Source organism: Leptopilina heterotoma, unplaced genomic scaffold (assembly GCF_015476425.1).
Source record: "Leptopilina heterotoma isolate Lh14 unplaced genomic scaffold, ASM1547642v1 Lhet_65, whole genome shotgun sequence".
Lineage (NCBI taxonomy): Eukaryota > Metazoa > Arthropoda > Insecta > Hymenoptera > Figitidae > Leptopilina > Leptopilina heterotoma.
In genome coordinates this window covers 1,197,593-1,436,266 of record NW_025111152.1, presented here as the reverse complement: position 1 = coordinate 1,436,266, position 238,674 = coordinate 1,197,593, and the positions used below count along the sequence as shown (strand labels likewise).

The window sequence follows — 238,674 nt, the reverse complement described above, 5'->3', positions numbered from 1 at the left end:
TTAATAATCATTACAGTAAGAAAATTTTCTATTAATGATTAATAATAATTTAAATATAACTGTATTTCAATTATAATGCAAATACTTCTCATAATAAGTACTGACTGGTATAGTAAATTACTAATATTATGAAACAAAATTTATTATTAATTAACTATATTAAATAATTACAAGTAAATATATATATATTAAATTAATATATTATAAATATACATTAAATAAATATATTAAATAATGTTAAAAGAATGGTCCGAATGTTTTGATTTATTTACCTACTTTTGCTGTATAATTAATTCAATAATTATACCAATTTGAAAAATGAGAACTTTTGTTAAGTTAGAAGAACAATTTTTATAATAGAATAATGTATTCTGAAATGTAAAAAATAAATTTGAAAGATTTTATATGTATATATAAATTTTCATGAGACTTTACCAAAATTAGAAAGATGTACCAAAATTTTTATAGGTTATGTGTTCACACATTTCAGAAATGGTCAGGAATTTAAGAAATGGTCACAGCTTCGAAAATGGTGGGAGTAAAGTGGGAGGAGCTTGGAAAGTATTTGGTTAGGAATGGTGAGAAACGTTCGAAAACGTCAGAAGTGGTGAGACTGTTCAGGAATGTTCAGAAATTCTGACCATTCATGACGATTCCTGATTTTATTTTTAGTAGGGTTGCGTTTTGTAACTAGGCCATGAGTGCAAATAGAACAAACATATATCTGTATCTCTCTCACACTCATGGCCTAGTTACAAAACGCAACGCAAAACGCTATCATGGGACTCCAGCCTAAGGCCGCAGTCCCATGGCAGCGTTTTGCGTTGCGTTGTAATGAGAGAGAATGCAGCAAACGTATATTTGCGTCTTTTTCTCTCCCATTACGACGCAACGCAAAACGCTGTCATGGGACTCCACCCTTAATCATCGAATTTTCCATTCGTCGAATGTTCAAAACGTTGAATGATCAAAACGTCGAATGCTAAAAACATCGAATCGTCAAAAGTTCGAAAAAGTTCTTTGTTTTCAGTAGACATTAACGAACTTTTGACGATTCGATGTTTTTAGCATTCGACGTTTTTATCATTCGATGTTTTGAGCATTTAACGAATTGACAGTTCGATGTTCTGAGCATTCGACGTTTTGATCATTCGACGTTTTGAACATTCGACGAATGGAAAATTCGATGATTTAAGCATTCGATGAATTAACAATTTGATGTTTTTATCATTCGACTAAATGACGATTCGACGTTTTGAGCATTCGACGTTTTGAACATTCGACGTATTGACGCAATTCGATTTTTTGAGCATTTGACAAATTGATAATTCGACGTTTCCCACACAGGACATGATATTTCCTAAATATTTTCTGAATATTTCACTGAAAGATTGAAATATTTCAGTGCAAAGTTCTAGAAATATTTCTGCAAACAGGAAAATGTCCGCTTATGTGGGAATATTGACGCGAAAGTTGAGAAAATATTTCATTGAAATATTTTGGAAATATTCAACTGAAATGATGCGCACTGGTCGAACTCAGTTTCTATGGCCTGTAGAGCTGCGCAGTAGTTTTTGGCTTACTATATCCTATGGGTTTTAAAATATTTCAGAAAATTCCTATTGGTTTGAGGTGTTTAACAAATTTTTCCATTTTGTGAAATATTTTCACAATATTGCAGAATCTTTATGTGTAATATTGCAGGAATATTTCAATGAAATATTTTCTCAACTTTCGCGTCAATATTCCCACATAAGCGGACATTTTCCTGTTTGCAGAAATATTTCTAGAACTTTGCACTGAAATATTTCAATCTTTCAGTGAAATATTCAGGAAATATTTAGGAAATATCATGTGCTGTGTGGGTTTGAACATTCGACGAATTGAGAATTCGATGTTTTTAGCATTCGATTAAATGAAGATTCGATGTTTTTAGCATTCGACTAAATGACAATTCGATGTGTTGAACATTCGACAACTTTACCATTCTACTACTTGATAATTCGAACAGATGGCGTTTCGACTTTTTGTCCATTCGACTACTTTACCATTCTACTACTTGGCAATTCGAACAGATGATGATTAGACGTTTTGAACATTCGACGTTTTTAGCATTCGACGTTTTGAACATTCGTCGTATTGACGATTCGATGTTTTTAACATTCGAACGAGACGCATGAGATAGAAAAAGACACAAATATATCTCTGTCCTTTTTTAACTCATGCTTTGCGTTCGCGAACGACTTTCGCGAAACTATTGTGCTTAGGCCTTAAGGCCTTTCTCCAATAGGTTTTGAAAAGTGTGCGAATGACTGCGTTGCGTTGATTTTAGCATGTGTTGCTATAGCAACCGACGCAGACGCAGTCCTTCGCACACTTTTTAAAACCTATTGGAGAAAGGCCTTTGAAGTCCAACGCACAATAGGTTCGCGAAAGTCGTTCGCGAACGAGACGCATGAGATAGACAAGGACACAAATATATCTCTGTTCTTTTCTAACTCATGCTTTGCGTTCGCGAACGACTTTCGCGAATCTATTGTGCTTAGGCCTTGACCGTACTCTTAAACTTTAAGGCGCTCGCACAGCTCTACTGCCTGCCTGCCTGCAGGTTGTCATGCCGGTCATGCCTGCGCAGGCAGACAGTCAGTAGAGGTGAGAGAGTACCTTTATCGATTTTAATTATGCTACGTGATCTCGTCCTCTAGATCAATTGTAGTAACGCTAGTTGCTAGATCCAATTCACAGCTTTTTAAATACTCGCGCTAAAATCCGAGTGTCTCCACCTGAAGGTACACTCTCACCTCTACTGCCTGCCTGCCTGCGCAGGCAGGCGCCATAAGAGTGAGAGAGAAAAAACATTTAATTTGAATTTTCTGACTCTCTTACTCTTATGTGTTACCATGTCAACCTGCAGGCAGGCAGGCAGGCAGTAGGAGCTGTGCTAGCGCCTTGATGGCCTCTCTCAGCTATCCCGCGTCTCTCGGCTATTCAGCCATTACGCTTTTCTGTGCGATCCTTTACACACGCTCGCGAGTGAAATAAAAAATAATATAAATACAGTCGGGCCGCAGAACTGTACGGTACCCCAGAAATAACCCCTCCACTTGATTTCAAACTGTACGCTGACGAACTCATCCCCACTATTTAATTTTCAGGACTGTACACTTATATATTTAAGGAGCAAGTTTTCAAAAGTTGATAAATATATTTTTTTTTAAATCGAGATAAACATAAATTTAATAATTTAAATATCTCACAAATCGTCATGTCCCTGCTAAATTAAAAAAAAAAAATATTAACAGCGAATTTTCAATTTAAAAACTTTTTGACATAACCAAATTGACTTTTAATTTTTATGTTTGTTATTAGAACAAATTACCAAAACCTTAAAGTTACTTTATTATGTGAAAGTTTTATTAAAAACAGAACGTATTAAATATAAAAACTTTGTTACAAATATTAAATATTACAAATTTTTTAGTTTGAAATTAACTGAGTGGTTATGTCAGGAAAGTCATTTATTTCGATTTCTCGAAATAATAAGAAAATAGGAATTTATCAAATTTTGAAAATTTGCTCCTCATTTATCGTCTGGGACTATAATATACATAATTTTAGATTTAAAATTAATTGAAATCATAAAAATATATACTATTCTTAAAATTATAAATGTTAGAAAAATTAACAATTTTTAACCAAAACGTATTGCCTCATAAAATTAAAAGAAGTCCACTGATTTATCCAAATTATGAAAAAGAAAATAATTTGATTAAATCAGTAAAATTTTTAATTTTAAGGAAGAATTTGATAAACAATCGGAACAAAAGTTAGTCCAATGTCATAATTTAGTATTTTAAAAAAAAGTCAAATTAAATTTTCAATTCCTTTTGGTAAAAGCGTAAGGAATTTAATTTTCTAAATTTTGAAAATTTTAAATATATATTTGAATAAAAATGATAATTTTGTCGTCAATAATGAATGATTTAAGTAACATAACCTAAAATTTAACAAATGTTCATTCTTATTGACAGAAAATTGTAATTTTTATTCAAATGAAACTTTTAATCGTTTTAAATATACAAAATTAAATTCTTCGTCTTTCCAACAAGACGAATTTAAAATTTAATTAGTTTTTTTAAATTACGAAATTATGACATTGGAATAACTTTTTATTTGACTGTCCCTCAGATTCTTCCTTAAAAGGCAACATTTTCAAATATACGGCACTGAATTTAGTAGCGCCACCGTACACTGTGGAGCACTTAAAAACTAAAGCCAGCGTACAGTTTGGCGACAGCGTACAGTTTGAAAGCGTTCAGTTCGGAGGCCCGACTGTATAAAAGTAAATAATAAAATAAGTATAAAAGTAATAATATAATAATATAAAAGTCTCGACAATGGGTCGTGATAGGAAAAAGTCAAAGAAGTCCAAAAAGTCTTGTAAGAGAAAAAATGACAAGAATTTCGACAGAATTTTCGATGAACTGCAATACTTGCATAAAAAAGTAAGGACAGGAAGATCACCTTCAAAATCCAGTTACACGAGAGGTTCGAACGACAATGTTGACGGCGAGCAGTACCTGAGAGGACTGTCACGTCATAGTCGAGACCGATCACGGTCAATTTCGAACAGCGGAGAACTCGAAAAGAATTGAATAGAAAACCGAAAGACGACAAATATGGCGGCGAGCGTGACCCGAGAGGCGCGTCACGCCAAAGTCGTCGTAGAGGCGTCGTTCTCCGTCCGTTTCACACACATCATCATCTTCCTCATCTAGCTCCTCAAGTTCATCTTCATCGGATTCATCATCGCGCGGCTCGAGGTCCAACGCTTCGACCGATTCAGAAAAACCCCCACGAAAGCGACGCAGGTCGCGATCACGTCAAATAACGAACTCTCCCGAACAAACACGGAAACAGCCGGAAACCGAAAACTCGACTGTGGACGCCGAAACACTTAACCTGTTGGGTAGTGTGAATGAAAATAAAAAATTCGGTTCAGAATTGAACACTGCTTTAGTTGAAATATGGCAAAATATATTAAAAGTAGGACTTGCAAAGGATATAAGGAAAGACCTTATTGAAAAACATCCAATTGCTATCAATTGCAAAACATTGCAAGCTCCAACACTTAATCCCGAAATAAAATGTGTCACAGGATCACTGTCTCTAAAAAAGGACAGTTATCAAGTCTTTAATCAAAACCAGTTAGGCGCTGGAATAACAGCCTTGGGAACCGGCCTGTCAGAACTCCTGTCAAAACCGCAAGCTGAAATAAATATGTCTCAGGTAATAGCTGTGTTAGCAGACGCGGGTAGAACTCTTACCGATCTACACCACAGGATGTCATTAACCCGTCGTTCTTTTATCACACCAGGATTGAATCTACTCGTTAAAAATGTCGCCGAAGATTCCCAGATAACAAAATGCGCGTTGTGTGCTACTAATATCATCTGCACGCGTGCCGATTTATCCGCACTATGCGCGTTCACTGGACCACTCAGATGCGTCATCATATGCGATCCATAACTGTCGCATATTGTGATGGGCACATGCGTGACGGTATAATGCGAATAAATTATATTTATACTTCAGCCTTATTTGAATTAAATAAAAAGAAAAGATTATTGACATTAGTAATTTTTTTTAAATTAAAATGTTATTTATAAAAACGATTTTAATTTAATATTTCAGTACAATTTTGGAATTGAAATTGTTAAAAACTTCCAAATTCTTTTTTTGAGGTTATATCTAATACAACAAAAATATATATGTACTTTAAACAAATTAAATTTAACTTTCTTATTTTGCTGCAGTACTAAAAATTAAATCCACAATAATTCCTCACAATAATATCGCAATAAAAAACAATAAAAAATGAAATCACAATAAAAACTTATTTTGATAACACACCACAAACAATGCTGTCGCCATTATAAAATGTGTGATTGCCGATACGGGTGGTTGTGCATCATTAATTGCGTGCGTATTAAGTGCAGTTCACTGCACACGCATTCACAGCATTCGCACTGTGGATGGTAAAATGCGTATGGATTGACTCTTCTAGCGAGTCGCACTTGTGAACGGAACATGCTTATCATTTTGTATCACAGGCGCTTACGAAATGCAGTTCACAACACTCGCATTATTACCAGCGTCACAGACGATAGTAAGATGCGTATATGAACCGACTCATCTGGTAAGTCGCAGTTAGTGCAAGAAACATGCGTTTAAATGCGACGCACGATTGTTATCTGGGTTGTGACTTAGACACTTTGCTCTACGGAGAGAACTTTACCGAAAAACTAAAAGCAGCGAAAAGTGCAGAGAAATCCGGCAAAGAAATCGCAAAGCCACCACCCAAAGCACCAACCGAGAGGAAAAGGATATATCCAAAGGAAGCTTATCCTCGTCCTTTAAACTACAAAGGTCCCCCCAAAAGGAGCTACAAGGATACTCGCCAGGGAGGACAGCAGAAGGACCAGCGGAATCGCCCTTTCGAGAAACCTCGACGTTAGATCAAGTAAGTACAGATATCGTAGCAGGGAGATTAAGACTGTTTGCCCATAATTGGGAAAAATTGACAACAGACCCCTTTATTCGCCAATACGTTACTGGATACGAAATTCCCTTTAAATCTAAACCTTGGCAAGCCGAAGCTACCAAGGAGCCTAATATACCTGCACACGAGGAATTCGAGTATAACGTAGCGATCAAAAAATTAATTAAAAAAGGGGCGTTGTCAAAGTGTTCGCCAGTCGAAGGTCAATTTTTATCTAGCTATTTCCTTGCAGAAAAGTCCAATGGACAAAAAAGATTTATTTTAAATCTAAAAAAGTTAAATGTATTTCTTGATCCCCTCCACTTTAAGCTCGAGGACAGAAAAACAGTTGCCAGAATCCTATTTAAAGGAGCATTTCTAGCAACTCTTGACCTCACAGACGCCTTCCTTTTAATTCCGGTAGCTGTCCCGTTTAGAAAATATTTGAGATTCGTGTTTAAAGGAATTCATTACGAATTTAATTGTGTACCATTTGGATTGTGTACAGCCCCATATATATTCACGAAACTCATGAAACCGGTCGTCGAAAATCTGAGATCGCGGTTATTTCTCTCTGTAATTTATCTAGATGATTTTTTGATAATTGGCAAAACAAAAACAGAGTGCCTTAAAAATATTCAGGAAACACAAATTCTCCTAGAAAATTTAGGTTTTATCATAAACTTAGAAAAATCTAACACCGTGCCATCGGAAAGTGTCAAATACCTGGGTTTCGTTTGGAATACTGAAAAAATGTCCATAGAATTAACCGAAAATAAAAAGAAAACAATTTACACAAAATCAAAAGAATTTCTTGCAAAGAAAACTTGCAAAATTCGAGAGTTAGCACAATATTTAGGTTTATTAATAGCTTCGTGCCCCGCCGTAAAATATGGTACCCTATATACAAAAAATTTAGAGAGGGAAAAATATTTATCATTGGTTAAGGAAAACGGTAATTACGAGAGCAAAATGAACCTTCCGGAAAAATTGTCCTGCGATATAAAATGGTGGATTGACAATATTCTTGTTGCCAATAACCCCATTCGAGCATCAGAGTTTACCCTCGAGATTTTCACAGACGCCTCGCTAACCGGTTGGGGAGCCGTTACCGGAAACAATCGTACACACGGTTGGTGGAGCAAAGACCAACGCGAACATCATATCAATTACCTCGAACTCCTGGCAGCATTTTACGGATTAAAATGCTTTGCCAAAAACCTACGCTCACAAAATCTCTTACTTCGCATCGATAACACAACTGCGATCTCTTACATAAACAAAATGGGCCCCGTGTAGAAATTACCCTACTAGGGCCATAGTAAGGAATGAAACGCCGCGCCCGATCAGGCCCAGATCGGGGCGACAAGAAAATGTGGATTTCCAGATCAGGGCCATATCGGGCGCGGCGTTTCATTCCCTAATAGGTCGGCCCTATCCGGCCCTGATCAGGGCCCCAGCAAAATTTCTACACGGGGTAGCGTACAGTACCCCAAACTCAGTAGTTTATGTAAACAGATATGGCAGTGGTGCGAAAAACGCAAATTATGGATTTTCGCGTCATACATCTCATCACGCGAAAATTCTATAGCCGATAGAGAATCTCGAATATTACCAAAAGAAACCGAATGGGAATTAGCTTCTTACGCGTTTAGAAAACTCGAAAATACCTTCGGAAAATTCGATATAGACTTATTTGCATCTACCTCGAACAATAAATGCGAGAAATTTATTTCTTGGAAGCAGGATCCGAACTCCTGTGCAGTAGATGCATTTACCGTGAGATGGACTCAATATAAATTTTATGCTTTTCCTCCATTCTCACTTATTCTTAGAACCTTGCAAAAAATAATTTCCGACAAATCCGAAGGCGTACTTGTCGTACCATACTGGCCAACCAGTCTTGGTTTCCCTTATATAAGTCAATGCTAATTAGTGATCTTGAATATTTGGAACCGGACAATAATTTACTTGTTTCTTCGTTTAGGGAGACGCATCCACTGGCGACCAAGCTTACCCTGCACGGAGAGAAAAATCAAGCGTTTGTAGTAAGACATGCCCTACTAAAAATAAAATCACAAAACGACAGAAATTTAGTCAGAATCTCTGATGATTTTAGGCTGCATTTGTTACGATTGCAGCCAGAGAACTTCAGGCTTGAGTCATATTTAATCAGAAAGCTTCAAAAGTAGTCAGGTTTTTTATACAAAGTCGACACCCTTTTTTACCTGGAAAAAGGTCAACTGACCGTCATAAAATTGAAGGGAAATCTTTTTATTTGTTTATATTCATATTTATTTAAACATTATACTTGTTTTTCATCGACTTAGAATTCATCCAACAATATGCTCTTATTATGTATGCAATATATCCTTTAGAACTTAAATTCAAAAATGATATCTTTTTTTATTTATCAATTACGGTTTTCGAGATACGTTACAGTTTTCTTAAAAAAATGTTTTTTATAATAAATTTTAGATATTTGTAATTGTGGAGATTTCTAGATTTTGAATTTATATTCATTTTACTTGAAATTTTAAAAATGCAAAACTTTTGAGCAATAAAAATTAGGTTAGAAACCCGAAACTCGTAACAATAGACCCGCGATTCTATTGAGAAAAAAGGGCTACGCACAAATTTCAAGTTTTAACGATACTTTACATTTACCGACTATATTTCGGTGAGAGGCTGTAAATAAAAAAAAAGATTTCAATGCTCAATAATCGCAATCCATAAACATCAGGATTCAACAGGAGCATAAAAAATCCTTTAGTCAGAATTAACCAAAAGCTTCAGGAAACGTCAAAGTAGTCACAAAACATCAAAATTTCTGACGTTTTCTCTTTATTCCTGATTTTATTTTTAGCAGGGTGGTCTATACTTAAAAAGCACGGCGCTGTTTATACTCGATTTGTAGAAATCTATGCTAAAAGAGTAGGGACCTATACTCTTTTAGTAGAGACCTATACTCTTTTAGCATAGATTTCTACAAATCGAGTATAAACAGCGCCGTGCTTTTTAAGTATAGACCATGTCTTACTACAAACGCTTGATTTTTCTCTCCGTGTGGTAGCAGGTCTTTTATCAGGGAAGCTTTTCTAGCTCAAGGAATGCCAGAGGCTTCAATCCCGGTTACACTACAGTCATTATCAGACAGCACCATTAAGCAGTATAACAAACCATTAAGGCTGTGGTGGAACCACTGCAAATCCAAGGGAATATCGATGTTTGAAGCCCCTGTTCCAGAAGTTTTAAGTTTTTTATCGTCAACAGCAGAATCAATAAAAACTTACGGAACACTAAATAGTTACCGCTCGGCCGTATCACTAGTGTTGAAGTATGACCTTGGTAATAATACCATGGTCAAAAGATTTTGCAAAGGATTTTCTGTCGCCAAGCCTTCACGTGCCAAATACAATGACATATGGGATCCCGACAACGTCTTGCGATACCTAGACGAACTCGGTCCTAACGACCAATTAGACTTAAAAATTATAACTAAAAAACTTTTAACATTACTTTCATTATCAACCGCTCAACGACTACAGACCTTAGTAAAAATAAATATTCAAAATATAAAGAATTGTGACAACGAACTAAAAATTTACATTCCAGATAAAATCAAAACGTCCAAAGTAGGTAAGGAACAACCAATGTTACGTTTTCCATACCTACATGAGCAGCCGAATCTCTGCGTGGCCACCCTGATAAAAATTTATTTAGAGAAAACGAAAACAATTAGAGAAACAGGCGTGGATTCATTATTATTTACTTTTAAAAAGCCGCATCATCCGGCAACCGCTCAAACAGCCAGTCGTTGGCTGAAAGAAGTTATGAGCAAAAGCGGAATCGATGTTACCGCGTTTGCAGGCTATAGCTCAAAACATGCCGCCGTTTCGGCAGCTAAACGCAAGGGTCTAGATATAGAGAGCATTAGGCTTGCAGCGGGTTGGTCCAAAACCTCAAATGTATTTGGAAAATTTTATAATCGCCCTCTCCGCGAAAAATGTACGTTTGCAAAAACTATTCTAAATTATAAAAAATAAACACGTGTTCTTCAAATCGATATTTCTTCCTTCTTTAAACAACTACAATTGATCTAGAGGACGAGATCACGTAGCATAATTGAACGATTAAACGAACTTACCTAAAGTGAAGTTCAATCGTGATTATGCAAGTAGATCTCGTCCGAATATATCACTCCCTCCCAACCCTAATAAACCCACATCGATTTGAATTAATTCGAACATCAAAGCGTAATGGCTGAATAGCCGAGAGACGCGGGATAGCTGAGAGAGGCCATCAGGTGGAGACACTCGGATTTTAGCGCGAGTATTTAAAAAGCTGTGAATTGGATCTAGCAACTAGCGTTACTACAATTGATCTATTCGGACGAGATCTACTTGCATAATCACGATTGAACTTCACTTTAGGTAAGTTCGTTTAATCGTTCAATTTTTCTTTCATATATGAGCGATTCCATGTCAAGTAATTGAAAAAAAAATTTTCTCCAATCGTGCCTAAACTTGGGGCTTTTGTAGTACTAGTGGATAGTGATTTTTGGTTAAAATATTTTTTAATTTAGTCAAATATTTTTCGAGGGGGAGGGGGTGAAAGTTTTGGGTTTTTCGGTACAATGCTTAATTTGATAATTTTTTACTCTTAGGGGCCGTTCAAAAAATACGTAACGCTTTAGGGGGGAGGGGGGGTCAAGCTATTTGTTACGGTCAGCAGAAAAAATGGCGCTAATGTATACAACATTGCGTTACATGGGGGTGGGGGGGTCCAAATTTCCGAAAAATAGCGTTACGTATTTTTTGAACGGCCCCTTAAACAATGAAACATAAAAATTTGGCCGAGTACAGTTTCAAAAGGTTTTTTCATGCTCTTTCGATTGGAAACAAGCATTTTAAAAAAAAAATTTTTTTGGACCAAAAAAAATCAAAATTAAATTTTAATTTTTGGGGGGAAAGGATACGATTTTTTTTTTTTAACGAAAGCTGAGGTTCTTTCCTAAAAGAACATATATATGCAAAAGTGGGACTAGAATGTTTAAACACTGAAAAAAAGAGATTTCTACCAAATGGAGCCAAAAACCGGGTTTTGAGCACTCCGAACAGCAGAAATCTCTTTTTTCAATGTTTAAATATTCTAGTCCCACTTTTGCATATATATCGCTTGCTGGGTGTAAAATCATGATACCTCGGATTAGCGTTGAAAAACATGATACCACGGATTTGATTTGAAAAACATGACATATCGTCGTTTGGTTTGAAGAACATGACACGTCGAAACAAAAATTTTTTTATTGAAATTTTGTTTGGTACCACTGACCGCGAAATTTAAAATGATTTGTTATATTACATTTTTAAAAAATATATGATAAGAGATTAAAATCAAAGTAAAATCTTGCACTTTACTCATACACGGAAAAAAAAGTTCACGAATCTCTCGTGAACTAGTATATCACTTTTGGATGGGACACAAAATTTCAAAATTTTCATTCACTTTTGATTAGAAATGGCGAACGTCAACGAAAAACTGAAACAAAGTTAATGAATTTTTGATGAACTGTTAATGAAGAGTAGTTCGTCAAAAGTAGAGGTACAAGTTGACGAAAAAATCGTGAACTCGCGAGTTTCAGTAGTATGCGCAGTTCGTAATGCGCATCAAATATGGCTGATCAAGCATTCATCATTCAGTCGGTGTCATCGGTGTTTACATTCGGGCAAATTCTTTGATGAAAGTTATTATTTAGAATCAGTGTTTTTTATTACTTAGTGAATATTTTTGTTTGCTAATTTCCTTTGTGAAACAAATAATTCATAAAATGAATTAAAAGTTACGATAAGGGACTTTTTCTACTTTGCACGGTCCTGAGTTTTACAGCAGACAAAGCTAATCGTTTCGTTTGTCGAAGGACAGTGTATCTAGATTTAGCCGTGGCGGTTAGTTGTTAGAAATATTATGTTATAGGGTATAGGTACTAGGTTCGAATCCCATGAAGCGAATTAAGAATTTTAATGGCGATAAAATTGTGTATTCTGTGTAGTTGGGTGCGTAATAGGCGTCAAGTTATCAAATTAAGGGGCCATCCATAAACCACGTAGCCTCTTGAGGGGGAGGGGGGGTCAATCAATTGACTACGACAAGAGGAAAAAATGGCGCTAATACATGTAATAGCGTACTACATGGGGGAGGGGGGGGGGTCAAAATTCCCAAAAAATGGGGCTACGTGGTTTATGGACGGCCCTAAGTGAAATACTATAAAAAAGTAGTGTCTAAAAATTATTTTTTCTTGTTTTTAGCATTTTTTAAAAGTTCACGAATTTTTCGTTAACTTTGACGAAAAGTTCGGAAACCGTACTATGTTTCTAGTGAAGGAGTTGATGAAATTTTGACGAACTGTGTTTGTTGATTTTCAAGAATTTTGTGTCCCATCCAAAAGTGATATACTAGTTCACGAGAGATTCGTGAACTTTTTTTTTCCGTGTATAATTTTAAATATTTCACGACATGAAATTTATTTTAATTCCCTATATTAAAGAACCAGTTGAGACTAGTAGAAATTGAACATGGATCTACTGGTGTCTACTGGTTTTAACTTCGAAATCCGATTTATGTAACTGAAATGAATATCCAATATAAAATTGAAATGGATTTATTCTGGATTGTCCTCTTCAATTTTTGTTTCGACTTGTTTTAACATGGATTTCTAATCTTATAATTTCTACTTGCATTTCCAAGTTCGCACATACTAAAAGTATCAGCTTGCAATTCCAAATACAAAAATTAAGTTTAAGTATCTACTTGGTTCAATTTGGATTCTCGAATAATACATTCTACTTGACATGTCAAATTAAAAATCATCAAGCTAAGTTTAATTTGAATCGGGGATACATTCAGTTCTATGTGGAATTTCAAGTCTAAATTTAAAGAGTTTGATTTATAGCGAATTGGAAGTCACAGAATTGTTATTTTCGCCAATTGTTATTTTGTAAATTGTCATTTTTGCAAATTTCCATTCTTACAAAATATTAATTTTTTCACTGTTATTTTTGCAAACTTGCTTTCTTCGCATTAACAGTCTAAAGAATTGATAGATGCTTCTGCTAATTGTTAATTTTTGCGAAATTGTTTTGTTATGAGTTGTTATTTTTGGTAATTGTTGTTTCGCTAACTTGCATTTCTCGAATTGATATTTTTATGAATTGTAACTGTTGTTATAAAAAATTATTTTACCTTATTCTCCTTCGACCTGACATATTATGAAGCGAAATTATTTATTTCATATAAGTTTCAAATATTTGACACATTTTAAATTTCGCGGTCAGTGGTACCAACCAAAATTTGAATAAAAATTTTTTGTTTTCGACGTGTCATGTTCTTCAAACCAAACGACGATATGTCATGTTTTTCAAATCAAAACCGAGGTATCATGTTTTTCAACGCTAATCCGAGGTATCATGATTTTACACCCAGCAAGCGATATGTTCTTTTAGGAAAAAACCTCAGCTTTCGTTTAAAAAAAAAAAAAAATCGTATCCTTCCCCCCCAAAAATTAAAATTTATTTTTAATTTTGATTTTTTTAGGTAAAAAAAAATTTTTTTTTGAAAATGCTTATTTCCAATCGAAAGAGCATGAAAAAACCTTTCGAAACTGTACTCGGAAAAATTTTCATGTTTAATTGTTTAAGAGTAAAAAATTATCAAAATAAACATTGCACCGTAAGACCCCTTGATCACTTGACGTGGAATCGCTCATATTTAAAGCAATTTAAAGCATTTTTCATTACTTTCTAAAAATTTTACAAAAAAAATTTAAAGAAAACTCTTAACCCCCTTTTTTAAAAAATAAGGTTTATCTTTTAATTTTGACCCAAATGGGTATTTAAAAAAAAAATTTATTTTTATTGGAAAGCTGCCATTTTTTCCAAAAAAGCATATAAATCTTTAGATGGCCCTAAGTTTAGAAGAAAATTAAAAACAAACTAAGCGGTGCGTCCGCGGTGCGCCGTTGAACACAAATATCACTGTTTTATCTTAATCTGCCTCAGTAGAAGCCCTCTGCATTTTATAGGGTTGAGACTGTCATAAAAATAATGCCTACATTACTGTTATTGAACAAAATTTTAAATATTTAATTTTGAAAAACAATGGTTAATGTTTATAAAATTTTTGAATAATATTCTTCGAAAAAGAAAGCTTTAAGGTCATCTGGAAAAAAATAGTGGTTTCATAGAAGAGCAAATCTATGGGATATGATGTGAAGAATTTTTGATGATTTTAGCAATCGCAATCAGCACATAAGCTTGCCACAAACTTGCATTAAGCTTGCTGTGCAAGGTGTGCAAGCTTACAGAGCAAGCTCGTGATAAGTTTGTGGCAAGTAACAAAATGTCCTATTGCTGCAAGCTTGCACTGCAATCTTGCTACAAGATTATGATATAAGCTTGCTGCAAGCTTATAACAAAGAAAAAAGTTATGTGCCTTTTTTGAAAAACTGACCAAAATTTTGAATAAGCGGTAACTCAAAAAATTTTGAAAAAACTTTTATATATTTTTATTCTATGTATATGAAGGAACAAATTCAGTAAGTATCAGAATACACTTAATTAATTAATTCATTCATTTCGGGTTGGAATTTTTTGGATATAATATAGGAAGGGAACCTGCGCAGGGGAAACATCTCGGTATTTTGCATAATTATTATAAATAATTGTTAAAAAAATTGTTTAAACATTCGGTTTTGAGCGAAAAAGGTCTTTCGTAGAATACATTATTCGTTTTGTTTGAATACGATATATTTGGAATGATAGAGGAGAATATTCTGCAGGAGGGTCATCTCCATATTGCAGGCTTCACAGTGTTTCCCCTATTCCGCTTTTTTTCCTCTATTTCAAAAAATTCCCCTTTTTCCCCCTTTTTATCAATATTTCCCCTTTTTCCCCTATTTTTTACTTCTTTCCCCTATTTTGTGTTGTATAGCAAGAGAAAAATTTTTTTTATATAAAATATATTTTATTTCAGTTAAATAAACGTAGATTTGTCTCAGAGCCATCTAGGTTATTTAGTTGTTTTAAAGAAAAATTTTATGCAACATAAATAAAACTTTTATTTAAACAAAATAAAGTTTTTTTGAAACAAATAAAGTCTAGTTGAAATTTTACTATTTTGAATATATTGATATTTTCAATGTCGATAATTTATTAATTTATAAATTTTGATTAAAATATTTATTAAGTAAAGCTATAAAAAATATTACATTTCTTAAAATGATATCCGACCATTCACCAGAATTTACCTAAACATATTTTCCACCGAATGCATTTTGATAAAAAGTATATCAAAACAGCACAAAATTAATGTTCAAAGATAACAAATTGAGGGTCCCTATCAAAGAACCGGTTATAAGTTTTTGTGACTCAAAATTCTCGACCTCTAAATAAAAAAAGGATTTGAAATTTTAATTTCTTGAAAACATTTTATATTTGTATAAAGATTACTCAAATGTTTCTCAAAAAATTGGGATTAAAAACGGATTAATTTTTTATTTACAGAGCAATGATTTCGAGCTTAAAAAACTTATAACCGGTTCTTTGATGGAACCCTCAATTGTGTATAAAAAGTGCTAAAGCACAACAAAAATTCAATTTATTTCGAAAAACAATTTTTTTTTCAAAAATTTTAAAACAACTTTTTTCGGAAAAAATGGATAAAATGTTTTTTTTCGGGGATATGAATTCGGGAGAAGTGCATTCGGTAAAACAGTAGGGAAAGGATTTTGAAAAGTAGGACTCATGATTATCATTATCAAAGGGTATTTTAATTTCATTCAAACACTATATTTTAAAAGTAAATAATGATAAAAACAATAGCTGAAAATAGTTTCAAAAAAAATTGTTTTCTAAAAAGTTATTAACAATTGAATTTTTTAATACATTTTTCGAAAAAAATGAATTACATAAAAACTAATCGACAGAATTTGATAAAATTTTAACCACTTACTTAAAAAATCTTTCTTTTTAAAACTCCAATTCTAGTTTTAAATTATCATGTAATTTGTTTAAATAATAATAAATTTTTATAAACAAAAGAAAATTTAAGCATGTTCTTAATGAGATAATTAAATTTTCTTTACAGCATTTTATTCTACGTAAAATGTGGAACTATTACCAAAAAAAATTTTAAGGTCCGCATTTTATTTTAATTAACATTTTCAAAATTGACCCCTAATAACTAACAAATTGAAACCAATTCAACGCATTTAACGCGACAGTGCAACCGCCCACGAAACTGCACGCGCCATGTCTTTGTTACAGCGCGTAACAAAAATAGTTGTAATTTGTAAATTAAATGTGGGACCTAAAATTTTTTTTTGGTAATACTTTCAAATTCTACCTAGAATAAAATGCTGTAAAGAAAATTAAATTATTTCATTAAGAACAGGCTTCAAAAACCATTGGTACACTTCAGAAAGCCCCCAGGTGCGATTTTTTGGTCGGCCCATAGTTGGGCCAACTTTTACAAAGTCGGTCCAACTTCTCGTGCCAGAGGTTGGGCCAACCATACAGATGATAACGGCGACCGTCTAATGGCGACGATGGTTGGCCCGACAACTCATAAGGAAGTTGGCCCAACTTACAATGCATATGTTGTGCCAACTATACATTTCAATGGTTGGTCCAAAGACTGACGCCAAAGTTGGCACAACTTTAGATGCGTAAGTTGGGCCAACCACAATTTTCAAAGTTTGGCCAACTTCAACAGCCAAAGGTAAAAAATTATTAAAAAACTACATTATTTAAACAATTAACACGTTATTATTAGCGGGAACATCAGATATAACCTTTACCTATTATTATTAAACACAATCTCATACATACATTTTCGAAAATATCTAACGCTCGCTGGGATCGAACCCCTAACCTAACGCACCGAAGACTTATACACTGACCACTACGCTACGCTCACATGGGAGTGCATAACGCAAAATGTATATTTAAGCTGCAACAGTCGGGCCAACCGTGGCCCAGAGTTCGGCCAACCAAGAAAAATCAAGTCAATTAAACTGCGTTTCTAGAGTTTTGCTAACCGTTGGGCCAACCGTGGCCCAGAGTTCGGACAACCAAGAAAGTTTAAGTCAATTAAACTGTGTTTTACAAAGTTTTGCCCACCGTCGGGCCAACCGTGGCCCAAAGTTCGGCCAACCAAGAAAGTTTAAGTCAATTAAACTGTGTTTCACATAGTTTTGCCAACCGTTGGGCCAACCGTGGCCCAGAGTTCGGCCAACCAAGAAAGTTTAAGTCATTTAAACTGCGTTTCTAGAGTTTTGCCAACCGTTGGGCCAACCGTTGCCCAGAGTTCGACCAACCAAGAAAAATCAAGTCAATTAAACTGCGTTTCACAGAGTTTTGCCAACCGTTGGGCCAACCTTGGCCAAGAGTTCAGCCAACCAAGAAAGTTTAAGTCAATTAAACTGCGTTTCACATAGTTTTGCCAACCGTGGCCCAGAGTTCGGCCAACCAAGAAAAATCAAGTCAATTAAACTGCGTTTCACAAAGTTTTGCCCACCGTCGGGCCAACCGTGGCCCAAAGTTCGGCCAACCAAGAAAGTTTAAGTCAATTAAACTGTGTTTCACATAGTTTTGCCAACCGTTGGGCCAACCGTGGTCCAGAGTTCGGCCAACCAAGAAAGTTCAAGTCATTTAAACTGCGTTTCTAGAGTTTTGCCAACCGTTGGGCCAACCGTGGCCCAGAGTTCGGCCAACCAAGAAAGTTTAAGTCAATTAAACTGCGTTTCACATAGTTTTGCCAACCGTTGGGCCAACCGTGGCCTAGAGTTCGGCCAACCAAGAAAGTTTAAGTCAATTAAACTGCGTTTCACATAGTTTTGCCAACCGTTGGGCCAACCGTAGCCCAGAGTTCGGACAACCAAGAAAGTTTAAGTCAATTAAACTGTGTTTCACAAAGTTTTGCCCACCGTCGGGCCAACCGTGGCCCAAAGTTCGGCCAACCAAGAAAGTTTAAGTCAATTAAACTGTGTTTCACATAGTTTTGCCAACCGTTGGGCCAACCGTGGCCCAGAGTTCGGCCAACCAAGAAAGTTTAAGTCATTTAAACTGCGTTTCTAGAGTTTTGACAACCGTTGGGCCAACCGTGGCCCAGAGTTCGGCCAACCAAGAAAGTTTAAGTCAATTAAACTGCGTTTCACATAGTTTTGCCAACCGTTGGTCCAACCGTGGCCCAGAGTTCGGCCAACCAAGAAAGTTTAAGTCAATTAAACTGCGTTTCACATAGTTTTGCCAACCGTTGAGCCAACCGTGGCCCAGAGTTCGGACAACCAAGAAAGTTTAAGTCAATTAAACTGCGTTTCACAGAGTTTTGCCAACCGTTGGGCCAACCGTTGCCCAGAGTTCGGCCAACCAAGAAAAATCAAGTCAATTAAACTGCGTTTCACAAAGTTTTGCCCACCGTCGGGCCAACCGTGGCCTAAAGTTCGGCCAACCAAGAAAGTTTAAGTGAATTAAACTGTGTTTCACATAGTTTTGCCAACCGTTGGGCCAACCGTGGCCCAGAGTTCGGCCAACCAAGAAAGTTTAAGTCATTTAAACTGCGTTTCTAGAGTTTTGCCAACCGTTGGGCCAACCGTGGCCCAGAGTTCGGCCAACCAAGAAAGTTTAAGTCAATTAAACTGCGTTTCACATAGTTTTGCCAACCGTTGGGCCAACCGTGGCCCAGAGTTCGGCCAACCAAGAAAGTTTAAGTCAATTAAACTGCGTTTCACAGAGTTTTGCCAACCGTTGGGCCAACCGTTGCCCAGAGTTCGGCCAACTAAGAAAAATCAAGTCAATTAAACTGCGTTTCACAAAGTTTGGCCCACCGTCGGGCCAACCGTGGCCGAAAGTTCGGCCGACCAAGAAAGTTTAAGTCAATGAAACTGCGTTTCTAGAGTTTTGCCAACCGTTGGGCCAACCGTGGCTCAGAGTTTGGCCAACCAAGAAAGTTTAAGTCAATTAAACTGCGTTTCACAGAGTTTTGCCAACCGTTGAGCCAACCGTGGCTTAGAGTTCGGCCAACCAAGAAAGTTTAAGTCAATTAAAGTGCGTTTCACATAGTTTTGCCAACCGTGGCCCAGAGTTCGGCCAACCAAGAAAGTTTAAGTCAATGAAACTGCGTTTCTAGAGTTTTGCCAACCGTTGGGCCAACCGTTGTTCAGAGTTCGGCCAACCAAGAAAAATCAAGTCAATTAAACTGCGTTTCACAGAGTTTTGCCAACCGTTGGGCCAACCGTGGCCCAGAGTTCGGCCAACCAAAATAATGTAAGTCAATTAAACTGTGTTTCACATAGTTTTGCCAACCGTTGGGCCAACTGTGGCCCAGAGTTCGGCCAACCGTAACTGAAAGTCTTTTAAACTATGTTTGGATAAGTTGTGCCAACCTTTGTCGCCAAAGTTGGCCCGACGGTTGGTTAAACTCTGCATTTAATGGTTGGCTTGCAAAGTCGGGCCAACTGTGGGCACAAGTACTTGCCAAAGTTGGGCAAACTCTGGCAACCAAAACTTTGCTTGCCAAAGTTAGGCCAACCTTGGGCCAACCTTCAAACTCTGGCGGCCAACCTAAATTCGCACCTGGGAATGGTCAGACAATTGGTCAGGCCGCCTGACCACTTTAATCCAGTTTTCTTACGATTCTGGATGGATCTCGTCAGAAATCTATCACAACTGATCAGGAGGAAGTTTAAAGTGGTCACAAGTTTGCTACTATCCCCTCCTCTTTGTTGACCCCGCCCATAATTGGTGACTATTTGAGACCATTTGTATCTCATTTTTGACCATATTTTTAAGCCACTTCTGTTTTATTTATTTAAACAATATGCAAAAAGTTGCAACAAATTAATTTAAAAAAATATATTTTATTAATTACCCAGTAAAAAAAGAAGTATTGAGTGGAGCGTTTAGGAATTGAGTGAAGCTCTGAGCCAATACGGATTCGAGTAAAAACCGTATTGGGACGTTTGACTCAATCTTTTTTTCATCCGCCGAATACGGTCTTATTTTAGCATTAAAATTAAAATCACATGAGCAGAGTACACATTATAAATTGAAAGCACAATTGTCATGGAATGTAAAAATGCCGATTTAGATAAGAAACAGTGAATATTTTTTATTTTTTTGTTAAAAATTGGTAAAAGCAAAGTTTGATAAGCGCAACTGAATTTACCATGTGAATAAATGAAGTGGTAAGTTTAAATGGACTAAAAGAAATCTACTGTTACCGACAGAAAGTTCCTAGAGAATTGTAAAACAATGAAATTTCATTGTTTTGTTCAAGATTTGTTGAATTTACCACAATTCTCTAGGAACTTTCTGTCGGTAGAAGTAGATTTCTTTTAGTTCATTTCGTCCATTTAAACTTCCCACTTCATTTATTCACATGGTGAATTCAGTCGCGCTTGTCAAACTTTGCTTTTACCAATTTTTAACAAAAAAATAAAAAATATTCACTGTTTCTTATCTAAATCGGCATTTTTACATTCCATGACAATTGTGCTTTCAATTTATAATGTGTACTCTGCTCATGTAATTTTAATTTTAATGCTAAAATAAGACCGTATTCGGCGGATGAAAAAAAGATTGAGTCAAACGTCCCAATACGGTTTTTACTCGAATCCGTATTGGCTCAGAGCTTCACTCAATTCCTAAACGCTCCACTCAATACTTCTTTTTACTGGGTAATATCAGTTTGTTTACATACGGAACAACTTGAAACTAATTCCCGGAATTAAATTAAAATTTGGACCCTACGGGGATCGAACCCTGACGCATGACCTAACCTAGTGCCTAAACTAACTGCTTTAACGACTGCGACTATCGAACCGACTTACATATTTCTGGATTCAACTGTCTATATAAAGAGCAACTGTAAAATAGTAAAATTCAATTACCAATATTATCAATAAATCAGAATAAACTGTTAAATAATTTTTATTAATTAATTATATTTCAATTTAGTCATAATAGGTTATGTGAATTAATAAAAATTAACATTATTAATTGAATCAATAATAAATTAAGTCTTAACTTTACAATTTGGAATGTTTCATAAACTATAATACGAATACAGATTAATAATAATTATTATTATATCTGCATTTAAAATAAATTTAGTATTTAATATTAATTTAATTTAACATTATAATTTATAATAATAATGAATTATTAATGCAATATTGAAATTTTTATAAATTTTAAATTTAAATTATTAATAATCATTATAGTAAGAAATTATTCTATTAATGATTAATAATAATTTAAATATAACTGTTTTTCAATTATAATGCAAATACTTCTCATAATAAGTACTGACTGGTATAGTAAATTACTAATATTATGAAACAAAATTTATTATTAATTAACTATATTAAATAATTACAAGTAAATATACATATATTAAATAAATATATTATAAATATACATTAATAGAATAATGTATTCTGAAATGTAAAAAATAAATTTGAAAGATTTTATATGTATATATAAATTTTCATGAGACTTTACCAAAATTAGAAAGATGTACCAAAATTTTTATAGGTTATGTGTTCACACATTTCAGAAATAGTCAAGAATTTCAGAAATGGTCAGGAATTTCAGAAATGGTCACAGCTTCGAAAATGGTGGGAGTAAAGTGGGAGGAGCTTGGAAAGTATTTGGTTAGGAATGGTGAGAAACGTTCGAAAACGTCAGAAGTGGTGAGACTGTTCAGGAATGTTCAGAAATTCTGATCATTCATGACGATTCCTGATTTTATTTTTAGTAGTACGCGTACGATTGCAGTGCTAAATGAAAGAACGCCGATGTTCTAAGAGTGAGATATCTGCGTTCTCATTGTGGGAGCTGTGGAGTCCCACAGAGATAAAGTGGAACTACCAAAGGCAGAGCCCAGAGTCCTCTGTATGTGGTGTAGAACAGCTTTTCTGTACACGGAAAGAAAAAGTCCGTCAACCATTAATGGATTAGTATATTACTTTGAGACGGGACACTTTTTCCGTTGATGGTTACTTAACTTTACTTAACGATTGAAAACGAGTCATGGATTGATTAGAATGCCAGTATGTGACCAATTGTTTTAGATTTAATGCTGAATTGTTATCAATGGCTGTTTAAATGTTTACGAATCATTAGTGAAAGTTTGTGAAACGTTAGTTGACTCGTATTCTAAATCGGCGCTCTTCACTAGCGCATTGTTGCGCAGTGTACCGATGCGCATTTCTTCCGGTTTCTCTATAGTCCATGTGTTTTTGCTGTCTGCTATACATATCCCTATATACTATTATGTGTAATGTGAATATTTAACTTAACTAACAATTTGCAGTTGAATTGCGTCTAGAAATTGACCTCGATGAAAATATATTTTCTTTTATATTTCTCGCTAATTAAAAAGTAGTTATTAGTGCAAAATCATTTCTCACAAGTTGTGAAAAATTTTGTTATTTGGTATATAAGAACAGTTTGCTTCTAAACTTAAAGTGTTATAAGTGTGCGTTTCTACGTGTAGTTATTATAAGTGCGAAAATGTGTTTGTCTAAAGCGTCTAAGAGTGTAAATAAAATATCGGAACTGTGCAACGAAAAAAATGTGTTCATTCTGTACCAAATAGTGTCTAAAATTAGGGATAATTCTGAAAGAAGTTGAATTTTTTGAATGCTTTTGATAGTCATAGAAAATTTAATAGACAGTTTTCTAAATTTTAGTGAACGAGTTTTATATATTGATGACAGTTTTCTAAATTTTAGCAAGCAACTCGTCACTGATTGTGACTCAAAGTATGTTATCCATTGAATGATTTTGTGTCCCGTCTCAAAGTAATATACTAGTCTATTAATGATTGACGGACTTTTTCTTTCCGTGTATACGTAATATATATACTTGTCTAAAGTATATTCTTTCTCAGCTGTGCACAGTGGGCCAGCAGGTAGGCAAAAACGGCCAAAACTCGACTTTTTTATTTCAATTTTTTATATAGGTTATACCAATCTACATAAGTCAAAGTACCTTTTTTGGCCAATTTTTACTGTGATTGGTAAAATATTGTTGGGTCTATTATACTTTGAAGTTTAATTTGATAGGTTCGTTTTAGGATCAGAATAATCGAAATAGGTCAAAACTAAAGATTTTATAATATTTTGCACTTGATTCTTGAACAGAATAAACAATAAAGTAAGTTCATAAGAAAAAACATTAATAAAAATGTTTAATACGCATTTTAATTCGATTTTATTATTTAAAAGTTGTATTTATATTTCATTATGCGCGCTGCCGATTGAAGATTCCCCTAGATTCCGCAATATATTAAAAAAACTAAAGTATAAAAGATTAAAGTATTTAATATACTTCAATTTTATTCTGCTCACTTTTGCTCGTTTTCATTTATTGTATATAAATATTGCAAATAAAAAATTCGTTTTCACTTACAGTTTCTTGACAAATTTGTTTGTAGATCATTTCCCCGCTTTGCCAATTCAGACTATATCGCTCCTGCACTCAATTGTTTTGTTGTTATTGTTATTTTATGAACTTCAACTATTTTATTTCTGTTTCTTTTCACTAACTGACATTACTAACCACTAAATTTCTCTTGAATGCAGAATTCTAAAATATTTATTAATAAATTTTGTATTTTGAGAATGAAATAATTATTTTTTAATACTTTTCAATAGATTTTATTGGAAGTTGGAAAAGTTAAAATGTTAGAATTTACAAAAAAGGAGATTCTTGAAAAACTTGACGAATTTAAATTTGTTGTCCGTTATATTGGATCCGCCATTTTGAATTTTTTAAAACCAACGTCGGATTTGTAATCAGCGACCTCAAAAACCCCCGAGTAACGAGTTTCAAGCGAATCTGATTGAATTTTGAGTTTTGGCCGCTTTTGCCTTCCTCCTGGCCCACTGTGCTGTGGGACTCTGAGGTTCCCACTCGTGAGAGCGATTAGTTCCCACTCTTGTTCTCCTTATGCACCAGGGATAAGGTAGAACAGCATTACCATAGGTAATACGGCTGCGCGCCCGAAATTTTTTCCGGGCACAGAATTGTTATATAGTTAAAAGTATGAAAAATCTAAATTTTCAAAGATTTTAATCTGAAACCTTTTCAAAATTAAATTTATGTAGTATTTTATTAAATTTTGTTTTAAATTTAAATAATTGATATATTTTGGAAAATTTTATTAGAATAGTAGATACCTATTAAAACTCATTAAATGAATGAAAATTTTTGAAATTTTGACAAGAATTTTATTAAAATTTTTGAAAATAATTGATATTTCGGAGAAGAATTTAATTATTTCTAAAGATAATTGAAATTTTGACAAAAATTTTTGAACATAATTGAATTTTTGCGAAGAATTTTATTACTTTTGAAAATAGTTGAATTCCTACAATCATTTGTAATTTCTCTATAATTATCCAAATTATATCGTACAATTTGCGGACTTTACGGACCTTTTTTTAAAAAAACGGACTTTTACGGACTTCAAGCAAAGTTACGGACTTTTACGGGATTTACGGACCTACTATAGTTCAAGCCATGTACCCAGATAGCAAGCTTGAAATGTCTGGACTGCTGCAAACTTGCACTGCAAGCTTGCAGCAAGTTTGCACAGCAAGTTTGTGGAAAGTTTGCACAGCAAACTTGCTGCAATCTTGCTGCAAAGTTGCAAATTTTTTTTATATATTCATAAAAAATTCTACTTTTTGTACCTTTTTTAAATTCAATAAAATTAAAAATATTTGCAAAAAAGGGTAAAAAACATAATTTTTTATGCATACAAAAAAATTTTGCAACTTTGCATCAAGCTTGCAGCAAGTTTGCTGAAAGCTTTCTACAAACTTGCTGTGCAAACTTGCTGCAAGCTTGCAGTACAAGTTTGCAGCAGTCCAGACATTTCAAGCTTGCTGCAAACTTGCAGAAAGCTTGCACTGCAATCTTGCAAAACTTGCAGTGCAAGTTTGCAGCAAGCTTGCGTGCTATCTGGGTATATGGTGGATATCACGTCAAAAGTCCACCCAAAAAAAAATGTCCAATTATTTCCAAATTTTTTTTATGATATGCCCTATAGGTTAGTAATTTGTCGTATAAATTTTTTTGAATTTTATAAAAAATTGTCCGAGGGGGAGGGGGTAGAAGTTCTGAACTTTTGCGTGACACGCTCCACTTTGATTATTTCTTATAATTAGAGAAAAATTTTTAAAAAAATTAGGATATGGGTTTTTTAGATTTTTTCATGGGCTTTCGAATGGCACAGTCTATTTTCAAAAATTTTTTTATTTTGACACAAATTTTGAAAAAATAAAACTAAATTTTCACTTTTCGCATCTTTGGGTCCATTTTTTCTTTTTCCTTTTATTTTTAAATGAAAGCTAAGCTTTCTTCTGATGAAATACTTGTTTTTCAAAAAACCGTTTTTTTTTGTTTTCGAGAAATAAATTTTTGAATATAGCGCATCACGTCGTCGCGCCGCAATTTAATTTATAAAACGTTCCATTGAACTATTTTCTGCATTTTACAGGGTTGAGACTGACATTAGAACAATATAATGGCTGCATTATAGTTTTTTTTTATTTTTTTAAATTAAAAAAAAAATTTAATTTTTTTTAATTTTTAACAAATTTTTTTTACAATTTTTTTTTTAATTCAATGCCTGTATTTTATTTTTTTGTTGGCTTTTTTTACTTTAGCTGTTCTCAACTTTGTCTCTGCATTTTTTGTTTTAGTGCCCTTACTTTTTGAATCTTTTGATGCTAGAAACTCCACATAAAAAAGTCAACAAAAAGAAAAAATAAAATACCTGTTTTGAAAATGTAACGAAATCAGTATTTTGAAATATTTAAAAGTCGGAGGAAATTTTTCAACATCAAAAAATAAAAAAAATGGGAAAAAATGAAAATAAATAAAATGTAGGCATTAAATTAGAAATAAAAGTCTAAAAAAATTTTTAAAAAAATTTTGTTAAAAATTTAAAAAAATTAAATTTTTTTTTAATTTAAAAAATATAGAAAAACTATAATGCAGACATTATATTATTCTAATGTCAGTCTCAACCCTGTAAAATGCAGAAAAAAGTTCAATGTAACGTTTTATAAATTAAATTGCGGCGCGACGACGTGATGCGCTATATTCAAAAATTCATTTCTTGAAAAAAAAAATTGTTTTTTGGAAAACAAGTATTTCATCAGAAAAAAGCTCAGCTTTCTTTAAAAAATAAAAGGAAAAAGAAAAAATGGACCCAAAGATGCGAAAAGTGAAAATTTATTTTTATTTTTTCAAAATTTGTGTCAAAATAAAAAGTTTTGAAAATAGACTGTGCCCATGAAAAAATCTAAAAAACCCATATCCTAATTTTTTTAAAAAAATTTTCCTCTAATTATAAGAAATAATCAAAGTGCAGCGTATCACGCAAAAGTTCAGAACTTCTACCCCCTCCCCCTCGAACAATTTTTTATAAAATTCAAAAAAATTTATCCGACAAATTAGGGACTATTCAAGTATTACGTAAGCATTTAAGGGGGAGGGGGGGTCTAGCTATTGCTTATTTCCATTAGAAAAAATGGCGCTAATGCATATAAAAAATCTTACATGGGGGAGAGGGGGTCTAAAAACCTGAAAAATATGCTTACGTAATATACTTGAATGGCCCCTTACTAACCTATAGGGCATATCATAAAAAAAAATTTGGGAATAATTGGACAACATTTTTTTTTGGGTGAACTTTTGACGCGATATCCACCATAATATGTCGTAGGCAAATAGAAGAATCCGTCATTTAGCTAAACGCCTAGACTTCGCAGTTAGCTAATCGGCGTCGAATACACGAACGAGCTTTAATATTACTATTTTTCGTCTATTCGCCTGAAGGGATCAGGCAATTAGCTAACTGGCTAGGCATTTAGCTATTCGACAAACGCAGTTTAGGCCAATAGAAGAAAATTATATATTTAATAAAATTTTCATTTATTGAAATATTGGAACGCTTTATTTACAAGTTTTTCCATTGCTATAAAATTAAAATACTTATTGATTATAATTTAACACAATTATTATTATTAAAATTATTTATATTATTATTATTTTTCTGTTACTATTCTTTCTAATTATTATTATTCCTAATTAAATTAATTATAACTGTAAGCAGCAGCAAAACAGTCTATCAGTGGAGGGCAGGGATTTAGGAAATGTAATAAATAAAAACGACCACAAACGGAATTTTTAAATTAACAATCATTCAAATATTTTCTTTTAAAAGAGTGAACAATTTTGTATAATCAGTGTAAGTTTCATTAATTTATTGTAAACGGCTTTTGAGTTAATTTTTTTTTTTTAAATGTTGTAATATTTTGTTAATAAAAAAAATAAAAAAAATTTTAAATTTCAAAAAACGGTTGAAAGTGTTTTTTTTTGTTGTGAACTACAGATTTTTATAAAAGTTTTAACATTTTAGAAAATCAATGAAATTTTTTTAACACAGTTGAGCTGGTCTGACCCTATAGCAATGGAAAAACTTATAAATAAAGCGTTCCAATATTTCAATAAATAAAAATTTTATTAAATATATAATTTTCTTCTATTGGTCTAAACTGCGTTTGTCGAATAGCTAAATGCCTAGCCAGTTAGCTAATTGCCTGATCCCTTCAGGCGAATAGATGAATAATAGTAATATTGAAGCTCGTTCGTCTATTCGGCGCCGATTAGCAACTGCCTAGGCGTTTAGCTAAATGACGGATTCTTCTATTTGCCTACGACATATAGAAGAATGTTTGTTTAAAGATTTTTTAAAAATTTCATAAATTAAACGACTACAAAAGCTTCATATAGGTATAACAATTTCCCAAAGTATCAAGCCAATCCCAAGACTTAATTTTTGGCTGGGACATTTGAGAAATAATGCCGCCCATAGACGACTTTCTGCTTTAATGCGAAATGAAAATTTTCTCGACTTTATAAATTCACTTGTTTTTGAAATTTTATTTCCGAATTTCGCCCGTAGATTTGAAGTTCGTATAAAAAAACAAAATTTAAGAATCGATTAATAGAATTAAGTTACGATTGTTTTCAAACTATAATAAAATTTCAATTACCCATTCTTGTTGTCGACAAAATTATATCATTCATGGACACTGGAGATTTACATTGACTTATAATCGCTTCACCAATTAAATTAGAAATGAAAAAAACGGTGCAATTTCATTGCTCCGAATAGACTAAGAATTTAATACACATTTATAATTTTCGAACCATGAACAATGTATTTATTTCGAACAGTTTACATTTAATGTCAAGTTGAAATCCACAACGTTGATCAACGAAAAAAAATTATTCACTAAGCAAATTAATTAAAAATGACGCAGCAATATTGACACAAAAATATTTAGAAAAAAAAGATTGATGTTTAGGTTTAGATAATAATTATTTTACAATTAAATATTAAATTAAAAATAATACTTGAATGCATTAAATACATTTTTTTCGTTGATCAACGTTGTGGACTTAAAATACGTATTTATAATCAGTTTATGTACTGAAATTTTAATTAATGACAATTTATATATAAAATAATTATTGCAAATTGTAACAAATATTAAAATATATAAATATCTTAAGTTAGAGTAATAAAAATGTAACCAATGTACAACCTACTGGGTTATTTGTATCTGACAAGTTATAGCATATAAACAGCAACGTAAAATTTAACAATTTTATAAACTTTATAATATTAAAAATATTCAATCATTAAAGTCGTTGAGTGAACTAATTAAATTTTCAAACAAGTGTTATTAGTGTCCGATAAATTATAACATAAAAAAACATAAAACAATGTACAATTAAACAATTTATCAATAATGTTTGATAAATTAGAATACAAAAAAATCCAATTACTAAAATCGTACAAAATGTACTAATTGAAATATAAGCAATGTACAATTATATATGTCATCAGTGTCTTATAAATTATAATATAAAAAACATAAAACGATGTACAATTAAACAATTTATCAATAATGTTTGATAAATTATAACATTCAACTATTCAATTATCGAAATTGTAAAAAAGGAATTAATTAAAATTTAAGTAATGTACAATTTAAAAATATATCAGTACCTGCTAAATAAAATTTAAAAAAATAATATTAAATTATTTTTGTACCTAGTATTTCTCTTCATTCAATTATTGGCCATTTTCGAATAAGAATAGGACCATAACATGTATCTTGGGACAAAAGAATCTTCTTCTCCTTCTGAAATTCTGAAATTTTACATTTATCGAACTTATTTGATTATAAAAATTGTATAATATTATTTTTAATATCAATTAAATTTATGTACACATGTACTATTTTCAAAAAATTCAATTTAAAATCTGCTGAAATTCAATTATTTTAAAGAAAATTCAATTTTAAACTTCAATTCAATTTTAAATTTTATTTTTAAAGTTAATTATTTAAAAAAATACTATTTAAAACCTTGTAAATTTCAATTAATTATAGAACTTGTAACTGTAATACTTACCAAGAAGACAATATAAACATCTTACTAAGGATAGTTTATTATGACTCTCTGGGGGAATAATTACATCCAATTCCACTATTTCTCCTTCAGAGAAAGATAAATTCTCGAAAAATGCTGCATAACTATCTGCCTCATAAACCCTGGTAATTTCGGAAATGGAAAAGTTATTATATTACTAAATTTTTATAAACAAAGCATGCAATTTAAGTACTTTAACAATCATTAATGAATAACAATCACCTTGAAATTTGTAATCTAAACTGTGAAGGAGACTGCAAAGTAGGATTGCAAGTAGCTTCCTGAGCTTGATCTAATGTGGGCTCTACAACAGAATGAAAAGGTGGGTCTGCAGCAGGCTCAACATTAGACTCTGAAATTGGCTCTAAGACATCTTCTATTGGCTGATCATTCACTAAAATATTGGGTATTTGAATGGTATGTCCTAAAGTGCTTCTCTCACTCAACTCTTGTGGATTAGCTATTCTGCTATCAGTATTATTCACATCAGAAATATCCGCTTCTATCGGAGCCCTACTTATTCGTCTATCATGTTCTTGATTTTCTAATTCAAGAACTGCGTCATCTCGTGGTTCTTGCACACGTTCATCTACCTTACTTCTAACTTCCAAACGGAAATATGTGTTATAAAATATTTCATCAAACAGATCCAATGTATTCTCATTTCGTGTTAATTCTTCTTCAGTTCTTTCTAAAATACTCAAAGGTTGATGAATTGATGGCAGTATATCCTGATCGTGCTTCTGAAAATTTAAAGTAACTTTTTTGAAATTATTTTCATCATTTTAATTCAATTATTATTTTCTACAATTTTTAACTAAAATTCTTCTATAAATCCATTATTTTTAATAATTAATTAAATATATTACAAAATTTTACTAATTTCAAAAGAATTTGAATTATAAATTTTTTTTAAAAATTTAAGTTCTAATTAAATTTATTATAAATTGAAATATTATAAAATTTCAAATGAAAACCTTTTGAAATTTATCTATTTATGAAAATTGTAGACGCAACTCTTTTAAAATTCAATTACCTTGAAATATTTAAGTAAAATTATTCATTAAATTTATAAGTAATAATTTTATGAAAGGGTAAGTGTGTCAGTTGCTGCGAATGCTTCAATTGTTGCGCGTTTGTGAAATGTCTATTTATGTATCACTTATAAAAATATTAAAGTTTACAATTTATAGACTTTATAGACAATTTATAGACAATTGTCTATAAAGATATACCTACATTTAAAATATAATCCTAGTTCAAAAGTAAATGCTGACTTATTTTTAACTTAAACATATAATCAAGAGTATTCGACAATGATTGTAGGTCAAAAGTTCCAAACCAAATGTTTCAATTGGAAAGTTCCAATATGAAAAAGTTTCAAAATACAGAAGGTCCAAAATAAAAATGTACCAAAAGACAAAAATTCCAATATAATTTCCAATATATATGCCCACACAGCACCGAACCTTTCCTAAAAATTTATTAAAGATTTACTTGCAAACTTCGAAGAATTTACTTGCAATGTTTAGTAAAAACTGTGTAAAAATTTAAATGTCCCACTTCGGGGCGCATGATTATTCCCCAAATGTCATTTTTCCGAAATGTCATTTTACCGAACTGCACTTTTGCGAATACTCATTTTTGCGAAAAGCCAATTTTGCGAAATGTCACTTTTGCGAATTGTCATTTTTTCGAAAAGCTATTTTTGCGAATTGTCATTTTTGCAAATCGCCATTTTTACGAAAAGTCATTTTTGCGAATCGACATTTTTACGAATTGTCAATTTTCCGAAAAGTCATTTTTGCGAATTGTCATTTTTACGAAAAGACATTTTTGTGAAATGTCATTTTTGCGAAAGACATTTTTGCGAAAAGTCATTTTTACGAATTGCCATTTTTGCGAATTGTCATTTTTAAGAAATGTCATTTTTGCGAATTGTTACTTTTGCGAATCGCTATTTTTACGAATCGCCATTTTTACGAATTGTCATTTTTGCGAATAGTCATTTTTACGAAAAGTTATTTTTACGAATTGTCATTTTTGCGAAAAGCTATTTTTGCAAACTGTCATTTTTGCGAATCGACATTTTTACGAATTGTCAATTTTCCGAAAAGTCATTTTTGCGAATCGCCATTTTTACGAATTGTCAATTTTTCGAAAAGTCATTTTAGCGAATTGTCATTTTTGCGAAAAATACAATAGTGAATTTATAGACCTACAAGTATTCTATTGTATTTTTCGCAAAAATGACAATTCGCAAAAATGACTTTTCGGAAAATTGACAATTCGTAAAAATAGCTATTCGCAAAAATGACAATTCACAAAAATGACAATTCGTAAAAATAACTTTTCGCAAAAATGATAATTCGTAAAAATAACTTTTCGCAAAAATGACTATTCGCAAAAATGACAATTCGTAAAAATGGCGATTCGTAAAAATAGCGATTCGCAAAAGTGACAATTCGCAAAAATGACATTTCACAAAAATGTCTTTTCGTAAAAATGACAATTCGCAAAAATGAGTTTTCGAAAAATTGACAAATCGTAAAAATAACGATTCGCAAAAATGACTTTTCGGAAAATTGACAATTCGAAAAAATGGCCATTCGCAAAAATGACAATTCGCATAAATAGATTTTCTCAAAAATGACAATTCGCAAAAGTGACATTTCGCAAAATTGGCTTTTCGCAAAAATGACTATTCGCAAAAGTGCAGTTCGGTAAAATGACATTTCGGAAAAATGACATTTGGGGAATAATCATGCGTCTCCCCACTTCAATGAATGTTTATCGTCAAACTTTCCTGAACATATAAATTACATTTTCGGCTACTCTATTATAAGCGAAACTTTCCTGAAAATTTCATGATAAACATTTATTGAAGTGGGACATTTAAATCTTTACACAATTTTCAATAAACTTTGCAAGTAAATACTTCGAAGTTTGCAAGTAAATCTTTAATAAATTTTTAGGAAAGTTTCGGTGCTGTGTGGGTCTAAAAAGTACAAAATTTTAAAAAACAATAAAAATTCAAAAAATTTGTACAGGAGCCATCTTGAAGAAAGTTATGTTGTTTAAAAGATTTTTGTAATAATAGAATCGGATTTTTTACCTTCAGATAAATTATTGGTTCGATGACGCTTCTGAAGAACGAAACTTTTGGTCTTTGGAACTAAGAAGTTTTGGAACTTTTGGTCTTTCGAAAAAAGAAGTTTTGGAACTTTCGGTCTTTGGAAATTAAAATCTTTGGAACTTCTGTTTTGGAACTTTTGTCCTCCAACCTTTGACAATATATATTACTCTAACAGGCTTCGCACTCGATCATTACATTAAAAAAAGTAGTAAACAGTGGCTATCGAAACATTAAATTTGACGACTAAAAAACTCGTTTTTGGAAAATAATAAAATAATACATTTTTTATGTTAAATATTTAAATATTTTTACAGTTTTACAAAAATCAAAAATTTCAAAGACAAACCATTTAAAAATCCTTTAAAATTAACCGACAGATTAGCTCAGTCGGATATATGCCTGGCGTCCCTATTGAAAGCACCCACATGGGTTCCTACATAGGATCTTACGTGGGTTCTTATACAAAAACCTGTATAAAATCCCAGGTCCCACGTAAGAATCCACATGGGATTCCATGTTAAAGCACATGCATAGTTGGGACACGATTTGGAGTAGGAATTCATGTGGGAATTTAAGTTTGTGTGTCTACATAAAAATCCACATGGATTCCTATGTGAGAACACATATAGGATTCCATAAAGGATAATATTATATATAATATATATTATTATATATTATTATTATTATTATTACGTTCCTATTTCACATAGGTTTTCAAAAAAGATTTGATATGTGATTACATTAGGGATCTATTGTGAGAATTTTCAAAGCTTTTAAAATTATTTAATTAAAAATTAAATAATAAATTGTATTAGCATTTCAAATCATCAGTAAGAAAAAAAATTCGATAATTTGAAACACTTCTTCTGAGCTGTAAACTCTCAGTTATATAGTGTTCAAAAATCATGTTAACAGGGGGAGAAGTCGCTCTCGCCACCTGGCGGTGAAAGTATATAAACTGTGGTATTTTGTATCATTATTAAAAAAAACCACGTGAGATCCTATGTAAGATCCCATGTGGAAAATTATATTGGAAATAATATACGATCTCACCTGGGAATTCATATAATTTATTATTTATTATATATTTATTTAATATATTATATTTTATTTATTATTTTATTATTTATAAAAATAATTGGAGTTTTGCCAAAAAAAAGTTCTTAAAATTTTGGAAAATAATTGAATCGTTTCAAAGAATTTTATTGAAATTTTCGAGAATAATTTAGTTATTTCAATTATTAGCGGACTTAAAGTAGTGTAAATTCTAAAATTTTAACTGAAATTCAATGTTAAATAAATTCTTGTTAGAAAGGTCTAATGGAATTCTATTAAAATTTTTGAGAATAATTTCTTTATTTCAATTATTAGCGGATTTAAACTAATGTAATTTGTGAAAAAAAAAAAAAAAAGTAGCTTTTAGTGTTAGAAATCTGAAAAAGTATCAAAATAAAATGGAACGCTGGTTTAGCGGACACCGCTTTAGCGGAATTTTTGGATTCTGATTTATAATTTTCTTTGTCTTGCCTCGTTAAAGGTATTGTTCGCTTTAACGGACGACTCCCCCGAAATGACAGTTCGCTAAACTGGCGTTCGAGTGTAGTAGCAAATTGTAAAAAAGTAGTAAATAGTAGGTTTTAGTAGATGAGCGCGAAGCCTGCTCTAATTATTAATATATTACTCTAAAATAGATGAAAATGGTAATAGCGTAAAACAGAAAAAGTTTATAAGAACTCACCCTTATTTGAAATTCAAGTTTCTGTTGATACGTCAATTGTGCAGATAGTTGAACCATTTTGTTAGCAGTCACTTTTGTTAACTTGAATCTTGGTTTAGGCGCTGGAATTTCTGGTCCTTCAGGCTCACTTATCTGCGATAACCTTTGAGCCTCTGGAACTTGAATATTTTCAACTCTGGGAATTTTTTCTTCTATTTGTCTGTCTGCTTCCCTCTCATGAGCAACTGGACTCTAAGAATGTAATTACCAAAAATAAATTTGTAAAATTATTACTTCACATTCATAATCTTTGGGGTCGTCCATAAATCACGTAGCCCCATTTTTTGGGAATTTTGACCCCTCCCTCCCCCATGTAGTACGCTATTACATGTATTAGCGCTATTTTTTCCTCTTGTCGTATAGTCAATTGCTTGACCCCCCCCTCCCCCTCAAGAGGCTACGTGGTTTATGGATGGCCACGTTTCAAAAAATCCACTTTAATAGGACAATCAAGTTCCTAAAGTTTTAAAATTTGAATTTAGTAAATAATTATTAAAGTCGATTTTCTTATTAATTTTCGAATTTTAAGTTTCCATTAAGTCTGATGAAAACTATTAAATTCAAAAACTGGTAGGAAAATCGACCCAAAATTAATGTATTTTCTGTGGGGTCCTTTAATTTTTATCCATTTGGCTAATGCGATAAACATACTTCTAAAAATAATAATAAAAAATTACCGGAGGAAATGCTTCATTTACATCTATTTCTCCAGCAACGTTTTCATCCAGTCTTTGATCGGTCACCGTTTCATTGTCGTCCATCCTCTAAAATTACAAATATACTTAGAATATTATTTTGTCAATAAAATTTTAAACAGAAATTCGAAAAACACATTCTCGGAAAATTTGAATAAAAATCATTCCCATAAAGCATCCAAGCATCCAAGCATCCATTTTTTCCTAAAATTAGAAATTAACATGACTGTAAATCTTATGCAAGCACATTAATTACTTCAACTTTCATGAGCTTTTCAATTAAAGATTCAGAAAGTTGTAGGAAAGTTAATTACAAATTTCAGGAAACTTTCAATGATATGTTAGGGATTAGATCTGAAAATAAATTTAGACTAGTTTCGTAGAGTAACAAAAATAACGTTGCAAATGAATTTTATAAGTACCTGTAGTATTGGTTCATTTATCTCCATATTATCTTCAGTCGGTCCTTCCGTTTCTGCTTCAATCTGGTCTGTAACCTAAGATTCCACTTCATTCAATAAAACATCCTCTAAGTGCAGAATATCTTGTGGTAATTTTAAACTTAAACTTCATCAAAATTCATGAAATTTGTGAAAAAACGGTGAGAAAATTTATAAAATCATAAACAAAAATGAACAATAATAATAGAAATAGGGGAGAGCAGGATTGAAAGTGCCGTTAATTATATCTCAAAAACAAAAAAAGATTTTAAAAAAATTCAAATTTTTATCATACTTTAGTTTTTGATCAGAAAGAGGTAAAAAGGGGGAAAAGGTGAAAAAGGTAACAAGAATTGAAAAAAGAGGACTATCTGTGATGCCTGTTGTAATTGCTTCATTTTTCGAGAAATTATCCACTCTTGGTCGTGAGGCTGTAGTCTCCAAGTTAAGCAGAAAATGAAAAGCAAAGCAGAATGACTCTCCTTCTTGTATTTATAAAATTCTGCCTTGCATTGCGTTTTCTGCTCAACATGGAACCAACCATTGATCAGGGAAAATTAGAATATTTCTACGATGTCCATGGATATAATATCCTACCGACATCTTAGGGATATTTGAATTTCCGGATTAATATAGGTTGCTCTTAGATTACGTTACCATTGATGACATTTTTCTTCTTTTACTAGGCGTATCATCATGGCGAACAAAGGAGGCTGGTCTTTTTGTCGGAGTGTCTGGCACTAGGTCAGAAACTGGAACTTCAAAAAATATAACATTAATTATTGTTTTAATGAAAAATGTCTACTCATAGGAAAGAGGATCTGTAATTAGAATTTTTGATTTTCCAAAAACGTTTTTAGAACGTTTTTCATGTCCGCCAAATAATGTTCCAAAACATTTTAAGAACATGGATTTTAAATAATAATGTTCTAGAACATTATTTGTCGGACATGAAACGTTCTAAAAACGATTTAAGAAATTTTTTGGAACGAACATGATTTTTTGCCCAGAGGGAAGAAAATAGTGACGAATAAAAATTTCTTGAGGTAATTTTTTTTCTTTTTCTTTATGTCGTTATAATGAATGACTTACTATTTTCAGGGATTGCAATTTCTTCTGTTTCAGTAATATTTCGTGCTGTAGTCACATATTCCCTTGTTCGATCTCCTTCGCAATACTTTTCAAAAGCCAGCATCATTTCCTTTAAATTTAATTCTTTCTCCACAGGTGACGAGCGACCATTTGGTATATTACGAAGCAGATCGTCTTGCTATAAAATCAAAGAAGGGACAAAATTATTCAAAAATAAATTATATGTAAATATTTTTAATAGTCAATAATTTTATTATTTTTATAAAACAGATAAAAGAAATATTTAGAAATATATGAAAGAAAAGTATGAATTTAATATTTAAATAGGGTAAATGGTACAGTTTAAGAACTTCACACGTAAAAGCATCGATACCTGTTCGTTAAGAAGGTGTTCATCAGGTGGAGTAAGAGGAAAATGTAATTTTGGCATTTCAGGAGTTTTTGGTATATCTTCAATGGATATTGCGCTTTCTGGTCTAAAAAATGTCGAAATTGGAAAGTTATACCACAACCAAATAATTAAGGAGTTAGAAAGTTAAAAAAATTAGTTCCAGTCCGTTTTTCAAAAAAGTACATTTTTGCCACAGTATTTTTGTTTCAAAAAAGAAATAAAAAAAGACTGATCAGCTGGTCACTTTTTAATCGACCATAACTTGTATTTCTTTTTTAATTTTTTAGACTTGGAAAAATTATCTTTCTGAAACTTTTAATACTTGGAAAATTAATTAATTGGAATATATTTTCTAGAACTTCTGTATCCCAATTGATAAACTAAATAATGTTCTAGTGTTAATATTTTTAAATAAAAATTATGTATACCTTGTCCTTTTCTTCAACTGTTCAGAGTGTAGTAATGAATTAGCTCTTTCTGATAGAAAAAGAGATTAAATTATATTGACAAAGTTTAATTTAATTTAATTAATTATAATTATTTATATAAGGCAATTAATATTAATTTCATTTTGGCATCTACAGTTTTTTAATTCTATAAGTTAAATTATCTTAAGAATGAAACGGATATTATATATAATAATTTTGACGCAAGTTTAAAAAAATAAGAAATGAAAAATTATGCTAAGTTTATAGTTGTTTACGGTGACAAATAAGTTATACCCATAAGAATAAAAACCACCCAGAGTAACACTGAGAATTATATTTTTTAAATTAATTAACTCTGTTTTATTATATACATTAGGGTGTCCGTTATTTCCCAAGTTAGCTATTTTCATTTGGGTATCGTCAAAATCGTTTCTTTTTGACCTAAAAACAATTCTAGAAACTAGAAAAAATTTTTACGATGCCGTTTAACCCTGCCTAAATAACAATACTTTTCCCATTTAAATAACATGGGATTTTTGCACTTTTTAGAAAATAATTTTTATTTCGTTTATAATACTCTTTGACTAACCAACAATGCTTGATTTTGCTTCTATTATGATTCCTTTAGATAGTGAAATTTTCATATTATCGCGAAAAATTTATTACACAAGTTTTAAAAAGGTCAATTTCATTTTTATTGATTTTTCTGATTATTTTGCTAAATCTACTTATTAATTAATTTTTATTTGGTATTTCATTGAAAGTTTCTTGTTTTATGCATCCAATTGGACCATAACAATAATTTCTGTTCATAAACTATCCAAGAATCACACAGTAGACTGAATCCATTTCAAATCAGGCATGTCGACTAACTTCATGTTATAGAAAAGAAATTGTTTTGCTTGTCATTTTTTTTCTTTTGAGTATAATTTAAATTTCTTTCTTGGGTCTTGTAGATGGTCTTATCCTCTTCATAATCCAGTTTGAAATTTGAAAAAATATTAAAAATGATAAAAATAGGGGATGATTTTCTGAAAATAAATAAGATTAATTTTCTCAAAAACATCACATTTTTACTACAAATTCTTAAAATAATTATGAACATTTCCTATGAATTTTAAGTGGGCTTAACCATTCTGTCAATCAAGAGAATTTTTTTTTAAATATTTATTTTTGCAAATTTTTAAATTGTTAACTTGCATTTTTAAAAACAAATAAATCGTTATAACATTGTTGACGTGAACGATAACAATTTGAAAATTTGTAAAAATAAATTTAAAAAAAAAATTCTCCTGATTGCCAGAATGGTTTAGACCGCTTGAAATTCATAGGAAGTGTTCATAATTATTTTAAGAATTTGTAGTAAAAATTTGATAACAAAAAAAGGTGGTGTTTTTGAGAAAATTGATCTTATTTATTTCCAGAAAATCATCCCCTATTTTTATCATTTTTAATATTTTTTCAAATTTCAAACTGGATTGTGAAGAGGACAAGACCATCTACAAGATCAAAGAAAGAAAATTAAATTATACTCGAAAGAAAAGAAATTATAAGCAAAAGAATTTCTTTTCTATAACATGAAGTTAGTCGACATGCCTGATTTGAAATGGATTCAGTCTACTGTGTGATTCTTGGATAGTTTATGAACAGAAATTATTGTTATGGTCCAATTGGATGCATAAAACAAGAAACTTTCAATGAAATACCAAATAAAAGTTAATTAATAAGTAGATTTAGCAAAATAATCAGAAAAATCAATAAAAATGAAATTGACCTTTTTAAAACTTGTGTAATAAATTTTTTGTCCTACATGCGCGATAAACTCGACTTTCCGTGCATGCATAGCGGGCGGAAAGTAAGCTTTTGCCGCCCGACTACAAACAGCGGGCGGAAAAACTACTTTTCCGCCCGCTGTTGTCGTGCCCTGTATGTCCATGGGCTCTATAGGGCCATCGAAAAAAAAAGACATTTAAAAGTTAACGAATATGGCTAAAAATCCTTACTCGGGGGTTTTCGGGGTCGTTGAATCCAAATCCGTTGACGAAAATTCAAAATTCAAAATGGCGGCTTCAAAATGGCGCCCAAAAAAAATTTTTAAGTTAACGAATCTGTCTAAAAATACCTTAAAATGCCTACTCGGGGGTTTTCTAGGTCGCTGATTCCAAATCCGTGGTCAAAAATTCAAAATTTAAAATGGCTGCTTTAAAAAAGCTAAAAAAAAAATTTTAAGTTAACGAATTCGTTAACTTTTTAATTTTTTTTGGTGGATATTTTGAAGCCGCCATTTTGAATTTTGGCTTTTCGACCACGGATTTTGAATCAGTGACCTCAAAAACATATAATATGACAATATCATGATTTTTTAAATAAATTTTTTTTTGAACACTTATGGCACAAAAACTTTATTTTCACTCGACTGTGAAGGGGTTAAAATCGGCCAAAAATATTTTTTTTCTATTCTGTATCGAAAAAAAACAGATACGTATTTTTTTTATTTTTGTTTAATTGTCCAAATTTTCGAGTTATGAATTTTCTAAATTTTGGACTTTTAATTGTAGACCTATATTCAATAGCTTATAAGTCCGAAAATATTGAGTTTAGGGAAAAGTTGTCAAAGAATAAAAGTTTTAGTTTTCTTTCGAAATTTAAGAAATGTAAACAAGAAAATTGTTTTTTAATTTTTTATTAAAAAAAATTTTAATTTTTTATAAACAAATTAATTTTTTTTAACTTTGAGCCGGATTTTTTTATATTTTTTTTTAATTTATTTATACCTTATAATATAGAGAAGATTTTCCAAAAAGTCCCGAAATGGGCCTGATGTGTTAAATGAGTGTTAAAATATTTTCAAAAATCACTTGCAAGCATCACAGTGGGATTTTTTTTACAATTAACTATTTAAAACTGTCTACAGCGTAGACCCTTTAATTTAAAACAAAGAACACTCAAATAGATTAAAAATTATACGCTGTAGACAGTTTTATAAAGTTAATTGTAAAAAAAATCCCACTGTGATGCTTGCAAGTGATTTTTGAAAATATTTTAAAACTCATTTAACACATCAGGCCCATTTCGGGACTTTTTGGAAAATCTTCTCTATATTATAAGGTATAAATAAATTTTAAAAAAATAAAAAAAAATCCGGCCCAAAGTTAAAAAAAATTAATTTGTTTATAAAGAAAAATTTTTTTTTAATAAAAAATTAAAAAACAATTTTTTTGTTTACATTTTTTAAATTTCGAAAAAAAACTAAAACTTTTATTCTTTGACAACTTTTTCCTAAACTCAATATTTTCGGACTTGTAAGCTACTGAATATAGGTCTACAATTAAAAGTCCAAAATTTCGAAAATTCATAACTCGAAAATTTGGACAATTAAATATTTTTGGCCGATTTTAAGAGGTCGACTAAAATCTCATGTGGAATTGCCCATATATAATTTATATATAATAAATTTATTTACTTTTCTTAGTTTAATACTTACTTAAAGGTTTTCTAAAGTAGTAAAGACATAAAAATATTTAATAAAATAATTTTAAAATATAAAGATTTATCATTAACACAGGCTTCACACTCAATAATTAATTTTAAAAAAGTATCGAAAAGTAGCTTTAATACTGAAAAAGTAGTAAAAAAGTAACTATCGAAAATTAATTTTAACCAATAAAAAGAACATTGTTTTAGCCGATTCACAAAAATTTGATTTAGTATTTCCCTAACTGTTTCCTGATTTGAATCAAAAATAATTATTTTTATTCTAATCCTGCTGAGAATTTTAATTCTAAATTTTTGAAAAATTTAATTACTTTCCAAAGTTTAACCTAAAAAATACAATTGTATTTAAAAGTAATTTTTAAAAAAATAAATAAAATTATTTATTAAAATTTAATTTAAATTCTGTTAACAGGAATTAAGAAAATAAATTAATAATTTTTCAAAGTAAAAATTTTAATGTTATTACAGTTTGACAACAATTAAAATTTAGTTATTTCTAAAAAATTGCTCTATAACGCTTTTAATATTCAATTATTTATTATATAAAAATTTAAACGGAAAATCGTTTTTAAATCAATTATTATTAGAAAGTTCAACTAAAATTCAACTATTTAAATACAAAAATAAATAATATATTGAATAATTGAATGTGTTTCTCAAAAAATTCTTATAAAGAGTTAATAAATTTTTTAAAAAATTAATTCAATTTCTGAGAAGAATTTTATTTAATTCTTTTTAAATAATTGAATTCTCGTGAAAAATTGTATTATTTGGGAAAATAATTGAATAATTGTCAAGAATTAAAGAAAGAATTCAAGAAAATTTATAAATTTTAAAAAAAATAATTGAATTTCTGAGAAGAATTTTATTTAATGCTTTTTAAATAATTGAATTCTTGTGAAAAATTTTATTATTTGGAAAAATTATTGAATTCTTGTGAAACATTTTATTCAAATTTTTAAAAATAAGTAGGTAATTGAATTCTTGAGAAGCATTTTATTATTTTTGCCCAAAAATACAGAAAAAGTATCTTTTAGTGTCATAAATCTAAAAATGTATCCAAATAGTAGCAAATTGTAAAAAAAAGTAAATAGTAGGTTTTAGTAGATTAGTGCAAAGCCTGGAACATGAAATCGACTGATTCTGTGGATTTATCCTTATAAAATTTCCAGTATTATTTAATTATATAATTATTTTTAAGAATTTCTCACCATAAAGGATATTCAATTTTTCATGACGAAGCCGTTGTGCTCCTTCCAGAATAATCATTGTCCAATAAAGTCTGACTTTTTTTGTTATTTCTGTGTCATATAAAATTTCTCTTAAAGTATTCCTAAAATGTATTATAATTAATTTAAATATATTTAAAAAAAATTTATTTGTTTATTATAAGAGACGAAAATTTACTCAATTGCCTTCAGTTCTAGAGAACTGATTTCTTCTATAGAAATTGCTTTTCTTATGTTTTTTGCTTTAGTCGCAAGTAAACATTTAGAAACTAGTGGATTGTTCAAATAGATATCCATCTGAAATAAAAAAAAATATTTTAGTTTATTACTATTATTATTAGTCACTGATCGGGAAATTATTTATGAATATTAATGTTAAAAAAAATTATTTTCTTTAACTCGACGGTATATTTTCTAACCAACAAAAAATGGTACATTTCGTGTTTCTTTAAACAAAAAGGGAAAAAAATAATTTACACAATTTTAAGGGTTTTTCAAAAAATTCTGTTGATTTAAGGGCAAAAAAGAGAATTAACTGTGATTCTTGCAATTATAATTTTATGGAGATTATTCATAAGGTTATTTTTTTTAGTCATGAATCATAAACAAAAATTTACTTTCGAAAATCAAAATTATTCACCGTATAAAAGAACAAAATAGGAAAGAATTATCAAAAAATTTCTGAGAAAATAATTTTCTTTTTTTTATACTTATAAATTATTTTACTAAATAAATGTAAATAAATCCGTTAGGAATTCGGGAATAAAAAACTTGTGATAAAATTCTGAGAATTCGTGGTGAAACGTTAATGAATATTATATTTATCTAAAGAAAAACAAATCAAAGAGAAAATAAGTGAATTTCACTAACTATAAATACAAATAATATCTCAATACTATACGTACCTTGTTAATCATATTTTCACTTACAATTTAATACCAATTTTTTAATAAAATTCTTTCCACTTATTGGAAGTACGTTAAAAAATTTCAGAAATCCGTTGAAGAATTTTTGCCTCTAAAAAGCAAGGTTGTGTAGTTTAGCATTTTATTCTTGGCGTAAAGGCCAATACACAATACTTATAGAATATTAAGACGCTCTGCATGCATGCCAATGCATGCATAGTTGTCATGGTAACACATGAGAGTAAGTAAGTCAGAAAATTCAAATTTCATGTTTTTTCTCTCTTATACTCTCATGCTGGCAGTCCTGGCAGTAGAGCTGTGCGAGCGCCTTTAAAGACAACGCACAATAGCTTCGCGTGAAAGTTGTTCGCCAACGAGACGCATGAGTTAGAAAAGGACACAAATATATCTCTGTCCTTTCTTTTTATCTTTTGACCCTCCATCACACACCTAGGGAGGGATTCCCTCTCCGGTTTCAGTATTTTTTCAATAACTTTGTTTTCCACATTGCAAAATAAAATCAGGGTGGAGTCCCATGGCAGCGTTTTGCGTTGCGTTGTAATAAGAGAGAATGCAGCAAACGTATATTTGCGTCTTTTTCTCTCCCATTACGACGCAACGCAAAACTCATTCTTACGGTTACGATTGCGGTTCCGGTTACAGATCTATTCTGCGTTGGCCTTTACGAGGACAACTCTAATATTAAAATCCTCGGATAAGCTTAAAATTTTTATTAAATAGTATATACTGGCTATTTGTACATACAAGAGGCCATAAAAACAAAAGGAGAAGAAGAATACCTTTTGACGGTTTCCTCCTCAACACATTTCTAAAAAAACATTTAGTTTAAACATAATTAATCTTTAATTATGAGGCTTCAAAGCCAGTAGAAACTCGAAAAAGTGAGGTTATGTTAAGTAAAAAAATCAGGGGGGTAACACTGCTTTACAACTCGTGTCAACATGCTGACTGCTGCCACCGCAGCGCTGATTAACTTTAAGGCCAATATTTTGGCGGGAATTTAAAAAAAATATTATTTTAAATATTTATTAATTATTTTATATTAATAATTATTAATTTTGCAAAATATTGTTAAATAATTAATAAATATTTATAAATAATAAAAATAATGTTATTTTTTTTGAATTCCCGCCAAAATATTGGCCTTAAAGTTAATCAGCGCTGCGGTGGCACCAGTCAGCATGTTGCCACAGAATTATATGGAAATGTATAGGAGTGTCACCGGGCTGAAAAAAATCAAGTTTTCAAAACATTTTTTGTTCCACTGTTGGTTAATGACAAAAATATATTATAAATATAATTAAAATAAATTATTTAATGATTTTTTCATAACGCGGTGCAAAAAAAGGCACTTTTTTGCACCTTGTTATGAAAAATATCGTTCGTAACTAGTGCTAGCAGTTGCCAATTTTTGAACGAGCACTTTTTTTGGAACAAACTGTAGGCGAAGCTTCGCTTCGCTTACAATTTGTTCCAAAAAAAGTGCTCCTTCAAAAATTGACAACTGCTCGCACTCGTTACGAAATATACTATTTTGCTTATTTGTTAATGTTGCATTATTTTTACATGTAAACCATGTAGACGTCAAAGCGTCGGCGTAAAGGCGGAAAGCGCAATTTACTAGATTCTCCTATGAAAAATTACTCGTAAATTACTCATATTTAATTACATTAATTAATTTACTCTCTAATAGAGAGTCAAACGATTCTCCTATGAAAAATTACTAGAATCTAGTAAATTGCGCTTTGACGTCTACTCTTTTTTCTTTTTTCTCTATCTCATTATTCAACGCAAAGCGCAGCGTTAGAACGCAAGCATGTAAACACCGCTTCACGGTGAAGTCCCATGGTAGCGTTTTGCGTTGCGTTTTGTAACTAGGCCATGAGTGCAAATATAGCAAACATATATCTCCATGTCTCTCACACCCATTGTCTAGTTACAAAACGCAACGCAAAACGCTGCCATGGGACTCCACCCCAAGAAGACTAGAGACAGGAGGTAAAACTTCGGTAGTGGGGGTATGGCAATGCTGAGTCGCTCAGCTGATGTATGGTCAGGCGTTTACTTTCAAAAAAAGTTTTCGCCGCAGTAGACCAGACGGACTTCTGCGCAATCTAACACACGTAAACACGGGAAAATATATTCTATACAAATACAATATGAAATATAAGTGTTTATATTTTCAAACATCTTACAGTTATTAAAAAAACGTTTTAAAAACAAAAAAATGTGTAAACTGTAGCATGAAGTGTATTAAAAGTTAACAAAAAGTAATAGTCATAGTGTTGTGTAGGTTTATTTTTCTTCTTGTTACAACTTTTCACACAGCACGTTTTCGGAATTTTTAACTATTTGAATAACACTTAATTTAATAATCACTCACATTATTTCTATATATCCGTTATGACACACATTGTCAATTGTGTCTCGATTGCACTGATTGCACTTTAAAGTTAACCTTAAATTAAAATCATATCATACACATATGTAAAACATATGGTATACAAGAATTTGAATGTGTGAGTGATGTGCAGAAGCACCGCGCCGGCAACTTTTCGAGACGAAAAACGCCTAGTTAATGAAAGGCTTTTGACTCATCCCCACTACCAAAGTTTCACCTCCTGTCTCTAGCCTTCTTGCTCCACCCTAAGAAGCAAAAATCGATTTTTGGATTACGATTGTTTCAGATAGATTAAAAATTATTTTATAAATATCTGAAGTCAAAATTAATTATTATCAAATACTTTCCTGATAACGATTTAAAAAAGAGCAATTTGTGCTAAAAGTTGATTCTGTCTTTCTTTTTTCCCTCCTTCTGTAAAATTTACGTTATACTTCTTAAGGCCTTTCTCCAATAGGTTTTAAAAAGTGTGCGAATGACTGCGTCTGCGTCGGTTGCTATAGCAACACATGCTAAAATCAACGCAACGCAGTCATTCGCACACTTTTTAAAACCTATTGGAGAAAGGCCTTTAGGTGCTTTTCCTCCCGACGCGTCACATATATGTTTGCTCTATTTGCACTCATGGCCTAGTAACAAAATGCAACGCAAAACGGTGCCATGGGACTCCACCCTTGGGCAGGGATGGGTTTTGACGCGTCACTCGAGGTTTTATACGTATAATACATTTTCGACGTATTATACGTATAAAACTAGGTAAAATACATAATCATAATAATATGTGACAGGTACACACTATAGTATTAGAAGTTTCATAGCTGAACAGTTTGGGACTCAACACAAGTTATCCCATTCATCAGCTTAAACAAGACTGTTTATATAGTCTAAGAGGGAATAAGAGTATAAAAAATTGGAATGAGAAATTACTTTCTCATGTAATTGTTAAAAGAACGCAGCAGTGTACAAAACACAAGTCAATAATAGAAGCGTATATTGAACAAATAGTACTCAGTCCAGTTCTTTCGAAAAATGAACGCCGTGCACATAAAGTAGATACCTATACTCGAATACCACAAGTTATTCTCTCTCTCTCTCACACTAATGGTCGTTTACTAATCTTACCGTTTCACTTACTCTTACTACTCTCAACTATTATGCAGTGCAGTTAAGTTCATTAAATTATTAAATATTGCTGTGAGAATAATTAATTATGTACATTTCATTCAAGGTCAATTCACTATTTTGTACACGGAAAAAAAAGAATAATCAAATTTACCATGAGGAGTGTCAAACTTAAAAAAGGTTTCAAGGTTATTAAGAAAAAATTAATGTTTTTTATTTATTTATTATTAAATTCTAATAACCGCGTATCAAATTCAAACTAGTTGAAAATATTATTTATTCAATATTATGAATATTGTTGACATCCATACTTACATTAATTACAAAGTAAAATCCACGCATAATCTAATTTATTTCATTGGTAAGGGATTTTTCTTAAATAGGAAATTTCCCCCATCGATTGCGTAGCCGAGAGGCTTCCCTACTAAAAATAAAATCAGGAATCGTCATGAATGGTCAGAATTTCTGAACATTCCTGAACAGTCTCACCACTTCTGACGTTTTCGAACGTTTCTCACCATTCCTAACCAAATACTTTCCAAGCTCCTCCCACTTTACTCCCACCATTTTTGAAGCTGTGACCATTTCTTAAATTCCTGACCATTTCTGAAATTCTTGATTATTTATAAAATGTGTGAACACATGACCTATAAAAATTTTGGTACATCTTTCTAATTTTGGTAAAGTCTCATGAAAATTTATATATACATATAAAATCTTTCAAATTTATTTTTTACATTTCAGAATACATTATTCTATTATAAAAATTGTTCATTTAACTTAACAAAAGTTCTCATTTTTCAAATTGGTACACGGAAAAAAAAATCCGCCTAATAATGCATGGAGTCTATTGGTTCGATTTTTACATGAGCCCATTTTGCATATATCACACAGGAGTTTACTAAAAATGCATGGCTTTTGTGACTTTTGCCACAGCACCATGCGAAAATAGGATGGATTCCAAGCTAATCACGCATGGTAGTGTGCGTGCAATATACACAACAGACGCTCATGTGTTTTTAGCCTAGTATTTTTTTCCGTGTATAATTATTGAATTAATTATACAGCAAAAGTAGGTAAATAAATCAAAACATTCGGACCATTCTTTTAACATTATTTAATATATTTATTTAATGTATATTTATAATATATTAATTTAATATATGTATATTTACTTGTAATTATTTAATATAGTTAATTAATAATAAATTTTGTTTCATAATATTAGTAATTTACTATACCAATCAGTACTTATTATGAGAAGTATTTGCATTATAATTGAAATACAGTTATATTTAAATTATTATTAATCATTAATAGAATAATTTCTTACTATAATGATTATTAATATTTTAAATTTATAAAAATTTCAATATTGCATTAATAATTCATTATTATTATAAATTATAATGTTAAATTAAATTAATATTAAATACTAAATTCATTTTAAATGCAGATATAATAATAATTATTATTAATCTGTATTCGTATTATAGTTTATGAAACATTCCAAATTGTAAAGTTAAGACTTAATTTATTATTGATTCAATTAATAATGTTAATTTTTATTAATTCACATAACCTATTATGACTAAATTGAAATATAATTAATTAATAAAAATTATTTAACAGTTTATTCTGATTTATTGATAATATTGGTAACTGAATTTTACTATTTTACAGTTGCTCTTTATATAGACAGTTGAATCCAGAAATATGTAAGTCGGTTCGGTAGTCGCAGTCGTTAGGGCAGTTAGTTTAGGCACTAGGTTAGGTCATGCGTCGGGGTTCGATCCCCGTAGGGTCCAAATTTTAATTTAATTCCGGGAATTAGTTTCAAGTTGTTCCGTATGTAAACAAACTGATATTAATTAATAAAATATATTTTTTAAAATTAATTTGTTGCAACTTTTTGCATATTGTTTAAATAAATAAAACAAAAGTGGCTTAAAAATATTGTCAAAAATGAGATACAAATGGTCTCAAATAGTCACCAATTATGGGCGGGGTCAACAATGAGGAGGGGATAGTAGCAAACTTGTGACCACTTTAAACTTCCTCCTGATCAGTTGTGATAGATTTCTGACGAGATCCATCCAGAATCGTAAGAAAACTGGATTAAAGTGGTCAGGCGGCCTGACCATTTGTCTGACCATTCCTGATTTTATTTTTAGTAGGGTTAATGTAAAAGCGTGCGATTTATAATTATATGCGTACATATTTAGTTGTATGGTTAGGTAGGTGTTCAATTCTGTATGATTGTAAGATTTTCCGATGTATTTAGTTGTTAATTGTAAGTATGAAGATGTGGGAAGAATAAAACTTGTGAATTAATGAATATGAATATATAAAGAGTGCATTTAACATATTTTTCTTTTTTTTTTAATGATTGGTTATTGTTTTTTTTATATAAAATTGACGAAGTGAATAAAAGGAAACACTCGTTTCACGTCGCGTCGGCCATTTATTTTTATTTATTTAAGTTCTAAAGGATATATTGCATACATAATAAGAGCATATTGTTAGATGAATTCTAAGTCGGTGAAAAACAAGTATAATGTTTAAATAAATATGAATATAAACAAATAAAAAGATTTCCCTTTAATTTTATGACGGTCAGTTGACCTTTTTCCAGGTAAAAAAGGGTGTCGACTTTGTATAAAAAACCTGACTACTTTTGAAGCTTTCTGATTAAACGTGACTCAAGCCTGACGTTCTCTGGCTGCAATCGTAACAAATGCAGCCTAAAATCATCAGAGATTCTGACTAAATTTCTGTCGTTTTGTGATTTTATTTTTAGTAGGGGTTGCTTACAACTTTTCAAAACAAAAGTTAATTAATATTTATTTACACGGTTATTTATCAAGAAAATTCATCTTCCTATTGTAAATCATTAAAAAACAATATTCATCTAATAAAAACTTGATTTTTCTTACTTAAAACAGTGTCAATTCATTTTAATAAAATATAAATTTTTAAATTCCCGCTAGAAACAGTTTTTCCATTATATCGGAAAAGCGAAGTGTGAACGCGATTTTGACTTTTTCGGTAAATGTTTTTTCTACCGACCGTCGTATAAATGTACCCTTAGAAAAAATGACGCTAATGCACATAAAATATCTTATAATAAAGAGGAGGGGGGTCAAAAAAACTTAAAAATATGCATAATATTTTAATATTTTTAGAAAAAAAGTAAAAAAAAGAAAAAAGTAAAAGGACACAAGAAATGACTACCAGAATGATGAAAAATTGAAATATTCCTATTCCTCACGAAATATTATATTTAGATTCTAAATTGTTCTGTATTAAAAAATAGAAAAAAATATTTTAACTATATTATTTTCTGAAAAAATTATTAAGTCAGAGTCAGTGAAATTTTACAAAAAATGAGTATTTTTATAATCGAAATGAAAAAAAGCATTTTTATTTGGCCATTGTCTCTAACAAACAAACGACAGAAAAAATTTTGTTTAAAAAAAGTTATTGTAAAATGAATTTTTTTGCAACTTTTTATAAAAAAATCTTATTTTTCCTAAAACAATGAACTCTTTGTTGAAGTGCAGCACCAATAGCAAAGTCCGAAGCGTCACAAAATATTGCCAGAGGAACGTCATCTCTTGGATGAGCAAGAAGTGCAGCTTGAGCGAGGCTAGATTTACTTTTAATGAATGCATTTTCAGCGTCTCGAGTCCATTTTACCGGCACTTTTCCTTTAACATTGCCTTGCAACAACTCGTTTAAAGGTGCTTAAATTTTCGCCGCCTCAGGTATGAATCTCCTGTAGAAATTCAACATACCTAAGTATTTACGAAGTTGTTTCACTGTTTCTGGTTTTGGATAAGTTTGAATTGCTTCTACCTTATCAGGTAAAGGTTGAGTACCACTGCCACTGACAAGATATCCAAAAAATTTTACTGCACTTTGTCCGAAAACACATTTCGACGTATTAATAACCACTTCGTATTTCCGTATACGCGTATAAAGAATTTTTAAATGTTCTATATGCTCTTGTTCCGATGATGATGCAATCAAGATGTCATCAATGTAGGCAAAACAAAATTCTAAAACACGAAGCACTTCGTCGATAAAACGCTGAAATATTTGTGCCGCATTTCGCAAACCGAAAGTCATATAAGGAAACTCAAATAAACCGAACGGAGTTGTAATGGCTGTTTTACAAATGTCCTCTTCGGCAACCGGAATTTGGTGAAACGCTTTCATAAGATCTATCACTGAAAATATAGATTTTCCGGCAAGATTATGCGTAAAATCTTGTATATGACGCACAGGGTAACAATCAGGTTCCGTCACCGCGTTAAGACCTCGATAATCGCCACACGGTCTCCACTCTTCATAAGGCTTGGGAACCATGTGTAGTGGTGATGCCCATCGAGCTTTCGATGGTCTTGCAATACCGAGCTTTAAATAATTTTCGAATTCCTTTTTCGCGGCTCTTTGTCGGTCTGGGGCTAAACGTCGCGGTTTTTGCACTACCAGAGGTCCATCTCGCGTTTTTATGTAATGAACTGTACCGTGTTTTGCTGTAACCCTTCCGTCAGGTCTTGTAATTTCCGGGAATTTTTCCAAAAGCTCATGGTACACACTACACCCAGAAACACTTTTAACACTAAATATTTTACCATTGACCGCTTTTCCTTCTGCCGCGAGCTTTGTCACTGAACTAATTAATTTTCGATTTTTAACATCTACCAACAACTCGTAGTGTGCCAAAAAATTGACGCCGATAATCGGTTTGGTCACGTCCGCGACAACGAATCTCCACGGATAGTCACGTCTCAGTCCCAAATTTAGATTAATGTTGGTGGTACCGTACGTTGCGATAGTTGTCCCGTTTGCCGCGGAAAGTTCGTAAGAAGACTTTTCTCGCGACTGACGGAGTAACGCGCGAGGAAACACGCATAAATCCGCACCAGTGTCCACTAAAAATTGCATGTTTGTCGCTGAATCACGGATAAAAATACGGCGCGACGTGGTTGGGCCAAGGTCGTCTGTCGCCATTAACGACTGGCCGTTTCGTTTCCCGGTTTGTACGAACATGGCGTCGTACATTTTGTCGCTTTATCACCGAAACGGTTGTGATACCAACAAACACCATTTGACTCACTTCTTCCGCGAGATTGTGACCGACCGCGAGAATGAAATCTACCGCGATTACCGGACCGATTATTGTCTCTTTTATTCTGAATTTCCGCGATTTGTGCTTGCATTATGCCCATTTTTTTAGTCATTGTAGTCACAACTTGGTCAAATTTTTGTAATAACAGGTCGAGAGACGCACTATTTATTACAGCTTCTAAAACCGAAGGGCGATTTCGCGAACTCACGTCGATAATTAAATCGGCTAATTCTGCGAGCTTGTCTAATGCAAGCTCTTGTTGCGCGGCTAAAATTGCTTGCACATTGTGTGGAAGACGATGGATCCACAATGTTCTGAGCATTGTGTCTGGTACAGTAGCACCAGCGAGTGCTTGCAAATGTCGTAGAAATTGTGTAGGCTTTCTATCGCCTATTTCTTCTGATTCTAGTAATCTACGCGTTTTCTACTCTTGCGATGCACTTAACCGTTTAATAATTTGTTCCTTTAATTTAGTGTACGGATTTGTCTCAGGAATCGCAACAATCATATCGCGCACTTCCACTGGGACTTTCGGATCTAAGGCGTTCGCGACGCATGTATATTTTTCACTTTCACTTGTCACTTGAGATACCGCAAAACGCTGTTCCACCATGGAAAACCATAATTCTGGATCAGAATAAATAAAACTCGGGAGCTTCACATTCAAATTTGAACGAAATAATGCACTTTGTAATGCGGCATTGAAAGTTTCACTATTATAACTTCCGTTCGCCATTTTTATTTTTTTAGTCAAAAAATCGGAATATTATATTGAAATAAAATGCGCTTTTAATCACACCATAAAAGAAAAATCACGTCAGGGTCACCACTTTGGTGATTAAAGGTGCAAAAATAAATAAATAGCTGAAACTCGATTAAACTAAACAAAATTGCTTTTATTTTGAGAATTTGTTTCGAGAATTATGCTTGTGCTCTGGACGGAAGCGCAAAAGGTACTGACTAATCTATGCAATTAAAAAAAGGGACTTGTAGAGGTAAAAATGTGACTCACCCTGTACTACCTACGTACAGAGCCCAAAAAGTTTGCAAGTCTGAACGTGCAACGAGTTGAACAACAAGGTAATAAAAAACGGGTCTCAGGTATTTACCTGAAAGCGAAAAAGTGTACAAAACTGTTAAAAGTAAGAAAGTTAGAAAAGTTTAGAATATTCCGTCCAGAATACAAAAATCACAAAAAATATTAATTTATTATAAACAACAAACATAAAACCTAATGTGTATACATTAATTTATATGCGTGTGTGTTGTGTATTTGTTTGTGAACTATGTTATATATGTATATGCATATATGTATATATATATATATATATATATATATATATCCATTTATAGAATCAATTTAAATTTAACAAAAAATATTAAATTTCATAAATAAATAAACAAATTGTTTTTAATTTTTATGTATGTGTAAGTGTGGGTATGTGAAAACAGTAGCCACTAGTGGTGCATAACGATGCGAGATTATCGTTATTCTCGTTCAATTGTCTTACAATTTACGATAATTTTTTTAAGATATTCTCGTACAGTCTTTTGTTTTTTGTTTTTCATTATCGTCTTTTAATTGCGATACATTTCTCGCTACACAAATGTCAATTAATGTCAAACGATAAAATGGAAAATGGTAACGGGCAATCTTCACAAATGCAGGAAATTATTTGTAAGCCGAAAAGAAGAAAGCATAATGGGAGAGATTTGAACGAATCATTTACATTTTTTCTCGATGATCAGAAAATTAAATGGGGTAAATGCAAAATTTGTCTTGCTCAAAATCCGGAAAATGTACGAATGATAAAAATGACGGGAAACAATACAACCGGATTAAAAAAGCACCTTGAAAAAATCCATCCTAAGGAATTTAAAGAAACTTATCCGTGTGATAATACTCAGGTTAATTTAACATATATGATTTTTAGATTTTTATGTAATTTATAATTAATTTTTGTCTAAACGAAATTTCATTTTACACATAAAACCATTTGTGACAAATATAACTACAATTTTTTCACATAAATAATCATTTAATTTTTAATTTTAATTTGATTTATTATAATGTAAAATTAAATTCTGATAATAATTAATTTGATTTAATTTTGTATTTGAATTTTTTTATTGCTCAGAACAAACGCTTTTATTTGTAATAAATGTATTTTAAAATTAGGCAATGAAAATCAAAAATTACTTTTACAATTTTATTAGTAACTATAAAGTAAAGAATTTATTAAAGAAGGTGCAACATATTTTGTGCAAATAATTAAGTTTTAAAAATAAAGAATTCATATTAAAATAATACAAATTTAAAAAACATTTTTCACAAAAAATTGTGTTATATGAACACAAAATATTTTTATTACATAGAGGAAAAATATTGTCTTTTAAATAACAAATGTTATTAATTTAATTAAATGTTTTGATTGTAAAATTATTAATGTGTTATTATTATTAATTATTATTTTTTTAAATTTAAAAAATGCTGAGTTTTGTTGAATTTAATCAAACTTTTTATACTGTTACGTCAAAACAAGAAACCTTTTTAAATATACCTAACGTTCCTCGTTTTAAATTGGTTTCATAAATGAATCCAATTTGGGATGAGGATAAGTCAATGAGCCTACTAAATGTGAGAGAATAATTTATTTAAAAACCAACAAGAAAGAAAAGAGTTGACAAAATTACAATGAGTACAAAAATTATGAATCTTACTTAAAGAATAACGATTACTGGTGGTGTGATGATAATCTGTTGTCCGATCTCAATGGTGATGAGCGGTAGACGAAAAGGGGCCTTTTGTTTGTTGTCCTTAGTGGTTGGGTATTAGACCTCTTGTTTACACTAATGAGATAGTGTATTGTATTGTTAAAATATCTGCTTCCTTCCAGACGGTTGTCGCCTCTTGAGCAAATTTCGATGGTTCGAAATTTGGAATGTGTTGTTTCAATATTAGGTCTTCGTTGATAGTTGAGATTATTTCCAATTTAATATTTTTGGAAATTGTTTAAAATTTATACTTTGCAAATTTATAATAAGAGGTTGTTTAAAGTTCACTTCTTATTTAATACTTGGGGAAATAGTTCACTTTTAATAATGTACGTTCAAAATAATACTTGGGGTTATACGTTTCACTTTCAAAGATGTACTTTTAATTCACTTGTAAACTATGCGATGTTTACTTGTAGACAATTTGATAATGACTGAGCGATGTGTACAGGTTGATTCCCAAAAAATTACTCTCTAGTCTCTTGTTCTGAACGATGTGTTCAGGTTGATTTCTAAATAGTTACTCTCTGTTATCTGCAGAAATTGTATCCCTTTTATACGAAACTGTCTTCATTAATGTAATGCTTTGGAATCATTCAAGTGTGGAATTTAAGTTGCACGTGTCGATATTGGTCAGATTAAGTGGGGGTGTTGGGCGACGGCATTGCTGCTGCTAGACGGGGCGACTGTTGACTCTTCTTCTGTCGCACGTGTCGATATTGGTCGGATTTTAAGTGGGGGTGTTGGGCGACGGCATTGCTGCTGCTATACGGGGCGACTGTTGACTCTTCTTCTGTCGCACGTGTCGATATTGGTCGGATTTTAAGTGGGGGTGTTGGGCGACGGCATTGCTGCTGCTATACGGGGCGACTGTTGACTCTTCTTCTGTTTTTTAGTTGGGTTGAGGGGCGAGTCGCTCGTTGCCTTGTTTGTTTTTCTTCATGTGGCGAAGATTATTTGAAGGTCGTTTAACTGATGCACTATCGTTATTCTTTTTACATGATTTAAAATATTACTCATCTTTCTTGAATTCATTATACTTGCAAATTGTTTAGATACAAATGAGATATATAAAATATGCTAATTATAATGCAATGGTATGAAATACATAGAATAATAATATAACATATAAGAAAAATACAATATAAAAAATAGGAAATACATTCATAAGTATCGAAGTTAAATTAGGTATATTAACAAGAAGTTACGGACGTAACACCTACCCCCTTAGATTGAGCATGGGAGAGAAACGAAACATGCTAAAACTATTATTACATTGATATTGTAGAGTAGATGTTATTACTTGTTTATGTATGTATTCTATGCATTTAAAAAAAAATTTTCATTCAAACTTTATTTTTATCTGAATTATAATAATTATTCCTGTTATTAATTTATGTTTCTTGAATTATTGTACTCCATCCATTCTTGTGTTCTTAAAAAAAATTCATTTAAACCTTATTGTAGAGCACTAGATTTTTATTACAATAATTATTTTTGTTATTAGTGTATGTTCTTTGAATTAAGATGCACGCATTCCATCCATTCTTTATATATGATTTTTATTTGAATTATAATAATTATTTTTGCTATTAATGTATGTTCTTTAAATCATTCTTTTAAATTCACAGTATACAATGAATTTTATGTAAATATTTTATGTATTAATTTTATATAATGAATTTTATGTTTGATACAATTTGATGCTTACAATTTTTATCTACAAAAAGAAAAATAATTTGTTCTATACAAAGGATTGCTTTTTTGTAAAATGTTGTATCGAAATTAACAAATTATAATTTTTTATAGTCTGCTTTGAAATTGCATTAAAAAAATATATTTTTACAATTTGGTTTTGAAACTTGAGTCTTGTATGACTTAAAACTATGACAAAATTTTTGCTCTAAAATTAAAAATTGTTTATGATTGAAATTCATTGCAGATTTAAAGATTTTTTAAATATTTTATTATTTATTATATATTTTTTAAATCATTTAACCTTTATAAGCAAAAATTTTCTACTTTCAATTTTTACAAACAGAAAAATATTTAATGACACATTTTTTTTAACATGACAATTTTTAAATGTTTATTTCTTAATTTCCGTCGCTTTTAGTTATTTCATTTATGCAATTTTCTTTCGTTCTTAAGTTACATTTAGACATAAATCATTAAGTGTTTGAGAAGGAAGGAAATTTCGTTTTTTCGAGTTTCAGATAAACCTTGTTTTTAAAAATGTTCTTAAACTCTGTGGTTGTAATACTTTTTTCTATTTAAATAGCTTTTTTCTTGATAATACTCTTCAGTCAATAATAAGGTAAAATTTCGAAGTAACCTTGTTTTGTTATTATAAATTTGAAAAATACCATTTTAAATTCTTCTTTAGTAAAATTATATTAAATAAGGTATAGAGTTTATTTTAATGTGTTAAAAAAAAAGAGTTTTGATTTCTTTTAGTGCAAAACAAGTATGCAGAACAGTGTTTAAGATTTAAGATCAAATCATTACAAAATCAAAAATTGATAAAATGTTATAAAAATTTAATTTAAACTTGCGAATATTAGATTATTGTTATAGTGAAAAAAAAAATAATTAAACATTTGCTTATCATTTATAAAAGTTTAGTTTAATGAAAACAAATTAATTTCTTTTTCTTTTGAATTCGCTTCCGAAAACATAAAACTATATACTATAAAAATATTTTATTACTCTTGTTTAATTCGCGATTGTTTCAGTCTGTTCGTATGTACTATTTTTTGTTTATTTTTAACTTGTATTTTAACGTTTCCTTTGTTTAAAATTTCTAGTATTTTGTGTGGACCTGTATATTGATTAGCAAATTTATGAATTTTCCCCCCGTGTAATAAAAATACTTCCTCTCCGAGTTTAAGATTTTGTGGATTGCAATTTTTATCATAATAGATTTTTGACTTTTTTTTGCTAAAATCAAATTTTCTCTAGCGATGTTTCTCGTTTCATGAAGTCTTGTTATTAAATCTGTTAAATAATGGTCGTAAGTTTCTAATTTTTCGTGTTCAAGTGGCGGATCGCTTGACGGTAATCGTGCTAATTTCCCAAAAATTAATTCGTATGGAGTACACTTTGTCCCTTCATGAATACTTGTATTATATGAGAACATAGCTAATTCTAACCAATCATCCCATTCTTCATTTTTATTTATAAATTGTTTTAAATATTCTCCTAAAACGTGGTGAGATCTTTCAATTGATCCATTAGACTGAAGGTGAAAAGCGGTTGTTTTAAATTGTCGAATTCTAAATCTCTTTGCTAATCTTCTCATTAAATTACTTAAAAAATCTGTTCCCTGATCTGTTAACACTCCTTTGGGTGATCCAAAAATACAAATAAATCTTTTAATAAATGCATCAGCTATTGTACTTGCTTGATGATTTGGAAGTGCGATTGCTAATGAATATTTGGTTAAGTTGTCCTGTATTGTTAATATATATTCACTACCGTTTTTGGTTTTTAGTAATGGGCCAACAATGTCCATTGCAATTTTTTCAAATGCTGTACCTGGTGTATCTGTTATAATCATTGGGTCTTATGTTTTAACTCTAACTAATTTCTTTAATTGGCATTGGAGACAACTTTGAATATATTTTTGAATATTATTTTTCATGTTTTCCCAATAATAATTTTGACGTTTTCTGCCATATGTTTTTGTTACACCTTTATGTCCTCCAACTGAGCTTGAATGAGCTTCTTCGATTAACTGCATATATTCTTCTTTTGTAGGATATTTTGTATATCCATTACATACAACAACTTTTACAAATGAATTTTCAAAAATTAATTTTATTATTGATAGGATTTCGTCCCAAGTTACATTGTTTATTTGGGCTGTTTTTGCAATACTGATACTTTTAAATTTTAATTCTTCACATAAGTTTTTCATTGAAATAATTGTAGATTTAATTCTGTTTATTGTATCAGATAAATATTCTTTCATTTCAATTTCTATAGGGAGAGCGATATGGTAATATATACCTCTCTTTATTTTTTCTGTTACACCTAATTGAAGTTTACCAAAATTTGGCAATTTTTCGCGTTTGGCTAATGATCTAGAGCCATTATCTCAAGGATCTCCCTCAACTAAAAGAAAACAGGTTAGATTGTCTCTTCGCATTGGTAATTGGTATCTACAGTCAATAATATATTTTCTTGGTTATTATTTAAATTTTCACAGTTTTTATTTTCCACTAAGTTATCTTCTTCATCAGATGATTCTTCAGAATTCGAATTTTCATAGCCTTGGTCAATTTCTTCGTGTTTCTTCAATTTTGATTTTTCATTAATATACTCAGGATCTAACTCAATTTCGTCAGGAATAATTTCATTGTAAAATTTTTCTTTTCTATTATTATTTGTATTACAAACCTTTTTCGGTCTTCCCCTTCTCTTCTTGGAAAAGGAGCCCAGTAAAAAGAAAAGTATTCAGAATAGAGAAAAAGTATTGGTGGAGACGTTCGGTGAATGCGTTTTCGCGACAAAACCGTATTGGTGGGTTACGGTAAATACATTTTGCTTACCGTGAATACTTTTTTTTTAAACTTTCGATTTAAAGATTCCTAAGCAAAGTTGAGAATATTTATAAAGAGCTTAAGTGATCTGAAGTATGAAAATGACTATTGTGAGAAGGAAATAAGAAATTTTGAGAAAAAACGAAAAATTAAATATGACAAACAGATTGTCAAATGTTGATCAATTACCATATGCTTTCTGTGCCTACAACGTATGATGATTAAAAGGAACTTTGACGTTACCGACGGAACTTACTGTTTCACATACATTTACTTGGATTTCTCAAGTTTCTGTCGGTATCGTCAAAGTTCCTTTTCATCATCATACGTTGTAGGTTTGTCACATTTAATTTTTCGTTTTTTCTCAAAATTTCTTATTTTCTTCTCGCAATCGTCATTTTTATACTTCAGGTCACTTACGCTCTTTATAAATATTCTCAACTTTGCTTAGGAATCTTGAAATCGAGAGTTTAAAGAAAAAGTATTCACGGTAAGCAAAATGTATTCACCGTAACCCATCAATACGGTTTTGTTGCGAAAACGCATTCACCGAACGTCTCCACCAATACTTTTTCTCTATTCTGAATACTTTTCTTTTTACTGGGAGGTATTCAAACGTGTGCTATATTTCTTCGGTCTACCTTATTTCTTTGTTTTGTGTGCTTTTATTTCCTCATTTTTCTTTTCTTGTATTTTCTTTTCTTGATTATCATTTCTTGTATTTTCCTTTGATTTCTTGTTATGACATTACAAGTTTCTTTACTTGTATAATAATTTCCTTTAATAGATGGGAGACTTTTTCTTATCTCCAATTTCATGTAGGATTCATTGTCCTTAGATATTTTTTCAATAGTTGGGAGACTTTTCTTATCTCAAAATTCGTGTAGCATTCATTAATTATTTTTTCAATATATGGGAGACTTTTTCTTATCTCCAAATTCATGTAGGATTCATTGTCCTTAAATATTTTTTCAATAGTTGGGAGACTTTTCTTATCTCCAAATTCATGTAGCATTCATTAATTATTTTTTTAATATGTGGGAGACTTTTTCTTATCTCCAAATTCATGTAGGATTCATTGTCCTTAAATATTTTTTCAATAGTTGGGAGACTTTTCTTATCTCAAAATTCATGTAGCATTCATTAATTATTTTTTCAATATATGGGAGACTTTTTCTTATCTCCAAATTCATGTAGGATTCATTGTCCTTAAATATTTATTCAATAGTTGGGAGACTTTTCTTATCTCCAAATTCAAATAGTATTTAGTTTCATTTGCTACACAATGTATATATTTTTCAATTTTTTCTTGCACACATATCATTATATTTTCTTGATTTTCCTGAGTTTCTTCTATTTTTTCTTCTTTTATTCCTTGTACTTTTGTAAAAGTTTTGACTTTGAAATTTATTAAACATTGGTTTTTGATTGTTGAATCGATTCTGATTTTGATTTGAAAAAATTTGTCGTGGCCCTGGATAAAAAGAGTTTTCTCGTCTTGGTGCTATCAATTTATTAAGTTGAAAACAGTTTACTGCAAAATGACCCTTTTTCCACAAACTAAACAAGTTATTACATTGTTATTTTTAGGATGAGAATTACACTCAGTATTATGTTCACTTTTTCTAAGTTCATGGTGTGATAACAATTTTCTTTCTATTTCTACTGCTTTATTAACTATATCTTGAAATATCTCGACTGTTCCAATTCTTAATTCAATTTCTGGTCTAAGTCCTCGCGAAAAACAATCAACACTTTTTCCTATCTAAATTAGTTTAAATACCTCATCTACTCTATTTTGATTATTAATCCTACGCGCGTCTAAAATTCTTTCTGCTGCTTCTGCGATTCTTGCACCGTAAGAAATTACATTTTTTTGTTCCCACATATATACTGCTCCTAGTTCTTTTTGTAACTGATATACAGATTTTGCTGGTGCGTAAATTTGTTTTAACCTTTCTGTTAACTGTTCTACTGTATTAAAATTATTTCCTATTATAATTCTTCTTGCTTCACCTGAAATTCGACTTCTAATTAATTTTACTAAATTTGTTTGTACTAGTGCTTTCTTAGGAAGCATAGATTTTGCTTCTAAACAAATTTCAATAAATGTTGATAGTGGTATGTTTTTTTTGTCAAACATTGGTATTGCTTCTAAAGCGTCACGTAAAGATACTTGCTGATTATTTGGAAGAGCAATTTTTTCTTCAAAATTAATAATGTTTGTAGTGTTATCAACCGAATTATTTTCAGAGTTATCGTTAGTTTCAATTTCGTCAGTTAAAGATTTATTTAAGCTTTTATTTTGTTCAACTGAGTCTTTTTCTGTAATAGTATTTTCGCTATCGTTGCTGTCACTGTCGAAAGAATTATCGTAAGTATCAAAAAGTTGAGAATTAATATAGCCTGAGTCAAATTGTTTCTGTATTTCTAAGGGATTAGGGTTTTCTTTAGAATATCTGGGTGTGCTTGTTAATGGTTTTGTTTTATAATTAGGAATTCCTGAATTTAATGCTAATTCTGGATTATTTTTTATTTGAAAACGAGTTAAGTGTGAGGAATCGGTAGTATTTTTATTCGAAGAAGACATAGTATCGGAATTTATGTACGTGTTAATTGTAAAATTGTCAATCTTGTCTCTTGAATATAAAATACACTTTTCTTTTATAGTAAATATTTTGATCTTGCTTCAGTATAATAAAATACTTTAAACATGTAATAATAATAACAAATCACAATTAAATGAACAAAACAAATTTTGTTTTAGCATAAATTAATATGTCAAAAATGATTCATATACAAGACAAAAAATTCCATAAGTCTAGAGGACTTGAACCCCTATTCAGTAATATAACAAAGGATTTAATTTGATGAATGCACCTTGCAACTTTAAAAATTATAAGTTGAGAGGACTCGAACCTCTATTTATTAATACAGAATTGAATTAATAAATGCACCATGCACATTAAAGAAAAATTTATAAGTTAAGAGGACTCGAACCTCTATTCATCAATACCAATATAAGATGTATACTTATGAATGCACCTTGCGACTTAAATCTTGTATAATGTTATCAATTAGCAAAAAAATCTCTTTTTTTTAAATGTTACTGATTAATTTCAATTATTGTATGTTAATATTATTTGTTATTATTATTTGTTACAAAAAAAAAAAAAAAATTTCCCCTTTTTTTAACAATTGGTATACTCATTGATTTATTTATTTTCATTGAATTATTTCATTAATTTAAAAATTATATTCATTAAAATTTTCGAATGTTATTAAAAATTTGACAAAATTATATGGCTGATCGACTTTATAATTTTCCCGGGCCGATGCACCAAAATTTATAAGGGCTTCTGTTACGTCAAAACGAGAAACCTTTTTAAATATACCTAACGTTCCTCGTTTTAAATTGGTTTCATAAATGAATCCAATTTGGGATGAGGATAAGTCAATGAGCCTACTAAATGTGAGAGAATAATTTATTTAAAAACCAACAAGAAAGAAAAGAGTTGACAAAATTACAATGAGTACAAAAATTATGAATCTTACTTAAAGAATAACGATTACTGGTGGTGTGATGATAATCTGTTGTCCGATCTCAATGGTGATGAGCGGTAGACGAAAAGGGGCCTTTTGTTTGTTGTCCTTAGTGGTTGGGTATTAGACCTCTTGTTTACACTAATGAGATAGTGTATTGTATTGTTAAAATATCTGCTTCCTTCCAGACGGTTGTCGCCTCTTGAGCAAATTTCGATGGTTCGAAATTTGGAATGTGTTGTTTCAATATTAGGTCTTCGTTGATAGTTGAGATTATTTCCAATTTAATATTTTTGGAAATTGTTTAAAATTTATACTTTGCAAATTTATAATAAGAGGTTGTTTAAAGTTCACTTCTTATTTAATACTTGGGGAAATAGTTCACTTTTAATAATGTACGTTCAAAATAATACTTGGGGTTATACGTTTCACTTTCAAAGATGTACTTTTAATTCACTTGTAAACTATGCGATGTTTACTTGTAGACAATTTGATAATGACTGAGCGATGTGTACAGGTTGATTCCCAAAAAATTACTCTCTAGTCTCTTGTTCTGAACGATGTGTTCAGGTTGATTTCTAAATAGTTACTCTCTGTTATCTGCAGAAATTGTAACCCTTTTATACGAAACTGTCTTCATTAATGTAATGCTTTGGAATCATTCAAGTGTGGAATTTAAGTTGCACGTGTCGATATTGGTCAGATTAAGTGGGGGTGTTGGGCGACGGCATTGCTGCTGCTAGACGGGGCGACTGTTGACTCTTCTTCTGTCGCACGTGTCGATATTGGTCGGATTTTAAGTGGGGGTGTTGGGCGACGGCATTGCTGCTGCTATACGGGGCGACTGTTGACTCTTCTTCTGTCGCACGTGTCGATATTGGTCGGATTTTAAGTGGGGGTGTTGGGCGACGGCATTGCTGCTGCTATACGGGGCGACTGTTGACTCTTCTTCTGTTTTTTAGTTGGGTTGAGGGGCGAGTCGCTCGTTGCCTTGTTTGTTTTTCTTCATGTGGCGAAGATTATTTGAAGGTCGTTTAACTGATGCACTATCGTTATTCTTTTTACATGATTTAAAATATTACTCATCTTTCTTGAATTCATTATACTTGCAAATTGTTTAGATACAAATGAGATATATAAAATATGCTAATTATAATGCAATGGTATGAAATACATAGAATAATAATATAACATATAAGAAAAATACAATATAAAAAATAGGAAATACATTCATAAGTATCGAAGTTAAATTAGGTATATTAACAAGAAGTTACGGACGTAACACCTACCCCCTTAGATTGAGCATGGGAGAGAAACGAAACATGCTAAAACTATTATTACATTGATATTGTAGAGTAGATGTTATTACTTGTTTATGTATGTATTCTATGCATTTAAAAAAAAATTTTCATTCAAACTTTATTTTTATCTGAATTATAATAATTATTCCTGTTATTAATTTATGTTTCTTGAATTATTGTACTCCATCCATTCTTGTGTTCTTAAAAAAAATTCATTTAAACCTTATTGTAGAGCACTAGATTTTTATTACAATAATTATTTTTGTTATTAGTGTATGTTCTTTGAATTAAGATGCACGCATTCCATCCATTCTTTATATATGATTTTTATTTGAATTATAATAATTATTTTTGCTATTAATGTATGTTCTTTAAATCATTCATTTAAGGGTTACTTCTCATGTGGAAAGTTTTCCGGAAAAAATTCGGAAACGACTTCCGGAAAATGTCCGAAGTGTTTTCTGGATATCTTTCGAAAACCTTTCTTCATAATGGGATCGATTTACTTTTGTAGTTTCTTTTCTCACGTTTACAGGCATTTGATCAAGGGATATTTGAGAATCAAATAGTAGATTGGGTGGCGATGAAATATCTGCCCTTTAATTTTTTCGACGATTCAAGTACTCAAAATTTATTCAAGTATTTAAATCCTCTGGCTGTGGTACCACTACGAAATAAGTTGACATCAATGGTCCTGAATCGCTATTTGCAAATGAAAAATGTTGTAATGAATATTTTACAAGAGAATGATTCCAAAATATCATTTGCTACGGATGGGTGGTTTTCGATTTCTCAGCGAGGATATACGGGAATAACTGCTCATTACATTGACAATGATTGGGAATTACAGACTCTAGTAATTGATTTCGCTCCTACCCATGGTCAGCATGCTGGTAAAGATATAGCCAAAGTCTTTTTTGATACGGTCAACAATTTCAAAATTGCAGAAAAAGTTCTAGGAATAACAGTAGACAATGCTTCCGTAAATTTAAGATTTATGATCGAGTTGTCATATTTAATGAGTTTTGATCATGTTAATCAACACTTTCGTTGCTACTGTCACATTTTGAACATTGCAGTACAGGCAATGTTAAAAGAGTTAAGTTTAGATCACATTTGCGATGAAGAAAATGAAGGAGAATATAATGATGATGATGATGATGATGATGATGATGATGATGATGATGATGATGATGATGATGATGATGATGATGATGATGATGATGATGATGATGATGATGATGATGATGATGATGATGATCAGAATGATTCAGATGACATTGAAGTACAAGAAAATTCTGATGAAATTTCAGACGAAGACGAAAACGATTCCATCCAGTCACCATTAGCTAAATTGAGAAAGCTTTTTAAGCTCTTGAAAAAATCTGAGCAGTGGACAAATAAATTGCAGAGCTGCTGCAATATTTGTGACATCAAAATGCTATCCCCAAAGATCGATGTTTCTACTCGGTGGAACTCGACGTGTGATATGATTAATTTAGGCCTCCAAATGCAAAACGCAATAGATTTGTTATGTAAAAATAACAAATTTCTAAACAAATTAACCATTTCAAATTGCGAGTGGATTCTTTTACGAGAAATTTTTTCTCATTTACGTCATTTCAAAACGTTATCAAATGCGTTTTGTGGGGATAAATATCCTACTCTAAATTTAGTTATTGTGGGTTTTAACATGATTTTAGATAAAATTGAAAAATCGATCGAGTCATTGATGAACCAAAGGAGAAACCAAGTTGAAGATAAAATTCTGCGAGCTTTGCAAGCTGGATTGGCAAAAATGGATAAACATTATTCGCGAAGCAATTGGGTCTACTGCGCCGTCCTTTTTTTAGATCCTCGATTTAAATTGGAAACATTCGATATGACTGACTGGGGTCGCGCGATGAAACAATCATCTTTAAAAACTTTCAAGACTATCTTTAAATCGCAGTACTACAAACAACCCAATCAAAAGGTACATGCTAAATTTATTAATAAAATAGTGCGGATTAGGAATGCATTAAATTTTTTTATTCAATAAATAACTTATTTAGGTCTTAAAAAATTACAGCAGCGAATCCTCATAAGATTATATTTGGAAAGATTATTAAAAAAATAATTAATTAAAAATTAACATTAATTCTATTTAAGAAAATTATAACAATTTATGTTTTATTTTTTATAAAATATATATTTTCTCTCATAAATGTGAAAATTTAATTTTGGAGCCGTTACTGATAAATTATGCAGGGTGTCTACTAACTGGGAAATAACCAGGAATTAATTTGACCAGAAAAACCGTTAATAATCCAGGAATATTATGCCAAACCAGGAATTTTTTCACCAAATTAAAAATTGTTTTATTATTTGAATTTTTTTATTTTTATTTTAATTTGATAATAAAAAATCAGTCACTGATTCAAATATGTAAATAAATTTTTAAAAAATTATCGAATTAATAGAAATTTTGTGGAATTTAACAAAAAATAATTCAATTTGTTAAAAACTTTTTAACAAATCAAATTTTTAAAGTATTTTAATTTAATGATTGATAAATAATTTAATTTTATGAAGAGTCACTTTTTAATGTATTTATGTTTTTTAGTGTGAAAATTTATAATTAAAATTTTTATTAGTTAATTTAAAAAAAGATACATATTGAACACTTTTAAAAAGAAATTATTTTTTCGCTAAATTTTTTTGAAAATTCTGAAAAAAGTTTTTTGAAAATTTTTTATTTTATTGTTGAAGACAATTAAATTTTTATAAACAAATAATTGGAAATTTTTGAAACATATAAAATTTTTTTTCTATTATATTAAAAATAATTAAATTCTTTTGAAGAATTTTGCATAAATTTTTCAAAAATAATCAAGGGAAGTTAGTCACAGTAATTATCTTCATAAATAGTACAATTCTTTGCAGAATTTCAATTATTTTTAATTCAATATTAATCGAACTCATCGAAAAATGTAATAATTTTTTTAAATTTTATTAAAATTCGTCGAAAGAAATTTAATTATTTTTATATACTGTAAAAAAATTCTTCTCAAGAATTCAATTATTTCCATAAATAGCAAAATTCTTCAGATTTACTAAATTCTATTGAATATTATTTTTTAAAAACATTCTTTACAAGAATTCAATTAGTTTCATGAATTTCCATAAAATTCTTCGCAGAAATTCAATTATGTTTAATTTTTTTTTTAAATTCTCCTCAAGATTTTAATTATCTTTATAAATAATTAAATGGTTTTCCACAATTAAATTTTTTTCCAACATTTTAACAAAATTCTACTTAAACATTTAATAATTTTCATAAATAATAATTAGATTCGAAATCAAATAGATTTAAATTTGACGAGAAAAAAAGTCTGGAAAAAATCGAGAATTTTGTTGAACGAAAATAGTAGACACCTGGAATTAAAAATAATAAATAAATAAAAAAAAATAAAATAAATAAAGCAATTATAATAATAATAAATAATAAAAATATAAATAAATTATGAAATATATAGGAACTTGAAATTGTTGAAAATTCTACTGAAGATTTGCCACGTGATGCTGGTCAAGATGAAGATCTCGATTTGTTTTCTCTCTACAAAGATGATGCTGGTACAACAAGTTTCAACTCCAATACCACCACCAATCAAAACACTAATTGGGATTATGAAATTAACTCGTATGTGAATGAAGAAAGAGCTGGAAAATCAGTAAATATTTTACAATGGTGGAAGGAACACGCAAAAGAATTTCCAAATCTATCTTGAATGGCTCGAGACTACTTAGCAATTCCTGCATCATCTGTTTCTGTTGAACGCTTATTCTCAAGAAGTTCATTGGTTATTAGGAAACATAGAAACAAGCTAAATAATGAGTCAATACGTTCTTTGATGGCTCTTAATTCATGGGTTTCTTGCTCTTTGACACCTAAGATTCAGTCTTCAATGTAAAATTTTCAATTCGCTTGGTTTAATTTATAATTCATATTTCAATTAAGATTAATTAAATAATTTAAGTTAAACACTTTCTACGCATTTCACTTAGTACAAAATGTACGCACTGCATTATTTCAATTTATTATATAAATCTATAAAACATTGTATTTAATTTATCTGAAAACTTTAAAATAAAGTTGAATTGAATTGTTTGTATTAAATTTTTATCAGGTTAATAAATCTTTAAAACTTTGATAGGTTATTTTATAGAAATATAAATATAAATCATATGTACAATAATATTTACTTTACAAACATTAATTTTATATTTATAATTTTTAAATATTTATTTTATAATAAAAACGTCCTACAAAATCAAAGAAAAATGTCTTTTTGTACAAAAGTACTGTGATTAAAGGTAATTACGAAATTAAATTAATTATTAAACTAATAATTTTTTTTTATTATTATGTATTTTTCAATTTTACTAAGTTCAGTTTAACTTTCAAAGAAAAAAACTATAAAATCGATTGTATTTAAAAAATACTGTTATAGTACCTAAATGAAATATATAAAAAGATAATAACATTCTTTATAAATTATATTTGTTTTGTTTATTTTTAAATTTTTATTATTCTCTTTATAATCTTGTTATAAAAAGTGTTTAAAATTTTCTATGTTCTTATAACCTGTGATTTATATAAATATTTAAAAAATGAAAGTCTCGATCAAGCTCAAACAATACGATATTATCGCTTCAACGATATGAAGCTCAGCGATAATTTGGCATAACAAAAGCGAACTGCTGTCTCTTAGCATTAATTTTCTCGCGATTTTTATCGTTATGCATCACTATTACATATATAGATATATCTATATATTTATACAATATATGTATTGTAATACTATATACAATCATAATATAAATATGTGTTATTTATTTTGCTTATTGATTTATTTTTATTTATTTAGTTTATTAAATTATTAAATTGTTCTTATTTATCCATTTTGATTTTAGGGGAGGGTTAGTTTTAGATTTCCAAATATTTGTAACTTATATGTATATTGTTACTATTATATAAAATAAAAAAGGGTGGGAGTATATATCTTCGAACAAGTTATTCATATAATTATGATCGAACTTCACTTGTAAGTTCGTTTAATCATAAATTATATTTCATTTACTTGTTCGAAGATATAACTTATGTAGATGTCTAGAGTAGAATGAATCATTCTGTAAGATGTACATAGTGTTTTGTTAATGATAACATTTAACTTTCATTTTGAGCATATACCTGAAACGCTTTTGCGATGAAAACTTATATACTGATGAACCATTCCACCAAATCATTACCTATTATTTAATATTATTTTTATTTATTTATTTATTAATTTTTTTTTTTTTTATTTATTTATTTTATTTTAAAGATAGTTATAATACTGAAAATAAAACTATTCTTATGAGGAAGCAAAAGAAAAATTATTTAGTATTTCGACTAACTACCGATCTTTTTAATGTTATTAATATTTAGTATCTTTGATAAGGCCTTGTAAGTTGAAGCAAGTTCTTTGGAATTATAACGCCAAAGTTTTTATCAAAACTTACTTCTTTCATGACCATCTTTAAACAGTATTTTATGTATTTTCCTTAATATTCTTTTGCTAGATTTCGGATAATATAACAAGGTTTTGGCTTTACAAGGAGTCACTTTTTCAAGGAAAGAAAGACCTAAAGCTGAACTTCTGTAGGTCTGGACATTTTAATCAATCTGTTATTATCTATCCTATTGCGTGGACTTTAATGTCGAACCTAGAGCTAACATTAGGTTCAACTGATCTCCACTCCTCTAGTATTTTGATGACAGGATTTACTTTCCCTAAATCCTGTAAAATAGCTTTTTTTTTTTTTTTTTTTTTTTAGTGGTTATAATCTAAAAAATTTCTTAAATAAAATTACTGGTTCTATTATAAGGCTGCTCGATATCTGCTAAATGCTAATAATATCGAAAGATATTATTAGATATTATATTATTATTACTCATACAAAAATAAAAATACTTCATACGTTGCTTATTTTTGTAAAAAAGAACTTATTAGAAAGTACTTAAACCTTATTGTATCATTAGCTATAATAAATGATCCTATTTAATTTTCCTGTAAAAAAGATTTATTTATTTATTTATTTATTTTTTTTTTAGTGTATTGTTTCTGATACTTGTATAGTATTTATGTTTTAAACTTTCAAACTTCCTTCATGGTCCTACATTAATCGGACAAGGCTTTCAGATTGTATCCAAACATAAGCATTATTTAAGGTCTTTATTAATTTTATTATCTTTATACCATATTTACCAAAAATGAAAGATTTCCTTGCTTTGGTTATAGAGTAAAACAGTTGAGAATTTTTATTTATTTTTTGATAGACTGAAATTTTTCAGAATACAGTTTTTGTTAACGATTTCTTGAGAATAATTTTAATGTCAATGATACAGCTATTAATGCTGAGCCAGACATGTCCTAATAATTTATTAGGATTTTTAATTTTGATTTAAGTTAAGAAATATTTAATTTTATCACAAATATTTCTGATAAAAATATACAAAAAATTTCACATTAATATCAATCGCTGAAGGATTGATAGCAATTTCTTTTTTATAATTGAATTTATATTTTTCTTCTTATACTTTCTTGTCAAAAACTTTTTGTTTTTTGTTTTGTTTTTTTTTTGTTATTTTTGTTTTGTTTTGTTTTTTTTTTTTTTGTATATTAAATGTATTCTCCTTCCTTCTTAAATGTCTTTGGCTAAGCTGATTATTAAATATATTCATTTTTATGTTGAAAATCATTATCCTCTGAGACAATTTAAGACTTTTTCTTCATAATGTGTCTGAAGAATCCATGGAAGTAACTTTTAGATTTAACGAAACATTTGTCGTTATTTGCTTTTTATAATTTTCCGTCCTCAACTCACGATTGAGGATCAGAAATCCCTCTCGGCTATTGGCAACAATTCGGGATTGAAGCTCAGCCATGTTGGGAAAAGCAAGGCCTGAATGTGTCAGTAAATAACTTACCCGTGCATACATTCGTACATATTTGAGCTTACTTCCTCATTAATCGGAGACTTTTTCTTCTCATGCTGAAAAGCATGGACCTTCTTCAAAATCCTATAAACGTTCCACTTCCTTTTTCACTTCCAATTTTTCCATCTTCTTCCCACACTTCACACTTAAAATTTCGTTGAATACGTGATGTGGCTGTCACCAACGCCAAGAAACGAATGAAAGGTAGAGAGTAGGTAGTAAGAGATAGACAAAGGAGAGAGAGAGGGAGTGAGTTTTTCTCTTTCTATCTCTGAACAGTGGCGTCATCCGACAACAAGTTGCGGTACTACATAAGTTATATCTTCGAACAAGTAAATGAAATATAATTTATAAATTTTGAACCTTTTTTCTAAATTATTAAATTTTAATTATTATTAAATTGTTTTTAACAAAAAATCTTTTCATTTTTATTATAAATATTTATAAAAAGACAATAAGTAATTGCTTAAGTCATTTAAAACGTTGACTTAAAATCATAACCTCAATTCGTTCAAATAAGTTCACCGGCAATGTCAAATAAGATCATCTTAGGGCGGTATTCATAGTCCCGACTTAAGCAAGGACTTAAGCTTTGCTTGATCAAGTCGGTCTTATTCGAATGAGTCGAGGAGACGCATGCATATCCCCTAATCGCCAAGTCGTCGAATGATCAAATAGTCGAATGCCAAGTAATCGAATGGACAAAACGTCGAATTGTGACGAGCGACTATTATCTCGCTCGAGTATTTCTCGATTAATCGAGATGCGTTTAAAATGTCGCGGCAAAATATAATATTAATTATATTTTGATTAAAAGCCTTGAGATTGAATTGAACTTAGCATCGTATTTTTACAAATATACCTTTAAGTAAGAATATGTTCAAAAAACATTCTTTTATGCTGAAAATACGAATGAAAAGAAGAATTAAGAAATAGCCTTAGGGATTTCCAAGCAATGTGTTCTTCTAATAAAATCATAAAACTTAGTCTAAGACTCAAAAACACATTTTCAGTAATAAGGAAATAGAATTTCTTGTCAACTAAAAAAACAACGTTTTCTAGAAATCCAATAGAGTTGTAAACCGTAGGTAAAGAAGGTGTCATAAGAATATGCGAACCAATTTCTTAAGATGACCTTTTTTAGGTAGAGCAATAAAATTACATCTGTCTGCAAAATTCGTTATATCCTTTTTCTCATGAAAAAGGCACGTTTTGGAAATTCCAAATTTGGCATTTTTCTGATACCCTACTAAAAATAAAATCAGGAATCGTCATGAATGGTCAGAATTTCTGAACATTCCTGAACAGTCTCACCACTTCTGACGTTTTCGAACGATTCTCACCATTCCTAACCAAATACTTTCCAAGCTCCTCCCACTTTACTCCCACCATTTTCGAAGCTGTGACCATTTCTGAAATTCTTGACTATTTCTGAAATGTGTGAACACATAACCTATAAAAATTTTGGTACATCTTTCTAATTTTGGTAAAGTCTCATGAAAATTTATATATACATATTAATATCTTTCAAATTTATTTTTTACATTTCAGAATACATTATTCTATTATAAAAATTGTTCTTTTAACTTAACAAAAGTTCTCATTTTTCAAATTGGTATAATTATTGAATTAATTATACAGCAAAAGTAGGTAAATAAATCAAAACATTCGGACCATTCTTTTAACATTATTTAATATATTTATTTAATGTATATTTATAATATATTAATTTAATATGTATGTATATTTACTTGTAATTATTTAATATAGTTAATTAATAATAAATTTTGTTTCATAATATTAGTAATTTACTATACCAGTCAGTACTTATTATGAGAATTATTTGCATTATAATTGAAATACAGTTATATTAAAATTATTATTAATCATTAATAGAATAATTTCTTATTATAATGATTATTAATAATTTAAATTTAAAATTTATAAAAATTTCAATATTGCATTAATAATTCATTATTATTATAAATTATAATGTTAAATTAAATTAATATTAAATACTAATAATAAATTCATTTTAAATGCAGATATAATAATAATTATTATTAATCTGTATTCGTATTATAGTTTATGAAACATTCCAAATTGTAAAGTTAAGACTTAATTTATTATTGATTCAAATAATAATGTTATTTTTTATTAATTCACATAACCTATTATGACTAAATTGAAATATAATTAATTAATAAAAGTTATTTAACAGTTTATTCTGATTTATTGATAATATTGGTAATTGAATTTTACTATTTTACAGTTGCTCTTTATATAGACAGTTGAATCCAGAAATATGTAAGTCGGTTCGGTAGTCGCAGTCGTTAGGGCAGTTAGTTTAGGCACTAGGTTAGGTCATGCGTCGGGGTTCGATCTCCGTAGAGTCCAAATTGTAATTTAATTCCGGGAATTAGTTTCAAGTTGTTCCGTATGTAAACAAACTGATATTAATTAATAAAATATATTTTTTAAAATTAATTTGTTGCAACTTTTTGCATATTGTTTAAATAAATAAAACAGAAATGGCTTAAAAATATGGTCAAAAATGAGATACAAATGGTCTCAAATAGTCACCAATTATGGGCGGGGTCAACAAAGAGGAGGGGATAGTAGCAAACTTGTGACCACTTTAAACTTCCTCCTGATCAGTTGTGATAGATTTCTGACGAGATCCATCCAGAATCGTAAGAAAACTGGATTAAAGTGGTCAGGCGGCCTGACCATTTGTCTGACCATTCCTGATTTTATTTTTAGTAGGGTAAATAAATATGAATTGATTTTATTTATAATTTCTATAATAATTTATTTATATATATATATGCATGTATGATGTGCAGATGTATATATGCACATGAGTATGTTTACATATTAGAAATTATGTATATATTATATTATCTTCAAGTTATATTGTTTATGTATAATATAAATTGTAATGTAAGACACTTCACACATTTAAATGTGGTGTAATTGTAATTTAGATTTATTAATCATAATCGAACAATTTATTACAAATATAGAAAAGTATGATGAGTGAATAGTATGTATAAGACATACTCTTTTATATATGTATAGAATTCACAGTGTCGTGCCTTAAAAGTGTTAGTGTCTCGATGTTGAATACATATCCAACAAGAGTGCGCGTCATAGCGAGCATGCGCATTCGGACTAAAATGGACACAAGACGGAGAGCATCTCCGTCTCGTCTGACAACAAACTTGTAGAGTTCTAATCTTGCGCTTGACTAGAAAGGTTCTTGTCGTCTAAGTTCCTTAGTCTGCTTGATTGAAACAAAGTATTTTAATAAACCTAAAGGGTTTTACCTTCGAAAGGAGACAAATATATTATCTTTTTTCGAACGGGTTTCCCTTCTGTTGTACGGAATTTAATCTTGTTTCATTTAAATTATCCCGCTTCCTTTTTAAAGGATTTAACCAAGTCGAATCCGGCCAATCAATCACTTTTGTTAGAGTTGCGTATTAATCGGTAACTCAGCGCGTAACAGAATGCTAAAAACATCGAATGGACAAAACGTCGAATGCTAAAAACATCGAATTGGCATTTAGTCGAATGCTAAAAACATCGAATTGTCAATACGTCGAATGTTCAAAACGTCGAATTATCAATTTGTCGAATGTTAAAAACATCGAATTGTCAATACGTCGAATGTTCAAAACGTCGAATTATCAATTTGTCGAATGTTAAAAACATTGAATCGTCAATACGACGAATGTTCAAAACGTCGAATTATCCATTCGTCGAATGTTAAAAACATCGAATTGTCAATACGTCGAATAATAAAAACGTCGAATGCTAAAAACATCGAATGGACAAAACATCGAATCCTCATTTAATCGAATGCTAAAAACATCGAATTCTCAATTCGTCGAATGTTCAAAACGTCGAATGTTCAAAACGTCGAATGCTAAAAACGTCTAATGTTCAAAACGTCGAATCGTCATTTAGTCGAATGGTAAAACCATCGAATAGTCCATTCGTCAAATGCTCAAATAGTCGAAACGCCATCTGTTCGAATTATCAAGTAGTAGAATGGTAAAGTTGTCGAATGTTCAAAACGTCGAATCGTCATCTGTTCAAATTGCCAAGTAGTAGAATGGTAAAGTTGTCGAATGTTCAAAACATCGAATCGTCATTTAGTCGAATGCTAAAAACATCGAATCTTCATTTAATCGAATGCTAAAAAAATCGAATTCTCAATTCGTCGAATGTTCAAAACGTCGAATTATAAATTCTACGAATGTTAAAAACATCGAATCCTCACCATGTCGAATGTTCAAAACGTCGAATTATCAATTTGTCGACTGCTCAAAAAATCGAATTGTCAATACGTCAAATGTTCAAAACGTCGAATGCTAAAAACATCGAATCGTCATTTAGTCGAATGATAAAAACATCGAATGGTCAATTCTTCGAATGCTAAAAACATCGAATTGTTAATTCATCGAATGCTTAAATCATCGAATTTTCCATTCGTCGAATGTTCAAAACGTCGAATGATCAAAACGTCGAATGCTAAAAACATCGAGTTCTCAAATCGTCGAATGCTCAGAACATAGAATAGTCAGTTCGTCGAATGCTCAAATAGTCGAAACGCCATCTGTTCGAAATGTCAAGTAGTAGAATGGTAAAGTAGTCGAATGGTAAAGTAGTCAAAACGCCATCTGTTCGAATTGCCAAGTAGTAGAATGGTAAAGTAGTCGAATAATAAACACGTCGAATGCTAAAATCATCGAATCGTCAAAAGTTCGAAAAAGTTCTTTGTTTTAAGTTCATGTCTACTGAAAACAAAGAAGTTTTTCGAACTTTTGACGATTCAATGTTTTTAGCATTTGACGTTTTTATCATTCGACGTTTTGAACATTCGACGTATTGACAAATTTCATTTTAATAAAATATAAATTTTCAAATTCCCGCTAGAAACAGTTTTTCCATTATATCGGAAAAGCGAAGTGTGAACGCGATTTTGACTTTTTCGATAAATTTTTTTTCTACCGACCGTCGTATAAATGTACCCTTACTCAAATGAAAAATTTTCCGTTCTGGAAATTTTTACCGAAGGTGTAAATGCTCCCTTACAACAGCTTCTGTTCTTTTTTTTGCATTAAGCCCTGTTCCCGTATCCGTATTCATTCTGAGGTCTTAATCGGTAAATTTTTTTCTATTAAAGGCCTAAGTACAACTGAGTCGGGTCATACGGGCGGCATCCCATGAGCAGAATACGTCCACCGAAAGGAGAAATGAGAGTAAAAAGAACAATACCTAGCTATCTTTTTTGCACTCATGATTTTCTGCTTTCGGTCGACGTATTTTGTTCACATGGGATCCCATGCTAAATGTATAGGAATCGCACTTGCACTTGGACTTGCTACTTGCCTTTTTCACTTATTGTGGACTCTCCATTACATATCCATCCGACTCAGTTGTGCTTAGGCCTTAAGGGGATGTCAAAGTCGATTGGATTTTTGCATTGAGCTTCAATGGGAAAATCGCATCGACTTTGACATCCCCTTAACGGCCTTAACAGAGGTATAATTCACCCACGGAGTAATAATGAGACTGTATACTACCAGTGAGATACCGTGCCAAATGTCTGCCTTGGTTCACTGAGTAGTAAAGACTTCTCAAAAATAAAGCGCATGCGCAGTTTGCAACTATCTTCGTCACTCTTGAAAGAACGATGAGAGAGATCATTATTTTGACGTGCGAGTTAGAAAGTGTGGTTATGTTTTATTGTTGACAACAGCAACTATACGGGAAAATCAACATTTAAATAAGAAAAAATATTAATTAACAAACTGCAAAGAGAAGAGTAAGTACAATATATTATAATATTAATAAATTGTAATATAGGTGTGAGTAGATATTAATAAAAAGATTATTTTTGTCGAACCGGAGTAATTCTTTTCTTTGTATGATAAAGTGAATGAATACAATATAATATAATGCTATAATCGCTATAATGCTAATATAATTCGATACCTCCATGTATTACAATCCTATCTTATGGTGAAGGTTAATACAGTCCTATCTTGCGGTAACGTTCTATACAGTTCTATCTTGAAGTGACCGTTTATACCATTCTATCTCAAATTTGCCAATTTTGCGTAAGAGCCAAATTAAAAGTAAATTCCATATTAAAAATATTAATGACAGTTTGATATTCATAAGATAATTTTTATGTAATTCTTTAAAGATTTTTCTATCATAATATACATAAATAAAACACAATTATATAAAATCAAGCCAAGAAAATGCATTCTTAATACGTCTACAAAGGTTAATTAACCTAATTTTATGACAGGTTAATATTTCACGGGATAGTGGAATGATAAAAATAATGTTGTTAGTTTTCTTGTTTAATTTTAATTATCAATTATTATTAGTTAAAATAAACGTATCATTTTTATGAGTTTTAAGTATAGATACAAATATTTAAATAAGTAAGTAAACGAGGTTTTGATTGTAGAAAATTTTTACACAAGTGAGAATACAAATAGAATAATAATAAAATAATTTAAAAATCTACATTATTTTACTTTAATAAACGTTGAAAACGTCACTCCAATATAGAATTAATAAGTATGTTTCAAGGATTATATTATACTAGTATTTTATTATATATTTCACAAACGATAACAAGATTATAAATTACAATATAATTATAATAATAAAAGTATCTGTAATATTAGTCAAAATAGTCAATCCGAGTCTGAATTCGAATGATCTCAATTTCTACGTCAGAACAAGTCTCTCCTGGTGTAAGAAAAGTTAAAATAAAGCAAAATTAACAGATAAAATAATCACTTTATAAATTTATATATTTTTATTATTATTCAGTAAAGAATTTTTTTCCTGATGGCATACTTAAATCCAAAGGGATATCCATTTTCTACCTTTTGTTCTTTTTTGCTTTTCTAACGCGATTATACGAATCACATGTGTATATTTTTTTTGACAGATACAAAAACAAAAGAAAGATAGAACACTTTTACTTGGAAGATAAAACTTGTTATTATTTCTAATTACTGTTTTTTATAAATATCCTAATTAATATAACTATTTTAGGTGTTACCATCTAATACAGAATATTTTCTTCTATAATTTTAGCAAAAAACTGAAAAATTGAAAATTTTGAGATAGAATGGTATAAACCGTCACTTCAAGATAGAACTGTATAAAACGTTACCGCAAGATAGGACTGTATTAACCTTCACCGTAAGATAGGATTGTAATACATGGAGGTATCGAATTAATATCTACTCACACATTTCCTATATTACAATTTATTAATATTATTTAATAGTATAATATATATTGTCAACAGTAAAACATAACCACACTTTACAACTCGCACGTCAAAATAATGATCTCTCTCATCGTTCTTTCAAGAGTGACGAAGATAGTTGCAAACTGCACATGCGCGTTATTTTTGAAAAGTCATTACTACTCAGTGAACCAAGGCAGAAATCTGGCACCAGTTTGACTAGGGGATACGCTGGAGAGCAGTCTCCTTATTATTACTCCGTGAATTCACCCTTATATTCGCGAATCGTGATTAGGGCTTTACTTTGGGTGTTTACGACAATCGCTCTCTGAGCGCTCTGAAATTACGAAACGTGATTGGTTGGATTAGGGGAATTGTGAATCGGGTTAGGGGAATTGTGGATTTTGAATGGCTACAACTCTAACTTGACAGTTTCGTGCTCTACTTTCACGCTCCGTTTATATCCGTGGGGCGAAAAAGCAGAGCAGGAAACTGTCAAGTTAGAGTTGTGGCCAATCAAAGTCCTCAATTCCCCTAACCCTATTCACAATTCCCCTAATCCAACCAATCACGTTTCGTAATTTCAGAGCGCTCAGAGAGCGAATGTTGTAAAACACCCTCTATTAGCTTTATTATTACACTGTAAAAAAGCCCAATGTAAATTTACAACGTGTAACGTTGGAAACTTTTCGCTTCACGTATGACGTAGTACTATTACAGCCCGAATGTTAACTTACTTACCGTTCGTAACATAACCTCTCTTATGTGATTTCGCATTAAATTGTAAATCGACCACTCGTCGGTAATTTTACATAATAATTTCGCTGCATTTTAAAATTATTCTTTTTTAGGGTTCCGTACACCTACGGTGTATCGGCGGAACCCTATTGGTGAGACTCTGTTGTCCGTAGCCAAATCGTGTCCCCCCCCCCCCCTAGCGGCTAAACTATTTGACCTAAAGAGCTCAAATTTGGTACAGATATGTATTTTCACACGTAGATTACAGGAAAAATATAGCGAATGTGATTGGACGTGATGGGCATAGCGTTGTCAAGGAAATAACAAGATTTTTGGCCAAAAATACATAAAAAGTGACCATTCCCCCCCCCCTTAACTTCTAAACTATTCGACATGGACAGCTGAAATTTTGCATGCCGGTGTATTTTTACTCGAATATTACAGGAAAAATATAGAGAACTTGATATGTAATGATGGCCATAGCGTTGTCAAGAAAAAACTAAAAAATTTAAAAAAAAAAATTTTTTTTTTCTAACTTTTACATTATTTGACCTAATGAGCTGAAAATTAGTATCCTAGTGTATTATTACAGTCTGACGACAAAAAATTTATTTAAGAAACTTTTTGAAAAAAAATCAAAAAAAAATTTTTTTTAATTTTTTTTTTCAAAAAAAAAATTTTTTTTTAATTTTTTTTAGTTTAAACACGTGGCATTAAATATTTTAAGAAAGAGAGTGAAATTTTAAGAGAATAAATGAGAGATTGTTTTCTGACTTTAATTTCTTAACTAAAAATAAAAAAAAATTGGACAAGTGCGAGTTGTACTCGCACTGCAATGGCGGGTTCCGCACACAAATATTAAAACAATACTTGCAACATTGATCGGTAATTGGTAGAATTAAAATAAACAATTATAAAAATATATTAAAATCATTTGATAAAAAAAAAAAACTAAAAAAAATTAAAGTATTGTATATCTAATATTGTAAACAATAATAAGCAGAGGAACTATAATAAATTTTGAAAATTTTGTTCCTCTGCTTATTATTGTTTACAATATTAGATATATACAATACTTTAATTTTTTTAGTTATTTTTTTTTATCAAATGATTTTAATATATTTTTATAATTGTTTATTTTAATTCTACCATTTATCGATCAATGTTGCAAGTATTGTTTTAATATTTGTGTGCGGAACCCGCCATTGCAGTGCGAGTACAACTCGCACTTGTCCAATTTTCTTTTATATTTATTTTGTATTACATAAAGGTTAAATTATAAAAAGGAAATAAAGGAAAAATGTAAGAAATAAATAAATATATTAAATATTTATAATATACAAATCAGATTTGTAGCTTTTTTGTCATTTGTACAAAGTTAACGAATTCCCCAACAGAACAGGAAAAACAAATACTTTTTCCACTTTAATTTTAAAAAAATACGTGCTGCTTAAGCAATAGAGTCCATGAAGATATTCTGAAAAAATTTTTTATGTTTGAAAATTATTTTCATACAGAAAATTCACACAGTTGAATAAAATTTTTTAAGTATAAAAAATCATTAAAAACGTGTCTCTTTTTAGGTTAAAAGACATTACCTTATTAACTTTGATATATATGAAAAATTAAAAAGAAATCTTTCAAATTTAAGAAATGAAAAATGTTAAGAATTTGAACTTACCTTTACAAATTTCCTTTAATCTTTAAATTCTTAAAATTGTCGAAATTTTAATAAATTAAAATTAAAATATTAACGTTTGCCTATGCGCATAGTTTCTTATATGCCACTTCATCGTCACGCAGTGTAGAAAAACATTCGGGCAAAAAATATCATATTCGAATGTATACTTACAGACAGCTACATAATTCTACATACTGTCGGTAAAACTATCAGCTGTAAGTTACTTAACACACGAAAATATTTTTACGGTTGGGTTGCTAACATACAACGTTATACGTGAAGCGAAAAGTTTCCAATGTATCACGAAATGATTAAACATTCGGGATGTACATTTACTAACGCGTGACACATTTACAACGATAAGCGTAATAATTTTACTTTTTAATTGTGAAAATACTATATGGGTGTTAAATTATTACGTGTACCGTAGTAAAATTACAAACTGGAAAATTTAAAATTAACGACCCGATTGTAATTCAACATTGGTCTTTTTTACAGTATATATATATACTCATTTTGCTTTCTGCTTTAATGTGACTGCAACTGCAAGTAGAAAAAAAAGAAAATTGTTAATTAAAAGAATAAATAAACATCAACTCAAATAGAAGTGAAAACCAAATTAGATTTCAGGTTAGATATTGCATCACTAGTTTTGACGGAATGAATAAGGTAACTAATTGTATTCTAAGTAATTAAAATTATTTTTACAATATAATTTAGTTTTTAATAACGGTTTAACACTTTATTCTTACTGATACATTAACATTTATACAAGATGCGATGTTTATTGTCCGTAAACAAAAATAATATTAAATAATTATGGTTATTAATAACAAGAAAAAGGCAATTTTTTCTTTAACCTGATCAGATATTGTTTCAATTTTTCAAATAAATATAAGTTGTATCCTAAATATTTCTCTACGATTTACTTAGAATAAATTTTACAGTGACGTATACTTATTTTTTCAAGCTATTGACATTAATAATTAATTATTAATATTACTCAAATCGAAAGAAAACATCAGAATATTATTTATAGAATTCAATGAACATCAGTTGGAATAGTTTTTGTGACACGCTCCAAAGAAAGGCCAAGAAGACTAGAGACAGGAGGTAAAACTTCGGTAGTGGGGGTATGGCAATGCTGAGTCGCTCAGCTGATGTATGGTCAGGCGTTTACTTTCAAAAAAAGTTTTCGCCGCAGTAGACCAGACGGAGTTCTGCGCAATCTAACACACGTAAACACGGGAAAATATATTCTATACAAATACAATATGAAATATAAGTGTTTATATTTTCAAACATCTTACAGTTATTAAAAAAACGTTTTAAAAACAAAAAAATGTGTAAACTGTAGCATGAAGTGTATTAAAAGTTAACAAAAAGTAATAGTCATAGTGTTGTGTAGGTTTATCTTTCTTCTTGTTACAACTTTTCACACAGCACGTTTTCGGAATTTTTAACTATTTGAATAACACTTAATTTAATAATCACTCACATTATTTCTATATATCCGTTATGACACACATTGTCAATTGTGTCTCGATTGCACTGATTGCACTTTAAAGTTAACCTCAAATTAAAATCATATCATACACATATGTAAAACATATGGTATACACAGGGTGGCCGCTGGACCGGGAAAACCGGGAAATGACAGTGAATTTTTTTGGACAGGGAAAAACCGGGAAATGACAGTGAATTTTGATCTTGACCGGGATTTTGGAATTTTGTTTTTAAAAACACACATTACTTTGTGAGAAAAAATAGAAATATTTATTTTAAGATTTAGGTATTAACTATATTTCATTAAAAAAGATTGAATGATCTTATATAAAATCTATTTATATTTTGTCAGAGAATTTTATAAAAAGTACTATAAAAATATCCAATTTCTAGAATTTATAAGAAAATTATGAATTTTGCTGTCCAACGTGACAGACTTAGAAAAAGAAAATATTAAATTTAATTTTAAATTCTTTCTATTTCTAACAATAATTAAACAAAATATAATTTTAATTAAATTTGTCAAAAAAATTTCAAAGAGAAAAAATTTCACATCCTATAAAATAATGAAAAATAAATCATTTTAAAAATTTTTTGCAATTAATATTATAACAAAACAAATTTGAATTATTAAAAATTTGAACTAATTAGAACAAAAGTGATACGAAATTTATAAAAATGAATTTTTGAATAATAAATAAAGTAAATAAAAATAAATAAAGTTTCTTTTCTTAGAAAATAAATTTTAAAAAACCGTATTTTTCATTAATATTAATTAGTTTTTTTACAATTATTCATAAGCAAATTTTTCGATTTTTTAGAATGTTAAATTAATATTACTAATATTATTATAGACTGAATTTAAAAAAATTTCAAATTGAAGTTTTAGAAAAGTTGAATTTTAAAAGATTTTAATTAAAAATTCTGAATAATTTAGTCTTTAAAAATATTTTTATTCACATTTTTCAAATTAGTTATGTTTTTAAATATGTAATATTTAATTGAAAAATTTTCAAATTATTCAAAATTTCATGAAATTGTCTTGTAAACAAGTGTATTTTAGAAATATTTTAGTTATTTCTAGAATATAATTGAATTGAAATTTTGAAAATAATTTTTAATAAGTTGCAGTAGCAATTCTTAAAAATTATTTAAATTTAAAGGATTTGAAATTTGAATTTTTTTTTGAAATTTGAATACCTACTATATGGAAAAATAATGGATAATAATTAAATATTTATTTCAAAAAATCTATTTAAGTTCAAAATTATTTTTAGAGTAAACTAAAATATTTTTAGGTTTTGGGAAAAAGTCAAAGTTTTGTCTAAAAATCAGGAAATTCTTTCAATCTTTCATGGAATAATTTATTTTCAGAGTTATTATTTATGACCGGGAATGGACCGGGAAATGACCGTGAATTTTTTTTTACAAAAAAAGTGGCCACCCTGATACAAGAATTTGAATGTGTGAGTGATGTGCAGAAGCACCGCGCCGGCGACTTTTTGAGACGAAAAACGCCTGGTTAATGAAAGGCTTTTGACTCATCCCCACTACCGAAGTTTCACCTCCTGTCTCTATATAGCCTTCTTGAGAAAGGCACATAAGACGCAAATAATTAGGTTATGTTTGTGTTATTTTTATCTTAATTAAAAGTTACTGTTTAATTATGCGGAACAGAAATTAGATTTTATTGATTATTTTAGATGTAATTAAGAGTAAAATATCAGAAAATTGTATTGAGAGTTGATCTCTTGTGTACTTTCATTCAAAAAATTACAAATATAACCTTTTAAGGAGAGACTTCGACTTTACATTTTTAACTGTATCAAGAAAAATTATTTTAATAGTAATTTTTAGAGAGGAAATCAATGTATCAATGTATCTACAAAAAAATTATCCAATGAAAAATTGATTTTTACAATTTTTGAAGCATTTTCTTATTAAGAAAACATTGTGTTTAGGTTGAAATTCTAAAAAATATCATTGTTGTACAATTTTTGAAATGGAAATTCACTTGTTTATTTTTCTAACTAATTTCAAATCATAATTTTTTTATATTTTAAACTTTTTATTTAAAAAAATTATGAATTGAAATTAGTTAGAAAAGTTAACCAGTGAATTTTTACATAAAAAAAATTAAAATTAAATTTTTATAAATTAAATTTTTAGCATTTTCAACCTAAACACAATGTTTTCTTAATAAGAAAATGCTTCAAAAATTGTAAAAATTAATTTTTTCATTAGGCCATTTTTTATTTTCTGGTGATTGATTTCCTCTCAATAAATTACTATGAAAATAATTTTATGGAAGATTTAAATCATTTTCTTATTTCTAGTTATAGTTAAAAATATAGTCGAAGTTTTCCCTTAAATTTTTTGCTTCTTTAGTATCTTTCTTCGGAGCATGTCACATTTTGATTCACATGGAACATAAAGCCAATAAATATAGTTGTGAAGTCCAATTTATAATTCATCTGCAAGGATACAAGACAATATGACACTTATTATTAGACGACCTTACAAATAATCAAAATCGCAAATTTGCACAATAATTTAAATCACCATAATGTATAAAATATATGTCAGTTTGTTTTTTATTTATAGGATTATTAAGCTGTACTAAAATAATATCGTAAAAAATAATTAAAAGTAAACAGAATTTAATTTAACTTGAACTATACAAACTATTGAGATTATGAGAAGAATGTTGTTGAGTCCAAAAGTATGCAACGTTTCCTAAGTACGAATATAGTAAATAGAGAGAATATTTGAATTTTTATAAAACTTGGTGTATTTTTTCAGTTACTGATTCTAAATTTAGTTTGATTGTTTTTAAAAATTTATTGTTGGATAGATTTTTTATTTTTAAATTTAAAACTCTAAAATCATGATCATTGTTCCCGTAAGTACAAAATTTTATAAAAACTGAACAATTATTAAAATTTTTATAAAATTCTGTTCCTTATAGATAGTGAAAATAGATCTGTTCAGAACTAGACTCAAATGATAATATAAATCTTTTTGATTATTTGTAGTTAATAAAACATTTAGGAAACGTTGCACATTTTTATTCTTGATATTTATATTATCTTCATCCACTCACTATTCTATAAGAACTGCACACATTCCTCACATTTTTATAGGAGTTTTAATAAGTGTTCTATCTCACATTAAGGAATAAAATAATCTCGTGCGCATTTTAAAAGTACGCAGCGTGCTCCTTATAGATTTTACTCTTATTATTTATACCTGCTTCAATAAAAGCTCTAGTATACTAAATTAGTTTTATTTTAACTTTATTATTTTATCGCATAGTTAGACTCTTGTTTTAATAAATTCTAGAATTTACCCCAAAAGAAAATCGATGATATATTTCAAACAAACAAATAAAATATACAAAACAACATCAGTTTATATAGTTCATTGCTGTTTTGAAACTTCTAAGCAGTATCAGTGTTAGAAATTGTTTTTTAAATCTTTCTCTTAAACTGAGATATTTTTTTTGCAAAGGTATGTGAATTTTATAGTAGAATAGTTGTTCGACTCTACGAAACTGAGCTGGTTTTGAGCGATTTTAAATTTCAGATGAAATCTCCACTAAATAACAGTATATTGATTGAGCGCTTTAATGAAGAAAAGAGAGTCGAAGCAATTATTCCTTTACTTCTGACATCCGTAAAGCGGTTTGCATTGTATTTATAGTATTTTATCTTTACAAAATTATTTCTAACAGTGTACTGCGTTTTCAACACCCCGTAAATATTACTGTATGACAACAAGACTTTTTCATTGTAGTATTATTAAAATTTATTGGTTGTCCCAATAAAATTCTAGAAAATATTTTGTTTAAAGTTAAAAAAGATTAAAATTTAGTTAAGGCAACAAAATTTTGGTTGAAAACACCATCGAGATAATGAGAAATTTTTTTGTGACAACCAAAAATGTTTGACTGCACAAATGTTTTGTTGTCAAAAGATATTTTTCTTCAAAAATGTCATGCTGCTTGTTTAATTGAACATAAAAGTTTAAATGTTACATGAACTGCAAGGAAAATATTTCTGTTTTTTGAGTACAATATTCAAAAACAAAAGGCATATTACAATTCTAGATATCTGTGATTATACTACAATGTATCTTATCTTGTTTTATAAGCTAACAAATTTACTTTCGGACGTACAATAAAGGACGTTTCGTTACGAAAGGTGGAAGCAACTAGGACAAACCTTTATTTAATGGCCATCAATATATTTTAAGCAAAAGTTGGATTTTTCATTCTTCCTAAAAGAATACCTATTTATTGTTTCATAATTTTAACTCTCTTCCAAGTTCAATAAAACTAATCTAATTTTGCAATAAATTTATCAAAAAACAACAATTTTACGTTTAAAAGCCCAAGTTATAATAATTTATTTGCGTTAACTAATATTTTAATTTATTTTTTAGTGCCCAGTACACATAGCGTATTGCATTAAGTTATTTTAATTCATATTAATCATTTTGATTTTGTTTATCGACTGATAAAGAATTAGTAAATAATTGATTATGGTAAAATATTTATAAACCAGTTTTACTGTCTCTTTAAATAAGATCATCAAAAATTTTCTACCAAAACGTAAATAATATTTATTATATTTATTTCATAAATTTCAACAAGTACCCCAGTAAAAAAATTCGATACACGGACCGCGGAGTTCGTATACGAGCTCGGTAGCTCGTATGAGAAATCTCTCATACGAGCCTTTTCCGTAATGAGAAGTGTATAGATGCTTGTATACGAGGTGACTTTTAAAGCATTTTGATTAATGTAACACTATTTTAAAGTAAATGTAGATAATAGAAATGAATTATCTGATCTAAAACAAAGCTAAATTCATAAGGGAAATGAAGTTTTAAGGAAAAAAGAATAATTTTGTTCAAAAAATTTATTCATACACGGAGAGAAATCTGTTGCTATTATTGCTTGCAGAATCTTTACAAATTTTATTAGTCACTGCTGAATAGAATTTTAGCTTTAGGTTATAATAATTTATATACGAAATCATCTATTTAATGTAATGGAGAGTTCGATGCAATAAAAACAAAAAGCAGCTGCTAATTTTGCACGAAATCTTTATTATAAATATAAAGAGAACGTGCTATAAAAGTATTAGATTCTTCTTATAAGAATCGCTCGAACTCCGACTGATTTTCAGGCGGACTTTATACAACACAATCTAACCCACGGTGCGTTTAGTCAAAATTAAATGAAAAATGATATTATCTCAAATTTTTTTGTTGATTCTGTATCCTAGCCCTATATAGACATATCTTATGAAAAAATGAAAATTGTAAGTTTAGCGCTTTCTTTTTAACGACGTCAATTACATTTTTTGATAATTTTTACGCATTTTTCAACATATTTTATATCATTTTAAACATATATAATTACGTAAGAACTTAAAAGTAAATATAGATCCAACAGAGTGATGTATTTCACATTCAGTGTATGCTTTGTTATTGTTTAGTATCGGTTAGCCCCGCTAACATTGATTTGACAACGAAACAGTAATTTAATATAACATGTACATAATTACACTCTTGAAAAAGCGTGGTTATAAGTGAAGAGTATTGTAAACTAGAGTAGCCCTTAAAAGTTTAAAACTGCTGCCAAGTTGTATATTTTTTTATAATTTTGGTGCTCATTTCATGAACACTTTGCTTCCTCATAGAGGTAATAATAACAGAAATATATGAATAACTTTTCATAAATATGGTAAAAGTGATTGAATTTTGGGTCAATAAATGTATTTTTAAATACCCTACAAGATAGTTATAATAGTTTAATAGTTAAACAAAAATTTTCAAACAAAAAGGTTGAGAAGATGTCTTTTTCCACAATTTTTGATTTTTAAAATACCAATAATTTCGAAATTTATTATCGAATTAGGTTCAAAAGTAGGTCAATCGAAGCGTTTTTTAATGCTCTACAAGTTAGTAACGATAATTTTAAAGTTACATCTACATTTTTCAACAAAAATTTTTAAAAAAGTCTTATTTTCCAAAATTTTTGATTTTTAAAAGTTTATTATCTCCGGCCAATATGGACGAAAAATGTTCAATTACGGCTCAAAAGATGCGTCTAAAAAAACTCTACAAAATTATGGAAAAACATTTATAGGTATTCTAACATTTTTTTAAAGTTATGGGCAAAAAACTTTTTTTTGCAAAATTAAAAATAAAAAAAAAATTTAGTTAAACTTTATTAATATATCAGAAAGTACTCTCACTTTATGTCCGCAGGTGAGATCTACAATTTAAAAAAAAGTCAACCCAAAAGCTCTTCATGATTTCGAGATATTTATGAAAATGTGATGTTTACACACACACACACATACGGTATGACATTTTTTAAAAATGTCATTTTTGAACTCCTGAGGTCGAACAACATAAAGATATGTCAAAAAATCGAACTCAAAAAATTTTGGTATTACAATACTTCCTCTATGAGGAAGTAAAATGATATAAAAATGTTGAAAAATGTAAAAATTATCAAAAAATGTAATTGACGTCGTTAAAAAGAAAGCGCTAAACTTACAATTTTCATTTTTTTCATAAGATATGTCTATATAGGGCTAGGATACAGAATCAACAAAAAAAATTTGAGGTAATATCATTTTTCATTTAATTTTGACTAGACGCACCGTGAACCTGCGTATACGCACATATAACTTACACACACATATATTTTTCTGCATGATTTCGAGGAACGGAACGCGTACGACGCGGTGACGTTTGCAACAACATAACCTAACAATTTTCACATGTTGCTTATACATTCAAACATGAATAAAAATGCAATAATTTTTAACTAATATACTACTACTTACTATTAAATAAATATTATCTTTTTATAACAGCAACAAGTATTAAATACTACATATAATATATAATGTTTTACAGGACGACAAAACTACGGAAGCGCTCATGCGCAAACCCTAGCAAGTGTGCTTGCCTACCGCTCTGAGCAAGAATAGTCTTCTTGGCTCTGAGCATCTCGAAGCAGCTCGGCATGTGTGCATGTAGGCACACCTGCACGTATGCTTTGAATGTTTTGATTCTCATCATTTTTCATAAATTAATAAAAACTAAGTGCCTTATTTAATTAAACTGTTAACAATAATTATAAATATTGCTTAAAGTAATAAATAAAATACATTTTATTGAAAAGCGCCTAATTTAATTTATTTCACTGATTTTTTTCAAAAAAATTTACATAACCTCAATATAATTTAATATTTACTTTATGTTAAAAGCAAGAACTTTATTTTGTTTTAAGATAATTCTATAACATTTTTGTTTAAAGTATATAATATATAATTATAATAAAATTTAAAAAATTTAATTTTATTTGTTATGTAAATATTTATTATCAAAAAAAAATTATAATACTATAAAGGCCTAAGCACAATAAGTTCGCGAAAGTCGTTCGCGAACGCAAAGCATGAGTTAGAAAAGGACAGAGATATATTTGTTTCCTTGTCTATCTCATGCGTCTCGTTCGCGAACCTATTGTGCGTTGGACTTAACATGCGACACAATTTCAGATGGAATGCATTTTTATAATTGACAATAGAGTGAAAAAAGCTATGATGGATGGATTTTACTTCAAAGGAGCAAAATTACAGAGAATGTAGAACCTTCACCTTTAAGAAGTGCTAAAAGGAAAAAAAAATTTTCCTACCCGTGTGGAAATTTTATAATGGCCCTTTATTGGTTCTACCTAGATTTCCCCTTTATTAACTTGGTCCTAGCTTGTTTATCCTTGTAGGCCCTAGGTTGAAACGTCACGCTCTTCTACACTGCAAAAAGAAGTATCTTAATTTAAGATGTTTTGGTAGTCATTTCTAAGATGTTTTGGTAGACACTTTTTAGTTACTTGAAACATCTTAATTTAAGATGTTAAAAGTATCTTCGTACACATTTTCTATGGTATTTTTGGGGCAAAAAGTTTTGAGGTTAACTATGGTCTCTTATGGAAAACACTTTATGTATCTTAGTTTTCAATAACTTACACTTATGGCGCATCTTACGATTCTCAAGTAACTTATCGCTAAACATCTTATTGCAACAGAAACATCTTAATTTAAGATACTTTAAAGAACTTACAAAAGTATCTTACTTTTCTAAGATGGAAGAAATTTCTTCATCACTGCTAAAACGTATAAAGCATCTTAAATATTAGTAAGATGCTTTAGAAAACATCTTATTTTAAGATGTAAGATACCATTTTTCCATCTTACATCTTATTTTAAGATATCAAAAAAGACACCTATTTTTGCAGTGTAGCCTGGTTCTACCTAGAGAATCTAGTTAGGCCCAATAAAAGGAACAGTTTAATTAACTATTTAAAAAAATTATTTATTCTTATTTATTATTATTGAGATTCATTATTTCATCTTTTTTTACCTACTTTTGTTATCATGTAATTTATAATACTTAATTCCTATATACTAACAGAGAAAAAATCCCCACACGTTGGGAGTTGAACGCACGACCCTAACATTCGTAAACCGATAACCAAACCACTTAACCACGCTCGCTCGGTACGATGCGTTGCATGATACTTCAGGTTATTCTTGTCATCATAAGTCATATGAACTATTCCATTATAAATGCCTCAAAATAATAAAACTAAAGTCAGTAACATTTTCGTTGACGCAAAATGAGAAAAGAATTTTTTTAAAGATCAAGATGCAAATAATTTCTGATAAAAAGAACTTAATTGTTCTTTTCATTACATCCTGCATAGATTTTTAATCCAATCGGGGAGGGAAAGTCAATTGTTATTTAAAAATTGAAGTTTTTATCTCATTTCGTCGACATAAACGGTGGAAACTTCAGTTTCATTCAACAAAATATGATTTTAACAGAAGTTAACAAATCCGTGAACGGTTTTAAAAATTTAACTTGAAAAATATATTGTAATGAAAATTTTAATTGAGTTAATTAACTGAAGCTTAAATCAAAGCTTATGAAACTTTAAATAAATCTTTAATGTCAGCAGTTTTTCAATGTTGGGCGCAAAAGTTAATTGAACGTTGCATGAAGTAAAAATTTTTTTTAATTTAAATGAATTTTTTCTTTAAAGGAGGAAGTTTAAAGACAATTTTAAAAAGTTTTGAAAAACTTAAAAAATTAAAGAAAATTGTAAACATTCATGCAATGTTTAGTCAACTTATGCGCCCAACATTGAAAAACTGAAGACATTTAAAGATTTATTTTAACTTTCATAAGCTTCGGAACTAAGGATATGCTGTAAATATATACTGGTGGCCAAAGAGAAATCAACATAACCTTTAAATTCAACTGATAAATTAGTAAATTTGACTATGTCATATTTTTATACAACAGATTGAATCAGTAACTTATATTTTACTAATCGAATCAGTAACTTTCTACTAATTATCAGTAACTCAATTCCGATAATAGCAATTAGTAGAATTCTACTGATAATCTGTCAAAATTTTACAAATGAAAAGTTAAAAGTAAACATTTCAGTTCAATATTGTCTCAATCTTGCTATGAGATGTTTAAATATTACTTCAAATTACACATAAACAATTACTGATACATATTTTCAAATATATTTATAACTTATAATCTAACAAGAAGTTCTAGCTATCACCAAGCTAGGGCCAGGTTAAGGTACATTCCAAGCTAGGACCATTATAGACCCAATAATCAATATTGGCAAACCTTGGCAATTTCCACACGGGAATGTTAAAAACCTTTTTTTTACCTTTCGAAGCAATAACACAATACTCTTCTATACTTGGTTCTAAATAAATATAATTTTCGTCAAATTCCAATGAAACAGTTTCTGCATTTTTTTATACATTAATTTTTCTCCTTTGAAGTAAAATCCATCCATCATAGCTTTTTTCACTTTATTGTCAATTACAAAAATGCAGTGTTTTTCCTCTTTGTATTCTAGTTTTATTTTTTCCTTCGCAAACTCTATCTAAAATTGTGTCGCATGTTATAGTATTATAATTTTTTTTGATAATAAATATTTTCATAACAAAACAAATTAAATTTTTTAAATTTCATTATAATTATATTATAAACTTTGAACAAAAATGTTATAGAATTATCTTAAAACAAAATAAAGTCCTTGCTTTTAACATATAAAGTAAATATTAAATTATATTGTGGTTATGTAAATTTTTTTGAAAAAAAATCAGTGAAATAAATTAAATTAATCGCTTTTCAATAAAATATATTTTATTTATTACTTTAAGCAATATTTATAATTATTGTTAACAGTTTAATTAAATAAGGTACTTAGTTTTTATTAATTTATGAAAAATGATGAGAATCAAAACATTCAAAGCATACGTGCAGGTGTGCCTATATGCACACATGCCGAGCTGCTTCGAGATGCTCAGAGCGGTAGGCAAGCATACTTGCTAGGGTTTGCGCATGAGCGCTTCCGTACAAAACTGTCCAGAGAAATACCCGTGTAGAAATTGCCCTACTAGGGCCATAGTAAGGAATGAAACGCCGCGCCCGATCAGGGCCAGATCGGGGCGACAAGAAAATGTGGATTTCCTGATCAGGGCCACATCGGGCGCGGCGTTTCATTCCCTAATAGGTCGGCCCTATCCGGCCCTGATCAGGGCCCCAGCGAAATTTCTACACGGGTATGTGTGTGTGAGTTATATGTGCGTATACACAGGTAAGATTGTGTTGTATAAAGTCCGCCTGAAAATCAGTCGGAGTTCGAGCGATTCTTATAAGAAGAATCTAATACTTTTATAGCACGTTCTCTTTGTATTTATAATAAAGATTTCGTGCAAAATTAGCTACTGTCTCTTATGCTTATTGCATTGAAAGTATTTTTACAATAAGTATATGAATCCATGCTAAAAATATAAGAGAAACGTTAAGCAATTTAAGTAATGTGCTCTTTCGAGTAATATTAGCAGCAGATTTTTCTCCGTGCACTGAAAAAAGGTTAGAATTTGATAATTCCTTGTTACTCTTACTTACCGACATTAGATATTTCTCGGATGCGGTAAGCACGATTTTGTATTAAATTTAATTATTTTATATAAGAACATTTATATAATAAATAAATAATAATATATTATTAATTAGTAATGAAGAAAACCTTATTTATTCTACCGCTAATACAAAATCGTGCTTACTGCATCCGAGAAATATCTAATGTCGGTAAGTAAGAGTAACAAGGAATTATCAAATTCTAACCTTTTTTCAGTGTGAATAAATTTTTTAAACAAAATTATCCTTTTTTTCTTAAAACTTCATTATTCTTATGAATTTAGCTTTGTTTTAGATGAGATAATTCATTTCTATTATCTACATTTACTTTAAAATAGTGTTACATTAATCAAAATGCTTTAAAAGTCACCTCGTATACAAGCATCTATACACTTCTCATTACGGAAAAGGCTCGTATGAGAGATTTCTCATATTTCTCATACGAGCTACCAAGCTCGTATACGAACTCCGCGGTCCGTGTATCGAATTTTTTTTACTGGAACAGTGAAACCTCAATTATCCGAACTAATTCGGACTAATTTAGGGTATAAGATGGCGAAAAAGTTCGGATAACCGAGGTTCTACTGTATATTAGACAAATTTATCAATAGTTAATGAAATTTTTTAACATTTTTTCGTTAGACTGTGTTAAATATTTTATTATACGTTTAGCAACATTTTTAAAATATGACATCTTTTTGGTGCCATTACTTCATTGTCATTTTACCACCTCTAACAAGATTTTTTTATCTTTCCCAAATGAATTTGTATGTGTAGGTTAGACTTCAGAAGCTTTCACTCTTTGTCCAGTTGTATGTGACAACCCATTAATGTAATTAATTAGTTATGCTACTAATATAATTTTGTAGTGCAGAGGAAAAATATATTTATTATTAAATATCGCTTTATTTATTATCTTGATAATTTTGCACTGCGGTAATTAACAACAATTTCAATGTATTATACATATTATCAGTAGTCAGATGAAAAGTAATAATAAGTACTTTTAGAAGTATAAACAAGTTCTCGTTGTTTTCTTTATATTGTTATTGTTAAATTTCAAAATTATTATATACATTAAATTCTGCACTGTGGATAATATACAACCAGAAAAAAGTAGTCTCATATTAGAAGGATATCAAAATAAGTATTACACGATTAGTAAGTGTAGGTTCACATTTCTGAGAGCAGGCAGCGGTTACCATTGTAACGTAAAAGATTAAGGAGGTTCTATCGATAATTGAATTAATGAACAGATGTGATAAAACTTGATGTGCAGCTAGATAAAGTTAATATAAAGATGTAGTTAAATTTTTGACACCTCTAGGTACCTATAAAAAAGTTATAAACCTTTTTGATTTTCAACATTTAAAATTGAGTCCTATGGGAATTGAGTAGTTTGACATATATATTTACATATACTGCAAAGTATTAAATGAACAGATATTGATCTAAATTTTTTAAATACAAAACCGATATGCAATAATTACATATCTGTGAAAACAATTGTCAATGGGCACCTGTTTTGACAAGCTGCGTCAAGCGATAAACCTCCTTAATAAAGAAAAATATTTTTTTCTTTTATTCGGATTGCTGCTTGCGCGATATAGGTGAAAATATATTTTCTGATACCGCAGGCAAACAAAAGAGTTGCATATAAAAAAAAATATTTAAGTATACACGGCATACTTTAATGATACAAATAACTAAATAGAATCGTCAAAGTGCACGGAGAAAACTGGATATTGAAAAAATATATTAACTCTTAACATCAAAAATATTAAATTTTAATATCTAGATATTCAAATCACATGCTAGATATTAACGCTTAACATCCAGATATTTACTTTTAATATCTAGATAGCTGTCCCTATGTTAAAGAATAAAAATATTAAACTTTAACATCTAGATATTTACCTTAAATATCCATTTTTCTCCGTGTGATTACTTTTTCCTGGGAGCATTATTTCAATAAGACATCAAATTATAGAAGAAGAAACTAAAAACACAAAATCCTAAGTACTTTTTTGTCCCACACACCATTATAAAAATTTCTTGAACTTTCAACTCACTTGATAATATTGTGATCTTCCAAGAAACGACATGGTTAGAACAAACCATTTCCAATAGTTCGATACACCCCGTAATCGCATAAATTTTAATTTCATTATTTTCCAAATGCGAACATTTTCTTATTTACACGTGGATACTTCTTAATTGTTAAATACTTCGAAATTCACAGTGAATCAAGTAAATAAAATGTTCAAAAAATGTTTGATGCTGAAGTGGATGATATAAAAAACTAAATTACATTTGAAAACAAAAGAAATTATTTCATTGTGGAAACATTATATTAAGTAAAATGCCCTCTTTACTTAGTGCTCTGTCTTATATCGAAAAATAAATGTTCTAAAATCGAATTCCCTAAAGTTCTTTTGTAAATTCTCTTTGAGAGAATAAAAATACGTTGCTTTAAAGAAAATAATATGCATTAAGACTAGGTACTTCCTTGTACATTTCATTAACATTCACGTTGTAACGCCGCCGAACAAACATTTTTTAAAAATCGTGTTTTCTTACTTAGAATAATTTATAAAATAGACAATTTTTTGTTTTTGTTTTGATAACTTTTACCCTGACTCCCAAAACTTTTAATTTCTTTTACCACACGTGTATAAATTCTTTCGCTCTTTTTTAAATTACTTATGTAATGTAGTACAATCAATGGAGACTCCATTACAAAACGGTCTTACTCTATATCTTTTTACAAATCCCTGAATACTTGCATTTGGAAATCTCTTTCTTCAATAGAATATGTATTGTAAATTTTTAACATTTGTAAAAATGATTACTTTTTGTTAGATGTACAGGAACACTGATATTTTTCATATTTGAAATTCATGCGAGCTTTTTTTCAATCACTTACGCATCAGGTTTTTCTTTTTTCATAAAACCACTTTTTTTAGCTATAATATGATATCTTTATAGGCCTATCCCTCAGTCTTCTAGGCGTGAAATCTTTCGAGAGTCCTCAATTCATCAAATTACGGCAGCATTATTAATTGAAGCAATTAGGCTTTTATATATTTATATTAGGCTAATTAATCACTTTCATTGTTAATAAATAAACAAGGGCTCCTACAATACTCTTTGATGGCAATGTAGTATAGGCTGCATTACAAAGATCAGTGGTACAAGAACAATAAAATGCTTTTACATCGTGCGTTCCACTTCTTCTTATGCACTCCTTATTGTCACTTTCATCATCGTTGATAAATCCACATCCTCTAACAACGCGAATTTCACCATACACTACAACAAATAACAAATATTTACCTTAAAATAAAGCATTAGAATAATATTTTTTATCAACTATGTATCTTTACCAGACAATACTCCATACAGCACCGAAATTTTCATAAAAATTTATTAAAGATTTGCTTGACGGAGTATTTACTAGCAAAGTTTAGTGAAAATTGTGTAAAGATTTAAATGTCCCACTTCAATAAATGTTTATCGTCAAACTTTCCTGAATATTTTTTTATTGTTTAGAATTAGAATTGGAATATTATATTCATACCTTCAGATTCAAAAAAACATATTTCCCAGTTTCATTAGAACCGCTTCAAAAAATTTAATTTGTTATTATTTAATTAATTATTAATTATTTTCACTGGAACTTTTTCTTTTTTGCTTAAACTGACGTGAAATGAATTTTAAATAATTGAATGTGGCTTAATGTGTTGACAATAAATTATATAGAAGGTGTTTACACCGAGTGGTATAAATTTATTCTCTGCGCGCATAAACGGAAATATTCTCCACGAACATATATTCGCGTCTGCGCAAAATATTTGCTTATACAGCTGTGTAGTGAAAGGCTTTGCCTTGACCACGTGTTTGCGCAGGCGCGAATATTTCCGTTTATGCACGCAGAGAATAAATTTATACCACTCGATGTAAACACCTTCTATATCCCTTTTCTGAAGTAACTTGGAACCTGATCAAGCCCTCATCAGGGCCTGAAGAGTGGCCCTGATAAGTCAATCCTGATAAGGGCCAAACCACAAATAGAATTTACTTAACGGTGTTGTGCAATTTCAAACAGTGGTCGCCTTTTAAAAATAGCTGCTTGAACGCGTAATGTAATTTCAAAAGGATTTTTCTCCCAATTTAAACAGTTATTGCAAAATCGGATGTACTTGAAGCTAGGAACGTTCAATGAACGAAAAGGCCCGCGCCATGCGATCACTCTAATACAGGCCGGCACACCGCAGAAGACAGTGAGTAAGGGGAAACAAGTAGCAGCCCCCACCATACCACCATATAGGCTTGTGCGGCAGGCCCAGGGACAAATAGAAAGAAGGAAAACCCGCAATGTGATGTCCGCCACTCCTTTCCCCTTACTCGCAGACTGCTTCCGTGTGCCGGCCTGAAATTTGTCAATTTTCAAAACCAAATAACTCAAAGATGACCGACTGGAAATTTAAAACTTTGTATAAACAATTTGATTATTTAGTTATGAAGAAGACAAAAAAAATTGTTTGAACCTTCACAAAAGCTAATAACCTATAATGAACGGTGAAAACGCTATTTTCTCACCGTTTCATATCAAAACTTCAAAATTAAAAAAGTCAAAGATGGCCGCCTGGAAATTAAAAATTTTGTAGTAACAATTTCTTTATTTAGGTAGAAAAAGTATTAAAAAAATTGTTAGAACCTTCGCTAAGGTCTAAATTTTGAGAATTTTCGAAAAAACTGGTCTTGAAAGGTAAAAAATCAAAATTGTTAATTTTCAAAATTAAAAAAGTCAAAGATGGCCGCCTGGAAATTAAAAATTTTGTATTAACAATTTCTTTATATAGGTATAAAGAATACAAAAAAGAATGTTAGAACCTTCGCAAAAGTTGAAAACCTATAATGAACGGTGAAAACGTTATTTTCTCACCGTTTCATATCATAACTTCAAAATTAAAAAACTCAAAGATGGCCGCCTGGAAATTAAAAATTTTGTATTAACAATTTTTTTATTTAGTTATAAAGAATACTAAAAAAATTGTTAGAACCTTCGGCGAAGTCAAAATTTTGAGAATTTTCGAAAAAACTGGTCTTGAACGGTAAAAAATCAAAATTGTTAATTTTCAAAATTAAAAAAGTCAAAGATGGCCGCCTGGAAATTAAAAATTTTGTATTAACAATTTTTTTATTTAGTTATAAAGAACACTAAAAAAAATTGTTTGAATCTTCGCTTAGGTCTAAATTTTGAGAATTTTTGAAAAAACTGGTCTTGAACGGTAAAAAATCAAAATCGTTAATTTTCAAAATTAAAAAAGTCAAAGATGGCCGCCTGGAAATTAAAAATTTTGTATTAACAATTTTTTTATTTAGTTATAAAGAATACTAAAAAAATTGTTAGAACCTTCGGCGAAGTCAAAATTTTGAGAATTTTTGAAAAAACTGGTCTTGAACGGTAAAAAATCAAAATTGTTAATTTTCAAAATTAAAAAAGTCAAAGATGGCCGCCTGGAAATTAAAAATTTTGTATTAACAATTTATTTATTTAGGTAGAAAGAGTATTAAAAAAATTGTTAGAACTGTTACATCCCAGGTACATTTTTAAGAAACTGTTTATGTAACTGCGATGTAACTATTTTTATAACATATAATAAACACGATAAAAGCATTTAATATTCCGAAATTGAGATAGAAGTTATAACTGAAATTCTATACTTCGTCCTACATATTAGAATAATGATTAAAAAACAAAACCAGAGATAGAAATTGACAAAAATAAGAAACAATGCGTTGAGTCAAGGAGTGACTCACGCAAGCTCGCACTCAGCCGCTATGACCTCATTACGCAACCCGAGTTCTGTGAATCACTTCTTGTAACTCTAGCTTCACTTTTTCCATAATTGAGGTAGATATTTAGATCATTTGTCGAAATCGCATTCTTTCTTCTTTTCTCAATTATAAATAGAATTATAATGAATAAGTATTATTCTAAAGAATTGACACCTTTTACCCCCATAATTGTCTACAAACTCTCCCACTTTTTAATAATTTTATAGTATATAAGGCAAAGCTTTTTAACACAAATTGTCAAAAGTTCCGGTGCGGTTTATAAGACCAGTAGTCATTGTAGAGCGACCCTTCAGTTTTTCATTATTTATTGTATTCTTTCTTTAATCGGCAACTGCAGTTCGAGTTGTACTCGGTTATTGTGCAAGTCAATTTTGTTATTCACTTAGAAACAAGTTTCTTTCCGTAAAAGGTGCAAGAAAAGCAATTTGACACTTAGAATCAATAATTTTAATGTATTAACTGTCGTATTTTGCGTGTCAAGTTTCATTAATTGTAGTTTTTCACCAATTCTTTCTTTAATTGGCAATTGCAGACCGAATTGTACTCAATTATTGTGCAAGTTGCTTTTCTCACACTTAGAAACAAGTTTCTTTCCATAATTAGGTGCAAGTGACGATAAGTAACACTTAGAAACGGTACTAACTCTTGAAACAAACGCAAAAACCCTAAAGTTGTGAAAGTTACATAAGTGTAACATAACAAACTTTCTCAGTTTCATTCAATTGAAACAACATCTTGAAAACCAAACTTATATCGACCAGCGCTTCAATTTTGAATCTACGACTAATCTGTAAACTAAAAGTAAGTAACATTGTATAATTTTGTAAACATACTCTTGAATATTTAAATAAATTGTTAAAAAGGGAATATTTATTGTTGTTGTAACTCAAAACCCGTAGTTTTGACAAGCACAAACGATCCTACTTAAAAATAAAGGTCAAGCTTTACCAACTTGACCATAATCAGCCTACCATTCCTCAATTTCAGAATTTTATAGTCGCGACATGGGTATTTAAACGATAAGAATAGAATTTCATCGAGACAATGAAAAAAGTAAGGAGGGAGGACTGTTACATCCCAGGTACATTTTTAAGAAACTGTTTATGTAACTGCGATGTAACTATTTTTATAACATATAATAAACACGATAAAAGCATTTAATATTCCGAAATTGAGATAGAAGTTATAACTGAAATTCTATACTTCGTCCTACATATTAGAATAATGATTAAAAAACAAAACCAGAGATAGAAATTGACAAAAATAAGAAACAATGCGTTGAGTCAAGGAGTGACTCACGCAAGCTCGCACTCAGCCGCTATGACCTCATTACGCAACCCGAGTTCTGTGAATCACTTCTTGTAACTCTAGCTTCACTTTTTCCATAATTGAGGTAGATATTTAGATCATTTGTCGAAATCGCATTCTTTCTTCTTTTCTCAATTATAAATAGAATTATAATGAATAAGTATTATTCTAAAGAATTGACACCTTTTACCCCCATAATTGTCTACAAACTCTCCCACTTTTTAATAATTTTATAGTATATAAGGCAAAGCTTTTTAACACAAATTGTCAAAAGTTCCGGTGCGGTTTATAAGACCAGTAGTCATTGTAGAGCGACCCTTCAGTTTTTCATTATTTATTGTATTCTTTCTTTAATCGGCAACTGCAGTTCGAGTTGTACTCGGTTATTGTGCAAGTCAATTTTGTTATTCACTTAGAAACAAGTTTCTTTCCGTAAAAGGTGCAAGAAAAGCAATTTGACACTTAGAATCAATAATTTTAATGTATTAACTGTCGTATTTTGCGTGTCAAGTTTCATTAATTGTAGTTTTTCACCAATTCTTTCTTTAATTGGCAATTGCAGACCGAATTGTACTCAATTATTGTGCAAGTTGCTTTTCTCACACTTAGAAACAAGTTTCTTTCCATAATTAGGTGCAAGTGACGATAAGTAACACTTAGAAACGGTACTAACTCTTGAAACAAACGCAAAAACCCTAAAGTTGTGAAAGTTACATAAGTGTAACATAACAAACTTTCTCAGTTTCATTCAATTGAAACAACATCTTGAAAACCAAACTTATATCGACCAGCGCTTCAATTTTGAATCTACGACTAATCTGTAAACTAAAAGTAAGTAACATTGTATAATTTTGTAAACATACTCTTGAATATTTAAATAAATTGTTAAAAAGGGAATATTTATTGTTGTTGTAACTCAAAACCCGTAGTTTTGACAAGTACAAACGATCCTACTTAAAAATAAAGGTCAAGCTTTACCAACTTGACCATAATCAGCCTACCATTCCTCCAAAATTCTTTAACCTAACCTATCAAACTCGCCTTCTGCTCGGGATGTAACAGAACCTTCGCTAAGGTCTAAATTTTGAGAATTTTCGAAAAAACTGGTCTTGAACGGTAAAAAATCAAAATTGTTAATTTTCAAAATTAAAAAAGTCAAAGATGGCCGCGTGGAAATTGAAAATTTTGTATTAACAATTTCTTTATTTAGGTAAAAAGAGTATTAAAAAAATTGTTAGAACCTTCGGCGAAGTGAAAATTTTGAGAATTTTCGAAAAAACTGGTCTTGAACGGTAAAAAATCAAAATAGTTAATTTTCAAAATTAAAAAAGTCAAAGATGGCCGCCTGGAAATTAAAAATTTTGTATTAACAATTTATTTATTTAGGTAGAAAGAGTATTAAAAAAATTGTTAGAACCTTCGCTAAGGTCTAAATTTTGAGAATTTTCGAAAAAACTGGTCTTGAACGGTAAAAAATCAAAATTGTTAATTTTCAAAATTAAAAAAGTCAAAGATGGCCGCCTGGAAATTAAAAATTTTGTATTAACAATTTTTTTATTTAGTTATAAAGAATACTAAAAAAATTGTTAGAACCTTCGGCGAAGTGAAAATTTTGAGAATTTTCGAAAAAACTGGTCTTGAACGGTAAAAAATCAAAATTGTTAATTTTCAAAATTAAAAAAGTCAAAGATGGCCGCCTGGAAATTAAAAATTTTGTATTAACAATTTCTTTATTTAGGTAGAAAGAGTATTAAAAAAATTGTTAGAACCTTCGCTAAGGTCTAAATTTTGAGAATTTTCGAAAAAACTGGTCTTGAACGGTAAAAAATCAAAATTGTTAATTTTTAAAATTAAAAAAGTCAAAGATGGCCGCCTGGAAATTAAAAATTTTGTATTAACAATTTTTTTATTTAGTTATAAAGAACACTAAAAAAAATTGTTTGAATCTTCGCTTAGGTCTAAATTTTGAGAATTTTCGAAAAAACTGGTCTTGAACGGTAAAAAATCAAAATCGTTAATTTTCAAAATTAAAAAAGTCAAAGATGGCCGCCTGGAAATTAAAAATTTTGTATTAACAATTTTTTTATTTAGTTATAAAGAATACTAAAAAAATTGTTAGAACCTTCGGCGAAGTCAAAATTTTGAGAATTTTTGAAAACACTGGTCTTGAACGGTAAAAAATCAAAATTGTTAATTTTCAAAATTAAAAAAGTCAAAGATGGCCGCCTGGAAATTAAAAATTTTGTATTAACAATTTATTTATTTAGGTAGAAAGAGTATTAAAAAAATTGTTAGAACCTTCGCTAAGGTCTAAATTTTGAGAATTTTCGAAAAAACTGGTCTCAAACGGTAAAAAATCAAAATTGTTAATTTTCAAAATTAAAAAAGTCAAATATGGCCACCTGGAAATTAAAAATTTTGTATTAACAATTTATTTATTTATTTATAAAGAATACAAAAAAAAATGTTAGAACCTTCGCTAAGGTCTAAATTTTGAGAATTTTCGAAATAACTGGTCTTGAACGGTAAAAAATCAAAATTGTTAATTTTCAAAATTAAAAAAGTCAAAGATGGCCGCGTGGAAATTGAAAATTTTGTATTAACAATTTCTTTATTTAGGTAATAAGAGTATTAAAAAAATTGTTAGAACCTTCGGCGAAGTGAAAATTTTGAGAATTTTCGAAAAAACTGGTCTTGAACGGTAAAAAATCAAAATAGTTAATTTTCAAAATTAAAAAAGTCAAAGATGGCCGCCTGGAAATTAAAAATTTTGTATTAAAAATTTCTTTATTTAGGTAGAAAGAGTATTAAAAAAATTGTTAGAACCTTCGCTAAGGTCTAAATTTTGAGAATTTTCGAAAAAACTGGTCTTGAACGTTAAAAAATCAAAATTGTTAATTTTCAAAATTAAAAAAGTCAAAGATGGCCGCCTGGAAATTAAAAATTTTGTATTAACAATTTTTTTATTTAGGTAGAAAGAGTATTAAAAAAATTGTAAGAACCTTCGCTAAGGTCTAAATTTTGAGAATTTTCGAAAAAACTGGTCTTGAACGGTAAAAAATCAAAATTGTTAATTTTCAAAATTAAAAAAGTCAAAGATGGCCGCCTGGAAATTAAAAATTTTGTATTAACAATTTTTTTATTTAGTTATAAAGAACACTAAAGAAATTGTTTGAACCTTCGCTTAGGTCTAAATTTTGAGAATTTTCGAAAAAACTGGTCTTGAACGGTAAAAAATCAATATTGTTAATTTTTAAAATTAAAAAAGTCAAAGATGGCCGCCTGGAAATTAAAAATTTTGTATTAACAATTTTTTTATTTAGTTATAAAGAATACTAAAAAAATTGTTAGAACCTTCGGCGAAGTGAAAATTTTGAGAATTTTCGAAAAAACTGGTCTTGAACGGTAAAAAATCAAAATTGTTAATTTTCAAAATTAAAAAAGTCAAAGATGGCCGCCTGGAAATTAAAAATTTTGTAGTAACAATTTCTTTATTTAGGTAGAAAGAGTATTAAAAAAATTGTTAGAACCTTCGCTAAGGTCTAAATTTTGAGAATTTTCGAAAAAACTGGTCTTGAACGGTAAAAAATCAAAATTGTTAATTTTCAAATTTGTTGTTAATACAAAATTTTTAATTTCCAGCCAGTCTTCTTTGACTTTTTTAGCTTTAGAATTTGAACAATTTGAGTTTTTACCGTTCTGAACCAGTTTTTTTTTTGTAAATTTTCAAAATTTTTACTTTAGCGAAGGTTCTAACAATTTTTTTATATTCTTTAAGGCTAATTAAACTACTTGTTTGCACAAAAGTTTTATTTCCAGTTGGTTTTCATAAACTTTTTTGGTTTTGAAGTTTTTATACAGAACGGTGAGAAAATAGCGTTTTCATTTTTTCAGTACAGTCACTGTAATTTTAGAATTTTAAAATTTCTAAAAAAATTTGTTTTTGCTGTTATTAAGTATTGGGGACAGTGCGTCTTATTGAATATATATAATAATATAGTGGTTTTTAGTAGTAAAATTAAATAATTCAGGCCTGCACACGGGAGCAGTCAACGAGTAAGGGGAAAGGAGTGGGGACATTGCCTTGGGGCTTTCCTTTTTTCTCCTCGCCCCTCGGCCTGCCGCACAATCCTATTATAGTGGCATGGTAGGGGCTGCTGCTTGTTTCCCCTTACCCGCTAAGTGCTCCCTTGTGCAGGCCTAAAAATTTGACTACTAAAAAAAGTCAAAGATGACAGGCTGGAAATTAAAGATATTGTATTAACAATTTGTTTATTTAGTTACAAAGACTACAAAAAAAAAAATTGTTAGAACTTTCGGTAAGGTCAAAAATTTTAGAATTTGTAAAAAAAAATGGTCCTGATCAGTAAAATCTTATATTTGTTAATTTTCAAAACCAAAAAACTCAAAGATGGCCGCCTGGAAGTTAAAAATTTTGTATTAACAATTTGTTTATTTAGTTATGAAGAAGACAAAAAAAATGTTGGAACCTTCGCTATAGTCAAAATTTTTGAGAATTTCTTTAAAAAATGGTTTTTCATTAAATTTACAATCTCATAATTAATTATTTTTAGATTTATTTTATTTTTAAATACTGGAAATTTAAAAAAATTTTATTAACCATTTTTTTTAGTTATAAATAATTAAAAAAAAATTGTGAAAACGTTCGCGAAATCCAAAAAACTTATTATTTTTCTAAAATTCTGTTCCACCATAATTTTAATTTTTTTAAAAAATCAGGCGAAAATAGATTTTATTTTGCGAGTCTTTTTTTCATTTTCGTTTTGTGCTTAGGCGACAGGTAGCACTGCTGTAAATCCCTTGGTGACCCGAGCTTGTGTTTTTGTTCCTATTGGGTCTTAGTTCGGGTACGTTCGGCTAAGCTCGGTTCACTTAGATATTTGTAACCGTTCTGCATTGCTTAGCACAAGAAACGTAAATCAAAAAGGGGACAACGAAATGATATTTCGGTTTACAAACATTGGATGGGGGGGCGCATGATTATTCCCCAAATTTTAATTTTCTAATGTTCAAAACATCTAAATTTTATCATCAAAACTTCCCTTCGCATAATTTAATTCTAACATTTTTTTGCATTCTTTATACCTATATAAAGAAATTGTTAATACAATATTTTTAATTTCCAGGCGGCCATCTTTGACTTTTTTTAATTTTGAAAATTAACAATATTGAGATTTTACAGTTCAAGACCAGTTTTTTCGAAAATTTTCAAAATTTAGACCTTAGCGAAGGTTCTAACAATTTTTTTAGTATTCTTTATAACTAAATAAAAAAATTGTTAATACAAAATTTTTAATTTCCAGGCGGCCATCTTTGACTTTTTTAATTTTGAAAATTAACGATTTTGATTTTTTACCGTTCAAGACCAGTTTTTTCGAAAATTCTCAAAATTTAGACCTAAGCGAAGATTCAAACAATTTTTTTTAGTGTTCTTTATAACTAAATAAAAAAATTGTTAATACAAAATTTTTAATTTCCAGGCGGCCATCTTTGACTTTTTTAATTTTGAAAATTAACAATTTTGATTTTTTACCGTTCAAGACCAGTTTTTTCGAAAATTCTCAAAATTTTGACTTCGCCGAAGGTTCTAACAATTTTTTTAGTATTCTTTATAACTAAATAAAAAAATTGTTAATACAAAATTTTTAATTTCCAGGCGGCCATCTTTGACTTTTTTAATTTTGAAGTTATGATATGAAACGGTGAGAAAATAACGTTTTCACCGTTCATTATAGGTTTTCAACTTTTGCGAAGGTTCTAACATTCTTTTTTGTATTCTTTATACCTATATAAAGAAATTGTTAATACAAAATTTTTAATTTCCAGGCGGCCATCTTTGACTTTTTTAATTTTGAAAATTAATAATTTTGATTTTTTACCGTTCAAGACCAGTTTTTTCGAAAATTCTCAAAATTTAGACCTTAGCGAAGGTTCTAACAATTTTTTTAATACTCTTTCTACCTAAATAAAGAAATTGTTACTACAAAATTTTTAATTTCCAGGCGGCCATCTTTGACTTTTTTAATTTTGAAGTTTTGATATGAAACGGTGAGAAAATAGCGTTTTCACCGTTCATTATAGGTTATTAGCTTTTGTGAAGGTTCAAACAATTTTTTTTGTCTTCTTCATAACTAAATAATCAAATTGTTTATACAAAGTTTTTAATTTCCAGTCGGTCATCTTTGAGTTATTTGGTTTTGAAAATTGACAAATTTCAGGCCGGCACACGGAAGCAGTCTGCGAGTAAGGGGAAAGGAGTGGGGGACATCACATTGCGGGTTTTCCTTCTTTCTATTTGTCCCTGGGCCTGCCGCACAAGCCTATATGGTGGTATGGTGGGGGCTGCTACCTGTTTCCCCTTACTCACTGTCTTCTGCGGTGTGCCGGCCTGAATTACAGTGATCGAATGGCCCGGGCCTTTTCGTTCATTGAACGTTCGTATCTTCAAGTACATCAAAATCGGAAAAATATACCACACGCAGAAAAAAGGTTGGATAATACATCCAATTTTTATTGGATAGAAGGAAATTAGCTGTTATATCTATGTAAAATCATATATGATCAAACGGCGTTGGTTCCAGTGACAATTTTAAATTTATACTTATGATTAGTCATTATATCTATTTAGTTGGATACGGTTTCCAACGAGTTGGATGTGGCAGCCAACTGAAATTTGTAAGTCCCGATTCCTATGATGCGCATGCGCTGTCAAGAAGTTGCGACTCGATTCCGACAATTTCGTGCGTGAACGTGAATTGTCAAGACAAAAATACTATAATGGACGAAAACACGAGAAATTTTTTGAAAATAATCGCGCCAACAAACTGTGAACATTTAATAACATTGTTAAACGAAAGTGATTAAGTGAAAGTGTCAAGTAATAAAGTAGCAAAATTGAAATCAAAGTTTGTGAAATTCTGTCTTCGCTTTTACAGAGAATCTTATAGGTTATGAAACACTATTACCTTTTAAAGAGAATATGATTTTGATAAATTGATTTATTTGTGATGAGGAACAACCGTTCCACGATGAGGAATACCTAACGCGGAAAATTTTTTTAGGTTATGTTTGTTAATTTTAAAGAAAAAAATCATAAAGAGAATTAATTTTCAGTGATCTAACTAATTATATTTAAATCTTAATTATATTTAAAACATTCAATAGGAATTAAATTAGTAAAATTAAATAAACATATAATTTTATTAAATTTAATTGTATGTGTAAATTTAATTAATTATGTAAAATATAAATGGTTATTTCACTATTAGAAAATAATTGCATTATCCAACTTAAAAGTAGTGATAACAAAAAAATAGACAGTTCACAAAACAAATTGGCTCCCCTATCCAACAGAATTGGATAGTACATCCAACATCTAAGAATCCAATTAAATTGGTTGTCCTGTCCAACTAAATAGATCGCGCTCCAGACACTATCTGAAATAGGGGGGGTATCCAACACATAGTATACTTTATCCAACTATTTTTCTGCGTGCAGCTATCTTGAATTTTTGTTCTTTTATTTGCGCACAAGAAATTAAAAATCCAATATAATACTGTGGCTACTAGTGATGCATAACGATAAAAATCGCGAGAAAATTAATGCTAAGAGACAGCAGTTCGCTTTTGTTATGCCAAATTATCGCTGAGCTTCATATCGTTGAAGCGATAATATCGTATTGTTTGAGCTTGATCGAGACTTTCATTTTTTAAATATTTATATAAATCACAGGTTATAAGAACATAGAAAATTTTAAACACTTTTTATAACAAGATTATAAAGAGAATAATAAAAATTTAAAAATAAACAAAACAAATATAATTTATAAAGAATGTTTTTATCTTTTTATATATTTCATTTAGGTACTATAACAGTATTTTTTAAATACAATCGATTTTATAGTTTTTTTCTTTGAAAGTTAAACTGAACTTAGTAAAATTGAAAAATACATAATAATAAAAAAAAATTATTAGTTTAATAATTAATTTAATTTCGTAATTACCTTTAATCACAGTACTTTTGTACAAAAAGACATTTTTCTTTGATTTTGTAGGACGTTTTTATTATAAAATAAATATTTAAAAATTATAAATATAAAATTAATGTTTGTAAAGTAAATATTATTGTACATATGATTTATATTTATATTTCTATAAAATAACCTATCAAAGTTTTAAAGATTTATTAACCTGATAAAAATTTAATACAAACAATTCAATTCAACTTTATTTTAAAGTTTTCAGATAAATTAAATACAATGTTTTATAGATTTATATAATAAATTGAAATAATGCAGTGCGTACATTTTGTACTAAGTGAAATGCGTAGAAAGTGTTTAACTTAAATTATTCAATTAATCTTAATTGAAATATGAATTATAAATTAAACCAAGCGAATTGAAAATTTTACATTGAAGACTGAATCTTAGGTGTCAAAGAGCAAGAAACCCATGAATTAAGAGCCATCAAAGAACGTATTGACTCATTATTTAGCTTGTTTCTATGTTTCCTAATAACCAATGAACTTCTTGAGAATAAGCGTTCAACAGAAACAGATGATGCAGGAATTGCTAAGTAGTCTCGAGCCATTCGAGATAGATTTGGAAATTCTTTTGCGTGTTCCTTCCACCATTGTAAAATATTTACTGATTTTCCAGCTCTTTCTTCATTCACATACGAGTTAATTTCATAATCCCAATTAGTGTTTTGATTGGTGGTGGTATTGGAGTTGAAACTTGTTGTACCAGCATCATCTTTGTAGAGAGAAAACAAATCGAGATCTTCATCTTGACCAGCATCACGTGGCAAATCTTCAGTAGAATTTTCAACAATTTCAAGTTCCTATATATTTCATAATTTATTTATATTTTTATTATTTATTATTATTATAATTGCTTTATTTATTTTATTTTTTTTTATTTATTTATTATTTTTAATTCCAGGTGTCTACTATTTTCGTTCAACAAAATTCTCGATTTTTTCCAGACTTTTTTTCTCGTCAAATTTAAATTTATTTGATTTCGAATCTAATTATTATTTATGAAAATTATTAAATGTTTAAGTAGAATTTTGTTAAAATGTTGGAAAAAAATTTAATTGTGGAAAACCATTTAATTATTTATAAAGATAATTAAAATCTTGAGGAGAATTTAAAAAAAAAATTAAACATAATTGAATTTCTGCGAAGAATTTTATGGAAATTCATGAAACTAATTGAATTCTTGTAAAGAATGTTTTTAAAAAATAATATTCAATAGAATTTAGTAAATCTGAAGAATTTTGCTATTTATGGAAATAATTGAATTCTTGAGAAGAATTTTTTTACAGTATATAAAAATAATTAAATTTCTTTCGACGAATTTTAATAAAATTTAAAAAAATTATTACATTTTTCGATGAGTTCGATTAATATTGAATTAAAAATAATTGAAATTCTGCAAAGAATTGTACTATTTATGAAGATAATTACTGTGACTAACTTCCCTTGATTATTTTTGAAAAATTTATGCAAAATTCTTCAAAAGAATTTAATTATTTTTAATATAATAGAAAAAAAATTTTATATGTTTCAAAAATTTCCAATTATTTGTTTATAAAAATTTAATTGTCTTCAACAATAAAATAAAAAATTTTCAAAAAACTTTTTTCAGAATTTTCAAAAAAATTTAGCGAAAAAATAATTTCTTTTTAAAAGTGTTCAATATGTATCTTTTTTTAAATTAACTAATAAAAATTTTAATTATAAATTTTCACACTAAAAAACATAAATACATTAAAAAGTGACTCTTCATAAAATTAAATTATTTATCAATCATTAAATTAAAATACTTTAAAAATTTGATTTGTTAAAAAGTTTTTAACAAATTGAATTATTTTTTGTTAAATTCCACAAAATTTCTATTAATTCGATAATTTTTTAAAAATTTATTTACATATTTGAATCAGTGACTGATTTTTTATTATCAAATTAAAATAAAAATAAAAAAATTCAAATAATAAAACAATTTTTAATTTGGTGAAAAAATTCCTGGTTTGGCATAATATTCCTGGATTATTAACGGTTTTTCTGGTCAAATTAATTCCTGGTTATTTCCCAGTTAGTAGACACCCTGCATAATTTATCAGTAACGGCTCCAAAATTAAATTTTCACATTTATGAGAGAAAATATATATTTTATAAAAAATAAAACATAAATTGTTATAATTTTCTTAAATAGAATTAATGTTAATTTTTAATTAATTATTTTTTTAATAATCTTTCCAAATATAATCTTATGAGGATTCGCTGCTGTAATTTTTTAAGACCTAAATAAGTTATTTATTGAATAAAAAAATTTAATGCATTCCTAATCCGCACTATTTTATTAATAAATTTAGCATGTACCTTTTGATTGGGTTGTTTGTAGTACTGCGATTTAAAGATAGTCTTGAAAGTTTTTAAAGATGATTGTTTCATCGCGCGACCCCAGTCAGTCATATCGAATGTTTCCAATTTAAATCGAGGATCTAAAAAAAGGACGGCGCAGTAGACCCAATTGCTTCGCGAATAATGTTTATCCATTTTTGCCAATCCAGCTTGCAAAGCTCGCAGAATTTTATCTTCAACTTGGTTTCTCCTTTGGTTCATCAATGACTCGATCGATTTTTCAATTTTATCTAAAATCATGTTAAAACCCACAATAACTAAATTTAGAGTAGGATATTTATCCCCACAAAACGCATTTGATAACGTTTTGAAATGACGTAAATGAGAAAAAATTTCTCGTAAAAGAATCCACTCGCAATTTGAAATGGTTAATTTGTTTAGAAATTTGTTATTTTTACATAACAAATCTATTGCGTTTTGCATTTGGAGGCCTAAATTAATCATATCACACGTCGAGTTCCACCGAGTAGAAACATCGATCTTTGGGGATAGCATTTTGATGTCACAAATATTGCAGCAGCTCTGCAATTTATTTGTCCACTGCTCAGATTTTTTCAAGAGCTTAAAAAGCTTTCTCAATTTAGCTAATGGTGACTGGATGGAATCGTTTTCGTCTTCGTCTGAAATTTCATCAGAATTTTCTTGTACTTCAATGTCATCTGAATCATTCTGATCATCATCATCATCATCATCATCATCATCATCATCATCATCATCATCATCATCATCATCATCATCATCATCATCATCATCATCATCATCATCATCATCATCATCATCATCATCATCATCATCATCATCATCATCATCATCATCATCATCATCATCATCATCATTATATTCTCCTTCATTTTCTTCATCGCAAATGTGATCTAAACTTAACTCTTTTAACATTGCCTGTACTGCAATGTTCAAAATGTGACAGTAGCAACGAAAGTGTTGATTAACATGATCAAAACTCATTAAATATGACAACTCGATCATAAATCTTAAATTTACGGAAGCATTGTCTACTGTTATTCCTAGAACTTTTTCTGCAATTTTGAAATTGTTGACCGTATCAAAAAAGACTTTGGCTATATCTTTACCAGCATGCTGACCATGGGTAGGAGCGAAATCAATTACTAGAGTCTGTAATTCCCAATCATTGTCAATGTAATGAGCAGTTATTCCCGTATATCCTCGCTGAGAAATCGAAAACCACCCATCCGTAGCAAATGATATTTTGGAATCATTCTCTTGTAAAATATTCATTACAACATTTTTCATTTGCAAATAGCGATTCAGGACCATTGATGTCAACTTATTTCGTAGTGGTACCACAGCCAGAGGATTTAAATACTTGAATAAATTTTGAGTACTTGAATCGTCGAAAAAATTAAAGGGCAGATATTTCATCGCCACCCAATCTACTATTTGATTCTCAAATATCCCTTGATCAAATGCCTGTAAACGTGAGAAAAGAAACTACAAAAGTAAATCGATCCCATTATGAAGAAAGGTTTTCGAAAGATATCCAGAAAACACTTCGGACATTTTCCGGAAGTCGTTTCCGAATTTTTTCCGGAAAACTTTCCACATGAGAAGTAACCCTTAAATATTAATTCTTATACTTGAACAAAATATTTTATCAGTATAAAAAGTTTGATTAAATTCAACAAAACTCAGCATTTTTTAAATTTAAAAAAAATAATAATTAATAATAATAACACATTAATAATTTTACAATCAAAACATTTAATTAAATTAATAACATTTGTTATTTAAAAGACAATATTTTTCCTCTATGTAATAAAAATATTTTGTGTTCATATAACACAATTTTTTGTGAAAAATGTTTTTTAAATTTGTATTATTTTAATATGAATTCTTTATTTTTAAAACTTAATTATTTGCACAAAATATGTTGCACCTTCTTTAATAAATTCTTTACTTTATAGTTACTAATAAAATTGTAAAAGTAATTTTTGATTTTCATTGCCTAATTTTAAAATACATTTATTACAAATAAAAGCGTTTGTTCTGAGCAATAAAAAAATTCAAATACAAAATTAAATCAAATTAATTATTATCAGAATTTAATTTTACATTATAATAAATCAAATTAAAATTAAAAATTAAATGATTATTTATGTGAAAAAATTGTAGTTATATTTGTCACAAATGGTTTTATGTGTAAAATGAAATTTCGTTTAGACAAAAATTAATTATAAATTACATAAAAATCTAAAAATCATATATGTTAAATTAACCTGAGTATTATCACACGGATAAGTTTCTTTAAATTCCTTAGGATGGATTTTTTCAAGGTGCTTTTTTAATCCGGTTGTATTGTTTCCCGTCATTTTTATCATTCGTACATTTTCCGGATTTTGAGCAAGACAAATTTTGCATTTACCCCATTTAATTTTCTGATCATCGAGAAAAAATGTAAATGATTCGTTCAAATCTCTCCCATTATGCTTTCTTCTTTTCGGCTTACAAATAATTTCCTGCATTTGTGAAGATTGCCCGTTACCATTTTCCATTTTATCGTTTGACATTAATTGACATTTGTGTAGCGAGAAATGTATCGCAATTAAAAGACGATAATGAAAAACAAAAAACAAAAGACTGTACGAGAATATCTTAAAAAAAATTATCGTAAATTGTAAGACAATTGAACGAGAATAACGATAATCTCGCATCGTTATGCACCACTAGTGGCTACTGTTTTCACATACCCACACTTACACATACATAAAAATTAAAAACAATTTGTTTATTTATTTATGAAATTTAATATTTTTTGTTAAATTTAAATTGATTCTATAAATGGATATATATATATATATATATATATATATACATATATGCATATACATATATAACATAGTTCACAAACAAATACACAACACACACGCATATAAATTAATGTATACACATTAGGTTTTATGTTTGTTGTTTATAATAAATTAATATTTTTTGTGATTTTTGTATTCTGGACGGAATATTCTAAACTTTTCTAACTTTCTTACTTTTAACAGTTTTGTACACTTTTTCGCTTTCAGGTAAATACCTGAGACCCGTTTTTTATTACCTTGTTGTTCAACTCGTTGCACGTTCAGACTTGCAAACTTTTTGGGCTCTGTACGTAGGTAGTACAGGGTGAGTCACATTTTTACCTCTACAAGTCCCTTTTTTTAATTGCATAGATTAGTCAGTACCTTTTGCGCTTCCGTCCAGAGCACAAGCATAATTCTCGAAACAAATTCTCAAAATAAAAGCAATTTTGTTTAGTTTAATCGAGTTTCAGCTATTTATTTATTTTTGCACCTTTAATCACCAAAGTGGTGACCCCGACGTGATTTTTCTTTTATGGTGTGATTAAAAGCGCATTTTATTTCAATATAATATTCCGATTTTTTGACTAAAAAAATAAAAATGGCGAACGGAAGTTATAATAGTGAAACTTTCAATGCCGCATTACAAAGTGCATTATTTCGTTCAAATTTGAATGTGAAGCTCCCGAGTTTTATTTATTCTGATCCAGAATTATGGTTTTCCATGGTGGAACAGCGTTTTGCGGTATCTCAAGTGACAAGTGAAAGTGAAAAATATACATGCGTCGCGAACGCCTTAGATCCGAAAGTCCCAGTGGAAGTGCGCGATATGATTGTTGCGATTCCTGAGACAAATCCGTACACTAAATTAAAGGAACAAATTATTAAACGGTTAAGTGCATCGCAAGAGTAGAAAACGCGTAGATTACTAGAATCAGAAGAAATAGGCGATAGAAAGCCTACACAATTTCTACGACATTTGCAAGCACTCGCTGGTGCTACTGTACCAGACACAATGCTCAGAACATTGTGGATCCATCGTCTTCCACACAATGTGCAAGCAATTTTAGCCGCGCAACAAGAGCTTGCATTAGACAAGCTCGCAGAATTAGCCGATTTAATTATCGACGTGAGTTCGCGAAATCGCCCTTCGGTTTTAGAAGCTGTAATAAATAGTGCGTCTCTCGACCTGTTATTACAAAAATTTGACCAAGTTGTGACTACAATGACTAAAAAAATGGGCATAATGCAAGCACAAATCGCGGAAATTCAGAATAAAAGAGACAATAATCGGTCCGGTAATCGCGGTAGATTTCATTCTCGCGGTCGGTCACAATCTCGCGGAAGAAGTGAGTCAAATGGTGTTTGTTGGTATCACAACCGTTTCGGTGATAAAGCGACAAAATGTACGACGCCATGTTCGTACAAACCGGGAAACGAAACGGCCAGTCGTTAATGGCGACAGACGACCTTGGCCCAACCACGTCGCGCCGTATTTTTATCCGTGATTCAGCGACAAACATGCAATTTTTAGTGGACACTGGTGCGGATTTATGCGTGTTTCCTCGCGCGTTACTCCGTCAGTCGCGAGAAAAGTCTTCTTACGAACTTTCCGCGGCAAACGGGACAACTATCGCAACGTACGGTACCACCAACATTAATCTAAATTTGGGACTGAGACGTGACTATCCGTGGAGATTCGTTGTCGCGGACGTGACCAAACCGATTATCGGCGTCAATTTTTTGGCACACTACGAGTTGTTGGTAGATGTTAAAAATCGAAAATTAATTAGTTCAGTGACAAAGCTCGCGGCAGAAGGAAAAGCGGTCAATGGTAAAATATTTAGTGTTAAAAGTGTTTCTGGGTGTAGTGTGTACCATGAGCTTTTGGAAAAATTCCCGGAAATTACAAGACCTGACGGAAGGGTTACAGCAAAACACGGTACAGTTCATTACATAAAAACGCGAGATGGACCTCTGGTAGTGCAAAAACCGCGACGTTTAGCCCCAGACCGACAAAGAGCCGCGAAAAAGGAATTCGAAAATTATTTAAAGCTCGGTATTGCAAGACCATCGAAAGCTCGATGGGCATCACCACTACACATGGTTCCCAAGCCTTATGAAGAGTGGAGACCGTGTGGCGATTATCGAGGTCTTAACGCGGTGACGGAACCTGATTGTTACCCTGTGCGTCATATACAAGATTTTACGCATAATCTTGCCGGAAAATCTATATTTTCAGTGATAGATCTTATGAAAGCGTTTCACCAAATTCCGGTTGCCGAAGAGGACATTTGTAAAACAGCCATTACAACTCCGTTCGGTTTATTTGAGTTTCCTTATATGACTTTCGGTTTGCGAAATGCGGCACAAATATTTCAGCGTTTTATCGACGAAGTGCTTCGTGTTTTAGAATTTTGTTTTGCCTACATTGATGACATCTTGATTGCATCGTCATCGGAACAAGAGCATATAGAACATTTAAAAATTCTTTATACGCGTATACGGAAATACGAAGTGGTTATTAATACGTCGAAATGTGTTTTCGGACAAAGTGCAGTGAAATTTTTTGGATATCTTGTCAGTGGCAGTGGTACTCAACCTTTACCTGATAAGGTAGAAGCAATTCAAACTTATCCAAAACCAGAAACAGTGAAACAACTTCGTAAATACTTAGGTATGTTGAATTTCTACAGGAGATTCATACCTGAGGCGGCGAAAATTTAAGCACCTGTTGGCGACGGAATCCGAAAATATTTGATTCGGGCTAGCTCGGAAGGTCGGAAGAAGGGATCGAGGTCCTTAAGGGGGAATGGTGGGACTGGCAGTCAGCCGTAAGCGAGGAGAAGGAACTTATCTTTGTTCGAAGTTTAGTTAAATCAATTTAGTATTAATTAAATATTGTTCGTTTAAAATTGTTAATTTGTTCTCGGAATTTAGTGTTTAAAATAAATAATTGATTAAAGTGGATGTATTTTGTTTAATAATTTATTGGGAGAAATAGGGGTGAGTCAAAATGGATGATGACGGAAGGAGTTCGCAGAGGAATCGAGACCGATTGCAGATTGAAGGTAGGAGTTATATATTTGATTAAAAATGGAGTAAACTGTGACTCGGTCACAAAGAAGTGATGGAATTTATTAAAGATAAGGCGTGACTTGGTCACGAGGAGGCTAGCGACTTGGTCGCAAAAAGTCTTATGACTCGGTCATGATATATAAAGAAGTTGTATTTTTGTATTTCAAAATCATTTCTTGTAATTACATTTCTTATATAATGTTATATTATTTAATATTTGATATTACCCTACTATGCCCCTATAGAAAAATCCAAGAGGAAACTGGGTGATTCACAAATCATTTATCTCGGTGAGTTACAAAATGGTGGAGGCGCCGGGTAATTATATATCTAAAAAAAAAAAGAGTTGAATATTTAAGAAATTAAATAATTATATGCCATAATCTAATTTCGTTCTAAAAATATTTGCAGTACTTTTCGAACACCCAGTAACCTTGACGATTGATAACAATAATGTAAACAAGCTAACCGGAAATTCCCAGGTCAATGGTCCCTTTTCTCAATACTGACAATGAAAATATTAATGTCGACATCAAATATGAATAACACAATTTAAAATAATAAAATTAGTAATTTACAAATATTTAAATTTAATTTACATTTTAAATAAATAATTTGATTTTGATTAAAATTTAAAATTTAGTATAACTTAATGATTTAAATTTCTTTAAAAATTTTGAGAAATTTGGTGCAACTATAAAATTTATTCTCGCAATATTATTATAATAAAATGTAAATGTATTGCCATTAATTAATCGACCATAATATTGTTTTAATAATAATTTATTATCGATTTAATTATTATTTGTCCATTGTTTATAAAAGTAAGTTTTATTATTAATTTTATGACAAATTGGAGTGAAATGTAAAATAAAATAAAAAATAAAAATAATAATCCCTACAAATCCTTAAATAGAATAAAATATCATTAAATAAAATAAAAAACGGAACGCCATCTATAAATAAAAAGAAAATAAGAAGATAAATTATATTAATAGAAGATGCTGATCGGAACAGAAGATTGCGGAGTACAGCAGGAAGTAGCGATACTGTACGCATTGGATCAAATACTAGGAGGAGATCACGAAGCGAAATGATTGACAACCGTTATCGACGAGATACTTCGATTGAGAATTCAAGATACGACAGAAACTTGCGAAGTTCATCCACCAGTACTGCCTGCACACCTCATAATAGAAGAAGAGAATTAGAAATTCAAGCAGCCGAACGACGCTATGAAATTCAAAGACAGTTATTAGAAGATCAGGCAAGACTCAGGATGGAAATGATTGATCAACAACTGGAAATAGATCTGGAAGGAATGGAAAACGAACAAGAAGATCTCAGATCAATTATTACTCGACGGACGCAATCTAGGAGTCAGAATGAAAATTATAATGTAGACAACGTAAATCGTTGGTTGAATGGCGAATCTTCGTTAAGAATCAACCCAATGTCAAGACAGAACACCACGACTCAATATCCTCAAACATCTCTGAACAATCAACACCTTATACTACAGGAACCTGCGCCTCGTTTGTTATACTCAAGAGAACATCGGTTGCAACCACAAACAGTGATGGAGAAGGAAACACAAAAATTACTGCAACGGATCACAGTAGGAAAAAAATTACCAACATTCGAAGGCGATATTTTAGAGTGGCCGTATTTTAAAAGAACGTTTGAAGAAACCACGAAAAAAGGAGGATTCAGCGAAGAAGAAAATTTATTACGGCTTTACGAAAGTTTGAAGGGACCAGCAAAAGAAGCAGTTTCCTCACTGATGATCACCTCTCGAGATACTCGTCAAATCATGGAGCTACTCGAATTAAGATTTGGTAACCCTAATGCGGTTGCCTCTCGTATAATAGAAGAAATAAAATCTCTACCGAAAATATATAACAATAATGGAGATTTGATTGTATTTGCCACCAAAATAAGAAATTGCGTGGCCGCACTAGAAGCAGCGAATCACACTGGATATCTACACAGCCCCGAACTTCAGAGAGAAATTATCCAAAAAATGCCTTATGCCATGGTGTACAACTACAACCGTTATATTGATAATCAAGGAGAAGCGAAAGAACCAGCTATGGTAACCCTGTCTAAATTTATTTTCTATGAAGCGGAGATAGCTTGTAAAGCAGGAACCTCTGACATGTCAGCAACATCGTCACAGCGAAAACGAGACACCACGAAGAACAAAGATCGAAACGAAGCGAAATCTGAAAATAATCGAAACAATAAGAAATCAAATCATCGTCATTGGGAACGGGTGCACGCGACTAATCAAGAAAGGGAAGATGGCCCTCAGGAATCGAAAAAACAAAAATTGAATAAAAAATGTACATACTGTGATCAACAATCTCATTCTATAAATAATTGTGAAAACTTTCAGAAAAAGAAAGTTTATGATCGTTGGACTTGGGCAAGGAAAAATGGAATTTGTTTCAAGTGTTTAAAAAGCTCATCACATTTACAGAATGAATGCAGAGAACCATCTTGTACAATCTCAAAATGTCAGTCAAATCACCACTCTCTATTACACAACAACAAATCCAATACTTCAAATGATCTTCAATCATCGATCACTGACAAAAATCTTATAACAAATACCAACGAAACTCAAGATCATGAATCAGATTCATGACTGGAATCCAAGAAACGAGTATTATTGAAAGTTGCTCTAGTTAAAATTTATGGACCGAAGAAAAATATTATAACTGCTGTATTAATGGACGAAGGATCTACTATCACATTAATAGATGAAGAATTAGCTACAACAATCGGATTGAAAGGTATTTGTCAACCGCTAGAATTAACATGTATTGGAGAATTGGGAATGTCTGATAACAACAGTCAACTTGTCAATTTTGAAATAAGCGGACTAGATAGCACAATGAAACACAAGATTACAAATGCTCGTACTATTAAAACATTAAATCTCTGTCACCAAACCATAGAGAAAGAAGAAATTAAGAAATACGCTCACTTATCGCACATTCCAATTGAATGTTTTAAAAATGAAAAACCAAGGATATTAATAGGACAAGATCATTGGAACCTTATAACAGCAATTCAGATACGACACTCAACGATAGAAGAACCCGCAGCTTCGCTCACTCATCTTGGATGGGTTGTTCATGGACGAATCCCAAAGGACAATAATCGAGAACAGAAGAACAAAAAATCTACCGTTTATCGCGTTGAAGAAAACAGGGGATCAATAAACGATTTAGATTTGAATGAACTGATTAAAAATAGTTTCGCCCTCGATGGTTTAGGCATAACATCACCTCGTAAGAAAAATAAGCAAGTGGATAGAGCTGAAAAAATATTGTCTACGACAGCAGTATATATGGAAAAATTTTGGAAAGTAGGTCTTTTGTGGAAACATGATCACATAAAAATGCCCGATAATAAAATCTACGCTCTTAATCGTTTGAAATCAATAGAAAAAAAAATGGACAAAAATAAAGGCTATGCCGAACGATATTGCAATCAAATGGATCATTTAATCAAGTCAGGGTATGCAAGAAAAATAGATAAACCAACGATAAATCATCCAAGGTCATGGTATTTACCTCATTTCGGTATCGTCAATCCATACAAGCCAGAGAAGAAATTACGATTAATATTCGATGCAGCTGCTGAAGTCGAGGGAACTAGTTTGAACGATAATTTATTAGCAGGTACAGATTTGACGAATTCATTAATCGGTGTACTAATACGCTTTAGACAAAGAAGAATTGCCGTAAAAGGCGACATACGTGAAATGTTCCTGCAAATCAAGATTCGTGAAGAAGATCAGGAATCACAAAAATTCCTATGGCGAGGAATGGATCGTGATCGTCAACCGGATACTTACGTGATGACTTCTATGATTTTTGGATCTGTCTCTTCTCCATATACAGCGCAGTACATTATGCAACGAAATGCTTTAGCCTTCAAAGATTCATTTCCAGCGGCTGTTAAAGCGATCACAACCAATCATTATGTCGATGATTACTTAGAAAGTTTCGACACTGAAGAAGAAGCTACACAACAAATTAACGATGTTTCCCACATTCAAAAACATTGCGGATTTGAGCTTCAAGATTGGGTCAGCAACAATAAATCTGTTCTAAAATCGTCATGCGCAAATGAACGAATCAAGGAGAAGGTGGATTTATCTATACACGAAATGCCAGTAGAAAGAACACTAGGTTTGAAGTGGAACCCTTTGAACGATACAATTTCATTTGATTTAAGTATGAGGAAAATTCCAGAAGCAGTGATGACGGGATCAAGAAAACCAACCAAACGAGAAATGCTGAGAGTAATCATGTCAGTATATGATCCATTAGGAATACTATTACCATTTATAATTCGAAGTAAAATCTTACTACAAGACGTATGGCGGAGTGGAATTGGATGGGATGATGCACTGGAAGAAAAGGAATTTACATCATGGAAAACATGGATTAATATGCTTGGCGAGATAGAGAATTACCAAATTCCACGATCGTATTGCAGAAACAGAAAATCTCCGAACCAAGCAGAAATCCACATTTTCTGTGACGGAAGTGAGAAGGCCTACGCAACTGTTGCTTATTTAAGGATTGTGCATGATGATCAAAATATTCAAGTTTCTTTCATAGCCGGGAAAGCAAGGGTTGCCCCATTGAAACCTGTTTCTATACCTCGAATGGAGTTGCAAGGAGCTTTGATAGCAAGTCGACTAGCAAAAACAATCGGAGAAGAGCTTGAAATTAAACTGGTGAAACGCACATTTTGGACTGATTCCCGAACCGTACTTGGATGGATTTGCGCTGATCCAAGAAAGTACCAATCATTTGTTGCTCATCGACTCGGGGAGATTGATGAACTGACAAACCGAAGAGAGTGGAGATGGGTGTCTACAAGATTGAATACTTCAGATCATGGAACCAAAGATACCGGAAATATAGATAAGCTCATGCATAGATGGATATATGGCCCAGAGTTTTTGCAACGTCCCGAATCATCTTGGCCAGAGCAACCGGATGTCAATACGATAACCTTACCACTAACAGAAATGAAAAAAGAATTCACTGGTGTAATCATGAAGAAAACTGTCTACGAAACACCCAAAATAGAAAGTTTTAGTAATTGGATATGCTTACTACGCAGCATGGCGTTAATACTACTTTCACCAAAAATATGGAAAGGTATTGCTAAACCCGAGATATCTGCAGAATGGCTGGAAAAATCTGAAATATATTTGATTAGAAAAGTTCAAGAAGAATGCTTCGGAGATGAGATCAGATTGATTAATCAACAGCAATCCCTGCGAAACAATAGTCGTATAAAACACTTGACACCAATCATCACTAAAGAAGATGGAATTCTCAGGGTAGATGGACGAATTAATGCAACTAATCAAGTGACAGAAGCTGTAAAAAAACCTATCATCTTAGATGGAAAGCATCATCTTACCCGATTATTAATCAAACATTATCATAACCTATTTCTTCATGGATCAAATGAAACAGTTGTGAATGAAGTTAAGCAAAAATATTGGGTTCTAAAACTCCGACCAACTGTAAGAGCCATCGCTTCTCAATGTTATTATTGTCGATCATTACGTGGAAAAACTGAACAACCGCGTATGGGAGATTTACCACCAGCAAGATTAGGACATCATAAGAGGCCATTTACGTACTGTGGTCTGGATTATTTTGGGCCTATGCTTGTGACAATAGGTCGACGTCACGAAAAGAGATGGGGAGCAATATTTACTTGTATGACCACTCGAGCGATTCATTTGGAATTAACATCATCTCTATCTACTGATTCAGCTATCATGGCTTTACAACGTATGAGTAACCGACGAGGAACTCCTAGCGAAATATTTTCCGATAATGGAACCAACTTTATCGGAATGAACAATGAATTGAAAGAAGAGCTAAGAAAAATGGATCATGATCAATTCTACCATAAGATGACAAACAGGGGAATAAAATGGCGATTCAACCCACCTTTGGCACCTCATATGGGAGGTGCCTGGGAGCGATTAATAAGAAGTGTTAAAACTGCGTTGTCAGTAGTCCTCAAAGATAGATCCCCCAAAGAAGAAATACTGAGAACACTGTTTACCGAAGTCGAACATGTGATCAACAGTCGCCCATTAACAACTGTATCAGTGGACCATCGAGATGATGAAGCTCTTACTCCTAATCACTGGCTCATAGGATCATCATCAGGCTCTGTCGTACGAGGAACTTTCACAGATGGTGATTTATGTACTCGAAAGCAATGGAAAATATCGCAAAGATTGGCCGATATGTTTTGGACAAGATGGGTCAAGGAGTACTTGCCCAATTTAACAGTGAGGAAGAAATGGACACAAGAGGCAAGAAAATTATCGGTTGGGGATGTTGTACTTATAGCGGATTCATCCATGCCTCGAAATACATGGCCAAAAGGAATAATAACATCCGTTCATCCTGGAATAGATGGTCGAATACGGGTTGTCAATGTTCAATCACGAGGGAAGAACTTCAAAAGAGCGGCAAATAAAATCGTCGTTCTTGTTCCTGCAACATTAGGTACGGAAATGCCACATTCCCATACCGGGGTGGAGGAACTGTTGGCGACGGAATCCGAAAATATTTGATTCGGGCTAGCTCGGAAGGTCGGAAGAAGGGATCGAGGTCCTTAAGGGGGAATGGTGGGACTGGCAGTCAGCCGTAAGCGAGGAGAAGGAACTTATCTTTGTTCGAAGTTTAGTTAAATCAATTTAGTATTAATTAAATATTGTTCGTTTAAAATTGTTAATTTGTTCTCGGAATTTAGTGTTTAAAATAAATAATTGATTAAAGTGGATGTATTTTGTTTAATAATTTATTGGGAGAAATAGGGGTGAGTCAAAATGGATGATGGCGGAAGGAGTTCGCAGAGGAATCGAGACCGATTGCAGATTGAAGGTAGGAGTTATATATTTGATTAAAAATGGAGTAAACTGTGACTCGGTCACAAAGAAGTGATGGAATTTATTAAAGATAAGGCGTGACTTGGTCACGAGGAGGCTAGCGACTTGGTCGCAAAAAGTCTTATGACTCGGTCATGATATATAAAGAAGTTGTATTTTTGTATTTCAAAATCATTTCTTGTAATTACATTTCTTATATAATGTTATATTATTTAATATTTGATATTACCCTACTATGCCCCTATAGAAAAATCCAAGAGGAAACTGGGTGATTCACAAATCATTTATCTCGGTGAGTTACAGCACCTTTAAACGAGTTGTTGCAAGGCAATGTTAAAGGAAAAGTGCCGGTAAAATGGACTCGAGACGCTGAAAATGCATTCATTAAAAGTAAATCTAGCCTCGCTCAAGCTGCACTTCTTGCTCATCCAAGAGATGACGTTCCTCTGGCAATATTTTGTGACGCTTCGGACTTTGCTATTGGTGCTGCACTTCAACAAAGAGTTGACGACGAATGGTCTCCTCTTGCATTTTTTTCAAGGAAACTTAGCACTGCTGAAGTTAAAAAAATAAAAAATACTCTGCGTACGATCGAGAATTATTGGCCATATATGGATCTGTGAAGTACTTTCGACATATGGTAGAAGGACGGAATTTTATCATCTTTACGGACCACAAGCCAATCACATTCGCATTTAAGAAAAAGAACAAACAATGTACTCCTCGACAGTTCAGATATCTTGATTTTATCGGACAGTTTTCCACTGATATTCAACATATCAGTGGTGAGGAAAATGTTGTTGCTGATGCTCTCTCCCGGATTAAAGAAATTGAGCCAGCTTTGGACCTGAAGATGCTCGAGACCGCCCAGAAGGATGATCAACAACTGAAGAAGATGGCAACAGATTCTTCGACTGGATTGGAATTAAAATTGATTAAAATTTCGGAATCTGACGTGTCAAAAGTATGTGACGTATCCACGCCAGCTGCACGCCCATTCGTTCCGGAAGCTCTGCGTAAAAGAGTATTTGACAGTGTTCATGGACTCTCACATCCTGGAATCAACACGACAGTGAAGATGGTAACACAGCGTTACACTTGGCCGTCGGTTAAAAAGGATTGCCGAGAATGGGCTCGTAACTGTCTACAGTGTCAACGCTCAAAAGTTACGAGACATGTCATCACCACACCAGGAACCTTCCAACTCCCATCTTCGAGATTCGAACATGTCTATATTGACATTGTGATCATGACAATGTCTGAAGGATACAGGTATTGTTTGACCTGTGTTGACAGATTTTCTCGTTGGCCTGAAGCAATTCCGATGGAAGATCAAGAAGCAGCAACCGTGGCACGAGCTTTTTACACTCATTGGGTGTCAAGATTTGGAACGCCACTAAGAATCACATCTGATCAAGGACGACAATTCGAGTCACATCTGTTCCGTGAGCAGAATCAACTGACAGGTGCGACTCACTATCGAACTACTGCCTACCATCCTGCAGCCAATGGAATGGTAGAAAGAGTCCATCGTTAACTGAAAGCAGCCATCAAATGCCATTAACATTCAAGATGGACCGAAATTTTACCAACAGTGTTGCTTGGTATCAGAGCCGCCTGGAAGGACGAACTTCAATCAACAGCCGCAGAAATGGTCTATGGACAAACCCTTAGACTACCTGGTGAACTTTTGACATCATCATCACATACTGTAACAGCAACAGCAGAATATGTTCAAACTCTCCGACGTCACGTTGAGCAGTTGCGTCCAGTCAACGGAAGCAGGCATGGAGAACGTCGCACATTTATTTTCAAGGATCTCGCCACAGCTAGCAATGTGTTCGTTCGCCATGACAGACCAAAATCACCCTTGCAACTACCATATGATGGCCCCTTCAGAGTTATTTCTCGTGCTGAAAAGGCCTACAAAATAAATATGAATGGTAGAGAAGTTACAGTCTCTATTGATAGACTTAAACCAGCCTATGTTATGGCAGACAACAACGACGACGACATCGAGGACGAAGATGAAGAAAGTGAAGAAGAGGAAAATTTCGAGATGGTTGTCAACCATAATTTTGTTCCTGTACCGAGAATCGAACACCAGCCTCCAGTACCAATCGAGAGAGTTCCTGATCAGGTACCAGCTGTACCAAATATGGTTCCTGAGAACAACGTCCGTACTCGTCCACGTCGACAAGTACGTTTTACAGAACGGTATTCTATAAATGGATATATATATATATATATATATATATATATACATTATAATTTATAAATTATAAATAATATAAAGATATATTATTTACAAATAATTATATTATTAATAAAAATATAATATATTTATTATTACGAGAACGCGATTGTAAGGTGTTACACCACACACCACGCCTTCACGCATGCGATAAACTAAGGTAGCACAAGTGCTACCTTTGTGCCACTCAATACGCAGGCACACATTTTTTTCATCTTGCGTGAAGGCTACGTGAAGGTTGCGTAAGTGAATTCGGTGACTCGCATGCTGGATGCGAGTCACCTGGATACGTGCGTCGCACGATTGTTATCTGGAATATTTTATGTCAAATGAGAATTATGTTAAATGGAATTTATGCTAAACGAAATTTATATAAATTTAATTTTACGTTATATAATAATTATGTTAAATGATATTTACGTCAAATGAAATTTATGTCAAGCTAATTTATGTCTAATGATACCCAGTAAACAAAGACTAATTGAAATTGTGACGATGTGAATTGTCGTTCTTTATTTTGTCGAAATTCTGAATCGTCATGTCATCTGTCGGAATTATCCCTGAACCGTGATCGTTAATTGGTATGGTAATTTAGAAAGTCGAAACTGCCGTGTGACCCACTATCAGTGGTGAATGTGTGTCGCGCGGCTAGTTAGTAGGAGAGAAAGTACTAGAGGGCAGAGCCGCTCATTGTTAGAGAGAGGCCGAGAGAGGAGAGCCAGTTGGAACGAGAGAGAAGACTAGTTGAAGAAGCCGAGCACGTGTGGGAAAAGCCAGGAACAGGTGTCGGTAGTTTTTCGCCGACATATTGTTTTTCAGTTGATCTACGAGATTTGTAGAGAGTTGTTCTACGAGACGTGTAGAAAGAGAGTAGAGGGTCGGATTGTCAGAGAAGTGTGTGTTGTCAGAAAACTTGTTGTTGAGAGAGGTATAGTTTTGTGAATAAAAGTAGAAATTGTGAAAAGTGAATAAATTGTGTGTTGGATTATTTCTTTTCCCACAATTAAGGAATCCTTTGGAAGGAGCGTGCCGGAATTAGGAAAGAGAGTAATCGAGAAGCGTCGTTGGGGTGAGTCAGTATCGTACCAGTGTAGTACCAGTCGTGTCTCGTCGTTGGCATTTCTGCTTGCCAACTTGTTCAGGCAGAATTTCCTCTGACGATTCAGAGCGTCTCAGAGGTGTTGTTGTTTGTCGGGTTGTTAAAGAGTCGAGCATAGTTTATTAATTGAGCTTAAAATTAATTGGCACCTGACGGCGAAATTTATTAACTTAAATTTCATTTTATTATTATTGTTGAAAGCGTCGGATTTTGCCTGACGTAAAGCAGAAACTTTGAACTAAAATAAAATTAGTTTAAAATTATACGTCACAAAATAAATTAAAAAGAATTCACAAAGAGTTTCAGTGAATCCCGCTTTGTGACAAATACGAATTTGAGCTATGCTGCAATTCTCCTGAATTCGTCAAACTGTATTGAACTTCCAAACCTTCTATTCATACTAATTCAATGGACAAGTTTTGGGGCCTTTAATTTTTTTCAATTCGTCAGCACGAATTCAATGCATGCCTTTTCTTACAAATGCGAATTCGTTTGCACAACTTCAGGAAAATTGAATCGAATTCAATCGAATATACAAAGAGCTTGAATGAATCCCGCTTTCTACCAAAATCTGAGGTGCTGTAAAATCTTATAATTACCAGTTGTCCAAATTACCACTTAACCGAAAATCATTTAACCAATTAATCAAACTTCAGAAATTTTGTTTAATATACTAAAACATTATCAAACTTTTGATTTAATAATGTTTTTAACTAGTAAAATATTTGAAATTCTTAACTTGTCATAAGTATAATTTTTGTTTTTAATAATATTTGTATAAAATATTATTTATTTAGTACAATTTTGAACATACCTAATACTTCTTTTAATTAGAATGAAATTCAGATATTTTTTCTTTTCTAAACTATAACTTTTTATAACTTTTGATAAGTTTAAATGCCAAATGACAAAAATTTTTCGTCGTCAAATTGGCATTTGTTTAAATTTTATACATCTAAATTATTCATTCAAGTCATGTCTTATAAAATCAAATCAATAATAAATATAAACCCTTTTGAATCTAATGGTGAAAAGGTTTAATGTTTTTTTTATAAAATCATCATCACAATTGATTTGATTGATTTGAATTTGATTTTTGTCACAATTTTCAAACAACCTAACAATAACTTAACAGAAATACATTGTCTGCTAATTTTAATGTGTCGTAAATTTTTTAAATACGTAAACAACTTATTCCATATTTTCGTTTGTCTAAAATTACATATCAGACAATTTTAGTTTAACAGAATTTATAAATGTCATAATTACCACTTATCAAATTTACCATTTTTCGTAAACTTTCTTAGAAAACCTGTATTATCTCCTAGGAAACCATTATTGTTCGTCTTCAACAAAAGGAGATAATACAGGTTTTCTTAGAAAGTTTAGGAAAAATGGTAAATTTGATAAGTGGTTATTATGACATTTATAAATTCTGTTAAACTAAAATTGTCTGATATGTAATTTTAGACAAACGAAAATATGGAATAAGTTGTTTACGTATTTAAAAAATTTACGACACATTAAAATTAGCAGACAATGTATTTCTGTTAAGTTATTGTTAGGTTGTTTGAAAATTGTGACAAAAATCAAATTCAAATCAATCAAATCAATTGTGATGATGATTTTATAAAAAAAACATTAAACCTTTTCACCATTAGATTCAAAAGGGTTTATATTTATTATTGATTTGATTTTATAAGACATGACTTGAATGAATAATTTAGATGTATAAAATTTAAACAAATGCCAATTTGACGACAAAAAATTTTTGTCTTTGGCATTTAAACTTATCAAAAGTTATAAAAAGTTATAGTTTAGAAAAGAGAAAATATCTTAATTTTATTCTAATTAAAAGAAGTATTAGGTATGTTCAAAATTGTACTAAATAAATAATATTTTATACAAATATTATTAAAAACAAAAATTATACTTATGACAAGTTAAGAATTTCAAATAATTTACTAGTTAAAAACATTATTAAATCAAAAGTTTGATAATGTTTTAGTATATTAAACAAAATTTCTGAAGTTTGATTAATCGGATAAATGATTTTTGGTTAAGTGGTAATTTGGACAACTGGTAATTATAAGATTTTACGGCACCTCCCAAAATCTTAATTCATTTCAATCCGTTTGAATTAGTTTTTTTACTGGGTATTTATGTCAAATGAGAATTACGTTAAATGACATTTATGCCAAATGAAATTGATGTCAAATGAATTTTATAACAAATAAAATTTACGTTTAATGAGTTTTATGTCAAATGAAATTTATGTTAAATGATTTTTATGACAATAGAAATTTATGTTACATAATTTTTATGGCAAATGGGAACTAAGTAATCTGAGTTTTATGTAACATAATATTTCTATTTAAGCCAACATGGTCAGGGAGATATCTAAACTATCACTCAAATACCTCAATTAAATTTAAAATAAGTATAGTTAATAATTTAGTAGATAGAGGTATTAAATTATCAAATGAAAGATTCCATCAGGAAAATATTAAAATTATTAAAAATATTTTAAAAACTAATAGTTATGCGGATAATTTTATTAACAAATATATTAACGCAAGATTACACATCATTTTTAGCAACTTGGATAATAATAATAAAAGTAATAATAAGTTGGAAAATCAATTTGACACTAGTAAATTAATGGTTTTACCTTATACTAATGAAACACATAAGAAATTAAGTAAAATTTGTAGAACATATAATTTTAAAATCGTTTTTCAAACAGGAAGTGATAGTTTGGATATCTACCGGTCTATGAAAGACAAAACATTACTACTTGATAAATCTGGGGTAGTTTATGAAATACCATGTGGTAATTGTGAGGCCGTTTACATCGGACAAACGGGTAGATAAGTAAAAAGAAGGATCTACGAACATAAACTTTCATGTGGCAAAGACACAAATGTTACGGCCCTAGTACACCACTCGCATAATTATAATCATGTATTTGATTTTGATAAGGTTAAAATAATAGCTACAGAACAACATTTGTATAAAAGATTATTTTTGGAAATGTTATACAACACAAAAAATCAAAATTCTATTAATTTAAGAAATGATACTCAAATGTTAAATCAAGCGTATAGAAATTTTATTGTTAGTACTAAATGGTAACTAGGAGTGTAAGTTTATGTAATGTTGATCAATTACTACTACTCAACCCTGTTGCTATAGGTGGGGAGTAACTCATACCATTAAAGATTCGCACTATGTATGTTAGTTTTACCCTCGTGTCTGCATGGGCAGCACGTGTACTGTTGATTCTTGAATTTTTCAATTTATTTTTTCAATTTATTTTTAAATACCCAGTAAAAAAAAAGTATTCAGAATAGAGAAAAAGTATTGGTGGAGATGTTCGGTGAATGCGTTTTCGCGACAAAACCGTATTGGTGGGTTACGGTCAATACATTTTGCTTACCGTGAATACATTTTTTTTAAACTCTCGTTTTGAAGATTCATAAGCAAAGTTGAGAATATTTATAAAGAGCGTAAGTCACCTGAAGTATAAAAATGACGATTGCGAGAAGGAAATAAGAAATTTTGAGAAAAAATAAAAAATTAAATGTGACAAACCTACAACGTATGATGATGAAAAGGAACATTGACGATACCGACAGAAACTTGAGAAATCCAAGTAAATGTATGTGAAACAGTAAGTTCCGCCGGTAACGTCAAAGTTCCTTTTAATCATCGTACGTTGTAGGCACAGAAAAGCATATGGTAATTGATCAACATTTGACAATCTGTTTGTCACATTTAATTTTTCGTTTTTTCTCAAAATTTCTTATTTCCTTCTCGCAATAGTCATTTTTATACTTCAGGTCACTTACGCTCTTTATAAATATTCTCAACTTTGCTTAGGAATCTTTAAATCGAAAGTTTAAAAAAAAAGTATTCACGGTAAGCAAAATGTATTCACCGTAACCCACCAATACGGTTTTGTCGCGAAAACGCATTCACCGAACGTCTCCACCAATACTTTTTCTCTATTCTGAATACTTTTTTTTTTACTGGGTAAGAAAACTGCATTTGAGTGTAAGCTACATCAATGTAATAAGGAAAATCTGAGAAGGTTGCCGCCGTGCCGTACATGTAGGCATAGGGGTGAATGTTTGTAATTTTTGACAGGTCTAACCTCAAAATTTAACCTTAAAATTGACTTCTGTGAGAGGATGAGGTATGAGTATACCAAATAGTTCACTAAAGTGAAATTATCCTGTAATTATATATGTATTAGTTGAGTTTTTATTAAAAAATGTATTATTTGTATTATTTTAGTTTATGGTTGCTCTGAGGATGTTTAGTGTTTGCTAAACGAAACGTAAGCAAGGAAAAACAAAAAATAAATTATGATTCTCATGGACTTGAAGTGAAACTTTTTTATAAAAAAACACCTACAATAAGTTTAATTGATTCACAAGTCAAAACCAAATTAAGATCCAATTAATATAATATTTCTGTTTAATGAATTCTATGACAAATGATATTTATGTTAAATGGTTTTTGTGTGCAATGAAATTTATGTCAAATAATGTGCATATTATGTGAATTTTAAGTTAAGTTGTTTTATATCAAATAACTATTTGGTTAATAAAGATTTCGGGAATAAGCATGCGTCTCAAAGAAACGATACTCCTTCATTTGGACAGTTATTTATTGTTGATCAAAACGAAGCTTCCGAAATTCGTTGTAAGAATAAAATGTTTAATTAAACCTAAATATTGTTGATGGAATAGATACAGCCCTTCGGGATTGTAACCTATTTGCACAGTCCTACCGTATAATGCATGAAGAAATTAAAAAAACGATGACTAAAAATAAAGCAGAAATTGAGCCTGAGATGCAATTATTATTTTCATTAAAGCCTGGGATGGATAGTAGACGTTATAATTTACAAAGTGTGAATGAAGTTGCAGCAATTTTTACTACAACTGCTGATGGTGATCTTGATTATCATTCTCATAAACATTTCTTTTTCAATTTTTCTTTAAAACATTTATTATATTTGCGCCATTATTCTCATTGTAAGTACTTTTGTTTAAAAAAATTAAAATATTAAAAAAAGGAATGCGCAAGAGAAAAACGCGCGCGCTGGAGCGCGCGATCGTTCTCGTTTTCTCTTTAATTCCTCTTTTTTATACCATTTTGCCTTACGTGTGTTGTCGATTGGTAAAAGATTGGGATCGCATCGTTAGTCTCGTCAAGACTAAAGTCCATTTCTAACGTTTCGAATTTGTCGTATAAAGGGATTTCCATCAGTTTCGGAAGAATTTTCCGGGGTTTTGGGATTAGGACTTGGTTGGGCTTTTGTAAGGATTGTCTTGGTATAATTTTCGGAATTTTCCTATTATTTCTCGAGTCGACCTTTTGAAAATTTTTCCTATTTTTCCCAATATTTTCAATTTATCCTAATTCGACTTTTTTCTCGAATTTCGTAGAATTTTCTTTTCTACCAAATATTCTCGTTTTAGAATTTTTCTCGCGTTTTCTAAAATTTTCCTCGACTTTTGTCGAATTTCCATTACTTTGAATTTTTTTCAATTCAAATTTTTCTTCGAATTTTCTCGAATTTCCGTTTTTGCATACCATTTTCAATTCAAAATTTTTCCTGGATTTTACCCTAATTTGCTCGGGTTTTTGCGCGTATTTAATTTTTCGATTTTCATGATGTGTGCTTGACCACTCCGTTTGTGATCCTACATCCTGTTTTACGGGTTTGACTCTGTTCATTTTTTCAACTAATTCCCCTATCGTCATCAAAGGTTCAAAATTTTCTGATGTTTCAATATTTTCTGAGGATACTGAATTTTTCCGTACCTCCTCTACTCGTTTCCGTGATTCTGATCTACATTCCCTACGTATATGACCTAATGTTCTGCAACCGTAACATCTTTTTTGTGAGTTTAAAAAATTTCTCTAATAATTTATATCCTTTTGATCTGTTCTAGAAGTACTTACATTCCCTGCAGAAGAATGATTTTGTACTTCTACTTGTAGACTATTATCTGTATTATTTTTATCATCAGAAGAATTTTCCATCATGTTCTGACCTCTACTACCGTCTGTAACTTTGTCAGGTGGAAAAGTTATTTTTGGTTGGTCATATGACCAGTTTCTTTGAAAATTATTTCCTGAAAATTTTGATTGGAATCTCGAGTTTCCACCAAATTTTCTAAAATTTTCATTATTTCCCTGGTCTGACATTTGTTCAGATTCATCACTAGACGAGTTTTCTTTTTCATCAGTTGTAATTTTTAAAGATTGACCGCGAATTTTCGATTTATTCCTCTCGATTTCGAATTCTTTTCCTAGGCTTTCTAATTCCTCGAAGGTTTTAAAATCATTTCTTTGGATGTACATTTTATATTCGATCCGCAAATTTTCGTACGCGCGACGTAGTTCCCATTGTAAACCTTTTCGCGGGTGTAATTTTCCGAACAATTTTCTTATTCCAACCAAAAAAGGTTAAATCTTTTCTCCATCTTCTTGATTGTAATATTTTATTTTCGTGTAAATTTCTTCATAAAACTTCTCGTCTAAGAAAGTCTTTTCAAATTCTTCCCGAAAATCTTCTAAAGAAATCCAATTATTTCTAACAGTTCTACACCATTCGAGAGCTTTGTCCGCTAATACTGCGTCAATATTTTCTAGTACGTGATTATTCGATATTTCATAACCTCGCTTGAATCTAAATAGTTCTAAGAATTTAATGGGGTTATCAATTTTATTATTGTGGAATTTAAAAGGCCAATTTGACATGATTTGAAACGGGGTTTGAATCATGACAAAAGGAAAGGGGTTGATTGAATTTCCAAAATGGCGATTATTATCGGCTTGGGCATTTGGATTTTCGATTGGAGTATTTTTTGTGAAATTTTCTTGTATTTTCGAATTTATATTTTTCGCTAAATTTTCTATAACGCTTCTCATTCGGTCCAATTCTAATTTGAGTTGTTCTAATTCTTTGTCTCTTAAAGTAATCTCATTTTTGAATTTATCTGAGTCTGAATATTGTTCCTGTGCGTCGCTGTGAACAGCAATATTCTTATTTCTAAAACAATAATTTTCACGTCCTGAAAAATTTTGTATTGGTCGCGAATTTTCTTTGCAAAAAATATTCTCTGATTTTTTGGGCTGAAAATTGCGAAATTTGTCGTGTTTACTTTTCCGTTTACTATTTTGTTGTGTGTTACACACGACCTCGACCACGAAAACAAAACAAATCGTCTTCTATCAACGACAAAATTTTCTCTTAAAATAATCGATAAATTCACTTTTTTTGTAATTTACTATTTTATTTTTCGCTATATTCACTAATTTTCGCTAATTTTCACGAATTTAGTCCCGATTTCTATGAATTTTCCACGATTAATTTTTTGCCGGTGTTTTCGCGCACTGATTTTACACAATAATTTTCGTCATTGTCGTCCGTTCGTCACATAAAAATTTGTCACAATTGTCAGAAATTATATACAAATAGCACAAAATAAAATCAATAATTTTCAAGCACAAATAAAATATTTTTCATTAAATATGGGAAAAAGGAAGAGAGAAAAGGTTTGGTTTTGAGGTTAGGCGACCATAAGGTGACAGGTGGAATTTTCTTTCTGAGAATTTTCAACAAAACAAAAATGATGAAAAATGAATTATTTTGGGAATTTTCTTGGGGAGTTTTCAACAAACGAAGATGATGAAAAAAATTATTTTTAGAGAATTTTCTTTAAAGAAAGGAAATGTGAAAGGTGGATTTTTGCGTTGGGCGCCAATTTATAACTGGAGGCTAGATCTCCATTTATAATTAAGGGAAAAGGGGAGGAAGGAGAGTAAATGGGAGACACAAGTATTTAAAATATCAAGTATTTATTGTAACTTACGGGTCTGTTACACCTGAGAATCTGGTCCCACAAGATAACGACGAACTTGTCACAAAACGGGTAATCAAGGAGATGTTGATACAAGAGGGTCGAAACAACAAGTGTCGCGTCTGCTTACAAATCCGGCGATTGACACCCTCGAGGCCCTTCGGCCGTTTCCGGGTTCAATCGCCTGATTCGCAGCAGACGCGGGAGAATTCGTAACGCCACGTTACAACTGATTGATTTAATGTGTAAAAATGCTAATAACGAACAGGAAATATAAAATTTTGTTAAAATAAAATTTTGTTATGTAAATAAATGAAATGTGACAAACTGTTGGTCTATTACACGGAGAGAAAAATCAAGCGTTTGTAGTAAGACATGGTCTATACTTAAAAAGCACGGCGCTGTTTATACTCGATTTGTAGAAATCTATGCTAAAAGAGTAGAGACCTAGACTCTTTTAGCATAGATTTCTACAAATCGAGTATAAACAGCGCCGTGCTTTTTAAGTATGGACCATATCCATACTACAAACGCTTGATTTTTCTCTCCGTGTACCATATGATTTAGGGTATTTTCTAGATAAGCGCTGTGACTTATACTCACAGCGCCCCTAGCGCGAACGTCGAAAGCTTCCTAAATCATGTGGTAATAGATCAACAGTACACACTCAAGTCGAGTCAATGAACGTGAAATCGAAAGATTCAAGAGGATGGTATTGACGCCCCAGTAGCACGTAATATTACAGCAATATTGAGAACACTGCCTTAACATTATCAATATTGCCTCAATGTTGCTGGAATGTTCCTAACATTACGTGCTACTATGGGGCGGTGAAAAAGCAGGATTGGCAGAATGCCCCCAATACGGTTTTGACGTGAAAACGTATTAGCAGAAACTCACCGCCTATTGGCGGTGAGTTTCTGCTAATTTCTGCTAATTCGCTCTCTTCCAAAACTTTTTTTTTACTGGGTCCGTTTGAATGTTTTAATTCCGTCTGTTCTGACTGGAGATATCATGTCAACCAGATTTTCGAGATTTTTTTTTACAGTCGCCATTTCTTCGCTATTAACAACAAAAAATATAGAGGATAAGTAGAAGAAATAAAAATAAAGAACTTGACCTAATTGAGGTGACATCCCAGGAATACAACGGATATTGTTTTATTATAGTACATCTGGATCACCTAACAGTAGTCTGTCATGTAAAAATAAATAAATTACTTTTTTTTAATAATTTCTGGTAGTAAATAACATGGTAAACATCATTGTTCAAGCATAAGTGGGTATTAGCAATAATGTCTGGGCACTGTTAAAGATTTTTGAACACAAGTAAATTCTTTAGAGCATTGTCGGCAATGTCCTGTGATTTTTGGCAATGTCGATAATGCCTGATTCTGGACATTAAATGCACAATCAGTTTAAATCAATCAATATATTTTTAAAAAGATTCATATTAACCTTTCTGACTAATTTTTCGACAAACTGCTGGTTCAAGATGCTTGAGGTGTTCTAAACGAGGTTGAAAACTGCAGTTTACTGTTCCTAAGCTATAAGAATCAAATGGATCACCGCACCGTGGATCATATGCGCTGTTGCACTGATAGCATGTTAAGGCGTCACCTGAAAATGAAAAAGAAATCATATTTTAACATATTTTAACCAATTTAAATCAAGCTATCAAGCAAAAACTACTAGCTTATTTTCGTAATTTTTGAAATGAAAGTACACAAAGGGGATCAACATTCAATTGAAAATCACTGATGTTTAAGTCCTCATTACATTAAAAATAATTTAAATAAAAGATGTTTTGATTCTTCTGTTTGGCCTAATGGCTTCATTATATATTTATATTTACAATAAGATGACGCGTTTCGACATGGAATACCACATCCTCATCAGATCTACAATGATAATTCACTACAATATAACATATATACAGACAGCATGTTGGAGAACATTTACGAAGTATAAGATTTCTTTGTTTATATAATATAATTGCTTGAATAAATTTTTTCTTTAAAAAATGTTTATATAATAAAGACATTATCCATGCTACGTTAAAATTTTAAGGTTAAGAGTCAAAATATTGAATTAAAAATAATTAATTAAAACTGATTGTAAATTTTCGCAATTAAACAGAAATTTTTAATCATATTAAAAATAACACAAACAATCTTGAATTGATTCGCTTCTTCGGTACCTTTCTTCGGAGCGCGTCACATATTTTAAATTTGAGAAAAATTTAACATGATTTTGCTTAATTATAAAAAATTATAAAAAAATTAACATTAATATATAAAATTAGGAGTTTTATTTTTAGTCTTACAAAAAATTTGTATTCCTATTTTTGGAAATATTTTATATTGTTATTAAATGGCTGAAAACATTATTGTTAAATACGAAATTATATTAAAAAGAAGTATAAAATTAATCATCGCTTAGTAAAAGTAATTTGCTCTTCTCAATCATGATTTATTTAATAAGTAGTGGATTCTTTCTTTAGTAATTTTATTAACAGGTCAATAATTTCGAGTAGACGGTACTTCTATTTAAAATGTAGGAAGAAAGTTAAACAGGTGTCACAGATAATGTGAAAAAGAACGCTATTGAAATAAGAGTATGCTTGAATTGCAGTTTATTCAACTCTTAGCTTTCTAAAGAAACAAGAACAAAAATTGGACGTAATTATATTTGAGGGGCTGATAATAAAAATGGTTTATTATTGCTGCAAAGACAGCAAAAACTGGTTAAACTAATTGTGTAATTTATTGATAAATTAATTATATTAATGATTAAAAAATATTAACAATAGTTAAAAAACCTATTTTATTGTAGTTAATATTTTGTAATCATTAGTATAATAAGCTTATCGATAAATTCAGCAATCATTTTAACTCATTTTTAGTCCCAAATCACTTATCCTAATTTTGCTCCCCTTTTGTTATTATAAACCACTTTTACTATCTATCATCACGGAGCAAAATGAAGTTTGAAAAACTGGGAGTCAATATTGAAAAAACAGGACTCAGTCCAGTAAAAGTATGTACATTAATTCAATTCCATCAAGCATCTTAGGGTATTGCGTATAGTGTATAGAGGGCCTTAGTTCCAAATGTCACTGTAAAGAGCATTGAAACACAGGCGAAGATTATAAGGCGCGCTGCAGTGTGCATAGTAGAGAAACTGGACTCAGTCCCCTACTTCGAAATTTTCACAATGAGGGAACGCAGGCGCGGAACCTGTCAAAATAAATGGCCGACGCGACGCGAAACGAGTGTTTCCTTTTATTCACTTCGTCAATTTTATATAAAAAATTTTTATATAAATTTTTATATAAAAAGAAACAATAACCAATCATTAAAAAAAAATGTTAAATGCACTCTTTATATATTCATATTCATTAATTCGCAAGTTTTATTCTTCCCACATTTTCATACTTACAATTAACAACTAACTGCATCGGAAAATCTTACAATCATACGGGATTGAACACCTACCTAACCATACAACTAAATATACGCATAATTATAAATCGCACGCTTTTACATTAAGCCTCTCGGCTACGCAATCGATGGGGGAAATTTCCTATTTAAGAAACATCCCTTACCAATGAAATAAATTAGATCATGCGTGGATTTTACTTTGTAATTAATGTAAGTATGCATGTCAACAATCCTTATATGAAATCAGTAGATATGCAAATTAGGTAAAGAGAGACATTCTGATGTTATTTTCCTTCAAAAGAGGAGGAAAGCAATACCGTTACCTGAAGAGAGATAGTTTTATAATGTTTTCAATAAATGAAAGAGAGATAAGTATGCGTTAACTTTTCTGCGTTATAAACAGAGAGCGATTTATGTTTAGTTACTAGAAAGAGGGAGACAGAAAGAAATTTTCACTAAATGATATATTGAATATTATATATATATATATATATATATATATATATTATAGAAAGAGAAACGAGAGGCCCGCTCGAGTACCTGGCCTATTGTTCAAAGGGTTTCTTTCAACCAGTGGGCAGTCTATTGAGTGACCAGTGAGTAGAGAGAGAGTATGAATTAGTGGTAACTCAAGTGCAAAATGCCAAGACTGCAAAAAGGGCCCATCATTGGCCCAGTAATGTCTGCCGAGAATTGGCAGTAATTACTGGGCCATTACTGGTGTTCAAAACTTCCCATTGCTGGGCCAATGATGGCGTCGATGGTCAGATTTTTAAATTTTCTAAGACTGGGCCGGCTCTCAGCCCAATAATGGTACATTCACGGCAAAGTTGATCAATCTTTAATAACAAAAGACAATTGCCAGTGATGTGACGTAGATCGGCCCATTAATGGAACATGAGTGGCACTTTAATGGCAAAAATTTTTTATCTTTGATGGCAAATTACAATTGCCAGTATTGAGGCGGCGCTTGGCCCAATACTGGCAATTGTAATTTGCCATCAAAGATACAAAATTTTTGCCATTAAAGTGCCACTCATGTTCCATTAATGGGCTGATCTACGTTACATCACTGGCAATTGTAAAACCTTATTCTTCAATGTTTAAAGAATATTAAACAATTTTTTTATGTAAATTGAATGATAAGTTTATAAAGAGTACAGTTTTGAAAAGTAACATTCTTTCAAGTTCAGTAGTGGATACAGAACAGAAATTTTCCATTCATTTTCTATGTTTCGTCGTTTAAAGATAAGTTAATGAATATTGAGTTTTTTTATTAAGCAATCAGTAAACTGTAAGTTATTTCCACATAATAAATTAATACATTTTTTTACAATTTTTATAGATAGAGCAAACAAATATTTTTAGTACAAAAGACATTGAAATTAGTTATTTAAACAATATAAAATTTTCTTTTTGTACAGTTCTTATATATTTTTTCTATGATACAAAATTGTCTACAGATATTTATAATGAAAATTCATTAACATTCTGTAATTTAAAATTGTAATAATTAGAATTAGATGTTAAATAACACTAAAATAAAAATTGGAAATAGATATTGAATACAAATAAATTAAAAATAAAGAAAAATGAAAAAATTGTAAATAAACAAATAAGAGAAAACTGGAAATGAATATTTTTAATTAAATTGTATTAAGAAAAACTTCATCTTTCTTTCTTTCTTTTGAATAAAAAGGAAGTTAATTGAATATATGATGTTTTGGTTCTTTGGATTTAGACAATTTAGTTTAAATGTTAGATGTCAGCGAGAGAAAGCTTATAAATAAATTATATTTAGATTTCTTTCCCAATGTAAATCTTGGAAGTGTAAGTGAAGAACAAGGGGAAAGGTTCCATCAGGATATAAAAGAAATGAAAAAATGGTATCAGGGAACACGGTGCGCCTTAACTAAAATTAAATAAAAAGGTCTTACACCTAGAAAATTAGTAGATATTCTGAATTTACAATGTTCATAGATGAGAAAAATCAAAAAACTAAAATAATCTGTGGAGAGATTTTGAAATAAATCCACTTTAAACATTTTTGCGCACGAAGTACGATATTTTGGAAAATATGGCATTGTTTATTTATATGAATAGGAAGGAAAAAATGATATAATAATCATTTTTAAGTGGTAATTCTATTAAACTTTTATTATTTTAACATTTTAGTACTAATAAAATATAAACATGTAACATAATTTAATTATAATTACATCAATTTAAACATGTGAAGCATTTTATCTACAAACAGCGCTCAAAAGGTGTTTAGGATAATCCGGGTGATTTTTTTATCTATGGGAAGAATAACTAAATTTTCTATTTTTTAAATAATGTTTATTTTTTATCGCAAAATTAATCATTTTCAAATAATTAATTTCTATAAACCCTTGTTCGGTTGTATTTCAACTTATACTTATAATATACTTCAACTTATAGTATTTTTATTTATTTAAATATTTATTTATATCAAATATGCAATTATTTTAATTTACTTCCTAAATCTGAATTAATAGTTTACTACTAATGAAATAGTGCGAATTCGTTTACCAACTGAATTAGTAACTCTTTTTACTAATTTTTAGTAATTTTTTACCAATTTCTAGTGGAAAATTACTAATTTAATTAGTAGAACGTATTTTTTACTATTTAAAATTAGTAAATTTTCTACTAATAATTAATAAAAAACTACTAAAAAATAGTAAAAACAGTTACTAATTCAATTGGTAAATGAATTCGCACTATTTCACTAGTAGAAAACTACTAATTCAGATTTAGAGAGTAAATTAAAATAATTAATTATGAAAAATAATTGCATATTTGATATATATAAATAAAAACAAGTAAGTTGAATTACAACCGAACTAGGGTTTATAGAAATTAATTATTTGAAAATGTTTAATTTTGACATAAAAAATAAACATTATTTAAAAAATAGAAAATATAGTTATTTTTCTCCCATATAAAAAATCTTCATATGGAGTCCGTACATTTTGATTTCCTAAAGTCTTCCTGGGAAATGAACAAGGTTGCTGCGAATCACCCAGATTATCCTAAACACCTTTTGAGCGCTGTTTGTAGATAAAATGCTTCACATGTTTAAATTGATGTAATTATAATTAAATTATGTTACATGTTTATATTTTATTAGTACTAAAATGTTAAAATAATAAAAGTTTAATAGAATTACCACTTAAAAATGATTATTATATCATTTTTTCCTTCCTATTCATATAAATAAACAATGCAATATTTTCCAAAATATCGTACTTCGTGCGCAAAAATGTTTAAAGTGGATTTATTTCAAAATCTCTCCACAGATTATTTTAGTTTTTTAATTTTTCTTATCTATGAACATTGTAAATTCAGAATATCTACTAATTTTCTAGGTGTAAGACCTTTTTATTTAATTTTAGTTAAGGCGCACCGTGGGAAGATGGAATACGAATATGCTAGCTGATTACTGTTGGTCCTTAAAACGCGACTTTCAGTCACAAGCTTAAAAAATGAAAATCTAAAAAACCAAGCTTCTTTGAAACTAAATGATTTCTGCATTAGCTCACTTTCGTTTCGTTGTTTTTGCAAATTTTCTTAAGACGTATCATTTTTTTTTTAATAAAACAAAAAAGTACTTTTAGAAATACAAAAAAAATATAAAACAACAAAAATACTTAAAAAATTACAACAAATGGAGTGTAATTTAGATCGCCTCCCCGTAGTGTACTCTGGTAAGGGACCATCCATAAACCACGTAGCCTGCTTTGGGGGGGGAGGGGGTCCGGTAATGTGCTACGTTGGACCACATGGGGGGAGGGAGGGTTTTGAGTCTGAGCAACGTAGCTTTGTATTTTTATTTGACATACATTTTTTTGAAATTACACGGGCAGCTCGAAAGTCAATTCGAGAGATATATGTGGACGTTCACATGAAAAAGGCCCATTTTGGAACGATTGGAGTTATCTATATGGGCGTATTCCTGGAAAAATTTGAAAAATTTTGAGTGGTCTTAGAACTTTTTTGGTTAAAAATTCGCTGAGTTACGGAATTTCAAAGTTTAGAATTCCAAAAACCTCATTTCGATAAAAACGGTTACCTTGAAGATAAAAAACCAACAGGTTTTAAATTTTTAAAACCACCCCCCCCCCCTCTTAATTTTGAAAATACGAAAAACTTTTTTTTTCTAAAAAGGACAGTTTTTCTATTAAAGAACCATTTTTTTACAAGATCAATGATTAGGTACAATTTTATTGTGTCATTTGAAGAAAAAGAATGGATATTAAACTTATTTAAAAATTTTTGACAGTTTCTATTATGAAAAAATTAACATAATATCCAAAATTTCATTTCGACAATTACGAAAAAAAGACTCTAACATCAATATCTCTGGTTCTTCTGGGAATTTATTCAGATAAGAATTGTTTACAGTCCAGGACACTTTAAAGTTAAAGATGAAAAATCAAGAGGTTTTAAATTTTTCCACACCTCCATTTTTAAAATACGGATTACTTTTGCAAATGACCGCCAAAATGGGCCCTTTTCATTTTTCTAAAGAACCAATGAAATCAAACAGTAAAATTATCCATAAATTAATGAAAACCGCATGATTCGACTTGTCAAAACATGTAGATTGATAATAAAAAATTTTTAGAAATTAAGATTTTGCTCCAAAATTACTAAATTGCGATTATCTCGAAAACTAGAACCGATAATATAGGCCCTTTTTATGTGGACGTCCACATATATTGATAAAAATATATATACAGTCAGGCGGTCGGAAAAATGCAGTTTTTCAGGATTTTTTTTTAAAAAGGAATATTAACTTATTAAAGCGAAAGTTTTCCTATAATGTTTTACATCTTTTAAAGTTTAAAAAAATATATTTCATTTGTAAAAATATTATTTTTTTTGGCCTCTGTAGATTATCTCCCAAAGATCCACGAAAAAAAAGTGCCCCGCGGTGAACAGGATAACAATTGATAGAATCATCTGAGATCAAAAAGTGAAATAGATTCTGTTAGTGCATGAGAAAAATGTAGTCCTTGATCGTTTTAATTAAAAAAATATCAATTTTTGACAAAATGGCAGCCAAAGAAAAAAAAAGTTCATTTTTATGAAGAAAAAAATCGTCTTCAAATGTTGATTAAAATTATAATTTTAATTTTATTTAAAAAACCAACGATCTAGGACAGCAAAAAGTAGTTGTTGAGCTTATGTGAAAATTAGAGCTAAATCGGTTGAGCGGTTTTTGAGAAATCGTGTTCACCGACTTGAAAAACATAGTTTTGAGAAAAGCGAGTTTAAAGACGCTGCACCTGCTCTACACCCCATGGCGCGCCTTTCTAGTTTTGTCTGCAACTTCGAAAATATTTCTCGAATCTTAATAAAAAATTTTTTCACAACAGACAAATATATATACCTTAAGAAAATGCAAAAAAATCGATTTTTGGAAAATCGTGACTGTATATAACCCCTTGAAGACGCTGCACCTACTCTACACCCCGCGGCGCGCGTTTCTAGTTTTGTCTGCAACTTCGAAAATATTTCTCGAATCTTAATAAAATTTTTTTTCACAACAGGCAAATATATATACTTTAAGAAAATGCAAAAAAAAAATAATCGATTTTTTAAAAATCGTGACTGTATATAACCCCTTAATCCGCAAAATGTCCGGAGCAATCCAAACTCTGTAAGCAAGAAATCCGGTATTAGTCTGCAACAATTTGAAATTAAGTATGGCAAAATCCTTTTCCGAAAGAAGTACGAAACAATCCGAAATCTGTATGCTAAGAATCCGAAAATTGTCTGCAACAATCCGGATTTAATCCAACTAAAAGGTATAATCCGAAACAAATACGAAATAATCCGAAATCTGTACACAAAGAATCCGATATTAGTCCGATTCAATTCGGAATTAGTGAGGTAAAATCATATTCAGAAACAAATACGAAACAATCTGAAATATGTATGCTAAGAATCCGGTAATAGACGGCAACCTGAATCATATTATATCTCTGGTAAAAATTTCGGAGTAATCCGGGTATATTAGTGTGGATTAGTCGGATAATTGTACGAAAATGATCCGCGCTAATCTAACATCAATCCGACTGAAATTGTCCAAGGCTTGAATATTGGCTGCCAATGCTTGGCAAAGTCGTGATCATCCCAAGACTAACAATAATAGTCAAATATTGGTTGCCAATGTTTGACCAAGAAAATTATTATTAATTAGTTTTCGAAATTATGGAAATTTTTTTAATCACAGTCTTTGGTTTAAGCTGTTACGTGGTACGTTGATATTTTATATTGAAAACTATTTTCTATGATTTAAAGTTTTTACCATCTGCTTACTTCTAGATATATTATTTTTTAATATCCAAAATGTTAAATTTAAATATTACAGATAGCTAATGAGCATGTACGTAACTACGTACTAATGAGCATGTGCTTGACTCCGTTTAACATGTCGGATACTTATAAGTATCCGATCTATAGCTGAAATATCTTATTAAGAAGGAGTTTACACCGTAAGCCTTAAATATAAGCCTCCGCGAGCATAAACGGATATGCCTCCATGAGGATATACTTGCGTCTGCGCAAAGTGTTTGCCTGCAGCTGTGTTGTGAAAGAGTTTGCCTTGACCACGTGTTCGCGCAGGCGCAAATATATGCTCCTGGAGGTATATCCGTTTATGCGCGCGGAGGCTTATATTTAAGGCTTACGGTATAAACTCCTTCTAAGTAACACATACTATATTTTATTTTATTTATTAATTTGATTAAAGTTCCTAGGGCTAACAAGCCCTTCAAGGAACAGTACATAGTTGTACATTATGGTATGTATATACACAGTAAAAACAAAGTCTTAAATTTAATGGTGGCTAGTTTTAATTTTTGACTTATCTTAAGCTATCAACTTTATTTAATCATAAAAACTAACTGAAAATTAAAGTTAGTTGTACTCTTACTTAAATAAAACTCAGTTTGTAATTTATTTGTAATACATCGGACTTAATTTCAGATCCAATGGTATTAATAAAAAGTTGGATGAAATTAACTTCTAATAAGGTACGCTAACAGCTGACTGTAAGTCTGGCGAGGCTGAAAAAGTTGATTGTGACGTCACAAGGGACGCAATTTGCAAACGTGAAAAGTCTGAATAGCGCGTCGCGTCGCCGGTTTACTTTTGACTCGTGTTTTATTAATAATATATAAGTCCATAAATTATATTTATAATTGGTGAATCTTAGACAGAAAGTTTAGTTTTATTAGTATGTTAATATTTTAATTCGATTATAAACAAGTTTATAAACAGTTTATAATCTTAATTTCACCTAATGTATATGTGCATTAGCATTTAATTCTTTATCTTAAAGAGAGAAATTTCCACTGATAGTTTTAATAATTGTTGTTTGTTATAAGAAATTAAATGTGACATATGTTTATTTTAATAAAATTCAAGAATATGAACATACTCTGTAAAAACAAAGTCTTTCTTTAAGGCGGTGTCAAAGTCGATTGGATTTTTGCATTGAGCTTCAATGGAAAAATCGCATCGACTTTGACACCGCCTTTAAGCTCGAAATTTGTCTTTTTTCAAGGTGTAAACGGAAGACTCCCCAATTGATACAAGTAATTTAACTATTTAAAGTAATTTAACTGTAAGCTTGTAAGAAGGCTGAAATTTAGCTAGATGGTTTGGCTAAATTTTAGCCTTCTTACTAGCTTACAGTTGAATTTCAGTTCATTTAACACCTCACTTGTATCAATTGGGGAGTATTCTTTTTAAACTTATTCTAATTATTACTGACATTCAGCCAATATGGTCTATTTCCGTTTACACACTGAGAGAAATTTCTGGTTCATACAACCAGATTCTCGTGGTGAAAAACGTCTTTGACTACGATTGAAGTTGTTCGAACATGACTAAACATAGTTGCGTTGACGATAGAACCTGGTTAGTATAAATTTAATTGCTGGTTATAGTAACCAGGATCCTGGTTGACACTGAAATTATGGATGTGATTATAAAGCTATAATAGGCAACAATGTATATTATCTATAATTAAGAGGTTAAAATTATATATTTTTTCATCTTATTTTAGAATTCATTTTCATAATACAGTCGAACCTGAATAAGCGGAACCTGAACCCAATGTGCACGTACTGGAACAATTCTGGAACCGTTCTAGAACTGTTCTTTATTTCCATTAATTGTTCTAGAACAGTTCTAGAACGTGCACACTGGGAAGGGACCAAAGTTCTTGTTCCACTTATAGAGCACGGAAAAACCTTTGAGAAGTCTGTCTTCCCACTGTCACAAAATTTCGCTTCTCACTGCATGGAAAGTTTGATCGCTCGCCACTGGGTGCGTAGCATTACCGTTTTCGATAGACAAACTTCCCAAAAAGTTTAGAAAATTACAACTGGGTACGTTGGTCACCCAGTTTGGGAGTGCAGACGAACAAGTTTAGTGGTGGCGCTGACGCATAAGTTTCGGGTGAGCAGACTGCTTAAAGGTTTTTCCGTGAGGTATTCCACTTATCCAGGTCATTTAAGGTCAAGTTACTTATGCAGGGACCGCAAAGAAAGTTCTACTTAAAGAGGATTCCCACTTATCGAGGGATCACTTATCCAGGTTCGACTGTATTTATAAATAATGTAGTCCATCCTTCGTTGTCAAAAAAATAATTTTAAAAGTCAAAAATATATAGGTTATATGAAATCATTCATCACATTAATCTAATTAATTGTCAAAAATACTGTCACTGAAATAAGTAAAACGACTTGCATCAACAACATATACATTCACTTTTATTTTACACAGTTTTGTTAATAAGAGTATAGATGAAAAAACATAAAGTATGTACTTTAAAATAAAAACTTGACGAGAGCATTCTACGTTGTGTTAAAAGTCAAACTATAGCAGAAAGTATAAAGACGTACTGCGCTTGCTCCCGACTAATGAAATCTAACATAACTGCCTGGTTACTACAACCAGGCGTTTGTAGTTAAAGACAAATTTCACCATGAATCTTGGTTGTCACAACCAGGATTGTTTTTTTTTTAAATTTTAGTTAATATAACTAAATTTCTGGTTACTGTAACCAGAAAACATGTTACAGAGACAATTTTAAGTTGGTCCAGTAACTGAATTTCATTAACCACCTTTTTCTGGTTGTATTAACCTGGATCCATTTCTCTCAGTGCACCTTGAAAAAAGACAAATTTCTGGCTTAAAGGAAGACTTTGTTTTTACAGTGTATCTTAATAAAAAGACGATAATAACAAATATATATGAGGCATTTCATTTCAAATCATTCCACCGACAAAAAACAATCGCAAGAAGAGCAATTTTCTAATAAATTTTATTATATAAAAATTTAATTATTTGTAACATATTATACACTGAATCAAAAGAGAATTTCATGAACTTTCTAGTACTATTCTACTATTTTTATTTTTTAAAATTTCTCTTAATTTCGTAGAGAAATTCCTGTTTAAAAGTTTAAACTCTTAATATCTCAAAACACCCCCCCCCCGTCGATTTTTATTAAAATTATTTGAAAGTAAAGCTTAACTTTTCTAGTTTCTATTCCCGTATAATATATTATGGACATTTAATTTTACGAAGCTTAGAGCAATATACTTTACTATGTAGGATAAGTTTATTTGTAACTCCCAGATTTTTAGGTGATAATAAACATAAGGACAATAAAGGCCCACTTCTCGTGCTACTTAAGGATCAATTGAGATGAAGCCCTAGCTCAAAGGGTTTTAATTGTTCTCACAATTTGTTCACTTGCTGCTATCTTATTAACAACTTGTTCACATGAGTACCATTCCTGGGTTAATTATGGGAATGAAAAGCGTTGAAGGTCTTCTTAAAGGACTTAATTTTTCTTAAAGCTTAATCATATTCCCGGTGAAGCTCGATATAATTCAACACTAAAACTTTTTTTTACAGATATTTATTCACTAATGAATTTAGAAGATTTTAAGCCTATGAAAAAAATCCGTGAAGTTTTTAAAAATAACTCAATTTTTCTATATTTTTGGAGGTTAATTTAATTATTTAAGATATTTAAAAAATTGTTTTCCAGTTCTCTTCTTTGAGGTCTAGTGAACAATTTTATTTTTACTTTTCAAAATAAATGCGGAAAAATAGCTTTCAGATGTAAAGCGTTTTAATGACAGAAAGTCCATGGGGTCTAGCGAAAGGCCAACTTGGCCTTCCAGAAGCATCTATTTCAGGAAGTTATAAAATAAATATCGATTTAGTTAAAACAAAGTTAAATACATGGTTGAAAATGTAATTAAAAAAGCTTTCCAACGCACTAAAGATCAAGGCTCTAAACTTAAATTTCGCACAGAGGGTCAGAATCGTGAAAACATACCTAAAGCATCAAAATATTCTTTCATTTATATAAAACTTAGTAGAGATGCAAAATTCTCGGTAATTTAAAATCCGGTCATATTCTCGAGAATATGACCGAGAATATTCTCCTTCCGGAGAATTTAAGAGAATTTTCTCTACATTTAAATGCTTGCGCGCACTTATCTGTTTTAAAATACAAACAAATTTGATAAATTAAAATTGATAATAATTAATGAAATAATTAACATTACATAATATTAATAAATAAAATAAATCATTCCGTAACAATATAATTTCGTTAGAATAAATAAATAACTAAATATTTTTGTAAATAAAAAACCTATGTTTCCGTACCACTGAAAAACAATAATTTCAATAATATTGTATAAAATAAAAGTTAAATTGGTATAAAATACTTGAAGTAATTTGAATGAAATAAATCATGTTTTTAAGATGATTGATAAACTTACATTTTTAGGTTATGTCTTGATCATATTTTCGTATTAGTTTAATATATTTTAAAAGTAATTATTATTAATTAATACTAATAATTATAATACTAATCTTATAAAAATAGCAGACAAAAGTGCGGTACACCACCCTACTGGAAGTAAAAATATAGAAAGAGATAGAATTTTGGGGATAGAATAAGAATGAATTAGTTTAGTATTATAGATTGATAAAAACAATTATTAATAAGAAATATTAAATGAAAAATGTTTTTAAAGTTCACCTGGCAAATAACCTAATTTTGCAAATTTCATTCGCTAAATGTGAGAAAGAGAAATCATTAAGGCGTACTTGCGTTTGCGAAGGCAAAAAATAGGCCCCACTTTAATGTTTTTTTTTCACAGAAACTTTATTTAAAATATTAAAAACGATTTTTGCACCTGAAAGTACATTATAAAAACTACAAAAAGAAAAAATTGTTTCGTTTTTAACCGTTATTTACGATTCGTACCCACATAGCACAGTTTTTTCCGGGAAGTTTCCCACGTTAAGTTCGGAAATTTGACGTGTTAAGTTCCTGGAAACTTCCTGGAAACTTGATATGTCTCAAGATTTAAAGTTTCCACTGTTAACTTCCAGGAAATTATCAATGGAATTTTCCTGGAAAAAGGACTGGAAATTTCCTGAAAAATTTAAGGAAGTTTTTTTGGAAGTTTCTCTAAAATTATTTCTGTTAATTTCACAATTGTTCAGTAAATGTTTTTAGAAAATTTCCCCTAAAATAGAAACGAAAGTTTCTTGTATAATTTATTCGTTAATTTTACATTAATTATTATTTAAAATATATTTACTTATACAAAATGGGGTTTTTTCATAAAAATAAAATTTAAAAATTATTTAATGAACTTATTTATACTTCTCCCGCAGTTGTTTCTACTATTTTTGTTTTTGGAAACCTTATATTAAAGAAGACAAACTTGAAAATAAATTCGGGGGAACGGGGGATCGAATGCGGGTTTCGACGGACGCAACGCAACTACCTAACCAACTACGCTAAACTAACATGTGTGTAGAGGAAAAAAAAATCTTTCTCTTAAGATACAACTAATCTTAATGGTTGGTAAATATGAATGGCGGGATAATTTAAAAATTTTATTCTCACAATTCAAATATTTCTTATACAGTACGAAAACCTACCACGTCAGTCATGTCCCATGAGTGGGAGTGAGACAGACTTATGCGATTCCTATACTTTCCTATGACTGACGGATAACTTTTCTTACTGTATATAATTGTTAGAATTTCATTTTTATGGAGATTAATAATTTTAAATAGTGCTTATTACTGATTATTTTATACATACACTAAAAAAAATGTAATTGAACCAAGTAAATGCATTTACTTGACACAATTTACTTGAATCAATCCCATATTTATTTGAAGAGAGAAATTTATTTTCTTGTGCCAAGTAATTATGAGCATTGGGTAGAGTTCTTGAATTAATAATTCAGTATTTGGTGGAAGTAAATATGTTATTACTACAACCAAATATTTTACTTAACCGAAGTACCAAAAAGGATTGAATCAAGAATATTATGTTCTTAAGCGAAATAGTAAAGTATTGTCTGAAGAATTTGTGTTTCTTAAATCAAATCATTTTATTCATTTGCTTTGAGACTTTTTTTTACTTAACACAATGCCGGTGTTCTTGATCCAAGAAAATATTTCTCTTCAAATGGATATGCAACTTAAATAGCAGTTTTTAAAAACTGTCCCTTGAGGCTTGGATGGCGTAGTGGTAACGGTACGGCTTCTGTCGCGTGCAACCCGGGTTCAATTCCTCCGACCGTGGAAAATTTTCTTTTAAGGTATATTTGTTGTACTTGTGATAAGTATTAATTAAATGTAAATATTATGTAAAATAACAATTGTTTAATTATTTAAATAAAAAATATAAATGTTAATTAATTAAATAATAAAAATGTTTGACCAAAGTATTAGAAATGATGGGATGGGGGAAAGGAGGGGGGATTCAAGTAAATAATTTACTTGAATTGAGAAAATATTTTTTTCATTGAAATCTATAATTTTCTCAAATCAAGAAGATATTTTCTCGGTTAGAGAACATATTTTCTTGATTTGATACACAAATGATATTGAATTAATATATTCTGCATTTCTTACATGTTTTTTTTTTTTTTTTTTTGCTTAGGGACTTTTGGGAAATCTGCCTACAGATACCTTGGATTCCGCGCTCCAAGGTTATGTGGGGTTGGTATGATAAAACAAAAGAAAATAAAAAAAAAGAAAAATAAATCTATAAAAAATTAAATTTAATACACTGGCGACCTACTACCAGCCCGATCCACTAAAACCCGCAACCCTTCTTCTGGAGCCCTTTACCCTCCCTCGGAACTGTCGTAAGACTGTAGCCTTCGAGGGTGGCGCTCCAACTCTGTCGCTAGTGCGACTTTCTGCTTTTCTCTGCGGTTATCCTGCGTCCATAGTTAAAAAAAAATTTAAACTATTTCAAAGTATAAGCAGAATTTACAGCACAACAATAAAAAAGCAAATGCTAAAAAGTGTAAAAAGTCAAAAGATAAAATTGCAAACGGATATAAAAAAGAAAAAAAAAAGTAAACACGTATATAATGTTGAGAAGACAAAACTGTACAAAGACGAATAAAAAACACAAAACAAATTAAAAAATGTATAAGGACAAATAAATTACAAAATAAATTAATAAAAAACAAACAAAACAAATTAAAAGCTGTTTAAATTACGCTTTTTGGCGGCCGTCGAGATCCTTCCTCGACATAACCGAGATTATGAAGTTCTCGACTTGCCGCCAATTCTCTTCCGACTGGGTCATCAGCGATACCATGTTCTCCGGTGTAACTTGACTGTTTACACCTTCGAACATGGCCCGCCTCTCCAAGTCCCATTTTCTGCATGAGAAGAGGGTGTGCTCCGCGTTGTCCTCAGGGAACTGGCAATATGCACACACCTCGTCCTCGCGTAATTTAAAGCCACACATCTACGAGTTAAAACACCCGTGACCTGTGAGCGCCTGTGTCATATAATAGGAAACCTGACCGTGTTTCCTATTTATCCAGGTGGCGAGTGCCGGGATAAGGCGATAAGTCCATCGACCTTTTTCCTCACCATCCCATCTTTCTTGCCATCTTTCTATGAGCCTGTTCCTCGCTTCTTTGCGGATCAGGCCCTTGCTTGGTCTTAATTCCTCATCCAAGGAACTGCATTCTTTAGAAAAGAGAAACATTTCTTCCCTTTCCCTCACCAAAAGATTTCTTACATGTTACTTAATTTCTTGATCGAATTCCATATTTTCTTGGATCAAGAACATATACTCTCCTACCAAGTATACTATGCCAAGAAAATCATTTTCTTGAGCCAATCGCATAATTAGATCGACTCTATGCAAACCCGATATTTACTTCAACCAATTCAAATTTTCTTGATTCAATTAAATTTTTTTTCAGTGTATGAGAATAATTAAATAAGTAAAACAAGCAGTTTTAATACGTGAAATTAAGATATATTAAATACAAGTTTTTCTTTACCACACGAAGAGAGAATATAAAGCGCAGTAATTCTTCTCAAAAGACATTTGCTCGAATGGACATTTGCTCGAAAAGACATTTGATCGAATAGACATTTGATGGAAAAGACATTTCATCGAATGGAGATTTGCTCGAAAAGACATTTGATCGAAAAGTCATTTTATCGAATGGACATTTGCTCGAAAAGACATTTGATCGAATAGACATCTATTAAGTAAAGCTAAAGCTCTGGAAACAGATACCTTCCATAGTATTGCAAGCTGTGAATATATGTAGAATAAAGAAGGGAAACTCTTATGCCAAAAAAGATTCGATTGAATGTCTTTTCGAGCAAATGTCCATTCGATCAAATGTCTTTTCGAGCAAATGTCTATTCGATCAAATGACTTTTCGAGCAAATGTCCATTCGATCAAATGTCTTTTCGAGCAAATGTCCATTCGATAATCAAATGACCTTTCGATCAAATGTCTATTCGATCAAATGACTTTTCTGTCAAATGTCTTTTCGAGCAAATGTCTATTCGATCAAATGACTTTTCGATCAAATGTCTATTCGATCAAATATCTTTTCGAGGAAATGTCCATTCGATCCATTTTTTCCCCAATTTGAAATTATTTTTACAAAATTAAAAAGTATTCTCTCTCCGTGGCAGCATTAATTCTTTTCATTGAAATAGTCTGCCTATTGAAATTGAAATCAATATTAAATGCATTTATTTTTAATAAATGCATTTAATATTATTATTATTTTAATAATAATTAATAATTGTAATAATAGAAATTAAAAAAATAATATATCATAATAATATTATTATAATTCACTCGCGCTAACGTTCGTTCGGTTGTATTTAAAGTTACTTGTTTTTATTTATTAATTTGTTTTTATTATATTTTGAGATAAGTAAATATTTACTGGACATAAATATTGTAATTTTAATTAATTACTATTATTAATTATTAACTATAATTATCTTCGCACTTCATTCTTTCATTCATGCCAGAGTTTGACGTTATAGTTGTTGTGTATGCTTTTGATTTTTTTTCCTTCGGAAAATATTGGAAAATATTGTTTGAAAAATCGAAAATATGCAGGTATTTTTTAAGATTTATAATAAAATAATATTTAAAATTAGGAAATTTATACAAAAAGTTATGATTAACAAATAAATTTAGTTTTTATATGCTTTTTTACAACAAATTTCGCTTGACTGATCTTTAAGTAATTCTCATTCTGTAGAAAATTACCTTTAAAATAAGCTCAAGAGCATTAAAAAGTGTTCATAATTTTAGAAATTATTCAAATTTATGAAAAACGTTGAAAATGACGATTTTTTAAGAATATTTTGAAAAAATACTGTCCAAATGACTTCTGTAAGGTCTTATTCTTTTCACAATTTTATCATCTTTCAAAAAATAAAAAGAATAAAATTTAATTTGCATAAAATTTTGTTTTAAAAGTTTTTTCATTCACCTGAAAATGAGTGGTCTTTCAATTTTGACCGGTATATATAGTGTATTTCTAATAATAATTGTGACGAACCGACTTCGTCACATTTATACCTATAGGAAAATGAAAATACTTAAACTTAAACAACACAAAACCACACAAACATTAAATCATTAAAATATTTATATTAATATTAAGAGAAAAGAAATAAGATTCAACATATTAAGAATGTAACACATCTTTCAATAATAACGTGGCTTTACGTCTACACATTTCACATACTTGAAGTCATTGACCTTTTCGGATTGTAGTTCCACAATATCTAAGAACTTGGTGATTAAGTTTAATAAACTAAACTCCCCAGTGAGAAATTGCCAATAGACTTTAATCGGTCCAATATTGGTTGCCGTGCTGGGTGCCGATTGACTCCCAATATTGGACCAATATGGGCTGATGCTTGGGATGTAACGGGTTCGCCAAGCATCGGTTGTTAATATTGGTCCAATATTGGCCGAATATTGGCAACCAAGAGAAAAAATTTTTTTAAATAAATTTTTTTAATTAAATAATAGTAATAAAAAATTAATGTTTATAATTTTTGTTTAATATATTTATTTGTTTAATTATTTTTTTTAATAATTCATGTAAATAATAAATAATTTATTATTTATAAATTATAATTATTTAAAAATGCAGCAGCTATTAGGAAATAGCATTCTGCAAAAAAATTAGAGAGATATCCGCGTCATTAAACGGATTCGCAGATATACTCTGGTCTCGCGACGAATCTCTCGATACTTATATACACTGGAGTCGCCGTGTCAAGGCCAACGCAGAATAGATCTGTAACCGGAACCGCAATCGTAAGCGTAACCGTAAGAATAAGTTAAAGAAGGATAGGTATATTGTTTATCCTTCTCTAACTCATTCTTACGCTTACGGTTACGATTGCGGTTCCGGTTGCAGATCTATTCTGCGTTGGCCTTCAGTTGCGAGAACGGTTACATTTATTGAGAGAGAGAGAGAGAGAGAGAGAGAGAGAGAGAGAGAGAGAGAGAGAGAGAGAGAGAGAGAGAGAGAGAGAGAGAGAGAGAATAAATAGAATATACCCAAGGAGTTTAATAAATACATATAATAAAGAAAAGGAAATAAATAGAAGGAATATAATAAAGGTTTCCATAAAACTTAAGAAAACTATCACTACTCAGTTTACAGTCACACATACGAGTATAATTAGTAAATGAACAATTTGTAATAAAATTATATTGTTTCCTAAAATCTATTTGGGAAAAGTTGAGTGGGAAAATAGCAATCACTGTATTTAAGTTTGTGATATAATATACTTTGTTATTAAAGATAATTGTTTTATTTCATTAAATCACTACTTCCTGACAATAGGGTTACACTACCTCTAAAATAGGGATTCTCACCCCATTGGCTGAAACAATAGTCAATTTGGAGGGGGATCCTCTACCAAAAACTTTAAAGGTTTCAGGTTTACTGAGTAACATTTCACCTTTAATTTTATTGTTAATTAATTAAATTATTATTTCAATTTTAATTCATTACAATAATAATTAAACAAAATACATACAATTTTAATTAAATTCGTTAAAAAAATTTGATAAAGAAAAAATTTCACATTCTACAAAAAAGTGAAAAATTCGTCAATTATTTACATAGATGAATTTTTTTTAAACAATATTATCACAAAACAAATTTGAGTTCGTGAAAATTTGAACTAATTAAAGCAAAAGTGATACAAATTTTCTAAAAATTAATTTTGAAATAATATACATATGAAGTTAATAAAAGATAAAAATAAATACACTGAAAAAAAAATTTATTTGAATCAAATAAAAATTATTTGATCCAAATAAATCATTTATTTGGTTATAATCCAATAAATGTGTATTTGAACCAAATACATTATGTATTTGACCTAAATATTTTATTTTATCGCATCAAATAACTATTTATTTGAATTAAATACAAATTATTCAAATCAAATAAATGGAATATTTCAAACTAATAAATAATTATTTGAATCAATTATAGAAATTATTTAACTCAAATAAATATTTACTAGACCTAAGTATTTTGTTTTATTGTATCAAATAAATAGTTATTTGTATCAAATACAAATTATTTAAATCAAATAAATGGAATATTTGAAGCTAGTAAATAATTATTTGAATCAATTATGAAAATTATTTCATTCTATATTTAATAAAAAATTTTTTTTTTAATATTTAGTATTTTTTTAAATTTATTATTATATTATTATATTATATTTATATTTTATATTATATATATTAACTGATTTTTTAACAGACTTTTAACATTATTTACAAACATGTTCACACAGTTTTTATTCACAATACAACACACAATTTTATTATTTTATATAACGCTTAAAACGAAGAATGAAAAATATTCGCTCGCATGTGGGATCGAACTCGCGTCCCCCCGCCTACAAACGCACCTATTTAAACCGCACGGCCACTGAGACTTAGTGAGAACTCGGGCTAATCCACTATATCAATGCCACTGCCGTATATTCTGTATCCAAATAACACATTTCGATACTTCAGTGTAATACAGTCCTATCTTCTGGTAATATTTTGTACAGTCCTATCTTCAAGTGATACTTTGTATCGTGCTGTCAAAAAGTAGGGTTAATGTATTAGCTGTTTTCTAAATGCATTTAAGTGGTTAAATTTCATTAATTCACACTCAATTTTTATATATTATGATAAAAAGTATCTATTAAAATATAAAAAAATTATTGTTTTGAATGTAATCAATATTTTAAGTACCGTAATTTATTTTTTCTATTCATACCACAATCTGTCAAATTAGAGATAGCACGGTACAAAACATCACCTGAGATGGGACAGTTTAAAGTATTACCAGAAGATAGGATTGTATCACACTGAGGTATCGATTTATTTGTCGAAATATTTTTTATTTGTATTAAATAAATGAAATATTTAAGTGAAATGAATAAATGAACAGTTTCAAGTAATTCATTATTTTCGTTTCAAATAATTATTTAATTGATTGAAATATTTTTTTATTTGTCTTGATAAAATAGTGTATTAGCTTTGAATAACGAATTATTCGGATTAAATAATCAAGTTTATTAGAATCAATAAAATTAATTTATTGTGTCAAATAATTTTTATTTGCATCAAATATACGAAGTATTTGAGTAAAATAAATAAAAGAATTGTTTCAAGTAACTCATTATTTGTATTAAACAAATCCATTTATTCAATTCAATTAATTATTTAATTGAATCAAATACGATTTATTTGGTTCAAATAAGTGTGATTAAAAAAATTCAAGTTATTTGAATCAAATACATACATTTGAATCAATTAAATATTTTTCAAATAATTTGAAATATTTGAATCAAATAAATTTTTTTTTCAGTGTAAGATTACTTTTTCTTATACAAGCTTGTATTAATATTAATTAGTTTTTAACTACAATAATTTATAAATAACTATTTCTATATTTTCGAATGTTAAATTGTTATTATTTATATTAATATTGATTGAATTTCAAAAACTTTCAAATTAATGTTTCAGAAAAGTTGAAAATTGTAAAAAAATGAAATTTATTATTTTCTAGAATTTTTAACAAAAATTCTTCTCTAAATCAACTATATTTAATAATTTTTGAAAAAGTTCTTTGAGAATTTGGAAAAATTCCCATGTTTGGAAAAATTACAATATGTAACTTCCATGTAACTTTAAATTATTTTTTTAAAAAATTAAATTAAATTTTTTCAAAAAAATTAATTCTTCAACTTGTCAGTTAAAAGTGTACAAAATTCAAATTTTCATATATTTTAATTTGAAACCTTTTCAAAATTATTCACATATTTAAATACAGAAGTAAACAATTTTTTGAATAATAATTCTTATAAAGAATTTTATCAACAAATTTTTAAATAATTGAATTCTTTTGACGAATTTTAATCAAATTTTTAAGAATAATTACATTTTTCTACATAGGAATTCGATTAAAATTAAACTGAAAATAATTAAAATTCTGCGACTAGTTTTAATTTAGGAAAATAATTTAATTCCTAAAACAAAATAATTTATTAATCAAAAAAAAAAAAAATTAATTCATAAAAAAGTTTATTATTTATGAAATTAATTGAATTATTGCGAAGAAATTTATAAAAAATTTGTTACTAATTGAATTGCTGGGAAATATTTATTATTTATGAAAATAATTAAATGTTTGAGTACATTTTTAAACAAATTTTTTCTAAATATTTGAATTCTTTTGGGTCTATTAAAATAGTAGATATTGAAAATCATTGATGTGAGCAGACTATTTTAATGAAAAGAATTAATGCTGGTAAAGAAAAACTTGTATTTAATATATCTTAATTTCACGTATTAAAACTGCTTGTATTACTTGTTTAATTATTCTCATATGTATCAAATAATCAGTAATAAGCACTATTTAAAATTATTAATCTCCATAAAAATGAAATTCTAACAATTATATATAAGAAATATTTGAATTGTGAGAATAAAATTTTTAAATTATCCCGCCATTCATATTTACCAACCATTAAGATTACTTGTATCTTAAGAGAAAGATTTTTTTTTCCTCTACACACATGTTAGTTTAGCGTAGTTGGTTAGGTAGTTGCGTTGCGTCCGTCGAAACCCGCATTCGATCCCCCGTTCCCCCGAATTTATTTTCAAGTTTGTCTTCTTTAATATAAGGTTTCCAAAAACAAAAATAGTAGAAACAACTGCGGGAGAAGTATAAATAAGTTCATTAAATAATTTTTAAATTTTATTTTTATGAAAAAACCCCATTTTGTATAAGTAAATATATTTTAAATAATAATTAATGTAAAATTAACGAATAAATTATACAAGAAACTTTCGTTTCTATTTTAGGGGAAATTTTCTAAAAACATTTACTGAACAATTGTGAAATTAACAGAAATAATTTTAGAGAAACTTCCAAAAAAACTTCCTTAAATTTTTCAGGAAATTTCCAGTCCTTTTTCCAGGAAAATTCCATTGATAATTTCCTGGAAGTTAACAGTGGAAACTTTAAATCTTGAGACATATCAAGTTTCCTGGAAGTTTCCAGGAACTTAACACGTGAAATTTGCGAACTTAACGTGGGAAACTTCCCGGAAAAAACTGTGCTATGTGGGTAGAGGGCCCCAAAAATTGGCGATCTAAAATTTGTAAGAGTTTGCGGTGCCCCCTCTAGAGCCGCTCCTGACAGTCTAAAATCAAAAAAACAAAATTTATTCTTTAGTATACATTAATACCTAGTGCACCGTCGATTATTGTCCGGTACACAGCATTAGAATTCGACTGTCGATAAACCGGTTGTACTCGGAGAGGTTTTCTACAGTTTCCCTCTCCACTGGCGAGAAAACCCATTATACGGGTGGTCCAGGCAAATGCGAGTACTCCTAACCTCAAAGTCGTTCTGTAGAAACGCAAAAACAAGTTGGTATATAAGAGTGTGTGTTCTGACAGTTGGCTAAGCCTGAAGTCATTTAAAAAAAATACCTAGTGGACTAATGTGATGAAATAAAAAAAAAGTAAAAAAAAACGAAAATGCGGTACTTTTAGTCAAAAATTCAAAAGATAAAAATCATCATTTCTTAAAAATTGACTTTAAAAGGACGCCATTTTCGTTTTTTTTACTTTCTTTTTATTTCATCACATTAGTCCACTAGGTATTAATGTATACTAAAGAATAAATTTTGTTTTTTTGATTTTAGACAGTCAGGAGAGGCTCTATGCGGGGCACCGCAAACTCTTACAAATTTGTAATCGCCATTTTTGGGGCCGTCTACGAAACGTAAATAACGGTTAAAAAACAAAACAATTCTTTCTTTTTGTAATTTTTTATAATGTAGTTTTGGTATGGCGCCGATCAGGCCCTGATAGGGGTAAATATGGCCCTGATCAGGCAATCCGATCCGTGCCACACCTGGGACGAAACGCCTAACCTGATCAGGGCCAGATAGGATGATCCCTAGTAGGGCCCTGATGTGGCCCTGATTTGATTTTTTTTAAATATTCATTTCTAAAAGAGTCAAATTATTTATGCATTTTAATAACAGAAAGATGTTTTCTTTTAAATATTAGTTTAAATATTTATTAATTTTAAACAAACCTACTATGAAAATTAAAACTACAATAATTAAACCTACTATTGATAGAAAAACTATTAAAACCTATTATAAATAATAATAAAAATAAATTATTAATTAATAAGTAATAATTAATTAGTAATTAATTTATTTGTTAAAACATTACAAATAATAATTATTCTGTATTTATTCTACTTGCATTTAATTTAAAAAAAATACTTTTTGAGTTTATTCAACTTTTTTTTTACTAATTTTAACAAACCAAGTTTTTGATTAATTTATTATTACTATTACTATTACTATAATAATTAATAATTAATAAATCATTATTATTCCTTAAATCTACATTTCGCTTTACATTGTTAACATACATTGTACACAAAAACACTTAAAACTAAGACGGAAAAATATCGCACGCACTGGGAATCGAACCCTAGACCTCGAGGACGCAAGTCGAATACACTAACCGCATAGCCACGCAAGCTTGGGAGTTATTCGACTCAAAGTACCATTTGAATGTTGGGACTGTATTATTTAATAATAAATTAATACATTTAAAGCTATGCACTTAATAATTTTAGTAATAATAATAATAATAATAGTAATATTAATAATAATAATAATAATAATAACAACAAAATATTGTGATTTTAAATTATTTATAAAAAAAATTTTCTGAACATATGAAGTATATCTTATTAAAATTGGATTATTTTTACCATCAAAATAAAATAAAATTTTTAAAAGTATTAATTAATTTAATTAGGGGAGAGTCTCCAGTTGTGAGACGGGTTTTATTTTTGACCCGTAAATTGTAAACGGGTAAACGAAATTGTAAATAAAATGCACCTTTCGAAAGGTAACAGAAATACGCAACTTTTATTAAAAGAAAGTATAGTGTTTCGATGAACTCAAAAAATTTCACGATACATTTTCCGAGCACATCGCTTTTTTCAAAAAAAAAAATGTCTCCAGTTGTGAGACACTCATTAAAAATTGCTAAAATTTAATAAGTTTGACATAAAACGTTATGTTTAGTATAAATAATTAAATATATTAATAATATATATTATTATATACTAAATAATAATATTTATTCGCCAAAATATGACCATCAAATAAACACAATTAAATAGCTTCAACAAGAGCATTAAAATTGATTTCTTCTGAATCAATTGACTTTTTTCCACTTGACATGCCCAAAAATACTAGAAAAAAAATCAAAACAACATATAAATAGTATGCCTGCAAATGCGTATTTTTTATGCTGCCCAGATGGGTGTTGACACCGTCTCACAACTGGTGATATGCTGTGTCTCACACCCAGAAATTAGCGCTATTTTGAAAAAGGAAAATTAAATTATTTTCAACCGTAGATTGGAACAATGCAATATTGCATCACAAAATATAAGGAAAACACCAAAAGAAAATGCATTACATTTACCTTTTCCAATTAATTAACTTGGAAAAAAAGTACTTTGCACTTATTGAAAAAACGCTTTTTAGTCGATTATCACACACAGTGTTGGTATTTATCAAAAACAGTTTATATATCCGCTTCAGCGTACACGAAAAAGTTGGCTCATATAAAAAGAAATGTTTTTATATAAACCAATCGGCTTTTTAATATTGCATGTTAAAAAAAATTGACTGTCTCACAACTGGAGGTGTCTCACAACTGGAGACTCTCCCCTACATAAATTAATGTAAATACCCTTGCAGAAAAAAGTATAGCCAACCTGATTAGTGGGGCCCAGTTGTGGCCCTGATAAGGCCCTGATGTGGATCTTTTTAATACTTATTTCTCACGCATTAAAAACTTATTTATACATTTTAATAACAAAAAATTGTTTGTTTTTATTTAAAAATATTATTTTAAATAATATAAAATTATTACCTATAGATTTTAATAACAAAAAAATATTTTGTTTTTAAATATGAGTTTAAATAATAATTTTGTATTATTAAAAATAATATTTAAAAACAAAAACAAACAATTTCCTATTATTATTTTAAAATTAAATTTCTTTCCATTATTAAAATAATAAATAATTTTAGACATAAATATTTTAAAAAAACCACATCAGGGCCACATCTGGACCCCACTGATCAGATTGGTTATACTTTTTTCTGCAAGGATATTTACATTAATTTATGTAATTAAATTAATTAATACTTTTAAAAATTTTATTTTGATGGTAAAAATAGTCCAATTTCACTAAAATATTCTGTATATTTTTACAAAATTTTGTTATAAACAGGGGAGACTGGGGCTAAATGTTAAACTCTCAAAAAAATTAAAATTCATTATTTATAGTCAAAATCCACTATTTTTTTGATGAACAATAAACGGTCGAACAAGTTTTTTGAAAAGTTTAAGTCCTGGAACAAAAACAAAGAAATTTGATAATCTACATGGAGAAAAAAAGTTAGCTATTTCAGCTAATTTTTAGCTACCTTAGATAACCTTATTTGCTATTATATGGATAGCAAGTATTGTTAGCTATCACAGCTAATATAGGGGAGAGTGGGGCAAAATGGGGTAGGCGGGTCAAATGGGGTACCCCTGTTTTTCCATAATAGGTACTTTTAATTGTTCATCCTCGAAATGAGCGGATGGGAAGAACGTTGAGACGTTTTCCAATAGTCAACTCTCAAATATGAACGATTAGTCCCTCCAAATGTTTAGTCCAATCCTCTAGTTTTCTCAGTGTAGTAGTATTTTTTGATTTACTGGAAACAAGTTATTTTACAAAAACTGAAATTTTTATTTTTTGTTGAGAAATTTTTTGCACCTTAAAAATTAAAATTAAAATTAAAAAAAAATTAAATTAAATATAGAAACATATGAAACATTTGAAAAAAATTTTTAATTTATAAAAAAAATTAAATTCATAAATAATTAAAATTTTTTTCATGAAAAAAATTTTTAGGAAAAAAAATTTTTTTTTTGCATTTTAAAGGTTTTAAACTCCGACAGTTTTAAAGATAAATCGTTAAATTTTTTTTTAATTAAAGATAATTTTGTAAGCTTTAATTCTTGTGAGCATCTTTAACAGGTTAAAATGCAATGAAAGGGAGTAATTTTCAGAAAATGAACTTTTTAACGGATTTTTTACAGATTTTAAGATTTTTTAATGAGTTTTGATAACCTATAATCAGAAAGAAATTTTGATACGCAAACATCTTTGGATTGAACTTTATTCAAACTCACCGTGTTTAATCATCAAAAATATAATTTTTCTTTGGCGGAAAATATATTTATTTATAAATAACTCATTTTTCATGAAAATGTAGATAGTGACTTTTTTCGTCAGTACGGCAGTATAGTTAAATGATTATTTTTAAAAATTAAAAAGGTATCTATTAATTAAGAATTATAATAAATCATATGTACATATTAGTCATTATGTCAGAATTGTCCTTTTTAAAAACTGTAGTTTGATATATTACAGGAAAGATGGTCCAATGTTTTGAGTAGGCCAGTCTGTATATAGCATTGATATTTATATACCGTGAGAAATGGAACGCTATTCCGGCAATCGCGTTAGACTTGGCAATTACTCACTAAATTAAAACCGTAGCGTTCCAACTGAATAAAATTTTGCGAATTTTTAATTACACAGTGTGTATACAGTCAGAAAAAATTGTTTGATTCAAATACTCTACTTTAAACCTATGTTTTAGGTTATTTTGAATGGAGTTTGCTTAACCTAAGTAAATATTTATTTGATTTTGATAAACATTGGTTCATCTTAATAAACTTTGCGCTCGAGGAAAAAATTTGCTGATTTGAAGCTAACAAATATTTTGTTAGCTGAATAGCATTGCATTCATTTGGTTAATTCAATGTATTCTTTATTATTTTATTTATTTGGTTGTTTCAAACAAACTGTTTTCTGAATGAATCAGTACTTTTATATAAAGGAATAATAACGTTAAAAGTTTTTAAATATCTCTTCCCTTCTCGTCTTTGACAGTTACTAACCGTTTTTTACACACATCTGAAATAACATAATGAATTTGTTTACAATTCTACATAAATAAATACACCTTTGTTTCTAAAATAAAAATTCGAAATGTAATATTTTATTTTAGAGTTTTAGTAGGCAAAATAGGACAATCAGCGTGGAAAAAATACGATGTCTGGATTATGGCGTCCCAGGTGTTCGACACTGAAGTCATAGAACATTGTTGGCACTTGTAGCACTTCTTGCGTTGAGTCGCGTACTCGATTTCCTAGCAGAATCCAATTTAAAAAGCAATCGCTATAAGTCAATGACTTAATTGGAAAATAAGATGCTAATTTTTTCCTAAATTTAAAATCATGCAATTCTCAACTTACAGATTTATGTGTAGAAATTGTAGTTAGTTCCAGTTGGATGCGAAAAATTCTACTTACTTGTATGACAGACAGTTAAAACTCACGTTAAAATTACCTGAAGTTTACAGTGCAAGTTTTCGAATCTTACATGTAAGCTTACAGTAATATAATTTTTTGTTGGGGTATGTTCTTGATCCACTCATACAGCAACAAAAGTTTCCTAACAGTTGAAATTAACTTGACTGCAGTCTTCAGAATTTCTAGTTGTGAAGCTCATGAAACTTGAAATTATTCTTTAAATGTTGACTGTTTTTCAGTGTTTGACGAAAAAGTTAACTGAACATTGCATGAAAGTTTAAAATTTCTTATTTTTAATATCTTAAAATTTCTAGCAATGTTCAGTCAACTTTTGTGGCAAATATTAAAAAGCAGAGGATACTTAAAGTTACTTCAAGTTATTTGGCTGCGTTATAAAGATATTGTTGTATGAATCAAGAAATTAAAGAAATTTTGAAATTACACATTGGGTCAGAATTTCTCAAACGGATCACCTAAAACTAAAAAATTTTCTTTTTGAACCAAAATAGTTTTTTTTACTCTTAATATCGTTAAAAAGAATCCCTAAAAATATTAAGCCAAAAAAATATTTTTTTGTAAAAGTTATTAACAATTGAATTTTTTAGTACTGCTTAATTAACAAATTTTTTTCTCGAGTTCCAGTTGACAGATTTTAAAATTAAAATATGGGTTTTTTTCTTCTTGGATTGCACTATTTGAATATATTTTTTGTTTTTAAATTTTTTTATTTTTTATAATTTTTTATATAATTTGTTTATAAAATGTTAATAAACAAATGTGTTCTTCACGTCCTAACAAAAAAATTAAAATTGTATTCTATTCCTTAAATGTCTCCGAGTGTAAAACCGTTTCGAAAAAAATGAGCCTCAATTAGAATTTAAATTAGTCCAGCATGACCACCAGACAAATAATAATGTATAATATAATTTATTTAAATTGTTGCAAACAATGTTAATTAACAAATAGAAATTTTTTTTATAAAAATTTTTTTTTTTGCTGACAAATTTATTTTTATTTAAGTAATCTATGTCGATTTTGGTAAAAAATGATTTTAACTTTAAAAATTATTATTGTTATTGACAATTATTATAAACAATAATCAAGTTTCTTTGACATTTGTAAACATTTTAGGCATTTTTTAAACATAAAATGTTTATATAATATAGCACAAACAATTACATTTGTTATAAACAAATTATTTACTTTTTAAACAAATAAATGGCTTATTTCTGCAAAAAGAAAAATTGTTTTTCTTATTTTAACGAGTTTAAAGTCATGTAAAGCTCTACTTTATTATTGATAACTAGATTATTGTTCATATGTGGACGTCCACATGAAAAGGTCTCATATTGTCGATTTTTCGTATTTTCAAACTCCATTTTTCTCCGTGCATAAAAATCCGATAAAATTTGTAGGTTCCAGACAATTTTGAACAGTAAATTGTAAAAAATGCCAATTTGCGCCGGGCCAGTTTTAACGCCATATAAAGCTCTACACAGCTGCAGTTTTTAATTAATAACTTTTTTTCTAATTGAGGCTCATTTTTTTCGAAACGGTTTTACACTCGGAGACATTTAAGGAATAGAATACAACGTATATTACGTGCGGTAACATACGTTTCAAACCCTGCTAAACACTACGTACGTTGGCGTCAACTAGCGTTTCCAAACAGCTTTTTTTACTAAAATCAAAAGGTGTTGCTCAAAGTACTGCTTCGCTAGGAGCAGCAAACTTTGCACTCGTCGGAAAACAGCTTCTTTCTGTACTTGTTGCACAATATACTATTTTAATACAATTTATAATAATAATAAAAAGATGTAAAAAGATTTGATGTGATTATATTTTATTTTACGAGACCGAACGCGCGTGTTTACTTCTTCTTTTATTTACTACTTATTTAAGAAATAAATCATATTAATCAATTAGTATTTAACACATTATTTTGTTAACGTTTCGACGGCACCGCCGCCCTCTTCAGAACTGTAATTTATTATAAAAATTTTGGTATATACAAACAAGAAGGGCTTAGTAATCCTGACTAAAAAAAGAGCAACAAGAAGTTTTTTTTACCGTGTAATAAGATTTTTATGTCAAATAGACATTCGTCAAAGTATTTTTATATCACGGTACGACCACATCGTCAGAAACTTAGAAACAAACTGAAGGAGATATCGTTGAAAGACGTAGTATGTAACAGAATAGCGGTCAATGAAGTTAAAAAAAGGTAAACACAGAAAAAAAGAATAATATATAAAATTGAATGACAGAGAAACAGCACCGTAAATTTGAGATCAAAATGAGATAAAGAGTGTATATATAAAATCAAAATAAATAGAACCACGTGTAATAATTAAAAATCCTCTATTTGATGAAAAACTGTTTGTACCTAGAATTCAAGTTATTGGTATCATCTTTTTTATTTAAACTATAACGTTGCAAATTTATGTGCAACATTTCAGAAATCAATCTTTTATTAAGTGAAGGTTCTCTGTCAAGAATTTTGAAATTTCGCCAATCAAAACCATGTCCATGATTCTGTTTATGCACAGCAACGACATTGTCTTTAGAGTTCAGATGCTTGATTCGTACACCAACCATCCTTTTTGTTTGTCCTACATAAGAGGCAGAGCAGTCAAGGCAATTAATTTTGTAAACAGCATTGGTGGTCTCTGTTTTAGGAGTGGGATCTTTTTCTCTTTTTATTAATTTATTATTATAACAATTTGTAGGAATAGATGTTATGTTAAAATTGTTTAGAATAGATGAAGTTTTTTAAAACACACTGGGAGAATATGTATAATATCGGGTATTATATCGCATACCCAAGTCATTGCGTTGCATCATTTTTTTCTTACACATTATAACACATAAAAATTAGAAATGAATTATTTAAATTTGGAAAATGAAACTTTGATATTTTGCATTTAAAAACATTCCTTATATCAGACTCATTAATAAAAATTAATTAATAATAATAAATAATATTAACAATAGTAATAACAATTAATAATAATTATTAAAATAATTTATTAATAATTTAGACAATTAGTTAGTTTATAACAAAAGAAATATTATAATATAAAATAATACTTAATAATATAATAATAATAATATAATAATAATAATATTATAATAATAATATAATGCATAATAATAATAATATAGGGTTATTTGGGGTAAATGTAAACGGAATATCTATTTTTCACCAAAAACATTAGTTTTTTTTTGTTAAAAGGTAAAGCAGACAGATTCCTTTTGCATGAACTTGTTACTTTCCTACCCTAGAAAAATTTTATGAGGTACAAAAAAATATTGATGCACCTAAATCGCCTAAAACTGACTGTTTACATTTACCCTGAGATTTTGAAATTTTCCTAAAATTCGGGGTAAATGTAAACACCACTGTAGTTAAGCGAGGTTTAAGAAACAAGTTATTTCAAGTATACTACTGTTTTAAGGGATGGAAAAACTGAAAAAAAATTCTTCGTACACTACCGTCGGGAATTATCGGTACGGCTGCAAACGCACGGCCCAAAAACATACCAATCTATAAATCACGATTTTTTTGTAAATACAAATGTCAGAAAATTAACAAATATACCATTCGAAACATTATTAAATTCTACAATTAATGGTACATAACTGAAAATTTTAATAATTTATACAAAGATTGCAGCAATCGACCAATTTGACAAAAAAAATTTAAAAATACAATTTTTTTGGAAATTTTTTCAACCCCTGCACATTTTTTAAAAATTGTAGAAAAAATTTGAAACTTACATAAGTGTGATCATTTAAATTTCATCTTTAATTTAAGACCAAAAGAGTTTAAAAATCTTATTCGGTTCGTGAGATATCGTTATATACGTCCGAGCATGTTTTTTGACAAATGCATTGAATTAGTCGATTTTGAACGGTTTTTGGCTGAAAATGCTCGTCCGTTTATAATGAAGCTATGTGAAGTTGAGAGCCCCATCTTAAAATTTTTCAAATTTCTATATTGCATTTGTTTGTCCACCATAAGTCCACGTTTGTCCAACAAAAATTTTTATTTGTCCACCTTCTGTTAACAAGAAAAATGAAAAAAACGCATTTTTAAGTTTAAAACCACTAAAAATTTAAAAAACGCTCATTTATATGTTCTTGATACATTATTCGTTTGTCCACGATTAGTCCACGTTTGTCCAACAAAAATTTTTATTTGTCCACCTTCTGTTAAAAAAAAAAGAAAAAAAAGCATTTTTAAGATTAAAACCACTAAAAATTTAAAAAACGCTAATTTATCTGTTCTTGATACATTAATCGTTTGTCCACGATAAGTCCACGTTTGTCCAACAAACAATTCAATTCTGTAATCATATTCAATAAAAAAATGAAAAAACATTTCTCTTTGAGGCAGTAAACAATCAATTTTAAGAGTTGGACAATCAAAAACAGAATCTTAATCATTTTTAAATTCGTTTCTTTAAACAGTTTACGTAAAAGAAATTTTTAATTAAACAGATTTCACTTTTTTGCAATTTTCAAGGTTGGACAATCATTTTTAACAAATGGACAATCAATTCTACGAATTGGACAATTAAAAACAGAATCTTAATCATTTTTTAAGTCAATTTCTTAAACAGTGAAAGTCAAGGAAACCTTTAATCAAACAGAATTCACTTTTTAGAAATTTTCAAGGTTGGACAATCCTTTTTAACAAATGGACAATCAATTCTACGAATTGGACAATCAAAAACAGAATCTTAATCATTTTTTAAGTCAATTTTTCAAACAGTCTACGTGAAAGAAATCATTCTTCCAACTAGTGGTGCATAACGATACGAGATGATCGTATGTTTTATAATATTTTGATCGCAATTACGAGAAGTTTATAATACGAGATTTTTGCGAAATCTTTTGTTTCCTCTATTTTTCTTGCTTCATGATAGCGATCAACTTCTCGTTATAAAAATTTTTTCAATGTTATTTGTCAAATATGCTGAATTGAGTCTTAACCTGCATTTTTGAAAAATGGAAAATTCAAGAAAAAGACCTTCGGAACCAGAGCAGAACGTTACTGATAAGAATACAAAGTATATTTAATTTCACAAATTTAAATTAGAAAAAATAAATTAAATTATCTAAATAATTATTAAAACAATTTTTTTCGTATTCAGCGATTATTCTCAAGAGCCAATAAAAAACTCGGTTACCTTTCATTCAAAACGTCGAAAATGTAAAAGCAAATCTTTGGATGCTTCGTTTGATTACTTCCTTGACAACAATAAAATAAAATGGGGAAAATGTAAGATTTGTCTTTGTGAAAATCCTGAAAACCCAAAAACGATAAAAATGACAGGAAATAATACCACAGGCCTCAAACGACATCTCAAAAAGTTTCATCCGACAGAATTTAAAGAAACTTATCCCTTTGACAATGAAATGGTATTTTCATATATTTTATTAAAAATCAATTTATTATAATAATGTTATATTAAAATTATTTTAATAATTTTCTTCAAAACTTTCAATAATATTTGAATGTTTTGATAAAAGTATTGTTTGAAAAATATACTTTTTGGAGAACCAAATATTTTAATTTTAATTGATATTTGTTCCTTTTTTATTGGCTTAACTTTTTAGTTGTTTATAAATTGTTGTTTTATACCAAAAATTAATTGCTTGAATTTAAATTTTTTTTTTGTGTAACAATAGTAGGTTAAAATTTGATGATATCAAAAATAAGAAAATAAATAAAAAAAAATTAATTTAATGTTTTCGGTTGGGGTACAGTTTTTCTAAAACATATTTTCTAATTTTTTATTTTCTAAAAATTTTTTTTTAATAAAGGTGAATTTCTAAAAAACTTTTTTCTAATGAAGATGATTTTCTAATTTTCTTTTTTTCTAATAAAGGTCATTTTCTAAAAATTTCGTTTTCTAATAAAGGTAATTTGAAAAATTTTTTTCTAACAATATTCAATTTTTGTAATGACGATGATTAAAAAATAAAATTTACGGAAATTTTTTAATTCTTTAAAAAAAGTACTTGAGATTTCGTTAAAAAATTATAATAAAAAAATAGAAATTATGCAGATTTTTTAACAAAATTTTAAAATAATCTAGTTAAAAATCGTAATTAACAAATAGAAATTATAGGGATTTTTTCCTAAAGATATTTAAAGTTTTCAAAAAAATATTTTATAAATATATTAATTTTGAAAATTTTGGTATAAAAACGATGCAAATTATTATTTTTATTTCAAAGAAGAATAGAATTTTGTTAACAAATTGTCATATGAAATAGTAATTTCTTAATTTTTTTTTCTTTTTTAAAAAGAAACTTATAATTTTGTAAACAGAATTGTAATTGAGAAATAGAAAATATCCAAAATAGTTTCTATTTCTTAATCTTAATTTTTAAACAATTTTTTAACTCTTAATTTAATAATTAATAATTAATTTAATAATTACTCTTCATTTTTAACTCTTATAAAAAATATGGAATTTAACAAATTTTAGGAAAATAAATATTAGAAATTATAACTTTTGAGAACAACTTTTTTGTAGAAATCAAAACTTTTTAGAAAAACTATTTTTGGAAAACAGATTCCATTAGAAATCGCTTTTTTTAGACAAAAAGAATTAGAAAATATTTTTTAGAAAAAGTGACCGTCTACCATGTTTACATGTCAAGGAAAAAAAGTTTCTTTTAATCTAGTAATTTAATTCAATTTAGTATAACTTTAGTAAGTTATATTATCAATATATTCACAGGTTTTTGAGCAGGCAACGCTTAATGACATGCTAGTAGATTGGTTGGCATTGAAAAATCTACCTTTTCAATTTTTTGATGATTCGCAAACTCAGAATTTATTTCATTACCTAAATCCTGATGCGGAAATTCCAATGCGAAATAAAATGAGGTCTTTAATTGTTGATCGTTTTGAAAAAATGCAAAAAGTTGTGATGGCACTTTTGCAAAGGAATACATCGAAAATATCATTCTCAGTTGATGGATGGTCCTCTATAGCACACAAGAGTTACAATGGTATTATGGCTCACTTTATAGACAACAACTGGGAACTGCATTGCCTTGAAATTGATTTTGTCCCTTCAAATGGTGAACATACCGGTGAAAATATTGCCAATTTCTTCTTCAAAGCGATTAATAATTACAAAATAACAGAAAAAATGCTTGGAATAACGGTGGATAATGCGGCTGCCAATACAACATTTATGATTAAATTATCTCGACTAACAAATTTTGATTACAAATGTCAACACTTTCGCTGCTATGCTCATATTTTAAACATTGCAGTTCAAACAATGTTAAATGTTCTTGGACTTGACAGTATCGCAAATGAGAGTGAAGAAATTGATTGTGAAGAAGACGGAGAATGTGATGAAAACGATAACGAAAGCAACGATGAAGATGATCTCGATGAAACTTTGAGCGATAAAAATCCTAATCAATCTCCATTGGCAAAACTCCGAAATATTTTTAAAATTTTGAGAAGATCAGAGCAATGGACCTGTAAATTGAAGAATTGTTGTGAAGTTTGTTGTATAAAAATGTTGTCCCCAAAAATCGATGTGTCTACAAGGTGGAACTCTACCTGCGACATGATAGACCGTGGAGTTGAATTGGAAAAAGCGATTGATTTGTTATGTAAAAGTAATGAGGTTTTAAATAGCCTGGTAATTTCTAGCGACGAATGGGTTCTCTTGAAAGCAATTTATCAACATTTGCGTCATTTCAAAACATTATCCGCTCTCTTCTGTGGAGAAAAATATCCAACATTGAATTTGGTTATTGTAGGCTTTAATATGATTTTGGACAAAATTGAAAACTCTATCAAAATTTTGCAGCAGAAAGTAAGAAATCCCGTAGAAGATAATATTTTGACAGCTTTGCAAAGTGGACTAGCGAAACTTGATAAACATTACAGCAAAAGTAATTGGATTTATTGCGCCGTATTACTTTTAGATCCTCGATTTAAATTAGAGACATTTGATATGTCTAAATAGGGACGAGAAATGAAAAATGCGTCTCTAAAAACATTCAAATCAATTTTCAAGTCACGATATTACACACCTCGAGAAAAGGTAAAAACTTGAACAACATTTATATACAATGGAGTTATTTTCATAAATTAAAAATAAACCGAATTTTTAAAAGTTGACATTGTAATTGTTTTAAATAAATAAACTCAGGGTGGCCATTTTTTTCATAAAAAAATTCACTGTCATTTCCCGGTCCATTCCCGGTCATAAATTATTTTTCCCGATCATAAAGAATAACTCTGAAAATAAATTATTCCATGAATAATTGAAAAAATTCCCTGATTTTTAGACAAAACGTTGACATTTCCCAAAAATATTTTAGTTTACTCTAAAAATAATTGAAACTCCAAAATATATTTATAATACATTTTTTGAATATCTTTAACTGTAAAATCATTTAGAACTTAAGTAGATTTTTTGAAATAAATATTTAATTATTAGGATCTATTATTTTTCCAAAGGAAGATTTAAAAAAAATTAAAATTTCAAATCCTTTAAACTCGAATAATTTTTAGGAATTGCTACTTTCACTTATTAAAAATTATTTTTAAAATTTCAATTCAACTATTTTCTATACTATACTTTTTAAAATTCAATTTACATTAATATTATTAATATTAACTTAACATTCTTAAATGTCGAAATTCTTAAATGTAGTTAAATGTAGAAAAAGTTGTTTATGAATAATTGTAAAAAAACGAATTGATGTTAATGCAAAATACGGTTTTCGAAAAATTTATTTTCTTAGAAAAGAAATTTTATTTATTTTTTATTTACTTTACCTATTTATTATTTAAAAATTAATTTTTATAAATTTCGTATTACTTTTGTTCTAATTAATTCAAATTTTTAATAATTCAAATTTGTTTTATTATAATATAATTACAAAAAAAATTTTAATTGATTTATTTTTTACTATTTTATAGGATGTAAAATTTTTTTCTTTCAAATATTTTCGACGAATTCAATTAAAATTATATTTTGTTTAATTATTGTTAGAAATAGAAAGAATTTAAAATTAAATTTAATATATTCTTTTTCTATATATGTTACGTTGGACAACAAAATTCATAATTTTCTTATAAATTCTAGAAATTGAATATTTTTATAGTACTTTTGATAAAATTTCCTGACAAAATAAAACGATTTTATAGAAGAACATTTAATTTTTTTAATGAAATGTAATTAACAAGTCTTAAAATAAATTCAAATTCAAAAAAAATTTCTAAAATCCTTGTCAAGATCAAAGTTCACTGTCATTTCCCGGTTTCCCGGTCCTGCGGCCACCCTGTAAAATAAAAAAATATGTAGGACAAAATAATATAAATTTAATGAATTAAATTAAAAATTAAAATATTAATACTAAATTAAAGAAAATTAAAATAACGTTTTCATTTTGTTTTGAGTTTCAAGTTGTAACTTAATAATATTTGTATGATTTTTAATTGTCTAAATTCATTTCGTTTTTAATAAAGGAAACCAGAAGCGTAGAAACTATCCAGGACCAAGATTCTTTGATAAACTCAGATCAAGATTTAGACATCTTTTCACTCTACAGAAAGAACGATTCAGACACTGCTTCTGCTGCTACTTCAGCACCTGATTGGGAAGAAGAATTAAATGCCTATCTTAATGAAGAAAGAGCATTAGGAACAGTGAATGTCCTACATTGGTGGAAAGATCATCAAAAGCAGTTTCCAAATCTTGCAAAAATGGCGAGAGATTATCTCGCAATACCTGCGACATCTGTTTCAGTAGAAAGATTATTTTCTAGAAGCTCTTTGATCGTGCGAAAGCATAGAAACAAATTAAACAATGAGTCTATAAGATGTTTAATGGCCCTTAATTCTTGGGTGTCTTGTTCATTAACAAGCAAAATAAAAGAGCAAATGGGAAAATGATTTAAGTTTGTCTTGCGCGTAATGATATACGTAAATCATGTATATCTACATTTACTATCTACATTATATCTACTATTTATTTTATATTTAATGTTATTATAAATTTTGAAATTAATACAATTGTAATTATTTAAAACTAATTACAAAATTTAACTAATTTTTAATTATTTAATTATTATGATGATCAATTTCTCCATTTTTGAAATATATATTTTGAAATATTGAACAATTTGTATTTTTTCATATTTAGTGTCATTAACTTAACTTACAATTTAATAGTTAATCAACTATACTAAAAAAATTCTGGTTCTGGAAAACCTGTTAAAATTAACCTGTTAATTGTAGTTAAATTACAATTTCGTGTTAAATTAAAACAAAAAAAAGGTTTATTTCTTATGATATTTATAAAAATTGATAGATAATAATAATAATAATAATAATAATAATAATAATAATAATAATAAATAAAGTAATTAAATTTATGAAATATTCTTAGAGGATCAGAAATATTATTTATTTTGTTCAATTGTTAAAACTAAAAGGCAAGTACAATTTTCTCGATCAGTTTTGTAAAATATCTGACTCTCGTTAAAACGATATCAAACATTACGAGCATTCATATGACAAAAAACGAGCGACTTTCCTGTCAAAGTAGATTTCTCGTAAATTTGATCGTAATGCACCACTACTTCCAACAGATTTCACTCTTTTGCAATTTTCAAGGTTGGACAATCGTCTTTAACAAATGGACAATCAATTCTAGCAATTGGACAATCAAAAACAGAATCTTAATCATTTTTTAATTCGTTTTTTAAAACAGTTTACGTGAAAGAAATTTTTAATGAAACTGATTGCACTTTTTTGGACAATCGTTTTTAACAAATGGACAATCAATTCTAAGAATTGGACAATCAAAAACAGAATCTTAATTATTTTTTAATTCGTTTTTTTAAACAGTGAACGTCAAGGAAACCTTTAATCAAACAGATTTCACTTTTTTGCAATTTTCAAGGTTGGACAGTCGTTTTTAATAGATGGATAATCAATTCTAAGAATTGGACAATCAAAAACAGAATCTTAATCATTTTTTAAGTCCATTTTTTAAACAGTCAAAGACAAGGAAACCTTTAATCAAACAGATTTCACTTTTTAGAAATTTTCAAGGTTGGACAATCGTTTTTAACAGATGGACAATCAATTCTAACAATTGGACAATCAAAAACAGAATCTTAATCATTTTTTAATTCGTTTTTTAAAACAGTTTACGTGAAAGAAATTTTTAATGAAACTGATTGCACTTTTTTGCAATTTTAAAGGTTGAACAATCGTTTTTAACAAATGGACAATCAATTCTAAGAATTGGACAATCAAAAACAGAATCTTAATTATTTTTTAATTCGTTTTTTTAAACAGTGAACGTCAAGGAAACCTTTAATCAAACAGATTTCACTTTTTTGCAATCAATTCTAGGAGTTCAATTTTAGGATTGGACTGTCAAAAACTGTCACTTAACAATTTTTAAGTCAATTTTTTTGGCAGCTAAATTAAAGTGAATTTCGATTGAGTTTTTGTAGGGGAAAGGATTGCAGGTCTTTTGGAGCAAAAGGAAGCAATAAAAATGTTTTTTTAAAACAAATTCTAAAATTGACGAGTGGAAAAATTGATAAATTAAAATTGTGACTTATTCATATTACTAACAAATGAAATAATTTTATAGATAATTTAAGCACTGAAAAAAATTAGTTGATTCAAATATGCATTTTATTGACTATTATTAATTAAATATTTACTTGAATCAAATAATTTCAGTATTTAAATCAAATACCATTATATTGACTAAAAAATATTATTTGATTTAATAAAATATTTAATTGATAATAGTCAATTAATCGATTATTTGAATCGATTAAATTTTTTTTAGTAAGTTATTGTTATTTTTGTATCATTTTTACAGTCCTTAAAAAAAACTATGTCCATCTCCCCCGAAGTCAAAATTTATCTATGCAGATTAATAAACAAGACTAAAAAAGTCCAGACTTTTTTCCGAAATTAATAAATTGTGTTTATCTCGAAAATAGAACGGACAAATGGGCTCTTTTCATGTGGATGTCCACATTATAAAGAAAATAAAAGTACAAATAATATTTTTTTTAATATAATAGTATATAAACTAAATTCTATTAATTATTAATAATTATTACGAATTTTTGCTAAGGTTCATCATTTTTGTTTTTTTTATTCATAAATAATTTATAATTATTTAACCCTCTGCCTATACTGACTTATCCCCACTCTAGCGCTTTTAAATGTACTTTACATAGTCCCCATTAGGCGTCCAAATAGACAATTTTAGACGATCACAGTCACATGAGTAGACAGAGGGTTAATAACTATTATTCTTATTCATTAAGTATAATTTAATAATAATTTTAATTAAATTCTAAAATATATATAATTTCGTATTATGACAGAAAAGTGTGCTAAACTAGGAAGCTAGCTCTTGATAATACTATAACAGGATTGCCACAGATCAGGGAAAAGTCAGGGATTTTTATTAAAAGTACTAGAAAAAATTTAATTTTTAGAATTCATAAGAAAATTCTAAATTTTTTGTGTCTTTTTTGTTTGACTCATAAATTCTACTCTCTAAATTTGAATTAGTTAAAAATAACTGATTTAGAAGCAAAAAGTCAGTATCTTATTCAAATATTAATATTCAACCGATAATTAGTTAAAAATAACTGATTGTCAGTTAAAAGTAACTGATGTTTCAGTAATTTATTTTTTTTTCTGATTCAATTAGTCAAGTTTAAGTAATTATTGAGTTATTTTTTTTACTGGAAATCAGTTATTTTCAATTGATTCAGAAGCAAAAAGGCAGTCACTGATTCTTTTAATATTATTCAATTATTTCAAAATTTTTAACGCAATTATCTTGGTAAATAACAAAATTTTTCATAGAAATTCAATTATTTTTAAAAATTTTAACGAATATCTCGTCAATAATTCAATTATCTTTATAAATAGCAAAATTTTTCTTTAAACATTCAATTATTTTCAAAAATTTTAATTAAATTATTTGAAAAATTACAATTATTTTCAAAAGTTTATCGTAATTTAACGATTTTAATTATTTACTATTTTCATAAAATTTATCAAATAATTTAATTATTAAAACAAATTTTTAATACAATTCTACGAAATAATTTAATTGTTTTCGTAAATAGTAAAATTTCTCGTTAAAAATTAAATTATCTTTATAAATAGATAGCGAAATTCTTCTCAAGAATTAAATTATTAGCAATAATTTTAATAACATTTCTTGACAAAGTCTCAGTTATTTAAAAAAAATTTAATTAAATTGTTCTCATGAATTCAATTATTTTTAAAAATTTTAATAAAATTCTTCAAAAAGTTTTCAATTATTTTCAAAAATTGTTAAAAAATTCTTTAATATAATAAATTTTATTAAAATTTGAATTAAATTCCTTAAAAGAAATTAATTATATTCAAAAGTTGTTAATAACATTCTTTTAAAAATTAAATTTTAAGAAACATTCAATTATTGAATAAATTATTTATTTTTGAATTTAAAAATGATTGTCGGTTAAAATTTTAGATAATAACTAGCAACAAATCGCGCGTTAAAGCGCGCGGCTAACTTCTTACTACCTTTTTTAAATAAAATTAGCAATTTTAAAAATAATAAAATTTGAAAATTTTCTAATTTAAATTTTTGTTGAAAATACTAAAAAAATTCAATTTTGTAGAATTTAAAAATAATTGCAAAAATTCTAAAAAAAAAATTCTTCTTATTAAATTTAACTATGTTCAAATCTTGAATAAAATTATCGTCAAAATTCCAATTATCTTTATAAATAACAAAATTCTTCTCCAAAGAATTATTAAGTTCAATTATTTTCAGGAATTTTTCTAATTTTAATGATTTTCAATATCTACGATTTTAATAAAATATTTCCCTAAACGAATTCAATTATTTAAAAAAAATTTTAATTTGAAATTTTAGAAAATGACAATTTTGAAGGAATTAATTAAATAATAAAACTTTCAAAAGAATTCTATTATTTACAAATTTTTTATTAATTTCTTCGCAATAAATAAATTATTTTCATGAAGAGTAACATTTTTTTAACCAGGAATTTAATTATTTTCATAAATAATAAAATTCTATAGGTATGTAGGTTTTCAATTATTTTCATAAATAATAAAAATAATCGCAGAATTTCAATTATTTTTGGTACAATGTTAATGGAATTTCTCGAAAAATGTAATTTTTCTTAAAATTGTTATTTAAATTAATTTTCAAAGATTTTAATGAAATAATTTTTAACAATTCGATTTTCTTTCAAAACAATTTGAATTAAATTCTTCGTAGAATTAAATTAATTTCAATAATATCAAAATTTAATTATTTTTAATATCTACTATTTCAATAAAAATTCACAAAAGAATTCAATTATTTAAAAAGAAATATATTATTAAAATTCATCGCAAGAATTAAAGTATTTTTCATAAATTAAAGAAATTTTTCAAAAAAATTCAATTATTTTCCAAAAACTTTTAATAAAATTCAAAAATTAATTGCTTAATTTCAATTATTAAGAAAGAGGATTATTATAAAAACTTGAAAGAAATTATTCAAATTACTTTGAAAACTTGTAATTAAAATGATTAAAGAAAGTCCATTATTTTAAAGAAACTCAAAGACACTCTTCAAAAGAATTTAATTAAGATTATGTAAAATTTTAAGAAAATTCTTTTGATAAAATTCTTTGCAAGAATTCAATGATTTGCAGTTTTTTCGCAATAATTCACTTGTTTTCATAAACATTTCCGAAAATCCGAGAATTTGATTTAGAAAACCAAACCACAGTTTTCCTCGATTTGGAACCTCTTAGAATCTTTTTTAAATAACTATATTATTGAAATAAACAATTATCAAAAGAAAAAATGACTACCAAGACGGGGAATTAATAATTAAATTGAAATTTCGTGATTTTTTGAAAATCCATAAAAAAATTTTTTTCGTTGAATCAACGTTGGTAACTTCAGATTCATTTATGAAAAATGTTCAGTAAGATATCCTCAACAAAACTCAATAGTTAAAAAATTTTGTTTTTGAATTTTAATAAAGCATTGAGTATAAAAGTAGCGTTTTTTGGGTAAAGTTTCCCTAGTTGATGGTAGCTATTAAAATAGATGTCATGCGAAATTCTCACACTATAATAATTATTTATCATCAATTTTGTAGAAAAATGTTTCCTAGAATATGTACACTTGAAAGTTTTCATGCAGCTGAATTCTTAAAAAAATGTATTTACACAACTGTATGAACCCGAGTATGATCCCAAGTACAGGACTATTAAGGTATAGACTTCCAGTTTACAAGACTTAAATAAAACTTTTATAATGAAACTTATAGAAAATCTTTATAAGGATACCTACAACATAATTAAAACGTTTTAAATTTTTTTATAAAGTTTAAAATTTTGGTAAAACATAAAATCGAAAAATATTTTTTGTACCATAGTAGTTCCGACTGACGCTAAAAATAATACAAAAATTTAAAATGACTGATTTATTTAGGTGATATTAAATCTTCATTATGCCTCGAAAAACGAACATTGACCCTCATCAGATGCTTGATGTGTTAAAATCATGCAATATTTTCGACGATAATAATGTTTTAAAACCACGTTCCGATGAAGTATGGAAATCTGCGGCTACTTTATTTCTCCCAAAACAAATCACATCGGATACGTTAAACTTCTACGTGAGGAATAACCGATGGAATTTATTAAATGATTTAAAGCTTCATTTTGATATTCCAATAAATGAAGTAAGTGAAAATGAGTCTACTATAATTAGTGCAGGTGATTCTAGTTTAGAGTATGTACCGTACAATTATATCGAAAATAAGAATGTGAAATATCCGTTATTGTTATTTAATCTCGAGTTAACAGAAAATGAATGGAAATGTATTTATCCGGAGGATCAACTTTATAAAGACAATGTTAGAGGAATGAGGGTGTACAAAAAGCTGAAAAGTGGTTGGACAGATATGATAGTATCAAAAAATTTTGCTAAAACCAAAAGCCCCTGTGTGTTTATTTTCGAATCCGGTAAAGTTTTTGTTTCACCAGAAGCTGCTGTTTACGTCCATATTCATGGAGTTTGTAAAGAATGTGATGCATCATTTGATGCTCACTGCTTAAATGAACCAGCACCTGGTGATGGAATTATTTTTTCAGTACGAACTTTTGACACTCGACAAATTCCACACGACGCGAAAAAGCCCGTAAAAGGTATTCTTCGCGCTAATATGGGTAAAGAGCTCTTATTTAAAAAACCGCGAACGTGGCGTAATCAGGCGACAGACAATATATCATTTGGCGATTGCGAACCCCCCACTTTACCACGAGATGCAACATTAAGAAAAATTAGAGAAGAAGCGATTAATAAAGAATTAGGTATTACTAGTAGTCTTGACGTTGTAGATTCTTTATGCGAATTGAAATACCGGGGAAAATATAGTGGGTATATTAAGGATATTTCCAAAGATCGATTTCATTGTTTTTATTGGTCTCTTATGCAAATGAGTTTGCATAATAGTTTGATTAGAAAGTTCAAAAAGATTGATGTCGATGGGACTGGAAGTTTTGGTGCAATTGATTCTTGCACACAACGGCGAAAAAAGAGCGATATTTTTGTATCAAATTATTATAGCAGGTGAGAAAGAAGTTCAACCAGTATTTCAAATGTCATCGGAAAAACACGATGCAAATTTAATTTCGTATTGGATGAGAGAAACTTTAAGAAACGGAGCTACTCCACCACCGGAAGTTAACTGCGACTATTCAATGGCACTTTTGAATGCCACATCTTTGGCCTATAACGAAATGTCTTTAAAAAAATACCTATTGAAATGCTTCGAGTATCTTACTTCCGATTCGACCCATACTGATCTTCAGTGCCTTATTAGAGTCGACATTGCTCATTTAATTAAAATAATGTGTATAAAAGAAGTTTTTAGAGGTACACATCCGAAAGTCAAAGACTTTTTCGTTCGTTGCGTAGCCCTATATTGAAGAACCAGTTGAGACTAGTAGAAATTGAACATGGATCTACTGGTGTCAACTTGCTTTCCAAATTGAAAAACTTTTCCGTGTAGCAATTCTACTGGTTTTAACTTGGAAATCCTATTTATGTAACTGAAACGGATATCCAAGATAAAATTGAAATGGTTCTATCTTGGATTGTCCTCTTTAATTTTTGTTTCGACTTGTTTTAACATGGATTTCCAATGTTATCATTTCTACTTGCATTTCCAAATATAAAAATTAAGTTCAAGTATCTACTTGGTTTAATTTGGATTCTCGAATACTACATTTCACTTGTCCTGTCAAATTAAAAATCAACAAGCTTGAGTTTAGAATTTCCAACTCCAAATTATGTGTTATATAGCACAGTGAAGGATTAATGTCATCTTGGTTTAATTTGAATCGGGGATGCATTCTATTTGGAATTTCAAGTTCAAATTTAAAGAGTTTGATTAATCGCGAATTGGAATTCATTAAATTGTCATTTTCGCCAATTGTTATTTTTGCAAAGAATTATTATTGCAAATTTACATTTTTACAAATATTCATTTTAGTTTACTGTTATTTTGCAAATTTGTTATTTTTGCAAACTTGCATTCTTCGCAATTGAAAGTTTTACAAATTGTTAGATATACTTTTGCTAATTGTTATTTTTTGTTAAACTGCTTTGTTGTGTATCATTATTTCTGCTAATTGTTGTTTTGCTAATTTTATTTTTGCGAATTTGCATTTCTCGAATTGATATTTTTATGAATTTGTTACTGTTGCTATTTGTAATTTTGTGAATTTTGAAATTTTATGAAAATTTGTAGTTCACAACAAAACAATAAAACACTTTTAACCGTTTTTTTAAAATTTTTGTTATATTTTTTGCATTAACAAAATATTACAAAATTTAAAAAAAATTAATAACTCAAAAGCCGTTTACAATAAATTAATAAAACTTACACTATTTACACAACATTGTTTACACGCTTTTAATAGAAAATATTTGCATGATTGTAAATTTAAAAATTCATTATTTTTAATAACAATTTTATAAACAATTTTAATTATTTATGTGTTCGACCGCTCCTGTTGCAATGAAACTCATAGGAAGTATACTCAGTAGTCTCTTCTTGAAACCCCCCAAAAAAAATTTTGGTATTCATAACAGTTTTAACATTTTAGAAAATCAATGAAATTTTTTTAACACAGTTGAGCTGGTCTGGCATAGTCATTTTGGGAATTTTTATTTTTACGAATTTTCAGTTTTTTATTTCGCTTAATGTTATTTTTTGCAAAAAATTACAAAGCGGTCAAATGACATTTGAGCAAAAATGTATTAAATATTTAATTAAAATTTTTTACATAATAGCATATATTTGCAAATCTCTATAAATATTTTAATTTCTGCTTGTATTTTTATAGGTACTTACAAAAATTATAATATTTTACATAAACTTACGTTTTTCAAAGTTGCAGTTTATATATAGTGATGAAAGTATATACTCTTACTTGTCAAAGAAAAAAATAAACTGTGATTTAAAAACATTTAATATTGTTTACTATGTTTCAATACGATTTTATTGATTATTTTTAGAAAAGAGATTTTAATATTCCAAAAAAGAAAAAAGCTACGTTCCATTAGGTAGGGGGGAGGGGCTTCAGTAATATGCTACGTTAAGCTACGTGGGGGAGGGGAGGGGTCGAAAAGTTCAAAAAGCGGAGCTACGTGGTTTATGGATGGTCCCTAAAGCAGAGTATTATAAATCTTGTAGTTAAATGATCTTAACAAATACACAGTTTTAGTATTCTTTATAACATTTACTTCGAACGTCATTTCTTTACTGCATATAAAGCTTTTCCGATTTTTCTCGAACAACAAAATTCATAATTTTTTTTTAATTTGTATTGACTTTCGTATTGAATTAAACCTATACACTTGAATTTTTTAAATCTAACTTTTTATTCGTACTCATCAACCCCAACAACCCCGCTTAAACGTTTCATTCAAATAGACGGAGTTCTAAATATTTTTGTTCTATTAACATTTTCTTCTTGCACCCCTAGATATAAACACACCCCCTGCTTTAAGGGTGCATGCGATCAAATCGTCATAGGGCTCATGTGAAAGGGCATGGTTTAATTTTTAATTTCTGATATTAGCGAAGTTTGTAGCACGTCAGGATTTAGCTGTATAATTTTTTAAAAATGTCTAAAAACGCAGTTTTTAGGGGTTTCAATCCCAATTTTCTCTAAAACGTGACGCGATGGGAAGTTTTCAAGCCCTGCACTGTAAATAAAGCTTCTAAATTAGAGCTGATTTTCGGTATTAAAATAGAACCAAATCTCGATTTAGTACCAAAAATTGGTACTGAATTAGTACCTTTCTTTTTACAGTGTGATTCGTGTTCAGCACAAAAAGTCAGTTCGGGAACACTATACCACATTCTATTCGCAGAACCCTTGCAGGGCAGCGATATTTAAATTTATTTATTTTAAAAACAGATAACTTTAATTACATTTAATACTTTATTTTAATTATTTGAGTTTAATAGGATATTTTCAGAAATTAAATATTACAAACTAAAAAATAAAATAGGTTTGATTTATAAAATTTTTAAAACCATTTTTTAAATTATTTCCAAAATATATGTAATTTAATCAATTTTTTGTTATTATAAAGTTTCTTATAACTAATTAATTGTTACATTATTCAATATGAGTATTTATAATTAATAATAAGTAATACATTTGTTAATTTTTATTGTATTAAATTATAAAAGGATTCTTTATTTGAAGTAATATTATCTTCGATTTATTTAATAATAATTATAAAAAATTAATTAAAAAATGGATTAATTAATACCTAATAAAATTTTTATTTTAATAAATACATTAATAAACTTGAATGTACTACTGAATTAAAATGTAGTTTATGATTATAAATTATACCCAGTAAAAAAAAAGTATTCAGAATAGAGAAAAAGTATTGGTGGAGACGTTCGGTGAATGCGTTTTCGCGACAAAACCGTATTGGTGGGTTACGGTGAATACATTTTGCTTACCGTGAATACTTTTTTTAAAAACTTTCGATTTAAAGATTCCTAAGCAAAGTTGAGAATATTTATAAAGAGCGTAAGTGACCTGAAGTATAAAAATGACTATTGCGAGAAGGAAATAAGAAATTTAAAAAAAAACGAAAAATTAAATGTGACAAACAGATTGTCAAATGTTGATCAATTACCATATGCTTTTCTGTGCCTACAACGTATGATGATTAAAAGGAACTTTGACGTTACCGGCGGAACTTACTGTTTCACGTGTTTCACATACATTTACTTGGATTTCTCAAGTTTATGTCGGTATCGTCAATGTTCATATTATTCGTCAATTTTCATCATCATACGCTGTAGGTTTGTCACATTTAATTTTTCGTTTTTTCTCAAAATTTCTTATTTCCTTCTCGCAATCGTCATTTTTATACTTCAGATCACTTACGCTCTTTATAAATATTCTCAACTTTGCTTAGGAATCTTTAAATCGAGAGTTTAAAAAAAAGTATTCACGGTAAGCAAAATGTATTCACCGTAACCCACCAATACGGTTTTTTCGCGAAAACGCATTCACCGAACGTCTCCACCAATACTTTTTCTCTATTCTGAATACTTTTTTTTTACTGGGAAGAAGAATTTAATAATGTTTATTGAAATTACGACATCAAAAACATTTTTGGATCTGAGTGTTTCTGACATAGAAGTTCGTTTTGTCAAACAATTCAAAATGATAGTTTAGTTGCCAAGTCAACTGCAAAACAAAAATTTCGTTCGTTTAACGGTTCGTTTCGTCCGAATGAATCACTTGTGATTTGTCTAACTTTTTTATATGTCCCAAAAAAGTAACATTTGTTTCATAGGCTTATTTGTATCGAATTTTTTATAGAATTGATATTTTGACGAGACTTTATCTACATACGTTTCTTTAGAAAATGCAAGTAAAATGTATAAAAAATTTTAAGTTACTTTTACAATAAAAAAATAATTCTTATATATAAAATATATACTAGATATTATTACAGTAGTGTTACAGTAATGTCACCGTAATAATACGAAAAAAGATCACCTTTCATATGAGAAGAATTGTTTTTATCTTTCTTTCCGATAATACTTTCACATTACTGCAATATTACAGTAATATTACCATGTAATGTAACTACAATAACTTAAAATATCACATTGGGGTGGACATGTTAATGTTGTTGAAATTTCATTTTTGTATTACATTGGTATATTAATAACATTACATGGAACATTACGGTCACATTACTGTAATGTCATGTGTTACTTAGGTGATATTTAAGAATACCCTAAATGTTTCCCATTTCTATACAATTAGGGTATCCCTAAGATATTTGTACTCTCTAAATTTGAATCAGTGATAAGTCGCTGATTGGGTAGCTATACACAGTAAAAACCAAGTCTTAAATTTAATGGTGGCTAGTTTTAATTTTTGACTTATCTTAAGCTATCAACTTTATTTAATCATAAAAACTAACTGAAAATTAAAGTTAGTTGTACTCTTACTTAAATAAAACTCAGTTTGTAATTTATTTGTAATACACCGGACTTAATTTCAGATCCAATGGTATTAATAAAAAGTTGGATGAAATTAACTTCTAATAAGGTACGCTAACAGCTGACTGTAAGTCTGGCGAGGCTGAAAAAGTTGATTGTGACGTCACAAGGGACGCAATTTGCAAACGTGAAAAGTCTGAATAGCGCGTCGCGTCGCCGGTTTACTTTTGACTCGTGTTTTATTAATAATATATAAGTCCATAAATTATATTTATAATTGGTGAATCTTAGACAGAAAGTTTAGTTTTATTAGTATGTTAATATTTTAATTCGATTATAAACAAGTTTATAAACAGTTTATAATCTTAATTTCACCTAATATATATGTGCATTAGCATTTAATTCTTTATCTTAAAGAGAGAAATTTCCACTGATAGTTTTAATAATTGTTGTTTGTTATAAGAAATTAAATGTGACATATGTTTATTTTAATAAAATTCAAGAATATGAACATACACTGTAAAAACAAAGTCTTTCTTTAAGGCGGTGTCAAAGTCGATTGGATTTTTGCATTGAGCTTCAATGCAAAAATCGCATCGACTTTGACACCGCCTTTAAGCTCGAAATTTGTCTTTTTTCAAGGTGTAAACGGAAGACTCCCCAATTGATACAAGTAAGGTGTTAAATAAACTGAAATTCAACTGTAAGCTTGTAAGAAGGCTGAAATTTGGCTAAATGGTTTGGCTGAATTTTAGCCTTCTTACTAGCTTACAGTTGAATTTCAGTTCATTTAACACCTTACTTGTATCAATTGGGGAGTATTCTTTTTAAACTTCTAATCATTACTGACATTCAGCCAATATGGTCTACTTCCGTTTACACCTTGAAAAAAGACAAATTTCTGGCTTAAAGGAAGACTTTGTTTTTACAGTGTAAGTATGCAGCTGATTCAATCAGCGTATATACACTAATGAATCAGCAAATACTCACTGATTTTTTAGCTTAAATACACTGATTAAATCAGCTGCATACTTACAGCTACCTAATCAGCGATTTTCCGCTGATTCATATTTATGTTTATTGATAGATCGTCCAACGTCCTTCCGGCAGGACGAAAAAGACTCAGGTGAGTCCCTCCGAAATCACTAAAGAAAACTAACATGGATCCAGATAAATAAAAAATGATATATATCATTGGAAAGGTAACAAAACAAGCTTTTAGCGCATATAAATATCGAGCTTGTAAGTTCAAAACTAAGGGCTGGGTAGTTTGAAGAAGTTACATGTTCCAAAAATTCACATAATTTTTAGTCACAGAATGACGAAGCCCGGTCCTGCCGGCAGGACGCTTTTCGCTTTATTTAAGAGACTGCCTAGCCCAGGTTTATAAATTTAAAGACTCGATATTTACATCATTTGAAAGCTTGTTTCATTACCTTTCCAACGATATATTTAGTTTTATATTTATCTGCTTCCATATTAATTTTATAGAGCAATTTCTAAGAGACTCGCGCCTGAGTCTATACTCAAATATACTGAAAAATATTAAAAATGAATTTTTTTTAATTAAAAAATTAGGTTTCATTCTTTGAACGTTTCTGAAGAGAAAGAGACTTGTCCGGTCAAAAAATATTGATTTTTGGGGATTTTACATTAAATTTACGAAAAAATGTTTTTTTCACTGTTTAAAAACATAGCAAGTTTGAAGGCTTTGAAAAATGGTTTAAATTATTATTTTAAAAAGTCAAAAATATGGATTTTTTCGTCTTTTCGTCTACTTTAATCCCAAGGAGTGCCAAAAAACAAAAGTTGAATTCCCTTTTTTTAAAAGCCTTTTTTTCGGAACATCCTTCCGGCAGGACGGGCGTTTGGACGATTTATCATTATAGGGGATATCTAAGATATTCTACGATATCTGTAGGATATTAAAATTCTTCGCTCTACTGGATATTCGAAATATTTTATGTGAACATTTTAAAGATATTAAAGCATATGAAAATTACTTAAATGTATTGTGGAATTTGTGGGATTCATTTCTAAATGATTGACATATTAAAAAAAATTGAAGTGCTCATTTAAAGCGTTTTTGTTTAAAAGAAGCATAATCTTTTATAGTTAAAAAACAATTAATGGGCGCGCGTAGCGCGCAGAAGTTGTACTAGTATTCATAATATTGAATAAATAATATTGTCAACTAGTTTCAATTTGATACGGTTATTAGAATTTAATAATAAATAAATAAAAAACATTAATTTTTTCTTAACCTTTTTCAAGTTTGACACTCCTCATGGTAAATTTGATTATTCTTTTTTTTCCGTGTACAAAATAGTGAATTGACCTTGAATGAAATGTATAATTAATTATTCTCATAGCAATATTTAATAATTAACTTAACTGCACTGCATAATAGTTGAGAGTAATAAGAGTAAGTGAAACGGTAAGATAAAAGTGAACGACCATTAGTGAGTGAGTGTGAGTGAGAGAGAGAGAGAGAGAGAGAGAGAGAGAGAGAGAGAGAGAGAGAGAGAGAGAGAGAGAGAGAGAGAGAGAGAGAGAGAGAGAGAGAGAGAGAGAGAGAGAGAGAGAGAGAGAGTTCTTTTAACAACTACATGAGAAAGCAATTTCTTATTCCAATTTTTTATACTCTTATTCCCTCTTAGACTATATAAACAGTCTTGTTTAAGCTGATGAATGCGATAACTTGTGTTGAGTCCCAAACTGTTCAGCTATGAAACTTCTAATTCTATAGTGTGTACCTGTCACATATTATTGTATAAAGGAGTACTACACTGACTGCATAAATCATTTTTCCATTTTTCTCCGTGCAGTCCCTCATTTATAACTATAGCTATATTGTACCCGTCTTCAACTGGTATAATATTGAAATTTATAATTACACCCAACTAGGGTGAAGGAACCAATTATCTATAGTCGACACCAGTTGTCGAGTCGTGGTGACTATTTATGTTTATAAATAGTTAATTGTTTTAAATACATAAAACATAATAATACAATAATATTCCCAAATAATATACTTATTCATAAAAAAATGTTTTTGATTGTTATTTTTAAAGCATTTTTCTAAAAAAAATAATTTTGTGTGCATTACTCACGAAATCAGAAGAATGACTAAAAGTAGCATATTTTCTAATATTACAAAAAAAATTCAGCAATGCCATCAAGTGCAGAAAAAAACAAAGATCATGAAACTCTTGATGATTATTTGAGGGCGTGGAACGGTTAACTGCCTGTAGCGCATGGCCGAAAGGGAGTAAAGGGACTATACTAAAATAGTGATACAAGTAAGGTGTTAAATGAACTGAAATTCAACTGTAAGCTAGTAAGAAGGCTAAAATTCAGCCAAACCATCTAGCCAAATTTCAGCCTTCTTACAAGCTTACAGTTGAATTTCAGTTTATTTAACACCTTACTTGTATCAATTGGGGAGTCTTCCGTTTACACCTTGAAAAAAGACAAATTTCGAGCTTAAAGGCGGTGTCAAAGTCGATGCGATTTTTGCATTGAAGCTCAATGCAAAAATCCAATCGACTTTGACACCGCCTTAAAGAAAGACTTTGTTTTTACAGTGTATGTTCATATTCTTGAATTTTATTAAAATAAACATATGTCACATTTAATTTCTTATAACAAACAACAATTATTAAAACTATCAGTGGAAATTTCTCTCTTTAAGATAAAGAATTAAATGCTAATGCACATATATATTAGGTGAAATTAAGATTATAAACTGTTTATAAACTTGTTTATAATCGAATTAAAATATTAACATACTAATAAAACTAAACTTTCTGTCTAAGATTCACCAATTATAAATATAATTTATGGACTTATATATTATTAATAAAACACGAGTCAAAAGTAAACCGGCGACGCGACGCGCTATTCAGACTTTTCACGTTTGCAAATTGCGTCCCTTGTGACGTCACAATCAACTTTTTCAGCCTCGCCAGACTTACAGTCAGCTGTTAGCGTACCTTATTAGAAGTTAATTTCATCCAACTTTTTATTAATACCATTGGATCTGAAATTAAGTCCGGTGTATTACAAATAAATTACAAACTGAGTTTTATTTAAGTAAGAGTACAACTAACTTTAATTTTCAGTTAGTTTTTATGATTAAATAAAGTTGATAGCTTAAGATAAGTCAAAAATTAAAACTAGCCACCATTAAATTTAAGACTTGGTTTTTACTGTGTAGATTTTTTTAAGTGGAAGTAAATAAAATATAGTTTTTTCTGGAAACTATATTGAGGCTTTTGCATCACTTTACATACAAATTGTTATTTCATAGTATTACTAAAACACCAAATTTCCATGTGATCAAATTGCAAATGACCGAACAAAGAATCGACCAAAATAATTCGAAGCTAATTTAAAAGTTCTAAACACATGGGAATGGAAAAATGCGGGATAAGGCTTGCGAACTATGGCTGAAATCATATGCTTTCATTTTTACTCAGGTAACCCTATTGATAAAGTATCATTGATGTGTCTCTCATGCAAAGTAGGTCAGAGGTGCAAATGTGTATATATATTTTTTATATATACATGCATGTGACGTCAGGAATGGCTGCCCTATTGATCGGTCAAAGAATTTCAATGTTATTTCTGACGAATCTTATTGAGTAATTTTTGCTTCCTCATAAAGGAAGCCTTATAGTGATGTCGATTTCCGAATTTTTTAAAATCAATTATTTTTACAAATTTTCAAGTGTAGTATATATATAATTCGTCGAAAGGAACAAATGTCCGGATGTATGTGTGTATGTATGTGTGTGTGTGTGTATGTCACCGATTCTTGTGGACAAATTTTCTCTTACACGTCTTGACGGATTTTGATAAAATTTTGTAGGTGTATTACGGTCACGAATACCAAAAATCAGACAGAAGGATTTTCAAAAATATCTAAAAAAAAATTTTTTTTCAACAATTTTTTAATTTTTGAAAAAATTAATTTTTGGATTTTTTGAAATAACTTTTTTCTATATTAAAATTTTTATTAATTCTTGTCAAAATTGCATTCCTGACATAAAAACGAATCGATTCATGTATATAAAGTATATATTTTATCAAAATTTATAGAATTAATAAATATTTTAATTTTTCACAAAAAATTGAAATTTTGTATTTTTTGAAATTTTATCTTAACACTTTAAAATAATTATTCTAAAATAAAAAATTAAACAATTGGTATATATTATATTGAGGAAGCTAAATGATCATGAAATGAACAACTTGTTTTAAATGTAAAAGAATTCTGCATAAAATCTGCGTCTAAGAAGGGCACGCTTCAGTTTTTTTAATTCTATCAAATTATTAAATAATTTACTGAAAATGACCTTTTCTTACTTTAACATATTTTGGTAATCACTTTTAAATTGTTTTACAGAAAAATAATCAAAAGCATCTAAAAAAGCACAGGTTTTCAAAATAAAAGATATAAATATAAGATGTTTCAAACGCTTCGAAAGTGACAATAATGTATTTAAAATTACTTTACAAAAGAGGTTTTTCACCAATATTTTAAATACTCAAGTATAAATATCCAATAAGAAAAATAAGTCATTCTTCATCTTTGGAAAATTAATTTTTTACTGAAATGAAAAAAATGTAGCTGTGAAATTCACGCTAGAATTCACTGTAGTAAAGTATTATGTAACAACAACTAAGTTAATAGCAGGGGAAAGTGGGACAAAATTGGCTACCAAAAGTAACTTTCTGTTTCCAAGGAATTAAACAAATAAATTAATTCAATTGACAGTGAATATTCTTTCTTGGACATTTAAGTATATTCAAAAATGCGAGGATAATTGAAAAAATTTTGAAATAACATATAACACGGTATATATATGTATATTTAAAAAAATTTATAAATAATGAAATAATATTTAAAAGTTTAGACAGATTCAATACAAATTCACTATAAAAAATTTGGGGATTTTTCCCTGAGGTTCCCTGTGGAATATTCCACAAATTCACGGGGAAAAGTATTTTCACTACGATTTTGGAAAATTTTCCACAAATTAGTGAAATTTTGTACAAACTTAGGGAAAAGTGATAAAATATAAGAGAATTTTCCACAAAGTGAAGGGTAAACAATTTTTTAATAAAACATGTTTAACAAACAATTCACAGTAAAAACAAAGTCTTAAATTTAATGGTGGCTAGTTTTAATTTTTGACTTATCTTAAGCTATCAACTTTATTTAATCATAAAAACTAACTGAAAATTAAAGTTAGTTGTACTCTTACTTAAATAAAACTCACACGGAGAGAAAAATCAAGCGTTTGTAGTATGGAGACTTCCTATGCTAATTTTGTATAAACGTCCTGCTAAAGAGGCATGTTTTTATACCTCAGTTGCATGAAACATATACTAAAAAAGCATGGATCTCTTGCAATCGTAGTATACTGACGTCCCATGCGTTACAGGTAGAACTTTTATGCTGATAACGTAGAAATTTATACAAATACAGCAGAAGTTTTACGCATATTGCGCATGTGCATTCTTTTACGAAATAAGCTTAACTGTCCATACTACAAACGCTTGATTTTTCTCTCCGTGCAGTTTGTAATTTATTTGTAATACACCGGACTTAATTTCAGATCCAATGGTATTAATAAAAAGTTGGATGAAATTAACTTCTAATAAGGTACGCTAACAGCTGACTGTAAGTCTGGCGAGGCTGAAAAAGTTGATTGTGACGTCACAAGGGACGCAATTTGCAAACGTGAAAAGTCTGAATAGCGCGTCGCGTCGCCGGTTTACTTTTGACTCGTATTTTATTAATAATATATAAGTCCATAAATTATATTTATAATTGGTGAATCTTAGACAGAAAGTTTAGTTTTATTAGTATGTTAATATTTTAATTCGATTATAAACAAGTTTATAAACAGTTTATAATCTTAATTTCACCTAATATATATGTGCATTAGCATTTAATTCTTTATCTTAAAGAGAGAAATTTCCACTGATAGTTTTAATAATTGTTGTTTGTTATAAGAAATTAAATGTGACATATGTTTATTTTAATAAAATTCAAGAATATGAACATACACTGTAAAAACAAAGTCTTTCTTTAAGGCGGTGTCAAAGTCGATTGGATTTTTGCATTGAGCTTCAATGCAAAAATCGCATCGACTTTGACACCGCCTTTAAGCTCGAAATTTGTCTTTTTTCAAGGTGTAAACGGAAGACTCCCCAATTGATACAAGTAAGGTGTTAAATAAACTGAAATTCAACTGTAAGCTTGTAAGAAGGCTGAAATTTGGCTAGATGGTTTGGCTAAATTTTAGCCTTCTTACTAGCTTACAGTTGAATTTCAGTTCATTTAACACCTCACTTGTATCAATTGGGGAGTATTCTTTTTAAACTTCTAATCATTACTGACATTCAGCCAATATGGTCTACTTCCGTTTACACCTTGAAAAAAGACAAATTTCTGGCTTAAAGGAAGACTTTGTTTTTACAGTGTTGTAAACTGTTTTTCACTTATAAAAAGCATTGCCATAATTAGTTAGGTTTGTTAAAAGATATATACTATGGGGGGCCTTAAAATTTTTTTGCTCTTAGTCAAAAGTATAAAATCTTTTGAAGCATTTTCTCATTTTGAAAGATTTGGCACATCTGGTTTGTCTTTGGATGACCAACAATACCTAAGGGTTTCTCGTTGCAAGGGGACGTATTTTATAAGTTTCTCAGGACCCATTTTTTTCTTATAAATTTATTTAGCTAGAATGTTTGAGAAATTCTCAAGAAGTCTTCTTCAAAAAGTCTTTCAAGATAATTTTACATGTTAGTTGCTTTTCAGCCTTCGTAAGAGTAAAACCTTGAGTTTATTAATTATATATTTAATTATATATATATTTAATATTTAATAATTATATTGTAAGTGTAACATATTGTATTAATATTATATATTCATAGTTTTTGGTAAATATATTATTGTTTAATTGAATTTTTATGTATTTTTATGTCAATTGTAAAAGGTAAATAATAATTTATTTTTACAGTATGTTGTTGGACAATCAACCCCCTAAAGGCAATATAAACGGAGAACTTTCGCATTACACAAAGACTATTTGTGATCCGAAAGCAAAAAATTAATTATTAATGTTGTAATGTTCAGATGTAGTACTTTTAATTGAAGTATACTTATCGTTCACTGACAGTAATATAATAAACAGTATTTAAAAAATTTTTTCAAGATTTATTCAACCTTACAAACCAATCTTCCCAAATATGAAAGGGTAAAATTTACTGAAAAATTCTGTACTATTTTACAGTAAAAATATCCTAACATTCGAAGAGAAAAATTCCATAAGAATTTAAAAGAGAAATTTTCTAAGAATTTAAAAGAGAAATTTTCCATGGTTGCGAAGGGAAAATTGCCCAAGATTTCAAAGGGAAAAGTTCCCAAGGTTGCAAAGGGAAAATTCCACAAGATTTTAAAGGGAAATTTCTTCGAGTTTCTTGGAGAAAATTCCCCATGATTTCAAAGGGAAAATTCCTCAAGTTTTTTGGGGAAAATTCCCCAAGATTATAAAGGGAAAATTTCCCAAGGTTTTAAAGGGAAAATTCCACAAGATTTTAAAGGGAAAATTACCTAAGTTTTCTAGGTGGAAATTTACCTTTTTTGGTTAAAATTGCGTCACCAAGATTTTGGGGAATTTTCCCCAAAAATTTTTTACAGTGAAGTTTACAATCAATTTGTATCTAACTGATCTGAAAAAAGTTCATTGAATCAAGTAAATACATTTACAAAATACTTTTCTTGAAACTACCCAGGAAAAAAACCTATTAATCAGGCCTTCTAGTGAATGAGACATTTTAAGAATGCGGATTTAAGCGATTTACTTTTAATCGGTTTCGGGAAATTTGAATCGGAATATTTTTCAGACATTTTTGAATCTGTGTTTTCCCATTGACTAATTCGTCAATTTTATACACCTGAATAGTCTACGTTAGAGAAGCTAACCTTAAATTTTTCCAATAAGCATCTTCCAGTTAACAGCATAATAGCAAATGAGTAAAATTATTTTTGAAAAGGCAGTATGAAAATGTAAAGTTTAATAAGAAAGTTTCGATACAGACTGAATCGTGTTAAATATTATTGAATAGGTACTATAAAGGTTATGTTCTTTTAATAACGTAGTGCCTTTTAATTTATTTTGAAATGAAAAAACTAGAATTGGAAGTGAAAGAAGAACTTTTGAAATCTATACCTAACCTAAAGTTGTGCGTCTCTCTGTATATTATATCAAATATGCGTTCCATGTGGCTTCGGTTTGTGGCGTTTTTTGAAATACGGTTAATATAATATAATAAATAATGTGCAATAGTGGACAATTATGTTATCGAGTGCTTAGATTCGTAAATATTAAGTCAGCTTAGTAAAATATTTAAAGGTATTGAATAATTTTTATTATTGAAATTGAAATCTACGACGTTTGATGAACATTTTTATCACTTGAAGTGTTTGTATATTATAGTGCGAAAAAGTTTTCGAGTTCATAATACTTTTCATTTTTCTTCTTGTAAATATTTAATAAAACATTTATTTTGAAAAATAGTATAATATTAATTTATTTATCTGTAAACATTTTTATCATATACTATTCTCATTCGACGCCACCTCCGATTCATGTCACATTGTGAATCGGATAATAAAAAGTTTGTTATCCCGATTCAAATTATTGACGTCCTATTCAATAAGTAGTGCAAATAATCAGAATTAATCTGCCTTCGCCTTTTAGGAATGCGGATTCCCGAGAGCTTTCGACCGATTTAAAACAAGCGAATAGGTTTTTGTTTCCTGGGTAGCCCCTACAATGTAAAACACTTTTTCTTAAACTATCAAAAAGAATCACTGTAACAGATAAATTTTTAGCTAGACTGGAGTCGTAGATAATCCATTTTTCCTATAGTAGCAAATGTGATGTTTCTTGGTACATTTCCCTGAAAATTAACTTTACTGACACCTTCGGAATCTTTAGTTAGAAAGCTCTTGAAACTTGTAAAAATTCTTTAAATGTCTATTGTTTTTCAATATTTGACGTAAAAGTTGACTGAAAATTGCTTAAAAGTTTATAAAATTTAAAATAAATTAAAGAAATTTTAAACTTTCATGCTATGTTCAGTCAATTTTCGCGTCAAACATTGAAAAGCAGAAATCTTCAAGTTCCATGAGCTTTGCATCTGAAAATTCCGAAGATTGGAGTCAAGTTAATTTCAACTTTTAGAAAACTTTTGGTGCAGTGTTGGTATTATAGCATTGGGAAAAGTACTTGAAATATGAAAATAGGGGTTTCATATTAGTAAATTTTATGTTACTGCACTGAAAGAAATGATTTTCGTATGTTAGAAATTTGGTTATGTTTATGAATTTCTGTCAAGTTTTGAGAAACCAAATGTTGATTTTACCTCAATAGTTAGGTTAAATTCAGGGTGGCGAGCGACCTGGAAAACCGGGAATAGACAGGGAATTTGAAAAATCTGGAAAAGTCAGGGAAAAGACAGGGAATTTAATCGGAAGTCAGGGAAAAGCTGTAGGAAGTGTAAATATTCTTAGTTATACACTTAAAACTGTCAATAAAGTCCAATGCACAATAGTACACAAATATATCTGCTTAAAAAGAATTAATTTTAAACTTTATTTCATACGAAAATAACAATTGCTTTTATGACTAATGGATATGTATGGGGCATTCTCCGTGAAATTTTCACTCAAAATTTTTTTTAATTATAACAATTTTTTCGAATTCTATATGAAAAGTAAGTAAAAAATTTATTTTTTCTTGAATATTTCAAATATGTAATAAAAAAATAACGTTTATAAAGCGAAAACATTAAATAAATTAAAATTACGTCTAAAAAATGACTTTTCTCAAAACCGAAGTAATCGATTTTCGATTTTTTTCTTTCATTCCAATCCCTGATAAGGGGTCGTCCATAAATTACGTAAGACATTTTGGGGGGAGGGGTGGGTCTGCTAAATCTTACGAACCGTAGAAAAAATGGCGCTAATGTATATAAAAAATCTTACAAAGGGGGGTGGGTGGTCAAATTTTCCAAAAAAGTGACTTACGTAATTTATGGACGGCCCCTAAATAAAGAAATTTTTTGCTCTTATGTCAAAGTGGTGTTCTTAAGGGATAAAATGATATTTAAAATTATATCAGTCGTTGGACAGATTTTAGTGAAAGAAGTTGAGAAATTAAAATACTTCATAACTTCATTCCATTAGTAAGGCATTTGTTTTGTTTTGTTATTGAAGGTTAATTTTTTAACAAGTGTAAAAGTCGAATAAAACTCTGTGCAACGACTGACATAATTTTAAATATCATTTTATCCCTTAAGAACATCACTTTGACATAAGAGGAAAAAATTTCTTTATTTATCAGTGATTGTAATGAAAGAAAAAAATCGAAAATCGATTACTTCGGTTTTGAGAAAAGTCATTTTTTAGACGTAATTTTAATTTATTTAATATTTTCGCTTTATAAATGTTATTTTTTTATTACATATTTGAAATATTTAAGGAAAAACAAATTTTTTGTATATATATATTATGTTATTTTTTATCTTTTGTTATATAACAGAGAAAAGAATGTTTCAAAATTCATCTGCTTCTGAAGATGTTAAATTTAAAAAAATCACAACTTCTGTAATTTTGATCAAATAAAAAAATTAAAAAACAGGTATTTACTTATTTTTCATATAGAATTCGAAAAAAATTGTTTTAATTAAAAAAAATTTTGAGTTAAAATTTCACGGAGAATGCCTCGTATAGGTTTATAAGACAGGGAATTTCAAAAACCGTTTTCACCCGCCACCCTGTTAAAGGAGAAATTTAAAAATGAGGAACACTTAACCTATAATTTGTTATAAGTTTCCGTAATTCAAATATATCTGTATATGTCAGAATCATACGCACCTCTTTTGTGAGCGAACGAAACTAATATCAAATCTGGTTAAGAGGTTAGTGCGCTTAAGAAATTTTCGTCTACACGGAAAAAAAAGTACGTGAATCCTTCCTTGAAAGTGCTTGACTTTTGGATAGAACACAAAGTACAAGGCTGTATCATATACTTTTTATTAGAAAATATAGAAAAGTCCTAGAGTTATTTTAGTACTAGTATGGGCAACAGTGTTTTTTAAATTTTAACGAAAAGTCATTTGTTCAGTTTTATAAAGTACGTGAAAGATTAGTTGACTGCGCTTGAAAATTCTGTAGAGCATGCGCAGTGTGCGTTGCGCGTTTCTACCCAAGGTAAATGCCAGCTGATGATCGTCTGTTTCCATTTGTGTTAATTTCAGATGTGAATATACTATTATTTTATGAAAAACAAATAGTGTTAATATATATTTGTCTTCAAGAATTGACTTTCAAAAAAATATTTTTTGTTTTGTGTTTCTCACAAAACAGAATGTTATGTAAGTCTCAGTTTTCAGTGAAATAGCATGTCTCAGAAGTCGTGAAAAATTTCACCATGTGGTATATAAGAACAATTCGATACGTACTTTTAAGTGTTAAGTGTGTGTTTATATTTAAGTTATACGCGAATATATGTGTGTGTTATAGGTTAGTTCATAAGTGTTGACGAACGTCGAAAAGTGATACAATAATTGTTCTTTGTTTGTGTGATTAATTATCCAAATATGTGAATGAATGAGTGAATTTCAGAAAAACGGTGTGAACAAGTGGAAATTATTTTTTTTATTTTACAGTTTTTTTGAAAGTCAATGAAATTCTCAAGCAAGGTACTAGAAATTTTCATTGACTGCTTTTGAAACTCTCATGCAAAAGTACTAGACTGTTTTTAGTATTTTGTGTCGTATCCAAAAGTCAAGTACCGAGTCAATGAAAAATTCACGTACTTTTTTTTCCGTGTAGTTCTAATGGTTTGGTTGAAATACCCTAACTGTTGGGCTGTTTCTATTCCAGCAATACTATATGGGTAATATAACCTAAATTATGCCTGTACCTTCTATATTTTTCTTTCAGTGTGTTTAAAACAAACTATTTTACTTGCACACTGAGAGACCTTTGGGTCAGCAGCAGACTTTCGATAGACTGCTGCTGACCATTTTGGTGGAACGCTGCAGGACTAGTGATGCATAACGATACGAGATTTTCAATTATCTCACTTCATATTGATCGTTTTCAAAAAATGTTAAAATAGTAAATATCGTTCATTCATTTGTTTTCTTATATATCGTATTGTACTGAAATATCGATCGACATCAAACGATAATCTCGGTTTTTATTAGAAAATAAAAATTTATTCTACAATGACAGAAGAAAATTTAGACAATTCTACGAAAACAAGCTAGAGTCTTTAAATTAATCCTATTTTAAATAAACAGTTTTTTGAGTCTCCTGTAAAATTTCTCAACTAAAATTTCTCTACTAAAAAATGTTTTTTTTACAATTTCTTTGTAATTTAAGTTCATTACAAGAATATATGTCCTCTTCTTGTTTAATAAATAACTTTTAAATAGTTATAAACATTATTATAACATATTAAAATATGTCTTTGGTGGAGAGGAACAAAAGTTAACTATTTGTTAATTAATAATGTTTATAACAATATACACTACCGTCCGTGAGTATCAGGACGCCCCTTTTTTCATGAGTGGAAAAATGCTTAAAACGTAGAAAATAAGAATGTCAAAAATTTTTCGTATTTTTTTCCTGAAAGCTAATGAAATTATGAAAAGACTGACACTTGATCGAAGAATTTTCGTTGACTATTCTGTCAGATACAGAAAAAATACTGGATTTTGCATGCTTTTCGTAATTTTTTCATTTCTCGAAAACTAATTAACTTTTTTTAGCGTTCTTGGTCTTGTTTCAATCTCTATTCAATGTAGAATCTAAATTAATTAATGGTATTGTGATATAAATTTTTCCAAGAAAATTTGAAACTGTGAAAGTCGGATAAAAAAATTTTGAAAAACAGATTGACACTTTTTCAACAAAAAAATTTTTTTTAAATTAAATTATGAAGTAATTAAAAAGCTTTTTTGAATTTTATAATATCTATTGAATAAACATATTTTACATTTACCTTTTTGACACTTTATTATTCATGATAATTTTTTGAATTTTTTAAATCCTACTTTTAAGGTTTCAAATTTTTTTGGAAAAATTTATTTCACAATACCAGTTAATAATTTAGATTCTACATTAAATAGAGATTAAAACAAGACCAAGAGCGCTAATAAAAGTTAATTAGTTTTCGAGAAATTAAAAAATTACGAAAAGCATGCAAAATCCAGTATTTTTTCTGTATCTGACAGAATAGTCAACGAAAATTCATCGATCAGGTGTCAGTCTTTTTATAATTTCATTAGCTTTCAGGAAAAAAATACGAAAAATTTTTGTCATTCTTATTTTCTACGTTTTAAGCATTTTTCCTTTTATGAAAAAAGGGGCGTCCTGATACTCACGGACGGTAGTGTAAATAAGTTATTTTTTAAACAAGGAGAACATATATTCTTTAAACGAACGTAAATAAAAAATTAATCGTGGAAAAAAACATTTTTTAGTGGAGATGAATCGAAGTTAACGGTTTGTTAATTAATATTGTTTATAACAATTTAAATAAATTACTTTTTAAACAAAAAAGACATATTCTTAAATTGAATTTAAATAAATTGAAAAGAAAACGTGTAAATAAAACCTTTTTTAGTAAAGAAAAATCAAAGTTATCTATTTGTTAATTAATATTGTTTATAACAATTTAAATAAGTTACTTTTTAAACAAAAAGGACATACATTCTTGTAATGAAATGAAATTAAAAATAAAATGTGAAAAAACTTTTTTTAGTGGAACTGAATCAAAGTTATCTATTTGTTATTTAATATTGGTTATAACAATTTAAATAAATCATTTTATGTTTAATTAATTGTCAAAAACAGAATCTTAATCATTTTTAAATTCGTTTCTTTAAACAGTTTACGTAAAAGTAATTTTTAATTAAACTGATTGCACTTTTTTGCAATTTTCAAGGTTGGACAATCGTTTTTAACAAATGGATAATCAATTCTAAGAATTGGACAATCAAAAACAGAATCTTAATAATTTTTAAGTCAATTTTTCAAACAGTCTACGTGAAAGAAATGTTTCTTCAAACAGAATTCACTTTTTTGCAATTTTTAAGGTTGGAAAATCATTTTTAACAAATGGATAATCAATTCTAAGAATTAGACAATCAAAAACAGAATCTTAATAATTTTTAAGTCAATTTTTCAAACAGTCTACGTGAAAGAAATGTTTCTTCAAACAGAATTCACTTTTTTGCAATTTTTAAGGTTGGAAAATCATTTTTAACAAATGAACAGTCAATTCTAAGAATTGGACATTCAAAAACAGAATCTTAATCATTTTTTAAGTCAATTTTTCAAACAGTCAACAACAAGGAAACTTTCAATCAAACAGATTTCACTTTTTTGTAATTTTCAAGGTTGAACAATCGCTTTTAACAGATGGACAATCAATTTCTGGAGTTGGACAATCAAAAACAGAATCTTAATTATTTTGTAAGTCAATTTTTCAAACAGTGAATGTCAAGGAAACCTTTAATCGAACAGATTTCACTTTTTAGAAATTTTCAAGGTTGGACAATCGTTTTTTACAGATGGACAATCAATTCTAATAATTGGACAATCAAAAACAGAATCTTAATTATTTTGTAAGTCAATTTTTCAAACAGTGAATGTCAAGGAAACCTGTAATCAAACAGATTTTACTTTTTATCAATTTTCAAGGTTGGACAATCGTTTTTAACAGATGGACAATCAATTCTAACAATTGGACAATCGAAAACAGAATCTTAATCATTTTTTAATTTGTTTTTTAAAACAGTTTATGTGAAAGAAATCTTTCTTCAAACAGATTTCACTTTTTTGCATTTTTCAAGGTTGGACAATCGTTTTTAACAAATGGACAATCAATTCTAAGAATTGGACGATCAAAAACAAAATCTTAATTATTTTTTAAGTCAATTTTTTAAACAGTCTAAGACAAGGAAACCTTTAATCAAACACATTTAACTTTTTTGCAAATTTATAAGCCATTATATTGGAATTTATAAATAAATAAATATGTATAAATAAATAAATAATTCTCACAATTATATAATTTATTTCTTATAGAAGAAATACGAAGCAGTTCAAAGAGAGGCAAATGTACTAAGTGCTAAAGAATTGCTGATAACTTTAAATGAAACGAAACGTTTGAATTCAAGCATAACTAATTCTTTGAAAAAAGTGGATATAGCTATAAGGTTGACGAAAAATTTAACTTATTTGTTAGAAGAGCATAAACAAGTAAGGCTATAATTCTATAAAAAATGTTTATTTTTTCTTGAATATTTATAGCATATTGGTAGTAAAAAGTCAAATTAAGTTTCAACAAATAAAAAAATACAGTTGAGACATTAAATCAACATAAAAAAATTAGATTCATAAATAGAATTAAATTAATGTTTAAATTTTTAAAGTAACTACTCTAAAAATTATTTACAATATTTGTGGTCAATTTCATAAACCAAAGAATAAATAAAACATTTTTACGCCTTCAGGGTTGCCATGCAACCTGGAAACCTGGAAATGTCAGGGAATTTTGATTGGAATCCTGGAAAATTATTGTTTTCTAAAGTTATTTATTTTTATTTGCTTATTCTTGAAATATAATTTTTCTTTGATTCAATTTTTTTAATTCAATTTTAAAAGAGTTGCCTTTACAATTTTTCTTCGCAATAATTTAATTATTTTCATACATAATAAAAAACTATAGATTTACAATTTTTTTTTCTATTTTCATAAATAATAAAAATCATCGCAGAATTTCATATATTTTTAATACAATGTTAATGGAAAATGTCATCACAAGAATTCAATTACTTTCAAAAGTAATAAAATTTTTTGCAGAAATTCAATTATGGTCAAAAGTTTTAAAAAATTATCGTCAAAATTTCAATTATCTTTATAAATATTAAAATTTTTCTTCAAAATTCAATTTTTTTAAAAAAATTTTAATGAATTTCTTTATAACAAATCTAATTTTTTTTCAAAAATTCCCCTCCATTCAATGATTTTCAATATCTACTATTTTAATAAAATTTTCCACAAGAAATAAATTATTCTAAAAAATTGTTGATAAAATTCTAAGCAAAGATTTTATTATTTTTATAAATATCAAATATTTCACAACAATTTAATTATTTACAAATTTTTTATAAATTTCTTTGCAATAATTCTAATGTTTTTTCAAAATATTAAATTTATTTATTCAGAGATTCAATTATTTTTATAAATATATAATACAATTTTTTACAGGAATTCAATTATTATTTTCATAAATAATAAAACTCATTGCAGAATTTCAATTATTTTTTATACAATTTTAATCGAATTCCTCGAAAAATGTAATTATTCTTAAAATTTTATTAAAATTTGTTTATAAAATTCTTTTGTTGTCAAATTATAGGTCGTTTAATTTTTGCGTAGATTTTTTTGAGTGAGAAAGAATTGACAAAAATAAACCGATCAATATTTTCCTTCGCTGATCGAATACCCTCGAGATAGTATGTGTACGGGTGTGTGTGTACGCGAGCCGAGGAGGGAGCGTCGACCAACCAGAGCGCTCTACCCCCACTTGTATTATCCCCGCCCGACCGAGAGAGGGAGCTCGGGACCGCTGACTGTCGAGACACTATTCACCGAGCTACCGACCAAAGCACACCTTGCTCAGTACCGCACCACAACTCGGAAATTTTCTGTGATTAATGAAAATAAAAAATTCAGTGTTTTATAAATTGTAATTAATTTTTGTTGCGCGTGTTCCCTTAATTTAAATTCACTTTTATTTTTATCTTTGCAATAATTCCTTTCGGTGGAGAAAACCAAGCAATGTTTTAATTTTTCTTTTTATTGAGATTTGTCAAGATACCGCCACGGGTGTCTGACAAATCTTCGAGTTCCCGTCACTTCGTAATTTGCTTCAAAGAAATCGAAATTCGCTGATATCCTCGCTCTCACCACAAGTTTTCTCAAGATACCTTTTTGGGGATCTGAGGAAAACGAACTTCTTTTCCCTCCCTAATACCTCTCGATTTTTCTTTTTTATGATCGCTCCTTGGGATCAGAAAAAAAAATATCGAACAATTGTTTCTTTAAGATCCCATTATCAGGGATCTATACGTCTTCTAAGATTCCTTTCAGGGATCTGGAAAATTCCTGACCTCTTTTTCCCGACTTTTCCTATGATCCCTATACGGGATCAAGGAATTGTTCCATTCCTAATTATCGTTTCTCAGGACTCCTCCTAGGGATCCGAGGATACGGCTCTCCTTCGATCAATTTTTTATTGTCCGTTAATATTTTTCCTTTTACCATTTTTTTCTGTTACTGGGGATTTATCCTATTCTACTTCATTTGCATTCGAGGTCATCGTTGTGCCCGTTTGGTAGAGGGGTCGAGAGGAGTTCAAGGATAAGGGAAATTCGTTTGAGAAATTAAATCCAAATTTCTTTAACACTTTATGAGAATTCAATTTTGAGAAACATTCAATTATTTAATAAATTATTTATTTTTGTATTAAAGATAATTAGAAATTTAAAAAGAAATATTATTAAAAAATTCGTCTTAAGAATTTAATTATTTTCAAAAGTAATAAAATTCTTCGCAGAAATTCAATTAATATGATCAGAAGTTTAAAAAATGTATTGTTAAAATTTCAATTATTTTTAAAAATATTAAAATTTTTCTTCAAAATTCAATTATTTTTAATACAAAAATTATTTTAATCTTATTTCTCGAAAAATGAAATTATTCTTTAAAATTTTATTGAAATTCGTCAAAAGAATTTTAATACCTATTTAAAAATTTGTTGATAAAATTTTTTAAATGAGAGTTCAATTTTAAGAAACATTCAATTCTTCAATAAATTATTTTTTTTGTATTTAAATAATTAAATTGTCGTAGAATTTTTGAATAATAATTGATTCAAATATGAATTTCAGTTAAAACTTTAGATAATAATTGAGTTTTGAAAAAGTTTCAAATTATAATCTTTGAATGTTTGAATTTTTCATACTTTTAACTTAAAATTGTGTAGATTTAATTTTTTTGTAAAAGTTCAATTGAAGTTTTTTAAGTTATTTTAAGTTTTTATTTTCTAATATATGAAATGTTTCAAAAATTATTAATAATAATTAATTGAAAGAAGAATTTTAGTCTGGAAAACAATAATTGAATTGAAATGATGATAGAAATAGACTCCGAGTGATCGATTTCTTTATGTTTTATAACAATTTTTTTATAAGTTGTTTAATTTTAAAAAGGTTTGAATTAAAAATGTTGTAAAGTGTAAATGTAGTTTTAAAAACCTAGAAAAGTCAGGGAATTTGAAATGAGCAAAGGTGTGGCAACCCTGGTTTTTCACTTTAAATATTTATTTAATTAAAAGTCGACTATTTAAATAATTTTTTTATTAAATTATTTTTGTTATTTAATATTACTTACATAACGAATTTTTCAAATGACTAGGAATTAATTGATTTTGAGAAGAAGACTACGACACCAGACGTTGAGACAAATTTGCAATTGGAAAAAAGCAACAACTCTTCCAAATCCTGCAGTAGATTTCACTTCGAATCATCATCCGGGATCTTCAACTGCTAACCAAACTAGAGAAACTATTCTCACTTCGAATCATCATCCAGGACCTTCAACTGCTAGCCAAAATAGAGAAATTATTCTCACTTCGAGTCATTATCATTCAGGACCTTCAACTGCTAACCAAACGCCTTTTTCTAATCAAGAAATGAATTACACTAAAAATCAATCAATCGACCAAGGACTTCCTTCTACATCAGAAACTTTTTCTGTAAATCAAGGATTTTCTAATTCATCATCACCAGATTCAAATCAAATGTCTTCTGCCTTTAATCGAATTGCTGATTACATGAGCGATAGCGACTATGAAAATCAAGAATTTGATCCAATAATTGATCCAGAAAATCCAAATTTAACTGATGGAAAAGAATCAACTCCATCGCTTGATAACGATGTGGAAAACGAATTGTTTCAAGCAACAAAAAATACTCCGGAATCAAAAGTACAGCATAATTTAATAAGTAGATTTAATTACTGCTAAACATAGAATGATTTTTACCTTTTCATCTCTTTTTACTGCTTCAAATTCCATCAAACATTTTAACTTGATACATTGTTTACATTAACGTATTATATAACTATTAACTGGTTGCTATTACTATTATTAATATATTATTAAATAAAATGATTAAATAATAATTTAATATGCTTAAATATAATACGAATTTTAGGCAACTTAATTACTGTCAGAAAGTGGAATTTTCATTTTAAAGAAGGCATTAGATGATGTACTAAGAAAAGCCACCTCACAGACTACATTAGCACGCTTGTTATTGTGTTCCATTTTTAAAGAAGAGGCATTAAAAAATCATAGTCTTACGGGTAAAGGAAATACAGAAGAAAGACCAGGTTTACCAGCTGAAGCGATTAGTTGCATACTAAGTAAGTTTTCTATACAATCAACATTATTGCTGCTTGAATCTGGAAATTTGTTGACTCAATTACAATTAACTAATTTAACAATTTCAAATATTAATTAAATAATCATTATTCCAAATTCTATTGTATCAATTCAAAAATTATGAAATTTATTTAGTTGTTTAATTTTCGAAGTATTTTTATTAACATTTTATACTAAGATTAATTTATTATTTCAGAATATTCTAGACAGACAGCTAAACTCAAGAAAAAGGACGGTTGGAAGCTACACGATGACAGGCTAGTTAAAAGTAGCCTTAGAAGCAAATTATTTGAAATTCACCAGAAATTAAAATCAATAAGAAAATAATGAACTTGAAATTATTATATCACTGATTTATTTTATAAATAATGTTTACTAAAATGTTTCAATAAATAAATCAAAGTCTTGTTTGTCAAGCTATTTTAATTGCTTCGGAAATATTGTCCAGGTACTATTTGGATATCGAAAACTGAAAATAATTTTAATGATCAATAGTTCGAAATTTCAGTTTATTTTCTAAATTATAATCGAAAATTCAATAGCAAATAGTAAATCCAGGAATCGACTGCCTGGAAAATAATGATTGGTATTTTTAAATGTAATTTTCTCGAAAAATTTTATAAAACTTATCTGGATATTAGTAAGACCAAGAAACACTTCCTGGTGATATTGGCAAGTTAAAAAACCACTACCTAATGATTGACGTTCATTATTCTAGATTAATTTGCTCGGAAAAATTGACCAGAAATTATTTGCAATAAAACATCTTTCTGTTCACCGATTTTTAATATTCGTTGTTGATTTCATCGGGAAAATTAACCATAAATTACCTGATAACCGATAAGTCCAGAAACCATTACCTAGTATTCGATTTTCACAATTTCATGTTAATTTACTCTGAAAAATAGACCATATATTATTATCTAGGCGTTGGTAATTTCGAAATCAACTTCCTGGTGACCAGTGTTAGCTATATTTCAGTTTAATTACCTCTTAACAATTTTCTAGTCATTTTTTGAACACTAACGTTAGACTAACGTTAGGCTAACGTTAGTCTAACGTTAGTATTATTAGCTAACGTTATTATCATTAGCTAACGTTAGCTAACGTTAACTTTTCCACCTGGGTTAAAAAGTTTACAATTAAAATAATTCAATTTTCAAAACAAAAAAATTTTAATCTGTGATGTTTCATGATTACAAATATCTAAAATTCATTATAAAAAATGTTTAATTAAAAAAGTTATAAACTATCTCGCAAACTCTAATTGTTACGTAAAAACGGATATTATTTTTGAATTTAGATTAACATGAATATTTAGCATACATAATAATTACTTGTAAAGAATCTGAGTTCATGAAAAACAAATATAATGTTGAAATATAAATAAAAATTATGTTTAACATTAACAAAGAAATTTTCGTCCTTCAACTTAAAGACGGTCAGACCATAAACATCACCGATAGCGACCCTTTTGCAGGTAATTTTTCCCAGTACAATTTCTGTGCTGAAACGCAGCAAATTTTCACTGAAATAGCACTGAGCTCTCAATACTAATTCCCCAGTACAATTTCAGTCCATTCTTCCGGCAGGGCACATATAACTCACACACACATATATATTTCTCTGGACAGTTTTGTCGTCCTGTAAAACATTATATATTATATGTAGTATTTAATACTTGTTGCTGTTATAAAAAGATAATATTTATTTAATAGTAAGTATATTATTTAAAAATTATTGCATTTTTATTCGTGTTTCAATATATAAGCAACATGTGAAAATTGTTAGGTTATGTTATTGCAAACGTCACCGCTTTGTACGCGTTCCGTTCCTCGAAACCATCCAGAGAAATATATGTGTGTGTGAGTTATATGCACAGAAAAAATCTTGGGTGACGTGCAATCCCAATCGTCGGAAAGTGGGGGAACTATAGTTTGGATGTGCTACGTTCTCAATTCGGGAAATCTACGTTCCCATGTTGGTGGCGCTGAACACCCAAGATTTGAGACTCAAAACCTTGGGACTGCAATAGCCGCATCTTGGGCGTTCAGCACGCCCAAGTTGGAAATGCAGCTCCACCAAACTAAAGTCGTATCGCATTCGTACATTTTCGGTCTACTTGGAACGGCACGTCACCCAAGATTTTTTCCGTGTGTGCGTACACGCAAGTAAGATTGTGTTGTATAAAGTCCGCCTGAAAATCAGTCGGAGTTCGAGCGATTCTTATAAGAAGAATCTACACTCTAAAAAATTCCGTTGTTAATTTACAACGTCGGACGTTGGAAATAATTTGCTTCACGTCCAACGTAGTAAGTTTACAAGCTGCTAGTATGTATTAAAACATAACTTAAATGCAATTTTACAATCGCAGCGTGTTAAATTGCATTCAGATTATGTTTTAATACGTACTAGCAGCTTGTAAACTTACTACGTTGGACGTGAAGCAAATTATTTCCAACGTCCGACGTTGTAAATTAACAACGGAATTTTTTAGAGTGTAAATGTAAAATAAAACAGGGTGGCCACTTTTTTTGTAAAAAAAAATTCACGGTCATTTCCCGGTCCATTCCCGGTCATAAATTATTTTTCCCGGTCATAAATAATAACTCTGAAAATAAATTATTCCATGAAAGATTGAAAGAATTTCCTGATTTTTAGACAAAACTTTGACTTTTTCCCAAAACCTAAAAATATTTTAGTTTACTCTAAAAATAATTTTGAACTTAAATAGATTTTTTGAAATAAATATTTAATTATTATCCATTATTTTTCCATATAGAAGGTATTCAAATTTCAAAAAAAAATTCAAATTTCAAATCCTTTAAATTTGAATAATTTTTAAGAATTGCTACTGCAACTTATTAAAAATTATTTTCAAAATTTCAATTCAATTATATTCTAGAAATAACTAAAATATTTCTAAAATCCACTTGTTTACAAGACAATTTCATGAAATTTTGATTAATTTGAAAATTTTTCAATTAAATATTACATATTTAAAAACATAACTAATTTGAGAAAATGTGAATAAAAATATTTTTAAAGACTAAATTATTCAGAATTTTTAATTAAAATCTTTTAAAATTCAACTTTTCTAAAACTTCAATTTGAAATTTTTTAAAATTCAATCTATAATAATATTAGTATGATATTAATTTAACATTCAAAAAAATCGAAAAATTTGCTTATGAATAATTGTAAAAAAATTAATTGATATTAATGAAAAATACGGTTTTTTTAAATTTATTTTCTAAGAAAAGAAATTTTATTTATTTTTATTTATTTTATTTGTTATTCAAAAATTCATTTTTATAAATTTCGTATCACTTTTGTTCTAATTAGTTCAAATTTTTAATAATTCTTATTTGTTTTGTTATAATATTAATTGCAAAAAATTTTTAAATTGAGGCCTTGGATCCAATAACTCGCCCGACGCTCGGAGGAACGCGCAACTGCCAGTTAGTGAGCAGTGAGCGCCTCTGGGCCACTCACTGCTACCCGACTGGTATTAGCGCGTGCCTTCGAGCGTCGGGCGAGTTATTGGATCCAAGGCCTCAATTGATTTATTTTTCATTATTTTATAGGATGTGAAATTTTTTCTCTTTGAAATTTTTTTGACTTTAATTAAAATTATATTTTGTTTAATTATTGTTAGAAATAGAAAGAATTTAAAATTAAATTTAATATTTTCTTTTTTTAAGTCTGTTACGTTGGACAACAAAATTCATAATTTTCTTATAAATTCTAGAAATTGAATATTTTTATAGTACTTTTTATAAAATTCTTTGACAAAATATAAATAGATTTTATAGAAGATCATTCAATCTTTTTTAATGAAATATAATTAATACCTAAGTCTTAAAATAAATATTTCTATTTTTTCTCACACGTTGGACAACAAAATTCATAATTTTCTTATAAATTCTAGAAATTGAATATTTTTATAGTACTTTTTATAAAATTCTTTGACAAAATATAAATAGATTTTATAGAAGATCATTCAATCTTTTTTAATGAAATATAATTAATACCTAAGTCTTAAAATAAATATTTCTATTTTTTCTCACAAAGTAATGTGTGTTTTTAAAAAAAAAAATTCCAAAATCCCGGTCAAGATCAAAATTCACTGTCATTTCCCGGTTTTTCCCTGTCCAAAAAAATTCACTGTCATTTCCCGGTTTTCCCGGTCCAGCGGCCACCCTGAATAAAAGCATTATTAGAACTAATAATATTAGCCAGGTATATTAGTTATTTTAGCTATTTTGTTAGCTACACGGAGAGAAATCTGTTGCTATTATTGCTTGCAGAATCTTTACAAATTTTATTAGTCACTGCTGAATAGAATTTTAGCTTGAGGTTATAATAATTTATATACGAAATCATCTATTTAATGTAATGGAGAGTTCGATGCAATAAGGCTGCGTCTACAATAGGTGAGATGTGAGTAACAGAGCACGAGTGGCGTGGAGTGGCGTGTCGTGGACGTTCTGGTAATGCAGTACTACCAACTGCTAATGCCAAAAGAAAAAATTGAAAAGATTGTATAATGAATTTTCATCTTTTTTAATTTCAACAATGTAGTTATATTTTTTAAAGTAAACCAATTTTTTCAAGTCATTCGCTTTAATTTTGCTATTGATAAAAAATAATTCAATTATTTTAATTTTTATTAATTTCTGTTTTTTATAGTAATTTGAGTTAATCTAGATTCGAGAAAATTAAGTTTCCATAAACTAAATATTTTATTAACTTACATTTCGGAAAATTCTGCATTTGAATAAATGACATCTAGAAAATAATAATACTAGGGTAAATAATAATTTTACCTGTTTAATTTTCATCTTTTTTTATTAGGGTTAGACGGTCTTCTAATTATTCAACACTAGCAAAATCGTACGCGCGTGAATGATTTAAAGAATTATCACGGTAGTAATCTGTCTACCTACCTTCCACAGAAAAAGTTTAATAAATTTAATTTATATTGTTCCATGTTTATAATAGTTATGATTTTTTAAAAAATCTCGGTATTTAAACTAAATTATCATTTCAACGCCTCAGAAGCCATTTAAAAAAATTGCAAGAGGATCCAAGGCGGGGAAAGCAGTGATTTTTATTTTTTGTCACGGATTTTTCAGAAATCCTAGAATATAAAATAAATCATTATTAAAAAAATCAATATCACTGCTTTCCCCGCCTTCGATCCTCTTGCAAATTCGTTTAATGATTTCTAACATTAAAATAAATAATTAGCAAACGAAAAAAATTGCTTCCAAGGCGTGGAAATTATAATTTATAGTTTAAATACCGTGATTTTTAGAAAATCCGTGAAAAAAATCAAAATTACTACTTTCCTTGCCTTGGATCCTTTTAAGATTTTTTTAATGGCTTCTGTTATTAAAATAAATATAATTACCAAGTGAAAAAACATGCCTCTATTTAACTCAAACATTTTTTAAGCTCATATAAATGTAATAAAATTCAAACTCAAAAGATTTAAATTATAATTTCTTCAAATATTTAATTCAATTTTTGTAATCACGATCAATGTACATATGATTAAAGGTACATATGATTAAAAAATAAAATTTACAAAAATTTGTTAATTCCTTAAAAAAAATACATGAGATTTCGTTAAAAAATTATTAAAAAAATAGAAATTATGCAAATTTTTTAACAAAATTTTAAAATAATCTAGTTAAAAATCGTAATTAACAAATAGAAATTATAGGGATTTTTTTCCTAAAGATATTTAACCCTAGAAGGAGTACGTTAATTTACTCACCCTCTAAGGAGTAACTGGGGTGTCCCGATACCCCACGCTTTAAACTTGTTTTTTAAGGTTCATATTTGACGTAAAAAAAATTTATTATTATGAATTGATTGGTTTTTTAGTAAGGAATACAATAATATTATTCACATTTTATTAAATTAAAAAAATTTTGAAAAAACCATAAAAACCCAAAAAAACACTACAAAATTGCAAAATTGACTTTTTTCACAAAAAACGTTGTAGTTTTTTAAAAATTTGACTTTAATTTAAAAACTATTTTAGGTTTTTAAAGTTAAATAGATACACTTTTAGGGGAAAAAATTACACTGTAAAAATTTTTCGAAATTTTTCTTACTGAAAAGTTAGAAATATTTCGAAAAACTTTGAGAAAATGATTTTGGTATACAAAGTTCGACATTTTTCAAAAAGTATAGAATAAATTCGAAACTTTTTCGAAATTTTTCGAAAAGTGAGAAAGATTAAGTAAATTTCGTAAAAAGTACGAAATTTTTCTTACTGATTTCGAATTTTTTCTTTACTAGTTATGAAGTATTGCAAAATGTTTTAGAAAATTTTCTAATTTTGTTACAAATTACAATATTTCTAAAAACTTTAAGATATTTTTCTACCCATGTACAACAAAATTTCTAATAATATTCATAAATTTTTCTTAAAAATGTAGAACTTTAAATATCGTATGGTTATTTATTTATTAAGAACAAATTCTGTATTTTTTAATATAGTAAAAATTAATAATTAATGACACTACAGTTTAAAAGATATTTGAATTTAAACATATAACAACTTTATATTAATGGATTATATAGTCCTCCCTTGTTATTAAGTGTTTGTAAAACAATCTATTTTTTTATTAATAACAAATCATTTTCATCATAAATTTTATTTGAAAATGCTGACCATCAAAAATTCAGAAATATTTTTATAAATATAATTCAACATTTTATCATAATTTTAGTCTATTTATAAATAATTATTATTTTACAAATAATTAAAATAAACAGTTTTATTTATTATTATAACAAGAAAAATTTTTTCCTGCAAGCAAAGTTGTGAATTTTTAAATAAGTATTTCATAGTTTCTAAAGGTTTGTCACATCTGGTTTGCCATCGGTTGACCATCTCTAAGGGTTCGTTATTGTAAACGGGTCTATTTTATAAGTTTTCGGTTCTAGTTTTTTCTTATAGATTCATTTAGAAAGAAAATTTGAAGTATTCGTGAGTTTCAAATATTGACTGTAAAATCTTCTTCCAAAAGACTTTCGAGCGTCAGTTGCTCTTTAGCATTTGTCAGAAATACACTAAAATCGCGCGTGACAAAATTATTTTAAAGTTAGTATTTCGTTGTGAATTAATTTTTTTGTAAGGTATAGTTCTGAAATGTTGTGGTGAAGTGAATATTTTTAAGTAAACATTTTTTTGTTGTGAAGTGAATTGTTTAAAGTTATTTTTGTGTGATAAAGAAGTGATGTATTTTAAATTTATGTTGTGTGAAAATTATTAAATTAATTTATTCAACGAAATAAAAAAATTATGTGAAATAATTGTAATTTAATTGTAATAATTACTATACTTATTTATAAGTAAAATTGTTAATTTATAATAAAAGAAAAACTTTATAAATGTATACTTATATTAAATCGTTTTATCTCTATTTTGCACCCATTTATAATTTTTATGCTTATTGGAACAGCATTAATTAAATAACTGCAGTTAATATTAGTGAACAAATAATACCAAATGAAATTAAAAAACATCCTTACTATTTGTAGAGCAAAAAATCTTTATTTGCTTTGCAATTTTTCTAAATTTTTAGTTAGAAAAATATCCGAAAATTTTACTAAATATATCGGAACACGTTGCTATAAATATCGAACAAAGTTTCGAAATTTATCTAAATATTTTGTTCGAACAAAATCGAATAGGTTGTAGAAATTTTTCTTAACGTTTGGTTAGAAAAAAGTCGAAAGGAGTTTCGAAATTTATCTAAAAACGTTGCTAGAAAATTCGAACTGAATTTCGAAATTTTTCTTACCACTCTGTTCGGAAAAATTCGAAACAAATTTCGAAATTTTTCGACATTATTGTTTCGAAAAATTTCTAACCTTTGCGAAATAAAACTGGCGAACAGTTTTTCGAAAAATTTCGAAAAAAATTTTTACAGTGAGTTTTTGTATTACTTCCAAAAAACATAATTATTTGAACATCTAAAGTGAAAGAAATTAAAGACAATTGACGAATAGAGAAAATCATAAAAATGAACTATAAAATGGATTTAAACACTTAATATTTACTAAAAATGGTGTTATAAATTTAAAATTTTACAAACTTAATATATCTGAATATATTAACATTAAAATTAATAACTTATGAAATGATTCTGTAAATTAATATTTAATCAAAGTTTTAATTAACAATTCTTAATACCTCTAATATATGTTAAAATATTATTAACAATATAGAATTTATAATTTAAATTTGACTGTCATATACTACATTTTTCTGTATTAGAATTTAATTTCTGACTGTAGTGTTACGTCAAAACGAGAAACCTTTTTAAATATACCTAGCGTTCCTCGTTTTAAATTAGTTTCATAAATGAATCTAATTTGGGATGAGGATAAGTCAATGAGCCTACTAAATGTGAGAGAATAATTTATTTAAAAACCAACAAGAAAGAAAAGAGTTGACAAAATTACAATGAGTACAAAATTATGAATCTTACTTAAAGAATAACGATTACTGGTGGTGTGATGATAATCTCCTGTTTAATCTCAATGGTGTTGAGCACTAGACGAAAAGGGGCCTTCTGCTTGTTGTCCTTAATGGTTGGGTATTAATCCTCTTGTTTACACTAATGAGATAGTGTATTGTATTTTGAAAATATCTGCTTTCTTCCAGACGGTTGTCGCCTCTTGAGCAAATTTCGATGGTTCGAAATTTGGAATGTGTTGTTTCAATATTAGATCTTTGATTGTTGAGATTATTTCCAATTTAATAATTTTGGAAATTGTTTAAAATTTATATTTTGCAAATTGGTGTATAATAAAAGGTTGATTTACAGTTCACTTGAATTTTAACACTTGGGGATATATTGTTCACTTTCGAACAATGCACTTTGAAAAGAATACTTGAAGATATACTGTTCACTTTTCAAAGATGTACTTTGAATTCACTTGTAACTATGTGATGTGCTAACGTTGACTGGACGATGTAAACTGGTTGATTCCCAAAAAATTACTCTCTATCTCTTGTACTGAACGATGTGTTCAGGTTGATTTCTAAATAGTTACTCTCTAGTCTCTTGTACAGAACGATGTGTTCAGGTTGATTTCTAAATAGTTACTCTCTAGTCTCTTGTACAGAACGATGTGTTCAGGTTGATTTCTAAATAGTTACTCTCTGATTTGAGTAGAAATCATATCCCCTTTTATATAAAACTGTCTTCATCAATTCTTTGGAATCATACACGTGTCGATGTTGGTTGGATTTTAAGGGGGGTTGGAGCGACTAGCTGCAATGCCGTGATGACTGTCTAAGAGGCGTGAGGAGTGATTATTTTTCTCTCTCAGTTGTGACTGCTGGGCGACTGTTGTCTCTCTCTTTTGTGGCTGCTAGGTTGCAATCCAGAGCGATAGTTTAAGGGGGGCTGAGGGGCGACCGTTGTACCTCTCAGTTCAGTTTCCAGAAATTAGACACCTGCCTGCTTGTTTTATACACTCCAATGATTATGGGATTATATTAATCTGTTTGATGGATTATCGTTATTCTTTTTACATGAAAAGTATTACCCATCTTTCTTGGATTTGTTATAATTTATAAGTTTGTTTAAATACATATCAAATTTATAATGACAATTACCTTCTTATTAAATATATTGAATATAATGCAATAATATGAAGAGATTGTATGAATACGTATTTCAAATACGTTAGTATAATATATATGTATAATTCAATATGTTTAAAAGAAATACAAACCTGAATATTATAGATAATTTAAGCATATTAAGAAGTTACGGACGTAACAGTAGAGAGAGCACATAAATTTTTAATAAATCCTAACTCAAATTTCATAAGTTGTTACAAATACAGAATGTCTATTTTTCATAAAAATAGAATTTTTGTATAAAAATGTTCCTTTTTTATAAAATACAACTTTTTTATGCATAACCTATAAATTTATACTTTATCAGATGATTTTAACTGATTAAAAACGATTTTTTAAAAAAATTTAAATTTACTTATCTTGACAATTTTTCTAACGTTAGGGAGTAACTGGGGTGTCCAGACACCCCAGACGTATTTTAACAGGAGATAGAGCTCTTCCTAGAGCAAAACTTTTGGCGCCACATAGAGTTGTCAAAAGATAGAGGTTCAAACTAAATTATCAATGGGTTTTGAGCGTAAAAAAATTATTGGTTAAGCCATGGGAATACTTTGAATTTTGCTTGGGGTGTCCAGACACCCCAGTTACTCCTTCTAGGGTTAAGATTTTCTAAAAGAATTTTTCATAAATATATTAACTTTAGAAATTTTAGTGTAAAAATGCAAAATTTTTTTTTTCAAAGAAGAACAGAATTCTGTTAACAAATTGTGATAAGAAATTGTAATTTTATAAAAAATTTTCTTCATTTTCAAAAAAAACTTATAATTTTGTAAACACAATTGTGATTAAAAAACAAAAAATATGTAAAATAGTTTCAATTTCTTAATCTTAATTTTTTAACAATTTTCTAATTTCTATTAAAATTATGGAATTTTACAAATTTTAGGAAAATTGTTAAATTCGAACAATTTTTTTACAATATTATTTAATTGGTATTTATTTAAAAAAAATAATACTTATAAATTCTATTAAAAATTTCTTTTCTTCCTTATCAACATTACAATGCTTTCAATATATTTTTCGGATGAATACTAACAATTTTCCTAAAATTTGTAAAATTCCATAATTTTAATAAAAATTAGAAAATTGTTAAAAAATTAAGATTAAGTAATTGAAACTATTTTACATATTTTTTGTTTTTAATCACAATTGTGTTTACAAAATTATAAGTTTTTTTTTGAAAATGAAGAAAAATTTTTATAAAATTACAATTTCTTATCACAATTTGTTAACAGAATTCTGTTCTTCTTTGAAAAAAAAAAAATTTGCATTATTTTTACACTAAAATTTCTAAAGTTAATATATTTATAAAAAATTCTTTTAGAAAATCTTAAATATCTTTAGGAAAAAAATCCCTATAATTTCTATTTGTTAATTACGATTTTTAACTAGATTATTTTAAAATTTTGTTAAAAAATTTGCATAATTTCTATTTTTTTAATAATTTTTTAACGAAATCTAATGTATTTTTTTTAAGGAATTAACAAATTTTTGTAAATTTTATTTTTTAATCATATGTACCTTTAATCATATGTACATTGATCGTGATTACAAAAATTGAATATTGTTAGAAGAAAGAAAATTTTAAAAATTACCTTTATTAGAAAAATAAATTTTTAGAAAATTAGCTTTATTAGAAGACAGAAAATTTCAAAATCACCTTTATTAGAAAAAAGTTTTTTTTAGAGATTTACCTTTATTAGAAAAATTTTTTTTAGAAAATACGATTTAGAACAACTGTACCCCAACCATTATTAGAAACATAAGAATGAAAATAAATAAATATTTGAAGAAATTATAATTTAAATCTTTTGAGTTTGAATTTTATTACATTTACCCAGGCGGAAAAGTCGGACGAATGTCGGAATTTACAACCGGCTGGGATCCGCGCCCGTACAGACCGCAAGTACCGACGGTCTGTACCGATTCGGATCTGAAAAAGCAACCGGCGCGGTACAGATTATGCTCCGACTGTCGGAACCGTCTTCCCACTATTGTCAGTACCGGCTCGGTACTGGATTTCTTCCGCCGGCGGATCTTATTCTTCTGCGGCGTCGGAAGAATGACGAATATGTTTAGTCTGTACTGGCTCGGTGCTGGGCCGGATCCGACTGCGGATGTCGTCATTTATTGTCACATTATAAATCACATTATAAATTTATTTTCAATAAATGTGTCATAACTAAATAATTATTACAATAATTAATTGCATTATTTTAGAAAATAATGATTAATTAATAAATGAATTTAATCAAAATATTAAGTAATTATTTATTAAGAGTTTTTTTCAAAATTAAGCAATTAAAAAAATTTGTTGTGCACTTATAGTTTATAATTATTATAAATAAATTTATACTATTAATATAAATTTATTATTATTGAGATATTATTAATTAATATTATTGAGAATTAATAATAAATTATTAATATTAATAAATATTAATATTCATGTTAATAATTTATTATTAATTCTCAATAATATTAATGTTAATTAATAATATCTCAATAATAATAAATTTATTATTATTGTGATATTAATTAAAATTATTAATATTATTATGTTCAATATTATTATATTGAGATACTATTATTTAATATATTAAATAATAATAAAAATATAGCTGTAGCATTGACGCGTAGTTATTCGACAAGTTTTATTTCAGCTTGTGACACTTGAGAGTATTTAAGATTTGAGAGTCCCATGCGAGCGTAGCATAGTGGTTAGCGTGCGAGATTTCGGTGCGTAAATATTCGGTTAGGCGTAGGTTCGTACCTCCAAGCGTTAGGATTTTTCAAATGTGTATGTAATAACAAATTACGTTTAAGTGTATAAAAAAATAAAAAAAATGTGTAAAGTGAACTGTCAATGAATTGTCATCAGTATTTATCTTTTGCAATTAATTATTATTTTTTTTATTGATATTTGTTGAAATTATCATTTGGATCCGATCCGGTTGTCAGTCGGTAGAATGCCAGCGCTCGGCTGGCTATTAAATGAAAAATCCGCGGTCGGTAGAGTGCCAGGTCCCAGCCGGTTGAATTATACACGGAACGGCTTCTCCCGGCCGGTCAGCGGGCGGTAGAATGCCAGTTCCGAGCCGGTTGCCAGCGCGCTCCTGGCCTAGTCACTATTCGGTAGAATGCCCGTTCACATTCGGTTGGCAGGCGGTTCCGAGCCAGTACAGTTACACCGGCGTCAGTACGGACTAGGATCCGCGCCGGTTGGAAATTTCCGCCTGGGTATATGAGCTTAAAAAATGTTTGAGTTAAATAGAGGCATGTTTTTTCACTTGGTAATTATATTATAACTAGCGACATGTACCTCACTCGCTAACGCTCGTTCGGTTGTATTTAAACTCATTTGTTTTTACTTATTTATTTTTATTTCTTTGAACTAAGTAAATATTTACTGGACATAAATATTTTAATTTATGGTATCAAATAAATAGTTATTTGAACCAAATACAAATTACTTAAGTCAATTAAATGGAATAATTTGATCTAATAAATATTGCTTTAAATCAATTATGAAAATTATTGGATTCAATAATGCATATTATTATTAGATTTTCACGGCAGCAAATGCTGACTGAGTATAGAAAAATTGTTCACGACGCTCTTTGCCAACATTGCTTTTTTGACATAAACTTGAAAAAAATTATAAAAAATGTTTATGAATGTTTATAAACATAAATTTATTGAATAAAATTAATATTTTACTTTTCAGTTATTCATTTTTTATTTTTATTTAATTTAATAATAATTTAACATAATTGTCTAATTTTATAAATAATAAATTATTTAAACAAATTAAAATTATAAACAAAATTTAAACTTTAATGTCAACAATAATTTGGTTCTTATTAAAATACTATTATACTTCTAACTATGAATAAAAAATTATTAAAAATTACCACTTGTAAAATGTTAAATGCAATAAGTAAAGTTATTTAATTCTATTATTAAAAATTTAGTTTTTTATTACCGTCAACCGGGGCTATTTTGTGCACCAAATAGCTTTTTTTTATTTAAAGATTTATTTAAATTCAGAATTAAGAGAATAAAGAAAATCAACTTTTGATGTATGTTGTGGACATCCTTCTGAAGGTTTCCTATAAATTTTGCAAAGAAAAAAATTTTTTTGTCTTAGTTATAGTCATTGAAAGTCGTGCACACAATAACTCCCGGGATGGGGCTATTTTGTGCATCGAACTTTGTTTTTCTATAATGTTGCGTAAACAATTTTTTTAATCGTTTCTGCTTTATGAAATCTTTTGTGTATATATTTGAGAGTAAATTAAAAAAAGAATGACCTAGTAAAATTTTTTTGTAGATATATTGTACAAAAAATGTAAAATAAAGCACTAAAATTTTGCTAAAATCTGGATTTACTAAAAGTTAACAATCTTTCTTTAAATTGTATATTACGCAGATATTAAATAACATTTTCTTCTTTTTTAATATATATTTTATAATAATATACTAATATAATTATAAAATGATCGTTTAAACACTTATAAATAACTTTAAAACATCATTTCAATAGGAGCTTTTTTAATGGTTTTGAATGATATTTTTAAATAACTTGAAATAAATATTTTTAAGGTTAAATAGATAAGAATTTAATATCTAATATGATTTTCAAGTTATTTTAAGAGAAACGAGAAAATAGTTTTAAAACTAATTTTAAAAACTTATAAATATTAATTAATGTTTATTTTTTGAGGTTGCGTTGTGCACCGGTAGAGCTTTTAATCGTTTTAATGATTTTAATTAACGTATTTACAGTTTTTTGACAGAAAAGTAAGACAAAAATGTATAAAAATGATAAACAGAATCTTCTTTACTTACTAAATAAAATATTTATGAAAAATATTTTATTTTTTTAAGTGCACAAAATAGCCCCATGGAATCCTGGTTTTTCAGTTTTTTCCACTTTTCTCTTAAAATAATGAATAAAAAGTTAGCGCATTACGTATGTATCATCACAACACAATTGAAAACAAATATCTAACTCAGTTTATGAGATACATAAAAACTCTAGAAGATCTGGTATAATTTTTCCGAACTTTCAAAATTTTTGACACAAATTTTCCGTTTTTAGGAATTTTTTTCTCTTAATTGCCAAAGAATTAAATAATAACATTTAGTGCTCTCTATTGTCATGTAATAAAACTTTCATTTCACAAAATAGCAGATTAAAATAATTCATTTTAATAATTTTTTTCATTAAAAAACTCGCGTGCACAAAATAGCCCCCGGATGCACAAAATAGCCCCAGTTGACGGTATTTCTAACGTATCTTTTTTTTCTCATCTTTGATTCAAAAATTGTAAGTCTAAATGATACTGAGATGTTAAGGCAATGTTTCACCGTAATATTAATATAGTATTCCAAGGTAATGTTGAATGAATATTAAGGGAATATTCCCTGAAAATATTCCAAAATTTCATACTTTGAAAAAATTTGACTTTTTTTCTCTTTATCTTCTTTTTTTTAGTAAAAACGAATTCAATGGTATTTTCAACATATTAAATATTAGCTGGGAACATTCCCTCAACATCACCCTGGAATATTCCATTAATATTACGGTGGAACATTCCTTCAACATCATCCTGGAATATTACTTCGATATTACCATGGAACATTCCCTAAATGTTATCTTGGAATATTCCTGTGCGGCAGACATTTTAATATTACTTTAAGATCTTTAGAACATTCCACTGGAATATTCCCAATATGAAATGCATTATTCCCTTCAATTTAAGGTACTACTACACATTAGAATTTAAAAAAATTTTATTTTTTTTATTGTATTTTTTAACTCCTTATGGCTTTAGAAAACACCTCCTAAAGTATTTAAAACCAATTGTAAAAAATAAAAGTAAATTTTTCAAAAAATATTCAATTAATGTAAAAAGTCATTGACAAATTAAGTAAGGCTTTAAGGGGATGGTGGGGTCCAGCTTTTTGTTACGACCAGTAGAAACATTGGTACTAATGTATGTAACAGTGTCTGAAATAAAAAAAATGGTGGTGTTTCAATTTGCAAAAGAATTTTAGGTAATTTATGGATGGCCTCTAACGATACATATAAGTTTAAACGCGTTTTTCTCAAAATAACGTTTTCTCAAATTGCGGATAGTTTATCTCTGAATCTACTAAACCGATTTTAATAAATAATAACTCGTTTTGTTTGTTAGCATGTCCTGTGTGAGAATTTACCAGAAAATGGTCAAAAAATTAAAAAAAGACATTTTTGCAGACTAGAAAAATACTGAAAAACCTAGTGTATTTTGACAAAAATTATTCAAACATCTGCTATTTTTTTATTTTAGTCCATTTTTCATTAATGGTGGTAGATTTCTACACGGAGAAAAATGAAAAAATGATTTATGCAGTCAGTGTAGTACTCCTTTATAGAATAATATGTGACAGGTACACACTATAGTATTAGAAGTTTCATAGCTAAACACTTTGGGACTCAACACAAGTTATTCCATTCATCAGCTTAAACAAGACTGTTTATATAGTCTAAGAGGGAATAAGAGTATACAAAATTGGAATGAGAAATTACTTTCTCACGTAATTGTTAAAAGAACGCGGCAGTGTACAAAACACAAGTCAATAATAGAAGCGAATATTGAACAACTAGTACTCAGTCCAGTTCTTTCGAAAAATGAACGCCGCGTGCACATAAAGTAGATACCTACTCGAAAACCACAAGTTATTCTCTCTCTCTCACACTAATGGTCGTTCACTTATTTTACCGTTTCACTTAGAGCAAGTTTCACCAACTTCCGATTAAAAGTTAATCAATGATTAAAGACAGTTTAAAGGCTTCTGATTGGTTAATTGAGGATTTAATCATTGATTAACTTTTAATTGGTGTTGGTGAATTCGGCCCTTACTCTTACTACTCTCAACTATTATGCAGTGCAGTTAAGTTAATTAAATTATTGAATATTGCTGTGAGAATAATTAATTATACATGTCATTCAAGGTCAATTCACTATTTTGTACACGTAAAAAAAAGAATAATCACATTTACCATGAAGAGTCTTAAACTTGAAAAAAGTTAAGAAAAAATTAATGTTTTTTATTTATTTATTATTAAATTCTAATAACCGTATCAAATTTAAACTAGTTGACAATATTATTTATTCAATATTATGAATATTGTTGACATTCATACTTACATTAATTACAAAGTAAAATCGACGCATATTCTTATTTATTTCATTGGTAAGGGATGTTTCTTAAATAGGAAATTTCCCCCATCGAGATAAACTGTCCGCAATTGGATACACTGTTAAAAATGTTCTGAATATTCCGATAAAATTCAGACACAAATGTAACAAAATTTTCCAAATGATGGTACTGAAAGCATTTATATGTTACATTTGCTTGAAATTTACTACACGTTTCTTATGATTTCTAAATGTTACTCAAAATTCAAAATTTTTAGTAAAAATCCTTATGAGTAACGGAATTCTAACTTCAGTCAAACTAAAATCAGTAACTAGTTAAGGAAATTTAATGAAATGTAACTGAAAATTTGGGAATAGTTTCAAAAAGTATAAAGAGTAACTGAAAATTACGAAACTGTAACAAAATTTTCAGTTACCACAGCTGAATTAAGATGCGCACAATTACTTTCGCGCCGCTTGGGTCTGTTGCAGGAAATACATAACTGAAAATGCCCTTCGAAAAAGTGGTTGTGCGTAGAAAATGTTTCATTGTATAAAGTTATTTAAATAAGTAAAAAAGTGTTATAAATTATTTTTAAAGTTTCATAAGTGATCATTCTTGGGATTAAAAAGTTGAAGCATATTTCCACATATAAAAAGTATGTACAAAATCTATTTTTATTCATGCTCCATTACACGTATTAGATATTTTTGAAGAAAAATCGTCCTGCAAAATGGAATGTCCATGCTAGGAACCAGTACCGTAACTATGATGAGCTTATTGATATTCAGAGCAATCAAAGTTGTGATACTTTTGATACTTTATTAATAAATGAATGATTAATATTATTTGATTGAATAAATAGTTTTGTGCATAAAAAGTAAGAAATAAATATTATTTATATTATTTACTAGTTGTTTTTTGATCAAATTTATTTATAAACCATAAATAAATAATTTTTAAACAATAACATTATTATTAAATATTTTTAAGTTTAAATAATTTTTTACTGAAAATCTAGTGGGATAGAAAAAATTGTGAGACAAACTTAGAAATAATGAAGTTATACATATTAAATTGTACTTTGTATTTTAATGTAAATTATGTTCGCTATCACTGATGAGTGTCATTAAAATTTATTGTTTCAGTTTTGTTCAGTTCTGATTATTAAGCAATATGTAACATTTGAGTTACATATTATTGTTTAATAATCAAAACTGGAAAAAGCGGTAGCAAAATTTTTAGGAAAAATAAAAAAATTCAAGCTATGACATGTTATGAAATATTATGAAACTAAAAAAAAATTTCGGAAAGGAGCAACAGCAAGTTTAAGCTGTAACGTGATACAAAAATTTAATTATTTTTAAAAATTTATGCTGTAATGCTTTTAATATTCAATTATTATCAAAAATTTTAACTTAAATTCATTTTGAAATAAATTTTTATAAAAAAATTCTACGAGAACTCAATTATTTAAATACAAAAATAAATATAATTTATTGAATTTTCATAAAATTTAATTATTATAAGGAACTTAATCAAAATTTATTAAAATTGAATTCTTTTGAAGAATTTTAATAAAATTTCCAAGAATTAATTGCATTTTTCGAATCTGTAACATATTTTTCAATAAGGTATGTAACGGAAGTATTATTGTATTGCGTGTTCCAGAAATTTACGAAATTGTAACATAATTTCCAAAATAAGCAACTGAAGTTTTCTGCAGTTACGTGTTCCAGAAATTTACGAAACTGTAACAAAATTTCCAAAATAAGCAACTGAAGTTTTATGCAGTTACGTGTTCCAGAAATTTACGAAACTGTAACAAAATTTCCAAAATAAGCAACTGAAGTTTTATGCAGTTACGTGTTTCGTAAAATTACGAAACTGTAACAAAATTTTCAGTGACTTGTGATTAAAGATTTATGCAGTCACATGGTTCTGAAAATTATGAAATGTTTCAAAGTTTTACGTAAAACGTAACTGCAGAAAACTTCAGTTGCTTTTTTCTGAAAATTCCAACAAAAATTTCTAACAGTGTAACTAACTTTTTGGAGTTTCAATCTGAATGCTGTCTGCAGATTATGAAATTAAATAAAAATTAAAAACAAACCATTATTTTTATTCTCCAAATATGTACTAATATAGGCAAAAAAGTATTTTAAATATTTATAATAAGAGACCTAAAAAAAAATTTTTTTAATTTGGTCTTTTAAGAGCCTTCTAAAGTGTAGTAGTACCTTAAGGTTATATTCCGTGCTACTTGGGTACTTTGTAATTTGATAGTGTTTAGGGTCCTAAATAAGTGTGCCAAAAAGTTTTACAAAATTTTTAATATTTTGCAAGATATTTGCAAGAGAGCGTTCATAAATGATGTCACGTTTTTTGGGCGAGGGTGGAGGGTCTCTACTAAACGTGACACAATGTATTTTTACATGTGAAATTGCATGAAATTGCGTGAGAGGGGAGGGGGGTATATAAAATCCCGAAAAATTGCGTGACATCATTTGTAAACGCTCCCCAATCAAATAATTTCAACACTTTTTTTAGGAATTTTTATCTCGTAAAGTATATAAAAATGCTGTTTTATTAATTTTTTTGAGAAATGTTTTTTTTAAATTTTTACTGCACTATTCTTACGCACATCACCGTCACCAATATTGTTACAATATGTATTGTAACAATATTGTTACGACTTTGTCTAGACTTTGGGTTTTTGCAAGTCTAGACAATATAGTTGTATAATAATATAAATTTTTCTTTCTAAACCAGAGTTTGAACATTTACAAAATTAAAACCTCCCAGTGTGCACGTTCTAGAACTGTTCTAGAACAGTTAATGGAAATAAAGAACAGTTCTGGAACGGTTCCAGAATTGTTCCAGTACGTGTACACTGGGTTATAGTGGTTAGAAAATGTAAAAAATTATTAATATTTATAAGAATAAAAATTATTTTATTTAAAATCATTGTGTAATAAGACAAAAATTAAGAAGTGACATTTTAAAAAAATGTCATTGTACATTATACGAAATGTTATTTTTACGTATTCTCTTACAAAATCTTTCATTTTCGTCCGCTATACTGGATTCAGTTAAAAAGTACTAAAATATCAGTCATTCTTCACTGATTGTCATTTTATTATGTTTTTTATTATTATTGTAAATTTCTGTCAAACAAATAATTTTACTGAAAATCAGCAGAAAATTACACTTACAGAAATCTCAGTCATTTTTCACTGATTATCCATTTAAATATTATTGTTAATTTATATCAAACAAATAAATAAGTAAATACACAAAATTAAAAAATTCAACAACTTATATTATCAATCGTTTATTAAATCTATATATGTGATTTGTGTATATGTATGATTTTATATCTGCATATGAGTCAGTATACATGTGTATGTAATTTATGTATATGTGTGAGCATACATGTACATGTGATTAGTGTATATGTGTGGGTGATTTGCGCGCATGCTTGATATTTATAGAACACTACTGCGCATGCGTAACATTGATAGAACACTACTGTGCATTCCTGACATTGATAGAACACTACTGCGCATGCCTAACATTGATAGGACACTACTGCGCATGCCTAATATTGCTAGAACACTACTGCGCATGCATAACATTGATAGGATACTACTGCGCATGCCTAACATTGATAGGATACTACTGCGCATGCCTAACATTCGTAGAACACTACTGCGCATGTCTAACATTCGTATAACACTACTACGCATGCCTAACATTGGTAGAACACTACTGCGCATGCCTAACATTCATAGAACACTACTGCGCATGCCTAACATTCGTAGAACACTACTGCGCATGCCTAACTTTAATAGAACACTACTGCGCATGCCTAACTTTGGTAGAACACTACTGCGCATGCCTAACATTCGTAGAACACTACTGCGCATGCCTAACATTGATAGGATACCACTGCGCATGCCTAACATTGATAGGATACTACTGCGCATGCCTAACATTCGTAGAACACTACTGCGCATGTCTAACATTCGTATAACACTACTACGCATGCCTAACATTGGTAGAACACTACTGCGCATGCCTAACATTCATAGAACACTACTGCGCATGCCTAACTTTAATAGAACACTACTGCGCATGCCTAACTTTGGTAGAACACTACTGCGCATGCCTAACATTCGTAGAACACTACTGCGCATGCCTAACATTGATAGGATACTACTGCGCATGCGTGACATGACATGTACATATATGTGTTTAGAGTATATGTGTAACATACATGGGTATATGTTTTTTGGACATGTGTGTGAGTGAAGTATTCTAATAGATGTTAGACAGATAGAAAGAGGTGTGAGTCGGTCGGTCGGTCGGTCGGTCGGTCGTACATTAACTTAATATAATATAGAGGATGTTAGAAATCATTAAACGAATTTGCAAGAGGATCAAAGGCGGGGAAAGCAGTGATATTGATTTTTTTAATAATGATTTATTTTATATTCTAGGATTTCTGAAAAATCCGTGACAAAAAATAAAAATCACTGCTTTCCCCGCCTTGGATCCTCTTGCAATTTTTTTAAATGGCTTCTGAGGCGTTGAAATGATAATTTAGTTTAAATACCGAGATTTTTTAAAAAATCATAACTATTATAAACATGGAACAATATAAATTAAATTTATTAAACTTTTTCTGTGGAAGGTAGGTAGACAGATTACTACCGTGATAATTCTTTAAATCATTCACGCGCGTACGATTTTGCTAGTGTTGAATAATTAGAAGACCGTCTAACCCTAATAAAAAAAGATGAAAATTAAACAGGTAAAATTATTATTTACCCTAGTATTATTATTTTCTAGATGTCATTTATTCAAATGCAGAATTTTCCGAAATGTAAGTTAATAAAATATTTAGTTTATGAAAACTTAATTTTCTCGAATCTAGATTAACTCAAATTACTATAAAAAACAGAAATTAATAAAAATTAAAATAATTGAATTATTTTTTATCAATAGCAAAATTAAAGCGAATGACTTGAAAAAATTGGTTTACTTTAAAAAATATAACTACATTGTTGAAATTAAAAAAGATGAAAATTCATTATACAATCTTTTCAATTTTTTCTCTCGGCATTAGCAGTTGGTAGTACTGCATTACCAGAACGTCCACGACACGCCACTCCACTCCACGCCACTCGTGCTCTGTTACTCACATCTCACCTATTGTAGACGCACCCTTATTGCATCGAACTCTCCATTACATTAAATAGATGATTTCGTATATAAATTATTATAACCTCAAGCTAAAATTCTATTCAGCAGTGACTAATAAAATTTGTAAAGATTCTGCAAGCAATAATAGCAACAGCCCAGTGGGAAATTTGCAACCGGCGCGGATCCTCGCCTGTACCGACTGCGGATCTTCAATTTCCTAGTCAGATGTGCGCTGGCAATGCTGGCATTCTACCGCCTGACAACCGGCTCGGATCAAAATGATAATTTCAACAAATATCAATAAAAAATAATAATTAATTGCAAAAGATAAATACGGATGACAATTCATTGACAGTTCACTTTACACATTTTTTTATTTCTTTATACACATAAACGCAATTTTTTATTACATACACATTTGAAAAATCCTAACGCTTGGGGGTACGAACCTACGCCTAACCGAATATTTACGCACCGAAATCTCGCACGCTAACCACTATGCTACGCTCGCATGGAACTCTCAAACCTTAAATGCTTTCAAGTCTCACTAGCTGAAATAAAAATTGTAAAATTACTACGCGGCAATAGGCAATTTGGAAATACGAACTGATGTAATACCGGTATATTTTCAATACTTTACTGAATGTGTATTTATGAATATTTCAATATTTCGTTTAAAAAAAATGTTATATTTTTATTATTATGTTTTTTAATATTTTATTACATAATATATCGAATAATATGAACATAACTTCACTGCAAAACAATTTATAACATATCAGTAATAGTATTAAATTGAATAAAATTTTAATGCACAACACATTTTTTTAATTATTTAATTTGCAGAAAAGTGTCAATAAATAATTACTTAATATATTGTTTAAATTAAAAAGAGATTATTAATTAATTAATAATAAATTAATTAATAATAATCTCTTTTTTACATATTTATTTAATGTGTTATTTATTGTAGGCATTATAATATATTGATCACATTTTCTTTCAAGTTAAATATATTTTACTTCTTTCAAATTAATATATTATTTATTAAAAATTATTTATTTAATTGCACATTAATAAAGTTGGATTTTTATATATATAATGAAAAAATTAAGTTTCTTATATTCTTCCTTTGCATGAATACTATTAATTTATTTATTGGTTAACTAATAATAATATTATAATAAATGCAATTAGTTATTGTAATAATTAATTATAATAATAAAATAAATTTATGATTATACTGATAATGTGAACTATAACAATAAATGACGAGATCCGCAGTCGGATCCGCCCCAGCACCGAGCCAGTACAGACCTAACATCCGTCATTCTTCCGACGCCCTTAGAAGAATGAAATCCGCAGGCGGAACAAATCCAGTACCACGCCAGTACTGACGAAAGTAGAAAGGCGGATCCAAAAATTGGAGCCTAATCTGTTCCGCGCCGGTTGCATTTTAGGATCCGAATCGGTACAAACCATCGGTACTGGCGGTCCGCACGGGCGCGGATCCCAGCCGGTTGTAAACTCCGACATTCGTCCGACTTTTCCTCCTGGGAGATTTCTCTCCGTGTAGCTAACAAAATAGCTAAAATAACTAATATACCTGGCTAATGTTATTAGTTCTAATAATGCTTTTATTTTACATTTAGATTTTACATTGTACGAATTGTTAATATTCTCTCTTCTGGAAAGAGATAAATTTTCAATAATTTTGAACGCATAAAATTAATAAACTAATTTATTAAAATATAATATTAATACATAAGAAAAACTAAAATGAAAAAGTTATAATGTTGAATTGATACATACAGTCGAATCTCCCATAAGTTAATTTTAATTAATAATTAATTAATTTTAATTAATTATTTTTTTTAACATAAGAGAGATTTGACGTGTAAGGAGAAATTAGTGCGCAATGACCTATTGCGCATGGCGGTCAATTTCAAAATATACAATGTTTTAAGTCTTTTGAGGTTATGATGTGGCAGCCGTCTTGTTACCACTATGCGCATGTTTATTTGTGGGAGATTCTACTGTATAATAAAGTTTATCTCTTACATTCAGATTTTTCTACACAATCCTCAATAATGTCCCACACTTTTTACGAATTCAATAGTTCAACACTTGACATTTTGTTGACCGAAAATAAATAGTAATAGTATAATTTAATATATTTAGCCCTCTAAACTTATTTGCTAAACGCGATATCATTGACGGTTTCTTTAATACTGTCTAGTGCATGCGGATTGCTAACTTATTAGCTGTAAGCTAACTTGTTTGCTGTAATGGCTAATTTGGATAACTTTTACAGCTAATGATTATTAATCTGTATAGCAATTAAAGATTAGGTGCTATAGCAAATAATTTGCTCACTCAGCTAAATTATTAGCATCAACAGCTAATAAATTTCTGCTAATGCAAATTTGCTGCTGTTGCTAAAGTACACGGAGAAAATTTGTTCCTTACATTTTACAAATAAATGCTTTTAAATCATGTAAAAAGAAAATATAAAATGGCAATAACATACTTATTTTTTAAACATATAATTTATTCATTTTAATTAAATATGAATAATAGTAAGTAAGTAAGCAAGCAAGCAATCAAGAAAGCAAGTAAGTAAGCAAGTAAACATAAGTAAGTAAGCAAAAAGGAAATAAATAAGTAAGCAATTAAACATATAAGTAAGTATGTAAGTAAATAAGTAGGTAAGCAAGTAAGCAAAAAGGAAATAACTTGCTTGCTTACTAGCTTACTTTCTTATTTGCATACTTACTTACTTATTTCTTTCTTGCTTACTTTGCTTACTTGCTTACCTACTTATTTGCTTACTTCCTAATTTCCTTCTTGCTTACTTGCTTGTTTCCTTTTTGCTTACTTACTTCCTTATATGCTTGCTTGCTTTCTTATTTCCTTCTTGCTTACTTTGCTTACTTGCTTATTTCCTCCTTGCTTACTTTGCTTACTTGCTCATTTCCTTCTTGATTACTTACTTTCTTATTTGCTTACTTTCTTACTTGCTTATTTCCTTCTTGCTTACTTTATTCCTTATTTGCTTACTTGCTTATTTCCTTTTCGCTTTATAATACCTCACAATTATTATTTAATATTTCAGAAAGATTAATTTTCTATTAATTAATTTAATAATTTCCAACTTGCACTTTTAATATGTACATTTTTAATTTTAAACACAAAAATTTGAGAATAATAAGGATTTTCATAAATTATTGTTTTATTCCATTAAATACAAATTTAAACATTTTTCTTTATAATAATAAAAACATAATTTAAAAATATTTCATAAATTAACCTTCAATATAGTTAGAAATGATTCATTAATATAAATAATTTTTAATTTTGTACAACGATAGTTTATTAATTTGAATCTTTCTCACAAGCGGTGAAATAAAATTGAGATTAATATATAAGGACAGTTGAAACTTTCTGAAGCATTAATGTAACGCGTGCGACGTGTGTATTAGTGTATGCGTTTAGAATGTACTGTACACGGAAAAGTTCTTGGGCGAGTCGCTGTACCTGTTGTGGTGGCGCTGAGTGACCAGTACCTATGGTAAAGTGACAGCCCCATTTTGGTAGCTCATTTCACCCACAGAGACTGCTGCTTTCCTACTGTGGGGCGTCAGAGCTCTCTTGTGGGGCATCAGAGCTCTCTTTAGAGAGAAAGCAGAAAACCTTTTCTGTGGGAGGCGAGTGAGAGACGTCTGCTCGCCCAAAAACTTTTCCGTGTACACGGAAAAAATAAGTTCAGCAGATTTTACGAAACTAATTTCGCACTAGCGGATATTTAAGATTCCTTGACGAAGTTTTTCAAAAACCCAGAAACTTTCACTACTTTAAGCAGAATAATTTTCGAGAAACTGCAACCAGTTTTGTAATTTCTAAAACAAGCTTGAATGTAGAAATGTTTCGTATTTTCTGGTGAACATTTTATCAAAAAATGGTAAAAATGTTTCGTGCAATCTAAAAACGCGTGGTTTGAGTTTCCACTTCGCTGTCTATCGTGAATTCTCGAACACAGAGTTTCGTAAAATTCTATACGGGGTGTACCAAAAGTCGCGTTATAAATAGATATGTTGAAGCTTGTCTCGTCGCGTCGGTATTAACTTGTCTGCTGTATATAGAGATAATATGTGGAAGGAAAAAGAGAACTGCTTTACCTGCTGGTAACATTTGGATAATTGTTTTCTTTTACGTATTTCACATTTCATTGTTCCAAATTCGTAACATTTTTTATGTGATTTTGTAATCCAAACTTTTAATTATTATTAATTTCTTTTAATTTACATTCCAATAAATTTTATAGTTTATCATAATATTTACCGATGACAATAAATGAACATATATATTAATTTCTCAAAATTTTAATTAATTCTAATTTTTATTAGTTTTAACTGTTATTACTTCAAATTTTAGACAATTTAATATTAAAATTTTTTGAGTTTGAATTTAATTTTGAAAATTTTTTTGCAATTTATTTATAATTTAAAATTAAGAATAAAATTATTTTTTAAAAATTGAAAAATTTTATAGAGATTTTATAACCAATTATAATCAAAAAATGTTATTTTAAAAACCATAAAATATTTTGTATAACTTTTAAAAAAATGATTTTTTTTAAAAATTAATATTTAGTATATTGACATTTCTCACAAGCGCAGTTTTAATCTCCTCAGTTAGTATATAAAGAAACTCAATTCTTTCATCTACAATGCGAGTTATATTGTATGTGCGTTGCGTCAGAATTCGTTTATATGTATGCGTATTTCCGTTAAGTTTGTGTCAGAATAAAATAAGCCAATCCAAGCGAACCATTGCGTTGTAGAGTGCAGTCACATGTGTCGAACCAATCATCTATCTCCTATAGAAGTCGAGAAAAAATGGTCTTGAGAGCTCATTGGTACATTAAGAAATTCTTTTTTCTGCTTTATTCGTTTTTTTCTCCGTGAATATTTTTTTCCGTGGCGCATGCGCTTCAGGCTAAACGTTTTACAAAACTCTTGAATTAGAACGTCCAACCGATCATTTGTGAAGTCCATAGAATTTTTTTTGAGTTTTCGAGAAACGCAGTCATCATATATTACTATTGATTCTGTTTTATCTTATACTAAACTCCTCTCCGTATCCGCTATTCCAAAATTAGTTTCGTAAAATGTACTAAATTAATTTTTTCCGTGTAGGCAGGTGTATCAATTAGTATTTGTTCGTAAACAATTGTAGGGGGTTTGGGTAGTGATTAAAATAGGTAAATTGAGAGTTACGGCAGTATTAATATAGATCTACTGAAGTAACATTATTTTTTATTTTTGTTCTTCAAGTTTTACCGAACTTTCAGTAAATTGCAACTCGTCAGTTTTACCGAAGACTTTATCTTACGTTTTACCAAACTATTCAATAAATTGCAACTCTTCAGTTTTACCGAAGATTTTATCTTACGTTTTACCGAACTATTCAATAAATTGCAACTCGTCAGTTTTACCGAAGACTTTAACTTACGTTTTACCGAACTATTCAATAAATTGCAACTCGTCAGTTTTACCGAAGACTTTATCTTACATTTTACCGAACTATTCAATAAATATGAATGTAGCGAGCACTTGGCTTACGTTTTACCGAACTGTAAGTGAAGCGCTAATACATGTATCGTGAGCTTTATGATTTTTACATTATTTTTCAATGCAATTTCTTTTACAGTCTAGTTCTTGAAAAATTACTGTTTTGACACTTCATCCCAGTTTTACCGAACTAAATTCAGTAAAATTTCAGGAATAAATTTTCTTTGTGTATTTTTCTCCGTGATTAAATCTCAAAAAAACGTTTTTTTCTTTTTTTAAACAGAATAAAAAAAAATTATTCTAGACAAATTTAACTTTTGAATGAAAATATTGTGCATACTCTAAATCGGAAGAAAGTGAAAATTTCACTGATTTCAATTCAGTGGAAAAGTTTTCTTTTATGAATCCGTGAAATTTCACTGAGAATCAATAGTTTTTACTGATTCTTAGTGAAATTCCATTAACGAATTAAAGAAAACTTGACCACTGAATTGGAATCAGTGAAATTTTTACTGATTTAGATTTAGAGTGGAACATTTTCCATTATTTTATATAGCATTAAATTCATTAATAATACTAATTTTAGTCATTGATGACAAATTTCAACAATTTTGTTAAACAAATTGCAGCACCTCGCACACTTTAAATTCATCTATCAATAAATAACAAGAATTGCAATGTAATTGTCTTCATTTCCTGATCTTGAGACTTTACATATAATATTCCTACAAAGTATTATAATTTTAAAAATTAGTCTGCAACGATTTTGGTCGAAATATAATGGATTGACTACTCTATTATACTTAACGATAATATATAATTTATATAATAAAATATATATACCTAATATATAATTTAAGTCTAACCCCTTAATATTAATATAGAAAATATCTACAGCTTTTATTTAAATATACTTCTTGTTTAAAATATACATATTTGATTAAAAAATGTATTATTTTTTGGTTTAAAATAAGATAAAGCTAAGGTAATTTATGTATAATTTACAATCAACCATGATTTATGTTTGAATTAAATATATTATATATTTGTTAAAATAGACCAAAAATATTTTTGAATTAAACTTAAATATAATGTTTGACTGCATAACAAAGTTTAATTTAAAAAATCATGTTAAATTCAAGTGAATGGTTTTCTCAGCGTAATTGCATTTATTTACTGAATGTATGTGTACTTGAAGTGGTTTGTAACGTATAATTATTTTTTATATAATTGTTCCTATTTGTTAAATGCCGATAAAGTTTTCTTTAACAAAATTCAATGTCATAAATTGTTACACAATTCCTGTCGTTCTTCTTATTCGTAGAAGACATGTATTCTTCTATATATGTATACAATAATATATCTAGTTAAAGTCCTGACCCTACTAAGTTATGTAAGAATTGATCGTTCTCGTTTAGAGTAATACTATATAAGCTAGTCTATTTTTGAAAATTAGAGTTTCTAACAAAAACGTCTGCAATTGTCTAAATATTAATAATTTTGTTTAAATCTGATAATAATGTTTGTAGAATAAAAATATACATTATTTTCCGATATGTTCTCATGTTTTGAAGAAGTAATTATGAGATAAATTTGACTGTGAAAATGTAATAATAATTATAGAACTTACCATTATTAAGAAATGTGAGGAAGAATAATAACAACAATAAAGTGCCGATAGATCCAAATCCGGCAGTATTCGTCATCGTCACGATCACCGGTTCATGTGTTTCAGTAATCCTATTACAGTCACCTGCGCGGTTTTTGTTCACCTGCAGAACGACACTTTTCAATCGATTCCCAATTATATAAATATCATCTTCATTTAATATAAATAAATTTCTATATTTATGAAGGTAAAGTAATTTTTATCAGTTTTCAATTTCGAATTCTCAAGAAATATATCCTTTTTTTATCAAAATTTTTAACAAAAAAAATTGAATATGCAATTTATTTTATTGACAGAAGCTTTAAAAAACAAAAAGTTTTGAATTAAAAAAGTTAAAGTATTAATAACTAAACTATTTTAATGAATTTCAAATGTCACAGCTCGAGAAGTAAATGAAAGCTGATTTGAACCCTACCTGGAGGTAATTATCTAATTATGCGGAGTAAAATAATTGTAGTGGACTATGCAGTTGAATTGCAAGCATCTAAGAATCTTTCGTTGTTTAACAACACTTGTTTATTTCTGTAAATATTTGAAAACCGGGTACAATCGACATTAACAGTTTTGTAAACGCACAACAGGACGGATGTTAAAGACGATGCGCACAATGCGGGGTCGCGACTGTTTCTGTGGTTCGTTTAAGCCGCAGTCGCGGGTTTCGACGTCGCGATTGCAGCGTCGACGCAAAACGTCAAAAACACTTTAACGATAACGAAACGAAAACTAAAGTCTTTTGGCTATTTTACACTAGTGTCAAGTATTAAAAACTTTACACAAAATGAAAAAGAATATTAGTTTAAAATATGTAAATTTAAATCAATTCAAACGTTTCTAAAATTCAAAAGTATGATTTTTATTTTTATTATGGTTTTTGAATTTTTGGAAAAAATTTATAAATTTCGTTGAAATTATTATTATTTAATCCAGTATGATGAATATTTGAAGTCAGACCGAGACTGTAGGACACATTTCCCAATCCATTATTCCCACTCCAACCTTCCCGACGGACATATTTCCCGCAACCAATAATTCCCAAAGAAAGATTTTTCCATTACCTAAATTTCCCAATGCTGAAATTTTTCCCAATATAGGGCAAAATTCTTTAACTGTCATGATCACAAAATAAATTTTCTCGAAATTTTGTCAAAATGTTACTATTATTACACAGTAAAAACCAAGTCTTAAATTTAATGGTGGCTAGTTTTAATTTTTGACTTATCTTAAGCTATCAACTTTATTTAATCATAAAAACTAACTGAAAATTAAAGTTAGTTGTACTCTTACTTAAATAAAACTCAGTTTGTAATTTATTTGTAATACACCGGACTTAATTTCAGATCCAATGGTATTAATAAAAAGTTGGATGAAATTAACTTCTAATAAGGTACGCTAACAGCTGACTGTAAGTCTGGCGAGGCTGAAAAAGTTGATTGTGACGTCACAAGGGACGCAATTTGCAAACGTGAAAAGTCTGAATAGCGCGTCGCGTCGCCGGTTTACTTTTGACTCGTGTTTTATTAATAATATATAAGTCCATAAATTATATTTATAATTGGTGAATCTTAGACAGAAAGTTTAGTTTTATTAGTATGTTAATATTTTAATTCGATTATAAACAAGTTTATAAACAGTTTATAATCTTAATTTCACCTAATGTATATGTGCATTAGCATTTAATTCTTTATCTTAAAGAGAGAAATTTCCACTGATAG

The 238,674-nt window shown here is 29.2% G+C and overlaps 6 protein-coding genes across 11 annotated transcripts; 3 read left to right on the top strand and 3 right to left on the bottom strand.

The window, feature by feature from the left end:
* The first annotated feature begins 5,707 nt into the window (after window positions 1-5,707).
* Window positions 5,708-10,588, top strand: LOC122509950. Of its 2 annotated transcripts, XM_043624292.1 has the most exons (3): window positions 5,708-6,523; window positions 8,529-8,582; window positions 9,644-10,588. In XM_043624292.1, the coding sequence occupies exon 3, from the start codon at window positions 9,652-9,654 to the stop codon at window positions 10,585-10,587; it is 936 nt and encodes a 311-aa protein (XP_043480227.1). In that variant the 5' UTR covers window positions 5,708-6,523; window positions 8,529-8,582; window positions 9,644-9,651; the 3' UTR covers window position 10,588. The 2 variants fall into 2 exon arrangements, with proteins under 2 accessions (XP_043480227.1, XP_043480226.1); XM_043624291.1 differs by having other exon boundaries at window positions 8,529-10,588.
* Window positions 10,589-29,657: 19,069 nt separating this feature from the next.
* LOC122509945 lies at window positions 29,658-43,816 on the bottom strand. 2 transcript variants are annotated; one of them, XM_043624285.1, is made up of 13 exons: window positions 43,712-43,816; window positions 42,985-43,103; window positions 42,789-42,910; window positions 38,083-38,131; window positions 37,637-37,739; window positions 37,264-37,441; window positions 36,829-36,929; window positions 36,154-36,228; window positions 35,714-35,800; window positions 34,998-35,228; window positions 30,346-30,866; window positions 30,106-30,245; window positions 29,658-29,842 (listed from the first exon to the last, which is right to left on the bottom strand). In XM_043624285.1, the coding sequence occupies exons 1-13, from the start codon at window positions 43,721-43,723 to the stop codon at window positions 29,757-29,759; spliced, it is 1,824 nt and encodes a 607-aa protein (XP_043480220.1). In that variant the 5' UTR covers window positions 43,724-43,816; the 3' UTR covers window positions 29,658-29,756. The 2 variants fall into 2 exon arrangements, with proteins under 2 accessions (XP_043480220.1, XP_043480221.1); XM_043624286.1 differs by lacking the exons at window positions 38,083-38,131; window positions 42,985-43,103; window positions 43,712-43,816 and having other exon boundaries at window positions 29,661-29,842; window positions 42,789-42,893.
* An 8,457-nt stretch (window positions 43,817-52,273) lies between these two features.
* Window positions 52,274-52,714, bottom strand: LOC122509977. Its single transcript, XM_043624340.1, has one exon. The coding sequence runs from the start codon at window positions 52,712-52,714 to the stop codon at window positions 52,274-52,276; it is 441 nt and encodes a 146-aa protein (XP_043480275.1).
* Window positions 52,715-64,998: 12,284 nt separating this feature from the next.
* Window positions 64,999-68,620, top strand: LOC122509946. Its single transcript, XM_043624287.1, has 2 exons — window positions 64,999-66,530; window positions 68,074-68,620. Exons 1-2 carry the CDS (start codon window positions 65,139-65,141, stop codon window positions 68,323-68,325), a joined length of 1,644 nt encoding a protein of 547 aa, XP_043480222.1. The 5' UTR covers window positions 64,999-65,138; the 3' UTR covers window positions 68,326-68,620.
* A 26,101-nt stretch (window positions 68,621-94,721) lies between these two features.
* On the bottom strand, window positions 94,722-237,621 carry LOC122509940. Of its 2 annotated transcripts, none has more exons than XM_043624276.1 (4): window positions 237,378-237,621; window positions 236,924-237,078; window positions 137,000-137,161; window positions 94,722-97,147 (listed from the first exon to the last, which is right to left on the bottom strand). In XM_043624276.1, exons 2-4 carry the CDS (start codon window positions 236,997-236,999, stop codon window positions 96,933-96,935), a joined length of 453 nt encoding a protein of 150 aa, XP_043480211.1. In that variant the 5' UTR covers window positions 237,000-237,078; window positions 237,378-237,621; the 3' UTR covers window positions 94,722-96,932. The 2 variants fall into 2 exon arrangements, with proteins under 2 accessions (XP_043480211.1, XP_043480210.1); XM_043624275.1 differs by having other exon boundaries at window positions 236,924-237,065; window positions 237,378-237,611.
* On the top strand, window positions 203,278-207,941 carry LOC122509941. 3 transcript variants are annotated; one of them, XR_006302393.1, is made up of 4 exons: window positions 203,278-203,390; window positions 206,613-207,183; window positions 207,413-207,623; window positions 207,839-207,941. XR_006302393.1 is itself a non-coding variant. In XM_043624278.1 (3 exons), the coding sequence occupies exons 2-3, from the start codon at window positions 206,890-206,892 to the stop codon at window positions 207,419-207,421; spliced, it is 303 nt and encodes a 100-aa protein (XP_043480213.1). In that variant the 5' UTR covers window positions 203,278-203,390; window positions 206,613-206,889; the 3' UTR covers window positions 207,422-207,656. The 3 variants fall into 3 exon arrangements, 2 of the variants coding, with proteins under 2 accessions (XP_043480213.1, XP_043480212.1); XM_043624278.1 differs by lacking the exon at window positions 207,839-207,941 and having other exon boundaries at window positions 207,413-207,656; XM_043624277.1 differs by lacking the exons at window positions 207,413-207,623; window positions 207,839-207,941 and having other exon boundaries at window positions 206,613-207,255.
* Window positions 237,622-238,674: the final 1,053 nt, after the last annotated feature.

Excerpts from the sequence above, each read along its gene's own strand:
- LOC122509950 (XM_043624292.1), top strand. The coding sequence starts at position 9,652 with ATGCCAGAGGCTTCAATCCCGGTTACACTACAGTCATTATCAGACAGC.
- LOC122509945 (XM_043624285.1), bottom strand. Across the intron at positions 35,801-36,153 it reads TAAATGAACCAATACTACAG|AGGATGGACGACAATGAAAC; the intron begins GTACTTATAAAA and ends TTGTAATTTTAG. Across the intron at positions 30,246-30,345 it reads TTTAGATTACAAATTTCAAG|GGTTTATGAGGCAGATAGTT; the intron begins GTGATTGTTATT and ends CGAAATTACCAG.
- LOC122509977 (XM_043624340.1), bottom strand. The coding sequence starts at position 52,714 with ATGCTCAGAACATTGTGGATCCATCGTCTTCCACACAATGTGCAAGCA.
- LOC122509946 (XM_043624287.1), top strand. The coding sequence starts at position 65,139 with ATGAAATATCTGCCCTTTAATTTTTTCGACGATTCAAGTACTCAAAAT. Across the intron at positions 66,531-68,073 it reads ACAAACAACCCAATCAAAAG|GAACTTGAAATTGTTGAAAA; the intron begins GTACATGCTAAA and ends TGAAATATATAG.
- LOC122509941 (XM_043624277.1), top strand. The coding sequence starts at position 206,890 with ATGAATTACACTAAAAATCAATCAATCGACCAAGGACTTCCTTCTACA.
- LOC122509940 (XM_043624276.1), bottom strand. The coding sequence starts at position 236,999 with ATGACGAATACTGCCGGATTTGGATCTATCGGCACTTTATTGTTGTTA. Across the intron at positions 137,162-236,923 it reads CCTCACATTTCTTAATAATG|GTGACGCCTTAACATGCTAT; the intron begins GTAAGTTCTATA and ends TTTCATTTTCAG. Across the intron at positions 97,148-136,999 it reads TCGAAAAATTAGTCAGAAAG|TGTATGGTGAAATTCGCGTT; the intron begins GTTAATATGAAT and ends TATTTGTTGTAG.